Source organism: Carcharhinus amblyrhynchos, chromosome 32, assembly GCF_965287045.1.
Source record: "Carcharhinus amblyrhynchos chromosome 32, sCarAmb.v2.hapA, whole genome shotgun sequence".
In the NCBI taxonomy this organism is placed as follows: Eukaryota; Metazoa; Chordata; class Chondrichthyes; order Carcharhiniformes; family Carcharhinidae; genus Carcharhinus; species Carcharhinus amblyrhynchos.
In genome coordinates, this window is record NC_137355.1 from 7173681 (window position 1) to 7412344 (window position 238664).

Sequence of the window (238664 nt, forward strand, 5' to 3'; positions counted from 1 at the left end):
GCACAAAGACACAATCTCACTTATACAATCACAGAGTCACACAAACACTTACAGTCATAGATACACACACAGTCTCTCTCACACACACAGACATACATACACAGATGCAGCTTTATAAATACAGTCTCTCTCTCTCACACACACACACATAGACAGTGCCTCACAAACACATGCACACACACGCAGACATGGATACACAGTCTTTCACACACTTACATGCAAACACACATATTTACATACACACAATCTCACACACTCACGTACAGACATGCAGACACAGTCTCACTCATACACACAGTCTCACACACATTCACACACACACACAATCTCACACACACACAATCTCTCACACACATTCAGAAAGTCTCACTCATACACGCAATCTCACACAATCTCTCTCCCTCTTACAAATACACACAAGAGGAGTTATCCTCTCACCTGTCGCCCAGAGATTCCCCCTGGGGTTAACTTTAATCTTGGAAACTTTGTTTCTGAGTTCGGTGAGATCCAGGCTGACCGAGGCGGTGACAGACAGGTATGAGAACACAGCCAGGTAAGCGAGGAAGCTGAGATGCCCCAGCCTGGGCAGGGAATGTGCTGACATGCTCTCTCTCCCTCTCTGTGGCTCTGTCGGTGTTAAAGCTTCTCCCGGTTACTCCAGCTCTGCCTGGCCCGCTGCCTTTTATATATCTCTGCGCCCCTGGCTGACGGCACCAAGGGGCGGGTACAGAGTGGAAGAATGTATTGCAATCCGGGGAAGGACAGGAGAGAGAGACAGGGAGAAACTGAGAGTGATGGAGCATCAGTGCAAAGAACTGGGTGACAGAGGGAAGTGTCTGTCCTTGGGGGAGTGAGCTGGGGCGATTCCATTGAATGAATCCAGTGGCAGCCCCATCCAGGCTAAATCCAAATCCCAATTTTGGATCAGGAATCACAAAAAAAGAATGAATCCGCTGATGAAATTCAGACAATGGGGGGAGGAGAAAGTGGGACGAGTTTTGGGGGACAAGTCAGAGGGCTAGCAGGGATACAATGGCCCGAATGGCCTCCTTCAGTGCCCGTGGCCATTCACTGTAGGGTCCTTTTGTGCTGTGGAGACTGCAGTGGGCAAACCTTCCCAGGGAAACTTCTGCCTTGTTCCTCAGGGAGGGAAGAATATATTCTGCCACCCATCCATAGCGCATCCCCTGTCTGTCTGGGTAATATTTATACAGAGAGTGACATTAATTAAATCAGCGAAGGTTTTCCAGCCAGTGAACTGCACAGAGTATGCAGATGTTTCAGGGTGTTGTGTGTCTGCTAATGTTCCTTACACAGTCAGTATCACATCAACCTGCCCCTATTTCCATGCAGCCCCCATCCAGATACCCCCATCCAGATACCCCCATCCAAATACCCCATCCAGATTCCCCCATCCAAATACCCCCCACCCAAATACCCCCATCCAGATACCCCCCATCCAAATACCCCATCCAGATACTCCCATCCAGATACCCCCATCCAGATACCCCCATCCAAATACCCCATCCAGATACTCCCATCCAGATACCCCCATCCAGATACCCCATCCAGATACCCCCATACAGATACTCCCATCCAGATACCCCCATCCAGATACCCCCCATCCAAATACCCCATCCAGATACTCCCATCCAGATACCCCCATCCAGATACCCCCCATCCAAATACCCCATCCAGATACTCCCATCCAGATACCCCCATCCAGGTACCCCATCCAGATACCCCCATCCAGATACCCCCATCCAGATACCACCCATCCAAATACCCCCATCCAGATACCCCCATCCAAATACCCCCATCCAGATACCCCCATCCACATATCCCCCATCCAAATACCCCATCCAGATACCCCCATCCAGATACCCCCCCATCCAGATACCCCATCCAAATACCCCCATCCAGATACCCCCATCCAAATACCCCCATCCAGATACCCCCATCCAGATACCCCATCCAGATACCCCCATACAGATACTCCCATCCAGATACCCCCATCCAGATACCCCCCATCCAAATACCCCATCCAGATACTCCATCCAGATACCCCCCATCCAAATACCCCCATCCAAATACCCCATCCAGATACCCCCATCCACATACCCCCATCCAGATACCCCCATCCAAATACCCCATCCAGATACTCCCATCCAGATACCCCCCATCCAAATACCCCATCCAGATACTCCCATCCAGATACCCCCATCCAGATACCCCCCATCCAAATACCCCATCCAGATACTCCCATCCAGATACCCCCATCCAGATACCCCATCCAGATACCCCCATACAGATACTCCCATCCAGATACCCCCATCCAGATACCCCCCCATCCAGATACCCCATCCAAATACCCCCATCCAGATACCCCCATCCAAATACCCCCATCCAAATACCCCCATCCAGATACCCCCATGCAAATACCCCCATCCAAATACCCCATCCAAATACCCCCATCCAGATACCCCCATCCAGATACCCCCATCCAGATAGCCCCATCCAGATTCCCCCATCCAAATACCCCCATCCAATTACCCCCATCCAGATTCCCCCATCCAGATACCCCCATCCAAATACCCCCATCCAGATTCCCCCATCCAAATACCCCCATCCAGATTCCCCCATCCAGATACCCCCATCCAAATACCCCCATCCAAATACCCCCCTCCTCTTTTGCCCTTGTCCACTTTTCCAAATTCTCCTCAAAATGCCCCAATCAATGAAACCCTCGGTGTTATTTCTGAAGAGACATTTCACCCGTAGTTAATGTTTAATTTATTAGTCACAAGTAAGGCTTACACTAACACTGCAATGAAGTAACTGTGAAATTCCCCCTAGTCACCACACTCCGGCGCCTGTTTGGGTCAATGCACCCTAACCAGCACGTCTTTCAGAGTGTGGGAGGAAACCGGAGTAAAACCCACGCGGACACGGGGAGAATGTGCAGACTCCACACAGACAGTCACGCAAGCCGGGAATCGAACCCATGCCCTTGGCACTGAGAAACAGCAGTGCTAACCCCTGTGCTGCCCCCTGCTCCTTAACTTTCAGCCCAGTGCCTGTCATTAAATCCCCTCTTCCCCCCACTAGATACCATCAAACGCTGGCCAGTCAGCAACGCCCATGTCACACGAATGAAATAACAAAAAAAATCACCTTCCCTCAAACTCTGCTGACATCCCACCGTTTAACCCTTCATTTCCTGCCTTCCTAATCCCTCGGGATGAACCCCTTTTGTGAGATTGCCCCCTATTCAAAGAGGCTGGAAACCAGCGAAGGTTTTCACCTCAAACAGACCCCAACAGGAGAAAGTCAAACTATTAAAGTTTATTTATTAGTGTCACAAGTAGGCTTACATTAACACTGCAATGAAGTTACTGTGAAAATCCCCTAGTCGCCACACTCCGGCGCCTGTTCAGGTACACTGAGGGAGAATTTAGCACAGCCAATGCACCCTAACCAGCACGTCTTTCAGACTGTGGGAGGAAACCGGAGCACCCGGAGGAAACCCATGCAGACACAGGTAGAATGTGCAGACTCTGCACAGACAGAGTCACCCACAGACAGAGGCCGGAATTGAACCTGGGTCGCTGGCGCTGTGAGGCAGCAGCACATACCACTGTGTCACCGTGCCACCCATCATTCATTTTCATTATTTATTGCTTTTATTCATTTTTATTTGTTCCCAGTCCCTCCCATTCACAGGAAACTGACCGAGGGAATCTGAGTCAATTAGCACTGCTGCCTCACAGCGCCAGGGACACGGGTTCGATTCCCGGCTCGGGTCACCGTCTGTGCAGAGTCTGCACATTCTCCCTGTGTCTGTGTGGGTTTCCTCCGGGTGCTCCGGTTTCCTCCCACAGTCCAAAGGATGTGCTGGTTAGGGTGCGTTGGCTGTGCTAAAGTCTCCCTCAGTGTAACTCGAACAGGCGCCGGAGTGTGGCAACTGGAGAATCTTCACAGTAACTTCATTGTAGTGTTAATGTAAGGCTACTTGCGACGCTAATAAATAAATAAATAAACTGAAATAAATGAACTTTGATATTGTAAACTTTTCCCCTTGGTGGAGGGATCAGTGACCAGGGAGCGGAGATATAAGGTTAGGAGCAGGAGGTGTAGATGGGACGTGAGGAGAGAGATTGTCACCCGGAGTGTGGTGGAAGTCTGGAACTCACTGCCCGAAAGTGAGACCCCCAGGTCCCTCTGCACCGTAGCACGTTGTAATTTTTCACCATTTAAATAATAGTCCATTTTACTATTATTCCTTCCAAAGGGATAACCTCACACTTGCCAACGTTATAATCCATCTGCCAGATCCTCGCCCACTCAGTTGGCCTATCCAAATCTCTCTGCAGACTTTCCGCATCCTCCACGCAATTCGCTTTCTCACTCATCTTTGTGTCATCAGCAAACTTTGTTACCCTACACTCGGTCCCCTCCTCCAGATGTACGTGGTAAACAGTTGAGGCCCCAGCACCGATCCCTAAGTTAAAGTAACAGTGAAACTAGGTTCAAAGTGTATTTAATTCATACCCATGTGAACTGGAGAATAAATGAGACTTTCTGTCTTTGGAAAATTACTGCATTCATTTGATTAGGTTCTTTCCATTCTTTCCCTTTTCTGGACACTCTTATTAGTCTGAAACTAAGTCTCGCCGACATGTGGTCGAAATGGTTATGGGAGGGCAGATGGCAGTTTGGAGTTGATGTCTCAACCAGATCAATTGTGATCGCACTGAATGATGGAGCAGCCAAGAAGGCCTGAATGTACTCCTCCTGCTCCTTAGTCCTGCCTTCCTATGAAGACATCTTACACTCATCAGGACAGATGCAAGAATACCAAATTTCAAAGGGAGAAATAATTTATAAGGCATGAGAAAAGATTGGTTGGCAAGGCAAGTCGAATTGGTTGAGGTGTTGCCTTGGCGAATACACAGGGGAGCATTTGTTCCCACACATTTGTATAGTGGCGTAGTGGCATTGTCCCGGGATTGATAATCCTGGGATTGGGATCAAAAGTGAAATTTGAATTCAGTAAAGATTCACAATTAAAAGTCTACTGATCTCCATGAAAACATTGTCGATTGTTGCAAGAACCCATTGCTAGCACTCTCACTGCTCAATAGCACCCTCATTTCTCAGTAACTATCTCGTTTTTCAGTAACTCTAATGTTTCTCAGTAAATCTCCCATTTCTCAGTAAGTCTCTCGTTTCTCAGTAACACACTCATTTCTCAGTAACTATCTTGTTTCTCAGTAACTCTCTCATTTCTCAGTAACACACTCGTTTCTCAGTAACTATCTCGTTTCTCAGTAACTCTCTTGTTTCTCAGTAACACCCTCATTTCTCAGTAACTCTCCATTTCTCAGTAACACTCATTTTTCATTAACTCTCATTTCTAAGAAACTCTCGCATTTCTCAGTAAAACTTTGTTTCTCAATAACATTCTCATTTCTCAGTAACCCTCATTTCTCAGTAAAATTTTCAATTTTCAGTAACATTCCCATTTCTCAGTAACTCTCTTGTTTCTCAGTAACATTCTCATTTCTCAGTAACACTCGTTTCTCAGTAACTCTCCCATTTCTCAGTAACACTCTCATTTCTCAGTAACTCTCATTTTTAGTAAAACTCTCGATTCTCAGTAACATTCTCATTTCTCAGTAACACTCATTTCTCAGTAACACTCTCATTGCTCAATAACTCTCTCATTTCTCAGTAACACTCTCATTTCTCAGCAAAACTTTTGTTTCTCAGTAACTCTCATTTCTCAGTAACACTTCCGTTTCTCAGTAACTCTTCTTTCTCAGTAACTCTCACATTTTTCAGTGACACTCTCATTTCTCAGCAACACTCTCATTTCTCAGTAATTCACTCACTTCACAGTAACACTGTCATTGCTCAATAACTCTCCCATTTCTCAGTCACCCTCTTGTTTCTCGGTAACTCTCCCATTTCCCAGTAACTCATTCATTTCTCAGTAATTCTCCCATTTCTCAGTAACACTCTCGTTTCTCGAGTAACTCTCTCATTTCTCTATAACTCTCCACTTTCTCAGTCACTCTCCTGTTTCTCAGCAACAGTCTTGTTTCTCAGGAACACTATCGTTTCTCGTAACTCTTTCGTTTCTCAGTAACTCTCCCATTTCTTAGTAACTCTAATTTCGCAATAAATTTCTCTTTTAACCGTAACACTCTTGTTGCTCAATAACTCTCTTGTTTCTCAGTCACCCTCTTGTTTCTCAGTAACTCTCTCTTTTCTCAGCAACTCTCTTGTTTCTCAGTAACTCTTGCATTTCTCAGTAACTCACTCATTTCTCAGTAACTCTCCTGTTTCTCAGTAACATTCTCATCTAACTCTCTCATTTCTCAGTAACTCTCCTGTTTCTCAGTAACTGTCCCATTTCTCAGTAACAGTCTCATTTCTCAGTAACACTCTCCTTTCTCAGTAACTCATTTGTTTCTCAGTAACTCTGTCATTTCTCAGTAACACTCTCGTTTCTGAGTACCTCTCTTGTTTCTTAGTAACTCACGTTTCTCAGTAACACTCCCATTTCTCAGTAACATTCTTGTTTCTCAGAAATATTCCCATTTCTCAGTAACTCTCCCATATCTCAGTAACATTCCCATTTCTCATTAACAGGTTTCCAGGCCTACGTCTTTCCCTGGAGATTTGAGCACAAAGGTTAAGGGTTTACTCCGGTGTTGTGGGAGAGTACTGCACTGTCAAGGTAATGTCTGCCCAGCTGCCTGCTTGGGTAGATGTGAAAGATTCTTTGACACTGTTTTGTAGAAGAGCAGGGGATCTCTCTCTGGTGTCCTGGCCAACACTTGCCCCTCAATCAATATTGTAATGAAAATATAAATTACTCAGTCATTTATCACATGGCGGGATCTTGCTGTGTACACATTGGCTGCTGAGTTTCCTACATTCCAACAGTGACTGCACTCTTCAAAAGTACTTTTGTTTTTCTCTTAAAGCATTCTGAAATATCCAGTGATCATGAAAGGTGCTATATAAATGCAATTAACGTGGGCGTCGCTGGCTAGACCAGCATTTATTGCCCATCCCTAGTTGCCCTTGAAATGTCAGTGAGCTGCCTTCTTGAATCGCTGCAGTCCATGTGGTGTAGGTACACCCACAGCGCTGTTAGGGAGAGAGATCCAGGATTTTGACCCAGCGACTGCCAAGGAACGGCGATGTACTTCCAGGTCAGGATGGGAGTGGCTTGGAGGGGAACCTGCAGGTGGTGGTGTCCCCCCCCCCGGATATCTGCTGCCCTTGTCCTTCGAGGTGGTAGAGGGCAGGGGTTTGGAAGGTGTTGTCGAAGGTGCAGTTCATCTCATAGAGGAGTATCCGGGGAGTGAGGAGTAGGTACAGAGGAGATGGGTGAGTGGAATCGGCTGCTGTCGGTGGTGGTGGAGGCGAACTCACTGGGGTCTTTTAAGAGACTTCTGGATGAGTACATGGGACTTAGTAAGATAGAAAGTTATAGGTAACCCTAGTAGGTAGGGATATCATCGGCGCAACTTGTGGGCCGAAGGGCCTGTTTATGCTGTATGTTTTTCTATGTTCTATGTTCTAGATGGCACACATGATACAGAGGTGGAGGGAGTGAATGTTTGTGGATGGGATGCCAATCAAACGGGGCTGCTTTCTCCTGGATGGAGTCGAGTGTTGTTGGAGCTGCCCCCATCCAGGCAAGTGGGGAGTGTCCCATCACACCCCTGACTTGTACCCTGTAGATGGTGGACAGGCTGTGGTGAGCCAGGAGGTGAGTTACTCTCTGCAGGATTCCCAGCCTCTGGAATGTTCTGGTAGGCACCATATTTATACGGCTGTTTATTTTTTTGAGTATGATATAATCAATCAGCTGTTTAATTGAAACTGGAAGCCTGGTTCCTAACTAGTTAGAGTGGGATGTCGAGTTGAATATATTTACAGTGGGAAGGATGGGAATGGATTGGTTTTGCTGGGTGGAGTGTCAGGGACAGTGGATTTTGTTCAAAGTATTTCACGACCCATATCCACAACGTGTCACTTGTCTAGAAAACAAATAACTCAAGGAAGTAGCAACCGGCGGAGTTACAGAATCAGAAGGCGCCTGTTTGTGCTGTAGTTTTTTTTTCTGTGATTCTAAAAGGGAGACACAGATTCTCAGACATTTCAGTCCCCGCCGTGTTTCTCCTGTGCTGTTGTAGATTCAGATTTGCCTTTTCGCCTCTTGAGAAATGAAGGTTTTTGGAACTGATTGTGGTCAAGAATTTCTTAAATCTGTCTTTCTCTCTCCCCCCAACCCCCCCACCTCCCCCACTGCACCCCCCCCCACACACACACAACACCCTTCACATTTCACCCCCCCCTCAATCTGTGCTTCCACATCCCTTTGCCTCTCACTGCACTTTGATTGGGATTCATTCGAAAGCAAATCTTTTACTCTCCCTGGGGGTTTTGGTGGTGGGATCTTTCCTGCACTGGGGAGTGAGGGGGCGGGGAGGGGGGAGGCTGTAACATTAGGGTGGATGTAACCAAAGTCACCTTGTTGCCCCCCTCCTCCTCCCCCACCCACCCCACTCTCCAGACCCCCTTTACCCAAGAGACAGGTTATAACAGAAGCAAAAGTTTCCATGGCTCTTTGTTGAGGTTTGACAGGGGAATCTGATATTCGTGGCCATTGCATCGCTGAAGGGTGAGTTGATCTTTTTTTTATTGTATTTCTCGTTAGAAAGTGGGCAGATGTACCAGACATTGAAACATCTCTGAAGTGAGCCAAAGGTTAGCGGCTGAAAACATTGTGTGAAAAGCAGAGTGAATCCATTTTAAACGACTATAATATAATTTTCTTGCATTGTTCCACAAGGGATTTAACTCAAAACGAACAGAATTGTATTCTGATTCTCAGATGTTAGGGGGTCTTCATTGTGGGTGTGAGTGAATGGAAACTTCTACCCAGTGCGATCTTCATTGTATCTTAGACATCAGTTAACGATTCTCAGTTCAATTCTCTGGTGTTAACCCTGAGAGTACCAGCTGCACTAGAGATATTCCACACCCCCTTCCCACACACGCCTAACTCCCCCCCCCCCCCCCCCACACACACACACACACACACACACACACACACACACCCTGGGGCAGGATGTCCCCCTTTTCTCCTGATTCTATTGGGCAGGAATTGGAAGATCGACCAAACAAAGCAGAAAGCAGATCCCAACCTGATTCCTCACCACATTCCCATGGCCACTACTACCTAGAAGGACAAGGGCAGCAGATACCTGGGAACACCAACACCCAGAGGTTCCCCTCCAAGCCACTCAAAATCCCGACTTGGAAATATATCGCTGTTCCTTCACTACTGCTGGGGTCAAAATCATGAAATTCCCTCCCTAACAGAACTTTGATTTGAGTTTTGATTTGATTTATTTTTGCCATGTGTATTGATTGGGATACAGTGAAAAGTATTGTTTGTTGTGCGTTATACAGACAGAACATACCGTTCATAGAGTACATAGGGGAGAAGGAAAGGAGACGGTGTAGTCATAGATAGGGTGCAGAGAAAGATCAACTTAATATGAAGTGGATTAAACTTAATTCATTCATCACAAGTAAAGCTCATATTAACGCTGCAATGAAGTTACTGTGAAATTCCCCCGAGTCACCACAGCCCAGTGCCTGTTTGGGTCAATGTACTTCACCAGTACATCTTTCAGAATGTGGGAGGAAACTAGAGCATCCAGAGGAAACACGGCGACAATGTGCAAACCCCACACAAACAGTGACCCAAGCTGGGAATCGAACTCAGATCCCTGGTGCAGTGAGGCAGCAGTGCTAACCACTGTGCCACCGTGACACCATACACCATCTATATCAGATAGACTGCAGCGGTTCAGGATGGCAACTCACCACCACCTTCTCAAGAGGCAATTAGGGATGGACAATAAATGCTGGTCTAACCAGCGACACCCACACCTTACGAAAGGATAAGTTAAAATCCGGTCTTCTTTCCAAATTCTCTTTCCGCCTTTATCATCTTAATTTATATATTTTTGTCACACATATTTCCTGATGTATAATTCTTCAGGTCAGGGTTAGACACTGGGCTGAACGTTCACACCTCCAGTGTTAACTTAGGGGTGAGAAGTGACTTTTAAATAAATAAAATGGAAACTTGTGGGATTAAAGGGAGAGCGACAGTGTGAATAAGGGCCAGGAAGTTAGAGTGAATGGTCAGTAAACTGGAGGGATATACAGAGTGAGGCAGCAGCTCCAACCACACCAGGAACCAGTAACAGTACTATTGATCTCTGTATATATATTCATTCTTTCTTTCATAGGATGTGAGTGTCACTGACAAGACCATCATTCATTGCCCATCCCTAATTCCCCCTGAACAGAGTGGCTTGTTGATCTATTTATAGATTTATTAATCTATTTATCTATAGATTTATTAATCTACGGACAGCACGGTGCCACAGTGGTTAGCATTGCAGCCTCACAGTGCCAGGGAACTGGGTTTAATTCCCGGCTCGGGTCACTGTGCAGAGTCGGCACATTCTCCCTGTGTCTGTATGGGTTTCCTCCCATAGATTGAATGATGTGCTGGTTAGGTGCATTGGACGTGCTAAAGTGCCCCTTAGTGAACAGTTACTGGAGTGTGGCGACGAGGGGATCTTCATTACAGTGTCAATTTTTAAAAAATAATTTGTGGGCTCTATAGGTTTCGCTGGCTGGCCAGCATTTATTGCCCGTCCCTAAGTGCCCTTAGACCCGTATTTGATTCCCTAGGTCTGCGTGGAGTTTGTATGTTCTCCCCGTGTCTGCGTGGGTTTCCTCCAGGTGTGCCAGTTTCCTCCCAGAATTCAAAGCTGTGCAGGTTAGGTGGATTGGCCATGCTAAATTGCCCCTAGTGTCAGAAGCTGGGGGGGGGCCGGGACTAGCAGGGTAATATGTGACTACGGAGATAGGGCCTGGGTGGGGTTGTTGCTGCTGCTGCAGGCTCAATGGGCTGAATGGCCTCCTTTTGCACTGCCAGGAATCTATTGAAGCGTTCAAGAGGTCATGAGATGATTACTTGAATGGAAACAATGAGCAGGAGTACAGGGAAAAGACTAGCACTAAATCATGATGCTCATTTGAAGAGCCAGGGCAGATCCAATGGGCCAAATGGCCTCCTTCTGCCCTGTAATAATTCTGTCAGACCTGCTGAGTTTAGCCCGCATTTTCTGCTTTTGTTACTGTTTCAATGTGTGTTTTTTCAGGATTCATCGTTCCCTGAATAGAGATGGGTAATTGGGTTATTTTGTAAGAGATAAGGTACACATTAGCTGTGGCCAACTGCAGTGCAGTTCCATTTGACAAGAGGAAGCGATCCTGGGGTGGTGGGTAACTCCGTCTCCAAACCAGGAGCTCTGGGTTCGGTTCCTGATGTGGAGATGCCAGCGTTGGACTGGAGTCAGCATAGCAAGAAGTCTCACAACACCAGGTTAAAGTCCAACAGGTTAAATTGGTAGCAAACGCCACTAGCTTTAGGAGCACTGCGCCTTCACGTGGCTGGAGACAATACACATCTCTTTAACCTGAGCTTAACCATCTCTCCACTCACATTGTCTGTACCTTTAAGACTTGATTACCTGGAAAGACTCGCATTCCAACCATTATTTTGTAAATTGAGTTTGTGTCTTTATATACCCTGTCTGTGAACAGAACTCCCACTTACCTAATGGAGGAGCTATGGCTTTTGCTACCAAATAATCCTGTTAGACTTTAACCTGGTGTTGTGAGACTTCTGTGTTTTCAGGTCCTGTGCCAAGATTTGAAGCCCAGGCAAGGTCTATCAATATTAGTCGAACAAGTTGGTTACACACATTCAAATCCTTCCAACACACCCCCATGGTGGATGGTAAGAGTGGAAGATTCCTGTTCAGCCATGAGAGAAAGTTTGAACCTCCATCTATTCTCCAAAGATTCTTTGTTGCCACAGCAACCTGCGACACACCACCACATTTGACAGGTATTTTACAGCAGCCTTTTCATACCCTCAGGAGATTTTACAGCGAATTAATTTATTTTGAAGTGCGCTCGCTGTTGCTCTGTAGATAACCAATTTGTTCACAGGAAGGTCCCAATAGTAATGTATTCCAATTGTTAGCTGAGGAATAAATAATGGTGTTGAGTATTTCCAGTAATGTGTTTTATTTCAGAGTTCCAGAATTGGTTTTGGTATTAATGTTTTCATTCTCTGCACTGAGATCACATGAACACAATAAAGGATTAACAAAGTTCAGCACTCTACAGCAGTGAGATCTGGATGCAACTAACTCCTATATTTTACCACTGCTTCATGGCCACACAGTGGCTCCATAAGATGCTTAGAATCATAGAATGCCTACAGTGCAGAAGGAGGCCATTTGGCCCATTGAGTCTGCACTGACCACAATCCCATCCAGGCCCTATTCCCCATTTAACCCCATGCATCTACCCTAGCTAGTCCCCCCCTCCGACACTAAGGGATAATGTAGCACAGCCAATCCACCTAACCCACACATCTTTGTGGGAGGAAATTACAGAAATCATAGAAACCCTACAGTACAGAAAGAGGCCATTTGGCCCATCATGTCGGTACTGACCACAATCCCACCCAGACCCTACCTCCACATCCGTACACATTTTACCCTGTAATCCTCTAACCTATGTATCTATAGTCAATATAGCACGGTCAATCAACCTAACCCGCACATCTTTGACTGTGGGAGGAAACCCACGCAGACACATGGAGAACGTGCAAGTTCCACAGTCACCCAAGCCAGGAAGCGAACCCGGGTCCCTGGGGCTATGAGGCAGCAGCGCTAACCACTCTGCCACCCCTCTAATGCCACCTATCTTGCTTCACACAGTGGATTCTTGATCCACGCTGCAGCATTACTGAATCCCCAGGTATATCTAACTTCCAGCCCTAGCCCAATCACCCAGGTCGCGATGCTCCTTGAGACAAGAACAGAAAATGCTGGAAAATCTCAGCGGGTCTGACAACATCTGTGGAGAGAGGAATGGAGCCAATATCGACAGTCTGGATGATCCTTTGTCCAAAATGTTCCAGAACTACTTTAATTCCTAAAAAAAAGCAATCCTTGCACGATTTAAATGCAGTCGATATAAATTTACTGCGTGCATTTTGTAAAATAAGTGGTACTTGCCAAGATTCTGATCAGTATTCATCATTACCTGGGCTACAAATAGGTACACGTCTCAAATCCATTTCCAGCCTCTGGTAGGATCTTACTTTTTTTTTTAAATGAGTCACTAGCTCACTTAAAATACATTTTAAACTTTCTCCAATTATGTCTTCTCTTGCTTTTTAAGGCTACGTAACTCCACACAAAAATGGCTGTTTCTCCACACTTAAAACACAGAGGCTCGTTTTCAAAAGGTGACGATCAGACCATTTGGAATCTTAACATTATTCTTTGGACACCTTTGAGCACCATTTTCACCAGCGCCAGCTGACAAGCCTGGGACAAGTACTTCAAATCTCAGAAGAGGATTGGTGTTTTAAAGTTTATTCATTAGTGTCACAAGAAGGCTTATTCACAGTGGGGTTACTGTGAAAATCCCCTAGTTGCCACACTCCGGCACCTGTTCGGGTACACCGAGGGAGAATTTAGCATGGCCAATGTATCCTAACCAGCACGTCTTTCAGGCTGCGGGAGGAAACCCATGATAGGTTTCTCGACAACACAGATCCTGAGACAGTGGTTAGCGCTGCTGCCTCACAATGCCAAGGACCCAGGTTCGACTCCCGGCTTGGGTCGCTGTCTGTGTGGAGTTTGCACGTTCTCCCCGTGGATGTGTGGGCTTCCTCCAGTTCTCTCCCACAATCCAAAGATCATAAAAACCCTACAGTACAGAAAGACGCACCTAACTTGGACTGAGAGGGGCAACCAGAGCAAACCCACAGAGACATGGGGAGAATGTGTAAACTCCACACAGACAGTGACCCAAGGCGGGAATCGAACCCGGGTCTCTGGCACTGTGAGGCAGCCGTGCGGCCATAGAATCCTTACATTGCAGGAGGAGGCCATTAACACCGCAATGATGTTGCTGTGAAAATCCCCTAGTCGCCACACCCCGGTGCCTGTTCGGGTACACAGAGAATTTAGCATGGCCAATGCACCGGATCAGCATCTCTTTCAGACTGTGGGAGAAAACCAGAGGAATCCCACACAGACATGGGGAGAATGTGCAGACTCCGCACAGACATTGATCCCGGGTCTCTGGCACTGTGAGGCAGCAGTGCTAACCACTGTGCCACCCCCAGGGAGCTACATTAATCCTCTGCTTCTGTTTGGTGAAAATTGCCTGGTTTCAAAAAGGTTCCTATTACAAACACATCAGCCCATTTAAACAGTGGTAAACAAGTGGCAGCGTGACTTCTCGAATCGACTGTAGCATTTAAAGCACACAAAACTGAAACGCTAAAAGGCAAATAAACTCCAGTTTTAGATTCACTGAATACATGAATATGGAATACTGTTCACTGTTTAAAGTTTGTCTGTTTTGGTCATTTCTATTGCTCACTCTTAACTGTTCAGTTTATTATTTGGAAACTACAATTTAACGCCCAACAATTGATTTGCCATCGAATTCACAGAGAAATCCGTCGGGATTACACCTTCCGTACTTGGAACCTGGTTCAGAGTGAAGGAGGAAAGTTTCACGATGTTGTAAAGACTTTAGTCTGATTGCCTTCTCAAACAAGTCACAGAATCCCTACAGTGCAGAAAGAAGCCCTTCGGCCCATCGAGTCTGCACCGACCACAATCCCACCCAGGCCCTACCCCCATATCCCTACATATTATACCCACTAATCCCTCTAATCTACACATCCCTGGACACTAAGGGGCAATTTCTTAGCATGGCCAATCAACCTAACCTGCACATCTTTGACTGTGGGAGGAAACCGGAGTACCCAGAGGAAACCCACACAGACACGAGGAGAATGTGCAGACTTCACACAGACAGTGACCCGAGCCAGGAATCAAATCCAGGTCCCTGGAGCTGTGAAGCAGCAGTGTTAACCACTGGGTTACCATGCCACCCAAATCAATTTAATCTTTTTCTAATTGCTATGGAGGGGGGAATTTGAACCTGTATCTCCAGATCACTGTCCTATGCCTCTGGGATGAGTCCAGTAACTTAACCACACGGCAAAGCTGCCTGTTAATGTAGTAGTTACACTCAGACAAGCTAAAAGGCTAGCTGATGGGTTTTAGTGATTTAAAAATAGGAATGTTACTTCAAACATCGCTCACATTTTAAAAGTATGCATCAACTGCTGACTGAGACATCTCACTCCGATTCCTCACGCAGAATGTAATGGCTGTCAAAAGCCTAGGTACAGACATCACATCAAACTCCCAATGAAAGACTAATGACTCTTCAAAAAAAACCTGTGCACAAAAGAATGAGGGGGAGCAGGCCATTCAGCCCCTCAAGTCCATTCTGCTAACCAACCAGATCCTGGTTCCTCTTAATTATTTGGTCAATCCCAGCATTGGCAAGTGGGAGTGAACAAAAACACAAATCCAGGTCAACGTGAAGCATTTTGGAACCAAATCAATGGGAATAAGATGATAAAAGTTTGATGTGGTGGAATGAATTTGGATATTGAGTGTATCCAGTTTGAATTATTCATTGTTTAAACTGAACCCACTCCCCCAGCTGATTCAGTGCAAGGAAATGATTCCTAATGCAGGGGCACCAAGGGGAGAAAAGACAGGAGCAAACAGGCAAGCTGATAATGTAAAAAGTGTGTTCCAGAGTGCAGATTCTGGAAATGGACGACTGGGACCCAGCTTAGCATTGGAGACTAAGTTTGAGAGGAGAATTAGTGTTGCGCGTTGACAGGATATTATCACAGGGCTTTTGGTAATCTTTAATTTTCCATGTAACACACAGCACACACAGGCAATCTTTAGAAATTGGACACTCAATGGGAATAACAAAGATGGTTATAGAGTCAGAGGTTTACAGCATGGAAACAGGCCCTTCAGCCCAACTTGTTCATGTTGCCCCCTGTTTTTAACCATTAAGCTAGTCCCAATTGACCATGTTTAACCCATATCCCACTACACCCATCATACCCATTTAACTGTCTAAATGATTTTACAAAAGTCAAAATTGCACCCACCTCTACCCACTACTTCTGGCAGCTCGTTCCAGACACTTACCATCCTCTGTGCCCCTCTGGACCCTTTTGTATCTTTCTCCTCTCACCTTAAACCTATGCCCTCTAGTTTTAGACTCCCCTACCTTTGGGAAAAGATATTGACTATCTCGCTGATCTGTGCCCCTCATTATTTTATATCTGTAAGGTCCCCCCTCAACATTCTATGATCCAAGGAAAAAATAGTCCCAGTCTTTCCAGCCTCTCCTTATAACTCATACCATGAAACCCCAGTAGCATCCTAGTAAATCTTTTCTGCACTCTTTCTAGTTTAATAATATCCTTCCTATGATTTGGGGGGGGCGCGGGGGTGGAGAAAGCAGGGGTCACATTATTAACACGAAAGGTGAGATGACACTTTAAAGCTAGTGACTGATTTATCATGAACGAAATGAACAAAGACACAAGACGCATTGTAAATTATAGAAATGGTTTTTTATTGACTTTCCCAATTCCCACCGCTCCAAGATGATCATTTGGGAAGGGATTCCTGTGGGTTGCAGGGCTAGAGTATCCCACACTGTAATCAGACAAGACAGTTTGGGCCCAGCTCCCTGGGAAAACGGAGGGGGCTCTGCTCTCTGAATAGCGAGCTGGAAATACTGACAGCAGTACACCAGCATGCTTTGTAGAAGAATAAGCACAAAGAGTGTGAGTCTGCGTGTTCAGGGGATTGTCTAAAACTATTTAATAAAAAACCTTAGAAATGACCAATTTAAAAATTCCAGATCCACTCTGAGGAGATTTGTGCTTCGAAATGACAGTGAAGAGGGGAAGAATTGGGGGGAGAGAGAGAGAGAGAGAATACTGCTCAAAATGAAGAATGGATGAGCAGGCACTTCACACAATGCCAAACGTACAAGGAGAACGACAAACATAACTAGAACAAAATAGGCTGGGTACATCCAAAATACTTCACTTCAGGAAAGTACTGAGGGGGTTGCTCATTACTACTGAGACAAGCTGCTACAAGGGCAGTGAGAGGATTTCCAAGCAGATTTTATTGGGCAGCAGGGTATTCCAGAGTTTGGAGGAAGGGGGGGGGTCTCTATTCTAAGTTGCTTACAAATTGCCAGTGTCATCTTTCACTCCCATTTATAAAGGCTCATTGGGCCCAACTGCCACAGCATTTCAGTACAAACAAATACGTCGTGTGCACAGTCCTACACATATCTGTAAAAGCAATGAAGATTGTGGACAAATGGATGTAAATGACTGTGAGCTGGCTGCCATTTTTTTTTACTGGCAAACCACTCCCCAGCTGAGTATAGGACATTGCACTGATGTCCCAGGGTTAGGATATGATTTGTATACAACGTTCCCACATCTCTGTCACAATAGACAAAGGGTCACTCACACATCACCTTATTTGAGTACAGTGACCAAAAAAGACTGGGATAACACAGATAAATGGGAAAGAGATGATTGCTAACCATCCAATATGTAAAAAAGCTCTGATATCTACATTACAGTCCAGATTTATACACACTGGCATTTGGAGATTTCCAGTTTGTATTGAGGGTTGAGAGAAGGAGTGAGCATCAGCTCCCCATTCTCTACACTACCCTCTGGACCTGACGCATGATGCACTGGACAGATCCACTTGTCCGTTCGCTGTCTTTGGGTTATATCGCCCGCCAACCACTTATCGTACTGTATATTCTTCAGATAGAAGTGATTTGTGGTTTCTCCAAACCGTCTGAGGGGCCGGGGTGTTTCTCAGGCTGGTTGGGAGAGTGGACATGGAGGTGACCTATTCCACCGCCCCACACACAGGAAAAGACACGTGCATTTGTACTGAAACAGCAGTAGCAAATCAAAACAAGCGGCAAGCTAAAACGTGCAGGAGGCAAACTGACCCAACTGGCTTCAACAGCACCTCCCCACCCTGGATTGCAATAGAAATCTAAATTCAGAAACCAAAAGAATGTTTGTGTTCCTACAGTACTGATCTCCATTTAAAAACACTGAATCGACATCTGGCAGAAAGCAGAAATCCGCGGGAATAGCTGCAGAATTGCACCGCTGCTGGTCATTTTCTTCATTTTAAACATTTGGCGTGGCGTGAGGAACTCTGCGAACTTCCTCGGGCAGAGTCCATCCACTCTTCACTCCCGATGGACGAGGACAAAGAGTCCCAGCAGAACGAGTACCGCATACTGAAAAACACACCGTGCATAGTCCATCATACACTAAAAAGCACACACATTACGTAGTCCATCACACACAAACACACACACAGTGCAGTCCATCACACACTGAAAGAGAGACACACACTGAAAGGTACACAGTGCACAGTCCAACACACTGAAAAACACACAGTGCATAGTACATCACAAACAAAAACACACAGTGCATAGTCCATCATACACTGAAAAACACACACAAGTGCATAGTCCATCACACACAAACACACTCTCAGTGCAGTCCATCACACACTGAAAGACACACACTGAAAGGTACACAGTGCACAGTCTGACACACACTGAAAAACTCACACATTACACAGTCCATCACAAACAAATACATTCACTGCATAGTCCATCATACACTGAAATACACATTTGCATAGTCACACACTGAAAGACACAGTGCATAGTCCATCACACATTGAAAAACATATACACACACAGGAAAACACATTTATACTTCTACTAAAGATGCTTCTGTTGGAGGATTCAAGTTACCTTAAATTTTGGATAGTCATTCATCAGGATGGTCACTATACCTATGTACGGTACAAACCTGGAAAGATATTGGAAATGGCTTAGACAATTTGTAATCTCAAATCATAACAGAATCTTTAACTAACCGCAGCTTTACTGACATCACCCACATCCCGAGAACCAGCCTTGACCCCCTCAATGGTACACAGCCAAATCCATTCCATTGCATCACACTTTGTGATTTTTGGGAAAGTGGAACTGAGCAGCGACAGATCAGCCATGATCTTATTGAATGGCGGGGCAGGCTCAAAGGGCTGGATGGCCTACTCCTGCTCCTATTTCTTATGTTCTTATGTTTTCATCTATTCCCCTTGATTAGGTTCCAAAATGCTTCATTTTGACCTGGTGCGTGAAATTATTTCTTTGGGTACATGAGCCAGAGCACACTATTCATCCTTTGTTTCTGCTCAGTTGGCTGATCTCGCCTGCAGGTTGTGGCTGGCTGGGGGTGGGAGGGTTGATTATTTCCAGCTCCCTGATCTAGGGAATTAAGAATGAGATTAATTGGGAGTAACTGCTGGATGTACTGTCTAGATTCACACATGAAGACTGTGTCACTTGGGGAAAGTTAAACTCTAGCAATGCCAGGCAAGCAGAGTTCCGGGGGTGGCGGGGGGTCAATTTGCCCTCGAGACTTCACAAATAGCCCACACAATAGATCAAAAATGGGCCCCAAAATATCGAAAGGAAGGTCACCCCTCTATTCTGATTGGACGAGCAGCAAGCATGGGCCAACTGCTCCTCCAATCCGAGGATCTGTCTCTCCATCGCTGACTGTTTCAGCTCCTCCAATCACAGACTCTCTCACTGCCACTCCGGCTGCTCCTCCAGGTTCAGGCTCTGTGATTGGAGGAGGAAGGGAACACAGACTCCAGGTCAAGGAGCAACTGGCCACTCCCACTGCCGTCATTCAGGAGGTTTTTAAGCTGTGACACCCCCAATTACTTGGAGCAGATACTGAAAGATGTAAAGGGAGGAAACTGCTGGAAAGCCAGTAAGGGGGAACAGAGTACAGATGAGATCAGATTAGGGTTCCTCTGTGTCACTTGTAGCTCCATTAGCTTCTTCTTAATCACCTGTTTCCAGCACCTCTAATTCTGATTTAATACCAGCTGGTTTTCTGTGCAAGTTACACACAGGGTGCCAAGGCTGAATACAGCATTTGGGCTGGGGGTAAAGGGATCACTAGGAATGGAATCTTGCTCATCCTGTCTTTCAGCAGACTAAGCTTTTTGGGGGAAATTGGGATCAGCTGCTCGAGTCCAGAATGTTTCTCAGGGGGAATTTCACATTGTTACATCACCTTGTCAAAAGAGGTTTGGCAGTAGATGATGCAGGGCCGGGGGGGGGGGGGTAGATGGTGCGGGGTCTGGGAGGGGGGGGGGGGGGGGGTAGATGGTGCGGGGTCTGGGGGGGGGGGGGGGATAGTTGGTGCGGGGTCGGGGGGGGGGGGGGGGGGGATAGTTGGTGCGGGGTCTGGAAGGGTGGGGGGGGGGGGAGATAGTTGGTGCGGGGTCTGGAAGGGGGGGGGGGATAGTTGGTGCGGGGTCTGGAAGGGGGGGGATAGTTGGTGCGGGGTCTGGGAGGGGGTGGTGGGGGAATAGATGGTGCTGGTCAGGAAGGGGGGGGATAGATGGTGCGGGGTCTGGAAGGGGGGGGGATAGTTGGTGCGGGGTCTGGAGGGGGGGGGGATAGTTGGTGCGGGGTCTGGAAGGGGGGGGGATAGTTGGTGCGGGGTCTGGAAGGGGGGGGATAGTTGGTGCGGGGTCTGGAAGGGGGGGGGGATAGTTGGTGCGGGGTCTGGAAGGGGGGGGGGATAGTTGGTGCAGGGTCTGGAAGGGGGGGGGGATAGTTGGTGCGGGGTCTGGAAGGGGGGGGGGATAGTTGGTGCGGGGTCTGGAAGGGGGGGGGGATAGTTGGTGCGGGGTCTGGAAGGGGGGGGGATAGTTGGTGCGGGGTCTGGAAGGGGGGGGGATAGTTGGTGCGGGGTCTGGAAGGGGGGGGGATAGTTAGTGCGGGGTCTGGAAGGTGGGGGGGGATAGTTGGTGCGGGGTCTGGAAGGGGGGGATAGTTGGTGCAGGGTCTGGAAGGGGGGGGGATAGATGGTGCGGGGTCTGGGAGGGGGGGGAATAGATGGTGCGGATCAGGAAGGGGGGGATAGATGGTGCGGGGTCAGGGAAACGGGTTGTAGGTTATGGGGTTAGGAAAGGGGGTAAATTGTGGGGGGGGGGGGGGGGAGTTAGGAAAGGCAGAGAAGCGTTGTGGTAGATGGTGAGAGGTTAGGGAGGGGTAAGGATTGTGGTAGGTGGTGTGGGGTTAGGCAATGGGGCTCGATGGTGGGGGGTTGGAAAGGAGGGGGGTAGATGGTCCGGGTTTAGTATAGGAGAGAAGGGTTGTGGTAGACGTTTGGGGGCGGGGGGGGTTGGTTTGGGAAAGGAGGCTGGGGGAAAATGATGAGCTTAACTAACTCCATAAAGAGTGGGGATAATTGTGTGAGAATACCATGGACAACCTGTTATTGCCAAAGGAGTCTTTTTACTCCAAATTCCACTTCCGAGTCTGTGTACTTCAGCAATAAACTAATCAGGTCAGTGATTACTTCTCAGATCGCAACATCAGAGTGCGTTTAATCGAATAAAATATTCCAAGGTGATCCACTCACCTGAAAATTACAATGCCTTTAAATCAGAAAAGATTCTAATGGGATTAAAAGGGTGTGAAATGAAACAAACTTAAACAAGGGAGTTATCCTGGTGTGTAATGGTCAGCTGGTGCAAGCTTCATTCTAACCAGACAGTTGCTGTAATTAAAAGCACATCGCTTCACTGCAATACACAGCACAAGGTCAAAAACAGGCTGGAAAATTGAATTTCAGACAAGCACCGATATATTGAAATTCACAGGATTCTAAGGAGTAAACGACTGGACTAAACTGAACAGATGAGCTATAGATCCTCTCAAAACATCCCTGTTGAGAATTACCCTGCAAACTGTGGGTGCAAACGAGAAAATGGTAGCTTCAGCCATTAGCCACTCTGCTAAATTTAAACCCTCACGAATCTGCAAACTATCGTTATGAATAGTCTCACTCAGAGGATAATCATTAAACTGGATTCCTTGACATCTTTCAGGTAGTTACTTTGCAATTCTCTCCCATTTGCTTAGTAATGGCAGCTTAAAGTGTTATTTTATGATAATTCTCTGGGATCCAGCAAGTTTCGGATATTAACATACACAAAAGCAATTCGAAACTCTCAAATGCCCAAATGTATTTACACTAAGCTTTCCTGCTCTAGTCTAACGAAACAGACTGTTGCACTTGATCATGAATTGTACAATCTATACATATATTCAGACAATATAGAACACTTTAACACTTATTAAACCTGTTAACAGTTTTATTTGAAATATTTAACAGGTATTTTAGGACATCAGACATGCACCAATATCGAGGATGATCTCAAACAGGATACACAGGCCATTAAACTGACACAGAGGGCTTTCAACACGGATGTTACTTGCTGCTGCAGAAACTACGTAAGGTTAGAACGGTTCAGTGACTTGAAACAGCGGGCAACCCCTTTACCACAGGACCCGATATCTGTCATGTCACATTTAAATTATGTGAGACAGAGGAGGAGTGTGGGGGAGGGGGAGAGAGAGAGTGTGTGAGAGTGTGGGGGACAGAGAGAGAGAGAGTGTGTGTGTGGGGGAGAGAGAGACTTTTGGGTCAGACACAGAAAGAACGTGTCCCCTTTGTGCTCTGCCACTTTCGGTCCATGTTGAGCCCTTGTTGCTCCCCTCTGATGCCTTGCCCTGACCTTGTGACTTGTCATATTCTTGCCTCCTGGATATTTTTCTTATATATTACATATTATTTGTTAGTTTTTCTTGGGTGGGGTGATGAGCAGGGGGCAGGGTTACCCCCACATGGCAGAAGAGAAGTAGGTTGGGGGTGGGAGCAGGGGGAGAAAGAACAAAGGAAAATGTGGTGATGGTCTGCTTCTGCTGTATTTTAGGTGGGGGGTGGTGTTGAGATGATGTGTGAAAGGAGGAGGCGGCTGCTAAGTTGGGGGTTTAGGTGTTGCTGGGGGCTGGGATGGATGTCCAAGTGATGTGTGTGTTGGAGAGTTGTTTTTCTAGTAGTTTTCTGGCTGGGGAGGTTTTCTATCTGTTGCTGAGTCAGATTCTGTTTTTGGGTGGGTGGGGGGACTACTGAGGGGGTAGTAGGTGGGTTACGGGGAGAATTGGGGGGGGGGGGCAGGGGTTGCAAGAGGTCAGGCGGTGGTGAAAGACAAGTCCTGGGGGTTTTGTGATAGGGACGGTGGTGGGTAGGTCGTGGGCTGAAGGGTGGTTTGTTGTCCTCCACTGGCTTGGCATTTTGTCTCCTGTGTGTGCCTGTGAGGGTGGGTAGGGGTGAGGGGACTCCCAGAGCTGGTGGGATGGGGTGACTTTTTATTCTTTCTGTGGTGGCAGGGCGAGTGCGCGCATGCGAGAGAGAGAGAGAGAGAGAATGCATGCATGCGTATGCGCTCCCAATGCTTTGTGCATTTAACAGCCTCCCTTCCATTTTAGTCTCTCTCTGCTTTTACTCTCCAAAGCAAATTCATGTTCTTAATGGCTGAAATATCCACGACACAACAGTCGGTCAGTGTCAGGATAAGGGGACTTTTTTTTAAAGCAATGGAAATGCAAGGAGCACAGATAACATGGTCCAGACTGCAGCAGATGTAACTGTTTAGGCTTGTACTATAATCAGTCACTTGTTTCTACAAATCTGAATGAAGTGAAGAGAGCGGAACTTGTACCGATACACTGACCAATACATCCACAGTGTAATTGTGGGTTTTTAACAGGAGGTGAATCATAAATGTTGCACGCGTTATCTATATGTACATTTTGTTCACTGTGCATTGGGATCACCGGCACTCTGTGCATGGTTTCACACTCTGCCCACACACAGGGAGGTTTGGCCCAGACAAACGATGCAAAATTTGCAACTGTTCACCTGTTGGGGCAGCATCCACTCAGCCAAGGTCAGGAATGAAAGGGCAGCAGACAGCGCTCCCTCCCTTCTACCTTCTTCCGCCTGCTGACAATAAACCACCACATTTACATTGCACACAATGCAGCTGACACAATGATAAATGTGACACTTGAATATGTTTCAGGATGAGGTTATGCAACTTACACAGTAGCTGATGTCAAAGATTCGCCCCACATCTCTGCAACTATCTGTTGTTAACGAACATATTCTATGCTTCATGGGTTTGTACAATTGATGCAAGACTTCTGCAGCTTGCTGCAGTCATAGATAACGTGTGCAGCTCAAAATTTATGATTCACCTCCTGTGACTGTTAAAAACCCACAATTACACTGTTGATGTATTGGTCAGTGTATCGGTACAAGTTCCGCTCTCTTCACTTCATTCAGATTTGTAGGAACAAGTGACTGATTATAGTACAAGCTTTAACAGTTACGTCTGCTGCAGTCTGGACCATGTTATCTGTGCTCCTTGCATTTCCACTGCTTTAAAAAAAAATCCCCTTATCCTGACACTGACCAACAGTTGTGTCGTGGTTATTTGAGCCATTAAGCACATGAATTCGCTTCAGAGAGTAAAAGCAGAGAGACTAAAATGGAAGGGAGGCTGTTAAATGCACAAAACATTAGAGGAAAGGGAAGAGTCATTTCCCATGACCCAAATCCATTGCTGGGCTGCTTTTAAAATACAGATCCCGAGTTGGAGAGTTAAGAGCTGAGAACAGTGCGCTATTAAATTCCCCTTTTAGCAAAACAGTCCAGCCACTGCCACAAAAGCAGAACTGAAATTAGCCCAGTGACCCTGCAGTAAACAGCTCACCTGTGTGTCTCAAACCTCCTTCCCCGACTAAAGATAACGTTCCCACCTAGTATTATTTTTTTAAAAGCTGAAAATACAGAGGAGGAATGCACTTTTATCTAAAGTGCTTTCCTAAAAACACTTAGAGAGGAAAGGAACGCCTGCCAGGAATGATATAGCCCTGGCTCCCCACTACATTTTAAAGAACAAGGCTGCTGGAGACAAATTTGACATTGCACAACGTATCCAGAATGCTCATCTCCCACCAGCTGCCATGAAGCTGCATGGTTAATGCACCCATCCTCGAGCTGGGTGCCAATCACAAAAATCCAATTCAATTAACAGTGAAAGAGGCGCAGGATTCAAGCCATTTTGTTCCAGCAAGCATCCTGTTAGATAAGATGCAATTATTTTTCAAGCAAAAAACTGAACAAGCTGCTGCTTTTCCTTCCCCATTCTTTCACAGGATGTGGGTGTCGGGGAGCGGGGGAGAGTAGAGAAGAGTGACATTATCTCTTTTGGTCAATAATTTCTCGCAGAAATCAGTGGTGCAATGGTTAATACTGCTGCCTCACAGCGCCAGTGACCCGGGTTCAATTCACAGCTTGGTCACTGTCAGTGTGGAGTTTGCATGTTCTCCCCATTTCTGTGTGGATTTCCTTTGGGTGCTCCGGTTTCCTCCCACAGTCCGAAAGACGTGCTGGTTAGGTGCGTTGGCCATGTTAAAATCTCCCTCAGTGTACCCGAACAGGTGCCGAAGTGTGGCAACTAGGGGATTTTCACAACTTACATTAACAACTTCACTGCAGTGTTAATGTAAGCCTATTCGTGACAATAATTAAATATATATTTAAAGTTTATTTAAGATTGAAGCCATTATCTTCAGTCCCGGTTCCAAACTCTGTTCCCTCTCTCTGCCTCTTTACTATCATGTAGAATGTTCACAGTCATTGAATCATCATAAGCTTTCAATTACATTACAACGCTGGCACTAAAACTGCCCATTTCCACCTTCACAACATCACCTGTCTCTGCCCCTGCCTCAGCTGAAACCACTCACCTACGTCTCTGCTACCTCCCGACTGTTCTAACATACACCCGGCCGATCTCCCATATGCTACCCTCCACAAACCAGGGGTCACCCAAACCTCTGCTGCCTGGCTCGTTTCTTGCATCGAATGCCATTCAACCATCATCCCCGTGCTCACTGAGCTACAGCTTACCAAACTACAGCTCAAAATTCTAAAGCTGGCCATCAGATCCCTCCATGTTCTGACCCTTCCCCATTGAACATAAGAAATAGGAGCAGGAGTAGGCCATCCAGCCCTTCGAGCCTGCCCCGCCATTCAATAAGATGATCTGTCGTGGCTCAGTTCCACTTTCCCGCCCTCTCCCCATAACCCTCTCGTTTATCAAAAACCCACCAACCCGCGTCTTAAAAATATTTAGCGAGGCAGCCTCCACCACTTCAACGGGCAGAGAATTCCAGAGATTCACCACCCTTTGAGTGAAGAAGTTCCTCCTCAACTCTGTTCTAAACCGCCCCCCCTTTATCTTGACGCTGTGCCCCCTAGTCCTACTGTCCTTTCTGAGCAGGAATAGCCTCTCCACCTCTATCCTATCCATTCCATTCATCATCTTATACGTCTCAATGAGATCTCCCCTCATTCTTCTAAACTGAGTACAAGCCTAGTTTATTCAGCCTCTCCTCATAGCTCAACCCCCTCAACTCCGGTACCAGCCTAGTAAACCTCCACTGCACTCCCTCCACGGCCAAAATATCCTTGCGTAAGTACGGCGACCAAAACTGCACACAGTACTCCAGCTGCAGCCTCACCAATGCCCTATACAACTGCAGCAAGACCTCCCTACTTTTATATTCAATCCCCCTCGCGATGAAGGCCAGCGTCCCATTCGCCTTCCTGACCACCTGCTGCACCTGCAAGCTGGGTTTTTGCGACTCATGCACAAGGACCCCGAGGTCCCTCTGCACCGTCGCCTGCTGCAGTTTTTCTCCACGTAAGTAATAGTCCTTCCTACCATTATTCCTACCAAAGTGGACCACCTCGCACTTGCCAACATTAAATTCCATTTGCCATTTCCTGGCCCATTCGCCCAGCCTATCTAGATCCTTCTGCAGACTCTCCACACCCTCCGCGCAATTTGCCGTTCCCCCAATCTTGGTGTCATCAGCAAATTTCAACACCACTCGGTTCCCTCCTCCAGATCATCGATATAAATGGTAAATAGCTGAGGCCCCAGCACCGACCCCTGGGGCACTCCACTAGTCACCAACCGCCAATCCGAATAGCACCCATTAACCCCCACTCTGTCTCCTATTTGACAACCAATCCTCTATCCATGCTAACACCTTACCCCCAACTCCATGTCCCCTGACCTTCTGCAATAACCTCGAGGTACCTTGTCAAACGCCTTCTGAAAATCAAGAAAGACCACATCCACCAGCTCTCCTCTATCCACCGCCCTAGACACATCCACATAGAACTCCAATAAATTTGTCAGACACGACTTCCCCTTAACGAAACGGTGCTGCGTCTGCTCTATCAAGTTCTCTTGCTAAAAGAACAGATAGCCTGACAATGATCACACTGCTCTTTATGGGAGTGTGCTATGCAAATAAGCTGCTTTGTTTCCTACAACCGTGGCTGCCTCATTCCATTGGCTGTAAAGTGCTTTGTGGCATCCCGTGCTCACTAAAGGTGTTATAAATAAATGCAAGTCTTTCCCTCGTCTTGTTTAGAGCAACGGTCTTTGGTGTCAACCAGACAGATGTGGCAGAATGTGAGGACCACCCGGGTTCTGAAAGACATTTGACGGTGAATGATCTTTTCTCCTGCCTGCCAAAATTGTTCCCCTTTGGTTGGCTTGTTGGATGTACAAAATAGGGAGGTTTATAAGACCATGAGACACAGGAGCAGAATTAGGCCACTCGGCCCATCAAGTCTGCTCCACCATTCAATCATGGTTGATATTTTTCTCATCCCCATTCTCCTGCCTTTTTCCCATAACCCCTGCTCCCCTTATTAATCAAGAACCTAGTTATCTCTGTCTTAAAGACACTCAATGACCTGGCCTCCACAGCCTTCTGCAGCAAAGAGTTCCACAGATTCCCCACTCTCTGGCTGAAGAAATTCCTCCTCATCTCTGTTTTAAAGAATTGTCTCTTTAGCCTGGGGTTGTGCCCTCTGGTTCTAGTTTTTCCTATTAGTGGAAACATCCTCTCCACGTCCACTCTATCCGGGCCTCGCAGTATCCTGTAAGCTTCAATAAGATCCCTGCACATCCTTCTAAACTCCAATAATTACAGACCCAGAGTCCTCAACCGTTCCTCATACCGTAAGCTCTTCATTCCAGGGATCATTCTTGCGAACCTCCTCTGGGCCCTTTCCAAGGCCAGGGCATCCATCCTTAGGTACAGGACTCAAAATTGTTCACAGTACTCCAAATGGGGTCTGACCAGAGCCTCAGAAGTACATCCCTGCTCTTGAATTCTAGCCCTCTTGGCATGAAAGCTAACATTGCATTTGCCTTCCTAACTGGTGACTGAATCTGCACATTAATCTTAAGAGAATCTTGAACAATGACTCCCAAGTTTCCTGTGCTCTGCACCATTTAAAAATATCTCGAGATTGATCAGGAGTGGTTCTCCCTCACCGCGGTTCAAGGTGGACAAGAATCTGCCTGGCTGAGTGAAGCAGGAATAGCTGACAGACATGGAAATTCATGCAGATTATTTCAAGACAATTTGTTTTAATGCAAAATTGGGTCACAGACCCTCAGGGTATTAGTACTGTCATAACTGATCATTAATACCCAGTACAGCAGCCCCTACGTACAACAAACTTGATCTCAAGTGCCTGCTTTCAGAGGTGACTGGGTCTGGAATTTCCTCCTAGGTTCCAGCGTTTGAATTTTGATTGTGAGTAAGCATTTGAATACTCAATGCAATAGCTTGTCTTTTTCAGATGAGCCATTAAGCCAAGGCCCCATCTGCCTGGTCAGGTGGATGGAAAAGATCCCTTGGCGCTATTACAAGGAAGAATACGGCAAGCGGCCCTGATGTCATAGAATGCCTACAGGTCAGAGGTGGCCGTATGGCCCATTGAGTCTGATGTGGATGTGCCGGCGTTGGACTGGGGTGAACACAGTAAAAAGTCTGACAACACCAGGTTTTAGTCCAACCGATTTGATAGTAAACGCACAAGCTTTCGGGTTAGTCCCGAATGCGAATATTTGCATTCTAATCAGTAATCTCTAAACTGTCTGTGCTTTATATGCTCTGTCTGAGGCCAGAACTCTCCATTCACCTGACGAAGGGACTAACCCGAAAGCTTGTGCGTTTACTATCAAATAAATCGGTTGGACTAAAACCTGGTGTTGTCAGACTTTTTACCATTGAGTCTGTACAGACCACAATCCCACCCAGGCCAATTCCCGTAACCTCACGCATTTACCCTGCTAGTCCCCCTGACACTAGGGTCAATTGAGCATGGCCCATCCACCTAATCTGCACCTTTGGACTGTGGGATGAAACCTGGAGGAAACCCACGCAGACATGTGGAGAACGTGCAGACTCCAACAGGCAGTGATCCAAGCCGGGAATCGAACCCTGGCTTGCTTCAGGAGATCAGCTGCTTGTTAGACTGAAATAAAGACATTCATTGTGGAAAGGTTGTAGCTTTTAGAAAGACAGCCACATGCCAGCTCACCACCTGACACTGTTTCTAACATGCTGATGGGGCAGGAGATTGCAATTCTCTGCCTTTAGTTAGCACCTGTTTGTAATCTTAGTCATTTCTCTGCTGCTTGCCTTGCTCTGCCATGTCCTCTGTTTACACAGTTTCTCTATCGGAAGATCATATGGAACATACAAAATAATTCCAAATAAACCTGTTGGATTTTAGCCTTGTTGTGAGGCTTCTTACTGTGCCCACCCCGGTCCAATGCTGGCATTTCCACATCATACAAAATAGGAGGAGTATGCCACACGACCTCTCAGGCCTGCTCCACCATGCAGTAAAATCATGGTGGATCTGTAGGTGTTGTGTTCCCTTTGTTTCCCTCGCCTAAGAATCTATCTACACCTGTCTTAAAAATACTCAGTGATCCTGACTCCATCGCTTTCTGAGGCGGAGAGTTCAAAGGTTGTACAACCCTCTGACAGAAAAAAATTCTCCTAATCTCTGTCCCAAAAAGGGGGACCCCAAATTTTGAAACAGCACTATCTAGTCTGGCACTCACCCGCAAGTGGAAACATCCGTTCCACGTTTATCTCGTCAAGGACATTCAAGATCTTATATACTTCAATCAAATCATCCTTCACTCTTTCAAACTCAGCCTAGCCTTTCCAGCATATCCGCAAAAGACAACCTGCTCATGCCAGTATTAATCTAGTAAACCTCCTCTTCACCACTTCAGATGCAATTAAATCTTAAATAATTTCTTAAATAAGGAGACCAAAACCACACGATATTCCAGATGCAGCCTCACCAATGGCCTGCAGCATAACATCCTTACTTTTATGTTCCAACTCCTCTTGTAATAAAGGATAGAAATCCGTTAATCTTCTTGGTTACATGCTGCAACCTGCATACTAACTTTGTGACTCATGTACTAGAACACCTAGATCCCTCTGCACCTCAACAGACTTTGGTTACAGCTTCAACATAACATTAGCAACCTTCTCCCAGGCCCTCTCCACTGAATGTATCATAAAGCTCTAACAGAAAGATAATTCTATAAACAAAAATTAAATTGTGGATTAGCCATTTCCATTTTTACTGTATAATGAGGAAAAGTCTGTTGAGTGGAGCATAGCAGCCAATAGAGAGATCACATGTGACCAATCTGTAACTCACCCGCGTGCTCGTCCCACTACATCTTTCTTTTCTAGCCAGTGTTGTCCCTGTTTATACAGGCCCCGGTCATCAACAGCATTGTTGTCACCTTTCGTCAGGAATTTGATGTCCCCGTTTTCCCTGGAACAGGAGAATAAGAGTTTGCTCACAATGTTTTCACAATCACCAAACACCAAACCGCACAAGAGATATTGGGACAGGGCCAATTTTAAGGAGCATTGTAAAGGTGGAGGAGGGAGAATTAGAAAGAATTTGGGGAAGTCATGCCAGAGCTTTGGACCCTGGTAGTTAAGCACGGCTGCCGCTGGTGGGACGATGGAAATCAATCACACACACAAAGACTCGGAGGAGCGCAGAGATCTCAGAGAGCTCTAGGACTACACAGCTAACAGAGATAGGGATACTCGATAAAAAGGGTACAAGATATCTTTTATGAAAAACAACTAAGTTTTGTTTAAAGTTAGCACTTTAGTAAGTAGGCCAGAGACACCTAATCTGCTGAATAGCAGAAAAGCTGCTCCAGTAATTTCATGATGTGGAGAGGCCAGCGTTGGACTGGGGTAAACACAGTAAGAAATCTCACAACACCCCAGGTTAAAGTCCAACAGATTTATTTATTATGTTTAAATATTTCAATTGGTAAAAGTTAATTTTTTTGTTATAGTTAAACTGTATTGTTAAAGTAAAGCGTGTTTTAATAAATGTGTTAATAGAATCACACCTAGAGAGAAACATTGTATCCTCACACTAATGCCAAATTTAAAAATAGTTGGGGTCTAGTCTAACTTCACAATATACCTTGGTGTTTCTGATCTGGTCCCTAACATTAGCGACATTAATATGATTATTCTTCAGTTCCTTCATTCCACTTTCCCAGTACCAATCCAGTCGGTGACAGAACAATCACTTCCCTCTTGGGGATGTGGGAAGAGGACAGGATGAGAATGGGCTATAGGCTCTCCGACTGCGTATTGCTCCTCCGAAACATTAACCTACAGAGAAATTTGGGGGAGTAAATTACACTCAAAAATTCTACCATTCTGCTGTACAGTGCAATAAACTGTCAAGAGGCGTTAACTCGAGCCAGTCAACACCTTAAAGAATGATTTTCTGTTTATAAACCACCAGGATTCCTGGATTAGAAGCACATACTTCTCATGAATCTTCAGCACTCTGTGTACTATTGGAATTTCTCGTCCTTCAATTCTGAAAACCACTATTTCGCCAACTCGGATGGGATCTTCCACACGGTTGGTCAGGAAGAGGAGGTCACCTCGGTGGAAGGCAGGCTCCATACTCCCACTGAAAGAGACATATCAGAGTGTCAGACTTTTCACTGCAGAGATGGGACATTTCGCAGGATTCTGGGATAAAATCTCTCCAAATCATCCCTATTGCAATTGAGATTCCAATGTTTGCAGTTTCCTGGTGCTTTGCCTGGTGACTAATTCCTCAAATGATCCATCCTTGTCAACCTCACCCTCACTAGATAACAGACCGTCTCCAGTAGATGTCACTGAGTGACAATGAGCAAATCTACCTGTCTACAGTTTGTCAGTTTATTTTCAAGTGTGTTTTGGGATCACTAAGTCAATTTGCATCAGTGACTTATTCAAATCTCACCAATCCTACAATCCTGTCCCCTTACTAGAAACTCATAAATAACACTTAGCCATTTAGCAGTTTACTGGCCCAGACAAGCATATTTAATAAGTGAAAATGCTGGAAACACAAAACAGAAAACACCTGTAAGGAGGGAAACAGTGTCAGCATTCTGTACTAACGATCACTCACTGACCTGAATCATAGAATCCTACAGTGCAGAAAGAAGCCCTTCAGCCCATCGAGTCTGCACCAAACACAATACCACCCAGGCCCCACCCCATGTCCCTGTATATTATACTCACTAATCCCTCTAACCTCCACTACCCTGGACTCTAAGGGGCAATTTCTTAGCATGGCCAATCAACCTAACCGGCACATCTTTGGACTGTGGGAGGAAACCCACACAGACATGAGGAGAATGTGCAAACTCCACACAGACAGTGACCCGAGCTGGGAATCGAACCCGGGACCCCGGAGCTGTGAAGCAGCAGTGCTAACCACTGTGCTACCGTGCTGCCCACTTATTAAATATGCTTGTCTGGGCCAGTAAACTGCTAAATGGGTAAAGTGTTATTTATAAGTTTCTAGTAAGTGGACAGAATTGTAGGATTGGGGAGATTTGAATAAGTCACTGACGCAACATTAACTGTTTCTCTCTGTCCGGCCTGCAGCGTTTCTTTTTACTTCCAATTTCCAGCACCCACAGTGTTTTGTTTTATAGAACCCCAAACATACTTAAACCATTCAGCCCTTCGAGCCTGCTCCACCATTCAATAAGGTCATTGATTGATCTGATGTGAGCTCAATGCCACTTTCCTGGCTAGCCTCTTTACCCTCGTCAATCAAAAATCTATCTAATTCAACCTTAAAATATACACAATGACCCAGCTTCTGCTGCTCTCTGATGGAGAGTGTTTCAAAGGTTCATGACTCTCACGGGGTGGCACAGTGGTTGGCACTGCTGCATCTCAGTACCAGAAACCTGGGTCCAATTCTGGCCTCAGGTCATTGTCTGTGTGGAGTCTGTATGGATTTCCTCCCACAGACTGAAAGTCATTCTGGTTAGGTGCATTGGCCATGCTAAATTCACCCTGTTCCCTCCAAGTCGCTCATCATACTGACTTGGAAGTGCATTGTCATTTGTTCCCAGACACTGGGTCAAACTTCTGGAACTTCCTCCCCAACAGCACTATGCGTGTACCAACACCACATGGATGGCAGCGGTTCGAGAAGGCAGCTCACCTCCACCTTCTTGAGGGCAATTCAGGACAGGCAATAAATGCTGGCCTAACCAGTGATACCCACATCTTATGAATAAATCAAAGTTGAGCAAACCTTCGCTGAAGTGCTTCTGATGCAACTGTGTCCTTTCCTGAGACCAGAACTATACACTAGTCTCACCTTGTACAACTGTATCAAAACATTCCTGCTTTTATATTCCATTCCCCTTACAATGAACAATATTTACTTCGTATTTCTAATCATTTGCTGCAACTGAATGTTTGCAATTCATGTACCTGGGTCCCTATATTTAACGATGAACATTTCTAACTAATGGTCTAATCTGCTACCGAGACAAGACGATTAAAAATGGAGAAGTTATGGTATGTGGATGGTGTAGTTCCAGCATTTGAAAGAGGTTGCTTACAAAACAGTGACATGTACAATTCAGCGATTCATATTGAACAGGGGTGGTGGGAATTAAGACAAACACACAGATCCGGAGACCTGAAGAGTCGCTGAGAATTCGCACCTGAATAAAAGAACAATCAGTTTATCACTTACCTGAGTACAACTACAATCGGACTTTCACTTCCCGTTAGAACCATTAATCCTTTCCAGATCATCAGCGCGGAAGACACAATCATTCCAAAATTCAGCACCTGATAATACAGCTGGAAGGAGAATCAATGGATTAAGTACGCGGCAATGCTTCCCATTTACATTTCACTAAGGTTTGAACAATGTCAAGCAAAACTTTGATTTATCTGCACTGGTCTCGCGCTCCCAACGAGTCTCATCACAGCCCCTCTTTCAACTCCCATCCTTCAGTCCAGTCCACTTATAAAAACTGACGCTAACACTATCCACAGCTTAGTGGAAAACAAAACATTGTGACACAGAGACAAAAACAGAGAAAGCTGCAAAAACTCAGATCTGTTGGGAGAGAAAACAGTTAACATTTTGAGTCTGTTTGACTCCACCAGGTGTAGAGGCAAAACAGACTCAAAATATTCACAGAATTGTAGAATCTCTACAGGGCAGAAGGAGGCCATTTGGCCCATTGAGTCTGCAGCGACCACAATCCTACCCAGGCCCTATTCCTGTAACCCCATCTATTTTCCCTGCTAGTTCCCCTAACACTAAGGGGCAATTTAACATGGCCAATCAACCTAACCCGCACATCACTGAGTCAGTTTCTCTCCCCACAGACACTGCCAGACCCGCTGAGATTTTCCAGCATCCGCAGTATTTTGCTGATGTTAGCGAGCATTGAGAGCAGCGCCATAAACAACACGTTCTAAAGAGCATAGCTGAAAATATTCAGAACAGAACACCCAGAATCAGTCTCATGCGTCAAATTAGATGCTGGTAATAAGCCAAGATAAAAACTTTAAAAAGTGTGATCTCCATTTCTTAAAGCTGATCTGAACACGTAAAGAGAATGGTTAGGGCTTTGCCCAAACACACAGTAACCGCAGCCGGATAGATAATCACGGAGACCTCCAACAGTCAACCCAGCGTGTACTGGACAATAACTCAGCAATAAGAATAGAGAAAATGCTGGAAAATCTCAGCAGGTCTGACAGCATCTGTGGAGAGAGAATACAGCCAACATTTCCAGTCTGGATGACCCTTCATCAATTTCAATTTAATTTGATTTTATTTATTATTGTCACGTGTATTAACAGTGAAAAGTATTGTTCCTTGAGCGCTGTACAGACAAAAGATACCAATCATAGACAAGGAAACGAGAGAGTACAGAATGTAGTGTTACAGTTTTGATAGGTTGTACAAAAGATCAACTTGATGCAAGGTAGGTCCATTCAAAAGTCTGACAGCAGCAGGGAAGAAGCTGTTTTTGAATCAGTTGTGCATGACCTTAGTTTTTTTTCATATCTTTCCCGAAGGAAGAAGGTGGAAGAGAGAATGTCCGGGGTGCGTGGGGTCCTTAATTATGATGGCTGCTTTGCGGAGGCACTGGGAAGTGCAGACAGAGTCAATGGATGGGAGGCTGGTTTGAGATGGATTTGGCTACATTCACGACCGTTTGTAGTTTCTTGCAGTCTTGGGCAGAGCAGGAGCCCATACCAAGCTGTGATACAACCAGAAAGGATGCTTTCTATGGTGCATCTGTAAAAGTCAAGGAAGCTGACGATGGGTTATCCAGATTCATAACGTTGGTTCTATTCTTTTAACTTAATGACTAATTCAGCAAAGACTCATCCCTTTACTTTCATCCCATGTCTCACTTTGCCTCTAGAATTTTGCATGTTTCCAAATTCATTATTTGGTGAAATGGTAACTTGTGGCAGCAAGCTAGTATTAAAATGCCCCAACTACAATGCAGGTCAGCCTTCCAACACAACAGCAATTTCAAACAATTCACTACACATTCTGTCACCTGGCCAATTCTGAATCACCTGACTTGATATCTTGGGGTTTAGAAAAGCACATGAGCTGCAAAGTGTTGGTTTAAGATACTATTAGAGGCCTATCAAAATCTGACAATTGAATGGCACATTCCCTCTACATCTGGGAACCTCTGCAAAGACACTGTGCGACCCTTCTCCCAGACTGAGGGAATATTAATGAGCAGCACAGACTCCATACCTGAAGTTTGCAGAATAGGAGTTTTAACTTTATTTATTAGTGTCCCACTGGAGGAAACTGGAGCACCCGGAGGAAGCCCACGCAGACACGGGGAGAACGTGCAAACTCTGCACAGACAGTGACCCAAACCAGGAATTGAACCCAGGTCCCTGGTGCTGTGAGGCAGCAGTGCTAACCACTGTGCCACCCATAATCAAGATTCAATGTGAGATACAGAGAGGGAAAGACAATCTGGACAGAGAGAGAGAAGAAAAAGACAATGGAAGTTTTTATAATCTCTGTTGATGGCTATAAGAACACCTTCGATTCCAAAATTAATTTTTTAGTACCAGACAGGTTGTCTGCAGTAACTAAGATTTATAGTGCCGTTCAAAGGATGTTGATACTGAAGTCTGATTTAACCGTGGTGAGGTTAGTTCATTTCCATGCTGTCAGGACAGGAACTTCACACCATTGCATACATATCAATGGACAGCCAGAAGGGAACACAGCACATCTCAAACAGCGACTTCCAGATGTGTGTTCAACTGTATCTTGTGCACTCACAATACCCTACAGTCCAGTTATCACGTGAATAATATTAAATTTGTTAGCCTCATTTTATAGACATCAGAATCAACATAGAAAAGTTTAGCTACAGCTGGACTACCAGCAGAAACAAAAAGAAGTTGATTTGCTGTAAAGGCTAATCTGGTTCACCAATAACCTTGAGGTCAGGGATTCTGACATCCTTGCCGAGCTTGGCAGGTGACTGTAGTTCACAAGACAAGCTTAGAAACTGTGCCCCAACAAAACAATTAATTGCAACTCAAAGCACCATCTTCTCAGCAACTACTGATGGGCAAATCACGTGGCAGTGTCACTTACAGCAAAAGAACTAAATTTAAAAAGCAGCTGTCACTTTCATCCGTAAGTTTTTTTTTGCTAAAAAGTTAATTATTTGCTGTGTTTATTCCCTGGCACCTCGTCAAGGACAGCATTTAGGGATTTAGACAGTTGGGTTAATCAACAGGAATCTCTCATGAAATCAGCTGAGCATTCCTCAAGGTGTTCTAGTTCCAATTTTCCACTCCCAAACATTGGCTACTCAGATAGCGGCTTTTAAAAGGAACATTTGAAACAAGCTTGAGCAGGGACCATCATTCCCCAGAGTTCAAAACATAGAACCATAGAAAATTACAGCTCAGAAACAGGCCTTTTGGCCCTTGTCTGTGCTGAACCATTTTTTGCCTAGTCCCACTGACCTGCACTTGAACCATATCCCTCCACACACCTCTCATCCATGAACCCGTCCAAGTTTTTCTTAAATGTTAAAAGTGACCCTGCATTTACCACTTTATCCGGCAGCTCATTCCACACTCCTACTCTCTGCATGAAGAAGCCCCTCCTAATATTTCCTTTAAACTTTTCTCCTTTCCTATCCCAGAGTAAGAATAGAAACATAGAATCCCTATAGCACAGCAGGCCATTTGGCCCACTGAGCCTGCACCAGCACCAATCCCACCCTATCCCCCAACCCTGCTAATCCCTGATGCTGGGGTCAATTTAGCATGGCCAATCAACCTAACCCGCACATCTTTGGACAGTAGGGGGAAATCAGAGCACCCAGAGGGAACGCAGGCAGACTTGGGGAGAATGTGTAAATGCCACACAGGCAGTGAGCCAAGTTGGGAATTGAACCTGGGTCCATAGCGCTGAGAGGCAGCAGTGCTAACCACTGTGCCAGAGTCAGATAACAAGATTTGCATGTGATCTGATTTGAACTGGACCAGCCATATAAATATTGTGGCTACAAGAGCAGGTCAGAAGCTGGGAACTCATAAGAACATAAGAAATAGGAGCAGGAGGAGGCCAACTAGCCCTTCGAGCCTGCCCCGCCATTCAATAAGATCATGGCTGATCTGTTGTGGCTCAGTTCCACATTCCCGCCCTCTCCCCATAACCCTTAATCCCCTCTCTTATCAAAAACCCATCAACCCGCGTCTTAAAAATATTTAGCGAGGTAGCCTCCACCACTTCAACGGGCAGAGAATTCCAGAGATTCACCACCCTTTGAGTGAAGAAGTTCCTCCTCAACTCCGTGCTAAACCGCGCCCCCCCCCTTTATCTTGAGGCTGTGCCCCCTAGTCCTACTGTCCTTTCTGAGCGGGAAGAGTCTCTCCACCTCTATCCTATCCGTCCCATTCATCATCTTATACGTCTCAATGAGATCTCCCCTCATTCTTCTAAACTCTAACGAGTACAAGCCTAATTTATTCAGCCTCTCCTCATAGCTCAACCCCCTCAACTCCGGCATCATCCTAGTAAACCTCCTCTGCACTCCCTCCAAGGCCAAAATATCCTTGTGTAAGTACGGCGCCCAAAACTGCACACAGTACTCCAGCTGTACTCCAACACAGTACTCCAACTCTGTGGCGAGAAACACCTCCTGATTCCCCAAAGCCTGTTCTCCTTCTACAAGGCACAAATCAGGAGTGTGATGGAATACTGACTGTAGCTCCAACAACACTCAAGAAGCTTGACTATCCAGGACAAAGTGACTCACTTGATTGACACTCCCATCCCCCACCTTAAACATTCATTCCCTGCACCAACACACAATGTGTACCATCCACAAGACGCACTGCAGCAACTCATCAAGGCTCCTTGCACATCACCTTCCAAACCCATGACCACTACCCAGAAGGACAAGGGCAGCAGACTCATGAGAACATCATCTGTAAGGTTCCCTCCAATCAACAAACCATCCTGACTTGGAAATATATCGTCATTCTTTCACCATCGCTGGATCAAAATCTTTGAAAACTCTTCCTACAGCACTGTGTACCTGCACTAAATGGATTACAGCAATTCGAGAAGACAGTTCACCACCAGAGTTATAGAAGTTCACAGCATGGAAACAGGCTCTTCCACCCAACTTGTCCAAGTCGCCTTTTTTAAAAACTCCCAAGCTAGTCCTAATTGCCTGCATTTGTCCCATATCCCCCCTATATCCATGTTACCCACGTAACTGGAAACACTTTTTAAAAGGCAAAATTGTATCCACCTCTACTACTACCTCCGCAGCTTGCTCTAGACACTCTGCTGTGTGTGAAACAATTACCCCTCTGGACCTTTTGTATCTCTCCCCTTCTCACCTTAATCCTATGCCCTCTAGTTTTACACTCCCCTACCTTTGGGAAAAGATGTTGACTATCTAGCTGATCTGTGCCCCTCATTATTTTATAGACCTTGATAAAATCACCCCTCAGCCTCCTTCGCTCCAGAGGAAAAAGTCCCAGTCTATGCAGTTTCTACTTATAACTCAAACCATCAAGACTCGATAGCATCCTAGTAAATCTCTTCTGCACTCTTTCTAGTTTAATAATATCCTTTCTGTAATAGTGTAGCCAGAACTGGACACAGCATCTCAAGGGCAGCTGGGAGGGAGGGGCAATAAATGCTGGTCCAATCAGCAAAGCCCACATCACAAATGTGCATGTTAAGGATGTGCTAATTAGCAATGTGTACATCAAACTCCACTTGCCACCTTTTGAATTTAATATAGCAACATATTCAAGCTTCACTGATGGAGTATAGGGGGAATATTACCAAAATACGAGCCACAAGTCAGTGGAATATTAACAAACCATGCATCTGACAAAGGAGACCACTCAGTCTTTCGGGTCACCAAGTAAACAAACTTAAGTTACATTTGGACAAAGAAAAAGGGGGCAGCTCCCCAAAAGGAGGGGGAAATGGCCCAAACAGAAAAAAAAAGTACAAAGGAAACCTAAGACACATCAAATCAAAATGTGATTGTCGGGGTCTATAAGGCACCTCAGCCCCTGCGGTACCCAACGGGCACGGAAACCCATCATATCCCTGACTGTTAAAGGAATGCTTGGAATCTGTGACAATGAAATCTAGACTCGCACCTTCCCTGGCACAAACACAGTAAAGTCATTTCTAACTGAACATTCACTTTTTTTGCAACAAAGGATCTGGATCCTGTTTGTGCCAAAAATACAAATGCTCCCGAATGCAATCAAATGCCTGTTGGTTTCTGCACCACGTGGGGGGTGCATGTTGCCAGCACTGACGCTCCATGATGCTGCTTCTACCAGGCTTTCAGCGTTCCATATGGAATCAACCAGCTCTTCTCAAAAGCATCGTCACCATTACCACATCACGGGCTCTCAATGTTCAATCCAAATTGAGGCATTCCTGTCAATTTTTCTTCCCAACATGAAGACAATTACATTACAGAAGAGAAAATGTCACTTGGAGAGGGGGGGGGGCGCAGAAGGAAGGGGCAGTGAATCTATACAAGCTGCAACAAGGCAACATATGAAGTTTGAGGTTAGAAATATAGAAAATAGGTACACGAGTATAGAGACGTGAAGAGAAAGAGGCTGAAGACAAATGTAGGTCCCCTACAGACAGAAATGGGGGGAATGTATAATAGGTGACAAAGAAATGGCCAAGCAACTGAATACATATTTTGGTTGTCTTCACAGAAGAGGACAAATCTGATGCCAGAAATGTTGGAGAATGCAAGATTTAGTGAGGGGGAAGAATTGAGGGAGATCAATATTAGTAGGGAAATTGTGCTGGGAAAATTGATGGGGAAGGCAGATAAATTTCTCAGAGCCTGATAATCTACATCCCAGAGTACTTAAGTGGCTCTAGAAATAGTGGATGCATTGGTGGTCATCTTCCAGGATTCTACAGACTCTGGAACAGTCCCTGCAGATTGGAGGGTAGAGAATGTCACTCCAATATTCAAAAAGGGAAGTAGACAGAAAACAGGGAATTACAGATCAATAAGCTTAACATTGGTAGTGGGAAAAATTCTTGAATTCATTATGCAAGGAAGATGTTCCTGATGGTGGGGGAATCCAGAACAGTCTGAGGATTCAGGGTAGACCGTTTAGGACAGAGGTGAGGAGACATTTCTTCACCCAAAGAGTGGTGAGCCTGTGGAATTCATTACCACAGGAATTAGTTGATCCCAAAACATTGAATGTATTCAAGAGGCGACTGGATATAGCAGTTGGCATAAATGGGATTAAAGGATATGGGGAGAAAGCAGAATTAGGCTATTGAGTTGGACAATCAGCCATGATCGTGATGAATGGCAGAGCACGCTCGAAGGGCTGAATGGCCTCCTCCTACGTTCTATGAGTAAGCCATTCGGCCCTTTGGGGGTGCATCACTATTGAATGGGATGGGACCGGGGGAGCAGAAACAGATAGTACAGGACGCGGGAGAGAGATGCAAACTGAGAGGGGGCACACACAAACTGAGGAGGGGGAAGAGTGCGTTATTTGGAGAGTAATGAGGCTGGAGGAGATTCCAGAGGTGATTGGAAGGTGGGGGGTTGATGGGATTTAAAGTGTTAAAATGGAGACAGAAATTGGCAAAGAATTTGAGTGAAAATGAGAGGATGGTGAAAAGCAATATACAAATATAGTCTTTAACCAGGGAGCGCCGAGAGGGGGGGGGGGAAGAGAGAGAGAGGGGGGGGGGGAGAGAGAGAAGGGGGGGGGGGGAGAGAGAGAGAGGGGGGGGGGAGAGAGAGAGAGGGGGGGAGAGAGAGAGAGGGGGGGGGAGAGAGAGGGGGGGGGGGGAGAGAGAGGGGGGGGGGGGAGAGAGAGGGGGGGGGGGAGAGAGGGAGAGAGAGAGAGGGGGGGAGAGAGGGAGAGAGAGAGAGAGAGAGAGAGGGGGGGAGAGAGAGAGAGGGAGGGGGGGAGGGACGGAGGGGAGGGAGAGAGAGAGGGGGGAGGGAGTGGGGGGAGAGAGGGGGGAGGGAGTGGGGGGAGAGAGGGGGGAGGGAGTGGGGGGGGAGAGAGGGGGGGAAGGAAGGGGGGAGGGAGGGGGAGGGAGATGGGGGAGGGAGGGGGGGAGCCGAGTCCGGCGCGAGTTTCCGCTCCCGCCGCTGCCCACCTGCCGCTTATTCATGCGCCGCACATCGTTGAGAAAATCCAGGGACATCATCCTGGCCTCCCGCCTCCCGCCGCCTCAAACCCGCATCAAAATCACGGAAACAAATTCAACTCAACTCCCCCCACACACACACAGCTCCTCCAACCGCCAGAACCGGAAACCCCGACCCAACCGGAAGCTGATTCAACATCCACACACCGGAAGGAGCTTGGGCCCGTCGCCCTCTGGGAGATTTAAAGGGACACACACACCAAATGGCAGCCTTAAAGGGATCCTGTCATTTCCCCCCACCTCTGTAGCTCCTCTCCATCAGCATGTCATCTAGCCAAGGAGTAGCTCAGTAAGAAGTCTCACAACACCAGGTTACAAGCTGCCAAATAAACCTGTTGGACTTTAACCTGGTGTTGTGAGACTTCTTACTGTGCCCACCCCAGTCCAACACCGGCATCTCCACATCAATGAGCGGCTGACAAGCTTTTATTCTGTTGTAAATTTAGTGTCACAAGTCTGCTTACATTAACGCTACAATGAAGTTACTGTGAAAATCCCCAAATCGCCACACCCCAGCGCCTGTTCAGGTACATTGAGGGAGAATTTAACCCAGCCAATGTACCTAACCAGCACATCTTTCAGACTGTGGGAGGAAACTGGAGCACCCGGAGGAAACCCACACAGACACGGGGAGAATGTGCAAACTTCACACAGACAGTGACCTGAGCTGAGAATCGATCCCAGGTCCCTGGCGCTGTGAGGCAGCAGTGCTAACCACTGTGCTGCTCTGGCACAGAGCTGGTTAGGTGCATTGACCCAAACAGGCGCCGGGATGTGGCGACTGGGGGAATTTCAGTAACTTCATTGCCATGTTAATGTAAGCGTACTTGTGACACTGATAAAAAAGCTTTAAAGTGACCGCAGGAAGGAAAAGTTTTAAACCTATTAAAAAGCTTCTATTAAAATCTGTCTCTTGAACTAAAATGTTCTCCAGGAACAAACGCTCTGCTGTGACATTTTTATTCTGAAAGCCACAGACTGTCAATTCAAAACGGAGATTCCTTTTTGTCCTTTCCTTATTTCCTTCAACTTTGTATGCATTCTTGTTGCAGAGTTGATTATGTCTGAATATGCCTCCGCCTCCCAAACAGAAAAAGAAAGACTTGCATTTATATAGCGCCTGACTGTCTGGCGTCCCAAAGCTCTTCACAGCCAACAAAGTACTTTGGATGCACAGCCAATGTTGTAACACAGGAAATGAGGCAACACAGCAAGATTCCACAAACAACAATGTGATAACGACCAAACAATCCATATTTGCAATGTTGATTGGGGAATATGCATTGGCCCCATTGACCCCAATTGATGGAGGCTGACCAGGATTTGCCATTTGCCCTCCGGGGTCTCAAGGGCAGTGAGGGACTGTGTTGCCTGGAGGTGGCTTCCTGGGGCCAGGCTGAGGGGCCAGTGCTATTGGCAGGCTTTCCCTCCTGCTTAGATACAGCAGCCACACATCACCCCAGCCAATGTTTTACTTCAAATTTAAAATGTTGGAGAGGGGGAACCTCCATTCAACGCCTGGCACCACAACATTTATTTCATTCATTCATGGGATGTGGGTGTCACTGACTAGACCAGTAATCTGTTCACTGAAAATAACAAAATATTTTTTGATGCCCAGGTAATTTTTCACCAGCGTCGCACACAGTCGTGTCCTGGAGTTTGATTTTCAATCCCTGGAGGCTTCAGGCCGAACCTGGAGGGTTCGCAACCCTACAACTGTAAGTCCTTTCATTTGGACAAGACACGTAAACCTTTCCCAGTAACCAAAGGACACAGAGCGAAGGCTTGTAGGAGAGATGAGAATCTGAGTTTTGGTCTGAAATGGTGGCAGAAGTCAATATGTTCTAAGTGAATAAAATAAACCCAAAACTCATCTGGACCAAATAAATACTCTAAGTCCTTTCATCCATCTGCCTCAGCCCTGTCTGTGTCTGGGGCAGCACCAGACCCATTCCCAAACCTTTGACAAATCACACTTTCTGAGATGGATCAGTGGGTCTCACGAGCATCTCCTCTCGCTGTCTCAACGTCACTTCTCCCTCCCTTGAAACCTCTCAAGACTGCGATTCCCAAGAGTGTAGGTCTACTGTTTATTGAATCTCACTGTGGGTAGCGGGGGGGGGGGATTCTCTCCACTATCACACTGCTGTCTCTGGCAGCTTTTTGTGCCAAAATAGGTTGCCTTGTTTTCTACATTACAACAGTGACGGCACTTCAATAAGTACTTCTTCGTTGTCAACATCTGGGGGTTATCAGAAGTGCTATATAAGTGCTAAATAAACATAAATGCAAGTCTTTCTAAATGTGACACAGGCATTTCCATCGCTGTAATACAGTAAGGGGCAGCACAGTGCTGCAGTGATTAGCACTGCTGTGTCACAGCACCCCCAGGAGCCGCGGTCAATTCCAGCCCTGGGTAACTGCTAACTGATTTTGAAGAGAGGTTTAAGTCCATGAGGAATATTGCTTAAACTGGAACTAATAGAGATAGCTTAGCAGTTAAGAATTGTATCTTGTCACGTTTAAGTATTTCAGTTGGTAAATGTTCAGCTAATTCATTCATTATAGTTAAACTGTTTGTTAAGTAAAGTTTAGTTTGAGAAAAGCTTCTTAGTGTGTCAATAGAATCACACCTGGAGTGAGGCATCTGATCCTCACACTATTCACAAAATAGGAAAAGCTGTCAGATTTCAGACCATACATGTGTTCAGAACAGACACAAAGTGTGTTATTTGCACAACTGCACAGCTTACCTGGAACACTGGTCAGGAGTGTGATGGAATGCTCTCCATTTACCTGGATGAATGTAGTTCCAACAACACTTAAGAAGAGTGGCACAGCGGCTAGGCACTGCTGCCTCACAGTGCCAGGGACCTGAGTTTGATTCCCAGCTTGTGTCACTGTCTGTGCGAAGTTTGCATGTCCTCCTCGTGTCTGTCTGGGTTTCCACTGGGTGTTCCGGTTTCCTCCCAGTCTGAAAGATGTGCTTATTAGATGCATTGACCCGAACAGGCGCTGGATTATGGTGACTAGGGGAATTTCACAGTGACTTCATTGCAGTGTTAATATAAGCTTTACTTATGACTAATAATTAAACATTGACTTTGAGCTCGCTTGATCAACATCCCATCTATCACTGACACATAGTGGTAGCTGTACGTACCGTTTATAAGATACACATCAGGAACTCACCAAGGCTCCTTCAACAGTACTTCCAAAACCCATGGTCTCTACTACCTAGAAGTCCAAGGGCAGCAGATGCATCAGAACAACCCCACCTGCAAGTTCCCCTCCAAGTCACCTGCCATCTTGGCTTGTCGCTGGATAAAAGTCCTTGGAGCTTCCTCCCTAACAGCACTGTGGGTGTACCTACACCACGAACCACATGGTTCAACAGGGCAAAATAATGTGAGATTGTTGATAGATTGGGTTTTAATTTTCTCAAACTCCTTGATTTGAGGCAGGTCTCACTGGATTGGAAGATAGCAAAAATCTAACTCCATTATTTAAAAAGGGAAGGAGACAGAAAGCAGGAAACTACGAGCCAATTAGCTTAACATCTAAAGTAGGAAACATGTTAGAAATCATTATTAAAGATGTTAATACAGGGCACTTGGATACATTTAATATAATCAGACAGTGTCAACATGGTTTTGTGAAAGGAAAATTACATTTAACTAATTTATTGGAGTTCTTTGAATTCTGGAATTCCCTCTCTAAACTTCTTTCCTTCTCCAGCCCTCCCTCTCTTCGTCAGGTCCCTTCCTTAACCAAGCTAGTTGTCATCTGTCTTAACATCTTGCGTGGTTTGGGTCACTATCTGTGTAGAGTTTGCACCTTTTCCCCGTGTCTGTGTAGATTTCCTCTGGGTGCTCCGGTTTCCATAGAACCTTAGAACCCTACAGTGCAGAAAGAGGCCCTTCGGCCCATCGAGTCTGCACCGAACACAATCCCACCCAGGCCCCTACCCCCTATCCCTACACACTCAGTAATCCCTCTAACCTACGCATCCCTGGACACTAAGGGCAATTTCTTAGCACAGCCAATCAACCTAACCCGCACACCTTTGGACTGTGGGGGGAAACCGGAGTACCCGGAGGAAACCCACGCAGACACGAGGAGAATGTGCAAACTCCGCACAGGCAGTGACCTGAGCCGGGAATTGAACCCAGGACCCTGGAGCTGTGAAGCAGCAGAGCTAACCCCTGTGCTACTGTTCCCTCCCATAGTCGAAAGATGTGCTGGTTAGGCGTTTTGGCCGTGCTAAATTCTCCCTCAGTGTACCAAACAGGTGCTAGAGTGCCAGAAATGTTGGAGGTTGCAAGATTTAGTGAGAGGGAAAAACTGAGGGAGATTAATATTGGTAGGGAAATGGTGCTGGGAGCGTGGCGACTAGGGGATTTTCACAGTGACTTCATTGCAGTGTTAATGTAAGCCTACTTGTAATAAGTCAAATCTTATCTGATGACCTCGCTATGTTTTGTTAAAAAGCAAGTTGATAATTAGTGTTTTTTTCACAGATCAAATGTCTTTAAGCCGATAGACAAATTTAACCAATTTGGAAATCGCAATGCATTTGTACCATGTGTGCAGCAACTTGAGAAAGTACTTCAGTGAATAAAGGGAGTTTGGCTTTGAAAGTATGCTGCTTCCCAAAGTATAACTTGGCAGAGGATTCATTACCTAATGTGTATAAAGTATTAGAAAGCTGACAAATGAGGAATATTTTATTCTTTAATTTGAACTTTGCACGGATCACAAATTTCATATGATGGCAGAGAACAGGATCTAGGGTTCCATACTTACAGAAGAAAACTGTTGAATGAATGTCAATTATAATTAGTATCTTACAGTATGATGCAAGAGATATCCCACTGACTCAGCACCCTGGACAGGAATTAATACAATAATAAGTTTCACCACACCAGGTTAGAGTCTAACCAGTTTATTTGATAGTAAGACAGCTCAGTGACTATCGCTGCTAGCTGTGCAGACACATGGATTTGGGCCGGTGTCTGTTGGGAGTTTGCGCATTCTCCCTGTGCCTGCGTGGGTTTTCTCCGGGTGCTCCAGTTTCCTCCCACACCCCAAAGATGTGCTATTAGGCTGATTGGAGGTAATAAATTGTCCCTAAATTAGTTTCCCTCAATGTGGAATGCCAAAAGCATAGATAAGGGTCATGGGTGGAGGGGGGACTGGTAATGTTAAAATGGCGGTGTGGGCTCGTTGGGCCGAAGGGCCTGTTTCCTGGGCTGTTTTTGTTCTTTGTAAACCCACAAGCTTCCGGAAACGGTGTTCCTTCGTCAGGTGTGTGGAAGGTTCTGATCAGAGAAGGGCTTATAAAAACACACACAGTTTACAGAATACTGAATAGAATGCAAGTCTTTACAGCTAACTTGCTATTCGAGTCTTAAAGGTGCAGACAATGTGAATGGAGATAGCATTAAGCACAGGTTAAAGAGATGTGTATTGTCTCCAGACAGGACAGTAAGTGAGATTTTACAAGCACAGGCAAGTCACGGGGGTTACAGATACTGTGACACGAACCCAAGATCCCGGTTGAGGCCATCCTCATATGTACAGAACTTGGCTATCAGTCTCTGTTCAGCGACTCTGTGCTGTCATGTATCGTGAAGGCCACCTTGGAGAACGCTTACCTAAAGATCAGAGGCCGAATGCCCATGACCACTGAAATGTTCCCCAACAGGAAGAGAACAGTCTTGCCTGGTGATTGTCGAGGGATGTTCATTCATCTGTTGTTGTAGTGTCTATGTGGTCTCCCCAATGTACCATGCTTCGCAACATCCTTTCCTGCAGCGTATCAGGTAGACAACGTTGGCCGAATTGCAAAAATGGCATCATGACTACATCATGACTGGAATTAATAAACAGGCCATGACTGCTCAATCTCAATTAACTCGTGGAGAGATCAAGCTTTAATTGGATACACTGGCAGGATTTTCCAGCCCCTCCGCAGTGTGTTTCCCAGTGGGAGAGGTGGCTGCTGGTGGGACCTTCCGGTCCTGCCGATGTCTACACGTTTTGCATGGCCCACCCATCCCTCTACTGGGGAATTGTTGGGGAGGGCTGGGGGTGGGGGGGGCAGTGCAGTGCGGGGGGAAGTGGGGGGGTGTGTGATTAGGGAGGATGGTCATCTTTGGCAGGACTGGAAGATCACACCTTCAGGAAGGGCTGAAAAATCACACCAATGCATTGTGCTAAACACACTGTTCCAAAAACAATCAGCGAGAGCAACTAATCAGCTGCAATTAATGAAATAGATTTTTAAGTTCAAGTTTATTTATTAGTGTTACATTAACACTACAATGGAATTACTGTGAAAGTCCCCCAGTCGCCACACTCTGGCGCCTGTTCGGGTACACTGAGGGAGAATTTAGCACGGCCAATGCACCCTAACCAGCACGTCTTTCGGACTGTGGGAGGAAACCGGAGCACCCGGAGGAAACCCACACAGACATGGGGAGGATGCGCCAACTCCACAGACAGTGACCTAAGCCGGGAGTCGAACCCGAGTCCCTGTTGCTGTGAGGCAGCAGTGCTAACCACTGTGCCACCGACATGCAGTTTACAATCAGATTCTAGGCGGGACCCACAAATGCTGCTATTACATTTGTGGTCAATCTTGTGTCAAAGGGCTACTTATATTCAGGTTGCTTCCTTTGTTTGACACAGCTGGTTAAATGGTTACAGAATTTCTGTCCTGCTTTGAAAGGACGTGAGATATTGTCTTCAAATTGAGAAGCATGTCGAATAAAGAATGTAACGAGTGAAGTCAGCCTCAAATTTAATCTGCCAAACACTTCATCAACCAACCTCTAGGGCACAGAGATCGTAAGGAAAGTAACTAGTCAACAGATCACAAGGTGTTGACAAAGTTATTTTGAAAGGTTAAGTGAGTGGGGAAAGATAGGGCAGATGGAGTATAATGTGGGAATGTGTAAATTGTCCATTTTGGCAGGAAGAATTGAAAATAATTACGTTATTTAAATGGAGAGAGACTGCAGAGTTCCAAGTTGCAGAGAGATAGATTCCCTAGTACAGGAGGCCATTTGGCCAATTCTGTAACGACTCTCTGAAAGAGCATCTTACTAGGTCCAGAGACGCTGCCCTACCCCCATAACCGCACACATTTACCAATCCATCTAACCCAGGCATCTTTGGACTGTGGGAAGAAGCCAGAACACCCAGAGGAAACCCACACAGACACGGGGAGAATGTGTAAACTCCACACAGAGTCACCCAAGGCCAGAATCAAACCCAGCTCCCTGGTGCTATGAGGCAGCAGTGCAAACCAGAGATAGAGTCATAGTCATAGGTATTGCAAAAAGTTAGTTTGCAGGTAATTATGTGGAAGGTAAATGGAACATTGATCCTTATTGCAAAGGGAATTATTGCAAATTCCCTTTGCAATAAGGGAACAGTGAATAAAAGTAGGGAAACGCAGGGCCTTAGTGAGAACACATCTGGAGCACTGTGTACAGTTTTGGTTTCCTTATGTTGGACAGGATATACACTGTAAGGAGTTGAGAGAGGTTTGCTGATTCCTGGGATGAGGAAGGTTGTACAAACTGGGCCTGCATCGACTGAAGTTCAGGAGAATGAAACACAAGATCCTGGGGGATTTGAGAGAGAGTGGATGCTAAGTGCATGCTGTCCTCTGGGAGTTTAGAACTAGGGGAGTTATCGTTTAACAATTAGGGCTCTTTCATTTAAGACGGTGATGAGGAGGAATTTCTTCTCTGAGTGTTGCTGGTCTGTGGAATTCTCTCCCCTAGACAGCAATGGAGGCTGGGTCACTGAATATACTCAGGGTGGAGTTAAACTGAATTTTATTGACAAGGGACTCAAGGGTTATGGTGGAAAGTGGAGTTGTGGCCACAAGTCAGTCATGACCTTATTAAATGGTGGAGCAGGTTTGAGGGGCTGAATGGTCGTCTCCTGCTCCTAATTTTTATGTTCAATGACTCCTGCAAAACCCAATCCATGTCAAGTTACTGCAATGAAGTACCTACTGACAGGGTCTCAGCAGTGATAGTCTGAAAGGGAGCTCGTAGCCGTACTCATAATTGTACTCACTGAAAGGGTTAAAAGATTCAGTTTAGCTCATCCACACTGCTAGCTGTAAACATCCAAGGTCACAAACTGGAGGCTGTTAGTTCTCAGGCTGAACCATCACAGTCAACCCTCACAGACTGTAAAACAATGTGGGGCTGTTCTTCAATCTGTTCAGATAACTGAATTTTCTAAAGATGACATAGGGAGAGAACACTGTTCACCGCTTTAATGTTGGGTTTATCTATCAAACCTCCACAGCCTGAGAGAATTTAGAATTTATCAAGCACTGAGGGCCTTGACATGGAGAGGATAATTGGCATCTACAAGTCACACACAAATTATGTTAAGGACAAATTGTAGCTGGGGGTATATCAGACCAAAAAGCATATTCAAGCCTCTACACTAACTGGATATTATAATCAAGTAGACGTACACATGGTGTGATTGGTTAATAGTATTCATACCTTATGCATGATGTAAACCTAATCAATAGTTGTGAGTGGATATACATAACTTCTACACAAATGTAGATCTTTTGTGTGCGCTAAGTATTTGTAATCGAATCTGGGAGCATATCTGTTTGTGTAATTCTATATCTTTTGCTCTGGACTATGCCAACAGCTGGTGTACTCTAGCCAATGCTATAGTTTGTAATAAAAGGCTGATTTTAAAACTCTGAAATTCTTGACCTGATCACTTGAGGGGAACAAGACCTGAAACCACGACACATGTCTTAATTGAATTCCCCAAGGTAAGAGAGTTGGAAATACGAGGAATGCTTCCGTAGTGGGGGAAAAAAATTTGCTCCATCAATGCTTTCTGAAATAATATCTGTAGTTACAGGGTGGCACGGGGGCACAAAGGCTAGCACCGCCGCCATTCAGTACAAGATGTGATGAAACCTATTCAGTCTTGAAGCTAAAATTCCCAGAACAATTCCAGTAAATCTCCATTGCACCCTCTCAAAGACCATCAAATCTTTCTGAAAATGTGACGACCAGAACTGGAGGCAATGTTCTAAATTGTGACCTAACAAGATCTTTATAAAGGTTCACCATAACTTCCCTGCTTTTGTTCTCAATGCCTCTATTTTCAAAATTAAAGGTGAGATTGCATTTGCTTTGCTAACCACTCTCCCTTTATGTCCTGCCACCTTTAAACGCATGTGTACATGGCCCCAGTGGCGTAGTGCTTTCAGAGAGCACCAAAGTGCCACTCCAGCAATTTCTATTTAATGCAGATTTGTCCAATACAATGTGGCTTGGCAGACTTGGCCATTCACCAGGCTTATATTTGAAAGATGCTGCAACGTTGCTTATCCAATTACTGGCTGGTTTCTCCCTGAATTTGTTGCTGATAGGCTGACTAATCTATCAGCCTGTGATTGGTCGAGCAGCAAAGAGTAGGAGGCTTAGGGTTTGAAGGTAGTTTCAGGCTCAGAATGCGAGGCAGCCCGAGCGTCCAGGCCCGGGCGAGGCGGCCCGAGCGTCCAGGCCCGGGCGAGGCGGCCCGAGCGTCCAGGCCCGGGCGAGGCGGCCCGAGCGTCCAGGCCCGGGCGAGGCGGCCCGAGCGTCCAGGCCCGGGCGAGGCGGCCCGAGCGTCCAGGCCCGGGCGAGGCGGCCCGAGCGTCCAGGCCCGGGCGAGGCGGCCCGAGCGTCCAGGCCCGGGCGAGGCGGCCCGAGCGTCCAGGCCCGGGCGAGGCGGCCCGAGCGTCCAGGCCCGGGCGAGGCGGCCCGAGCGTCCAGGCCCGGGCGAGGCAGCCCAGGTGACGGTTTCAGAATGAGGCCATTCAGCCCATTGTCTTTGTGTCAGCCCTCTACAACAGCAGCTGAGCCAGTCCCACTCCTCCACCTTTCCCTGTAAAACCCTTTCCCTTCAGATAATTACCTAGTTCTCTTTTGAAAGCCACAACCGAATCTGCTTCCACCGTGCACTCTGGTAGTGTATTTCAGATCCAAAACCACTTGTTGTGTAAAGAGGTTTTTCCTCATGTAGCTTCTAGTTGTCTTATTCGTCACCTTTGGGTTCTTGACTTTCCGTCGATGAGAAGTTTCTCCCCATTTACGCTCTCCATAGGAACAAGAAGCAGGCACAGGCCATTCGGCCCTTTGAGCATGTTCTGCCATTCATTATGATAATGGATGATCATCAGATTTAATATCCTGATCACCCTCCCACCTCTCCAGTTCCCTCATGATTTTGAACGTGTCTAACAAATCTCTCTTCTCCAAATAACTGAAATCTTTCATTCTTGGAACCAGTCTCGTAAATCTTTTCTGCACCCTTTCTAAAACTTTCACATCCTTCCCCGGTGAGGCTGAACCAGTGTTTTATGAAGGTTCAGGATGCATTTGCTTCTGTACTCTGCCCATATTGATAAAACGCAGGATTCCATCACATTTATTCATTGAGTTCTCAACCTGCCCTGGTCACCTTCAATGACCTGTGCTCATATACACCCTCTGCCCCTGCGTTTCCATTAGAATTGTACCCTCTAGTTTGTGTCACCTCTCCTGTGTTCCAAAACATATCACCTCACACTTCTCCACATTAAATCTGATCAGCCACGTGTCTGCCCATTCCACCAGCCTGTCAACATCTCCTTGAGCTCCATCACTATTCGTGAGTAATGGATGTCTCAGCTGTCAAACACTATGGCTCATCATACACTTCTGAGAAAGGGAAGGCATCGATCACTACTCTTCTCACCACTCTTCTCACCGTTCACAAGCTTGCACATCTTCCAAATTTGAAGACTGTGCCCTGGACCCCCAGGTCCAGCTTTTAAATATAAATCAGAAGAAGGAGCGACCCCCCCCCCCCCTATATACTATTCCCCAGTCAAATAGGTAAGCAAAGATTTCTGCAATTCATGCTTTTAATACGTTTGAATTAAATAGTTAAACTGTTGCATTATGAAATTCCAGCTATGCTTAAAGGCAAGTGGTCCAAAGTGTCACATGGTTTGACTTAGAATGCTTAATATTTTTCACTTAAAAAGCCTTGTTTTACCCATGTTTAGTGAGTCAAGCAATTACTACATAGGAAAACAACGCAAGAGTGGATTAAGAAATGATAAGGCCAACACATTTTCTTAGAGTGGCTGCACTGGGAGGCGATGGCCTAGTGGCATTATCGCAGACTATTAATCTATAAACTCAGCTAATGTTCTGGGGACCTGGGTTTGAATCCTGCCACGGCAGGTGGTGAAATTTGAATTCAATTTAAAAAATCTGGAGTTAGGTATCTACTGATGACCATGAAACCGTTGTTCGTTATTGGAAATATCCATCTGGTTCACTAATGTCCTTTAGGGAAGGAAATCTGCTGTCCTAACTTGGTCTGGCCTATGTGTGACTCCAGAGCCACAGCAATGTGGCTGTCAACTGCCCTTCAAGTGCAACTTGGGATGGGCAATGAAGGATGGCCAGCCACAAATGAAAAACCTCAAATCTTGGTACTGCACAATCCTCATGTATCACCTCTCACTTTCCCGTGTTAAATTCCATCTGCCCGATCTCGTAGCTGATAGATTTCCTTTTGCTGATGGATGGTATCATCATGTTTTCCAGACTTCCAAGTTTGGTATTGTGAGCAAATGTTGAAATTTTACTCTGTATTCCAGTATCCAGATGACCTGCAGAAATATTATCAAAACAAGCAAATAAAATAACACCAAACACCAGAGCCAGAATGTCTGCATACATTCATACCTTCAGATCTTAGATTTTGCAGAATTAAGGGCACCCACAATAAAGTAGAATATTGTATTCTTCATGGCATAATATCCCTGAGCATAGAAAACAATACATCTTCTGACTTACCATGAGCACGGTTGGCACAGCGGTTAGCCCTGCTGCCTCTCAGTGCCAGGGACACGGGTTCGATTCCCGGCTTGGGTCACTGTCTGTGCGGAGTTTGCACGTTCTCCTCACGTCTGCGTGAGTTTCCTCCCACAGTCGGAAAGACGTGCCGGTTAGGTACATTGGCCATGCTAAATTCTCCCTCAGTGTACCCGAACAGGTGTTGGGCAGTAACTTGTGGCACTAATAAATAAACTTTAAACTCATTGACACTGGATAGTTTCTACGTATGAGGTAAATATTTAGAGGGCTGATTGCACACCAAGCTAAAGATAACAGACTGAACAAGAGGCTATTAAAAATTCACTTTCTGTTCCTTTTATTTGAAATATTAAGTAAACATAATAGGAAGGCACGGAGGCCGATACAGATTAAATAGAGAGGTGATGGCTTGGGTTGGGGAAAATCCCTGATAACATGTAGATCTATCCTTAGCAAACTACACAGGTTACCTTGCAAAATGTTTCTCTACATGCTACTATACACATTTATCAAAAAGTACAAATGTCTGTATATGCTGTATAAAAAACATTGAAGTAAGGAAGTGAACAGAGCTGAATCCTGCAAGATAAATATTTTAAATTATTTCATCTGTAAATAATAGGGCTGCATTCCGACTCAAAAATATTAAGGGATAGACTCCAGACTCCAATCAATGTACAATAATTAAAACCGCTCTCAAATCCAACTCCCAGCGTTTAACCATTTCACCAACATAGCAAACACAAGCTAACCTCGTCGTCGGAGCAAGTAAGTCCCTGCTCATAGCCCGAGGACGCAACTCAGCAAGAAGTGTACTATGTGGGTGAAAAAGAAATCAAAAATGAATCTTTCTGGTAGTGGAGAGTGTGGCTCTTGATACAGTTCATGCTTGGAGTCTGGGGTGTACCCTTTTAAGTGTAATATAACATCACGTGAACACAACAGCGTAAGGTAGTATAGCACTTAAATAGGAAGTTCACGTGAAAATTTTAGTCAATATGACTACAATTAAATATAAATCTCCAAAGTAATTTATAAAATTGAGTAATATGGGAGATACATTTTTCTTTAAAGAAATTAATCTTATAAAATTTAAGTAAGATACAGTACAGTGGTCATTTAAGCAGGGAATTACACTAGTTCTTTTTTTTTAAATTATTTTAAAATACTTTATTTGGTCCTCCTGTAAATTACGTTAGTGCCATTCAGGTGGGTACCAGAAAGAATGGCAGTGCAGGAGCCAGATAATGAGCATCCTTCCGAGTGGCACTGCCCATTTACAAAGGAAAGACTGGCACAGACTCTGACTCAATCCCATACATTCTACAGGGTCTGCTTCAAAAGAAACAAGCGGACAGAGAGGAATGTGTCACTAGTCCCAGGGTGGTGGGGTGGGGTGGGGGTGTGTGTGTGTGGAGAGAGTGAGAGATACTTCCATTAAGTGGCTTCAGCCGCGCTCTGAAGTGACTTACAGAAAGGTCAGTGGGGTGACCGGACATTGTCCTGAAACCTTCATTTTAAATAGGCAAGGGGAGAGGCTGCGAAAAGAAAACAATCCAATGCACAAACTGACAAGATCCCCCTTTATACTTCCTGTAACCCGTGAGAGGGAAAGCGGTTGAGAAGGAAAAACACCAGTCAGCTTACTATGTTGTTGGCGAGTACATTGCCATCTTATTTGGTGCCCAAATCTCCACTCAACATTAAGAAACCCGTTTGAGATTAAACAGATTCGCCACGAGAGAGGTCTGCAAGATCTTGAGAACCTTGCTGTCCCTTAAAAACCTGCTTTCAGACTAATGTAAGTGCCAGCTAGCTGGTGGTGTATAGATTTGATAATGTGATTGAAAGAAGTGCGCCAGTCAGTGACCATCATGAGCTCAGTGACCTGCACATGTCTCTGGTCGCCAGCACCAGGGTTAGACCTTTATTTTGAAAATGCGAAATGAGCTTTTTTAATCTCGCAAAATGCAAGCATCGCACACAAATGGACATGGCTTTAGTGGAAATTAGTGGAATAGTGAAAACCCAATGTCAAAATTCATTTCTGTCCTCATCTATTATTGAAAAGAAATCTATTTCGTGCTTTGAGTAGCTTCCCCGATGACTTCCTTTAACAGGGTGATGAGTAACAGTTAATTCTGAAGTTGTGACTGATCAGTTTATGGAAAATCTCAGCACTGGAGACGGTGCAGCCTTACAAGGCTGACATTTCACACCTTACATCTCAATGGAACAGTTAGCAATTTAAAACACCTGACTGACACTGACTATATTTAGACTAATTTGGAACCTTGGCTTGGCACGCTCTTAACCTCAAACCAGGGTCCGCGTTTAATGCAACACTAATAAATCCAATAAAATCTAATAAAAACCTGGGGTGGGATTTTCCAGCCTCGCTTGTCCCAAAACCATAAAATCCCGCCTGAGGTACTCAAACCTTTCCATTTTCCGACCCTCACCCGCTCCGATTCCTATGACGGGTGGGGCAATAAAATTCCGGCCCTGAATTCTGTAAGGTATTTGTATTTTTCCAGCGCTTGATGCACAGGATAGTTCTGTAGTCTTGACCCAACAACCCTAGTGATGTCAGGCAGACAATGGCAAAATCCTAGAAGGCTACAATGAAATTACAACCCGGAATGGGGTCATTCTAACTGCACATTCACATGACACAATGAGAAAAAAAAATTAAATCAAAATCCCCCCTCCAACATGATTAGGGGGTTAACAATTGAGAGAAAGTCCCTGATTTCAGCATGTTCAGTTTGGGCCAGCACGGTGGCACAGTGGTGAGCACTGCTCCCTCACAGCGCTAGGGATCCGATTTGATTCCTGGCTTGGGTGACTGTGTGGAGTCTGCATGTTCTCCCTGTGTCTGCGTGGGTTTCCTCCCACACTCCAAAGACGTGCAGGTTAGGTGGATTGGCCATCCCAAAATTGCCCCTTAATATTAGGGGGACTAACTAGGGTAAATGTATAGGTATGGGGTTAGAGCCTGGGTGGGATTATAGTCAGTGCAGTCTCGATGGGTCAAGTGGCCTCCTTCTGCACTGTGGGATTCTATGGATTTCTACAGAACTGACATTTTCAGTTTGTCCTCAGTGAACAAAGATCAATAGCAGTCAGGTCTTCCCAATTCCAATATGCAGTGTTTATTTGTTGTCTAAACACTCTAGTGTTACACAATTAGCTTTCCCTCTCATTCAGAGCAGTGCCCACTTTGGGAATTCTCAGGCAAGTACAAGGAGAAACAGTGGAGGGATTTTGTTATGAGGGGAGTTTGAGTAGGTTGGGCCTGTACTCATTGGAGTTGAGAAGAATGAGAGGTGACCTTATGGGACATATTGGATTCTCGGGGCTTGACAGGGTCATTGCTGAGAAGTTGTTTCCCTTGTGGGAGAGTCTAGGACCAGAGTGCACAGTCTCTGAGTGTGTCTATTTAAGACAGGGATATGGAGGAATTTCTTCTCTCAGGGGGTAGTGAATCTGTTGAATTCTTTACTGCAGAGGGCTCTACAGGGTGGGTTGTTAAGTATTTTCAAGGGTGAAATAGACAGACTTTTAAAAAGTAAGGGAATCAAGGGCAACAAAGACAGAAAAGGCTGGAAACTCTCAGCAGGTCTGACAGCATCTGTGTAGAGGGAATAGAGCCAAAATTTTTGAGTCTTGATGACCCTTCGTCAAATGCTATAAGACCTGCTGAGATTTTCCAGCATTTTCTGTTTTTCTTCAGATTCCAGCATCCCCAGTATTTTGCTTTCATCTTCGGGATTGGGATAAAGCAGGAAAAGGGCTAGAATACAAGAGCAGGGATGTACTTCTGAGGCTGTATAAGGCTCTAGTCAGATCCCATCTGGAATACTGAGAGTGGTTTTGGGCGCATATCTAAGGAAGGATGTGCTAGCCTTGGAAAGGGTCCAGAGGAGGTTCACAAGAATGAATGCAGGAATGAAGAGCTTGTCATATGAGGAACGGTTGAGGATTCTGGGTCTGTGTTCATTGGACTTCAGAAGGATGAGGGGAGATCTTATTGAAACTTACAGGATACTGTGAGGCCTGGATAGAGTTGACGCGGAGAGGATGTTTCCAATAGTAGGAAAAACTAGAACCAGAGGGTACAACCTCAGGCTAAAGGCACGATCCTTTAAAACAGAGATGAGAAGGAATTTCTTCAGCCAGAGAGTGGTGAATCTGTGGAACTCTTTGCCACAGAAGACTGTGAAGGCCAGGTCATTGAATGTCTTTAAGACAGAGATAGTTAGGTTCTTGATTAATAAGGGGATCAGGGGTTATGGGAAAAAGGCAGGAGAATTGGGATGAGAAGAAAGAATCAGCCATGATTGAATGGTGGAGCACTCGATGGGCTGAGTGGCCTAGTTTTGCTCCTGTATCTTATGGAAGTTGAGCTGAGGGTTATATCAGATCAACCATGATCTCACTGAATGGTGGAGCAGACTTAATGGGCCGAATGGACTTCTTCTGCTCTTACATTTTATGGTTCTTTTCAGGAGCTTTGGTGCAGAATGCTGCACTAGCACGGCTTCCCCATTCTCCCCGCCAAGACGTGCACTGTTACCCTCTCCACTGAGGTACACGCAGAGGGAAAGAAAAAGAATGGATGCGGGTTTGTTTTAAGCCTGTGACGGCGTTGGGCCCTGGCTGTCTTGCTCTATCGCTCCTCCTTTCCTCGGAACGATGAACGGGGGTGGTGGGGGGATCGGGGTATTAGAAGTGGAATATGGAGTTCTCTGTCACAAACCATTCTTCAAGCAGTGTCCACCAAACATGTTAAACGGGGGGGGGGGGGCGGAATCAAGATAGTGAAATAAAGAAGATTGGGTAAAAAGCAGGATGATTAGGAGGTACAGACACAGGAAAACACAGTACAGACTTAAAGGGCCAAAGAGTCTGCTTCTGTGGTGTAAATCTATGATTCTTATTTTGCTGTACAAATGCCAAAGTGTGTGGGTTTTGTGAAAGACTAACATGGACAAATAGAGATGAAATCCCACAGAGCAATCCAAAACGTCATTGTCTCTGCAGACGTCACAAATGAGGAGAAAGTTATCATGCAAGGTGATAACTTTTAACACGGACATTTGCAGCCCTGCACCTCGCTCGCCCACTGGAAAGGAAAGTACTCCTGCTGTACCATAGTATTTATCAGAACCAGCCCCCAGTGACTGGACAAGCTACTGCATTATTCAGATTTTGGGAGCAATGCTTGATACATACAGAGGTTGCGCACTGGAAGCACAGGACTTAAGGATGCTGGAGGTGTGATTTCTAAGTGGGGTTTTGTGCCTTACTCTGGTCACCCAGTTTCAAGCAATGCCATGCAAACAGTCGAAGGTACGTGCTGGGGATATGGTCGGAGTGGAACATCGAGGAGTGCTTTGTCAGCAAGCGAACAGGTGGAAACTAAACCCCCAAAACAAGTGACAAAGCAAAAGGAGGAGAAGTGTCATCCTGAAGACTGCCAGTCCCAACAGAACACACAAAAGAGAGGACAATTGCATCACAGCTGATTGCCGAGCTTTACTCTCGGAATAATCTGTCCACTTGCTGCTAAATAAGGGATGGGAAGACAAAGATAGTTAAAATAAGCTACTTCATGTTGTGGCGCCTTATTGCATGCATACTAAACCTCAATTTTTCATTCTAAAAAAGGAGAACCCATTCACTCTGAGCCACTTAATTTGCTCAAAAAGCCAAACACACAACCTTTTAACTCCCAATTTTGACCTAACAATGAAGCAATCCAGAAGCAATAGGACACGGTTCTGTTTCTGTAATTTGAGAGACTCCGAAACCTGGAAGCAGGCCGGAGACACGCGAGTGCAAAACCACATAACAGGTAAAAACGGGTCACAGACGCTGGAGGGTATTCAGGGCTGGAGGGTGCAGAAAGCATCTTTGGCTTGCTTTCCCTGCCAGTTTCTGCTTGTGCATTGGGTTGTAAAAAAAATATAAAAGCTGCTGTTTTGATACCAGCAAGAAAAAGGGCAAAGAAGCTAGTGTTTGCAGGATGGTCATTCCTGGAGCAACACTTGTGAACCTTTAAGAGGGTAGGGAGAAGCTTTGAATGAGTACCACTTCCGTTTGCTTACTAATATGTTGCTGTGTTATGTATCAATGAATGCAGGTTCATCTCTGGGGTCACAGCAGACCCATTCAGGCTGCAGAAGGATTAAAAAGGTTCCCCTTAGTGTCAGCGCAGTCAATGCACTGGTCCTCCGTTCTGCTTAGATAGTATAAACCTCATCCCATGAGTCCGAACGTGAGCACTCAAAGCTGTCTCACTGTCAAAAATGTCTTTGCAGACTCGGCACTGAAGATCTACGTCTTCCTCCGATGTGGTGTTTGACTCCCTGTTGTGCTCATCCTGTCCGTTTTCACTAACCACGTCAGCTGCCTGGGGCTTCTCAGGTTGCTTGAGTTTGTGGACGATGTAAAGGTGCCTGTTCAGGGAGAGCGGGGATGTATAGCAGAGCCCACACTGTGAACACTGGAAGGTTGAACCGTCAGACTTGTGCTGAGGTATGTGCTCCTGGAAGTCAGCTTTGCTCTTGGTCATGTAGCCACATATGGAACATCTGTACTGCTTGAACACTGTGACCTTCAGTCTCTTGGAAAGCGACGCTATGGTGCTGGAGTCGGGCAGCTCACCCACCTCACGGTCACTCGCCATTCGTTTCCCAGGCACGTCCTCCACAAAACAGAAAATAATTCGTTATTTTAAGAGTGTGTCTGGATTCTCTTATATTAAGCTGAACTTTCCTTACACCTTAACTGTGACAGTGACACTACATTCTGCACCCTCTTCTTTCCTTCTCTATGAACGGTATGCTTTGCCTGTGTAGCGCGCAAGGAACAACACTTTTCACTCTATCCCAATGCATGTGACAATAATAAATCAAATCCTTATAGATTGTAAAATGTGATTTATTTGCTAGATGATTAACTTTGGGCATTGTTGCTGTGTGATTGTGAAGCAAGTCTGGAATGTCAGGATGGTGGAAGAGTTGGGGGTGTGTTCTCAGAGGTAATGGTCTTCCCATTCACCCTCCAGCCCTTGTCCTCCTTGGTGATGGAGGTTGTGGGTTAGGGAGGCGGTGTCAATGCCATGGACAGTGGGTAGGGTACAGCCTATAGGGGTCACACACTGTGGATAGATCACTGTGTTCCAATGACCCACTCATAAAGGCAAAGTATAAAAGATGGTGTTTTTTAAAAAAAGATTAATAACAGAGCGATGCATTGTTTTCTAAAGCCTGTGGCTTTGTTTACTATTAAACAATAATTTTTGCCCAATGTTGCATCTTTTTGTAACTCCGTAATTTGGAGGAAATGAGGTGTAGAGTGGCACCATCTAATGCGGTGTGCTCAAGTGCCACTTACACAGGAGGTGGTCTAATAAAGCAATGCACCCCAGCAGGGTTCCTCAAAATCCCAAACTCAGACTGATAAAAAAAAATCAGTGCTCCTCCAGTGATTACATTTAAATGTCCTGTTAGCTCCTGCTTCACATAACCAGCCAGCCACAATCTCTCTGCTTTCCGTCAACTAAAGCTTTGCAAAAGCAGAATTAACAAGTAAAGTTTATTTATTAGTAACAAGTAGGCTTACATTAACACTGCAATGAAGTTACTGTGAAATTCCCCCAGTCAGCACACTACGGCGTCCAATCGGGTTGATGCACCTAACCAGCACATCTTTCCGACTGTGGGAGGAAACCGGTGCACTCGGGGGAAACCCACGCAGACACGGGGGGAGTGTGCAAACTCCACCCGGACAAATTCCCACTCCTGACATTTCTATTTCTCTATTACAATTTTGTCTTTTAAAAAGCATTTAGACAGTCACATGGTACAACGGGTATAGAGGGATATGGACCAAATGTGGGCAATTGGAACTAGCTTAGGGGTTTAAAAAAAGGAGCGGTATGGACAAACTGGGCCAAAGGGCCTGTTTCCACGCTGTACACCTCTACGACTCTATGACAGTGACACAAGCTGGGAATCGAACCCAGGTCCCAGCACTGTAAGGCAGCAGTGCCACACGGTGCCACTGTAGTTAAATAGTTACTTTCAAAAGGAGATTGGTTAAATACTTAAAGCAGAAATATGCAGGGCTTTGTGAAAACTAACTGGACAGCTGTTACAAATGGCAGTACAGACATGGTGGGTCATAAGAACATAAGAACATAAGAAATAGGAGCAGGAGTAGGCCAGGTGTACTGTATCATCCTAGAAAACGTATTCAGCCTGATCGGTGGAATCACTGATCCTTTTATTTCTGGGACCTATTCTGTAACTTGTTTCCATTGGGAAGTGTTCAAACTGTAGCACATGCCAGATATGACTGTTGGGACCTGGAAATCCAGTCCTCGAAACCCAGACAAGCTAACCCATGCCTTATTTACTGCTCTGTCCTCTTCGCCAATCCCACAAGTGTGCTGGGACACTACGTACTGCTGATTTCCACATCTCCTGCTGTGAAGCATCTCACTACCATCTTTGAACATGCCCGTCTGACGCAGATAATATCAACATCCGCTCACATCCCACTGAGCACAAAATTGGGTCCCACCTTAAACCAACAACCAGATACAGGGAGGGGAAGACTCACTACTGTTGTGTCTGTTTCCCCATGCACAGCTTTCGGCATCTGGCTGAAGTCCGGGTTCTTGATGCCGTGCATAAGGTTGATATGTTTCTCCAACATGAAGCGCTTGGCAAAAAAGTGCTTTTCGTCCGTGCAATACCTGGAAACAACGACAGAAATTGTGAATACAAGATCATTACTGGGCAGCTAGCTGCCACCATTAACAACATAAGCAGGTGAACCCATCAAAACACTGTCAATGCCAATCTTCTTTCTTCAGCTGGCTAACTGTATAAGGGTTTCATGGAGCACAATGGATGTGGTCATAAGTGTCATAGAGGTTTACAGCATAGAAACAGGCCCTTCGGCCCAACTTGTCCATACCCTAAACCCATAAGATAGTTCTAATTGCCCACATTTAGCCCATATCCCTCTATATCCATCTTACCCATGTAGCCGTCTAAACACTTTTTAAAAGACAAAATTGTACCCGTCTCAAATACTACCTCTGGAAGCTTGTTCCAGACACTCACCACCCTCTAAGTGAAAAAATTGCCCCTCTGGACCCTTTTGTATCTCTCCTTTCTCACCTTAAACCTATGCCCTCTAGTTTTAGACTCCCCTACCTTTGGAAAAGATATATGTAGCTGATCTATGCCCCTCATTATTTTATAGACCTCTATATGATCACCCCTCAGCCTCCTAAAAATGTCCCAGTCTATCCAGCCTCTCTTTTAAACCATCACGTCCCGGTAACATCCTAGTAAATCTCTTCTGCCCTCTTTCTAGTTTAATAATATCCTTTCTACATGATGGGAGACCTGTTCTGATTCACACTGGTGTCAGGGGAAGCCAACGTGAAGGGATAGAAAATAGGTGCAGGAGTAGGCCACTTGGCCCTTCAAGCCTGCTTCACCATTCAACATGATCATGGCTGATCATGCATTTTCAGTATCCCACTCCCACTTTCTCTCCGTACCCCTTGATCCCTTTAGCCGCAAAGGCCATGATAGAGGTGTCCAAAATCACGGGCCACATACCCCTGGCTATATCAATGGGGAAGTAGAAGAAAGGATCAAGAGCTTCAAGATTTTAGGTGTCCAGATCACCAACAACCTGCCCTGGACCCCCATGCTGACACTATAGTTAAGAAAGCCCATCAACGCTTCTACTTTCTCAGAGGTCGAAGGAAATTTGGCATGTCAGCTATGACTCTCACCAACTTTTACTGATGCACCATAGAAAGCATTCTTTCTGGTTGTATCACAGCTTGGTATGGGCTCCTGCACTGCCCAAGACTGCAAGGAACTACAAAAGATTGTGAACATCGCCTAATCCATCATGTAAACCAGCCTCCCATCCACTGACTCTGTCTACACTTCCCACTGCCTCAGCAAAGCAGCCAGCATAATCAAAGACACCACGCACCCCGGACATTCTCTCTTCCACCTTCTTCCTTTGGAAAGACGACACAAATGTCTGAGGTCACGTTCCAACCGACTCAAGAACAGCTTCTTCCCTGCTGCTGTCAGACTTTTGAATGGACCTACCTTGCATTAAGTTGATCTTTCTCTACACTCTAGCTATGACTGTAACACCACATTCTGCACTCTCATTTCCTTCTCTATGAACAGTATGATTTGTCTGTATAGTTCTCAAGAAACAATACTTTCCACTGTACGTTAATACGTCACAATAATAAATCAAATCAAAATCATGAACATATATCACGCTGTAACTATATCCTCCAATCAATGAAACCTTTTGTTTAAAAATAAAAGCAGAAAATGCTGGAAGTCAGCAGGTGTGGCATCGTGGGATAGCATTTATAATATTCATTTTTAGGACCCTTTTTGCCCTTGAGAAGGTGGTGATGAGCTGCCTCTTGAACCACTACAGTCCCTGAGGTGTAGATACGCCCAGGATGCTGTTAGGGAAGGAGTTCCAGGACTCTGACCCAGCGATAGTGGATGAACAGTGACATGTTTCCAAGTTAGGATGGTGTGTAGTTTGGAGGGAAACTTGCGGATGGCGTTGTTTACAAAGGCAGTTTCTATAATAAATGTGGATGCAATAATTTACACCATTAGATATAGCAGCAGAATTAGGCCATTCAGCCCATCGAGTCTGCTCTGCCATTCAATCATGGCTGATAAGTTTCTCAACTCATTCTCCCACCTTTTCCCTGTAACCTTTGGTCCTCTTACCAATCAAAAACCTAGCTATCTTGTCTTAAATATACTCAGTGACCCATCCTCCACAACCTTTTGTGGCAATGAATTCCCCAGATTCACCACCCTCTGGCTGAAGAAATTCCTTCTCATCTTGGTTCTAATGGGAGTAATCCCTTTACTCTGAGGCTGTGCCCTTGGGTCTTAATTCCTCCTACTAATGGAAACAGGCCTTTCAGTATTCTGTAAATTTCAGCGGGTTTCCCCCTTCTCCTTCTCAAAAAGGATGGTATATTGTACTTTAAAATTACTGGGTGGGGTCTGCACCCTCTGCCACTGGAAAATCCCACCCAATGTCGGTGCGTCTGACTCCACTTGATCAGTTCAATATGATCCTGCTCACCGTGTGCACGGGAGGTCGCGTTATGTTTATAATCCTGTGTACACGTGCATTTGATGTCCACAAACCTCCTGTTGTTGTTGCAACACGTGGAAAGTGCCAACAGTTCCAGTGGGAATTCCGGTTGTAACTGATGGCAGTACTTACAGGGCATGGCCACCTGATGGCGCAGCGCTGCTATATCCAGCGTCTCCTCTGACACACCCAGGTTGACACTGTGCAGGTATGTTGGCTCAAGAAAGCAGTCAGCTCGGTTCCGCCCCCGCAGAAATCCCGCTGACGTGTGTTGTTCTGCCTTACAGATTTGACTTAAGGTGCTGCATGTGTCTGTGGAATGATGCGCTCCAGACACTGCCCCAAGGAAAGGTGGTGAGATAGGAGAGAAAAGCAGCACCCTTTCAATTCTCAGGTGGCCTTGCATAGTTCTCGGTGATGATTCAGCCACATTATATCTCTTTCAGATATTTGAGGTTGTTATAAATTCACTTCGAACCGAGTTGCTACAAGACTTGGCATTGTAAGTGCCAGAATGTATGCAGATTTTTATCAGTGTCAGTCTCTGAGTCTGGTGTCAATCTCTTCACATATTATGATGGGGTTGGTTGGCGGCTGCTTCGTGATGCGGAGCAATGCAAACAGCATAGCACGGTGGAACAGTGGTTAGCACTGCTGCCTCACAGCGCCAGGGACCCCGGGTTCAATTCCGACCACGGGTCACTGACTGTGTGGACTCTGCACGTTCTCCCGTGTCTATGTGTGTTTCCTCTTGGTGCTCCGGTTTTCTCCCACAGTCCAAAAGATGTGCGAGTTAGGTGCATTGGCCGTGCTAAATTCGCCCTCAGTGTACCCGAGCAGGTGCCAGAGTGTGGCGGCTAGGAGATTTTTGCAGTAACTTCACTGGGTGTTAATGTAAACTTGCCCTTGACAACAATAAATTAACTTTAAAACTCAATTCCGGTACCAGCTGAGGTTATCCACGAAGACCCCGCCTTCTCAACCTTGCCTCTTGCCTGAGGTGCAGTGATCCTCAGGTTAAATCACCACCAGTCAACTCTCTCTCAAAGGGAAGAGCTCTGGGACCTCTGGGTCTATGGCAACTTTATCTTTCATTATTATAGCACCTCAATATAATCAAAATGCTGGGTTCTACACTTGAACGTCTGCTTGTGGATACATTGCTGCCCATTGGACACATTATGAAAGGGTTGGTTAGCTCAGTTGGTTGGCGGCTGGTGACGTGATATTATCACTAGACTATTAATCCAGAAACTCTGGGGACCCGGGTTCGAATCCCGCCATGGCAGATGGTAGAATTTGAATTCAATAAATTACTGGGTGGGATAAATTGGCGTTTGCTAAAATTAGAAGTCTACTGATGACAATGAAATCATTGTCGGAAAAACCCATCTGGTTGACTAATATCCTTTAGGGAAGGATCTGCCGTCCTTACTTGGTCTGGTCTTTAGGTGACTCCAGAGCCACAGCAATGTGGTTGACTCTCAACTGCCCTCTGAACAAGGGTGACTAGGGATGGGTAATAAATGCTGGCCTGCCAGTGATGCCCATGTCCCATTACCAAATAAAAAATAAATTACTCAAGATGCAGAGATTTATCAGGTCTCCTTCCTGTACACTGGCTTTTAAATCATTCACTTCCATTTCTTACACAGTGAGTCAGGCGGAGATGGGGGGAGTTAATGTGCTATTTACTTGCCTAATGTCATTATCCACCACCCAAACATCCTTGTGTCCGTCAAATCTTCTGCTTGGCTTTGAATATGATGATAATTTAAGGGCAAGTACGATGAGCGGAAACTTAAAGTTTATTTATTCGTGTTACAAGTAAGGTTTACATTAATACTGCAATGAAGTTCCTGTAAAATTCCCCTAGTTGCCACACTCCGATGCTGAGTATACTGAGGGAGAATTTAGCGTGGGCAATCCCATGGCATTAACCAAAGGAGTGCCAACATTATAGCCAACATTTCTTCTTCAACAATGAAACAATTGAGTTCTATCCTGCTACTTTTAAGCACCTTTCTGAAGGGCAAGCTGGAATGACCATTCCAAAAGTGATTCATTAGCTATGAGGGGCTCTGAGATTAATAAAGGATGTGATAGGTGCTAAACAAATGCCAGTTCTTTCTTTAACCCAGTAGGAAGTCTCACAACACCAGGTTCAAGTCCAACAGGTTTACTTGGTGATGACCAGGTGCTGAAGGAACAGTGCTCTGAAAGCTTGTGATACCAAATAAACCTGTTGAACTTTAACCTTGTGTTGTGACACTTCTTACGGTGCCCACCCAAGTCCAACGCCGGCATCTCCACATCATTTCTTTAACACAGCAACAGGATTAAAGGCAATTAAACAGCACAACTGCACTCAATTAGAAATATTTGGCAATCTGATGTGAGAACAGCATTAATTTCATATAGGTCAGGTAACTTCAGTACATTCATGTGACAATGGGGGTCTGGTGCAGCACTTACCAACAGGTATAAGTTCTCTTGACACCATCGTGGTTGACTCGGATATGTTTCCGTAGGCTGTGCGAGGCGTTGAAAGATCGATCACACTGACGGCATGGATACCTCTTCATTGACTGTTGTGAGAGAGAGAGAACTGAATGATTATGTTTTCAACAGGAAGTGCAGAAGAGTTGGCATAAATCTTACTTTGGTTTCTATAAAGAAATAAAACACTTTGGCTGTGCAAAAGGACAACTTCTTATATCCCCTTCATTTCAGAGACTTGGTGCCTCGATTGTTATGCTTACAAATTCCAGTCACTTTTCTTTCTCACCGATGACCTCTGTGCACTCAGAGGGATGAAAGTAGAAAAAGCGGTTCCCACTTCTGCCCAGAGGGGTCTGCAGGTGTAAAGCTCCATCCCATCACTAATGGTGAGGATTGTCACCCAGATGTGTCTTCAGCACACAGGTTCCAAACTCACTTCATTCCTTTATGTAGAATTACACAGAATGTCCAGCTCAGGAGAGGCTACTCAGCCCCACAGAAACATGAACAAGATGTTCATCAAGAAGGCGACTTCTTGAGAGCTGTGCCCAGCATATCTTCTAATTCTATCTTTTACTCTCGTTCTATGCTTCTAAAACTGTATTCTAACTCTTTTATCCCTAGCTATGACTCCAACACCACATTCTGCACCCGCTCCTTTCTATCTCTATGTACAATATGCTTCGTCTGTATAGCACGCAAGAAACAATATTTTTTACTGTATACTTATAGACGTATATTTGGTTGCAAAAGCCACAAGCTTTTGGAGCACTGTCCCTTCGTAAGGTAAGTGGGAGTTCTGTTCACAAACAGGCCATACGAAGACACAAACTCAATTTACAAAATAATGGTTGGAATGTGAGTCTTTATAGGTAATCAAGTCTGAAAGACAGACAATGTGGGTGGAGAGAGGGTTAAGCACAGGTTAAAGAGATGTGTATTGTCTCCAGCCGGGACACATCTCTTTAACCTGAGCTCAACCCTCTCTCCACTCACGTTGTCTGTACCTTTAAGACTTGATTACCTGTAAAGACACGCATTCCAACCATTATTTTGTAAATTGAATGTGTGTCTTTACACGCCCTGCTTGTGAACAGAACTCCCACTTACCTGACGAAGGAGCAGTGCTCCAAAAGCTAGTGGCTTTTGCTATGAAATAAACCTGTTGGGCTTTAACCTGTTGTTGTGAGACTTGTTACTGTGTTTACCCCAGTCCAACGCCGGCATCTCCACATCATACTTGTACATGTGACAATAATACAAGGCCGCACGGTGGCACAGTGGCTAGCACTGCTGCCTCACAGCTCCAGGGGTTCTATTCCTGGCTTGCCATCCAGTATATGAATGTGGGAGAAAGTTTGGAGAAATGTTCTTTATGAAGAGGATTTTAGGATGAAGAGAGTGGTCAAAGCAGAGAGGATTACATCTCTGAAGAAAAATGGATGAATATAGAATCGCTACAGTGTCAGAAAAGGCCATTCAGCCCATCAGTCTGAACCAACCACAGTCCCACCCAGCCCCTATTCCCATAGCCCCACACATTTACCCTGCTAATCCCCTGACATGAGGGTTAATTTAACACGGCCAATCAACCTAACTCGCACATCTTTGGACTGTGGGAGGAAAGTGAGGCACCCGGAGGAAACTCACGCAGACACGGGGAGAACGCGCAAACTCCGCACAGGTGGTGACCCGTGGCTGGAACTGAACCCGGGTCCTTGGTGCTGTGAGGCAGCAGTGCTAACCACTGTGCCACCGTGTTGCCACATCTGACACAGAGGAAGAGGTGGGACAGTAGGACGATTTATAGGTATCGTTCGCAAAGACACAATAGGCTAATTAATCGCCATCTTTGCTTTCAACTTATGACTGTGAAGTTCCCTAGCACTGAGCCGTCCACTGACACAGGCTGCTGGCTTCCATGAAATCCCCAAGATAGATCATTTTGGGCTTCCAGTGTCGATAGGTCTGTATGTCAGTGTAGATCACTAATAAAGAAGTGGGGAAGAAAAGGAAGGATAACATTGGGAAATAGAGGTATGTGGAAACACTACAGGAGTACAATTGTCTTTCATAACTCCGATTAAATATCAGTTTATTTCCAAACTCTATTTATGAAACTTAATTATTATGCATGAAATTAAAGCTCTTTCAACTTGAGATGAAAACATGGGTGAGTTGTTTCCAGGGCAACTGTTGGAAGAGTACCTTTTATTGGTTGGATTGCTACAATTAAATCCAGCTGAATGCATGACAAAAAGAAAATCCAGCCTTAATCTGTTCAGAATAAACACATTAAAATTAAACGACAAAACAAGTGATCACTCAGTTTGATAATTTATCATTTGCATACGGGATTGCTTGCTTTGCAAAGGCACGACGTTCTGCCGACGGATTTGCATGGTAATGAGGCCTTGAGTGAAAGTCAAGAGCAGGCAAAGTTTTCATCTCTCTGGGGAATTCTGAAGGGGCTGACAACACTGAGTAACACAAAAGCTGCTCGTTCAAATAATCCTCTTCAGCAAACGGAATTGCACAACTTAACTGTTTCACAGTCCCAACAAATACACCAGCGCTCTTCAAGGGGAGAGGAACATTTATATTACTTAGAAAAATGAGCAGTAAGTTTGTCACAGCTAGCCCTTAATTTATCAAACTATCTCGTTGAATTAGTCCAGATGAGTTTCTGAAGGAGGATACTGGTGACTCCAAATACCCACTAACAAAAAAGCATGGAGCTAAACAAGAAAGTGGAGCAGAGTTACGATGTGCTTTATGAATATTTGCGGTTTCTCAGATACACGCCGGAATTTAACCGTCCCACCCACCACGGAAATCGGAGTGGGTGAGGGGTGGACATTGGGAAGGTCCATTGAGCTCGGATGGGATTTTACGGTTTCGGGACAAGCAAGGCCGTAAAATCCCACCCACATACTCCTGTCTTTAACTCTAATGGATATAACTTGTGTGTGCATGAATGTTAAAACATCTTGGCAACGCCAGTTCAGGTTTTGACAGGTTACCTTCACATTCAGCACTTTCTCTTGGATGGAATGTATGCGTGTATGTGTGTGCGCATATGTGCCTGTTCGTATGTTTGTGTGTGTGTGTGTGTGTGTCTGCATGTGTGTCTGTGAGCGTCTGCACCTGTCTGTGTGTTTGTCTGTCTGTGTCACACACACATGTATCACCAATAGGCTATTCAACCACAAGATGTGTCACAGCAAAACCTGATCCTGATCTCAACATGATCCACAAACATGCTAGCAATAAAAATCAGTAGACAGTAACTGGGAATCCCAGAATATTTACCACTGTAGCCAGTCAATAGCTCCGTCACCATCTCGAGTGAGACCAGCTAACTGGGACTTTTTGATTCTGTGTAATTCAGCTACCCACTGGACAACAGTAGTCACTTCACTGGGGGATTGCAAAAGATATTTATAAGTTCCTCTCTGGCTTTGTTCTGTAAATTTTATAAACAGTACCTGAATTTCATCAAGTATTTATAATACACATTATTGTACCAGCACAGGGAAAATTCTAAATCATCGCCACAGTGTCAGTGGCAGTAACAACATCAATAACTTAGCAAGCAAAACAAAGGATTAAGCAAGTAGTTCAGTAGCTGAGTTACACAAATATATCAACTTATCTGTACTACATATTTCATTCAGGTTGCTGCCACAAGTAAATAAACATATCCATCAGTGTAAATCATTAAGACAGCAATCAAAGGTTTTGGCAATGTACATTATAGGCTGAAGACGCTGAAACCAATAGTTCTCTTGTAATTTCTATGTAAACTTGTTATGTAGAAGAGATGGATACGGGTCTTTCAATTCTAAAAAACAGGTACTTGAAATGGGGCCACCCTGGAATATGGAGATAAAGCATTTGACACATTCTAGTCAGATACTGAGCTTGCCTTCTCACCCTTGTAGTTTAAAGTATTTTAATCAGTGTCGCAAGTAGACTTACATTAACACTGCAATGAAGTTATTATGAAAATCCCCTAGTTGCCACACTCTTATGTTCTTATGTTCACTCCAGCACCGATTCGGGTATAAGAATATAAGAACATCAGAACTAGGAGCAGGAGTAGGCCATCTGCCCCCTTGAGCCTGCTCCGCCATTCAATAAGATCATGGCTGATCTTTTTGTGGACTCAGCTCCATTTATCCGCCTGTTCACCATACCCTTAATTCCTTTACTGTTCAAAAAATTATCTATCCTTGCCTTAAAAACATTCAATGAGGTAGCCTCAACTGCTTCACTGGGAAGGGAATTCCACAGATTCACAACCCTTTGTGTGAAGAAGTTCCTCCTCAACACTGAGGGAGAATTTAGCACAGCCAATACATCTAACCAGTACATCTTTTGGACTGAGGGAGGAAGCCGGAGCACCCGGAGGAAACCCACGGACAGACAGGGAGAACGTGCAGACTCGGTACAGGCAGTGACTTGAGGCCGGAATTGAACCCGGGTCTCAGGCGCTGTGAGGCAGCAGTGCTAACCACTGTGCCACCGTGCCAACCACTGGCCCATTCATTGTAGGGCAATTCCTGTAAATTCTATCTCCCATTTTAAATGATTCCATGTTTGGATGCTACTTTCCTTCAAAGTTCTATCATTCTCCCCTCCTCCTGCCGTCTTTCATCTTGTCTTGCTGCGATATGCATTTCTGTAGTTGTCAATGCAATTGGAGGGTCCACTTCATATCAAACTGATCTTTGAGGGATAGAATTGGTTTCAATGACTCCGCTTTCATACACTTCTCCCACATACTTACTCTCCTTTATGAGAAGGCTCTCTAATCACCGCCTCCCACAGCAGAGTTCAGTGAAGTTAACAATCTAATTTGTAATCCCTTGACGCTGTGGCATCATACTCCTGTGCCAATGCACACTGGGGCATTAATTTTATCAGACTGGGATAAGCAGAATCACAGGTCTCAGGAGGGAAAGGACAGCTGTGTTATCCAGTCTCTTCAAATCAAGATCTGAATGCCAGGGCTTGTCAGGTGATCGCCATTGACTGGTTACAGATCATGTACTTCCTGGTCAGCACTTAAAGTAAACATAACAAAACCTTCCCTCATGCAAATCTCCTATTGAGGTTCAGCAACAAAAACAATTCACTACACTTACATAAAACAATGTTTCAGAAGGTGACAGTATTGGCAATTGAAAGTGTAAAGTTAATTTATTAGTGTCACAAGTAGGCTTACATTAACACTGCAATGAAGTTACTGTGACAATCCCCCTAGTTGCCACACTCTGGCGCCTGTTTGGATACAGTGAGACAGAATTTAGCATGGCAACGCACCTAACCAGCATGTCTTTCAGACTGTGGGAGGAAACTGGAGCACCCGGAGGAAACCCACGCAGACACGGGCAGAACGTGTAGACTTTACACAGACCGTGACCTGAGCCAGGAATCAAACTCAGGTTCCTAGCACCGTGAAGCAGCAGTGCTAACCACTGTGCCACCTAGGAGCTGGAGAGTAAAAGGAGTCTAAGGAAATAGGGTACCTTTTTTTTACTGCATGCACCTTTATTGAATTAATTATCAATAATTTGTAGAGAATTGTTGCCCCTGGAATGAAAGCATTGAAATGTTCTTATTACTGATCTGAGAAATTGTAAATATCATTGCACTTTACCATTGTAACAATTTGAAATGTTTTGTAAGGTATCCTTCAGATTTTATATGAATAAAGTACATCTTTGCAAAAAAACACATTTTTTTCTCCAAGGAAGAAGAAAAAACATTTCTTGGCCTTTTGGCTGAGATCAAATACCAGAGCAAGGTCAGGTACAATGCCTTTTCATGCCAGCTTACATCTTGTTTGTCTCTTTTAGAACCATAAAAAGCATAGAATTCCAACAGTACAGGAGGCGGCCATGGGGCTCATCGAGTCTGCACCAAGGGTATGCTTTGTCTGGATAGCGCGCAAACAATACTTTTCACTGTATCCCAATACATGTAACAAAAATAAATCAAATCAACTCTCCAAAAGAGTTACCCAGGCCCATCTTCTGCCCTATCCCTGTAAGTCCGAGCTTCTTTTTTTACCACGGCTAATCCACCCAACCTACAAATCTTGGGACACTAAGGGGCAGTTTAGCATGGTCAATCCATCTAACCTGCACATCTTCAGACTGTGGGAGGAAGCCGGAGCACCTGGTGGAAATCCACAGACACAGGGAGAACTTGCAGACTTCGCACAGGCAAGGTCAGAATTACACCCAGGTCTCTGGTGCTGTGAGGCAACAGTGTTAACCAATGTGCCTTCTTGCGGGGACCATAAACTGCATTGGTTTTTGGTGCAAGGAGATAGATTTAGGCTTGCCCGGCCCACTCCGAGCATTGGCTTTGTAACTTTAAGAACGGGGTGAAAATTAAAAGAAAAATCCATTTTCCTGAAAGATAAAGTCTCAGAATGGAAAGCTGACAGCGACAGAATAGATGAACTATTAGGATGTAGAATGATGAGAATGGTACATTTGAACAAAACCTTTAGTCTGAAATCATGGTAACCTATAAATGCACTGAAGGAAACTGAAGCTCTATCTTTCATTGTGAAATGCTGCTTGATTTTAAAATACTATATGTAGCAGGTGGAATGGGGAACATTGGAACAGAAAAAGGCTGTTTATCCCCACCAGCCTGGTTGATCTGCATCTTAAATCTGTCGACCTGCAACCTTGCCTATTGAAACTATAATTTTCAGTTTTGAAATCTTCAAGCGACTTAGCCTCATTGTATTTTGTGGGACAGAATTCCAGGTTTACGCTCTCTTTGTGTGAAGAAGTTCTTCCTGACATCAGCTGGCTCAAGGTTGAAGATTGTGCCCCCTTGTTCAGGATTCATTCCCCCTCCCACCCAGAAAGAAAATAGTTTCTCTCTATCTACCCTATCAAATCCTTATAATCGTTTTAAGCAATTCAAATAAATCACACCTAACCTTCTAAATTCAAGGCAACCCAAGCTTAATGTATGCAGTCTATTCTCATTAGCCCAGTATCAGTCAAAATGACAGAATTTCTCCATACTATTGACTATTCATGGTATGATGTGCTGGCCTTCATAGCAAGAGGATTTGAGTATAGGAATTGGGATGTTTTACTGTAACTGTATAGAGTGTTGGTGGGGCCACACCTGGAGTATAGTGGACAGTTTTGGCGTCCTTATCCAAGGGAGGATGTCCTTGCTATAGAGGGAGTACAGCGGAGGCTTATCTGGCTAATTCCTGGGATGGCAGGTCTATCATATGAGGAGAGACTAAGTTGGTTAGGATTGCATTTACTGGAGTTTAGAAGAGTGAAAGGGGATCTCATAGAAGCTTATAAAATTCTAATGGGTTAGATGGATGGATGGATTCAGAAAGAATGTTTCCAATTGTGGGGGAGTCCAGAACTAGGAGGTCACAGTTTGAAGATCATAGAATCCCTACAGTGTAGAAGGAGGCCATTTGGCCTATCAAGTCTGCACCAACAATAATCCCACCCAGGCCCTATCCTTGTAACCCCATGTACGTACCCTACTAATCCCCCTGATACTTAGGGACAATTTACCATAACCAATCAACCTAACACGCACGTCTTTGGATAAGGATAAACCTTTTAGAACTGAGGTGAGGTGAAATTTCTTCACCCAGAGGATGGTGAATGTGTGGAATTCACTATCACAGAATGTAGTTGTCTGATTTCAAAATAAATTAGATATAGCTCTTGGGGCTAGAGGGATCAAGGGTTATGGGCAGGAAGGGGATCAAGATATTGAATTCGATGATCAGCCATGATCAAAATTAATGGCGGAGCAGGCTCAAAGGGCCGAATGGCCTACACCTGCTTCTATTTTCTATGTTTCTCACGCGATGAGGAGTTCCTGACATATTGGAGAGAGGCAGTCAGGGAAAGGAAGAGCAAAAATGTAACAAATGGAGAAGGTACGACTCTATGAACGATATGCTTTGTCTGTATATTACACAAGAAATACTTTTCACTGTATGCTAATACAACATCACAAAAATAAATCAAATCAAAGTTAACAAGCAATTGAAGAAATCAATCAGATTTCACCTGCCTCTTAGCAAACTGGCATAGAGTGGAATTGTCAAATGTCTGAAGAGAGTGAGAGAATGAAAAGGTGTACAGTACAGCTAGCACTGCAGAAAGGGAGGATTCACAATCTTCAGTGCCCCAAACATAGTGACGCTCGCTGGCAATCTAATGGCACCAGGCCTGTCCCCAAATCAAGGCATTGAGCAGATTCTGCCATCAGCACACAACCAACTTCTATCAAAGGTTGGGTTAGGTAACAGTGGGCAGGGTGTGTTACAAACAAGGTCTTTTAGATGATTTTCCATGAGTGAAAGAGATCTAACCCTGCGCTATGTCAGCAATCGTGGTAGTAATGTGAGGGGCGTGTTACCGCGAGTGTGTTTAATGTGGTTTCTCTACTCTGAACAAGTCACAAACAACATGCAATAGTTTCAAGAGAAAATCATTTGCAAATAAGCTATGATAGAATTCTATTTGAGTTCATGGTTTCCAAAATAAGTCAACAAAATTTATCACTGCAAAAGAAAGGTACCTTTGCCATTTTGCATCCAAAAGATGCATAACTCAAAAAAAACATGATCAACATTCAGATAAAGCCTCTGGGCTGCAATGGTTTGATGTGTGAATGTCACAGAGAGGATTATGTCAACATCTGGAGGGGTGACTGAGTCTTATTCAAGACAGTAAGTCGTCTCACAATCATTCATTCACCTGATGAAGGAGCAGTGCTCCAAAACCTCATGATTCCAAATAGACCTGTTGGGTTTTAACCTGGTGTTGTGAAGCTTCTTACTGTGCCCACCCCAGTCCAACACTACCATCTTATTCAAGAGTTTGTGGAGCTTTCACATTCTCCCAGGTGCTCCGATTACCTCCCATAGTCCAAAGATGTGCAGGTTAGATGGGACTGGCCATGATCAATGTGTGGGGTTATGGCAGGGATTTGGCCTCAGTCAGATGCTCAGTGTCGATGGGCCGAATGGCCTCTTCTGTACTAGAGGGATTCTATGATTAATAGTTTATTGGTTGCTCATGGAATGACTGGTAAGTTATAATATATCAAATACATTCCATAGTATTCCCTCTGCTCCTCTACACACTCCTCTCACAAAGTCACATGCTGTGCCCTGGCCTCAAGGACAAACATAACCTGGACAAGGCTTTTAAAAAACATTACTCTAGAACCTGCTGTTAGGAGATGTACATTAGGAGTTGGCGGAGAGGGCGGCGGCAGAAAGGAGCGAGACAGGATGCTCGTCTCCATGCCAACAGGCTTAGCCTGTTTACTCTGTCTCTGTGAGTTTAGACGGCATCATAGAATTCTAGAGAATAACAGTACGGGGAATTATGGCCACAGGCACACAAAGGTGTCAATGCAACAAGGCTTCAGCATATGTTCGCTTATTTCTGATTCCAAATTTGTTTGATTCAAATCTTTACTTCACAATTAAATGGAAGAAAACACAAGGTTTCTTTCCATTCTTTTAAATCCAGTTGTTTTCAGCTGTATCAGGCTCTCAGAGGTTCCAGTATCTTGTCTTCAAACCTCTCCATTTTGATCTCCTGATTTAATGTTGTAAATTTTTTTCTTTTAAATTACATTTTTAGTTTAATGGCACTAAACTCAGTGACCTAATAATGATTTAGGTTTTCAACCACTACTAAGTCAGTGAAGGCAAAATGAAGAATGAGTGTTTTTTTTTAAACCGATGAATAATGTCACATCTTGCACCTTTCAGCACACTCGTTAATCACAGAATCATTTGAGAAGCAAATGACTACACACGGAAAGGCAGTTATAATTTGTTGTGTTGAATTTGTTTTGACACAGGAAACTTGATGCATAAACAGGCGAGAATATAAAGCCAAGCAGTTTATATCCACAGGACCTAACCTCTGTAAGCCTCTATAGACTGGGATGGTGTTCCCATCAAATACGAAGGTCAGGATGGAATTGATAAAGGGTTGCTCAATTTTATGCGGCAAATATGAAGCTGAGTGATGACACAACAGTTGAAAATGGGGTTAAAACAGTACAGTGCAGTACAGGCCCTTCAGCCCTCAATGTTGCGCCGAGTTGTGAAACCAATCTAAAGCCCATCTAATTTACACTATTCCAATATCATCCATATGTTTATCCAATGACCATTTAAATGCCCTTAATGTTGGCGAGTCCACTACAGTTGCAGGCAGGGCTTTCCACGTCCTTACTACTCTCTACGTAAAAAACCTACCTCTGACATTTGTCCTATATCTATCACCCCTCAATTTAAAGCTATGTCCTATTGTGCTAGCCATCTCCATCCGAGGAAAAAGGTTCACACTGTCCACCCTATCTAATCCTCTGACCATCTTATATGCCTCTATTTAGTCACCTCTTAACCTTCTAACGAAAACAGCCTCAAGTCTCTCAGCCTTTCCTCATAAGACCTTCCCACCATAGCAGGCAATATCCTGGTAAACCTCCTCTGCACCCTTTCCAATGCTTCCACATCCTTCCTATAATGCGGCGACTAGAACTGTATGCAATACTCCAAGTGCAGCCACACCAGAGTTTTGTACAGCTGTAACATGACCTCATGACTCCGAAACTCAATCCTTCTACCAATAAAAGCTAACATACTGTACGCCTTCTTAACAACCCTATCAACCAGGGTGCCAACTTTCAGGGATCTATGCACTTGGACACCGAGATCTCTCTGCTCGTCCATGCTACCAAGTATCTTACCATTAGCCCAGTATTCTGTATTGCTGTTACTCCTTCCAACGTGAATCACCTCATACTTTTCAGCATTAAACTCCATTTGCCACCTCTCAGCCCAGCTCTAAGAACATAACATAAGAACATAAGAAATAGGAGCAGGAGTAGGCCATCTAGCCCTTCGAGCCTGCCCCGCCATTCAATAAGATCATGGCTGATCTGAAGTGGCTCAGTTCCACTTTCCCGCTTTCTCCCCATAACCCTTAATCCCCTTGCCTACCAAAAACCTGTCTACCCGTGTCTTAAATATATTTAGCGAGGTAGCCTCCACCACTTCAACGGGCAGAGAATTCCAGAGATTCACCACCCTTTGAGTGAAGAAGTTCCTCCTCAACTCTGTTCTAAACTGCACCCCCCTTATCTTGAGGCTGTGCCCTCTAGTCCTGCTGTCCTTTCTGAGCGGGAAGAACCTCTCCACCTCTACCCTATCCATCCCTTTCATCATCTTATACATCTCAATAAGATCCCCCCCATATCCTTCTAAACTCTAACAAGTACAAGCCCAGTCTATTCAGCCTCTCTTCATAGCTCAACCCCCTCAACTCCGGGATTCCTACAGCTTATTTATGTCCCTCTATAATCTGCACCATCCTTCTGCACTGTCCACAACTCCACTGACTTTAGTGTCATCCGCAAATTTACTAAACCATCCTTCTATGCCGTCATCCAGGTTATTTATAAAAATGACAAACAGCAGTGGCCCCAAAACAGATCCTTGCATACACCACTAGTAACTGAACTCCAGGATGAACACTTCCCATCAACCACCACCTTCTGTTTTCTTACAGCTAGCCAATTTCTGATCCAAACTGCTAAATCACCCTCAATCCCATGCCTCCCTATCTTCTGCAATAGCTTACCTTGGGAACCTTATCAAACACTTCACTGAAATCCAAATACACCACATCAACAGTTTTATCCTCATCCACCTCTTTGGTCACCTTCTCAAAGAACTCAATAAGGTTTGTGAGGCACAACTTACCTTTCACAAAACCGTGTTGACTATCCCTAATCAAATTATTCCTTTCTAGATGATTATAAATCCTATCTCTTATAATCCTTTCCAAAACTTTGCCCACAACAGAAATAAGGCTCACTGGTCTATAATTACCAGGGTTGTCTCTACTCTCCTTCTTGAACGAGGGGATAACATTTGCTATCCTCCAGTCTTCTGGCATTATTCCTGTAGACAATGAGGACATAAAGATCAAAGCCAAAGACTCTGCAATCTCCTCCCTAGCCTTCCAGAGAATCCTACGATAAATCCCAACCTTTCTAGGGGACTTACCTATTTTCATACTTTCCAGAATTGCTAACACCGCCTTCTTATGAACCTTAAGGGAATTCAGTGAGAAAGGCAGTGTTGTTTTGTGTGTTCTAAAAGGTCACTTTATTGAAATAAAATCCTAAATAACATTACAGAAGCCAGAGCACCAGCCCACCCCTCCGATTTCACTTGTGTGAAACTACTTAGAAATTTTCTTCTATGTAATGGCACGGTGGCACAGTGGTTAGCACTGCTGCCTCACAGTGCCAGGGACCTGGGTTCAATTCCCAGTTTGGATCACTGCCTGTGTGGAATCTGCACATTCTTCCTGCGTCTGCGTGGGTTTCTGCCAAGTGCTCTGGTTTCCCTCCCACACTCCAAAGATGTGTGGATTAGGTTGATTGGCTATGCTAAATCCTGTCCTGGGATGTGTAGGTCAGAGGGATTAGCTGGGTAAGTGCGTGGGGTTACGGGAATAGGGCCTGGGTGGGACTATTGTTGGTGCATACTCAATACGTTGAGAGGACGCCATATGCGCTGTAGGATTCTATGCTTTCTATTCTTTTCATTAAATAAATGAAAATTGTTACTGTTATTGGAGGAAGCTAGTTTTCCAAAAGAACATTAGACAAAGTAAAGAGAGAGCAGCCTACGTGGAAAAATACCAGAAACAGTTACCCTGGACTGCTCAGGTATCTCAACATGGAGAAAAAATTCAGAGGAACACGATCTGCTTCCACTCTGGGTCACGGGAGAGTGTACAAGATGAAATGGGAAGAAAACTGCCTTCTCAACACATCAAACTAGCCAGACATTTGAAAACAAGTCACGGTCTCATTTTCAAAATGCTCTTTGCCACTGTAGTTCTGAAGAGTTTTTTTTTGGGAGGGGGAAGCAAAAGCAGTAGCACTTAGAATTAATTAATTAGAAGCTACTTTTGGCTGCGAGACACTTAGCTACTGACGCCTCCCAGTTTATGCTTTGTTAGGCTAACCTTGGTCACCCTTCCCATTTGCCTGGGTGAAGGAGGAGCAATGTTTCCTGGCAAGATTAACGCTGCGATTTTTCATCAAGTTTCTTTGAAGTGCTCACTTGAAGGGATAGACATAAATGCTGAGGGTCAGAATGGAAACCTCTTTAAAACCAATGGAAACTGGTGTTTGGTCCTGTGAATACTGACATCGAGGTAAATTATCTGTGGTGCAAGGATGGGAGGAGTCTTAGCATATCCAGCACAACCTGTCTAAAAGATATATTATTTCTTGTGCATACAGCACATTATACACATAAAGCTTAGTGGTCCAATATCATTTTGAGTTATTGCTCATATGTATTGAAGAATTCCTTATGACAAAAAGGCTATGGTTTATATTACTAAATATAGCTTTTCACATAATCCTTAAATAAGATTCTTCTGAGGAATAGCCAACAGTGATTTTACTGTGATTTAACATTGGTTAATAAAGGAAAGGCTGCCGTTATGGAGGGAATTCCAGGATTTTGACCCAGTGAATATGAAGGAACGGCAATATATTTCCAATTCAGGATGGTAAGTGGCTTGGAGGGAACTTGCAGGTGATGATATTCCCCATGTATTTGCTGCCCTTGTCCTTCTAGATGGAAGTGGTTGTGGGTTTGGAAGGCGATGTCTAAGGATCTTTGGTGAATTGCTGCAGTGCATCTTGTGGATAGTACACACTGCTGCTATTGAGCATCGGTGGTGGAGGACGTGGATGTTTGTAGATATAGTGCCAATCAAGTGGGCTGCTTTGTCCTGGATGGTGTCAAGCTTCTCGAGTGTTGTTGGAGCTGCACCCATCCAGGCAAATGGGGAGTTTTCCATCACACTCCTGACTTGTGCCTTGTAGCTGGTGGATAGGCTTTGGGGAGTCAGCAGTTGTAATTCCTGTGTTCAAGGAGGAAGATCAAAACTAAAAAAACTACAGGCCAGTTAGCTTAACATCGGTAATAGGAAAAATGCTGGAATCTATTATTACGGAGGTTGTAATTGGGCACTGAGAAAATTACAACGATATCAGGCAGTGTCTTGGTTTTGTGAAAGGGAAATTGTGTTTGATTCATTTACTGGAATTATTTGAGGAAGTAAGAAGCAATGTAGATGAAGGGGAACCAATGGATGTGGTGAACTTCGATTTCTAGAAGGCAAGTACAGTAAGGAATGCAGTAAAAGGATGATTCATCACTACAAGACATGGGGATATCACATCTAAAGTACTGTGCATAGTTTTGGTCTCCTTATGTTTTTAAGTTTAAGCTTATTTACTAGTGTCAGACGTCAGCTTACATTACCATTGCAATGAAGTTACTGTGAAAATCCCCCAGTCGCCACAATATGGCACCTATTCGGGTACACTGAGGAAGAATTTAGCATTGCCAATGAACCTAACATGCACATCTATGGACTGTGGGAGGAAACTGGAACACCCGGAGGAAACCCATGCAGACTTGGAGAGAACGTGTAAACTCCACACAGACAGTGACCCAAGGCTGGAATTGAACCCAGTTCCCTGGTGCTGAGATGCAGCAGTGCTAACCACTGTGCCACCATGCCATCTGGGTAAAATATTCCTGCAGATTGACAAATGCCAGGGTTTAGGAAATACTAACTAGTGGAGTTTAATTGCTAAAATCACAAAGTTTACCAGTGGTTGGAAAGCAGTGTGAAGGGAAAGAATGCTCATGCCTGCTTCCTGCTAGTTCTCCAGCTATGACCAGTCTACCCATTTTGGTTTTGATATTATCTCCAACCCATAGGAAAGAATCTCACAGTCCAATTCACAGGTCAACCATTTCATGTCCAATCAATAATCCAACATAGTGTTTCCAGCCCTACCAGACCGACATAAGTCAACTGCAATAAATCACCTGCCATTGGCAAGTGCAAGCCACTGATACAGAGTGGCACTGTCAACCATTAAGACTCACAAGCATCACAAAACACATCTGGCTCAGATATCACACTAACACAGAGCATTAACTCAGTCCCAATCTCCCATCACCAACCATATCATGAGGGAACTAAAATGGAAAACATTGCAAAATCTCTGATAATGGGTCATCTAGACTCGAAACATTGACTCCTTTCCCTCTCCACAGATGCTGTCAGACCTTACTGAGATTTTCCAGCATTTTGGATTTCAGCATCTGCAATATTTTGCTTTTATATCATGAGGGAGCTCATTCAAATATTAAGAGTAACTAATAACAGCACCCTCCCTTCATTGCCAGATAGCGTGATCAAGAACTTTGTGCTAAATCACATGGAACATCAAGTAGATACAGACAGTTAGGAGATAAAATGACACTATAGTTAAGAAAGCTCATTAATGCCTCTACTTTCTCAGAAGAGTAAAGAAATTTGGCATGTCGGCCAAGAATTTCACCAACTTTTACAGATCACCACATAAAGCATTCTTTCTGGTTGTATCACAACTTGGCATGGCTCCTATTCTGCCCGCAAGAAACTACAAAAGGTTGTGAATGTAGCTCAATCCATCACATAAACCAGCCTCCCTTCCATTCACTCTGTCTACACTTCCCGCTGCCTTGCCAAAGCAGCCAGCATAATTAAGGTCCCCATGCACCCCAGACAGTCTCTCTTCCACCAGATTCAAAAGTCTGAGGACACGTACCAACTGACTCAAAAACAGCTTCTTCTCTGTTGCATCAGACTTTTGAATGGACCTACCTCGCATTAAGTTGATCTTTCTCTACACCCATGCTATCACTGCAACACTGCATGCTGCACTCCATTAACGGTATGCTTTGTCTGTATTGTGCGCAAGAAACAATACTTTTCATTGTATACTAATACATGTGACAATAATAAATTAAATCAAATTAAAATATGAATTTTTGGGTGGAACAAAACGTCACATTTTTATGTATTAGAAATACGAGCCATGAAAGAACTGAAAAAATGATGCATTCTTTATTTCTGTTCTTTTTAAAGCCAGGGAGGTATTAACTGTTCCAATGTAGATAATAATGCAGCTCCATCTGCTTCCAGATGAGCTATTAGGCACTAAAGAAAGAATAACAGGCCAGCTGAACATCAGTAAATTGAAACATACTCCCCACCATTGTCCAGGGCAAACCTGGGACAGCTTTGTGAAAATTAATTTACTCAAGGAGCACTGATTGTTCAAACAATTAGAAATATGAGACAGAATCTAGAAGATGCACACCAATTTGTGGGGAATGAGAGTCTTCCACTTCAGGTCCCAAAGATCAGTAAGTTGCAAATAACGAAAGGAATATCAGAAACTTTTGTGTAGCAGCTTTAAAGAAAACTGTCTCAGGGTGCTTCATAGGAGTGTTGAAGTTTTAAGTTTATTTATTAGTCACAAGTGGGCTTACATTCACATTGCAATGAAGTTATTGTGAAAATCCCCTAGTCGCCACACTCCGGCGTCTGTTCGGGTACACTGAGATAGAATTTAGCACGGTGGGAGGAAACCGGAGCACCCGGAGGAAACCCACGCAGACATGGGGAGAGCGTGCAGACTCCACACAGACATTGACCCAAGGTCAGAACTGTACCCGGGTCCCTGGTACTGTGAGGCAGCAGTGCTAACCACTGTGCCATCATGCCACCCTTCATAAAATGATATTGAGTCATGTCAGGGCAGATGACCGAAAGCCTTGTCAGAAAGATAGGAGCTGCTAAAAGAGGAAAGTGATGTGAAGCAGTTTAGGGAGGGAATTCCAAAGCTTAAAAGCCAGGTAGCTGAAAGCACAGCACAGTGTGGAGTGATTAAAATCAGACACAACCTGATGATACGTGATGTTCATGTTGAAAAGGTTGAGGGGAAATTTGGGGGAAGGCGGGGAGGGGGTGGTGTGAGAATCATTTTACTGATGACATATGACTGCGTTTATTTTGAAAAGTTTCTCAAAAGTTATCAGTGTACAGTTGCTCTCTCCTGTCTACACTACTCTCTAGCCTACAGATAGGGTGCAAGGACAGGTGATACGCCAATGCCACTTTGACATCAGCTGTGCCTGAGGGGTGGCCACAATGAATCTTCCTCAATCCCTGCAGGAAGCTTTTACCAAATACACATTCTCTAAAAAGCACCAATTAAGCAGAAAAGATTAAAATCAACCGGATTCATTTTTTAATGATTTGACACAATGGTAACAGTGAGATGCCCTCAAACAAAATTAAAATAAAAAATTTGGATCTTTACTGAATCTCTTCAATCGAGTCCAAGTTCTTGCTGCACATTCACTGTGCCCCAGGGTCTGCAGAGAACAGAATGTAGGTTAAGGTTTCTGTGTAGCCAGGAAGTGTAGCATTAATGGAATATAGCGCAATATTGCAATTTAGTGGAATTTTAAATCGCGGGACAAAATGCTGGGAAATCTCAGCAGGTCTGGCAGCAGCTGTAGTATCTTCAGAGTTCTGTCAGCTTTGACAAAGGGTCATCTGGACTCGAAACGTCAGCTCTTTTCTCTCCTCGCAGATGCTGCCAGACCTGCTGAGATTTTCCAGCATTTTCTCTTTTGGTTTCAGATTCCAGCACCCGCAGTAATTTGGTTTTACTTTACATCGAGGACCTGTCTTCATGTCCATAAACAAAAAGGTTGAGGTGAGTAGCATAATTGCTGAAGGAAAACTAGATAAGTGCACGAGGGAGAGAGGGATGGAACGACATGGTGATAAAAGTTTGATGAAGTAGGGTGGGAGGAGGTCATGTGGAACGTAAACACCGCCATGGACCCGTTTCTGTGCTGTGAATTTAAAGCAATTCCATAAAATGGAAGGAGTGTAGTGTCCACACTGTTAATCCCAACAGGAGTGAACTGTGAGAAGAAGCTATTTACCTTTCCGTGACTTCTCTTCATATGGGATACATAGAGCTCTCGCTCTGGAAACCACTGCAGACATTCAGCACACGTCCAGCCAGGCCTTCGCACTTTTGGCCGCATCTCGGACTTCTCTCCCGTGGCTTCATCCTTCTTCGCACTGTTCAAGCTGTTGGGGGTGATGCCGTTGGCAGTTTCGTACGCTGTAGATGGTTCAGTTTTCTGGCCACTGGATGCGTCTCTGGAGGGAGACAAAGGCCCCGGAGGCTTTTCAGCCTCTTGTGCAGTGTTGTGAACATCCTAATTTAGAAAGAAAATTGATCATTATAGAATCCTGTAGTGCAGGCGGAGGCCATTCAGCCCATCGAATCTGCACCAATCACAACCCCACCCAAGCCTTTATCCCCATAACCCCATGTACTTACCCTAGTTAGTCCCTCTGACCACTAAGGGGCAATTTAGCATGGCCAATGCATCTAACCAGCATGGCATTCGCACTATGTGAGGATACTGCAGCACCTGGAGGAAACCCATGCAGACACGGGGAGAACATGCAGACTTCTCACAGACAGTGACCCAAGTCGGGAATTAAACCTGGGTCCCTGGCGCTTTGAGGCAGCAGTGTTAACCATTGTGCCGCTCCGTAACATACTATTACTGGCAAACACACGACAAGCTGTTAATGCTGTTGTACCTCAGGATTTCAGATCTTTCTGACACAGCAAAATCTGGTTTCATATAAGGTGTGCCACCTAACAAATTGAAAGACTTAAAAAAATGTTAACTTAGCACTGTGTACAATCAACAGTAATTAATTCTTCTCCTCCTCATTTAACACAAATTAGCTGCAGGATATGGTTTGATGACTGACTGTTAATTCATGATTTTTGCACACAGATATTAAACAAAGAACATAAACTGGAACAGGAGGGTGAGACAAATACTTGAGGCACTGGGATTAATATCGCATAAAAATGTGTTGATGAATTTACCTTGTAGCAGACAGTTGCGTGTCAATAACCTTGCAAAATTCTGTCCTGCGCTGGTCACTCATCAGTGCAATTTATCTTTTATTGGTATTTATCTTTTATGGGGAGGCGATGGCCTAGTGGTATTATCGCCAGACTATTAATCCAGAAACACAGCTAGTGTTCTGGGGACCCGGTTCGAATCCGGCCCCGGCGGATAGCGGAATTTGGAATTCAATAAAAAAAAATCTGGAATTAAGAATCTACTGATGGCCGTGAAACCATGTCGATTGTTGGAAAAACCCATCTAATTCACTAACGTCCTTTAGGGAAGGAAATCTGCCATCCTCACCTGCTCTGGCCTACGTATGACTCCAGAGCCACGGCAATGTGGTTGACTCTCAACTGCCCTCCGAGGGCAACTAGGGATGGGAAATAAATGCTGGCCAGTCAGCGACGCCAATATCCCACGAATGAATAAAAGCCAACAGCAAAATAAACTGATGCAAGATATCCTGACTGAATATTCTGAACCATCAAACAATTTGGAAATCTCTAAATACAAAGCCACTTCTGAGTTTTTCTGGTCAATTGCCTCCAATTCGCTGGGCACTGTTGTTGGTCTGGTCACAGTTCCTAAATTATACAACATTAGCGTTTCACTCTTGGCATTGTGGTCGAGATGATGCTGCTACATGGGGAGGGCGTGGGAAAAGCTGCAGATTCGCACTGAAGTTTATTAGAGACCTCTCCAGAGAGGGCAAATAATTCTGACTAGCGTCTTGCTTTCTGCAGCTGGTATTTTACATTAAAGGGCAGCGTCTTTTTGTTTTTCATTCTTGCTCAGAGGCTCCAGACATACAGACATTTGTACTTCTCTTGATGAGAAGTTTTGCTGTATGTGATCAATGATTTACCTTTTTAAATTCGGGTGTAACAGACATGTTTCAGTATGACACTCGATATGAAATTCTTTGGAAAAGGAATGTGCTGTTGTATGTCGATAGGAACGCTATGACATGTAAAACAAGTGTCTGATTCTATTCTTTAAGTATGGGCACATACCCCTTTAAGGCCACAAAGTCTAAATTTGTGCATAAACACCAACTAAAGGTCAGAGTTCAATTGATATTTATACATTGCGATCTGTCTGCAGTCCTGAGCATTTCAGCTAGCTTATGAGGTACAGTTGCTAATATTAAACTACATGGAAAAGTGGATGACTGTGAATGTATAAGTATTACCTTACATTCCTGTGAAGGAATTTGGGATGAGGCTTGTAACAGGTCTCGAATGATAAGAGGAATTGTTGTTGGATAAGAAAACAAACAAACATTTTATACTTCAAATGCATAAAACTATCAGATATAAACTATAGAATCCCTACAGTACAGGAGGCCATCGAGTTTGCACCGACAACAATGCCACCCTGTCCCTGCAACAACACATATTTACCCTGTACATCTCTCTCTCACACTAACGGGGAATTTAGCATGGCCAATTCACCTAACCGACATATCTCTGGACTGTGGGAAGAAACCAGAGCACCCAGAGGAAACCCACGCAGACACGGGGAGAATGTGCAAATTCCACACAGGCAGTGACCCAAGCCGGGAATCGAACCTCGGTCCCTGGCACTGTGAGGCAGCAGTGCTAACCACTGTGCCGCCTTTGTCTTTGAACTTGCAGTACAAACAAAAAGGGTAAGTGCTAAAACTATTTAGAATAATTGTATCAGGGTGTGTTTGTCTGTACAGGTACACTTGCATGCAGAGCCATAGTGTCTTACCACTTGTCACAGCCCATCCTCAACCTATCTCCTTCCCTTAAAACAGGAATGCAGACTGGCTTACTGCATGTAAGTGATGGTGGAAAGCTGGGGCCTGGGCATTTGTCCAATCTTTATCTAAACCACTACTGGCAGTAGGGGTCACGAGGAAAGAAGTAGTAGTGTATCTTGATGCAGTGGCACCAATCGGGCACAGGAGAACATTGACCAGGTGAGGATGCCAGCATTGGACTGGGATAGGCTCAGAAATCTCACAACACCAGGTTAAAGTCCAACAGGTTTATTTGGAATCACGAGCTTTTGGGGCATTGCACCTTCATCAGGACTCACCTGATGAAGGAGCAGCGTTCCGAAAGCTCGTGATTCCAAATAAACCTTGTTGGACTTTAACCTGGTGTGAGGGATGTTGGGAGAATATTGGAAGGAGGACCATTAATGAGCAGTTTGCTCTCTCTTCGAGCTCATTCTACCTCTTTTCATGCGCCACATGAAACATTTTATTCAGGGATTTGGCACCTCTTTAGCAGTAATTACTTCTCTGTGAACTTCAGGTGCTAAACCCCCATTTAGCTTTTTCCACATTTGCTCTCTCTTAATGATGAAGGTCCCCACTCTGAATATAAACTGAGGCCAGATCTAGGATATCAGGGTGGTGAACAGATATCGTGCCCTCCAATGGCAGACCTACCCTGGAAGAAATTGCAATCTCAGGATTCCACGTATGTGTGTCTCTTTCTCTGCATCCCCTGCATATCCACACCCACATTGTTCATTTGTCTATCTATTTTTTCTCTCTCTCAAACTAACTTTTTTCTTCCTCTTGGGCAATGACTCTTCCCTCTTGCAATTAAAATTAAGTAGTTAAAAACACACGTCAAAAAGAATCAAATTTCACGCTTTAACTTGTTTTGAAGTTATTTAAAAACCAACTCAATTACTGCTTTAGAGTCGTGCCCTAAGGGAACATAGTCTTCGGGTTCTACACAATAACTTGAGATTCACACTGCTACCATTCTAGGCGACTGCTCCACAGTACACACGTATGCGTACACGCACATGCACACACACACACACACGTATACACACACATGCCCATATACACATTTGCATGCACACACGAGTGTGGCACACATGCACATGTGCTTACACACGTGTGCACACATACACGTACATACACACATGCATACACACACAGGAATGTAAACACATGCAAACCCACATACACATGCACACACATGCATACACAAGCTGATGTACTGGGAATTATATTATTTCCTGTGCCTTTTACATGTGAAGTGATCTGAAGAACTTCAACCGTATTCTCCAGTTTATTTTCACCGCTTTTAGGTCTCTCCTGCACCCTTGGGTTTCCTTGGAGGCTCTCTGCCTCTTACATAGGTGTGGCTGTTTCTACCTCACCACACATCACCTGCATTCTGCCTGGTGTTTAAAGTAAAAAGCTCTTGAAAATAGTTTCTGTTAAAACTGAAAACAGGTTCCAAGGTTTACATGTGCTTTTCCTGAAAATGGCGACAGTGTTCATATAGTGTCAGAGGAAGAAGAGACTACAGCAATGGTGGTGACATATATTCCACCAAATCATCAGGAAAGAACATAATATTTTAACCTTATACTCAGATCAAGATCCAAAAACTGTGCATTTCAGTTACCCAGCCTCATAGAAACAGACCCACTGTTATTAGGGTTTTCCAAATCTCTGCTGAAGGTGATGTTTACTTGCTTAGGCTTTGATGGTGACTTTTGGTCAGCTATTTAACTACAAAATAGTTGCAAACTACGTGTGCCTGATTCTTGTCTTGAACCAAAGTGCACAAATGTGTGTTTCCAACAAGTGAGATAACCACTACTAAAATAGTACTGGCTCATAATGGGACTTGCCCCAGACAGCGCACCTTCAGACTGCAGAATGTTGTGGATGGTAAACACAGTGCACTTGTAGGGAGTCACAGCTGTTAAACCACTTCAGATACCTGCTAGTGGGAAGAACATTGATTCAACCCCTCGGCTGTACAGCAACCGGGCAAGATTGTTAATGAAGTTCAACCAGCATTTTGGGAAGTATGCACTTTCCTCCTCAACATCTTCAAGTCATATTTGAACATTAGATATTCGAGTTACTCTGAAAGCAAAGGTTGTGACTGAAAAGATTCTCAGAGAAGTTTTTCAGAATAATTTATCAAATTTAAGCAAGTCGCATATGAGCCAATTTTTAAAAATTCATTCATGGGACATGGATGTCACTGGCTGGGCCAGCATTTACTGCCCATACCTAGATGCCTGAGGGCAGTTGAGAGTCAACGACATTGCTGTGGCTCTGAAGTCAAATGTAGGCCAGGCCAGGTAAGGACGGCAGATTTCCTTCTCTAAAGGACATAAGTGAACCAGATGGGGTTTTCCGACAATCGACAATGGTTTCATGGTCATCAGTAGATTCTTAATTTCAGGTAATTTTTTATTGAATTCAAATTCCACCATCTGCAGGGGTAGGATTTGAACCTGGGTCCCCAGAACATTAGCTGAGTTTCTGGGTTGATAGTCTAGCGTTAATACCACTGGGCCATCACCTACCCCCTGTAACTGACAAGTATCTAAGATTCTGCATACAATTATGTTGGAAGTGCATCGAGTCTTACTTACGAGTAATAATAGGTAGGTTGATAGATTTGTATATAGCTATGGAAACAGCTCGTGCTCAAAACGACTTTTAAAATTGCAGAATAAAATGCCCACAGAACATTATGTTATAGCGTGGCAATCAATCTTCTGCAGTTAGACAGGCTAGCTTTCGATAAGTACTAATTGCACTGAGTTTAGTAAGATGATAAATTACATAATGGTTAATACAACTTTAACAGTAAGAGGCCCGAAATTTAAAAATAAAGTGCACAGATGTGATAATGAAACTTCCTCTGTCAATTTTATTTCCAGATAAAGGCGTGTGACAAATGTTCCCTGGTCAGCCCTGGCACATGCTAATTATTCCCATCATGAGAACAATTACAAATGCTTTGTGTTTTTGTTACTCAGATTCACAATTTGTCTCAAATCATTGACTCTCAATTTATGTACACGGGGCAGTCAGTCTCAACAGGCCTTAGATTAACACAAACCAAGTTTGAATCCTTAGATCCTCCTGGACACTATGGTACTAGATATCACTAGATAGGAGGGTTGATCACTTCGTGGACGATATGACATTTGGCGGGGTGGTAAATAGTGAGGAGGATGGCCTTAGATTACAGGAGGATATAGGCGAGCTAGTCAGATGGGCTGGAATTCAATCCGGGACAAACAAGGCAAGGGAATACATGATGAATGGCAGGACTTTAGGAAGCACAGAGGATCAGAGGGACTTTGGCGTGCACGTACACAGGTCCCTTCAGGTAGCAGGGCAGGTGCATAAATTGGTTAAGAAGGCAAATGGTAGACTTGCCTTCATCAGCTGAGGCATAGAGCTTAAGAGCAGGGAGGTTATGTTGGAATGTTGGTTAGGCTACAGCTGGAGAATTATGTGCTGTTCTGGATTCCATATTACAGGAGAGATGTGACAGCATCGCGAAGGATGCAGAGGAGATTGACCAGGATGTTGCCTGGGCTGAAGAGATTTAATTATTAGGAGAGATTGGATAGGCTAGGGTTGTTTTCCTTGAAGCAGTGGGGATTGAGGGGGAACAGGATTGAGGTATAGAAAATTATGAGGGGCATAGATAGACAGGAAGAAACTTTTCCCCTTGGTGGAGGGATCAGTGACTACTGGGTATAGATTTAAGATAAGGGGCAAGAGATTTAGAGGCGTTGGGAGGAAAAGTCGTTTCACCCAGAGGGTGGTGGGAGTCTGGAATTCACTGCCTGAAAGGGTGGAAACAAGTTTTTGGATGTGCACTTGCAATGCCAAGGCTTACAAGGCTATGGGCCAAGTGCTGGAAATTGCGATTAAAATAGTTACGTGGTATGTCTTTGACTGGTGCAGTGATGGGCTGGAGGGCTCTTTTCTGTGCTGTGTACCTCTGTGAGTCTATGAATTAGAAAAAAAAATTGGCAGGTAAAATCAGTGAAAACACAAAGATGTTTTACCAGTACATTAAGGCCAAGAGAATAACAAAAGCGTAGGCGTATCAAAGACATACATAGTGGCGCAGTGATGTAGAAGATGTGGGCAGGTTTCTTAATGAGAATTTTGCTTCTGTGATGTTAGTTTTTTTACATTATGGTCACAGCTTTGGGTGATGTCATTGCTGGAAGGGGGAAAAAAATCCAGTGGGCAGGTCAGGTAATCAAAGTTTTTCAGCTTTCGGTTTCGTTTTGGCTGCAGGGTTAGAAGCAATCTTAGAAGCAAGCTGGAAAAGAAGTCTCTTTCTCTCTCTGTTTTGCTTTGAAAATTTTACCAATTAGCCGAAAGAAAGGCTTGTTGCCATGCTGCAGTAAAGAGTCTGTGCTTTGGTGTTTAGGGGAGTTGATCTGAATACAAACTGCTCTGAGTTTTCAAGATCATTTGAAATCAGCATTCAACCCAGGGAAGTGGATTCCAGTATCATGTGACCTTTAGCCTGTGCAGTAATAAATCTGTTCAAAGGGTTTTGTTTATTGAATATTAGTTTTGATTGGAACATCTGATATATATTGGTTAAGGGTTATACATTGTTGTGGTTGTTTTGGATTTGCTTGTAATTGATGGAAGTTATTGCTAATTTTTGTTCTGTATAAGTTAACCATATTCTTAAATAAACTTTGTTTGAAAAAAGCTCCTTAGAGGCTGTTTTGAACCACATCTTAAGTGAAACATCTCATGCTTATCATAGCCAAATTCAAAATGCAAATTTATGATTCAGGTGGGCTCCATAAGACACTTCGGAATTTCTAACCTGAAACATAACACTTCTGCCTTCACTAAGGACTCAGATGATGCGGACATTCTAATTAGAGGAGGAGCGTGAAATTTTAGATGAAATAAACATAACGCAAGAATAAGTACCGAAAGGATTGACATCCTTGTACATCGATAAATCATCAAGGCCCAACAGACAGTTAAAGGAAGGCAGGGAGGAAATAGTGGATGTTCTGAGAATCGCTTTCCAATCCTCACTAGAGACAGGCAAGGTACGAGAGGATTTGAGGTTGGTCAGTGAATACTGTACCATTTCTTAAAAAATAAGAGTGTGAGGGATAGGTCAGATAATCATAGGCTGGTCAGTCTTGCTTTGGTGGTGGGCAAATTATTGGAATCAATTCTGACAGGCAGGGCAAATTGTCACTTAGAAAGGCATGGATTGATCAGGGATAGTCAGCGTGGTTTTGTTAGAGGGAGGTCAGGTCTTACTAACTTAATCCAAATTTTTCAGAAAGTAACAAGGAGGGTTGGTGAGGGTAGTACAGTGGATGTTGTCTACATGGACTTTGGGAAGGCATTTTACAAGGTTTCACATAGCAGACTGGTTGTTAAAGTGTGAGGTAATGTATTTGGGCAGGGCAAACAAAGCAAGGGAATACTCAGTAAATGGGAAGATGTTGAGAAGGGTAGAGGAAGCGACAGACCTTGGACTGTATGACCACAGGCCTGAAAGTAGCAGGACAGGTGGATAAGGTGGTCAAGAAAACACAGGGAATGTTCTCCTTTATTAGATGAGGTATTGAATACAAAAACAGGGATGTAATGTTGGAACTGTAACAGACTCTGATCAGGCCACAACTGGACTTTTGTGCACAATTTGATTACCACATCACAGGAAGCACATAATTGCTCTGGAGAGATTGTAGAGGAGATTTACGAGAATGGTGCCAGGGCTTGGAAATTGCAGTTGTGGGGAAAGATTGCATAGGCTAGGGTTGTCTTCCTTAGAATAAATAGAGGAGGCTGAGGGGTGACCTAATTGAGGTGCAAAAAAAAAGGGGACTGGATAGGCTAGGCAGGAAAGACTTGTTCCCCTAGCTGAAAGGCCAACTACCAGGATGTAAAGATTTAAGCCATGATGTAGAGATGCCGGCATGATACTGGTGTGGACCCAGTAAGAAGTCTCACAACACCAGGTTAAAGTCAAACAGGTTTAGTTGGAATCACAAGCTTTCGGAATGCTGCTCTTTCATCAGGTGAATGACTCACCTGGTGAAGGAGCAGCACTCTGAAAACTCATGATTCCAAATAAACCTGTTGGACTTTAACCTGGCGTGAGACTTCTGACAGATTCGGTAGAAAGATTAAAAGGAATGTGAGGAGAATTTTTTTTTACTTGAGGGTGGTTTACATCTGGAATTCTCTTGTCAAAATTTGTGGTTGATGGTGATACACTTAATTCATTTAAAAGATACCTGGATCTACATCTGAAATTCTGTAACCTCCAAGGCTATGGACCAAGTGCTGGAAAGTGGGATTAACATTGGTGGCTAGTTTCTTCCCCACCCCAACTCTTTTCTTGACTGATGCAGATGCGATGGGCTGAATAGCTTCTTTCTGCGCTGTAACTTTTCTATAGTTCTAAACTTACTGAGTCACCAGAGAGCTACAAATAAACCAGATGGTTATCACCAAGTCTTTGGTGGTTGACAAGTAACAAATTCAATGGCTTGCGGGAGTCCAGAATTTCTGCTGACATTTTAGTGATGTGCTCCACGATTCATTACTTCTTTGTGAAAACAGATCACATCGTTTGTCACACGTTATGGCTTGTCTCTAACCAGGCCATTAAAAAAATTCCTTTATTGTTGCCTTCCCTGGCAACACATTACCACGGTGCATTCTTTGCTTCAACCAATATAAAGCCTGCTGCCACATTTCAGAAAACCGTCAAGCTAAGTTCAACACATTCACCCTATTGCTTAGAGAAAAAAAAATCATTCCGCAAACTCAGTTGGGTTGGAATGATTATGCTTCATGCAGTAAAGCTATAGAAATCATAGAAAGTTTAGAGTGCAGAAGGAGGTCGTGTGGCCTGTTGAGCCTGCATGGACAACTATCCCACCCAGGTCCTATCCCATGTATTTACCCTGCTAATACCTCTGACACTAAGGGGCAATGCGCAAACTCCGCACAGACAGTGACCCGAGGCCGGAATAGAACCCGGGTCCCTGGCGCTGTGAGGCTGCAGTGCTAATCATTGAGCCACTGTTCCATGCAAGCACAAGTCACATATACCCATTTCTTTTAAATAAAGTCAAGGTACCGAAGAGTTTATGTAGCACACATGAAGCAGCAACACTTTGATCATTATATTTTTCTTACCACGATGAGCTCACACGCATGCATCCACCACAGACCACAACAAGCTAACCAAACCCACTTGTTCTCACTAGAGCAATGGAGGTTGAGGGGCGACCTGATTGAAGTCTGTAAGATTATGAGAGGCATGGACAGAGTGGATAGTCAGAAGCTTTTTCCCAGGGTGGAAGAATCAATTATTACGGGTCATAGGTTTAAGGTGCAAGGGGCAAGGTTTAAAGGAGATGTATGAGGCAGATTTTTTTTTACACCGAGAGTAGTGGGTGCCTGGAACTCGTTGCTGGGGGGAGGTGGTGGAAGCGGATACAGTAGTGACTTTTAAGGGGCATCTTGACAAGTACATGAATAGGATGGATATGGTCCCCAGAAGGAAATGGGGTTTTAGTTCAATCGGGCAGCATGGTCAGTGCAGGCTTGGAGGGCCAAAGGGCCTGTTCCTGGAGATGTAATTTTCTTTGTTCAACTTGATTTTGAGATGCTGGTTACCTTCTGCCACTGTACCTACCTTGAAGTGCTCCATCATCAGTTGTTTGTGCATGTAGAGCAGTTTGCACACAGGACACCTGTAGACACACACTCTCAACTTGTTTTTGTGCTGTTCGAAGTGTTTGTGTAGCAAAGCTCGCTGGTTGAACACAGTTTCACACATTGAACACTTTAGGATGACCCTGTAAATTGATAAATATTTTACGTCAGCAATCAACCCATGGATAAATCAGCATCAAAGGAAACTCTTACCACTTTGAAACTATACCAAAAGGCTTTAAAGAAATTATTAAAGCTATATTCCACTCTGTTCCAAATTACACCCTGATAACAAATGAAAAATAATAGTGCTGAAGTCTGAGGCCAAGTGACAGAACATCGCAATTCCCAAAGATAAAAGCAAAATACTGCGGATGCTGGAATCTGAAACAAAAACAGAATATGCTGGAAAATCTCAGCTGGATGACCCCTTTGTCAGAGTGGCCATGCTAAATTATCCCTCAGTGTAACCCGAACAGGCACCAGAGTGTGGCGACTAGGGGATTTTCACAGCAACTTCACTACAGTGTTAATGTAAGCCTACTTGTGACACTAATAAATAAACCTTAAAAACTTAAAAGTTCGTCAGAGCTATGACAAAGAGTCATCTAGACTCGAAATCTTGGCTCCATTCTCTCCCCAAGGATGCTGCCTGGTTTTCCAGCATTTTCTGTTTTTGTATCCCAATTCCCAATTCCAGTGGTATGGAGCCAGCTGCACGGAACAGAACACTTCTGTTCCTTTAGCTTTGTATCTGACCTACTGGGTCTTGGCTTTATTTTGAAATATGAGAATAAGTCTTCGCTGAGTTTATTCTGGAGTTTCCCTTAACATGAACTGTGTGTCACTATCCATGTCAATCAATAAAAGTCGTCACTTAAAAGGGAAATTTATTGCCAAAGACGTGCGCTTGCTGCATGGAATAATGTGGGCAGAAGGAACAGTGGCAGGACTAGTCACTGAGATGAGCATCAACAAGTGCAGCACATAGCAGCCAGATTTTACAGGTCTCGTGACCGACTAACTTGCTTTCAATTTTCTATGGACAACAATGTTAAGTTGTTTAAAAATGGATGCTGGAATCTGAAACAAAAACAGAAAATGCTGGAAAATCTCAGCAGGTCTGACAGCACCTGTGGAGTGAGAGAATGGAACCAACGTTTCGATTGCTGCTCTGATTTCTTTTCAGGCTGGCACTTGCAAACATGTTAATAAGAACACAGCAACAATAATGTTATTAGTAGCTCTCAGTACATTATTTGTTCAGGGAAAGTGAGCTTTGCTGCTAAGCATTTATTACCAACCCCTTGAGAAGGTGGTCCTATTGAATTGGGTCATCAAAACCTACTCAAAGATGCTTGACTTGGACTCCAACAGGACCACTTTATTCCAAGTTACACACAATCCCAATTTGGAAATAGCTTGCTGCCAGTTCAAACCCCTGAAGTTCTCTACCTCATGACACTGGGGGCAATACATTCACCACAAAGGCTGTAGTGGTTCAAGAAGCTAGTTCATCACTACCTCCTCAAGGACAATTAAAGGTTGGCACTAAATGCTGGTCTTGCCAGCAATGCCAATATTCCATGAATGAATAAAGAAATCTTGAGTTCTGCATTTGTGAAGATTAAAAAAAACAAAACCAAGGCATTCGGTCACGTGAGGAGAGGCAATCTATTTTAAATTGAAGAAAATTAGTTGCTGGTTGAAGCTGCCCGGTTTGATTCCTTTCTTAATGACATGATGGATAAGGTCAGCTATGTTGGAGCCACATTGGAAACCTCTGAGATCTGCTGTGACGTCAAACAGAGTTGTGCTCTTGGCATATTCTCCTCTTTGCTGTTGACATGTGTCTTTAGGTCATCTCCCGAGGCTGCCTACTCACATACAGAACTGACTCAAAGCTGTTCAGCCTTGCCCTGTCAAGTCAGTCCTCATCTGGGAGTTGCTCTGTGCTGAACAAGCCTTTCATACAGAGCAACATGGTCCAGCAGACTCTCCCACACTTGTAAAGAGTTTGATTTGACCATGATTTGGAAGACAAATGTCATGCAAGTGTGGAGGGGCACTGGAAGCGGCAAGGAGAAATGGGAATCTCAGCTAGCAAAGAAGAGGGCTCAGTGAAAACAGGGCAGGAAATCCTCAACTATCTAAGCCCACTGTTATAGATTATCATAAATACCACAGAATCATAGAAACCCTACAACGCAGAAGGAGGCCAGTCGGCCCATCATGTCTGAACTGACAACAATCCCATCCAGGCCCTTTCCTCAGAACCCCACATATTCACCCCGCTAATTCTTCTAACCTACGCATCCCAGGACTCTAAGGGGGCAATTTAGCATGGCCGATTCACCTAACCCGCACATCTTTGGACTGTGAAAGGAAACCAGAGCACCTGAAGGAAACCCACACAGAAATGGGGAGAATGTGCAAACTCCACACAGACAGTGGCCCAAGCTGGGAATCAAACTCAGGTCCCTGGAAGTGTGAGGCAGCAGTGCTAACCACTGTGCCATCATTTCGCCCCATCATTACCTTTAATGTGCGGAGTCTGCACGTTCTCCTTGTGTCTGCGTGGGTTCCTCCCACAGTCCAAAAGACGTGCTAGTTAGGTGCACTAACCATGCTAAATTCTCCCTCAGTGTACCTGAACAGGCGCCAGAGTGTGGCGACTAGGGGATTTTCACAGTAACTTCATTAAAAGTGTTAATGTAAGCCGACTTGTGACACTAATAAATAAACTTTAAACTTTATCTGCAGCACATGCAGCAGAGACAGCCATGCCAGGGCGGGGCTCGTGCGTTTTAGCAGGTGACATGAAACAGAGTTGACCATCATGGTCAAACCAACGTCTCATGAGATAGAAAGCTGCCCAATAGACAAGGGGCCAGAATTAACTGGAATGACCTAATGATGAGTGAATACGTGGTAAATCAGAAACATGAGCCAGGCACATTACGTGGCAGTCAGTTGATAATGTTAAAAAGGTATTTAAGCTATTAAGTGACAGACTAACATTTTGTGCTCTATTAATGGGTTAGTCATAGAATTCTGCAGTGCAGAAGGGGGCCATATCACCCATTGAGTTTGCACCGACCACAATCCCATCCAGGTTCTACCCTCATAACCCCATGCATTTACTCTAGCTGGTCCCCCTGACACTAAGGGGCAATTTAGCATGGCCAATCAACCTAACCAGCATTTCTTTGGTCTGTGGGGAGAAACCGGAGCACCCAGAGGAAACCTATGCAGACACAGGGAGAGCGTGCAAACCCAACACAGGCAGTGACCCAAGCTGGGAATTGAAAGCAGGACCCTGGCACTTTGAGGCAGCAGTGCTAACCACTGTGCCACCATGCTGCCCAACTTTCTGCAATGCACGGGGAGGTTAAGTGTGAGGTGGTATTTTTGCAAAGCAAATGTCAGAGCAGTGCAAACCATCCAGCAACTTGTTGTAATTTACAACACACAGTGTATCTCTTTTTTGTCATTAATTGTGGCTGATTTGTATGTTAATATCCATGCACACTATTGCATCTTGTTAATTTTTCAACAAGTTCCAAAGCAAGCAGAAGACACCTTTAACTTAACATGCAGAAACAAAGATAAGGGCTGGTATCTTATGACCTCATTTGGGCGAGGCTCGTAAAATCCCGCTCGAGGTAAATGGGGAATTCTGTTCTGTGAGCTGTGGTGGTAAAATTCTGCTATACTTTTTCATCTGAATGAGATCCAGTTGATGGGTGGGAAAAGATTCTTGCATGACTTTGATACTTGGTTCTATCTAGATAGTTCACAGCAAATTTTGTACATCTGATACATGCAAGAAACTGAAAATATCAGTCATGTAACAAAGCTCAATTAATGGCAAAAATAAAATGCCACGTTGAAATCAAAGAAACCAATTTTAATTTACCACTTCAAAGAGTCAAGGGTAATGGGGACTTCTGGGACAATGGAGTGAAGGCCATAAAGAAGGAGATAAAAAATATTTCTATTAACAGAAAGGGAAAGACAGATATGGGGAACAGGTGGGAAGGTGGATTTGAGACCAGGGAGAGATCAGCCATAATCTGAATGAATGGCAGAGCAGGCTCGAGGAGCTGAACTACCTATTTCTGCTCTTCTATTTGTTGCGCTGTACAAATGCACAAAACAGATATCCACTTGGGATATTTCACAACTGCTTTGACATATAATGCTAGTTACTTTAATGCTACATTTACTTTTCATCTTACTGGTGTGTGGCTGGGGAAGGGGGGGGAAGGGGGGGGGGGGGGAAGGGGGGGGGGGAAGGGGGGGGGGAGGAAGGGGGGGAAGGAAGGGGAGTAAAGCAGCCCCACCATGCGAGCAAAAGAACTACAACATTTTCAGCACCATCTGTATTTTCTTAGATTGTGATTTTTTACAAACCCAATTGAAGAACTGCCTCTTGATGTTCACTACAAACCCAAGGACAATTTCCTTTTCCATATAACCACCCTTCTCTCATTTCCCTTCCATCTTTTTCTTGAGTTATACATTTATCCCTCAAAACTATAACCGAACATTTACATTCTCATTTCTCACTATCTAATTTAAGTTTATTTATTAGTCACAAATAAAACATTAACACTGCAATGAAGTTACTGTGAAAATCCCCTAGTCGCCACACTGGGGCACCTGCTCGGGTACACAAAGGAAGAATTTAACATGGTCAATGCACCCTAACCAGCACATTTTTCGGACTGAGAGGGGAAACTGGAGCACCTGAAGGAAACCCATGCAGACAGAGGGAGAACATGCAAACTCCACACAGACAGTGACCCAAGCCAGGAATTGAACCTGGGTCTCTGGGTGCTGTGAAGCAGCAGTGCTAACCACTGCGCTACCTTGCCACCCCGGAATGGCAAAGCAGGCTTGAGGGGCCGAATGGCCTACTCCTGCTCCCAATTCATAACCTATGCAGACATGGGGAGAATGTGCAGACTCCGCACAGACAGTGACCCGAGTTTATTTAATGTTACAAGTAGGCTTTTATTAACACTGAACATAAGAACAAAAGAACATAAGAAATAGGAGCAGGAGTAGGTCATCTAGCCCCTCGAGCCTGCCCCGCCATTCAATAAGATCACTGCTGATCTGAAGTGGCTCAGTTCCACTTTCCCGCTTTCTCCCCATAACCCTTAATTCCCTTGCCAACCAAAAACCTATCTACCTGTGACTTAAATATATTTAGCAAGGTAGCCTCCACCACATCAACGGGCAGAGAATTCCAGAGATTCACCACCCTTTAAGTGAGGAAGTTCCTCCTCAACTCCATTCTAAACTGCCCCCCCCCTTATCTTGAGGCTGTGCCCTCTAGTCCTACTGTCCTTTCTGAGCGGGAAGAATTCTCTACCTCTACCCTATCCATCCCCTTCATTATCTTATACGTCTCTATAAGATCCCCCCTCATCCTTCTAAACTCCAACGAGTACAGACCCAGTTTATTTAGTCTCTCTTTATAGTCCAACCCCCTCATCTCCGATATTAGCCCAGTGAACCTCCTCTGCACTCCCTCCAAGGCCAAAATATCCTTGCGCAAGTGCGACAGCCAAAACTGCACACAATACTCCAGCTGTGGCCTCATCAGTGCCCTGTACAGTCGCAGCAAGACCTCCCTGCTTTTATATTCTATCCCCCTCGCTATAAAGGCCAGCATCCCATTCGCCTTCTTGATCACCTGCTGCACCTGCAGACTGGGTTTTTGTGACTCATGCATAAGGACCCCCAGGTCCCCAGGTCCACCTCAATGAAGTTTCTGAGAAAATCCCCTCGTCACCACATTCCAGTGCCATGAGCAGAACACACAGATTCTGCACAAAAAGTGACCCGAGCGGGGAATCGAACCCAGGTCCCTGGCGCTGTAAGGCAGCAGTGCTAGCTACTGTGCCACCCAATTTATTGAGATTCACTTCAGCATTGCTAAATAAATGTGCTTGCTCTCATGAAGCAGTTAACCCCAATGAATGAATTGATGCCCAGAAACACTTGTGCTCTAGCTTGTGGAAAGTTATTGTTTTCAAAAGCAAATAGAAGATAACACTTCCATCTGATCCTATGCCCTGCCCTCATCCTGCAAACAGTATAGCAGCCAAAATGTAACAGGACCCAATATCCAAGGGAAAATGACGATAAGAGTTGAGAAATAGAAGTTCTTCAAACTGAATGATTGTTGGAAAATCGCCACAGGAATGATCAGAGAGGGCTGAACAAACCACAACTATGGGTGCATTTGCCCCACGGGTTTACAATGATGATGGTACAAATGCATCATGAAGGTTGGCCAGAAGAAAGAATACCAAGGTGGTAAAGTCAAACATCTCGGAATCAGTTCAGGCCTTGGCATCTGCTTTACATCCCACAGGTTTAGCAGTTTTGTCTTCACACCAATACTAAATCTGTTGTTCGAATGCACCATAAGTTCACCAACTGAGAATCCTCAGCTGGCTCAAGCAGTATCCCATCCAGAGAGAGACAGCTAGAGGCGACATAAGTTTTGCCCAGATCTCAACTGAATCATCAGATGCAGCAAAAGCAACGTTACTTCAATCACAACACAGCGCACATTTTTAGTGCAACTCGCACGCTATTCAAAAACATGCTCAGCCGCATAAACTGGGTGTTTCACATGGGGAGGGTACCATGTTGTAGCCTCATAAATCAGGTCAGTGCAATTCACTGCATCAGACGCTCAATCAGACCATTCCCATTTAAGTATTGTTAAGCGGCCTGCTCTGCGGCTATGACACTCAGTGGCTCAGTGTCACATGCTCTGTGACCATGACTATTATCAATGCAGATACGCTGATGTGAGAATGTTGAACTTACTCAGATTGCCAGTTTTTAACTAACGGGTGTTGAGAGCTGTAATGGGAGCTGGCGCTTTGAGACGACTTGAAGGCCATTGGACAAATGGTGCACTTGTGGAAAAATTCACAGTGGGCTGCTTGAACGTGGCTCTTGAGTGCATTCAGATCATTGGAGATGATCCCACAGTGCACACACCTGCATGGAGAGGATAAAATACAGGAGGGATGACAGCAAGTTCCACAAATACTTTGACTATTTCACAATTACAGGGCCTGCATTTCAGTTTGGACAGATGGTATAATTAGATTCTGCTACCCTTCTTTTAGTGCAGGCAGGTTTAACCAATATTTCACAAGCACAAAACAAAACAGTTAAACACACAGACACCTGAAGCAACTTAAGAGGAAGTAAAATCTGAAGAGGAACCTTGATGCCCTAACCTCTTCCTACTTTTTATTTAGGATATTATTGATTTTTAGCTTTTTTTTTGTAAAGAAACGAGAGTCTTGAGTAGGGGCTGCTTTGCTGCAAGGCGATTCTGGTAATGGCAATGTACAGAGAATATGGCTCTGTATGACTCCAATGCAAACTCTCAGGCTTCTCTACCTTTGATAATGGACTACCAGGAGACACAGTAGCAACCGGCCAGCTGTCACGTGCCTTCCAGTTTACCCTTCCGTCCTGTGAGGAAGCAGCTGGAATTCCAGCATCGAGAGCATGAGCATTCCAACAGCTGGACAGAGTTCCTGATTCCAATTCTTCTAGCCTCCGGAATTCACATCCAAGAAGCACATTAAACATTATTCTACTTCACTGGTTATTTTCGGAAACAAATGATGTCCAGAGCCCAACTATCTTGAAATCCTAAAGAAGATTGAATCTGTCCCACAGAGTTATGTTAGCAAATCCACCATTTTAACAATGAAGTTACATTTCTCACATTCTCTGCAGACAACACAAGCTAATCAGCACCTCCTCGACTCTCGTTTATAAAGATTTAGTAGTTATATAAGGTTACATCAAGACACTCGAGGCTCATTTTCCTCTCCTTTAGTCAGTGACTTTTTGCTTGGTAATGACGCAGATAGCCATCACCTTGCTCAAGAGACCCCAGGTTAGACAGATGTGCAGGAAAAGCTTGTCAGCACTTGGAGAACAGCATACCTCCAAGAGGTGGTTGTTGCATTTAGAACCAGAGAATTCCAACTGTGCAAAAAAAGAGGCCATCCGGCTTACCAACTCTGCGCCGACTTTCCAATAGACCATCCCACCCAATTCTTCCCCTCTGCCCTATTCCTGTAAGTCCATGCATTTACCATGGCCAATCCGCCTAACCTGCACATCTTTGGACTGTGGGAGGAAACCGGAGCACCCAGAAGTAACCCATGCAGAGGGTTCTCATGGGAAGAATAAACAAACTCCACACAGACAGTCAACCAAGGCTGGCATCGAACTTGGGTCTCTGGTGCTGTGAGGCAGCAGTGCTAACCACTGTACCATCCTTAATGTGTCTAAATTTAGACAGATTAGATGTGTACTGAAGCAGTCAAAATTTAGTAATCTCCAACAGTGTGTAGGGAATCTACTGGCAGCTTAATTTGCTAATTATTGTGCAGATAAACGCTTGGGCATCCTGGACCTTTCTACCTGTAGGTTTCTGTATAATTAACCGGAGTTCTGCTTTCATTGGCACATCTGCCCCTCAACGTCCCACACTGAGCCAGGCTGGAAGGTCACATCAGTGCTCCAGACTGATAGGTTCTCGTATTGGATTCCCGAGTGCTTTTGGCTCCAAGCTTCAAGCAAGCAGGCACACCATATCAAAGCCATCTCAGCCCCAAGGTGAGACCCCACTTTGACAGAGAGTCAAGAGTGTGGAAAAGCAACCTACTTCCCAGGAACTTATTGCTAGCTGTTTGTAAAGCGTTGGGGGCTATGTGATTAGTTGCCTTGTGCAGCTTGCTTAATAATTCTCTTTCGGGGGGAGAAAGGTAGCTTACCTCCAACCCTGCACCTCTAATGGATAACAACCACTGCACATTGTGGAGAGAACACACTGAACTATGCTGTCTGACACCAGATTTCACACACTGTCAGTTCCGGCAATGCTGTTTTCTTTGATTGGTGGAACTAAAATCTCCAAAATGCAAGCTGTCCAAATTATAATTCTACTGCTTTTCCTGCCTCTACTGTTGCATATTCAGCTGCCTCAGCAATGGTGTATACACCGGAGTGCTTTAGAAATTGGTAAAAACTGAATTACCATTTTTCTATCAGAAGATACCTTGGATATTGAATTTCTGGCGGAAAATAGTAATGGTGTGTAACAGTGAATGGTTACTTTCTTTACTCCCAAATCAACTGTTTTGGAACGGGAATTCAAACCGGCTGTTTTCAGAAAGCTGTTACTCCGAGTGAGAAATACTGACCTATACACTACCGTCCGTGCATAGTGTAAGCAGTTTTCCTTGACGTGAGTTTGGAAATAAGCTGAACGACACACCGCACCACACTCCGGGCAGCTGTAAGGGGACTTGTGTGCATGGATGCGGAGGTGAGCAGCATAACTGCACTTGTTGGGTAGCATCATCTGGCAGACTCGACAAGTCTTAGGGGAAAAAAAAAGAAATGTAATTGTAAAATATCCCACAAGTACATATCACTATCACAGGGCGCCTTATTCAGCCCCAAACAAACTGCATTATTGTGGAGAGAAAGTGAACTGTAATTCAGTTATCATTCTCCAATATAAATGAGTAGGAAATATTAATGCTGATTTAGAAAGCAATCTACCCAATGGGCGTGCACTTTCTCAGCTCACAGGTGATGAGAGGCTTCTTATGACCATAAGATTTAAATATATGTAGACTATCCTAACATCCCATACCAACTTCTCCCACGCGCGTGATAATATATTTTACATCATTTAAAATTTATTTATTGGTGTCACAAGTAGGCTTACATTAATACTGCAATGAAGTTACTGTGAAAATCCCCTAGTCGCCACACTCCAGCGCCTGTTCGGGTACACTGGGGGAGAATTCAGCATGGCCAATGCACCTAACTAGCATCTCTTTTTGACTGTGGGAGGAAACACATGCAGACACTGAGAGAAGTGCAGATTCTTCCTAGACAGTGATACAAGATGGGGACTGAACCCGGGTCCCTGGTGCTGACAGACACTAGTGCTAACCACTGTGCCGCCCAAAGCAATAATATGCTAGTACAGATGTGGCAGAGTAAGAAACTATCACCGGGCAGGCATTAATGGCATTGTTAATGTGGTATTGTTACTAGACTAGTAATTCAGACATCCATGATAATGCTTTGGGGATATGCGTTCAAATCCCAGCAAGGAGATGCAAAATTTGAATTCAATGAGTTCAAATCTAGAATTAAAAATATAATGACCATGAAACTATTGTCAATTGTTGTAAAAATCTGGTTCACTAATGTCCTTATCCAGTCAGGCCTACATCTGATTCCAGATCCTACAGCAATGTGGTTGACTCTTAATGGTCTAGCAAACCACTCAGCTAGGAACAATTAGGGGCGACAACAAAAGCTGCCCAGCCAGCAAAATCCACATCCCATGAATGAATTAAAACAAAAGCAAATCTAATAAAAGACCTTTGCATTACAGGATGAGTTGTAAAACTTTGGTCCACATGAACCAAAGATAACATTCTAAAGATAAGTTCTATATAAGAACTAGCCCCTGGAGCCTATTCCGCCATTCAAAAAGATCATGGCTGATCTTTTCATGGACTCAGCTGCACTTATCCGCCTGCTCACCATAATCCTTAATTCCTTTACTGTTCAAAAATCTATCTATCCTTGCCTTAAAAACAATCAAAGAGGTAACCTCAACTGCTTCAGTGAGCAGGGAATTCCACAGATTCACAACCCTTTGGGTGAAGGAGTTCCTCCTCAACTCAGTGCTAAGTTCTGTAATCATGTTACTAGAAGGTTGACAAATAAAACATTTTAGAAGTAAATCCAGAAGTCTCAAACTCAGCAGAGGACAAAACACAAACAAAAAATGAACAGTCTCTCTTTGTTAGTCAGCAAATTCATACAGATGTGTTTTTATTCAATAGTTCCTGAAATAACTTAAGCTGGAGTGAACCAGATGCCTCTGATTCAACTTTGGTATGGGGACGCAGTAGCCAAGTGTCTGCTTTACTTCACAACTGTCAAGAGCTCTAACCGTAGATCATTGTTTCCCCATCTCACTGCTTTACGTCATGACCAGTTCATGGTTCTGAGAAGCTAATCAGATACACAGACTTCACAATGTGGTCGTTTGGCACCAAAGCGGAACTGAAGGTATTTTTTCTCAAGGTTTATTTGGAAGTCCGTAGCTTCACTGTGCCCCGCATTAAGAAAATATAATTAAATCAGAATTGTTAAGACACAAAATATAAAATCAGATCTTTGAAAGTGAAATAGCAACAAGTTGTACAGTCTGCAAGTAATCCTACAGTGAAGTCAGGATTTTCCCTGCTACACGCAAGGAGGAAATACCTCAATAGTTTCCACAGCAAGATTTATCTCCCTACTTGCAGATAGTAAGAATTGTTCAATTCTACTCCTTCCAAATTTGTCAGATGAGTGCAGGATGCCCTAAAGTGAGCAAAATTCCAGAAGCTTTGAAGATTTCAGTTGAAGACTACAAGATTTGGGAGCATAATTATGCCATTCAGCCCACTGGATCTGCTCCACCATTCAATCATGCCTGATAAGTATCTCAACCCCATCCTCCTGCCTTTTCCCTGTAACCTTTGATTGAATCGTGGGAGAGCAACAACTATGAAGAAAAGTATCCTGACATAATAAAGTGTCGGGAAGAAAACAGGTTTCTGGTTTGTGCAAAACAGTTTAAGGGATTGCAGCATCTCCCTATGTGACATACAGTGAAAAGTAACTGATGCCTCAATATGCTAAGTGATTTAGTGGGAAAGAACGGCTTGAATGAAAGTAAAGGTCCAAGTTACTCTAAAATACAGGACAATACAGCACAAGGCCTGTATAGGATGACGGGAATGAAAGGGAAATGAAGGATTGGAACTTGAGGAAGACGATGTGGACGAGTGAGGCAGGAGCCTCATCTTTCATCTTGATAATACTTGAATATATACTGAGTGGCTGAAAATACCCTTCTTACCCAAATGCATTTCAGGTTGGTCTTTCCTGATGGCATTTTCAAACTGGTACTGTGTTCATGGAGATAGATTGAAATGTTTATAGGCAATATGGCTCCAGCTGGCACCCAGAACTAGGTGCATTGAAATGGTAGAAACACTTGTATAGTAATGAATACCATTCTGCCGTAGATATTAAGACTCCTTGGTAAAACAAGGAAGGCACATAACTTTCAGCCCATTTTGTTCCTCACCTGGCCTTGAAGTTTAAACTTTTTTAAAGTTTACTTACTGTCACGAGTAGGCTTACATTAACATTGCAATGAAGTTACTGTGAAAATCCCTAGGTGCCACACTCCGGTGCCTATTCGGGTACGCTGACAGAGAACTTAGCACGGTCAATGCACCCTAACCAGCATGTCTTTTGGACTGAGAGGGGAAACCGGGGCACCTGGAGGAAACTCACGCAGACACGGGGAGAACGCGTATACTCCACATAGACAGTTATCTGTGTGACCAATACAATACAGCACCATTGGAGATTCTCTTTTTCAGAGACATTAAAGTGAAGCCCAAATACTTCCAGGTAAACATAAAAATCGCCACTATTTGTAGAACAGCAGGGGGATGTTAGAATGTTAGAAACTCTAGAGTGCAGGAGGCCATTCAGCCATCAAGTCTGCACCAACAATAATCCCACCAGGCCCTATCCCAATAACACAGAACAGTACAGCACTGTACAAGCCCTTCGGCCCTCGATGTTACGCCAAGCTTTGTCCAAAACCAAGATCAAGCTATCCCACTCCCTATCATTCTTGCGTGCTCCATGTGCCTATCCAATAATCATTTGAAAGTTTGAAAGTCTGACTCCACTATCACAGCAGAGTAACCCCACACATTTACCCTGCTAACCCCGCTAACCTACACATTCGGGGCACTAAGGGGCAATTTTAGAACAAAGAACAAAGAAAATTACAGCACAGGAACAGTCCCTTCAGCCCTCCAAGCCTGCACTGACCATGCCCGATTTAACTAAAACCCCCTACCCTTCCGGGGACCATATCGCTCTATTCCCATCCTATTCATGTATTTGTCAAGAAGCCCCTTAAAAGTCACTACTGTATCCGCTTCCACTACCTCCCCCACACTAAAATTTCCCCTTAGTGTCAGGGAGATGAACAGGGTAAATACGTGGGGTTGCGTGTTTCCTCAGAAGGAACTCTTCAAAAATGCAGATACAAAAAATACAACAAAACTTACTCCAACTTTTAAATCAAACAAAGGGTTTAATAAAGAAACATCATTACTCCAAACTTGTGGCCTCGCCCTGGGCCACTCCAAGCTCCCTACAATTTTACATGGTTTCTTATTTATAGTGAATCAGCTGGTCAGCTGATTATTACATCACTCTGTAACTGGTTCCATGGTTTACTGAGCCACCTGACCCTTACATATTGTTCCCATTGGTCACATTACAACTAATACAAAGTTGTCAGCGGTTACACTCAAACATTGACGAGATGGGGCCTGGGTGAGATTGTGATTGATGCAGACTTGATGAGCTGAATGGCCTCCTTCTGCACTGTAGGGATTCTATGAAGTGTAATTACAACTGCAATGCAGGGGAAGAAAACTCTGATGGAATTGGCTGGCAGGAAGTAACAGTTCGAGATGTCAAGGGAGCTAGCTTGATGGGATTAGTGAGCTAAGAAATTCAAGGGAACTGCACTAACCTTGGCAAAGCTGTTGCTTTTAAACTTCATTTAATGAAAAAACACTAACTGGTTACAATAGCTACAGTAAGAATTTAAATCAGCTAAAACCTGATGTTCTAGTAAGCTAACCTTAGACTGCAACGATCCCCTTTGCTCTTTTATACAGGCTTCTAGGGTTTTGAGTTGGTGCCTTAACAGCTCAGGGTTCTCTGGGATGATGCCCAGTTCCGAGTTGCAAGTGTTATGTACCACAATGGAATACCGTTGAATCAGCGAGCTGTCAGTAAAGACAACTGGTGCAAATGGGTCAGCAACTTTCTGGATTTCAACGGTCAGCATGTGGGGTGTGGCAAGGGGCTGTGTGGTAGTGGAAGCAGATTTTTCACACTGTCTGGTTCAAAATAGCATTAAAGCACGTTATTTTCTGAGAGTACAATTTCCAAGACTAACTGTCACTACCAACCATGTGAAGGGGAAACTATTTTACCTTTTAAAAAAGGAGGCTGGTTATATCTGTTAGAGGGCTGGTGCTATACAGGGTCAAATATGACTTTCTGGTGTCATCTCCCCAGATAGAAGGTGGGGTATCTTCAGTGGGGTTCTCCTCTTCCTGGAATTACCCTCTCACCCTGACTGTATCTCTGATCCCAGGTTTGACATCAGAGAAGAGGCTGGTTCTCACCGGCAGATTATTCTATACTGGGAGGGGCGAGCGTTAGTAGTGTTCCACAGTTACCTTGGAAATAATGGGCAGGATTTTCCAGCCACGCTCACTGCAGAACTGGAAAATCCCCCGAGATCAATGGACCTTTGCGTGGTTTCCTGCGGTGGGCAGGACAGGAAAAATCCCCCCAATATTACAGAGGTAAAGTCTATTCGAAGTTAAAATTTATTTAGGCTTACATAAACACTGCAATGAAATTACTGTGAAAATCCCCTAGCTGCTGCAGTCCAGCGCCTGTTTGGGTACACTGAGGGAGAACTTAGCACGGCCAATGCACCTAACCAACACATCTTTCAGACAGTGGGAGGAAACTGGAGCACCTGGAGGAAACCCACACAGACACAGGGAGAATGTGCAAACTTCACACAGACTCAAGCTGGGAATCCAACCTGGGCCCCTGGTGCTGTGAGGTAGCAATGTTAACCACTGTGCTATTGTGCTGCCCTACTCTTAGTTTTGGGGGTATGACTCACTAATCACATACACAATATTGTGTCATTCCAGATAAAACAGTCACACACCTGCTTTCATTTGATGTAAAAGCCTCAGGACATGTAACTGGAACTAGTTCTCTAACCATAATATCTTAGATGCGGCATGTGGAAAACGTCTCAATACAAGAAGAAGAACTGACTGGTACGATGACCTAAATACTGGCGCCTCATACAATGTGGGAGGAGGAAACCATCTAACTACAACAATGCATGACGATGTCTTTATGTGCACGCCAGGCATTTAGCTCCTTCAGAGCTGATTCAATCTGGGCTTTCTTGTTATTGTGTTAAAACTGTGGAGAAGGCATTTTTCTTTTTTACAATCCAGAATGGGATTTTTAAAAAAGAATTATAAAATCCATAACACTGGCTTATGTTGGACTCTAATTTATCTATTGTGAGCAGCCAAGTCAACTTGGAGGATACATTCATTTTGAGGCCAGGCTTTATATTGTTTCACCTCATACCATGGCTATGCACCTTATGGCTCAGTACTGCAAAGCCTTTACCAGAATTCGAGTGTCTACCATTTGGATTACGCGACGTGTAAGGGGACTATAAGAAGGATGAATGGTGAAGAAATAAAAGTTGCTGTTAATTTGAGGAGGTGTTTTCAAAAATTTGTGCCTCGTTATTCCAGAAATATCAGATAGCATTTTGGAATGAAGGGGACACAAGTGATTTAGGTACTAGCATTTCACTTTGGCATGCAGCTTTAAATCCAGCCCATACTGGTAGGGTGAAAATCCTAGTAGGAGAGTCTAAGAATAGAGGGCATAGGTTTAAGGTGAGAGGGGGGAGATACAAAAAGGTCCAGAGGGGCAATTTTTTCACACAGAGGGTGGTGAGTGTCTGGAACAAGTGCCAGAGGTAGGAGAAGAGGCAGGTACAATTTTGTCTTTTAAAAAACATTTAGTCAGTTACATCGGCAAGATGAGTATAGAGGGATATGGGCCAAATGAGGGCAATTGGGACTAGCTTAGTGGTAAAAACTGAGTGGCATGGACAAGTTGGGCCAAAGGGCATATTTCCATGCTGTAAACCTCTATGACTGTATGGCCGGAATTGAACACGGGTCCGTGGCGCTGTGAGACAGCAGTGCTAACCACTATGCTGCCCATGGTGGCACAGTAGTTAGCACTCATGCCTTAAGAGCTGACACAGAATGTCTTAAATGGAAGGGTTTCCATTGCCATCCAATGACCTGTTTGTTGTCAATAGGGCCTTACCATGACTATGAGTAGAAAAAGACATGAAGTCATGGAGGCACCAATACAGTGTAAATATTCCTAAACCGCAAGATATTTTATGCTTCATCCTTGAATGAAACAAGAATGATTTTCTATATAGTTTGAATTCACTTACTGGTGCCTCAGCATCATCTGTCACCTGCTGGTAATGGCCTGCAAGGCTGTTATAATCCTGGAACTGTTGATAGCATTCGAGACATTTTAACCCATGGCGTATTAATCGCACTGAATCACAGCGCAGCGGCATTGAAGGCTGACCGGAAGCCGGGCTGTCCATCCCAATTACTGTCAAGCTGCCAACTGCTTGCGTAGCGGAAGTTGCAGGCTGGGCAAGGGGATCAGACAGCACCGGAGATGTCACCGGGGTGGTTGAAAACATTTGGTCTGAAGGGATGGGTTTCATCTGTAACTGAGTGCACTGCATAACAGCGCCTTTGCCCTTGTGTTCCCGGGCATGCAAAAGCAAACTGCACTTGTTGAAGAAGACCATCATTTTGGAACAATGGCTGCACATCACCTCGATATGGACACTCCGCCTCTCATAATGCTGTGATAAACTCTTTTCCAAAGCAAACGCGTCGCCACATTCCAAACAGCGATAGCCACGAGCTGGCATGGACACATTACTGTTGGCAGGTGGTTTAAGGTTTGGAGCATAGATTGGCACAGGATTGGTACTGTTTAACAGTTTGTTAAAAGCTTCGACAACAATGTTCTGATTTGAAGTGGGAGATTCGTTATTCTGCGGAGCTGCGTTTTTGACTTGTTGTACCAGTGGCACTGTTACCACCTGAGTGGCAATCTTTTGATGGCTCTGCCGCAAAGTACTGGACCTTGTGGTTGCAGTAGCAGCAACACTGTGTGGAACCAAGTTCAGGCTTGCCAAATGAACAGCTTTTGGCAGGAGACTGGTGCTGGAGGTATTTGGTGAATTCTTTACTGTAGCCTGCTTCCGCTGTACCATGCTAGCAACCTTCATGATGGCAGTGCTGGCATCCTCAGGTGGTGCAGTTATTGTCATGGCTTTCAGGTTGCCGGTGCCATCTACATTTTCAGTTCCTTTGGCAGGTATACTTGACAAAGAGCTGACTGCGTTAGCTAAGTTTCTGGCTGATGTTTGCTTCCTTCCATTTTCCACTGCTGTTGAACTTTGGATCTGCGAAGATGTACTAGTCACAGGGCTAGACCGTAAACTCAACTCCTCAGTAAATGCCATTTCAATTAGCGACTGTTCTGGTGAACTCCTAGACTCGCTCTGTTCGGAGTCTGGCATTATCCTCGTCACAGTCCTGGTAATTTCACCAGAAGACGTTTTAATGGTTTTGATCCTTACTTTTGGAATGGCTGGTGGCGAACCTGTTGCGACATATGGAGATCCTTTGCCACTGTAGTCACTGGACACACTCCTTGGGCTATCAGGCTGTTTGCTTATCATTTTCTTTACTCCGTCCATTGGACTTCTTGGACTTTTTGGTGACTTTGCCATTTTGGGGCTGCCCTTTACCCCGTCCTTCAAAGCCAACATCGATTCTTTAAAATTTTCATTTTGTTCCTCTGGGAAATCTGATGTTTTTTTAGCATTGAGAGCTACCAAAGCAGCCAAGCAAGATGACAGCTTTGAGTGAGCTGATTTTAGACGCTGGCGAGGTGGGACAGAAGAGCACAAGGTCATCTCTGGGACACTGCTGCTCTTTGGCTCCTCCACGTCATTATTGTGCAGGTCACTTGAGGGCTGCAAGCTGTCAAACAAACCTTTGTCAAAGACCTTGTCCTTTTGCTGCGTTTCTTCTGATGCATTTGCTGAGTTTGCCCTTTGCCCCAGGCTGACATCTTTCACTTTACGGTTTCTAATCTCATTTGCTTTCTCCCGTTTTTTGGAGTATTCATCAAACATGCTAAATTCAGTCATAGCTTGTTCAGGCTGTTCCCTTGTATTGTCCACGAGAGAACTCTCTGTAGAAATATACAGGTCTACCGAACCAAGGTAAGGTCTCTCGTCCCGTTTAATGTTACCCATAATGCTAGCATCCTGAATGGCTTCGTCTGGCTCTGGGCTAGAAATAGGACTGAACTGGCTAAAGGCTGGTAGAGTTTCTGACCTTGGTGTGTCAAATTTATCTGAGTAGTTTCTGGAGCTATCTCCGTTGATGAAAGCAGTGACCATTTTGCTGTAGCTATTTCCAAGACTTTGGGCATCAGCAGTAATATCAGAATTTCGAAACCCATTTTGAAGCAGATTCTGGCCAAGTTGATGGCCATCCTTCTCAGTGATGGAATCAAAGGAGTCTTGCCGACTGGTATTCTTCACAATAACGCTCACCACCGGGACGTCAGGTATGGCATGATGCATAGACAGTTCGTCTATACCCATACCTGCTTGCTTCAGATGACTCTCCGCCTCCTCGCTACTCGACTGGATAGCCTCCTTGGCATCGAGGTCTGGGTCAGGAATGTCAAAAGCAGCCAGGAGGTCGTCAAAATCTGGGGTCTTCATGTCACCCATGTTTGGACACTTAGTGAAAGCTGAAAAGGAAGACAGAACACTTTAGTTACAATTGCATTTCACTTGTGAAACAGAGTGGGTGCAAATATCAAATCAACATCCTAGATACATCATGACATAACTAAGCAAAGGTCAACTTAAAGAGAAATTAAATGCTGCTAACACAGGCCTTCCAATTGGTTTCCTGATCTATTGCATGTACAAAACCATCGATATTTTCTTCTCTGGCAATCCACAAATTCAACTTGAGCCGCAAGCATTTTATTGTCCTCAAGGATGGGAATACTGGTCAAACATTACAACATTTGTACTGTCCCATCAGCAAAGGTGGCAACGAGTGTGGGGCAGCATCTACAGAATTCCAAAATGAAACTCCACTGGATGGGCAAGATATGCGACATTAAGGTGCACTACATGCTTGTTAATCATGTAAAAAAAATTACATTTACAGTAATACATCGAGATCAATGCCAGTAATTACAGTTCCAGGAACGTGTGTAGTGTTGCCACTCTCCTGAATAGCTGAAATGCAAACAGCTGGCAAACAGCCTGATTGTAATGAAGCTCTGGCAATGAGTGTAGCTGTTCTTTTTGCAGGAAGAGAACAGAACAAACAAAAGCCCACAAACTTTTCTCTTTCATGCTTTCTCAAAAATGTCATCAAAAGGCAGACACTTCTGAAATGTAAACACTTGGATATTTGAGGCATGCATCCCATGTGGCTGGAACAGTCCCCATCACCAGTCACACAAGCAGAAAGGATTGGTGAAAACTTGCATTTACAAATGCATTTAACTCGTAAAATATAAATGTACCTCGTGTAGTAAAATGCTCTAGTATACTTCCCAAGACCATAATCAGACAGCTATCAGATCCAAAGAAGCAGCTATTAGGGCAAGTGATTAAAAACTTGAGAACAAAAGTAAATGAATAACAAGAAGGCAGGAGGAAATAAGAAAAGGGCCCAGGAGAATCCAGACAGAAGAAATAATGGAAAATGGAAGCACTTGTCTCAGGTCCAGAATGGCAGCCAAAGTGCACATGAACAGGAGAGGCATTACAAAGATGTCCAAAAAAGCTCATGTGTACTAGAAATCTTCATTCATACTTTAGTTACCTCCAGATTTTACAATTCCAACTCACTCTTGGTTGGCCTCCCAAATTCTACCCTTTGCAAATATACGATGATCCAATAATCTGTTTCCCATGTCCCTTTTCATCCAGCAGTCTTGTGCTTGCTGACCTGTACTGGCTCCTAGTTTACCTCCACTCACTTGAAGAAGGAGCAGTCCTTCAAAAGTTCGTGCTATCATATAAGCCTGATGGACTTTAACCTGGTATTGAGTGACTTCTTACTGTGCCTACCCCAGTCCAATGCTGGCATTTCCACATCATGGCTGCTAGTTTAACACTGCCTTGATGCAGAAATTCTCAATCTAGTTCTACAATCCCTCCAACTTCCCCACCAACCATGTCCATTTCGTCCGACAATGCTCCTGTGTGTAATTTACTTGGTTACAGGAAGTGGATAAATGTTGTTGTAAGAGGGATCTACAGTGATACCAATAATTTGGATGAAACACTTCAATGCAATTGATTGAAGAAAGCATCTTCAAGAAAGACATCTCAGTGCCCACACACATATCATAAATGCCCCAAGAAGGGCTCTTCCGTACTCTCACACATATGCAGAAACAATCTTCAGCCGAGACCTCTCCTCACCTTCCTGCGTTCAGACACAGAACCCTGTGGAGAGATCACCGCTTGAATAGAAGTTCAGAGTGCTTCCCCTACCCCTACAACTGAGTAATCGTAACTGTGCAACACAACAGAACTGTAGGCCATGAGTTTTATTCTACACAACCTTCACGTGTAGTAGCATTCTAGCAATCTGTCTCTCAATCAGAAAACATTTCTGAAAATTGTACAAGCTTAAAAAGGAACGCATAATCTTTACATTACAGCAAGAGTTCACTGCATGCCACATGAAGATGGATGGATTAATCAGGTCAGGATGTGGAGATGTCAGCGTTGGACTGGGCTAAACACAGCAAGAAGTCTCACAACACCATGTTAAAGTCCAACAGGTTTATTAGGTAGCAAAACCCACTAGCTTTCGGAGCGCTTGCTTCTTCGTCAGGTAAGGAGCCTGATGAAGGAGCAGCACTCCCAAAGCTAGTGGCTTTTGCTACCAAATAAACCTGTTGGACTTTAACCTGGTGCTGTGAGACTTCTTACTTAATTAGGGCGGCGCAGAGAATATTTCTATTCAGACTCTACAAGTTTCACATGGATGTATTAATCAATAGTACCCTACAATGGAAAAGGGTACAATCTGTACCCATCAAGGATTTCAACACAATGAAATACTGCCAATTTGCTCACTTCAAATAGCATTTACTCTTTAATTATTCGCTCCCTTTTTATTCCACCAACTGAAGCTGTAATGGAAAAGAACTGCAGGTATCCTTGAGTAATGTGGCTGAGATTAGGGACCCAGATCAAATCAGAACTGCATCTTTTAAGTCCAAAATCAATACAGGCTTAAGTTTAAATTTATTTATCAGTGCCACAAATAGGCTTACATTAACAATGCAATGAAGTTACTGTGAAAATCTCCTAGTTGTCATACTCCAGTGCCTGTTCATTTACACTGAGGGCGAATTTAGCATGGCCAATGCATGTCTTTCACACTAGAGTCATAGAGGTTTACAGCATTGAAACAGGCCCTTCGGCCCAACTTGTCCATTACACCCTTTTTTTAAACCCCTAAACTAGTCCCAATTGTCCACGTTTGGCCCATATCCCTCTACACCCATCTTAGCCATGTAACTGTCTAAATGCTTTTTAAAAGACAAAATTATACACACCTCTACTGCTACTTCTAACAGCTTGTTCCAGAAACTCACCACCTTCTGCGTGAAAAAATTGCCTTCTGGTCTCTTTTGTATCTCTCCTTCCTCACCTTAAATCTATGTCCTCCAGTTTTAGATTCCCCTACCTTTGGGAAAAGATATCGACTATCTAGCTGATCTATGCTTCTCATTATTTATAGACCTCTATAAGATCACTCCTCAGCCTCCTACGCTCCAGAGGAAAAAGTCCCAGTCTATCCAGCCTCTCCTTATAACTCAAACCATCAAGTCCTGGTAGCATCCTAGTAAATCTCTTCTGCACTCTTCCTAGTTTAATAATATCCTTTCTATAATAGGCAGGAAACTAGAGCACCTGGAGGGAATCCACGCAGATACAGGGAGAACGTGCAGACTCTGCACAGACAGTGACTCAAGCCAGGAATCGAACCCCGGTCCCTGGTGCTGTGAAGCAGCTATGCTAACCATGATGCCACCGTGCCGCCACTGCATTAAAAAGATCCTAATCTATTTTTGTTAAAACCTCAAATGTCAAAGATAATCAGTGTTTATCTTTTATTTTCAGATATCAAATTAATCAATAGGATTAGAGAGGAAATCACCTGGTAAACGAAAATACTACATACACATCAAAATGAAACTGGCAGTGTGTCTGTTATTCCCTGATAATTAAAGACAGGCTTAAAACAAAATACTAATTGAGGGAGAAAAGGCAATTAGGAACATAGATAAATACACCCATAATTAAATAATTCTGCCTGGAGGAGAAAGAAAAACAGTTACGACTGTGTCAATCGCAGCAAAATATCATGAAGTGCCAACTCGATTTCTCACTGCGGCGAGATGGTCACAGCCAAGCTACGGGCAGGAATTCACTGGAACAGCTTAGTGCATTAATCAGGCATTTGCAATCTCCCACCATCTCATACAACACCTATGCCAAGATTTGCTGGAAAGGTCACTGATGAATCAGGGATCTTGTTGATGGTGCAGCCAATAGCTTATCGCCTTCGTCTAGCCACACAGTTCTTTTTAAGAAGGTGCCTAAACTCTTTGGAGGCAAGTATACTGCATCTTTTGAATTCACCTTGAACCAATAACTTCAATTGCAGTTCTATGAAAACCCTGCAAAAGCAGGATGTTGTCTGCATCTCCTCCTTTTGATGTGGAGATGCCGGCGTTGGACTGGAGTAAACACAGTAAGAAGTCTCACAACACCAGGTTAAAGTCCAAATAAGCCTGTTGGACTTTAACCTGGTGTTGTGAGACTTCTTACTGTGTCTTCCCCTTTTCACAAGAGGTGTTGTAAGAGCACTTAAAGAAACAGGTTTTGCACTTTGGGAACGAGTATATGTGGGCTTTAGAGGATATACAGTGGTTAGCACTGCTGCCTCACAGCGCCAGGAACACAGACTCAATTCCTGGCCTGGTCACTGTCTGTGTGGAGTTGGCATATTCTCCCCATGTCTGTGTGGGTTTCCTCTGGGTGCTCCGGTTTCCTCCCACAGTTATGTGGATTGGCTGTGCTAAATTTTTCCTCAATGTACCCAAACAGGCGGCAGAGTGTGGCGACTAGGGGATTTTCATAGTAATTTCATTGCAGTGTTAATGTTAGCCTACGTGCAACTCTAATTAATAAATAAATATCAAAGACTGAGCCTCCACAGGGTAATGAATTCCAAAGATTTATCAGTTGCTGAGTGAAAACAAAAAAAATCTTCCTCCTCTCAGTCCTAAATGATCTATCCCTGACTCTGAGGAATGCGTCCTCTTAGTTCTAGAAACTCAGCCAAGGGAAAGATCCTTCCTGCATTCCTTTCGAGCTTTGTAAGAAGGTTGTACGTTTCAATAAGATCGTCTCTCATTCTCTGAGTATACAGGCCCATTTTCCTCAATCTCTCATCATAAGTCAATCCCACTATCACAGGAATCAGTCTGATGAATCTTTATTGCACTCCCACTATGACAAGTGCATCCCTCCTTAGACAAGGAGACCAAAACTATACACAATTCCCCAAGTGCAATCTCTTTCCAATTACAATAAGTTTTCCTCTTGCAGTAAGGCCAACTTAATTGCTTGCTATACCTGCCTGTTTGCTTTCAGTAGCTCTAAACAAGGGTACCCAGGTCCCTTTGGACATCAACACTTCCCAATCTCTCACCATTTAACAAATACCTTGCATTTCTGTTTTTCCTACTAAATTGATTAACTTCATATTTTTCACATTATATTCTATCACCTGCCTGTGTCTGTGTGGGTTTCCTCCCAGTGTTTCGGTTTCCTCCCATACTCCAAAGATGTGCAAGTTTGGGTGGCACAGTGGTTAGCACTGCCTCACAGTGCTAAGGGCCCAGGTATGGGACATTGTCTGTGCAGAGTCTGCATGTTCTTCCCGTGTCTGCATGGGTTTCCTTCAGATGCTTCAGTTCCTCCCACAGTCCGAAAGACGTGTTGGTTAGATGCATTGGCCATGCATATTCTCCCTCAATATACCTGAATAGGTGCCAGTGTGCAGCGACTAGGGGATTTTCACAGTAACTTAATTGCAGTATTAATGTAAGTCTATTTGTGACACTAATAAGTAAACTTATAAAACTTAGGTGGAATGACCATGCTGGATTGCCCCTCGGTGTCGTGGGAGATTCGCAGGGTAAATATGTGAGGTTAGAGGTATCGGGCCTGAGTGGGATTGTTGTCAGTGTAGACTCGATGGGCCGAATGGTCTATTTCTGCAATGCATCAATTCTATGATTATCTATTCCATCTGCCATGTTATTGCCCGACTCACTAAATCCCCTTGATGTCTCTCTGCATCTGTTTCACAACTCAGTCTAGTTTTGTGTCATTAGCAAATCTGGAAATATCATATTTGGTTCCCAAATCATTGATATAGATTGCCAACAGCTGGGGCCAAGGCACTGGTCCTTGAGCATCTGATTGGTCACAGCCTGAGAATGACCCATTTATTCCTACTCTGTTTTCTGTACTTTAACCAATTTTCAATCCATGTCAGTACATTACCCCCAATCTCATACACTCTAATTTTGCTTCGTAACCTCTATAGAATCATAGAATTCTACAGTGGAGGAAGCCATTTGGCTGTGGCAGCTGATGCAATTCAAATTAAATTAAATAATAAATTTAAAATTAAAAGCTATTCTCATTAATTTTGCCCATGAAATGAACAGACTGTTGCAAAAACTCATCTGGTTCACTAATATCCTTCAGAGAAGGAGATCTGTTGTCCTTGCCTGGTCTGCCCTACATGTGGCCAGGCCTGCACAGTGTGGCTCACTCTTCGCTGATCTCTAAAATGGCTGAGCAAGCCACTCGGTTGTACCAAACATTATGAAAGGTTTTAATAGAGTGGACACAGAGAAATTTTCCCTTTAGAATCATAGAATCCTACAGTGCATGAGGAAGCCATTCGGCCTATGGAGTCTGCACCGACCACAATCCCACCCAGGCTCTATCCCCATAACCCTATGCATTTATCCTAGCTAGTTCTCCTGACATTAAGGGGCAATTTAGCATGGCCAATCCACATCTTTGGACTGTGGGAGGAAACCGGAGCACCCGGAGGTAACCCATGCAGACAGGTGAATGTGCAAACTCCACACCGATAGTGACCCAAGCCAGGAATCCCTGGCACTGTGAGGCAGCAGTGCTAAGCACTGTGCCACTATTACTTCCCTTGTGGGAAAGGAAACAACCAGAGACCATCAACATAAGATGGAAGGCGATGGCCTAGTGGTATTGTCGCTAGACTGATAATCCAGGAACTCAGCTAATGTTCTGGGGACCCGGGTTCGATTCTCGCCACGGCAGATGGTGGGATTTGAATTCAATTAATAAAAAAAAGCTGGAATAAACAAAACCTGAAATTAAGAACTAACTGATGCCCATGGGGGGGATTTTACAGCCTTGCTCATCGCAAAACCATAAAACCCCGCCTGAGGTCAATGGAACTTTCCATTGTCCACCTCGATTCCCATGACTGACAGGATAGTAGAATTCCGGCACACAAAACCATTGTCGATTGCCGGAAAAACTCATCTGGCTCACTAATGACCTTTAGGGAAGGAAGTCTATTGTCCTTACCTGCTCTGGCCTACATGTGACTCCAGAGTCACAGCTAAATTTTTCCTCAGTGTACCCAAACAGGCGCTGGAGTGTGGTGACTAAGGGATTTTCACAGTAACTTCACTGCAGTGTTAATGTTAGCCTATGTGCAACACTAATTAATGAATAAATATCAAAGACTGAGCCTCCACAGGCTAAAGAATTCCAAAGATTTATCAGTCACTCGGTGAAAAAAAAATCTTCCTCCTCTCAGTCCTAAATGACCTATCCCTGACTCAGACTGCATTCCCTTAGTTCTAGAAACTCAGCCAAGGGAAAGATCCTTCCTGCATTCCTTTTGAGCTTTGTAAGATGTTTGTATGTTTCAATAAGATCGCCTCTCATTCTCTGAGGATATATATGACTCCACACCACAGACTCTCAACCACCCTCTGAACAAGGGCAACTAGGGATGGGCAATAAATGTTGGCCAGCCAGAAAAGCCCATGTCTCATGAATCAATAAAAAAATATAGTGAAGTTAGAAGAAACTTTACAAAATATCAGTGAGGGGATTCACAATCACTCAAACTAACTCCTTTAGAAACCTGCCCACTGAACCAAGGATTAAATGTCTTTGGGCTCCTGACCTGCCTAGATATTCTCTTTTTTGATTCGAAACGTTTCTGATCTATCTTCTTGCATTCTCTGCCCCAAGGCAGGTTCGAGATTTCCCCGAATGATCGAGGATGATTGATTGGACATTTCCAAGCAGCTCTGTCTTGGTACATTATCAGCCTAATTTATACATCAAATTTTGGGTACAATTAATGTATGTTTGCATGATTTATTTTAAAGTAGTTATCGTAATTATTTTGTAGTGTTTAATTTTGAATGCAGCTCTCATTCATCCTTGAGGTGCTTGTGAGATGCCTTGTTGAGCCACCACAGAATGCTAGTCTGAGAGAAGGGGCTTCAGGGTGGTAGATACTTCTTACCCTCTGTTCTGTCCTGCTTTTTCACTGTACAAGGTTCAATATTTCACAATCTTTCTCTTGCTTCTGACATATTTAAAAGGTGCCTGTGACTCAAGTTGCAAACTGTCAAAAAAGGACCCTATGGATGAGCCAACATACAGACCTGTAAGTCTTAACGTTGGGTGTGAAAAAAACTATTTAAGGGGACAGTCTAAGATATCATTTTATACGCATAGGTTCACTGAGATAGCCAAAATCTAGTTCAGTCCCATAGGTCAAATGGTAGTGTATTGGACTGCATTAGAAACTGGCTATCGATAGAAACAACTGGTGATGAATGAAGAGATATCAGAGTGGCAGCTGATTGTTAGGTGTTTGGCACAGGCGTCACTGTTGCGATCAGTTTATAGTTTTAATACGTAATTTGAGGATTGTATCCTATCAAGGAATCTAGGATTTTCAGGCGACAATATGGTTTATATAAAACTAAGGAAAACATTCTAAGGAGACTGAATAAACTGGGATTATTCTCCCTGGAAAGACAGAGGTTGAGGGGTGACCTGATAGAAGTTTATAAAATTATGAAATGCATAGATAAGGTGAAGAGTTGGAAGCTTTTTCCCAGGGCAGAAATGACAATTACAAGGGAACACAAGTTCAAGGTGAAGGGGGAAACATTCAGTGGAGATGTGCAGGGGGAGGATTTTTTTACACAGAGGTTGGTGGGGGCCTGGAATGTATTGCCAAGTGAGGTGGTTGAGGCAGACGCATTAGCAACGTGTAAGACTTCTCTGGATAGACACATGGACAGGCGGGGAGTAGAAGGATACAGGCGGTTGGCCTAGATAGAATAATGTGATCGGCGCAGGCTTGGAGGGCCGAAGGGCCTGTTCCTATGCTGTATTGTTCTTTGTTCTTTGAACTGAAGAGGTGCAATCTGACAACAATGGTTTTAACAAGGGAGGGTGTCGAAAAGCTTGATAACTGAGCAGAGATAGGTGGGTAGTAGAGGTTTGGCTCAACTGAGATTTACAGTTGTGTGTTTGAGACAAAAGAGATATTAGGTGATAGAGAAGTGACAGGTATTGAGCTCATAGTAAGTATGATCGAGAGAAATGAGGCACAGTAGAAAAAATGTGGGTCATGGGAAATTGGAAATGTAGACAAGTAATGATTCATCACTGTGCAAATGTCTAATAGAACAAACTCTTCGGGCAGAGAAGAAGCAGGTGAGTAGATATTGCAAAGTAAAGCAAAGTTTATTTATTAGTCATAAGTAGGCTTACATTAACACTGCAAAGAAGTGAAAATTCCCTAGTCGCCACACTCCAGTGCCTGTTCGGGTACACTGAGGGAGAAGCATGGCCAATGTACCTAACCAACACGCCTTTCAGAGTGTGGGAAGAGACTGGAGCACCTGGAGAAAACCCACGCAGAATGAGGAGAATGCGCAGACTCCGCACAGACAGTGACCCAAGCTGGGAATCGAACCCAGGTCTCTGGGGCTGTGAGGCATCAGTGCTAATCACTGTGCCACCGCGCCACCCAGCATAAGAAAGGATTCTGTTCAATATGTATTCTTCTTGTCTACGTAACATCCTTGTGCATGCCGGACTACAAAAGATCGTGAATGTAGCCCAATCCATCACGCAAACCAGCCTCCCATGCATCGACTCTGTCTACACTTCCCACTGCCTCCACAAAGCATCCCGCATAATTAAGCATCCCACACACCCTAGACATTCTCTCTTCCATCTTCTTTCAATGGGAAAAAGATACAAAAGTCTGATGTCACGTGCCCTGCTACTGTCAGATTTTTGAATGGGCTTACCTCACATTAAGTTGACCTTTCGCTATACCCTAGCTATGGCTGTAACACTACATTCTGCACTCTCTCGTTTCCTTCTCTATGAGTGGTATGCTCTGTCTGTTTAGCACGCAAGAAACAAAACTTTTCACTGCATACTAATACATGTGACAATAATAAATCAAGTCAAATAAATTGAGGGTTTCTGAACAACAGCTTATGATTTAATTTTTCTAAGGGTAAGGGGAAGGTAGGTCCAAGTCTACCTCAACTGGAATGCATGCTACTGGCATTATCCTGAACTATATGCTAGAGTCCACCTACATAAACCTGCTTCCTGCCAAATTATATAATAAATGGAAATAATGTTGCACTGACACTGATGACAGATTATGATGTGGAGATGCCGGCGTTGGACTGGGGCAAACACAGTAAGAAGTGTCACAACACCAGGTTAAAGTCCAACCTTTAAAGTTGGACTTTAACCTGGTGGAGTGAGACTTCTTACTGATGAAAGATCACAGACCTGAAAGATTAAATCTGTTTCTCTGCCCACAGTTGCTGCCAGACCTGCAGTTCTACCTGGCTTTGATGATGATACATCTGTCATACAGGTTCTGGTCTTCTGCTTTTAAAAATGGCATTACAATATTGGGGCAGAGTCCAAGGGAGAGCTAGGGATTTATCACAGAATTCCGCCAGTGCAGAAGGACGCCATTTGGCCCATTGAATCTGCACCGATCACAACTTTAATCACATAATTGGTAGAATAGAGTCGTAGAGAGAGCCTAGCTGATTGAGGGATTTTGTCTGTTCAAGAAAATGAAATAAGGAGCAATTTTAGCACAGTGACACAGTGGTTAGCACTATTGCCTCAGCGTCAGGGACCTGGGTTTGATACCTGGCTTGGCTCACTGTCTGCGTGGAACAAAAAACAAATAAAATTACAGCACAGCAACAGGCCCCTGAAGCCTACACCAACCATGCTATCCGACTTAACTAAAACCCCCTACCCTTCCGGGGACCGTATCCCTCCATTCCCATCCTATTCACGTATTTGTCAAGCTGCCCCTTAAAAGTTACTACCTTATCCGCTTCCACTACCTCCCCCGGCAACTTGTTCCAGGCACACACTACTCTCTGTGTAAAAAAATCTGCCTCTTATATCTGTTTTGAACCTTGTCCCTCGCACCTTAAACCTGTGCCCCCTAGTAATTGACTCTTCCACCCTGGGAAAAAGCTTCTGACTATCCACTCTGTCCATGCCTCTCATAATCTTGTAGACCTCTATCAGGTCACCCCTCAACTTCTGTCGTTCCAGTGAGAACAAACCTAGTTTCTCCAACCTCTCCTCATAGCTGATGCCCTCTATACCAGGCAATATTCTGTTAAATCTTTTCTATACCTTCTTCAAAGCCTCCACATCCTTCTGGTAGTGTGGTGATCAGAATTGAACACTATTCCAAATGCGTCCTAACTAAGGTTCTATAAAGCTGCAACATAACTTGCCAATTTTTAAACTCAGTACCCTGGCCTATAAAGACAAGCATGCCGTATGCCTTCTTGACTACCTTCTCCACTTGTGTTGCCACTTTCAGTGACCTGTGTACCTGCACACCCAGCTCCCTTTGCCTATCAATACTCTTAAGGGTTCTGCCATTTAATGCATATTTTCTATTTGTATTAGACCTTCCAAAATGCATTACCTCACGTGTCCAGATTAACCTCCATCTGCCACCTCTCCGCCCAAGTCTCCAACTAATCTGGATCCTCTGATGGTCCTCATCTCTATCCACAAATCCACCAACCTCTGTGTTGTCCGCAAACTTACTAATCAAACCAGTTACATTTTCTTCCAAATCGTTAATATATATTACAAACAGCAAGGGTCCCAGTATTGATTCCTGAGGAATGCCACTTGTCCATTCAGAAATGCACCCTTCCACTGCTACACTCTGTTTTCTTTGACCGAGCCAATTTTGTATCCACCTTGCCAGCTCACCTCTGATCCCATACGACCTCAGCTTCTGCACCAGTCTGCCATGAGGGACCTTGTCAAAGGACTTACTGAAGTCCATGCAGACAACATCCATGGCCCTATTCTCAATCATCTGTCACTTCCTCGGAAAACTCAATCAAGTTAGTGAGACATGACCTCCCCTTCACAAAACCGTGTTGCCTCTCACTGATACGTTCACTTATTTCCAAGTGGGAATAAATGCTGTCTCAAAGACTCCTCTCCAATAATCTCCCTACCACTAATGTAAGGCTCATTGGCCTGTAATAAGCTGGATCATTCTTACCATCCATCTTAAACAAAGGAACAATATTGGCTGTTCTCCAATCCTCTGTGATGTCCCCTGTAGCCAGTGAGGATACAAAGATTTCTCTCAAGGCCCCAGCAATTTTCTCCCTTGCCTCTCTCGGTATTCTGGGGTATATCTTATCAGGCCCTGGGATTTGTCTACCCCAATGTTTCTCAAGAACCCCAATACCTCCTCCTTTTTGATCTCAACATGACTCAAATTATCTGCAGTTTACACGTTCTCCTTGTGTCTCAGTGGGTTTCCTCCGGGTGCTCCAGTTTCCACCCACAGTCCAAAGATGTGCAGATTAGGTTGATTGGCCATGCCAAATTGACCCTAGTGTCAGGGAGATTAGCAGGGTAAGTATATGGGTTATGGGAACAGGGCCTAGGTGGGATTGTGGTCAGTGCAGACTCGATGGGCCAAATGGCTTCTTTTTGCATTATAGGAATTCTATGATTCTATGTAGGGATTCTACAGAAGTCAAGAGCAAGAGGATCTACTCCAGCAATGGGTGATAAACATGCAGGACTATCAGAAAGGAGTTGGAAGATAAAGCCAATGGGTTTCAAAGGAAAGCTGAGTAAATTCCAATGAGAATATGTGCCTCAGGTTTATTAGATTTATAAATATATTAATATTTTTAAATAATTGACTTGCATTTATAGAGTGCTGTCTAACACTGCAGGACATCCCAAAGCTCTTTTCAACCAACAAAGTGCTTTTGAAGTGTAATCACCGTGATTATGTGTTTTTTCAAGTTTATTTATTAGTGTCACAAGTAGGCTGACGTTAACACTGCAATGAAGTTACTGTGACTTACTGTGAAAAATCCCCTAGTCGCCACTGTCCAGTGCTCATTCAGATACAGTGAGGGAGAATTTAGCACGGCCAATGCACCTAACCAGCATGTCTTTGGACTGTGGGAGGAAACCCATGCAGACACAATGTACAGACTTTACACAGACAGTGACCCAAGCTGGGAATCGAACCCAGATCCCTGGTGCTGAGAGACAGCAGTGCTAACTACTGTGTCACCATGCTGTGGGAAATGGATAACCAACTTGATACAGCAAGCTCCAACATACAGTGATGTGATAGCGACCAGATAATCTGTTTCTGCAAAACTGGTTGGGGGATAAACATTGGCCAGCACATCTGGCTTTTCTTTGCAACCGTACTGTGGAATCTTTTATGTTCACTAGAGAGGGCAGCAGACAAGACCTTAGTTTAACCTCTCACTCGAAAGCCTGACAGTGGAGTAGTACAACAACATGTCAGCCTTGATTTTTGTGCTCAACTCCTGGTGTGGGACTAGAACCCAAATGATACTGACTCAAAGATCCACCATAGCTGATAGGCTCATTGCTATCCCACCTACCTGAAAGTAATTTGAGATTCTACACACAAGGATCTCCCCGTCTGAGACAGCGTGTCAGCTCTCCATCTCTATGCTGATTCAGTGTTTTGAGGCAAGGCATGCTTTCCTCCCAAGAGTTAAGGCACAGTGAATAAATTATGAAATCAGTAGAGTCAAGTCCTGCTTTACAGACATAAAATGTTGTGGCACAGTCAGTGGATGTTTTGTTAAAAGGCGTCACGCTCTCAAAAAGAACACTTGATCATTCATTGACTGGCATCCCAACTGCACAATGTGCAACAGTCCTACAAACTGCCTGATAAACAAAATTCTCAACCACTTCACTATTGGCTCCGACACTGCTTTGGATCTAACTATCTACAGATGGCTTGGCAATATATTTTCGACTTTATCGTAACACATTATCTGCTGCAACTGAGTACTCTGGTGAGGGGAAGCTGAGGGTTGTGAGGGGGGGGGGGGGGTGAAATTTGTTTCTAAAAAATGATTCTAGCGCTCAGCTGAGAGGACAAAGCACGGGGCAACAGAAATATGATTGGACTCTTGCGGCTGACCCCAAGAATGTTGGCAAGCTATTGAAATTTTGGTTTGGCAGCCACACCATTTCAGAAACCATTATTTCAAAACTTCATCTGAGTTTGGTAATAACTTAAACAAATTCCGCTCATCTGGACTCACTGGATGAACTCAGCATTTTGTTAACACGGAGTCCATTCTCATTAAAGATTGGTACGGCAGTACTGAAACTCAACAGGGTCAATCTCAGCAACAAATTGCCCAGTGATGAAAAGCAGTCTTTGACGCCTGGAGTAAGAAGCAGTTTTCATGATTTTTTTTTGCTAGTTCACAGACGGGGTTTACTTGCCTCAGACAAATGAACAGGCCGCAGAATGAAGCTTTGGAATATTGTCCCTTGAAGAGTTTAACGACACATGGAGATACTTTCTTCAGATGCTGGGCATTTTAATTTCCTGAGTAAAACTAAATTATGATCCAATTTTAGTCATTTCCTGTAGATGTGGTTTTCGGGCTGTCCTATCCCAATGTCAATTGTTAAGGATGCATTCATTGTCAGTCACTTTTTACACGGGTGTTTATTTCATTCAGACTGGGGGAGAAGAAGAGGAAGAAAGAAGAAGAAAGAAGAAGAAAGAAGAAGAAAGAAGAAGAAAGAAGAAGAAAGAAGACGACAAAGACATTTATAAACTGTCCTTGTGTGTCCTCGTGGCTAATCCCGGCTGCCTACCTTACAGCAACAACAGGGTTATTGAGCCATGAAAACCAGCACCTACAGGTTGTGGGATGAGGGATTCTGGGTTTAACAAGGGCTCAGCACTCAAATCAGCCTGCTTGGATCCAATTGAATGAATATCTGCGTAAAAGTAGCTTAAAATAGATAAGACAATCCACACTTGATGCTCTTCGAGTGAGGAACTTAAAAATCACAGAAATTAAACTTTACAATATCAGATGTTAAACTTTGGCCCAGTAAACAAAGTCAGAAAATATTCACAGATTGAATGGATCTGATAAATGTTTTCATAAAGAATGATGTGCATTCATAAAGTGCTTTTCACAATCTTAAGACAGTGCAAAGTGCTTTTTCTCATTCAGTGCTGAACCTGCATCATCAACAACAATTCCATCAATATCCTATCCCCGTAACTGCATGCATTTACCCTGCTAATCCTCCTGACACTAAGGGGCAATTTATTATGCTTAATCAACCTAACCTGCACATCTTCGGACTGTGGGAGGAAACCGGAGCACCTGGAGGAAACCCACGCAGACACAGAAAGAAGGTGAAATCTCCACACAGAGTCACCCAAGATCGGAATTGAACCCAGGTCCCTGGCACTGCAAGGCAGCAGTGCTAACCACTTGCACCACCATACCACAGCCAAAGAATGCATTTTGAAGGGCATTCACATTTGTAATATAGAAGTGTAGAGACTCATTTTTCCACGTACACTTCTTCCATAAAACCGGATATCACAGGATGTTCTCCAGTTGAAATTCCCACAGGAGCCATGAAGTAGGCTGCAACAACTGCAAAATAAGCCTTAAAGAAACAATGGACAGAGTATTATTGGCCCATCATGTTCAGAAGTTGCTGCACTCAGTAATATGGGACAAAAGTTTTTCAGGCAGCAATGCAAATGTCTTGAACATGAATCACAATACTATTAACACACTGACAAGAGAGCAATCCCTGCTGATCATCCCCAGCTGCAATAGGATAGCCTGCCTGAAAAGACTCACTTACTGGACCTAATCCAGACAGTGATGTCTGGATTAATTGTTTCTTCGAAATGAACAAGTTTAATGCACTGGGGCCATTTTAAATCCCAAGTCTCCTTCCACCCTGGAACAACAAGAGCAGCAGAGCTAAAAATTAGTTGTTCTTTTGAAAGACAGCCTCTGCCTTGAAAATTAAATGAAGGATGGGAAAAGTTTTGGCTGTTCCAGTGTTATTTCTTTAAATCAGTGAAACCGGGATAACTTGTGAAACACTTTCGTCAGCGCTCTGGTAACAACAAGAACGCACTTGTTTAGAAAACCTCAAGTCTAATCTCTAGCCAACATAGCTTTCAACTGACGAACTTAATTTGAAAATAAAATAATACAGGAAAAGCTTCTGCTACCAACTTCATAAAGATGGCATGGTGACATAGTGGTTAGCACTGCTACCTCACAGTGCCAGGGACCTGGGGTTTGATTCCCAGCTTGGGTCACTGTCTGTGTGGAGTGTGCACGTTCTCCCCATATCTATGTGGGTTTCCTCCGATTTCCTCCCACAATCCAAAAGACATGCTGGTTAGGATGCATTGGCCATGCTAAATTCTCCCTCAGTGTACCCGAACAGGTGGCGGAGTGTGGCGACCAGGGGATTTTCACAATAACTTCATTGCAATGTTAATGGAAGCCTACTTGTAACTAATAAAATAAATTTTAAACTTTATTTAAAAAGCAGATAATTAACTAACAGTATGTGGAAGTTGTACAAGACATTGGTAAGGCTTGGAATACTGTGTGCAATTCTGGTCACCCGATTATAGAAAGGATACTATTAAACAAGAAAGAATGCAGAAAAGATTTAATAGGATGCTACCAGGACTTGATGTAGTGAGTTATAAGGAGAGGCTGAATAAACTAGGACTCTTTTCTCTGGGGCATAGGAGGCTGAGGGGTGACCTTATAGAGGTCTATAAAATAATGAGGGGCACAGGCAAAGAAGATAGTCAATATCTTTTCCCAAAGGTAGGGGAGTCTAAAACTAGAGGACATAGGTTTAAGGTGAGCAGGAAGAGATACAAAAGTGCCCAGAGGGGCAATTTTTTCACACAGAGGGTGGTGAGTGTCTGGAACAAGCTGCCAGAGGTAGCAGTAAAGGCAGATACAATTTTATCTTTTAAAAAGCATTTGGATAGTTACATGGGTACGATGGGTATAGAGGGACATGGGCCAAATGTGGGCAATTGGGATTAGCTTAGGGGTTTTAAAAAAAGGGTCGCATGGACAAGTTGGGCTGAAGGACCTGTTTCCAAGCTATAAATCTCTGATCCTATAACAGTATGTAAAAAGATCTTCCGGTGGGTTTGCAAATCTCGGGACAATAATTACGACAATTAATACAACTTATCAAAGAGGTAAAATAGCTGTGTGAAATTTTTTTTCTGATGATTTAGCAAGAAGGGATGTAACAGCAAAAATTGAAACAGACCATTTTTGTAGTTGAGGGGCCTGGAATAAGAAAACAGATTGAAAATTAAATTGGAGAGGAACTATATTTTTTAAAACAGGGAATTGGGAGACTGTAGAATGTTAAACGCCTCTTCCATTCATCTTTACGAATCTTAGAATCCCTTCAGCGCAGAAGGGGGGCCATTCAGCCCATCAAGTCTGCACCAACTCTCCGAAACAGCATCTCACCGAGGCCCACTCCCTCTGCTCTAACTGCATGCATTTACCCAGATAATTTCCTTTAACTACACATCTTGGGACACTAACAGGCAATTTAGCATGGCCAATCCACCTAACCTGAACATCTTTGGATTGTGGGAGGAAACTGGAGAACCCGGAGAAAACCCATGTAGGCAGTCTTGCGAAACTCCACACAAACAGTCACCCAAGGTTAAATTGAACCTGGGTCCCTGGTGCTGTGAGGCAGCAGTGCTAACCATTGTGTCACCGTGCTGTCTCTAATGTACTATCACCGTAAGTGTTACAACCTGGTAAGACTACCTACCAGGAAGGGTGAGCTGACCTCTCTCTTTGTCCCATTCTGGGGTTGGTTATAAGTGTTTGAATTTAAAAAAAATGATACTGCCAATTCAAAACTTAATTAACTTGATGTAAGAATTAAGCTAGCCAGGCTTTTGAGTTAACAAGTATGTAGTTAAAAAACCTACTTGGGTGAAGATACTGAAACTATCAATAAAAATGTTTAAAATGTAGGAATATGTCCAACTTGCCACTGATGCAAAAAACATATGCACAACTTCCCCAGGCATGGACAAAAGAAATAAAACTTTACAGAGTATCAGATGTTAAAACTCGGCCCAGTAAAAAAAAGTCAGAAAAATTATTCACGTTGTCCAAATGCCCATTCACAGCTCAGCAATCACTTTCCACAGTGCTTGCTGCTCTGCTTTCTCAATCTGCAGCCATGGCTGGTTGATCCTCTTTTCTCTTATCCCATGTGCTTGCACACTTGCCATCCCCCCTTTGATTTGCAGCAATGAGATCTTCTGGTGGGTTTGCAAACCACAAATCAGGCTCTGCTTTATTAGAGAAGTTACAGAAAGTGGGGGAAGTGTTCTATTGTCCCTACAGTTCCATCAGTCCTTTGGTCCAAAACCCAGCACATATTTTATACCCAAGAGCTGGGCCATGTTACCTTTCCCTCATTTTAGTCTTAGCCAATGACTCTGAGAGCTCTTTGTAGACTTGGAGAATGGGGCTCAGAGAACGGCATTCTCCGTTGGCCTCAGGCAGGATCATATGAACCTTGGGCTGATGTGCTGGTAAAATTCCACCCTCTGTCTCCATAAAGCAACTTATAGTCTTAAACTTAGCACCTGCTTTGGGCTGGTCTCCTTTGTTTAGCACAAGATACTCTTTACTAAAAGGTTCTAAAAAGACAGATGCCATTCTAAATTAATAGTCTAATTAGCATATCTTTGTAATAGTATTCAAAGTAGAGATTAAATTAAGAAAAGGTTTACATTTTTTTTAAGTTTTAAAATTTATTCATTAGTGTCACAAGTAGGCTTACGTTAACACTGCAATGAAGTTACTGTGAAAATCCCCTAGTTGCCACACTCCAGCACCTGTTCAGGTACACTGAGGGAGAATTTAGCATGGCCACTGTCTTTCAGACTGTGGGCATGCTAAACCTGCATGTCTTTCAGACTGTGGGAAGAACTATGCAAACACAGGGAGAAAGTGTAGGCTCCACACAGATAGTAACCCAAGATGGGAATTGAACCTGGGTCCCTGGCGCTGTGAGGTAGCAGTGCTAACTACTGTGCCACCCCTACAGGTCTGGAAGGGTCAATGAATAGAGGATAAGTGGGATATGGCAAATGTGCAAGCACATGGGATAAGGACTGCTCCACTTATAGAAGGACAATTCCAACCTCGACTGATTATGGCAAATAACTTGCTTACATATCAAAATTTCTACAGCGGCTTTCAAGAGATGTGTAATGTATTTCAGAATAAGAAATAAGATGCAATAGACCCTGGAACATACCAAACTGCATTCCTTATAATCTTAAGAAGATATCGTCTGTTAATTTCACCCCACCTCCCACTTTGAGTGATCAACTTTCACCCATTTCGCTGATCAAGAATGAATTTCCGAACCTCACGCCCCCAATCTTTAACTATTGTTTCCTTTCCGTATTTCAACTGTGTTGCAAACAATGCTTGTAAATCAACGTCACTGAAATTGCCCCATGTATGATTTCGCCAATACAGCAAAAAGCCCTGCCTCAAAAGATGGACCCAATTAAACTAACCTACATCTTCCACTGTGTCTCCTTACTGAAGGCCCATTAAATTAGCAAATATTTATTCACAGCTGCTGCTTTCCAAGCCTCTGGAGAGTTGTGGGAGAAAAGTATATTTTAATTTCTCCCTTGCCCACACAAATTTTGAGAGTAATGGAAACAGCATTATGATGGTAACAGCTGATATAACTGCTGGATTGTGGCCTAAGCACAAGCATATGGACTTAAGGTGATTGGAGTCCTTGTTTCTTTTCAGGAGAGTTAAACGTGAAAATATAATTGGAGCATCTGAACTCCAGGAAGCTTCCAAAAGAAAAAGTATTATCAAAATCAGTTGCTTTACCCATGTTGATGGAGGCAGAAGTTAGCTGAATGAAGGCTTGTTTGGCGTCTCTTTCCTCTGAATGCTGCCTGCAGAGAGGAATCTGAAACGCAGCATTATTGGACCAGGATTTGTGTGAACTATGGCACCTTATGCAGCCAGAGGTGGGGTTACAGTCAGTGGGGCCCTGCGGTCACCTTCATTTCTGGCTCCCACACCCTCCAACCACATGTTCCTCCCTCATCCCATAGACTGCAAAGGTGAAAGCAACAAAATGAGGGTGAATGTGCACTGTACAATACTTAAACCTTTTGGGGCGGCGTGGTAGCACAGTGGTTAACACTGCTGCCTCACAGCACTAGGGACCCATGTTCAAATCCAGCTTTGGGTCACTGTCTCTATGGAGTCTGCATGTTCTCCCCATGTCTGCGTGGATTTCCTCCAGGTGCTCTGGTTTTCTCCCACAGTCTGAAAGACGTGCTGATTAGGCGCAATAGCCATGCTAAATTCTCCCTCTGTACCCAAACAGGCGCCGGGGTGTGGCAACTAGGGATTTTCACAATGAAGAAATGATCTTAATTTTAATAAAATGTCTGAAAGACCGGGTGTTTGCACAATTAGCTTCAATTCAAGCTCTGCGAAAATTGAAATGATCTTTTAACTATGAAGCTGTGATTCTGAATTTTAAACAATACTCACTCTGCTCTTCTCCCCTCACAAACTCAAACTCTGCATCCCTGTGAACCTCCAGCCCCATCACAAACTCCTCCCCTCCCGCTCCAAAAATGCAACCTGGCTCACACACAGTATCCCTCTCTACAAGTCAGCAACCCTGGCTAAGACCCTCATGCACTCTCCTCCCCCACGCCCTCACACTCTTCCCCCCACTCCCTCAGTCTCTCCAACCCGTCTCGCTCTCCTAATCATATACACTTTGCTCGCCTGGAGGCTTCATAGCATCCAAAGATGTGCGGGTTAGGTGGATTGGCCATGCTAAATTAACCTTAGTGCCAGGGGGATTAGCAGGGTAAATATGTGGGGTTACGGGAATAGGGCTTGAGTGGGATTGTGGTTGGTGCAGACTCAATGAGCTGAATGGCCTCCTTCTGCATTGTGGGGATTCTATGATCATCTCCTTGTGGCTAAGGCTCGACATGGGGTGTTGTGCCTTGGGATTGCTGGATGCCACGGATTCAGTTGCAAACCTGCCCGCTTTGCCTGCTTGGCAGTTGTCCTCACCTCATGATGGCTTGATTTTGGAGACTCATGCCTTGCTGTTGCTGGCCTACCCTCAGCCCTGGGTTAAATCACCTGCTCTCCTCACCTCGAGGTAGCTTTCAATGTTTCATTGTTGCTGGCCTGCCTGAGGTCGAGTCTCAAACCTGCTTGCCTTTCACAAAAATGGTAACACCTCAGCAGCCTCTCCCTTTTCATTCATTGAGTTGCGTGCCTTAAGTTAATCGTTTGTACGGTTCAGACCTGTGTTTTCCTGTTCTTTCAGGCTCTGATTGGATGCTCAGTGCACCAGCCTGTAAGGCTCCCCCACTTTTGACTGGGACCCTGTGGAGTGTTTCCTTGTAAATCTGCCTCAGCAGCCAACACAAAAGCAGCCTTCATTTCTCATGAAACACATTCTGCTGTTTTAATAACTCCTTGCATACATGCGCCCAGAAATATTCATTTACCTGTAATATAGTTCCTAATTTAGTGGTAAGGGGTTGTGTGTTTGAACCAGTGTACCACTGTTCCGTGTTGAAAACATGGCTAAGCGCTATACCATGTTTAACTGCAGTATTTTTCACTCAATCACCTTCCTTGAGTGATTCCAAAATAAGCTGCTTGGAAATGCCTACAGGGAAGTGTTTGTTTTTCCAGTATGGTGAGCTTTGTCTTCCCCCATCTCCTCAGACAATTCATGACGCAGGCAGACAAGCACCCTGAGCTTAGGAATCATAGCTTAGGCAGTAGAGTTTTATCAGGCAAAGTTGTGGGACAGATCATCATAAAGCACTGGCAAGCTTCTCACTGCTCATCTGCCACGGCTACTCTGCCTTAGCACTTGCAAGCACGGTAGCACAGCGGTTAGCACTGCTGCTTCACAGCTCCAGGGACCTGGGTTCGATTCCCGGCTTGGGTCACTGTCTGTGTGGAGTTTGCACATTGTCCTTGTGTCTGCATGGGTTTCCTCCGGGTGCTCTGGTTTCCTCCCATAGTCCAAAGATGTGCAGGTTAGGTTGATTGGCCATGTTAAAATTGCCTAAGTGTCCTGAGATGCGTAGGTTAGAGGGATTAGCAGGTAAATATGTAGGGATGTGGGTGTAAGGCCTAGGTGGGATTGTGGTTGGTGCGCACTCAACGGGCCAAATGGCTCTTTCTGCACTGTAGGGATTCTATGAAAAAAATTTTCCGTTTAGCACCAGCTGCACAACATGTTTTCCAGCTTCTAATGCCAGATTTATCTTTTACCAGGCTGACAGGTCACCTATTATACACCCATTGCAGAAATATCAAGTTACATATCTGTGACAAAGCTAACTCAGTTAATTACAACATGCAGCTGCTCAGTAGATTTTTTGAGCCGCCCTCAATCTCATTTACCTCTTTTCCGAGAAACATGGTTAGCAGTTAACAATTAGACAATTGTCAATGCAGGTTTGAGTCAATAGGCAGGTAAGAAGCGTTAATGAATGATATGGTAAGCAGCATGCCTCACTACAAAACCTGCCACTGTATTATGACCTTCTATATCAATGAGCTAGATGAGGGGAGCAAGTGTAGTATGCCCATGTTTGATGATGATATAAAGTTGGGTGAGGAAGCAAGCTGTAAAGAAGCAAAGAGGCTACAATGGGTATAAACTGGTTAAGTGATTGGGCCAGCTGACTGCCATTGGGTGATGATTTACAGTAACACAGGGTGGCATGGTGGCACAGTGGTAGGCACTCTGGCTGCCTCAGGTTTGACTCCCGGCTTGGGCGACTGTCTGTGCGGAGTCTGCACTTTCTCCTCGTGTCTCTGTGGGTTTCCTCTGGGTGCTCTGGTTTCCTCCGAAAGATGTGCTGGTTAAGTGCATTGGCCGTGCTAAATTCTCCCCTAACGTACCCGAACAGGCGCCAGAGTGCGGCGACTAGGGGGTTTTCACACTAACTTCATTGCAGTGTAATGCAAACCTACCTGTGACACTAATAAAGCTTTAAACTTTAAGATGTGATATTATTCACTTTGACTGCCCCCTAGCCTGCTTAGCCACTCAATATCATGCCTAAATGTCTACACCAACATTTTCCCATCTGAACCTCATAATCCTCGATGGGTGAACTCAGCCGATTGATGTGTTGCTATCAGTATTGAATATACTCAACAACTCAGCATCCAAAGCATCTGGGGTAAAGAAACCCAAACATTCACAATCCTCAGAGTAAACACATTTCTCTTCTCAGTCCTAAATGGCCAAGCCCTTTATCCTGAGACTAAATCCCTGGCACAGGAATCTGCCTATTGAGCTGTCCGTGAATTTCATTTGTTTCCATGAAGTCGCAGCTCATTCTCCGGAGCACTCCCACTCTGCCCACCTCTCCTCGAGAGACGGCTCTCTGATACCAGGAAATTCGATTTTTTTAAAAGCTAGATTCAGAAAGAGTGTTCTTGATAGTGGGGGAGTCCAGAACCAGGGGTCATAGTTTTGAGGATAAGGGATAAACCTTTTGGAACTGAGGCGAGGTGAAATTTCTCCACTCAGACGGTGGTGAATGTATGGAATTCACTACAACAAAATGTAGTTGAGGCTAAAATGTCTGATTTCAAAAACAAACTGGATATAGCTCTTGGGGCTAAAGGGATCAAGGGATTTGGGAGGGAAGAGAGGATCAGGATATTGAATTTGATGATCAACCATGATCATAATGAATGGCAGAGCATTCACTGAAGGGCTAAATGGCCTACTCCTGCTTCGAGTTTCTATATCCCTATGAAATCAATCTAGTGAACAGTTGATGCAGCCCACTGTGAGACAAGTATATCTTCCTTTCACAAGTACATAAAAACCAATGCGGTTCTTTAGAGCAGTTTCACCAAAGCTCTACATAATTACAGTGAGACTTCTTGTTCTTCAATCCCAACCCCTTTGCAATAAAGGCAAACATACCATTTGCCTTCATAATTGTTTGCTGTAACTGTAGATTAACTTTGTGATTTATATCCAAGATATTCTGGACAATAAAGGCATGAAGGTAGGGTGGGAAAAGTGGGGTGTAGTTCAGCCATGCTACTGAAGAGTGAAGCAGGCTCAGGAAGCCTCAAGGTCTACTCCTGCTCTTGTATTTTATGACATCTCTTAACAATAACAGATATCCAAGATAGACCCCTAAGATTGCTCCACCAGTTGAAAGGGCAGAATTAACATCAGCTGTTTTTCTCTTAACAACTCAGTGCGCTATTTTCAAAGATAGCTTCTAACAGCTATTTATTCCAACTTTCCTCACAATCTACATGGTAATTTGTAATCCAGTCAGCCTGATATCACAGTGTCCAAATTTAACAACCTAAGTCAACATCATTCATCACTTACCCTGCCCAACTTAGTGTAGAGATACATGCATCATGAGATTAAACTTTACTGCTTTGGCCAGGGAGTCAAAGTTTATTTATTAGTGACACAAGTAGGCTTACATTAACACTGCAATGAGATTACCGTGAAAATCCCCTAGTTCGCCACACTCCGGTGCCTGTTCGGGTACGCTGAAGGAGAATTTAGCACGGCCACACACCTAACCAGCACATCTTTCAGTCTGTGGGAGGAATCTGGAGCACCTGGAGGAAATCCACGCAGACAGGGGGAGAACATGCAGACGCTGCACAGGAAGTGACTCAAGCCAGGAATCTAAGATGGCGCTGTGAGATAGCAGTACTGAAGAGACTCTTCACCTGCTTGCCACAGATCTACCTTACATGTTCCTAACTCTTATATAAGAGCCAAAGGAAGCACCCAGGCTTTCTGAACCATAAAGTCACAAACATACAAGACAGAGGAAAATTAGAGTACTAGGAATTTGATGCACTATTACAAATATATAGTTTGAAAATCTGCCATCAGCTCCTTGAATGAGTACTCTGTTACCAGACATCATCCACAATCATAATAAAAATAGTACCTGTTTAGTGTATAACCAAATCCAATGTTGTTCACACAATAAGTACAGTGTGCTCAGAGTAAACCCTGGTGATTCGCCGACATGTTTGTACATGGTCTAATTGCACATTTCTGTATGCTTACAGAACACCCTGGATAAAAGCAGATGATTCACTCCTACCAAAATTGCACTGGACTCCTGCACTGCATGTTTAAAGTTTATTTATTAGTGTCGCAAGTGGGCTTACATTAACACAGCAATCAAGTTACTGTGAAAATCTTCCTAGTCGCCACACTCCGGTGCCTGTTCAGGTTCACTGAGGGAGAATTTAGCATGGCCATTACACCTAACCAACAGGTCTTTGGGGCTGTGGGAGGAAACCCACGCAAAACATGGGGAGAATGTGCTGACCCCGCACAGTCAGTGACCCAAGCCAGGAATCGAATCCAGGTCCCTGGTAATGTGAGGCAGCAGTGCTAACCACTGTGCCACCCCAATGTTGTAAACACAGTATACATTGCATAGTCATCTGTTAAGGATATAATTATTTAAGAGCAGGAAAGGCTGTATTGGGGAAACAAAATCCACAGGTTGTTTGATTTTTTTTATGACAGCATCAATATTAGTGCTTTACCTGAAAATGGATGCCAATAAAGACCCCTAAAAATATTACACATCTACAATGCAAGTGGCATGCCATGTGGAATACAAATATAGATGATATGTTGGTACTTAATAAAGCAAATATTTTGGAAGACTAGCTAGACTGCAATTTGCCTACATAATACAATTCAGTTGATATCACAATAAAGCAATTATATGTAAAAGTAAGTTCTTTCTTTAGGAAAAGTATCTACTCCCCAATACCATTCTGGGCACCTATAATAATTAAGTATTATAGTTTCCCTAATTAGCCATGCTTGACTATTTCTACTATAATCAGTGCCAATGCTTTTATGCAAATTACTACATGCGGGCCTGAGCAGCGACATCTGCAGTGATGTCCAAAAATTGCAAAATGAATTTGGATCATAGAGTTCAAAGGAAAGTTGTGCAATTTGGGAAATGGCTACTTCAAAAGCCGAGCAATAAATTCCACCTACAGATCTGTAGTCGCTATTCGGTGTTATCCCATAAAAGATGTGTCCACTCTATTTGGGAGAATTAGCAATACAAATCTACTTTACATAGTCCAACCTTTTATATATGTGGGCAGCATGGTGGCACAGTGGTTAGCACTGCTGCCTCACAGCACCAGGGACCCGGGTGCAATTATGGCTATGAATATGACTACGTAAGGTAGATTTGCAGAAAGCAGCTGAAGAATATACAATACAGAATGATGACTTCCTATCAATGGTAGTAATTGTACTGAGTGCTGTAACGATTGAAAGCAATATAAATCTCTCTCAGTTCATCTTCATCCAGGTGTTACCTTTATCTTGTTACCACTAACCAAAATAACTTACATTTATTTGCTTTTAAAAAAAATGATCTATTTGAAAGGAAATGTGCGTCGAACAAGGGTTGTTTTATTATATATAGCGGCACGGTGGCACTGTGGTTAGCACTGCTGCCTCACAGCGCCAGGGACCCAGGTTCAATTCCAACCATGGGTCATTGTCTGTGTGGAGTCTGCACATTCTCCTCGTGTCTGCGTGGGTTTCCTCTGGATGCTCCAGTTTTCTCCCACAGTCCAAAGATGTGTGGTCTAGGTGGATTGGCCATCTAAATTGCCCCTTAGTGTCAGAGGATAAATATGTGGCGTTACAGGAATAAGGCCTGGGTAGGATTGTGGTCGTCTTGACTTGATGGGCATCCTTCTGCACTGTTGAAACTTTATGTTTCTACATATTGATGCTTTCTGCCACCCAAAGAGCTCTAGACAGGCCTTATACAAATGATTAACGTGCATCCTTAACCAAAAGAATTACCCGCAGACACCGGAACAAATAACTCACAAACAAAACAGCCCATCACCAACAGGTTTACATCCATTGAAAGAACAGGCTGTTCTTATCAGACTGGATCACATTTTTAATGAGATCACAATCTCCAGTAATGAGCAGCCCAGATTTAAGAGAAAGCACTCGACAGGTTAAGTGGTTTGTTTGGAGGTCTATAATCATTTCCCCAATAACTTGTAGCTAACAGCAGTCATCAGCATTTAGAAATGATCTTTACTGAAACACAGGGGAAGGTGGACAATTTACTGAATCTAGCTGGACTCTTATCACCTCTCGTTCCACCCTGCAGCTTTCTGTTTCATTGTTTCATAGAATTCCTACAGTGCAGAAGGAGGACAGTTGGTCTATGGAGTCTGCACCGACCACAATCCCACCCAGGCCCTATCTCCATAACCCCATGCATTTACCCTGCTAGTCCTCCTGACACTAAGGAACAATTTAGCATGGCCAATCCACATAACCTGCACATCTTTGGACTGTGGGAGGAAACTGGAGCACCCGGAGTAAACCCACACAGACATGGGGAGAATGTGCAAACTCCCTACAGTCAGTGACCCATGTCAGGAGTCGAACCCGGGTCCCCGATGCTGTGAGGCAGCAGTGCTAACCACTGTGCCACTGTATTGCCTTGTTTGGTGGCAATCGGGAAACCATGGCATGTCTGAATATTCAATCAATTTTAGACAAAGCCCATTAGCGCAGAACAGAAATTCAACTGTTTCACTACAGAGCAGTACTTCCAAGCATAATTTATAGATTTCCAAAAATGAGACCAGAACAAGTAATGTTAAGTGATCTGTGGGATTTGGTCAACCTGCAATATCCCTAAGGGATAAAACTCCAATTACAATTGGAGATCTGCCAACTAAGCACCAGAAACTTACCATTACTTTCCTCAACCTGTAAATTAAATACAAACCCTTTGGAGCTGAATCTAATTTGCACTTTATGAAACTTTTTTTAAACTGGTGTATTAGCTTTTAACAAACAAGTGAAAACGAAGCCAATTTTTGCCTCTCCTACACTGCACCTTTTCCAAAGGCAGTGACTCAGTTGGGGTGTCCTGCATGCCCCAGTTTTCCTCCCAACTGATCAATTTTCACAGAAAGCATAGAAACCCTACAGTACAAAAAGAGGCCATTCGGCCCATTGAGTCTGCAACAACCACAATCCCATCCAGGCCCTACCCCCATATCCCTACATATTTTACCCAATAACCCTCTAATCTATGCATCTACAGTCAATTTAACATGGCCAATCAACCTAACCTGCATATCTTTGGATTGTGGGAGGCAACCGGAGCACCCGAAGGAAACCCATGCAGATACAAGGAGAATGTGCAAACTTCACACAGATAGTGATCCAAGCCAAGGATTGAACCCGGGTCCCTGGAGCTGTGAAGCAGCAATGCTAAATACTGTGTTACCACGCTGCCCAATTTTCATGTGAGCCAAGACCAACAGCTGGCAATCTATTCACCACAAGCACCAGTTAAGCTCGATCCTCCTTTTATTCTGTAATAAGTTTTTGGAGGTAGAAGTCTCTTCACCAAAATCCCTTTATTTACAAACTCGAACAGCGGTACACAGAGTGCTAGCAGTCAGCAGTTTACCTCCGGGGGCGTCAGAGGAACTAACACTCCCCATTAAGTACAAGGCAAAGACCCCCTAATTGGTCCATCGATCGGGGACAACTTCTGCATCCAACCAAATAAATAAAATCAAATTAACTTAGGGGATTCTTAATCATGGAACTCATACTCCAATAGGCCAACCTCAATGAGCTGGTTGAAGTCACTGTAAATTCACTGTCCGCGTCCGTGTATAACTTCATCAAGAACGGATTATTTTGTCTCCCCGGCCCCAATTCCAGTTGTACAATGCCTACACTATCCAAGATGAGGTCAGTTAATTCAGCAAATCAATGGCCTCGTGGTGTTTCAATTAGCAAGTGCAGTGATAAGAGTTGGTCATCTTTACTGAAAGCACTCTGAGGAAATTTTAAATAGCTTGCTCCTTTGCATTTTAACGGTACTACACAGAAATACATCCCTGGAATATTTGCATCTTAACTGTACTGCACAGAAATAACAGAAGTCTGATTTTTTTAATAAGTAGTGCTCAGGCATGGGTTACTGCTGGTGTTTGTAAAGGAGGGATACCAATTTGGTGTTAAAGAATGTGCAATTGTTCCCAGCTACAGTCTAATATCCAGCACATTTCCCTCTCTTTAGTTCTGATGAAGAGTCAAACAGGCCTGAAACATTAAATCTGTTTCTCTCTCTACAGTTGCTGCCCTGCTGAGTTTTTCCAGCATCTCTGTTCTTGCTTTAGTCAGACTGCTGCTGGGCAGAGAAGTGTTAGCAAGGAGTGCAAGAACAGACGTAGACCACAGGTGGCATGGTGGCACAGCGGCGAGTACTGCTGCCTCGCAATGCCAGGTACCCAGGTTCAATTCCAACCTCGGGCAGCTGTCTGTGTGGAGTCTGCATGTTCTCCCCATGTCTGTGTGGGTTTCCTCCGGATACTCCAAAAGATGTGTGGGTTAGGTTGATTGGGCATGCTAAATTAATCCTAGTGTCGGGGGATGAGCAGGATAAATACATGGGGTTACAGGGATAGGGACCCAAGTTTGCGCAATTTCTCCTCATCAACTTGGCGTTTCACGAATTATGGTAAATCTACACTTGTAGCACAGTGGTTAGCACTGCTGCCTCACAGTGCCAGGAACCCAGGTTCGAGTCCAGCCTTGAGTGATTGTGTGGAGTCTGCACGTTCTTCCTGTGACTGCGTGGGTTTCTTCCAGGTACTTCGGTTGTCTCCCACAGTCCAAAGATAGTGAATTCGGCTGACTGGCTAAATTGACTCTAGTGTCGGGGGACGTAGTAAATATGTGGGATTATGAGAATAGGGCCTATGTGGGTTTGTGGTCAGTACAGACTCAGTGGACTGAATGGTCTCCTTTTGTACTGCAGGGATTCTATGATTCTATTCTATGCAAGGTCAACGCACCCTTCCAAAGGGTGGGTGTGGTACCCACAACTTCAGGTGTGGTCTAACCAGGGCTTTTGAAAGCTGTAGCTTGACGTACATAGTCTTGTTTTCTGGCCCTGTAGATATAAAGGCTGGTATTCCATTAACCTTTTTCTCCCAAGTTACCTGTAGCCCGGTAAAAAGAAAACTGTACCCAAGCTCCAATCAATTTTCAGTCCTGCGGCAGTATGACATTTGTAATCGTTTAGAAAACGACAACTCACGATTTACTGCACTTGACCTCTTCAGAGAGAATTATTTCAAGTTGCATGTTATGGCATATACAGCCAATTTGGCTGTTAAATTGACATTTGCGCATGCTGTACACAAAATAGTTGAATGGAAACATAATGTCAGTAACAACATTTCTGAGGAAGTGGGTGAACATTCATTTTAACTGCACACCCACATGAATCAGCCACTCTCTCCATCAGCTCAGTCTATATTCTCAGAAGTGTTCCAAAGATTTCTCAGAAAGGGGTTTCATCCTGTGGACAGATACCAGCCAATCATCTTGGAGAGTCTCCAACAGACCACAAGAAGCGAAGCATCCCTGCAGTGCACTATTCGATTCAATAAGAATTGCCTACTTTCGTTTACAACACTACAACTAACACCACTTCATTAAATCAACAGAACTTCCTGCGTATAACTAGATAATTTTATTCCATCTTCATTAGACTGAAGGAAATGACCTTTGCTTGAAAGCATAATTTCAGTTGCGGATGAGATATTTTATCAAAAGCTACAACTTTTGATGTGAATATACAGTTGGTTATTTCTAGGCAACGCCAAGCATACAAATGTGATGCTGTGATTGAATTAGGCTCCCTGCTTCTGTTGCTGGCAGATGGGGGAGGTGTAAGGAAGACATAATTAGCCAAGAAGACAAACCTTCCTGGCACAGTGCGATGGCGAGGGGGAATATCAAGTGAATCTCAAGCTCGTAGAATTATAGAATCCTAACAATGCAGAAGGAAGACATTTGGTCCACCAAGCCTACCACCCACAACAATCCAACCCACATCCTACCTCCATATATTTACCCTGCTAATCCCCCTGACACGAAGGGACAATTTAACATGGCCAATCCACTTAACCTGCACGGTTTTAGACTATGGGAGGAAATCGGAGCACCCAGACACGGTAGGGGTGGGGGCGGGGACACTGTGCAAACTCCATACAGACAGTCACGCAAGGCCAGAATTGAACCTGGGTCCCTGGCCCTGCGAGGCAGCAGTGCTAGCCACAGTGCCACAATACCTGGCAGTTAGTCTTGTAGTAGAAGGAAGTCTGGTAGTGGGTTTCCAAGCTAGGTTTTTAGTCACGTATTTACAGACAAGGGAATGGGAGCTAAGAAGCTTAAAGCAAATGGAAAGAACTCAGGCATATACGAAAAAAAGTGGGGGGTTAATTAAATATTTAACATAAGAACTTGTACTTATATAGGTCCATTAACACAGTAAAATACCTCACAGGAGTATTATAAAATAAAATCCTGCATCAAGTCAGATATGATGATTTTAGGGCAGATGGTCAAAAGGTCTGTCAAAGCAGCAGGTTTGGATAAGGAGGAAATAAAGATAGAGAGGTGGTGAAGAGCAAGGAGGGGATTTCACAGCTAATGCTCTTAGCAGTTGAAGGCATGGCCACCAAATGTGGAACGATTTAACATCGGAGATGTTCAAGGGACCAGAATTGGACGAACACAGATTTCTAAGGGTTGTGGGCTGACAGACTTTACAGAGCCAGGGAATTATCAGGCCACGACAGGGTTTCAAAACAAGGATTACAATTTTAAATCAAGGCACTGGTGAACCAGGGTTCAATTTAGGTCAGCAAGGGCCGCACAGTGGTTAGCACTGCTGCCTCTGTGCCAGGGACCTGTGTTCAAATCCCGGCTTGGGTCCAATTGGAATCTCATGTTCTCCCTGTATCTATGTGGGTTTCCTCCGGGTGCTCCGGTTTCCTCCCATACTCCAAAGATGTGTGGGTTAGGTGGACTGGCCATGCTAATTTGCCTCTTTGTATCAGGGGGACTAGCTAGGTTAAATGCATGCTGTTGAAGGGTTAGGGCCTGGTGGGATTGTGCTCGGTGCAGACTCAATGGGCTGAATGACTTCCTTCGGCACTGTAGGATTTTATGATTCTAAACCAATACCACTAGCTTACAACTGAATGCTGTCAGTAACTGTATCACTATTTCTCATAACTAGGAAATACAGGGCTGTCTCTTCCAATTGCTGATTCATATCATTATTGGAGTGCTCTAATGGATCAATTTAATTTGAACAGTCCTTTGGGACAATACAAGAAAAGAAAGAAATGAACTCTGATCTTTCTCGTTTCTTTTTAGTGGCATCAGAGCTTCTTGGGCTGTTTGCCCAAGCAAATTCTCTCTCACAATTTGGAGCCCTGAAGCATGCAGTGGCAGGGAGCTGTTTAGCTATTGTGCAAGATCCAGCACGGAGAGGGCACAACTGTAGGGAGGGAGAGTGCCAGCCTTTTCCAACTTACATTGGGTGTCAATCCCAAAGCAGGCACAACTGCTTTCCACATCATTCTCCCTGGTTAAACATATAGTGACAATCAATCATGCTTAGATATTCAATACTGTGACCAATCTTATAAGCTAACATCACACGGCACAGACAAGCTTCAAACCGATGTTTTGAAATCAGTGTCAAATGACTGGTAATTGCTCCTGTAAAGCACCGTGAAACATTTTATAACATCAAAGGAGCTATATAAATGCAAGTTATTGCTGTACGCAGCACTGAATTCAAATATTTAGAATATCAAGTTTGGCACATCTCTAGCAATCTACATAGGAGCTTCTATCGCACTAAAGGTTTGTTTTGGTCATTGCTTGGGATATCAGCTGTGAGAAGAATTTCATGCTCTTTTATTCACAAACTAAAGGATTTGATGTTTAACTTTATCAAATTATAGAGGGGTAATTATTTGCTGCTGAAGTTCTATGGAACTACTAGTCAATGGGTCTGTATTGTCCTGGGAGAATAATTTCTTTTAAAATTATGTTTTCTTAATTCGGGAAGACATTGCATTATCTTGGCTATTTTAAAGGCGGTCATAAATTCACCTTGGATTGGAGGCAAGTCTGCCTTCTTCCAGTAAATTACCTGACCTGTATGAAGAAGGTCTGTTTGTTTCGAACTGCACTTACTTTAATTGGTGGGGGAAAAAACTGAAAGGCAGTGACTTATTGGAAATCAGACGGCAGAGACAAGCTTCAAACTGACGTTTTGAAATCAGTCTTACTGGGGTAGAAGTTGCAAAAGGACGGCTACCCTACCTGACTCTCTCTGTCTTGCCCGGAATATAGTGTGTGCAGTTCTCAACCTGTTACCAGAGAATCCTCATTTGAATACAAGTCCCAGAGGAAACCCATGCACACACGGGGAGAACATGCAAAGTCCACACAGACATTGACCTGGGTCCCTGTGATGTTACACTTCCAAAGTACAACTGTATATTAGCCAGCTCATGCAATTTGTGAAAAACCTTTCTTCCTATAATAAATCATTCTGAGTTTATTGACGGAAGCCTGGTGAATGTCTCTTTTATTCTGGATATCAGTAGAGAAAGCAAATACCTGGCAATTCTGGTGAGCTAACTGAACTTTTAAATTAACGGTATGAACTGCGTACTAGTAGGGTTAGACAATATGCACACTCCTCCCAGCATGCTCATAACTATTGTGGAAGAAGGACCAATGATCTGTAAACACATGATTTGTTGAGCTGTGCTCCTCACTCTGCTGAGCAGAGAGAGATTCCTGCAGTTCAATTAGCATGATCTCAAGCCCATGCACGCTGATTGTTAATGAATGACTAATGACTGTTTCCCTGGAAATTTATCGTTGAACTGATTTCAAAAGTTAGCCTGTTGAGCCAATCCTTGGAACAGACTCAGCTGTCCGATCCTTGAGAGTGATGAATTCGCTAGATACTGGATACTTGATGATTTAGCTCATTGGTGTTGAGTGGGAAGAATCCCAGACCTCGAGGCCCAACCAGATACGTCAGTCAGAACTCTGAGGGCAGAGTGGTTCCAGTGGGAGAAGCCCACCCGTGTTAAGTTGCACATATTCAGATGGTCGAATTCTAGCAGTACTTTTTTAAAAAAAGTTTATTTATTAGTCACAAGTAGGCTTACATTTACACTGCAGTGAAGTTATCATGAAAATCCCCTAGTCACCGCATTCCAGCGCCTGTTCATAAGAACATAACAACTAGGAGGAGTAGGCAATCTGACCGCTTGAGTCTGCTCCACCATTCAATAAGATCATGGCTGTTCTTTTTGTGGACTCAGCTCCATTTACCCGCCCACTCAGCACAATCCTTAATTCCTTGACTGTTCAAAAATTTATTTATCCTTGCCTTAAAAACAGTCAACGAGGTAGCCTCAACTGCTTCACAGGGCAGGGAATTCCACAGATTCACAACCCTTTGTGTCAAGAAGTTCCTCCTCAACTCAGTCCTAAATCTGCTTCCCCTTACCTGTTTGGCTACACTGAGGGGGACTTTAGCATAGCCAATGTGCCTAACCTGTACATCTTTGGGCTGTGGGAGGAAACCCATGCAGACATGGGGAGAATGTGCAGACTCCGCACAGATAGTGACCTAAGCCGGGAATCTAACCTGCGTGCTGAGACAGCAGCGCTAACATTTCTATGATTTCCTAAGCCACGGCTCTTGCCAATCTGTACCTATATTCATGGAGCTTAAACAGGGCATAAAGCAAAATGTTTAAATAGAGTCATTATTTGATGTAGTTCGATTTGGAGGCTAGTTAGCTTGGCAATGACTTTTCACTTGTCAAACATAATGCCAATCAAGGAAAAGATTCTTCACAACTCCTTCCACCACCACACCTCCAGAGGCTGCTCTGTGCAACATCAATCTTAAAAGGCTGAACAAAAATCCTCAAAGAAATGCAGAAGTGCATGGGATTCGAGAATTTATTAAAATTAAATCTGATCTGTGGCACATTTGGGCTGTTATGTCTGTATAATGATTTTCCTATGGTTACATTTAGTGAGTTACAGTTGAGGGAAAAAGGCAAACGATAATTTAGGATAGTAGAATTTGCTTAGCATAATCCGCCATTCACTGTGTAATTATATATAAGCCAACTCCCACATGAGAAAAACGCTCTCACATTGAAGGCAAATTATCTGCTGTGCGGCACAGTGGTTAGCACCGCAGCCTCAGGGCGCCAGGGACCTGGGTTCAATTCCTGACTTGGGCACTGTCTGTGCAGAGTCTGTACATTCTCCCCATGTCTGCGTGGGTTTCCTTTGAGTGCTCCGGTTTCCTCCCACAGTCTAAAGATGTGATGGTTAGATGGATCGGCCATGCTAAATCGTCCCTTAGTGTGAGCGGGATTAACAGGGTAAATAATGATGGCTTATGGGAACAGGTCCGGGGTGGGATTGTGATCGGTGCAGACTCGATGGGCTGAACGGCCTCCTTCTGCACTTTAGGATTCTATGATTCTGACCCAGTATAAATATTCAGAAGAATAAGACAGTCTAGCTTCAATCGTTTAAGGCTTTTGTGAAATCACATCTGGAGTGCTGTGTGCATAACGGTGGATAAACTTGAATTGGAGGCAATACAGCAAAGATTCATTAGATTGGTTCCTGGGATGAGGGGGCTATCTTATAGAACATATAAAACCGAGTGTATGGTGTCGAAATTTGCTGATGACACCAAGATTGGTGGAACGGCAAACTGTGCAGAGGGTGTGGAGAGACTACGGAAGGATCTAGATAGGCTGGGCGAATGGGCCAGGAAATGGCAAATGGAATTTAATGTTGGCAAGTGCGAGGTGGTCCACTTTGGTAGGAATAATGGTAGGAAGGACTATTACTTACATGGAGGAAAAACTGCAGCAGGCGACGGTGCAGAGGGACCTCGGGGTCCTTGTGCATGAGTCGCAAAAACCCAGCTTGCAGGTGCAACAGGTGGTCAGGAAGGCGAATGGGATGCTGGCCTTCATAGCGAGGGGGATTGAATATAAAATTAGGGAGGTCTTGCTGCGGCTGTATAGGGCATTGGTGAGGCCGCAGCTGGAGTACTGTGTGCAGTTTTGGGCGCCGTACTTACGCAAGGATATTTTGGCCTTGGAGGGAGTGCAGAGGAGGTTTACTTGGCTGATGCCGGAGTTGAGGGGGTTGAGCTATGAGGAGAGGCTGAATAAACTAGGCTTGTACTCGTTAGAGTTTAGAAGAATGAGGGGAGATCTCATTGAGACGTATAAGATGATGAATGGGATGGATAGGATAGAGGTGGAGAGACTCTTCCCGCTCAGAAAGGACAGTAGGACTAGGGGGCACAGCCTCAAGATAAAGGGGGGGCGGTTTAGAACGGAGTTGAGGAAGAATTTCTTCACTCAAAGGGTGGTGAATCTCTGGAATTCTCTGCCTGTTGAAGTGGTGGAGGCTACCTCGCTAAATATTTTTAAGAAGCGGGTTGATGGGTTTTTGATAAGAGAGGGGATTAAGGGTTATGGGGAGAGGGCGGGAATGTGGAACTGAGCCACGACAGATCAGCCATGATCTTATTGAATGGCGGGGCAGGCTCGAAGGGCTAGATGGCCTACTCCTGCTCCTATTTTTTATGTTCTTATGTTCTTATTGCAGCACAGTACAGGCCCTTCGGCCCTCGATGTTGCGCCAACTTGTGAAATCAATCTAAAGCCCATCTAACCTCCACGATTCCAATATCATCCATATGTTTATCCAATGACCATTTAAATGCCTTAATTTTGGCAAGTCCACTACTGTTGCAGGCAGGGCGTTCCACGCTCTTACTACTCTGAGTGAAAAACCTACCTCTGACATCTGTCCTCTATCTATCACCCCTCAATTTAAAGCTATGTCCCTTCGTGCTAGCCATCACCATCTGAGGAAAAAGACTCTCACTGTCCACCTATCTAATCCTCTGATCATCTTGTATGCCTCTATTAAGTCACCCCTTAACCTTCTTTTCTCTAATGAAAACAGCCTCAATGAGACTGAGTAAATGGGGCCTGTATTCTCTGGAGTTTAAAAGGATGAGAGATGATCACACTGAAACCAGATTCTGAAAGAGCTTCAGGGTAGACAAAGAGGTTCTTCCTTCTGCCTGGGGAATCTACAACATGGAGGCAAAGGTCTCAGGATAAGGGGATGATCATTTAGGATTGAGGTGAGGAAAAATTTCTTTACTCACAGAGTTTTGCATCTTTGGAATTCTTTGCTCTACAAGGTTGTAGATGCTCCAGCATTGAGGTGGCACAATGGTTAGCGCTGTGGCTCACAGCTCCAGGGACTTGGGTTCGATTCCTGGCTTGGGCCACCGTCTGTGAAGTTTGCACATTCTCCCCATGTCTGCTTGGGTTTCCTCCAGGTGCTCTGGTTTCCTCCCACAATCCAAAGATGGGAAGGCTAGGTTGATTGGCCATGCTAAATTGCCCCTTAATGTCCTGCGATATGTAGGTTAGGGGGATTAGTGGGGTAAATATGTGGGGTTACTGGGATAGGACCTGGGTGGGATTGTTGTCGGTGCAGACTCGATGGGCCAAATGGCCTCCTTCTGCACTGTAAGGATTCCGTGATTCTATCATCATTGAGAATTTTCAGACATTTTTTTGATGTCTCAGAGAATCAACGGATATGAGGTACAGATGGTAAAGTGGAGTTGATGCAGGAGCTCAGCCATGTTATAATAGCAGAGCAGACTCAAGGGCTGTATGGCCCACTCCTGTTCCCACTTATTTATGCACCAAATCGCCTTTGAGTCTTGTGCTCATCAGCTTCTTTATCTCCATGCTTGAAGTATTCTGCAGGACCAAATAAATTCTTGCAATACACTGAGCAATGTCAACCTGGCTCCAATGACATGATGAATCACTGCATAAAGCTCTGCCTAATTTGCTATAGATGGATGACCTGGACTTAAAAAGTGAGGTCACTACTGAAATAGGCTAATTACACCTAATTAGAGGTATGGCAAATTGTAAGAAAACTACAAAAGCTAAAGTTTATTTATTAGTGTCACAGGTAGGCTTACATTAACTGCAATGAAGTTAGCGAAAATCCCCTAGTTGCCACACTTTGGCACCTGTTCAGGAACACGGGAAAGTTTAGCATTGCCAATGTATCTAACCAGCATGTCTTTTGGACTGTTTTTGATTTGATTTATTATTGTCACCTGTATTAGTACACGGTGAAAAGTATTGTTTCTTGCACGCTATACAGACAAAGAATTCCATTCATAGAGAAGGAGAGAATACAGAATATAGTGTTACAGTCATAGCTAGGGTGTAGAGGAAGATCAACTTAATGCGAGGTAGGTTAATCCAAAAGTCTGGGGACAGTAGGGAAGAAGCTGCTCGAGTCGGTTGGTACATAACCTCATACTTTTGTCTCTTTTTCCCGATGGAAGAAGGTGGAAGAGAGAATGTTCGGGGTGGGGGGGGTCCTTAATTATGTTGGCTGCTTTTCTGAGACAGCGGGAAGTGTAGACAGTATCAACGGGAGGAAACAGGAGCACCCAGCAGAAACCCATGAAGACATGAGGGAGAAGGTTCAGACTCCACACAGTCACCCAAGCTGGGTATTGAACCTGGGTCCCTCGCACTGAGAAGCAGCAGTGCTAACCACTGTGCCACCCTCTGCAGCATGTGGTCTGGCATAATAAGCAGTAAGATGGAAGATGCAGTCCCATGTAGAAAAATATTTAAAATTACATATTGAAGAAAAAATTTGAAGGGAAAATACACATGAAAGAAAAAAACTTTAAACAGAGTAGGGGGGGGCAAAACACGGATGTGCAACTACATAGGCATAAAGCACAAAGCAAGGAGATAATGTTTAACTTGTGAAAGCCCACAGTTAGAGTAGAAAAAATTGTACTTTTACTGATCGTTCAAATCTCACAGTCAAATTGCTTTGCAAAGTGCAGGGTATTGTTATGTAGGCAAATTTGGCAGCTAGCATGCAAAGGAGCAGGGATCCACAAAGAATGATTAAGATAAATATCTGGTGGAATGTTGCCAGACGTCAGGAGAATTCCCTGCTCTACTTTAGGGTGATGTGGAGATACCGGCATTGGACTGGGGCAAACACAGTAAGAAGTCTGACAACACCAGGTTTAAGTCCAACCGATTTATTTGATAGTAAACTCACAAGCTTTCCAGGTTCCCCTCTTCGTCAGGTGAGTTCTGGCCAGAACTCTTCATTCACCTGACGAAGAGGGGAACCTTGAAAGCTTGTGAGTTTACTATCAAATAAAACCGTTGGACTTAAACCTCGTGTTGTCAGACTTCCTACTTTAGATTGAACCAGGGCAGGACTTACTCAGTTAATGGTATGACTTTGGGGAGAGTTTTTGGAAATGCTGTTCCACACACCTGACGAAGGAACGCTGTTTCCGAAAGCTTGGGGATTACTATCAAATAAACTGGTTGGACTTCAGCCGAGTGTTGTGAGACTTCTTACCAAGATTCAGTCTAACAGCGTTTCTGAAGGATGAAATCTTTGTCAGCACCCCCCCACCCACCAAATAGTGCACTGATGTGGGTAGTTTAAATTATTTGTTGAATTCCTGGAGTGGGGCTTGGACGCAAGACCTTAGCTCAAAATGTTCCCATGAGCGAACAGCGTAGCAAATTGGGCAGCTGTTTTTGGAAGAATATAAAAGCAATGAAACTGGGCGGTGGTTCCCAGCAATGAGGGCGACACAGTTGTGAAGAAAGCTGTGCTTACAGCTCCTTTTGCTGAAGGCAAAGACTAAAATCAACCTAACAGACATCTTCAAAATTACAAAGAGGGATGATAATGGAGTGGCACCTAGCCTTCAATCATTTGCTGACCACGTGAAAAGTTTAATGTTAGGGACAGGAGAAGGGTTAATTTAAACAAACCTGGTTTCTCCTTTTGCCACCAATCTGGGGATGGAAGGGTGATTTTGATTTGCTTCCCCCTTTATAAGTTGTAAGCTTGTAGTCAGACCCCATTTGGATTATTGTGAGCAGTTTTCGGCCCCATATCTAAGAAAGGATGTGCTGGCCTTGGAAAGGGTCCACAGGAGGTTCACAAGAATGATCCCTGGAGTGAAGAGCTTGTCATATGAGGAATGATTGAGGAGTCTGGGTTGGTACTCATTGGAGTTTAGAAGAATGAGGGGGGAATCTTGTTGAAACTTACAGGATACTGGATAGAGTGGACATGGAGAGGATGTTTCCACTAGTAGGAAAAAACTAGAACCAGAGGGCACAACCTCAGGTTAAAGGGGCGATCCTTTAAGACAGAGATGAGGAAGAATTTCTTCAGCCAGAGAGTGGTGAGCCTGTGGAGCTCTTTGCCACAGAAGACTGTGGAGGCCAGGTCATTGAGTGTCTTTAAGGCAAAGATAGATAGGTTCTTGATTAATAAGGAGATATGGGGTTATGGAGAAAAGGCAAGAGAATGGGGATGAGGAAAAAAAGTCATGATCGAATGGCGGAGCAGACTCAATGGACCGAGTGGCCTAATTCTGCTTCTATGTCTTATGGTATATTTCCCAACTCCTCAGTTTTGGTGTCATTCAGTTTTTATCAATAACCCCACTGCAATCTTGTGATAAGGTGAACTCAAAGGGTTAGTTTATTTGCATACATTTAAAATGCAGGAGCGGGGGACATCACGTAGCCCCCTGTGCACTCATACAGTAAAAGTGGCATGGAGAAAATAAAGATTAACAGCATAAAGACCAGAGGAAAAAATGATTGTTTCATGTGTTTCCAGAGTCCAGAATCAAAGTCCAGTGAGGTATTTTTTTCACAGGGTTTGGCAGACTGAGAACTGGCAATGTATAATTCACTTATTCTGGAGTTCAGTTCACATGAGGTGAGGGGCACACAGAGATGAATCAGTGTTGTAGGTAATGGTGCAGAAGTTCCAAACAGAAAGTGTAAAAGGGGTCAAGTATTCAATCTGGGTACAGCCACTTTTCTGCTAGTAGATGGTAAAATGTTTGCAGTAGAGCAAGGCAATATAACTGTTTTTGCCTGCCAGAGGTTCATGTCACATTACTCCCACCTCTTCATGAAAGCAAATTACGGCGGATGCTGGAATCTGAAACGAAAAGAGAAAATGCTGGAAAATCTCAGCAGGTCTGGCAGCATCTATAAGGAGAGAAAAGAGCTGATGTTTCGAGTCCAGACAACCCTTTGTCAAAGCTTCGGTTCCCGAGATGGTTAAATCCAACCATTGAGACTTGAAAGGGGGGTTGGTATGGGATTCTTTGTCCTAGCAGAAGAATTGGCTCTGGTTGGCAAGGCCTGCTTTATGAAACACAGTCAGCCTTTGTATAGCCCTTTTTACATTTGATCTCTGCAGCCTAGGAGGTCATTTAGTGTCTCTTCAGAGGTGCTAGTTAGGTGATAGTGCCACGAAAGCTGCTTTGGCTCAAGGATCACACACTGACATAGCTTAAGTCATTTTAAAAGATGACAGTTTTAAAAACATTAGAAATTAGCCACGAGGACATGAACACACAAAATAAGAGAAAGCCATTCAGCTTTCAAGCCTGCTCTACCTTTCGATAAGATAATGGCGGATCTGTTTCTATCCCAGATAACCTGAGAGTCCCTTGCCCAACAAGAACCCATCTATCTCCACTTTAAAACTATTCAACGACACCATCTCCACCATCTTCTGAGCAAAGCTCCAAAGTCGCACCACCCTCAGAGAAAAAGGAATTCTCATCTCTGTCCTAAAATGGCAAAACCGCCCTCCAATTTTAAAACGGCACCATCTAGTCCTGGACTCAACCACAAGAGGAAACATCCCTTCCTCGTTTACCTTGTCAAGACCATTCAGGATCTTGTAAACTTCAATCAAGTCACCCCTCACTCTTCCAAACTTCAGTGGAAACAAACCCAGCCTGTCCAATCTTCCTCATCAGACAATCGGCTCTCTCCAGGTATCAATCAAGTAAATCTCTTCTGAACTGCCTTCCGCATGGTTATATCCTGTGGGTGGCACAGTGGTTAGTACTGCTGTCTCACAGCGCCAAGGACCCGAGTTCGATTCCCAGCTTGGATCACTGTTTGCACATTCTCCCTGTGTCTGCGTGGGTTTCCTCCGGTTTCCCCTCTCAATCCGAAAGATGTGCTGGTTAGGTGCTATGACCATGCTAAATTCTCCCTGAATGTACCTGAATAGGTGCCAGAGTGCAGCGACTAGGGGATTTTCACAGTAACTTCATTGCACTGTGAATGTAGCCTTTCCTGTGATACTAATGAATTTAAAAACTTTATCCTTCCTTAAATAAAGAGACCAAAACTGCACACAGTATTTGAGATGTGTTCTCACCACCACTCCGCATAACTGAAGCATGATGTGGAGATTCTGGTATTAGATTGGGGTAAACACAGTTAAGAAGTCTCACAACACCAGGTTAAAGGCCAGCAAGTTTATTTGGTAGCACAAGCCACTCGCTTTTGGACCACGACCCCTTTCTCAATAATCAGCAAGTCCAATTATTGATGATATTGCTGATTATTGATGAAGGATCAGTGCTTCGAAAGCTAGTGACTTGTGCTACTAAATAAACCTGTTGGACTTTAATCTGGTGTTGTGAGGCTTCTTACTACCTGAAGCATAACATCCTTAATTTTATGTTTGATTCCTCTTGTAAGAAAGGCTAGCATTCCACTAGTCTTCTTAATTAATTGCTGTGCCTGCACAAAGTTTTTGTGACTTATACACCAGAACATCTGGATCCCTCTGCATCTCGGAATTCTGCAATTGTTCTTTAAGTTTTCCCACCAAACTGAATACAAGAAGTTCATACATTTCCCCACTTTGCAACAGATTACAATATCTGATCTGAAAATATATGTGTCAGGTACAGGGGAGGTGTCAGGGGTAAGTTTTTCACTCAGAGGGTGGTGAGTGAGTGGAATCGGCTGCCGTTGGTGGTGGTAGAGGAGAACTCGTTGGGGTCTTTTAAGAGACTTCTGGATGAGTACATGGGATTTAATGGGATTGAGGGTTATAGACAGGCCTGTTGGGTAGGGATATGATCAGTGCAACTTGTGGGCCAAAGGGCCTGTTTGTGCTGTAGTGTTCTACGTTCTGTGTCATTGCTTTTGCTTCACATGCTGCATTTTCCTGCCTCTCTGAGGATTTTAGGATGATAGAAGATGGCATGGCTTTGATCTCTTCTCCTTTCCATGTAACCTCCAACTTGATTTTATCGATTTGCAGTCTGACGTATCATGTGCAGAGCTATTCAAATCAGTGCTGCTTCCGAGGATTTACACATCTCTCGGTGAGCAGTACTTTCCGAGGATCACGTCTAGTGACCAAATAATGCTTATTACAAAACCGATATGTGGCCCACAATGACATTACCAAAATTATTGTGTGGCTCCCACAAAAATTATTGCCCACCCCTGCCTTACACCGTGAGGTTTATTTTCTGCAAATCCTTTTACGTGGCACGTTATCAAATCTATTCTGGATCAATTCCATCATCTGCTATGAACCAGCCTCCCAGAACAATGCCCTAGATCTCTGGATTATTAGTTCAGTGACAATACCACTGTGCAATTGCCTCCTCTAGTGATTGTAATTTTACCAAGATCTCTCCCTTCCACCTCCTGATTTACAACTGTCACTGGAACGTTTCTTGTTCCTTTCATCTGCTATTTCCTGGTATACTGTTAATTTCCAATGTCACTTTCTAGACGGCAAACTCAATTTACTTATTTTTTGTTTTATTCACTCATGAAACATGGGTATCACTGGCTGGCCAACATTTATTGCCCATGAATGGTGACAATTGATTTAAATTTGGCAAATGTCAACATTTATTAAATGGTTTTATGAATTTTCAATTTTGAGTATCTCTCTTTTTAAAAGAAGTTTTTATATTATTGCCCTTGGAGAGCAGTTCAGAGTCAACCACATTGCTGTGGCCCTGGAATCACACGTAGGCCAGACCAGGACGGCAGATTTCCTTCCCTAAAGGACATTAGTGAACCAGATGAGTTTTTCTGACAATCGACAATGGTTTCATGGTCAATAGTAGATTCTTAATTCCAAATTTTTTTATGGAATTCAAATTCCACCACCTGCCGTAGTGGGATTCGAACCCATGTCCCCATTAGCTGAGTTTCTGGATTAATAGTTTAGCGATAATACCATTGGTCCATTGCTTGTCCTTAATTAATACCTGTAGAAACTCTTGCTATCTGCTTTTACATTTTTAATTACCTTCCTCTCAAACTTTAATTTCTTTCTCATTAATTTTTGTCATTCTTTATATTCTGATGAAACACCTGAAGTGTCACTCATCTTTGCATAGTTATTTGCTTTTCTCCTAAGACACTCCTTAATTTCTTTAGTTAACCATGGATCGTGAATCTGCCCCTTTGACTTTTTCTTTATACTAGGAATATACCTATTCTGAAATGCCCCCTTAAAAGTCTGCCACAGCTTCATTATTGATCTATCCCCTAGCTGTGCATCCCACTTCACTTCACCTTTCATGCCCAATAGTTGTCTGTAATTAAATTTGAAATGCTAGTCTTAGATCCACTCTTCTCCCTTTCAAACTAGATGCAAAGTTCAATCATATTGCAATTTCTGCTACTTAAGGGTGCTTTTACTCTAAGGTTATTAATTAATCCGGTCATATTATACAATACCAAGTTGAATATAACCCGCTCTCCATTGGTTCCAGAATGTGCTGCTCTAAGAAATCATCTTGGAAGCATTGTGTGAACGCCTTATCCAGATGACTACTATTGCCAATCTGATTTTCCAGTTTATGTCTAGATTAAAATTACCCATGATTATTGTTTATTACAAGCCCCCAATATTTCTTCTGGTATACTTTGTCTTACAGTGTGGTTACTGTTAGTGGGCCTGTAGACCACTCCCATTAGTGATTTCTTTCCTTGACTATCGTTTACCTCCACCCAAACCAATTCTACATCCTGATCCTCTGAACCAAGCATATCTTTAACTATGCCATGCTTAATTAAAAGTGCTACCCCTCCACCTTTACCTAATTCTCTACTATTCTTTTATAAAAACATACAGTGTGAGGTCTTGGTCCCCTGACAGTAAGCACAACGAATTAAATGGAAGGTTAGAAGATGCTTTTGAATCCACTAGAGCAGGCAGGCAGCGTCTCGGTTTAAGGCTTAATTTGAAATATTGCACCTCTGATAGTGCAATGATCCCTCAGTACTACAGTGGAACCTGAGCCTTGATTTGTGTGCTCGAAACCTGGAGTGAGTTTGAGTCTAGGGAACCAGAAACACTGGTGATTTTGCCAAAACAAGGAAGGAAAACATTTAAACAGAAGATTCTTTTTGCTTTTCTTTGCAAATGTCAGTGAAGATTTTGCAATGGGTTTGGAGTTTGCACGTTCTCTTCGTGTCTGTGTGGGTTTCCTCCGGGTACTCCGGTTTCCTCCCACAGTCCAAAAGATTAAAAATACTACCACCTCACCTTTACCTAACTGCCTATTATTCTTTTATAAAAATATATAGTGTTAGCTGGTTGATTGGCCATGTTAAATTGCCCCTTAGTGTCCCAAGATGTGTAGGTTAGGGGGATTCGCCGGTTAAATACGTGGGGTTATGGGATTAGGGCATGTGTAAGGAGCTCTGTCAGAGAGTCAGCGCTGACTCGGTGGGCTGAATAGCCTCCTCCTGTACTGTAGGGATTCAATTTTCAGCTTAGCCACATGCAGACTGCAAAGGGGCAGAGTAAAGCTCGCCCTATTGTGGTTTGACAATGTGCCTTCATCCCTCAAATAGCTCTCCAACCTAATGCACCATTATGAAGTTTTCTACATGCATCAGTTACCCACTGGCATTTAACAGAATGCCCCAGGGACCCAATGTGGGAACTGTACTCAAGATATGAAATCACAGTCACAATGCAAGGTTGTGAAATAATACACTTCATTAGTGAAATCAAAACTGTCAAGGGTAAAGCTGAGAAAGGCCTAGAGGTGCAACTTAAAATTCAGATTTAGGAGTCTTGGGCTTGTTAGTCAGTGCTTATATGTTTTGTTTTAAAACCCATAGTATGGAGTGAATTAACAGACCTGAGTGACGCCAGGCCAATGATTTTACTATGGAAAATCAATGATGTGCTTCTAGAATCAGAATTAAAAGATCATAGTAGTTAAACATTGAGTTGTCACTCATCACATCTAAATAAAGTTTATATATTTGTTTATTAGTCACAAGTAGGCATTAACACTGCAGTGAAGTTACTGTAAAAATCCCCTCGTCGCCACACTCCACCACTTGTTTGGGTGTCATGGCCAACCCACCTAACCAGCACATCTTTCAGGCTGTGGGAGGAAACCAGAGCACATGGAGGAAACCCACGCAGACATGGGGAGAACATGCAAACTCTACACAGTGACCCAAGCCAGAAACAAACCCAGGTCCCTGATGCTGAGAGGCAGCAGTACCAACGACTGTACCGCCCCCAAGTAAGTAGAGTGGGAATATAATACACAGTAAAGACATCTGGCTGTGCTACTAAACAATACTCAAAGTAAAGGTGGAAAGTGTTGCAGTTCCCCTCCTTACCCTTTGATTATGCTGGCATTCTCCATCTCAGCAAAACAGCTTTTCATAGCTCCATTCAACTCCTCACAATTCCAGTCAAGGTCCATAAAGAGGACAAAGTTGAGATCATTAATAGGCTTGCAGATCTGTTTATAGAATGCTGCAAGAGAGAGAGAAGGTGTCTTAGGACCGTTGAGATGCAGTGATTGTCACCCACTACAAAAACAGGAAGGGGGCGGTGTGGGGAAGAGTCTGGCTGTTCAAGCAGCAAAGATATCACCTTACTCACCATTGCATGTAATATCTTGGAAACAGTGCTTTTTTTGACTATTAGGCCTCCTTGAAAGACAGTAAGGATTCAGTCTCAATGCGGAACACATTTGATTTTTGTGCTGAGACAGAGCCAGGAGTACAGAGAAAACATGGGTATGTATGCTATTTTTGTAGATCTCACTAAGGCTTCCCACAGTCAGTTGGGAAGACTAGACTGGCGTTATCCTCCAAGGTTCCTCACCATTCTCTATTAACTGCACAAAGGCCAGAAAGGTCACGTCAAGCAGAGTGGAGCCCTCACACACAGCTCCCTTATTTCATAAGAACATAAGAAATAGGAGCAGGAGTAGGCCATCTAGCCCTTCGAGCCTGCCCCGCCATTCAATAAGATCATGGCTGATCTGTCGTGGCTCAGTTCCACATTCCCGCCCTCTCCCCATAACCCTTAATCCCCTCTCTTATCAAAAACCCATCAATCTGTGTCTTAAAAATATTTAGCGAGGTAGCCTCCACCACTTCAACGGGCAGAGAATTCCAGAGATTCACCACCCTTTGAGTGAAGAAGTTCCTCCTCAACTCCGTTCTAAACCGCCCCCCCCCCCCCCCCCCCCCCCCCCCCCCACTTTATCTTAAGGCTGTGCCCCCTAGTCCTACTATCCTTTCTGAGCGGGAAGAGTCCCACCTACCCTTTTCTTCAATATAGTGTTTCAAGTTGAAGTCAGGTGTGACAAAGTTTAGGGCAAATATATCCGCTTCCAAAGAGACTTTTGGTAGAAAGAGAATTCAAATTTGTCTGGGGCAGATACCAAATTCACAGAAAAACTCTCCAAGAGTTTCTCGATTGTGCCCTTCTGACTTACACAGAGGTGGCTATGCAGCGACTCTGAATCTTTTCCTTGGGGCAGCATATGTTTTTGGTCTTATCATTAGCCTAAAGAAAACAGAGGTGCTGTACCACGTATGGCCCGAAGGACACTATAATCTACCGTAGATGGGTGTGAACAGCAGCCACCTCAATGTGGTACAAGAGTTTACCTATCTCGGTAGCATTACGTCAATTGATACCACTATTATCAAGGACATAGTCCAAGGCCAACAGCTCCTTTAGCTACCTCTTGAAGGATGTCTGGCGAAATCACAATCCAAACTCAGCTATACAAAGTGGTCGTCATCACCACCCTCTCATATTGGTCAGAGTCAAGAGTCTGTACAGAGAATAATGGTGACTTCTGGAGTGTTTCTATCAATGCTGTCTTTGTTTCTTCACGAACAACAGATGGCAGGCTTTGGATCACAAGTAATAATAAAGCCCTCAGCAGAGCCAAGCTCTCCAGCATTGAATGCATTCTCTTACAACTACAACTGAAGTGGGAAGGACATGAATTGTGCTTGGAAGATTGCAGAATGCCAAAAGTTATGCTTTATTGTGAGCTGTACTCCAGTAAATGAGACCGAGACACACCACGCAAACACTTCAAAGACTAGATAGGAGCGTTCTCTTTGGTCAACACTGACCAATGGGCGTGGGAGCAGGAAATTGCCAACAAACACTGCTGCCATACAACAATCTGGAAAGCTGCCTATGAGTTTGAAGCAAACAGACACGAGGCTGATGAAGAAAGGTACAGTCGAAAGATCAGCAATCACAGAATGAGCCATCCCATGATCTCTGCTTGTGAAGAATCTGATGTGGGTATGCCGGCGTTGGACTGGCTTAAACACAGTGAAAAGTCTGACAACACCAGGTTTTAGTCCAACCTATTTATTTGATAATATACTCACAAGCTTTCGGGTTAGTCCCTTCGTCAGGTGAATGGAGAGTTCTGGCCTCAGACAGAGCATATAAAGCACAGACAGTTTAGAGATTACTGATTAGAATGCGAATCCTTACACCTAACCTGCTGTTCAAGACCTGAAGTGGCTGATAATGTGAGTGGAAGGAGCACTGATCACAGTTTAAAGAGATGTGTATTGTCTCCAGACAGTACAGTAAGTGAGGTTTTGCAAACCCAGGCAAGTCACGGGGGTTACAGATAGTGCGACATGAACCCAAGATCCCTGTTGAGACCGTCCTCATGTGTGCGGAACTTGGCTATCAGTCTCTGTTCAGCGACTCTGCGCTGTCGTGTGTCGTGAAGGCCGCCTTGGAGAATGCTTACCCGAAGGTCAGAGGCTGAATGCCTGTGACCACTGAAGTGTTCGCCAACAGGAAGGGAACAGTCTTCGAACAAGACTTCTTCACAGCACAGAATCTTCAACCGATGCTACACACTAGATACATCGATGACATTTTCTTCCTTTGGCCTCATGGTGAACAATCACTGAAACAACTATATGATGATATCAACAAATTCCACCCCACCATCAGACTCACCATGGACGACTCCCCAGAATCAGTTGCATTCTTGGACACACGCATCTCCATTAAGGACGGTCACCTCAGCACCTCACTGTACCGCAAGCCCACAGACAATCTCACAATGCTCCACTTCTCCAGTTTCCACCCTAAACATGTTAAAGAAGCCATTCCCTATGGACAAGCCCTCCATATACACAGGATTTGCTCAGATGAGGAGGATCGTGACAGACACCTCCAGACCCTGAAAGATGCCCTCATAAGAACAGGATATGGTGCTCGACTCATAGATCGGCAGTTCCGATGCGCCACAGCGAAAAACCGCACCGATCTCCTCAGAAGGCAAACACGGGACACAGTGGACAGAGTACCCTTCGTTGTCCAGTACTTCCCCGGAGCGGAGAAGCTACGACATCTTCTCCGGAGTCTTCAACATATCATTGATGAAGACGAACATCTCGCCAGGGCTATCCCCACACCCCCACTTCTTGCTTTCAGACAACCACACAACCTCAAACAGACCATTGTTCGCAGCAAACTACCCAGCCTTCAGGAGAACAGTGACCACAATACCACACAACCCTGCCACAGCAACCTCTGCAAGACATGCCAGATCATCGACATGGATACCATCATCACACGTGAGAATACCATCCACCAGGTACATGGTAAATACTCTTGCAACTCGGCCAACATTGTCTACCTGATACGTTGCAAGAAAGGATGTCCCGAAGCATGGTACATTGGGGAGACCATGCAGACGCTACGACAACGGATGAATGAACATCGCTCGACAGTCACCAGGCAAGACTGTTCCCTTCCTGTTGGCGAACACTTCAGTGGTCACGGGCATTCAGCCTCTGACCTTCGGGTAAGCATTCTCCAAGGCGGCCTTCACGACACACGACAGCGCAGAGTCGCTGAACAGAGACTGATAGCCAAGTTCCACACACATGAGGACGGTCTCAACAGGGATCTTGGGTTCATGTCACACTATCTGTAACCCCCGTGACTTGCCTGGGTTTGCAAAACCTCACTTACTGTACTGTCTGGAGACAATACACATCTCTTTAAACTGTGATCAGTGCTCCTTCCACTCACATTATCAGCCACTTCAGGTCTTGAACAGCAGGTTAGGTGTAAGGATTCGCATTCTAATCAGTAATCTCTAAACTGTCTGTGCTTTATATGCTCTGTCTGAGGCCAGAACTCTCCATTCACCTGACGAAGGGACTAACCCGAAAGCTTGTGAGTATATTATCAAATAAATAGGTTGGACTAAAACCTGGTGTTGTCAGACTTTTCACTGTGTGAAGAATCTGCCATCGCTATCACTGTGAAAAGAAGAGCAAAGGAGTTCTAACTGGCATCTCAACATTTATCCCTCAACCAATATCATTTAAAAAAAAGACAGGTTTTTCTGCTCATTTTCTCACTGCTGTTTGTTGGCATTTGCTGTGCGGAAATTGGGCGCCACATTTTCCACATAACAACAGTGTCTAGATTTCAAAAGTATTTCACTGGCTATAAAGTGCTTTGCAACATCCTGCAGTTGTGAAAGACGCTAAACAAATGCAAGTTCTTTCTTCTGCACAAAAAGCACTAACCCGATACAAATCATTTGGTTAGGTCACGATTCCAATATCACTTCAAGTGCTGGCTGATCTTTTATAGGCCACAGGAAATCAGAGATGATAGCAGGAGCCTCCTTACTCAGACAGATGAGAGACATCGAGTTCTTTCCTTGGAGCAGAGAAGATTCAGGATTTTACAGATTTTCATCCATGTAAAAAATCACCAAATGAATGGGAACGAGAGATTACAAGATTTTTAAACAATATATACTGCACGTCACTTTCAGGACATTGAAACAGAATGCCTGACCAGAAACAGTGGTGGAAGTGGTGTAGGAAAGGCCAGAGATTGTGACCACGTGATGACTCTTTTAAGAATTTTGATAAGTAAACTGGACCAAATAGCTTTCTTCTGTACTATACAATTTGGTGATTGAGAGATTTTGCAGCTGTTCATGCTAAGCTACATTAAGGCCTGAAAAACTAAAAGGGTGTTGTGATAATCTACATCATTCAGCCCAATATTCAGTCATTGTTATTAAACTGGACAGGCAACCTGCTAAATGATCATGTGTTATCCTTTCCCATATAGCTTTCATCGTTTGGTTTTGTGCTTGGCAGCAGTGGAAGGGGAGCGTGCAATTCAAGAACGTTGGGTGGGTGGGGATGTTGCAAAAAAACCTACAGGCATTGTGGTTTTTGGTGGAATCATTTGAAAGAGAATTCAAATTTGCCTTAAGCATACTGGCCCCCGAAGCAAAGAGAATTCAAATTTGCCTTAAGCATACTGGCCCCCGAAGCAAGCCATATACTTATTAACCTTTTCCAGGCTCTGAGCTGACAATGTAACTCAGGACTGGACATGTTGAGCCACTGAGATTGGGTAAAACTTGTCAGCATCACGTGTAAAGGAAAACATCATTACCAACAATGAACACGCACACGCACGCATACACACAGATGTTTGGCAATGTGCTCATGATTTTTTCAAATCCCGTGAAAGCGTTACAAAGGATTGTTTACTGCCTGCTGTGACTCAGTCATGGCCCTCTGGGACTCTGCTGTGCCCTGCTATGACTTGGCCATCTCTTGGACCCTGCCCCAGGATTTTCATCTCAGATGCCACCATTGCATTATTGGCTTGGGAATCACACAAGACAGGCAATATCTGACCCGCCTGGAGCTTTGGGACTCCTCCCTCCAGCCTCGCAATCAGTCCAGTGTTGCTGTCAGTCCCTCCTGCATTCCCTGGCTCTGTTGCTGCATCTCGAGCAGCTGAGGGAGAAGGATCACAGAGGCCCAGCGTGTAGCCTGGGGTCAGCTGAGTCCTCATCTCCGGCAGGCTCCTGCGTGCCACAGGCCTCGGACATTCCCTCCTCCACCCAATGTACATTGCCAGATGTGTTGTGCACACCAAAAACTGACCCAGGTGCCACTGCACATCCTTAAAGCCATTAAAGATTCACCAGTCCAGCAATGGTTAAACAGTAGATGCTGACCAAACTTCACCAGTTTATTTTTAACATAAAATACATCTCCTACACTGAAACGTGGTTTCTGCTGAGTATTAGGAATTTGTCCAAAGAAACATTTCTCCACCACTGCACCCCCCCAACCCACACCACCCAATATGTGCAAATTGCTTCAGATACAAGATAGTGCAGCCTTCCTAATGTCAATGTCTATTCCTTTGGTGCTATGTTCAGTGGTAATGTTGGGACAGCGGTTCTGCCTTATTTTAACAAAGAAAATGCCTCATTTCCTTCCACAGACTTGTAGCAAATTGCAACCAGTGCACAAAGAATAACCTACACCCATTACCACAACCATAGAGTAGTATCCCTACAGGACAGAAGGAGGCCATTTCGGCCTATCGAGTCTCTGCCGACTCTCCGGAAGAGCATCTTACCCAGGCCCACCCCCGCTACCCTATCCCCATAACCCTGCGCATTTACTATGGTCAATCCACTTAACCTGCACATCCCTGGACGGTGGGAGGGAACTGGGGCACTCAGAGAAACCAAGTAGACACCGAGAGAACGGCCAAACTCCACACAGACAAGGCCAGAAATGAACTGCAGTCCCTGACACCGTGAGCCGCAGCTGTGCTAACCACTGTGCCACTCTGGAACAGGCTTCCCTATGTCTCCCAGCCTGCTTTCCAACTTAAAAAGCTCACAATATGTCAGCTTTAAACAACACTGAAGTGATCTACAATTTCAGCTATTGTTATTTACAATACATTTACTATTGCTCCATAGCATCGCCATGCAGTTTCTAGACTTCATCTCAGCATTAGCAAACTACAGCTACATGACAAGACCCATCGTACGTGCCTACACTCTGATCCAAGTTAACCCTTCCCTCTGTCTTACATGGAGACCCATTAGACTACACATACTATGGGAATTTTTAACCGTCTGCTTGCTTACCTAACTCAGGTACAAATGTCAAAATGAGCTGAAAACTAAATGCAATCTGCTTCTCCTCAGAAATATTGCCATGGTAGAGTCAGCCTCACCAGTCAAGACTTGAAAGCATTCTCCACACACATTTAATTTTCATTTTCTCTTCCTCCAATTCACTTCCCTTATGAATTTGTACACTGATTAAATTTTTGCTGTAATATGTTTTATTCAACACACTGGATTATTCCACAAAATCCATGACAACTTTCATAGAATCCTACAGGGCAGGAGGCCATTCGGCCCATCGAGTCTGCAGTGACCACAATCCCACCCAGGCCCTATCCCAGCAATCCCATGCATTTACCCTAGCTAGTTCCCCTGACACTAAGAGATAATTTAGCATGGCCAATGCACCTAACCCACACTTCTTTGGACTGTGGGAGGAACAAGAGCACTTGGAGAAAACCCACGCAGAGACGTGGAGAACGTGCAAACACCACACAAGCAGTGACCTGAGGCCGGGAATCGGGCCTGGGTCCCTGGCACTGTAAGGCAGCAATGCTAACCATGTCACGTTTGTATTTATTATCTGATACTGCAGAATTTTAAGGGAGAACTTTGTGTAGTTCAGTCAAACCAAATTGTTGACAAATTATTTACAAGTCTTTTGGCAGCTTCACTGTCTGTGACTGATCCTAATGTTACACACCTTGTTAATATTTATTCTGAACAAAGAAGGACAAAGAGTCTAAAGGTTGCATCCGTTTCTTATACTTGCCGACAGCTCCTTGGAGAGCACACATATTGCTAGCTGCAGTAGGTATACTCGAGTACCAGCTGCCTGCATGCTGCAAGTTTGGGCTCGACACTCTGAGGTCAAGCTGCTTCGAGTGCGTCGTTGAACCTCCCAGCTCAGAGACAATCCTGTCTCAGATGTGCATCAGAGTAAATTTCTGCTCAATGGCAAACCAACCTCTTCCCTCATGAGGGACACCAGACTTCAAACCAACTTCCTCTTTTGCAAACTCACTGCTACAATCTAGTTTCACAAACTGGCACAGCCTGTTTTCTCTCAGTTTGAAAAATTGCCCAAACAAGTCCATTGAGTGGCGCAGGCAACACCAAAGGGAGTAGGTGAGAATTAGAAAAATGTTAAATAAACCACTTACTGAGGCACTGTGGCTTTCTCAGGCATAACGTCTGTAACACATCTCCTTTCCACCACCATTCCCCAGAACAAATATGGAATGGACTGAGTGACTTTCCTTTAAACTCATTCCAGCCAAACACTGCTCCTTAGTGTCCCCCGGGTGCTTAGGTCAAAGAGATCAGCGGGGTAAATATGCGGGGTTACAGGGATAGGGCATGGCTGGGATTGTTGTTGGTGCAGACTTGATGGGCCAAATCGCCGCTTTCTGCACTGTAGGGATTCTATGATGATTCAATGAAGTGTACACAGTGACAGCAGCGTGAAGTGAAATAAAACTTCAAACTGTTAAAACAAGTTTATTTTCTCGGAATTCTCTCCAACCTTCTGTCATCAGTATACTGCCTGAATAAAAATATTTGAAAGGATGGGGGTCATACAAAATTTCTCACAAACAACACCTAAAAATCCAAAAATAGTCATACAGGAACTCAATTACCATAACGAAAAAGGAAAGTTATGACTAAGTGCTTTTCTCATTTTCTCCCCTCCCTTGGGGTTAGTGGTTTTCCTTTACTCGTTGGAAATGTGACCTGCGTTTTTGTTACAGTGCTATTCATAGAATCACCAAAGTGATCATCTACCAACATTTTCACATCCACAGATAATCCTCCTCTACTTATAAATAGCAGATTTTACAAATCAGAGAATTTAAACTATATTTGGGCATTTCTTGCATTCTATAACATATGGCGCACCAGGCCATTTGAGTGAGGAAAATCCTTGGATTGTAACAAGTCTCAGCCAGGGTAGAACACACAGTGGCACAGTGGTTAGCACTGCTGCCTCACAGCACTATGGATCCGGGCTCTTGGGTCACTGTCTGCACGCTCTTCCTGTCTGCGCGTGGGTTTCCTACAGGCGCTCCTGTTTCCGCCCACAGTCTAAAGATATGCGGGTTAGGTTGATTGGCCATGCTAAATTGTCCCAGGGTATGTAGATTAGATGGTAGGGGGAAAGGGCCTGGTTAAGACGCTCCATCAGAGAGTCGATGCAGACTCAATGGGCTGAATGGCCTCTTCTGCAGTGTAAGGATTCTGTGAGAAACCTGGCACTTGTTGCATAACATCGTGTATGAGCAATGGCCATTTTCAATTCCCAGGGCAGCGTATTAGCATTCATAGAATAAAACAATTGTGCACGCACAGAAGCCAATAATGTCTTTTGTGAGAGACAACAGTGCTAGTTGGATCTTATTGGGATCCTGAAGCCATTCACTCATTTTCTGGAGTGAGTGATGATCTCCCTGCAGTTTCAAAGGATCGGGACGTAGAGGCTCCTAATCAGCTTGGTGACTCCTCTTGTAGCTCCACTGCTTGTTCCCAGTTGAAGACCCAGATTAAGGGCAAGCAGGAGACTCAGAAATTGCGGGGAGGCCACAATTGCAATATTCTAGAGAGATTTCTTCTCATTCATAGGTGCTAACTTGATGTCCTTGGCACTGTCCTTTGCAATTCCAGGTCGTGCTGGCCATGCATGTGCACTGCTGCACATTGCCCCCTATAAAGATGGCAGCCACGTTTACAATTGCATGCGCACTATTGGCAGCAAATCCAGTCAATTCACAATGGTAGCACTTTACAGAACAGATATAGGTGATTTGGCCCATCAAGTCTCCACCAATTTTCTCCTCACCACATGGACCACATTTAATTTAATTCCACTCTCATGTATACATCCCAACATTCTTTCATATTCCCTTTCCTTCATCAAAAATTGAAATTCCTTTCTTAAGAAGCAGGCTCTGCTTCAAAACGCTTGTGATGGAGGATTGCACATTCTCAACATTTACCATATAAGGAATTTATTTTTTAACCACTACTTTTAAATCTGTACTTTCTCAATGTCAGCTCATGTGAATTTTGTACGTGAATAATAAGGCACAAGAGATTGTGTTCAAGGCAATAATAACATGGAGATTTCTATGGGCACAATAAACAATGTGCAAATTTCATTGAGGGCAGCACAGTGCTGCTTCACAGTGCTAGGGACCCGGGTTCAATTCTCAGCTTGGGTTGCTGTCTGTGGAGTTTGCGCATTCTCCCTGCACCTGTGTGGGTTTCCTCCGGGTGCTCCGGTTTCCCCCCATGCTCCAAAGATATGTGGGTTAGGTTGATTGGCCATGCTAAATTGTCCCTTAGTGCCAGGGGGATTAGGAGTGTAAATACATGGGGTGAAGGGGATAGGATCTTGATGGGATTGTTGCTGGTGCAAGCTCAATGGGCTGAATGACCCACTTCTGCACTGTAGGAATTCTATGATTTGCTGCCGGAATACCATGTAAACCTTTTCAACTGTGAGCGGAATATTGAAGTGAAGCTTTTCAAACATTTTACTTGTGGGTGTTGTTGCCAAGGCAGGCATTTAGAAAGCATTCTTTCTGGTTGTATCACAGCTTGATATGGCTCCTGCTCTAAGACCACAAGAAACTATAAAGAGTCATAAACGAAGCCCAGTCCATCTCTCAAACCAGCCTCCCATCTATTGACATCTACACTTCCCGCTACCTTAGAAAAGCAGCCAGCATAATCAAGGACCCAATGCACCCCAGACATACTCTCCTTCACCTTCTTCTGTCGGGAAAAAGTCTGAGGACACATACCAACTGACTCAAGAATAGCTCCTTCCCTGCTGCCATCAGACTTTTGAATGGACCTACCTTGCACTAAGTTGATCTTTCTCTACACCCTAACTATGACTGCAACACTACATTCTGGACTCCTATGTAAGGTATGCTTTGTCTGCATAGCACACAAGAAACAATGCTTTGCACTGTATGTTAATACATGTGAAAATAATAAATCAAATATTATCCACCGCAAAGGCCAATTGATTTATTGGCTTGGAACTAAAGTCACTAGGCTAGCCAGCAGGTTCCATGTTACCTTTTCTAAAGGAGATTATCTTTTGGATTTTGCAGCTTCATAGCCAATGTTACCAGCTTTTTAATTCCAGGCTTAAATTAAAATTACAAACTGTAATTCTAGAACTCAAAACTATTGTCTGGATTATACCAGTCCTCTATTCACCTACTAACATGGCCACTACATTGCCAAATTCATGGTCCAGCTTTTGCTTTCCTACAAGCATGGCTGCCCATCTCACGAGCAATTTTTGGTTCTGTTTTGGGATTTACCTCTAAAGGACTGACAGCCTGGTCGTACCATTGATGTTGTGGGAGATGGGCTCAAGCAAGATTGGGATCAAGTTTATTATGTTCATTGCTTGGATATCATGTTTAGCTCAGAGAACAACGTAAATAAAAATCTGCTGAATTCAACAATTAGATATTAATAAACTGGTTAATTGCAAAATCTTATCAATTGTTTTTGATTGTACAAAGAGATGTAGACATAGCTATCCACTAGCTCCTGCCTCAACTCTTTCCAGTTCCCCACAACTTTCTCATGCTTTGATTTGATTTATTATTGTCATGTACTGGGATACAGTGAAAAGTACTTTTTTCTTGTGCGCGATACAGACTGTCCATTTAGTACATACGGGAGAAGGAAGGAAAGGTAGGGTGAAGAGAAAGATCAGCTTAATATATCATCATCATGGAAATCATAGGATCCTACAGTGCAGGAGGCGGCCATTCGGCTCATCGAGTCTGCACCAACAACAATCCCACCCCCTAACCCTGTCCCCACAACCCCACACATTTACCCTGCTAATCCCCCTAACCTACAGATCCCAGGACACAAAGGGGCAATTTTGCACGGCCAATCCACCTAATCCGCACATCTTTGGACTGTGGGAGGAAACTGGAGCACCCGGAGGAAACCCACGCAGAAACGGGGAGAACGTGAAGATTCTGCACAGACAGTGACCCAAGCCAGGAATCGAACCCAGGTCTCTGGTGCTGTGAGGCAGCAGTGCTAACCACTGTGCCATCATGCTGCCCTATGATAAGACCAATCAAATTTCAGACTTGCAGACAAAATCTAAATTGACTTTTTTTTAAATGACATATCTGGCGAGTCAGTACAAACAGGGGGTGTAACAACTGATTCAATGTCTTACTCTTTTCTAGCAGCTTGAGATTCTGGGGGTTTATATTTATGGCTGGCTGAATTGCAGGAAATTCAGACACCACATCAAGGAGAGGCTTGTGGTGATTCATATAATAAATTTACAAAACAGATACAAAACAGAAAATGCAGAGAATACTCAGCAGGTCAGGCAGCATCTGTGGAAAGAGGAACAGACTTAATGCTTCAAACGAATGACCTTTCATCAGAAGGGCTAAAAGTTATCAACTTTTTAATTTCAAATTCCTAAACCAAATTAAAATTCACAAACTGCGATTCTAGAACTGGAACACGTTGTCTGGATTACTCTCTATTCGCCTACCAACATAATCACCACATCATCACATCCATGTCCCAGCTTCTACCTTCCTGTCAACCATGGTTGTCCATCTCACTCGGAATGTTGTTTCTCACGACAAGTGCTGTTTGACCTGCTGAGTATTTCCAGCATCTTGTGTCTCCCTTTGTCTTCCAACCAATTTTTACAGGTTGGATAGACAGCAATGTGGCAAATAACTAGCTAATCTGCTTAGTGGTGTGGGGGATAAACGTTGATCAGGGTGCCAGAAGAGCTCTCGGAATAGTGGCATTGTGCTATATTTTATGCCCATCTGTGTGAGCAGATGGGGCAATGGTTAAAAAGTCTCCTCTGAAAAAAGAAACTGCTGCATTGGCCCTTGATTAAATAAACACCAAACAGAACAAGGATGACTATCGAGTACACCAAGGAGTGATCATTTTTCTTGGCAACCTGCCAGCAAAATCGCAAGGCAGATCTAAGCTTTGCCAAGTGCACGATACGCATTAACCTTTCATCAATTCCATTTTTAAAATTCTAACGTTTACTGGCACCATCTCTCACTTCGCACGATCTGAAGGATAGAAAACGTTCTGAATTTTGTTTTTGAGTAGTGATTCAGTGAAACCGAGAATGGATAACAGTTACCAACCTGTCATGAAAGCAAAATAGATGCTGCTGAACTGCTGCCCATATGTCTGCATGAAAGATTTTGAATATTTTTGTTTGAACAGTGAATCATTGAACTGAGCTGGCATATTAACTAGCTTGGAGTGATTCCTGACCTCATCACAGAAGGAGACCAAATTAACATCCACGTGGCTAAAGAACTGCAAAATTAATTGTTGGTCCTCCACAGATTGCAATTCTGCTCCTGCTCGCCTGCATCTCATTGACCAGAAAGTCAAAAATGAACATACAAATTAGGAGCAGGAGTAGGCCATTTGGCCCATTGAACCTGCTGCCCCACTCAATAAGATCATAGCTGATCTGATTGCAACTTCAACCCCACATTCCCAGCTCTCACAGCTTTGCTGATCAGAATCTACCCACTTCTGCCTGAAAAATATTCAAAGACAGATTGCTTTTGAGGACGAGGGTTTCAAAGATTCACGAGCCTCAGAGAAAAGAATTCTACTCATCTCTTGTCTTAAATGAGCGATCCCTCGCTCCAGATTCTCCCACAAGGGGAAACACTCTCTTCACATCCACCTTGTCAAGGTTCCTCAGGATCTCAGATTCTTTTCAATCAAGTTGCCTCTTACTCTTCTGAACTCTAACAAATACAAGCCTAGTCCGCCTAACCTTTCCTCATAAGACAACAATTCTATTCTAGGTATTAGTCTAGTAACCCTTCTCTGAACTGCTTCCAATGCATTTTTGTATGTGGTCGCACCAATGCTTTATATAACTGAAGCATAATCTCTCTACTTACAGATTCAATTATCCCCACAACAAAAATAACATTGTTAGCTTTCCAAGGGGGATATATTGGCATAGTTGTGTATTCATTGGATGAGGGGGGCAGGGGGATCTGGGGGAGAAAAGGGGTGCATTAAACACAAGAGACCAGGAAAGGCAAGACAAGGTCATGGTGGCAGAAGTGGGCAGCAATAGTGTTTATACAGGGAGCAAAGCAAACAAACACACAAGGTCCAAAAGTTTTAATATTGGAACTTGGAAAGAAAGTGGTTTTAATAAAAACAAGTTTGCATTTATATATGTAGTGCATGTTGTGTCTATGACTTCCCAAAGCACCTCTCAGCTCATAAATTACTCTTGTTTGTGCAGAGCAAGTTCCCACTGTATTAAGGCTATAACCAGTTCATCTGCTTTGATCTGTTTGGTGGGTAGGATACATCATCTACTCTTCTCTGATTAGTGCCATGGGATCTTTGTTTCACAGGCTGACAGGATTCTGGTTGGATTTTCCAATCTGGAACATGATGCTTCTGACAGTGCGACACTCGCTAGTACTGTATCGGAATGTCAGCCTAGGTTATAAACACAAGTCCTGCAAGGGAGTTTGGACCTTTATGTAAAAGTGACCATTACAATTTGACATTATATTCCATACACATGGTTGAAATAAAAAAATCAACTTACAAAGGTTTGTTTTGTTACAGATGCTCCAAAATATTTTCGAGTTCAGCCACCCTTTCTGCAGATCAGCTGGAGTGGCACGACTGCCAGCTGATCACGTCTGTTCCTTGGGTAGTCTAGAAACAATGCAATCATGTTATTTCACTGAATAAATAAAACAATCCAACCTCAAGCATTTAATAACCATTCATTGTCAGTTAATCTACATTAAAAGCTCGTCAACTTCAAAGGGCAGCTGCAAATGCCTCATTTTTATAGAATTGTTTATCTTTTACACTTTACCAGAGGGTGTGTGTTTTAGATGTGAATGAGCCTTGGAAACAATGTTTGAGCAGCAAATTAACAGAATTGCAGGGCTCCACACTGCTGTTTGAAATTATGATTAGACAGTTTCCTTTAAAGCAACAGACCAGTTAGAGGATTTTTACATTATATTCAGGAGTGTTGTACATTTGTAGCAGAGTATATTATTTTCACAGAATCCCGACATGCAGAAGGAAGCCATTTGGCCCATCGAGTCTGCACCAACCACAATCCCATCCAGCCCTATTCCCATAACTCCACACACATACCCTGTTAATCCCCTGACACCAGGGTCAATTTACCAGGGCCAATCAACCTAACCTGCACATCTTTGGACTGTGGAAGGAAATGGGAGCACCCAGAGGAAACCCATGCAGACACGGGGGAAATGTGCAAACTCCACAAAGACAGTGACCTGAGCCGGGAATTGAACCCGGGTCCCTGGTGCTGTGAGGCAGCAGTGTTAACCACTGTGCCGCCCCAGTCTTTATTTTATTCTAATTCATAACAGAGATTATTCACCACAATCCTTTTACACAATCTGCTACGGTCATTATGCCCATGGTGCAGACAATTATAAAAAGGCAGGAAGCCTCAGCCACATGGTCAAGCGTAACTTTAGTCCCATAAGCTAAACAGACAGAAATTACATAAAGTCAGAGAATACAGCAGAAGGTCATTTGATCCATTAGCCCCATGCTAGCGCTTTTTCAAAGAGCTATATGATTAGTCCCACTCCATTGCTCTGTCCCAACAGCCCTACAGATTTTCACTTTTCAACCAAATTTTCAATTCCTTTTGAAATCCACCATTGAATCTGCTTCTATCAAACTCTTAATATTACAAAATATGAAAAAATATACATTTGTTTCAAAGCTTTTCATATTGCACTCATCAGGTCAACTTGCACAAATGCAGTGCAAGTGAAACCAACATATTATTTATGCTGGACGTGGAGAATGCCGATTGGTTGTAAAGTGGAGTCCCACTTGCCATCCAATCAGAACTCTCTTTTCATGAGGTATAAATTTGTTGGTTTCCCTTGCATTGTTTTCTTGCGAATTGATCTGATGATTGCAACACAAAAAACTAAATAGACAGAACACCTCCATTCAAGGTTCTTTGCACAGAGCAGCAATCCTATTTTCTGTAGTCTCTTCACATAATTGAAGTTCCCCATACCTGTATCATTCTAATAAATTCATTCTGAACTCCCTTAAAAAAAAGAGTTGCATTTACATAGCAACTTTCCGGACACCTCAGTGCTTTCCAGGCAATGCAGTGCCTCTGAAGAGTAGTTGCTGCTGCAATTTAGGAAATGTAGCAGTCAATTTGCATATAGCACACTTCTACAAACAGCAAGTGATAATGATTAGATAATGTGTATTGTATAAGGGACAGGTATTGTCCATCAGATCAGTATCCTGGGACTTCCCATCGACTAGAAATACAACAAGCCATACAAATACTGTGGCTACAACAGCAGGACAGAGGGTGGGAATTCTGTGGCAAATTCTGGAATTCAGCCATGTCCACCATCTAAAAGGCACAAGTCAGGACAGAGATAAAATACTCTCCATTTGCCTGGATAAATGCAGCTCCAACAAAGCTTACACCCATCCAGCACAAAGTAGCCCACTTGATTGGTACTCCATCAACACTCACTCCCTCCACCACTGATGAACAGTGACAGCAGTGTGTACCATCTACAAGGTGCACTGCAGCAACTCACCAAAGATCCTTAGACAATGTTGTAGAGAATACTGAGATACAGGCTGTTAGACTAGACAGGATTGAGATTTATGAGGAGGTCTTAGCAATTCTGGAAATAGGTAAGTCCCCTGGGCCAGATGGGATTTATCCTAGGATTCTTTGGGAGGCTAGGGAGGAGATTGCAGAGCCTTTAGTTTTGATCTTTATGTCGCCATTGTCTACAGGAATAGTGCCAGAAGGCTGGAGGATAGCAAATGTTGTCCCCTCGTTATAGACCAGTGAGCCTTACTTCTGTTGTGGGCAAAGTTTTGGAAAGGATTATAAGAGATAGGATTTATAATCATCTAGAAAGGAATAATTTGATTAGGGATAGTCAACACAATTTTGTGAAGGATAGGTTGTGCCTCAGAAACCTTAATGAGTTCTTTGAGAAGGTGACCAAAGAGGTGGATAAGGGTAAAGCAGTTGATATGCTGTATATGGATTTCAGTAAAGCGTTTGGTAAGGTTCCCCACAATAAGCTATTGCAGAAGATACGGAGGCATGGGATTGAGGGCGATTTAGTGGTTTGGATCAGAAATTGGCTGGCTTAAAAAGACAAAGAGAAGTGGTTGAAGGGAAATGTTATCCTGGAGTTCAGTTATTAGAGGTGTACCGCAAGGATCTGTTTTGGGGCCACTGCTCTTTGTCAATTTTATAAATGACCTGGATGAGAGCAAAGAAGAATGGGTTAATAAATTTACAGATGACACTAAAGTTGGTGGAGTTGTGGACAGTGCGGAAGGATATTGCAGGTTACAGAGATAAACTGCAGAGCTGGCTAAGAGTTGGCAAACGGAGTTTAATGCAGAAAAGTGTGAAGGGATTCACTTGGGAAGGAGGAACAGGAATACAGAGTACTGGGCTAATAGTAAGATACTTGGTAGCGTGGATGAGCAGAGAGAGATCTTGATGTCCATGTGCGTAGATCCCTGAAAGTTGGCACCCAGGTTGACAGGGTTGTTAAGAAGGGGTACAGTGTGTCAGCTTTTATTGATAGAGGGATTGAGTTTAGGAGCCATGAGGTCATGTTATGGCTGTACAAAACTCTGGTGCGGCTGCATGTGGAGTATTGCATACAATTCTGGTCGCCGCATTATAGGAAGGATGTGGAAGCATTGGGAGGATATTTACCAGGATATTGCCTGGTATGGTGGAAAGGTCTTATGAGGAAAGGCTGAAGGACTTGAGGCTGTTTTTGTTAGAGAGAAGAAGGTTAAGAGGTGACTTAATAGAGGCATATAAGATGGCCAGAGGATTCAACAGGGTGGACAGAGAGAGCCCTTTTCCTCGGATGGAGATGGCTAGCACAAGGGGACGTAGCTTTAAATTGAGGGGTGATAGATATAGGACAGATACAAAGAACAACAAAGAACAACCCAGCACGGGAAACAGGCCCTTCGGCCCAACGAGCCCGCGCCGCCGCATCGCCCTACACCTATTCTACCCTGCATGTCTACGAATGGGACCCTACTCAGTCAGATTCAGGGAAGAAATAGTGTCAATTTGGTGGAAACCAATTAGCCTAAGAGCACATCTTTGGGGTGTGGGAGGAAACCGGAGCGCCCGGAGGAAACCCACGCAACCACAGGGAGAATGCGCAAACTCCCACAGACACAGGCCCAAATCCATGTATCTGCACAGCTAGCAGTGCTAGTCACTGAGCTGTTGTGGAGCCCGTCTATCGGTCCAGGATCAAGCACACACACCGACATGAAGTACTAGGCCACTCCTGGACTTCCAAGAGCAGCCCACGCACAACCCGCCGTGTGCATGCCCCTCGCTTGACACGAGGTGGACCTCCACCTGTGGAATAAAGACAAAACATATTAATCATACAGCCTGCCCTTCCGGTGTCTCCCGAGGTTTAACCCTATTTAATAGCCCCTACCATATCCCTCCATTCTCGTTTCACTCATGTGCCTATCTAACTGCATCTTAAACGAGTCCAACGTGCCTGCCTCCACCACCCTACTCGGTAGCGCATTCCAGACCCCCACAACTCTCTGTGTAAAGAACCTTCCTCTTACCTCCAAATTATACCTCCCCCCCCTCACCCTTAAGTGATGACCTCTTGTGTTCGTACCCAGTCTAGGGAGCAGTCTCTCACTATTAACTCTATCTATTCCCTTCAGTATCTTATATACCTCTATCATGTCCCCTCTCAATCTCCTTCTTTCCAAGGAGAATAGCCCCAGTCTCTTCAGTCTCTCCTCGTAACCCAGTCCCCCCATGCCAGGCAACATCCTGGTAAACCTCCTCTGCACCCTTTCCAGAGACTCCACGTCCTTCCGGTAATAAGGTGACCAGAACTGGACGCAGTACTCCAAATGCGGTCTAACCAACGTTCTGTATAACTGAAGCATTAGACGGCAGCTTTTATACTCTAAGCCCCTTCCTATAAAGGCTAACATCCCATAAGCCTTCCTAACAACGTTCTCCACTTGTGACACAACCTTCATGGATTTGTGGACCTGCACTCCCAGGTCTCTCTGTACGTCTATACTCCTAATGTCAAAGGTAGGTTCTTTACTCAGAGTAGTGAGGGCGTGGAATGTCCTGCCTGCAACAGTAGTGGACTCGCCAACATTAAGGGCATTTAAATGGTCATTGGATAAACATAAGGATGATATTGGAATAGTGTAGGTCAGATGGGCTTTAGATTGGTTTCACACGTCAGCACAACATCGAGGGCCAAAAGGCCTGTACTGTGCTGTAATGTTCTACGTTCAAGCACATCCCATCCTATTCACTCTGAGCTGCTCTCAGATGCGTTCTTCCATGTTCACACTGAGAATCCCAGGGTGGGGAACAGGAACATCCTGTTTCCAAACACATCCCATACTGTTCACACTGAGAATCCCAGGTTTGGGAACTGGGACATCCTGTTGCAAACACATCCAACCCTGTTCACACTGACAGTCCCAGAATGAGAATAGGGACATTCCATCTCCAAGTGTGTCCCACCCTGTCCACACTGACAATCCCAGGGTGGGGAACTGGGACCATCCTGCACCCAAACAAAGAAAAAAAAATCTAGGCAGCACTTTCTAATTTGACAACCATTCCCAACTAGAAGGACAAGGGCAGCAGACACACAGGAATATGACCACTTGCAAGTTCCCATCTGAGTCACTCACTATCCCTAACTTGGAAATATTTTGCTGTTCCTTCACTGTCACTGGGTCAAAATCCTGGAACTCCCTCTCTAATAGCACAGAGTGTACCTACGCCACATAGACTGCAGCAGTTTAAGAAGGCAGCTCACCAGCACCTTCTCAAGAATGAGGGATGGGTAATAAATGCTGGCCTAGCCAGTGATGCTCACATGCCATTTTTTAAAAATTCTTCCAAACTGTGGTGCCTGGATTTGATTCGTACCCCAGCTGATGTTTAACCAGTGATTTATAACACTTTACCATAACTTCCTTGCTTTTGTATTCTGTGCCTTCCTTTATAAAGTAAAAAGTCTCACAACACCAGATTAAAGTCCAACAGGTTTATTTGGTAGCAAAAGCCACTTGCTTTCAGAGCGCTGCCCTTTCATCAGGTGAGTGGGAGTTCTGTTCACAAACAGAGGATATAAAGGCACAAATTCTATTTACAAAATCATGATTAGAATGCAAGTCTTTATAGTCTTAAAGGTACAGACAATGTGAGTGGAGAGAGCATTAAGCACAGGTTAAAGAGATGTACCTCGTCTCCAAGCAGGACAGTTAGTGACATTTTGCAAGCCCAGGCAAGTCGTGGGGGTTACAGATAGTGTGACATGAACCCAAGATCCCAGTTGAGGCTGTCCTCGTGTGTGCGGAACTTGGCTATCAGGCTCTGCTCAGCGACTCTGTGTTGTCATGTGTTGTGAAGGCCACCTTGGAGAATGCTGACCTGAAAATCAGAGGCCGAATGCCTGTGATCGCTGAAGCTTTTCCCAACAGAAAGAAACCACTCCTGCCTGGTGATTGTCAAGCGGTGTTCATTCACCCATTGTTGTAGTGTCTGCATGGTCTCTCCAATGTACCAAGCTTCAGGGCAGCTTTTCCTGCAGCGTATCAGTTAGACAACATTGGCCGAGTTGCAAGTGTATGTACCGTGTACCTGGTGGATGGCGTTCTCACATGAGATGATGGCATCTGTGTTGATGATGTGGCACATGTTGCAGAGGCTGCTGTGGCATCCCCTACAGACAAGCCTTCCGTATACACAGGATCTGCTCAGATGAGGAGGATCGCAACAGACACCTCCAGGCGTTGAAAAATGCCTTCCTAAGAACAGGATATGGCGCTCGACTCATTGATCGATAGTTCCGAAGCGCCACAGTGAAAAATCGCATTGACTTCCTCAGAAGACAAACACGGGACACGGTGGACAGAGTACCCTTCATCGTCCAGTACTTTCCTGGAGTGGAGAAACTACAACATCTTCTCCGGAGCCTTCATTACGTCATCGATGAAGACGAGCATCTCGCCAAGACCATCCCCACACCCCCACTTTTTGCCTTCAAACAACTGCACAACCTCAAACAGACTATTGTCTGCAGTAAACTACCAAGTCTTCAGAACAGTGACCACGACACCACACAACCCTGACGCAGCAACCTCTGTAAGATGTGCCGGATCATCAACACGGATGCCATCACCTCACGTGAGAACAACATCCACCAGGTACATGCTACATACTCTTGCAACTCGGCCAATGTTGTCTATCTGATACGGTGCAGGAAAAGATATCCCGAGGCATGGTACACTGGGGAGACCATGCAGACGCTATGACAATGGGTGGATGAACCAGGTAAGAGTGTTCTCTCCCTGTTGGGAAACACCTCAGCAGTCATGGGGATTCGGCCTCTGATCTTCAGGTAAACGTTCTCCAACGTGGCCTTCACAACACATAACAATGCAGAGTCACTGAGCAGAGACTGATAGCCAAATTCCGCACACGAGGACAGCCTCAACCGGGATCTTGGGTTCATGTCACATAAGGAGGCAATTCTTGAGAGTATGAAAATAGACAAGTCCCCTGGGTCAGATGGGATTTACCCTAGGATTCTTTGGGAGGCTAGGGAGGAGATTGCAGAGCCTTTGGCTTTGATCTACATGTCGTCATTGGTTTCAGGTATAGTGCCGGTTGACTGGAGGATAGCAAATGTTGTCTCCTTGTTCAAGAAGGGGAGTAGGGACCATCCTTGGAATTATAGACCAGTGAGCCTTACTTCTGTTGTGGGCAAAGTTTTGGAAAGAATTATAAGGGATAGGATTTATAATCATCTGGAGAGAAATAAATTGATTAGGGATAGTCAACATGGTTTTGTGAAGGGTAGGTCATGCCTCACAAACCTTATTGAGTTTTTTGAAAAGGTGACCAAAGAGATGGATAAGGGTAAGGCAGTTGACGTGGTGTATATGGATTTTAGCACAGCGTTTGATAAGGTTCCCCACGGTAGGCTATTGCAGAAAATGCAGATGCATGGGATTGAGGGTGATTTAGCAGTTTGGACTAGGAATTGGCTAGCTGATAGAAGAGGGTGGTGGTTGATGGGAAATATTCAACCTGGAGTTCAGTTACAAGTGGTGTACCTCAAGGATCTGTTTTGGGGCCACTGCTGTTTGTCAATTTTATAAATGACCTAGATGAGGGTGTAGAAGGATGGGTTAGTAAATTTGCTGACGACACCAAAGTCGGAGGAGTTGTAGACAGTGAGGATGGATGTTACAGTTTGCAGAGGGACATAGATAAGCTGCAGAGCTGGGCTGAGAGGTGGCAGATGGAGTTTAATACGGAAAAGTGTGAGGTGATTCACTTTGGTAAGAGTAAGAGGAGTACAGAATATAGGGCTAATGGAAGGACTCTTAGTAGTGTTGACGAGCAGAGAGATCTCGGGGTACATGTGCATAGTCCCCTGAAAGTTGGCACCCAGGTTGATAAGGTTGTTAAGAAGGCGTACGGTGTGTTAGCTTTTATTGGAAGAGGGATTGAATTTCGGAGCCGTGAGGTCATGTTACAACTGTACAAAACTCTGGTGTGGCCGCACTTGGAGTATTGCGTACAGTTCTGGTCGCCGCATTATAAGAATGATGTGGAGGCATTGGAAAAGGTGCAGAGGAGGTTTACCAGGATGTTGCCTGGTATGGTGGGAAGGTCTTATGAGGAAAGGCTGAGGGACTTGAGGTTATTTTCATTAGCGAGAAGGAGGTTACGAGGTGACCTAATTGAGGCACAGAAGATGATCAAAGGATTGGTTAGGGTGGACAGCGAGAGCCTTTTACCTCAGACGGTAACACGAAGGGACACAGCTCTAAATTAAGGGGTGGTAATTATAGGACAGATGTCAGAGGTAGGTTCTTTACTCAGAGGGTAGTAAGGGCATGGAATGCCCTGCCTGCAGCAGTTGTGGACTCGCCAACTTTAAAGGGCATTCAAATGGTCAGTGGATAGGCATATGGATAACATTGGAATAGTTTAGGTTAGAGGGTCATTAGATTGGTTCCACTGGTCGGCGCAACATCGAGGGCCGAAAGGCCTGTACTGTGCTGTAATGTTCTATGTTCTAACTGGTTTCCAGCCCTCATTATCCCTATGTACACGCACCAAATGAAGGATTGTGATTATGGCACAGAGGTTAGCACTGCTGCCTCACAGCACCAGGGATCTGGGTTTGATTCCCGGCTGTGTGGAGTTTGCATGTTCACCCCATGTCTGCGTGTGTTTCCTCCGGGTGCTCTGCTTTCCTCTCACAGTCCAAAGATGTGCGGGTTAGGTTGATTGGCCATGCTAAATTGCCACTTAGTGTTTGGGGGATTAGCAGGGTAAATACGTGGGGTTACGGGGATGGAGGCTGTGTGGGATTGTGGTTGGTGCAGACTCGATGGACTGAACGGCCTCCTTCTGCACTGTAGGGATTCTATGATTATTAGGCAGCCATGCCACAGTTGCAAACACATGTTTAACTGTGCCTGATTTCCAGAGTCAGGAAACAGACCATCATTTTCACCAGACAGATGTTATCCTTGTACTGTGGTGAAATAATTTGATTAATCGTGCTGCAGAAACAGGACAGCAGGATATCTTCACAAATGCAGCAGGTCCTTCCCTGTGAAGTCGTCAATGGGAACAACATATATGTTGCATATATGTTAAGAGTAAACTGAAATGTGGCGTTATCTGTGGTTAGCTGATAAACCTAAGCCTCTGTAATGCACAAGATGACATGGGAGTTCGGGGAGCAATTTCAGAAACTTGCTCCAAAGTTGCCCAGTGACCAAAATCCACAACGACACTACGACAGTTGCCAATAAAATTAATTTGACAATTTATGACAGGAAATGCTGACAAAAATAAGTACGACAGAAATACGGGTTGTGGACAGGATATGAATACTCTACTCAAAAATTATTTAACTCTTCCTATCAAAACTGGTTTCAGGATAACAGCAGTGTATCACCTTCCCTATTCTGGCTCTCTCTGTTTACAGGCCCATCTGGTACTATTCTCCTTTAGGTACTGGGCAGAAGCAGAGTCAGGGAAACCTGGCAACAGATTCTAAGAACAACTCTCTTTACAATGGCAGCATTATTTCCTTTGATCTGCTCTGCATTCCTCTTTTTGTACATCAGCTTTATTGACAGACACCAAACATTTAATTCACTCTGATATACAGACCGTTTTCCTGATACATCTTGTTCAGCATTTTCCCACTAAGCCTGTAATCCCTCTGCCTTTTCCACCCTAAGTGCATGACTTCATCTACTGCAGCTGTCAGTTCATTCACCCATCTCTGCATATCGTTCAACTTTCCCTGAAGCCTGCTCCACTTTCCACTTCTGCTACTGTGTTCATCTTCAATCTTTTGAGATAAAGCTACTGGGATGCTCTTTCAGATCATTTACCAAAGTGTTAAAACACCAGTCTAATGCTAAACCCAGCAGGATTCCATTCGAATACTTCTCATTCATAATCCAATCCAACTCAACACATTGCCACGAACCCTGTCAGCTAATTTTACAAGCTTGTTTTCTCTGAGATCCCTGATCAAAAACCTTACTAAAAACCGAGTTCATCATTAGTACATTATTCTTTAACAACTCCGTGAAAAAATACATTTGTCTGGCATGACACTCCTTAACCAATAACAAGACTTCCTTTCAAGCTTTTCATTAACTTTGCATCTTTTGGCTGCGTTGTTGAACTATGGCGCCTCTGATCTCTCGGGTGCATGTAAAGAATCCCACAGCACTACTGTGATGAAGAATAGCGAGTTATCCCTGGTGTCTTAACTAACAGTTAACCCATCATGAACACGGATTCTCTAGTCATTATCAGCTTGGCATTTGTGGTGAGAAAATTGGCTGCTGTGTTTCCTATATTACAACAATGACCATATTTCAAAACCACATCATCAAATCATATAGGAGCAGGAGTATGGCATTCAATGAGATCATACCCGAGTGGCCTTAATTACACTTTCCTGCCTGCCCCAAAACCCTCGACTCCCTTGCCTCTCCCTCCAACCCTCGACTCCCTTGCCTCTCCCTCCAACCCTCGACTCCCTTGCCTCTCCCTCCAACCCTCGACTCCCTTGCCTCTCCCTCCAACCCTCGACTCCCCCTCCAACCCTCGACTCCCTTGCCTCTCCCTCCAACCCTCGACTCCCTTGCCTCTCCCTCCAACCCTCGACTCCCTTGCCTCTCCCTCCAACCCTCGACTCCCTTGCCTCTCAGACCTCCCAAAGGAAGAAGGTGGAAGAGAGAATGTATGAGGTCACTTACTAACAGACTCATGAAAGCTTCTTCCCTGCTGCCAGACTTTTGAATGAACCTACCTAGCACTAAGTTGATCTTTCTCTACATCCTAGCTATGACTGTAACACTACATTCTGCACTCTCTCCTCCTCTATGTACGGTATGCTTTGTCTGTATAGCGTGCAAGAAACAATACTTTCACTGCGTGAATACATGTGACAATAATAAATCAGATCAATTCAATGTTGTGCATCAGTTGCTGCTCAGAATTATGACGCTATTGTTTTGTATACCAGTAAGTCATCATGGGTGCTTTGGAGTGAAAACCACAAATATACAATGGAATGTGCCAACTAAATTCAAATTATTCATTTAATTATAAGAATCCAATTAAGCCCAAAACAAGCAATGTTCCTGAGATCATACAGGGCTGTTCTGATCTGCGTATTAACTCTACCACAGCACTGCAATTAGATTCTCCTCCAACTAGATTGAACTTCATCTAGTTTGCCTGCTGCTCCAGCCCTCGAAAAATTCTTCTAAATCACAGCCATCAAATCAGGCCCAGGCTTGTATACCATATTCTGAAATCCTGCCCTAACCATAGGCAGCCCATTAAACTCCAGCTCCTGCCCATTGCAGGTGTTAAACCTAGCACCCCCCTACTTCCTCCTGACCTGAAGCCCAAACCCTAATAACCCAGTTTCTTTCTCAACTTGCACACTTACCTACCGCCAATAGCTAAGATAGATTTTTGAATAGTAAAGGAATTAAGGATTATGGTGAGTGGGCAGGGAAGTGGAGCTGAGTCCATGAAAAGATCAATAATGATCTTATTGAAAGATGGAGCAGGCTCGAGGGGCCAGATGGCCTACTCCTAGTTCTTGTATTTCAACCTGCTACATATTAGCTAGTGCCATTTTGCTTTGTACCCTGTGCTTTAACAAAAGTAAAATAGAGATAGGATGCATGAGGAGCTAATCATGCCATACGTACAAGGGTGGGGGTGGAGAAAACAGAGGGAAGAAAGTAGTTACAGAAGGATAAAGATAATATGATGGATGCAAGCATCGAGAAATATAAATAGAGGAAAAAGAAAGTGTGAGGGAGATAGAGCCTGCTTTATGCTGAGGTTAGTGGACTGGATGGCAACCAGTACAGGAAACCTGGGTCATTTGTGGCCAGCAGAAAGCTACAGAAAGCTTGCCCAATCCACAAGAATGGTTGTGGGATGGCAGTTGCTTTTTTTTCCCCCCAAATAAGCCCTGTCCGTCTGGAACTGGATACCGCAAAACAGATCACAAAAAGAGCGATCACACTACACAGGAAGACCTCTCCTTCAAGCAGTCGCACTGGAACACAAGGCATCCTTGGTTTAACATTTTGTGGAGGTCATTATCTCCAATAATATACAGTTGCCTTAGCAGGGCAATAAAGTGGCAAGTGTGGGTGATAGCTCAAATATCTGGAGTGGCGCTTAAGAACACAATGTTGAATCAAAAGTATGTATAAGACTTTGTACATTTCTTTGTATAATGTTCCTGTTTGTATAATCTGTGACTCATTGCAAGCAATGCTACAGAGGTGGCTATTTCGAAAAAAATATTCAAGTAATCTCCCTTAAACTTGCCTTGGAAATTGAATGCTAATTTTCTTTAAAAAATAGATAAGAACAGTTTAAGATTTTAGATGACAGCATTCTACAAAGTCCCACCCAAGTTGTGAACCATGATATGCAGCAATCACAAAACAGGTTCCCAGAGCTGGACATCTCTAAGCATCCACCAAATGTCAAATATTAATGAAGTCCATTCAGGTGTAATCCAAATAAATGTTTACATTGGCCTGTGACGAAGGGTCATCCAGACTTGAAACATTGGCTCTACTCTTTCTCCATAGATGCTGTCAGACCTACTGAAATTTTCCAGCATTCTTCTATTTTTGCTTCAGATTCCAGCAGCTGCAGTATTTTGCGTTTATACTGGTCAGTCAGGTGGGCAAAGGATCCTATCAATATGAGGGGCGATGGTCTAGTGGTATTATCGCTAGACAATTAATCCCGAAGACCCAGATTGGAATCCTGCTATGGCTGATGATAGAATTTGAATTCAATAAAAAAACTTCTGGAATTAGAAATCTACTGATGACTATGAAATTATTGACAATTGTCAGAAAAATCCATCTGGTTCACTAATGCCCTTTAGGGAAGGAAATCTGGCATTCTTCCCTGGTCTGGCCTACATGGGACTTCAGAGCCACAGCAATGTGGTTGACTGTCAACTGCCCTCCAAGGGCAACTAGGGATGGGCAATAAATGCTGGCCAGCCAGCGATACACATGTCCCATTCATGAAGAAAAGTAATATTTGAGTGCCCAGAGTAAGCTAGCGAGATTTCGCCTGCCCTCTATGGGGTTCTCACTTCTTTCCAAAGGACTTGTGTGACTTAATTAAATTGAGTGAGCTTACTTGTAGCCTTGGGGTCTAAGCAGGCACCAGGCACTGTTGAAAGTTTGATCAGTGATAACTGCTCTGCTTATTTGATCTGAGTATTGATAAGCTGTTGCCTGCCCAGCTAGGACCACACATTCATTAGCTCAATGCCTCACAGATACATCTGGAGTGTGAGTTAGGAAGATGATTGGTCTGAGGGACAGGCTTACCCCCATAGGTTTCATTGCTGATGGTTGAACTAGCCAGCGTAGCACAACAACGGCCTGGATTTCTGCTGAGCTGCCTATTTCAGGTGTTGACTTGACTCCAAATTTCCATGGAGTCATGTCATCTTGCAGCCACCTGAAACAGGAGGGGAGTCATCAGTTGGTTCTTGGGTATACAGAAAGTATGTCTTTACGCTGATGGCAAGTATGGGTTGATAAGGGCAGCAGGGGGGCACAGTGGTTGGCACTGCTGCCTCACAGTGTTCGATTCTTGGCTTGGGTCACTGTCTGTGTGGAGTTTGCACGTTCTCCGTGTCTGCGTGGGTTTTCTCTGGGTGCTCCTGTTTCCTATACAGTCCGAAAGATGTGCTGGTTAGGTGCATTGGCCGTGCTAAATTCTCCCTCAGCGTACCCGAACAGGCGTGGTGTGGCAACCAGGGGATTTTCACTAACTTCACTGCAGTGTTAATGTAAGCCTACTTGTGAGACTATTAAACAAACTTAAAACTTTAACTGTTACTCCTCAGCAACATAACGGGCAGTGCACGTCAACATGTTTAATCCACATCCTTACGGTCAGGCCTTTGGCAGAAAGTTTGCAACTTTAGTCTCCTTAGCAAGGAAAGGATATATTTGCCAAAGAGAGAGTGCAACAAAGGATCACCAGACTGATTCCTGGAACGGCAGAATCATCGTAAGAGGAGAGATTGGGTTGACTCGGCCTGTATTCACTGGAGTTTAGAAGAATGACAAGGAATCTCAATGAAACATATCAAATTCTGACAAGGCTGGACAGACAGGATGCAGGGGTATTGTTTCCTCTGGCTGGGGGGGGGGGTTCCTAGAACAAGGGATCACAGTCTCAGGATACAAGGCAGGCCATTTAGGACTGAGATGAGGAGATGTTTCTTCACTCCAGAGATGGTGAATCTGTGGAACTGTCTACCACAGAAGGTCATGAAGGCCAAGGCCAAGTATATATAAGGAGGAAAATAGATAGGTATATGGACTTTAACTGTGTCAGGGGTATAGGGAGAGTGTAGACTATGGCATTGAAATAGAGATGAGCCATGATCATACTGAATGACAAAGTAGGCTTTAAAGTCAAATAACCTGCTTCTATTTTCTATGGGTTTATTTGGTAGCACGAGCTCTCGGAGCATTGCCCCTTCATCGGGTAAGTGAAAAGTTCGATTCACAAACAGGGCATATGTGAACTGAATTCTTCACTCACTTGAAGGGGCAATGCTCCGAAAACTCGTGCTACCAAATAAACCTACTGGACTTTAACCTGATGTTGTGAGACTCCTTACAGTGCCTACCCCAGTCCAATGCTGACATCTCCTCATCATGCCTATTTTCCAAGTTTTTAGGAGGCTGACTTATGCACCACTGTACTGAGACCATTGCAGGCCACAACACACACACACTCCCTCCTGACATTCTCTCTCATTTGGTCCTAGATATCACAGATGGGCCAGAGGACAACATCCTGTCGCAGACCTGAATTGTCCAGAAGAAGAATGATCAAGCAGAACTGTTTGGAGACAAGATATTTACCCTACACTGCAACTTTGAAGCTATTGGAAAAAGGCAAAATGGCTAAGAGTTCTTCACCCCTTATCAGTCTGGTCTCTCTGGTCAGCTGATTTCAGCATTCATACGATGTCAAGGTACAAGATATCAAGTAGTTGGAACAGATCATATTCATATAGCTTCTTTAACATAATGAAATGACCCAACACACAGGAGCATTATAAAACAAATCACGACACTCAGCCATATAAGGAGATGTATTAAATACCCAAAACCGGTTCAAAGAGGTGTGTTTTAAGGTATGCCTTGAAGGAGGAAAGTGAAGTACAGAGGCAGAAAGGTGTAGGGAAGGTATTGCAGAGCGTTAGGCCTTGGCTACTGAAGCCACCACCACTACTAATGGCAAGACGATTAAAATTGGGGATTTACAAGAGGCCAGAATGAGACAAGTGCAGAGATCACAGAGGGTTCTGGGCTGGCAGAGGCTTCAGAGATAGGGAAGGGCGAGGTCATGGAAGGATTGGGAACAAGAATGGGAATTTTAAAATCAAACGCTGCTTAAAGTTTAAAGTTTATTTATTAGTGTCACAAGTAGGCTTACATTCACAGTGCAATGAAGTTACTGTGAAAATCCCCTAGCTGCTGCACTCCAGTGCCTGTTCGTGTACCCTGAGGGAGAACTTAGCACCTAACCAGCATGTCTTTCAGACTATGGAAGCACCCGGAGGGAACGCATGCAGACACGGGGAGAACATACAAACTCCACACAGACAGTAACCCAAGCCAGGAATCGAACCCGGGTCCCTGGCGTTGCGACACTTGACAGTGTACTTCAGTGAACGTGGGTTATAGAGGAAGGGGCTCAGTGCAAGTTAAGACACGGGCAGGATGACCTCAAGTGCAATATGGAATTCCAACTGGGAGTTTGTTGGAATTGTTGAAATATACTAACAAAGACATCACTGATGTCTCAGCAACAGATGAGATTGGCAATGTTACAGAGGTGGAAACAGACAGTCTTAGTTATGAGGTTGGAAGCTCATCTCAGGGTCAAATTTGTGAATATACTGGCTTAATCTCAAGCTACTGCCATGGAGAGGGATGGTAGCTAGGGAATGGAGTTTGGTGGGGAATGAAAACACTGGGGAAGATGGGAGAGGGCAGGGCACCAACCATCATATTTCATTATTTATCCCAATGCCCAAGAAAGTGGGTGGCACTGACTAACTTCCCAGGAAGAAAATTCCATAAAAAGGAGTGCTGCAATATTTTCTTTCAGAAATGCTTGAACAATCCTCTTATAATGTCATCCAACATGTCACGGAAGGCATGACCTATACAAGATTGAAAAATTTGTTGAAAAGGTCGCATCAAGTAAGGTGAGTTAACCTAGTCAGGGTTCCCACTCATATGTCACACGATCCAGTCACTTTGTGGCTTACTTTTTGTTGTTTTCTGCATTCTTAACGTGCAGGAAGATGTGGAAGTTCTCACCACTATAATCCATTGACTCTGTCTACACTTCCCGCTGCCTCGGAAAAGCAGCCAGCATAAATAAGGATCACGCACCCCGGACGTTCTCTCTTCAGCCTTCTTCCGTCAGGAAAAAAATACAAAAGTCTGAGGTCACGTACCAACCGACTCAAGAACAGTTTCTTCCCTGCTGCCGTCAGACTTTTGAATGGACCTATCTCGCACTAAGTTGACCTTTCTCTACGTCCTAGCTATGACTGTAACACTACATTCTGCACTCTCCTTTCCTTCTCTATGAATGGTATGCTTTGTTTTATAGGATGCAAAAAACAATGCTTTTCAATATATACTAATACATGTGACAATAATAAATCAAATCAAAGAAAGAACACTAAGCTTGTTACTATTGAGATCCTTCGTTGCACATGACAGAGAGTAGAGTTGCCAGCATGAATGCCAACCCATTAGTCTAGATTCACACGCATCGGAATTATTTTGGTGTTACCAGGAATTGAAGATCAATCTCCAGGATACAGTTGTAATCAACCAGGGAGAAAAATCTCGGGGATTAAACAAAATCTGTGTTCTTTTGTCAATAACGGGAGATAGCCTGCTGTGATAGTGGAGTCGGACACTTTAGCAACTTTCAAGCACATGGAGCACACCAGAATGATAGGGAGTGGGATGGCTTGATCCTGGTTTTGGACAAAACTCGGCACAACATCGAGGGCCAAAGGGCCTGTACTGTGCTGTACTGTTCTATGTTTTATAATGGGGAAAGAAGACTTTCACGCAGCCAAGAACCATCAAAACAAAGATTTTGTTTCCTTTCCAACTCAGGTGGGAAGGCAGTCTGCCAGAGGATAGACAAATATGGAGGATGGTAAGGATGTTCTTCGAGGCAGGGAACCAATTGCTGAAACCTCCAGGGATACAGTCATTCAGAGTTGGCAACCCAAGTCCGGGGTGACAACTAAATAAAAACTTTAAACCAACGTACAAATGAAAGCCATCATCTTCGCAGAACATCTAATAGTTTGTACTACTACAAGAATGACTGCAGCAACTTGCTAAGACTTCTTCCAAACCGGGGTCTCTACCACCTAGAAGAATAAGGGCAGCGTGTACATGGAAATATCATAACCTGCATGTTCCCCTTGATATCTCTCACCACTCTGACATGGATTTATATCACTGCTCCTTCATCATGGGTCAAAATCCTGGAACGCCCCACCAACAGCATTGTGGTTGTGCCCAAGCCACGTGGACAGCAGTGGCTCAAATCAGTGGTTCACACTGCCTTCTCAAACACAATTAGGGTTGGGTAGAAGCTGACCTTGTAGTGACAGTGACACCTCATGATTGAATAAAGAAAAATGTGAAACTGGGCACTGAGAAACACTTCCTGTAAACTACAAAAAGGGAAGTGAATTAATTAAAAATAAAAAGGTTGGATTGTGATTTGACTTCTTATTCCCACAGTGGTAGATTCAATTACATACATAATAACACTGAGACACATCAGTCACACTCAAGATTCCTAATATAAATTCAGGGCTGTGTGTGGAATGAATATGGAAAATGGCCCTGAATCTCCTGAGGATTTCTGCAATCAATCAACCTCTAATGGGCCTGACACGTCACCATATGACCTCAAAAAGGACACCAACTTATGCATGGGAAGACTCGAGTTGCTCATTTACTTTCATCTCTCATCAATTTTAAGTCATCTTTTCTGCCTACACATGCTGATGGAAGACACCGGCATGTTTGCAGGCCTTTTAAAGCCACTCAGGCAGCCTTCAAATTGGAGAATTGCTTTGCAGGTAAAGTACCCCTTCTGGGAAGGTGGCTCATCTAGACATCTCTGCCTCAAAACTAGAAACTCACTGACCTGAAGACAGGACATAAAGAGGGTAATTGATGTTTTCACGTTGGTAATGTTTTGATCACGTTCCCTGTGTTTTATCAGAAATAAGGCCACATCCACAAATAACTGTAAGAGATTGGCTAGAGAAGGCTTTTTTTCATGATTTGCTCTTCAGTACAAGAATCTAAATTATACCCCGCATTTTAGTACAGTTGGCTCCCACATTTTGACATTAAATTACACACTTTGCAAACCTCTAACCTTTTAAAAATATTACACAACTTTGGGCAGATGTACCAGTGTACAAGTCAGACATGCCATTATTGTCTACAACCAGTCATGTTGAAAATCTATTCCAACAAGGTATACATTTAAAGCTTTTAGAACCGTTTGCTTGTCTTATGAAGTTGTATTATTGATTTTCTCACTTGCACAAGAATAATCTGACCTTCTATTTGTAAAAGTCATGTCAGCGTGCCCACCAACACCCTCATTCCATATTTCCTAACAAAGTGCAGGAGAAGAAAACTGAGTTGATTGACCATCTGATCAAAACCACTTCGCAGCAAGCAAATCTGTTGAAAACATGGTAATGTATTTGAATACAGAGCAGAAATTTGTGTGCAGTAGATTAAAAGTTTGCACCTGTAAGGAATGGAATCCTACAAATAATGCAAATAACCAGCAGTTGTTTAATGTGCTTACTGAGATTTGAAGCTGTAGAGTTCATCTTTGAAGCCTGGCTTGCTTTCATTTCCCCTTTCTCTTCGCCCTGAAGCCCCTCCTACAGCAAAGAGTCTAAGACCTGGAACACAGTTGATATTTAGCTGCTAATGCTGGAGGTGCATTTAACCACACCTGGAATGAGGCCAGTATCTGGCAAATATCATTAAACATAGATTAATGTAGGTTTATATGGACAGTTTGAACTAATTCCATGCATGTGTATAGCATGGCCAGTTACTGAGCAGAATAGTATTTAGTACTTAAATCTCAGACTACCAACTTGTGCCATGAGGCTGCAACCACCACAAACAGAACTTCTGAATATATTTTTGGACAATCTGGAACGCAAAACTCCATATGGTCATTGCACAGAATCTCAGTTAATCTTCAGCTTTGATCCCCTTAAATGAGTTTCTCAAAAAGGATCAAAGGTGTCCCTCTAGATCAACAGATAAGTAATCATGAACGGGATTTGAGCAGTGGTGGGCAACATGGGGTGGGGTTGGGGGAAGGATGGTCCATCTGGGTTCTGTGTGCGGCCCACAAGACATTCTGATATGTATGCACTGGATTGCCACGTTCCACTGATTTCTGTCCACGTAGTGTTTTTTCTACCAGTGTTACTGAACTGATACGTATATAAAGCAAGGACAAGTGAAGTGAGGTGCATGCTGATTGCTCACGACACTGACTGTGATGGCCATGCACTCCTCTATGACCAAAGTACAGGTATCTATTTTGCTTTCAGTATTCAAAGTTGATGGTAGGTCTATAATAGAAAATGTTTAATTATTACATTAACTCAATATGAAATATTCGGCATGTATTAACTGTATTTAATCTTATTCATGGGGTCATACTTAGTGAACAATTTCAATTTTGCCACCCACTGTGATGGAGGAGGGTCATTCATGCAACCCAGTCACAAGCCTAGGCTTTTACATGCAGGATATAGAATCATAGACTCCCTACAGTACAGAAGAGGCCATTTGGCCCATCAAGTCTGCACCCACTCTCTGATTCTAGGTTAAAAAGCTGGGTCTTTTTAGTCGATTCTGGAAAAGCACAGACTTTGTGAAGATTTGATTAGCTTGCACTGTGACTGTATTAGGGACCAACTTCACTCCCTGTGTCCATTTTAACATCTCCACATTGGTGAAGCATGGATGACGGAGCATCTCTCAAATTGCTGCAGGGACAGCTTTAACTTTACAAACGGTTTGGAATGATACCCAAAGATCAAGGCTACCAAGTTAGAAGCTTTGGAAAATTCTGTAGAAAAATCCAGGACTCAATGGACAGTTTAGTAACTAAACTGTATAAACTGGCGGCACAGTATCATACTGGTTAGCACTGCTGCTTCACAGCTCCAGGGACCTGGGTTTGATTCCCAGCTCGGGTCACTGTCTGGGTGGCATTTGCAAATTCTCCTCGCGTTTGCATGGGTTTTCTTCGGGTGCTCTAGTTTATTCCCACAGTCCAAAGATGTGCTGGTTAGGTTGATTGGCTCTGTTAAAATTGCCCTTAGTGTCCTGAAATGCATAGGTTAGAGGGATTAGTGGGTAAATATGTAGGGATATGGGGGTAGGGCCTGGGTGGGATTGTGGTCGGTGCAGATTCGATGGGCTGAATGGCCTCTTTCTGTACTGCAGGGATTCTACATCAAAAAAGCAGATGCAGTCTAATGTAGATAATCTGTACATTTTAAGAAAATAGCACAATGTAAGTATACCTCAAATCATAGGATTCTTAACAGAACAAGAGAAAATTTAAAATCTTGAACTTTGAAAAGCAGCAGTGCTGTCTGAAAAGGGAAACATTATTCTGTGTTTTATACATGGGCACTGAATACAAAAGCAAAGGAATTATTTACTTAGGCTATGGAATGCAGTTCTGGTCACCCCATTATGGGAACAATATTAGGAACAGTAAAGAGTAAAGATCATAAAGAACAGTTCTGAGGGGGTAAATACTAAAAAAAATTAAATAAGTATTTAAAAATAGAACTCGAGACAAGGAAATGGCAGGGAATAAAGATTTGTCAATAATTAAAAGTTGAGGAGCCTCCGGAGAAGCAGGCTTCATGGGCTGTATGGCCTTCTTGTAATGGTTTCAATTTATTTTCTGCGATGTGAGATGCTCATCGCTGCCAACTTCCTCATGCTGCCAAAAGCAACAGTGAGAGACACCTCAGAAATATGCTGAATTGCTGCTAGTTGTTCTCAGGGATAAACTAGTTAAGACTTCAAAATGAAGGGGGCAATTATTCTGCATGTTGGGAAAGTTGATAGGCTTGCATTAATGCTGTATTGCGCAACGTTGTATAAATCTAAACACTGTGATCTGGAGAATGCAAACTTTGAGATCTTGAATCAATCTCTTCTTCTACAGGACGGCAAGGACAAGTTGGGCCAAAGGGCCTATTTCCATGCTGTAAACCTCTATGGCATGTTATCCTGCCTATTCGATAAAGAGGCTGCAATACAATTTGATAAATTAAATCTGCTTTTATTCCAGTCTCTCAGACCAGCTGCAATGGGGACTGTGAAATGAGAGTTTTTGAGGATGTAACAATGCAAATATTCTTGCTGAGGAACTTCATACACTGTGGGTCAGTGAAGTTCTGATGGTTCTTCTGCAATTGCACTGGATGGGAAAACAGCACTGCAGCTGGACAAGTTAACATCTGAGATAAGAGATTATGAGAGTGGATGATCTCATATATTCTGAATTCGGTTGAAAAGGAACCAGCACCTTTGAAAAAGATGAAGAAATCGCCTGACCAGAAGTAAACTGAGACAGACAGCAAGAACAGCTGGAACAGCAGCAGTAAAGATATTGGCACTGACACACAAACAATTACATGTTGTGAACTATGCTTGTCTTATTATTTCAATCCCCATTTGACTTTTAGCCCAAAAGCTCCAGCAATTAATTTAGCTCCCCCATAATAGCTGCATTTATCATTGTAAAGTTTAAGAAGATTAATGTTTTTTGTAATATAAGTGGATTGTAAAACATGGAGGGGCATAGTGGTTGGCACTGCTGTCTCAGGGATCCAGGTTCGATTCCTGGCTTGGGTCAGTGTCTGTGCAGAGTCTGCATGTTCTCCCTGTGTCTGCGTGGGTTTCCTCCGGGTGCTCCGTTTCCCTCCCACAGTCTGAAAGACATACTGGTTAGGTGCATTGGCCGTGCTAAATTCTCCCTCAGCGTATTTGAATAGGTGCCGAGGTGTGGCGACTAGGGGATTTTCACAGTAACTTCATTGCAATCTTAATGTAAGCCTCCTTGTGATACTAATAAATAAACATTGTAATTGTTAACAAGCTCTACTTTTTCTTACTCACTGAATTTCTCTCAACTTTGCTTATTTCATGCAGGCCTGGGTCACGTGTGTGAGGAAAGTGAATACACATTAGCTATAAAACAATCATTAACTGGATAAAAAAGGGGGTATTGTGAGTAGAAAAAACAGATCCCAGCAGACAATTTATTTATATTCTAATTTGATCAATTTAGTTAATAAGAATCTCTACGGCCTGGTCCCAAAGAGGTCAATAACATTTATGGTTAAAATATTTATTTTCCAGGGTTCTTCTTGAGATATTCTCAAGGGTTCTTATGAAGAAAGGTTGTGCAGGTTGGGCCTAAACTCACTGGAGTTTAGAAGAATGAGAAACGATCTTATTGAAGCATACAGGATCCTGAGAGGATCTGATTGAGTGGATACTGAGATGATGTTTCAGCTTGGGGGAGATTAGAATCAAGGACACACTTTAAAAACAAGAGGTCTCTCTTTTAAAATGGCCGTGAGGAAAATTATGTTCTCTAAGAGTCGTTAGTCTGTGGAATTCTCTTCCCCAGAAAGGAATGGAGGCTGGGGCATTGAAATTATTCAAGGAGTTGACAGATTTATGATAGACATGGGAGTCCAGGGTTATGGGGGAAAGACAGGAAAGTAGAATTGAGACCACAACCAGACTAGCCAAGATCTTACTGAATAACAGAGCAGGCCTAATAGGCAAAGTAGTCTACTCCTGCTCCTGAGTCCTATGTTCTTGTACACATTTTGGTTTTCTGAGTCTCCTTCTCCATTTTCATAATGAGTTCAGGATATATTCTTCCTTAGATCTTTGTCACTTTTTTCCTCAAGTTTGGATTGTAAATACGATTTCTAATAAACTTAATATCCTATTCAAAGAATTTGATGTAATAAAACAGAAATCATAAGGTTATCGCAAAAGAGCACAAGGGTAAACCACAGAAAAAAACCTAACACAAAAAACGTGATTCAACATTCTAATGAAGAATTTCAATTATAAGCCAAATGGCAACTTAAATGAGTGTTCCCTAACTGAATGACATCTTGTTTGAAATATTGTTCAAAACACCAAGTTACTGAACAGAATTTAATAAAACATGACAACAAGATAATGCTCTCCACCCCAGATTGGTGGGAGCAGGACACACAGACAGATAGGTGCACACACATACAGACAAACGTCTCGGCTGTTGCCAATAAGTGCTACCCGCTCCCAAGTTGCAAACATGCCCCACTTGAAGCTGAGACTGGACAGTCACAGATGGATACCTCAGGACCTGGAGTAAGAGCCTAGTGAGCCTCCACCGGCAGGGGAACAAGGGCAGAGCAGAGAGAGCTCCTCCCCGTCAGGCAGTGTATGGAGGCTCAATCACTGACTACTGTTCAAGGGACACTATGTTGAGGCCAGAGCTCTCGCCTGACTGCCATCAAAGCAACCCAGGACAAGACATGCATCAACCCCTGCCACCTCCAGCTTACCATCCCCAAGGGCGAGAGGTTCAACAAGCTGCTGGCAGGACTCACCAGAGCCCAGGGCAGGGCCCTGCCCAACATCCAGGCCGTGCTGCAGCCCAAGAAAACTGGACACCCTGGCACAGTAAAACGACAACATCAGAGCAGGAGGGAGTGGACCGATGATCGGAGAAGCTGGTGCAGCAACATCACAGCAATGGAATCTGTGATTAAAGGAGCAGCTTCTTGCAGATTCTGTCTCCACTGTGCTGGCTGCTCCCTAACCAAAATACACAGGAGTGACCTTCATTGAGTTTCTTCATCTCTGTCATTTGAGTTTTTGGGGGTGGGGCGTGGGGGCATGTATTTTGAACCCTGGTGAGGTGCAAATGTTTAAATAGAAATGCCAACACATAAGCAGAAAAGCAAAAAGAAAATGTTAATTAACTAATTATTTTTCAACAGTTTACCTTTAAAATCAGTACTGATGGTACGTTTAAACAGTTCAGTGTGAATTTGGCAACATCTTATTTGGAGCATTATTATTTGAAGGAAATTCAGATTCCTGATTTATCACTAGGTATGCATGTTCTGACTACTGGAATTCATTTCTCTTAAATGAAATTCATTTTACTTCTACCCAATCAATACTGTTTAGTACTAAGAATTTTGCTCAATTTCTCATTTTCCAGTCAAAATTTTCACTTTCTCCCTTTCTACTCTGCAAATTAATAAAGTCAAAATTTGAGGGCTGCCAGGAATAGTAATAGTTCTGACAGATCTACATACAAGTGAAATAAGTTAAATATCATCGAGAGTCACAAAATACCACAAAACTGATATTAGAACACTCAACAGATATCCAACACTTAAAACAACAAAATTTTACACAGATGCTGCCCAACTTTCTGCATATTTTTAGTATGTCTTATTATTTAGTGAAATGACAATGATAAATGCTACTTTATGCTCCCTTAATGTTGGTAAACGTACCATGTGCTGCGGTACTCAGGCATAGAGGGCAAGGAAGGTTTCTGATCCCAAATAGGGGCATGAAGAAAAGGAAGAAAATCACCATCTTATATAAGAACATAAGAAATAGGAGCAGGAGTAGGCCATCTAGCCCCTCGAGCCTGCCCTGCCATTCAATAAGATCACGGCTGATCTGAAGTGGATCAGTTCCACTTTCCCGCTTTCTCCCCATAACCCTTAATTCCCTTGTCTATCAGAAACCTATCAACCCGTGACCTAAATATATTCAGCGAGGTAGCCTCCACCACTTCAATGGGCAGTGTATCTTCAATACACTTCTACCCAAGGGTCAGTTATGATCCACCCAGGCAACTGGGGCAGCATGGTAACACAGTGGGTGGCATTGCTGCTTCACAGTGCCAGAGACCCAGATTCAATTCCAGCCTTGGATCACTGCCTGTGTGTAATTTGCACATTCTCCTCATGTCTGCACGTGTTTCCTCTGGGTGCTTCTGGTCCTTCCCACAGTTGATTGGCTATGCTAAATTGCCCCTTAGTGTCAGGGGAATAGCAGGGTTGATATGTGGGGTTATGGAGATAGGGCTTGGGGGGGAATTGTTGTCTGTGCAGGCTTATGGGCTGAATGGGACTGTAGGGATTCTATGAATCTAACTTTTTGCAGATCTTCAAGAAACAATGGATGCAGTAAATGTCTACTGTAGTCTAAAGGTGCACGGGTTAGGTAGATTGACATGCTGAATTGACCCTAGTGTCAGGGGATTAGCAGGGTAAATGTATGGGGTTACAGGAATAGGGCCCGGGTGGGATTGTAGTCGGTACAGGCTCAATGGACCGAATGGCCTCCTTCTGTACCGCAGGGATTCTACATAGGTGTGACTGGATCATTCAGGCCCACCTAGAGATGGACAGTGAAGCACAGCTACAATCACCTTCACCCCCAACTCAAAATGGCACTCTCAGCATGATAGCAAATGCGCCTTCTTCAAATGAATTGGAAATAATTACAATTACATGGAATATTTATTTGATGAACTGAGAGAGTATTCAAAGGTTTAAAGCTATGAAAGAAATTCCAAATGTAAGAATGAATTACCAATTACATTCCGATAGACTTTTGTGATTGAGGAAAACATGCGCTATTTTCGGCATCCAGTCAGCATGGGGCACTTCCAAGTGAAATGTGCTTCACAGCTCAGTAGTGATCCGTTTGCGCTAAGCCAACAATCTCAGGTGTACCACTTACAAGCAGCAGTGTGACATTTCCATCTCCTACAGCAGTAATACTACGGTCGTTTCTGAATAAAACTGTCTATTAGTGCCACATTAGACACAGTTACGCTATAATTCATGCCCATAAAACCGTGGCTCATTTGGCAGTTTTGTAGAGCGTTTGCCTGAACACATTTCACAGAAGATCCTAAATGCCAGCACAATGGGGAGATTTTCACCCTGTCAGTTTAGTCTGGTTTTGAATGCAAATTCCAGAAGTGAAAGCACATGTATTATCCAATTCCCCAACTCTATTTTTTTTTATATATTTCCAATGCTGTTGATAACAGCTGGTTTACTTGATTTGGTGGGGATCTTTCATGTTTACACACAATGTAGGTTTTTTTTCCACAGCTTAAACTCGACTTCTTCAATTCCTTATTGAACCTCACATCAGCAAGACCACATAAACATCAATTTCACTGAAAACGCACAGACCCAGGATGGGAATCTAGCACTAACATTTTTAAAATGTACCTGTCATTTCCATACAAAGTGAATGTGGAGACAGGTAGCCACAATTTCCAGCTCACTGGCTGGATGACTTGATTGTAGTTCACGGGTTACAACACCCAAGCAAACTAATCCTGATGTTAAATACACTTACAATTTTCCACACTGATTGCAACACGGGCTCAATTAATTCTCACTCTAGTGTCACTCGCCTTTTAGAATTCTTACTTTGTTTTCAAGCACAAGTACTCATTTTCATATTTGTTCATCTGCATTTTGATCACTATTGTTAAACTGTGATGGATAGTTTGATTATTTTTTGGATAGAGTGAAGGCACTTTTAATTGAGAGAACTGAAAGACAGAATGCTTTTTTCCATTTCTACCTGACTCATCCACTGTTACAGATCTTTGATTCTGCACGAGTGCATATTCAGGTCTGATGTCAGTTCGGTATTTGCATCAACTGCACAATTCTCTAGTTCCCATTACATTGGGTGTGGAGCACACAGTGAATCTGTTTTCCCAATAGGGGAAATGTAAGGGGAGCATAGCTGAAAATACAGAGATATCTGGGAGTGGCTTCCAAACCGAAATCGAATTGAGAGATTTAGCTTCTTTACTCACCCTCTGGGTGCAAGATAATTGAAGGGTACCAATGGTTTACATGTAAAATAATGGATGCTTGAGAATGATTATAAGGCTGCAATTTAACTGAAGGATCACAGAGCTCTGAAAGAGGAGTATGAATGGCGTAAGAGACAAGAATGAAACTAACAGTTTAAAAGTCAGCGTTGAATTGGATTTTTTCCTTGTAAACAGTTTTGGTATTAGTTTTAAAATGATTAATCAAATCCATTCCTCTAATTTAAGGCCTGGTTTCGTTTAGTCTCGGCTTGCTGCAAGCTTTTCAGTGCAGATGTTGACAGCTGAGATACCCTATTATTGAAGCCAATATGCATCCACAATGAAACACTAAGAAGTTTAATTGGGAGATTATTTGAAACTCATTACTGAGCAACATTCAGGGTAATACTTCATGCAGCTGTTGAAACATTGAGCAATTTTCCCATTTTCATAAAACACTTTCTTTCATAATATTTTGTAACACCAATAAATACAGCACTACACATCAATGTGATGTCAAGAGTGCATTTGGCTAGGAGGCTCTTTGACCTCTGCTTATGACACACTTGGGATAGCTTGATGTGACTCACCCTGGTTTTTTTTTTACTGGCTTCCAGCTATTCTACGGTTTCCTAATAGTTTTGCTGCTGGTTAAGTCATACCATGAGTAAATCATGCATCATCTGAGTCAATGCATCCACTGGAGTCAAGGTTTTCTCATGGGCTGGAATGGATGTTTATCAGGCAGAATGAGGTCGTACCTGAATTATGTAGTGCAGAAGGAGGTCATTCAACCCACTGAGTCTGCATCAACCACAATCCCACCAGGCCCCATCCCCATAACCCCATGCATTTACCCTGCTGAATCCCCCCTGACACCAAGGGGCAATTTAATATAGCCAATCCACCTAGCCTGCTCATCTTTTGACTGTGGGAGGAAACGGAACACTGGAGGAAACCCATGCAGACATGGGGAGAACATGCAGACTCCACACAGACAATGACCCAAGGCTGGAACCAAACGCGGGTCCCTGGCACTGTGACGCAACAGTACTAACTACTGTGCCACCGTGCTGCCCCACTGTGTAACAAGGAAGAAGAGGGTAAAATACACTGCAGTACACCAAAAATAGCTAGAGTAAAGATATTTTAATTCCACAGAGGAAATCATTCAAGTCATCATATCATTGGAAATGAGGTTGCACTCTGTTCTCTCTCTCTGTATGCTAAACTCATCCGACAATCTAAAAGCAGGACTTGACAGAGATCGATTTCAATTAAGGTTATGAGAGACTTTTGTAGGACTTATCCAAATAGCATATAATGCAGCCTGCTCCACTAAGTATCGTGCTGAAAATCAACAAGGCTGACAGCACCTCAGTAACACAGTATAACTTCTGCTGAAAAAGACTGAGGGTTTGCTGCTTCTGAAGTGCAGCACTATCCCTCAATACATTAAGGTCTCTGGGTGACAGTAATTTCCCCTCTCACCATAAAATCTGGAACATCTTGCATTCACATAATTAATTATTCCCTGAAACGCAATGCTAATAAGAAGAAATGTAAAAGATTGTACAGAAAAAGGCGGAGGAAGAATAGGTACAGGTTTTGTTTCATCATTATAGAAAGAGACAAATCACAAGGCTGCGATTTTCTAGACTTGTCAAGCATGGTCTAAGTTTAAAACATATAATTTGTTGGAATTTGTCAAATACAAAGTTATGAAATGATTTACTAAATCTTGCATTAAGGGGAGCAACACTGAGGTTTGACTGGAATGTGAAATAACTTTTCACATCTATGATTGTAAGCTGGGGGGCATGGTGGCACAATGGTTCGCACTGCTGCCTCACAGCTCCAGGGACCCGGGTTCGATTCCCAGCTTGGGTCACTGTCTGTGCAGAGTCTGCACATTCTCCCCATGCGTTTCCTCCAGGTGCTCTGGTTTTCTCCCACAGTCCCAAAGACGTGCTGGTTAGATGCCCGAACAGGTGACGGAGTGTGGTGACTAGGGGATTTTTCATAGTAACTTCATTGCAGTGTTAACATAAGCCAACTTGTGACACTAATAAATAAACTTTAAAACTTTAAACTATAGTACAGTTTATCACATGCCTCTGCCACAATAGAAATGTGAGATAAAATATGCTTTAATGACTGAAGCTTGTTTAGGCCTTTGTAAAAATGACAACAGTAGAATTGAGAGCATATCCTCCAGGTTTCTCTGCATGTGATAATTACACTGGGATGTTCATCTAGAGCTGGTTCCAGCTTAAGCATAGCTAACCCATAACACAAGATAGAAAGTAAAATAATCGCACCATCAACCAATACATTTGTAATCATGAGCGAGACTGAAGCATCTGAAAGTTCTGTTTTGTAACCTCCAAATTTATGAGATAGGCCACACGTGCGCAGATTGCACTCCGCACGCCAGAGCAGCAAGCACTAAAGTAAGTCACACATGGCAGTTACCAAATTCATAAGATATTCAAATTATTGGGTAACAGAAGCAGACGTTTTGCACAGCATAATCATGCTTGAAAACTCAACTGTTATGCTTCATTACGTAGGGTGTAAACTGGTCAACAAATGCATGGGCTCAAATGATCAATTTCTATAGCTCTTATAGCATGCCAAGAGAAGAGGGGGAGTGTTGTTCGATATTCTTTCTTTGCTCTCTTGAAAAATGTTATTGACATCCTCTAAAGTTATTACTTCAGCTTCAGGACTGCTGCTGCTGCTGCTAGGCCTCAAGTTCCTGTTTGCTATGGTAGCTGCAATGCAAGAGGCAGAGTCCCCAGGGAAAACACAAGTCAGCCAGAATGGAGCTTGCAAATACAGCCACAGAAAGCAAGCAGATTGAACACGGCTTCAAAGTGCAGCCAATATGAGGAAAAGGTAAATAACAAAAAGGTTTACTGTAGGGATATTCTTACACAAAGAAGCACTGAAGCATTACTGGAGGTTACCTAAACAATTTCAACAATCATGTCACAGAAGTTGCATCAGTTGGTTTAGTTTTTTTTAATCAATGATAAATAGCATGACGCACTACAGCACATGGCAGCTACAGGCTTCAAACTGACTACGTTAGAATGCCAACAGTTTTTACTTATTCAGTAAAATCACTGAATCAAAGTTCAAAACTCCATTGTACCATTGCCAACCTGGGAAGGGGGACGTTAAGGCGACAGGTGAGAGATTGCCCTCATATTAATAGATGGATCCACTGACAGAACAGTGCAGAAAACTGACTACATGGTGTAAAAAAAACTCCACATTTCACACAGTGTATCTGAACGAGCAGACCCAAGGAAACAAGCTGCGGTCAACAGCATATGTGATAACCAGCTGGTCAATCATTAAGGCAGTTAACACAGACTCGTTACAGGACAATAAACGGGGCATGGGGAAGAAATACAGCTCAAGACATTGTCGACTCCATTCCCAATCACCAATTAAAACTTCAAAGCTTAGGAGTTTCACAATGGTTGGAGATGACTGCTTCTGCCCAGTCTTGTGCAATTGGCTGTATTACAGACACGCTGGTCTAGTCAGAGCTTAGACATCATAATTCCAGCAAAAAATACTCAGTTTTCCTGTCTGCCTTTTCAATCTCACTTTACTTTTTTCCCCACTAGTTTTCCTTACTTCATTCTTTCCATGTCTTCTTCCCTTTCTACTTTTCAGTTGAACTTATTCATCGTAGTCTATCAGAACTCTACCAGAGTTGACACTGGTAAATATGGCCCGTTTCTGTGCTGTATCATTCCATCATTCTAACTGCAAAGGACTGATTTACCTTTGTGAAATAACACTCAGCAGATAAAATGTGAATAGTAAGATGCTCATCCCCTTAAATTCACCAGTTGAAGAAATACTCTCTCTGGGTTTATTCAGAGCAAACAGCGCTGGGGGTTCTGGAATTTCAGACCACTATTGATTATCAAAAGCATAAGCAGACATCAGAACACAGGTCAGTTTATGCGTCTAAAGGCAGAACTTATTGCACTAATTTCTTTCACAGCAGAGTTCTTAGGACCTGCCTTCACAAAACTTCAGTTCCCTTTCAAGCTCTTTTTTTTATTCTCCTAATTAAAAGTATTCCATAAGCTTCACTGCAAGGGGGTAATGAAACACAGTCACATGTTTATTGTCATGTTGCAATGGAGTTAGAGCAATCTATAAACCACATATTTACAAATATGAAGCAGCTTCCCAAAAGACCAATGCCATTTGACGAATATCAACCTTAAAGGTAAGGTATTCAATATTCTTAAAAATTAAAAAAACCCTTAACACTGCCACAATCACAGAACCCCTACAGTACAGAAGGAGAACATTCGGCCCATCAAACCTGCACTACAACAATTCCACCCAGGACCTATCCCTGTAAATCCACATATTTACCTTGCTAATCACCTAACACTAAGGGGCAATTTAGCATGGCAAATCAACCTAACCTGCACATTTTTGGAGTCATGATGTGGAGATGACGGTGTTGGACTGGAGTAGGCACAGTAAGAAGTCTCACAACACCAGATTAAAGACCAACAGGTTCATCTGGAAGCACGAGCAGCGCTCCGAAAGCTCGTGCTACCAAATAAACCGTCTGGACTTTAACCTGGTGTTGTGAGACTTCTTACTGCATCTTTGGAGTGTGGGTGAAAACTGGAGCATCTGTTAGGAAATCCACGCAGATATGGTGAGAAATATGCAAACTCAGCATAGACAGTGACCCAAGCTCAGAAGAATGCACATGTTTTGTAAGGGAGTTGCCAGCTATGTTTTCTGACATAATAGGTGACAACAGGGTGCAGCTGATGATAGTGTATAACAAAGCCAGATTAATATGACGTTGCTGGTAGCTGACAGCACAGAAAGCCTAAAAGAGGTTGTGTTAGGGGACAAAGAGACTAAATGAAATCCATGACTTGTCAGTACGCTTGCTTTAGCAACTTTGGTTCAACAACTGATAATTGACTATATTTCCGTTTCTGCAGTTCAGAGCTCCAGAGACAGGAAGTTAGTCTGTGCAGTTTCACACTACATTGGGTGAAAAGCCACTTAAAATTCATAGTCAGGTAGCAGGAGTTCCAATGAAATGCCGTAACCAGGTTAGTGGAAACAAAATCAGGCATAATAAAGTTGGACACCTTTTACAACTTGGTCCAGTCCTTTCATCAATGATGCTTTGATTCTCAAAACACCTTGGAACCAGACCTCCCTGATCCACCTATTTCAATTCACCACACCATCTGGCACTGTGCCATCCACTGGAAAGCAGCAAGTACTATCTCTCCCTCCACAAAAGAGATCAAAGTTGAATCTGATATCTACACTGTTGGTTGACATGGAAACTGCAGTGAAGAATCCACTGCCACAGGCAGATTGCCAGTTTACTTTTCAACAAACAATTGACTTGGGATTCTTAATCTCATGACCGAAAAAAAGGAGCGATTCTCTCAACACCAAGGCTGATTTTGAGCAGTGATGCTGAACTAATGTTGGGAGCTTTTCAGATCTGGCAACTTTATCTACTTGGTAAACTGACACTGTGTCTCTATCTGGCAAGCCACTAAACTGCATGTACAATTCCTCAAAGGACGCAAACATCATGTCATCCATTTGTCTTTCCACGTTGTGTTGATACAAGTCCTTTAGGGAATTATTCTTGATCTGAGCAGCCACTGATTTTGACCAGCAACTTTTTAAACAGCAGCAATATTGTTTTCATTCCCGAGAACATCACAGCTTATAAAATTCTTACAGTGCAGAAAGAGGCCATTTGGCCCATCGAGTCTGCACTGGCCACAATCCCACCCAGGCCCTGTTCCCGTAACCCCGCATATTTACCCTGCTAATCTCCTGACACTGAGGGTCAATTTAGCATGGCCAATCAACTTAACACGCACATCTTTGGACTAGGGGAGGAAACTGGAGCACCCAGAGGAAACCCACTCAGACCTTGGGAGAATGTGCAGACTTCACACATTGGACCGAAATAGAAAACCTTTCCTCCTCTTTTTTTTATCTCAGTGGGGTAGTGTAAGGAGCACACTACATTATGATTTGACATTGACCGAGGATGGAATTGAACCCAGGTCCCTGGCACTATGAGGCAGCAGTGCTAAACATTGTGCCACCGTGCCGCCCCGCTTCCATATCTGAAGGACTATCATGATATCCAATAAAATTGGACCAGTGTGAATAAAAATTATACAGTGGCTGAACCTACGTTCAGTGGTAAGATTGAGCTAGTAACTCTGAGGAAGACAATGATTGTTACCCATTGAATTCCATCAGTGAATTGAAAATTCATATATGATCTATGGTTGGACACAACATAGTCAGAAAAATGGGACAGTTCAGGAAAGCCATATGATGTCAGTACATTGCTGTTTTCCAAAAAATTGAAGATATTGTTCTGAATTTCAGCCAGTGAACAATCATCTCTTACTCTTTGAGCGCTTTCCCACTGAGCATCAATGCAAACCATTTAAATTTGGATTAACATTGCTACGATGGAATAAATCTAGCTTGAATATGCTGGCAGGGTTTAGCTTGATACCAGATTAAAACAGAGTGTGAAGTCTCAATGTTCTCTTCTGCAGTCAGCTTTGGCCTGGTAACTCGATTCAAACTCCATCATTAGCATTTACATAGAGTCATTGGGTGCAGGAGGAGGCCACTTGGCCCATCGAGACTGCACTGACCACAATTCCAACCAGGCCCTATCCCATAGCCCCACGTATTTACTCTAGCTAGTTCCCCCTGATACTAATGGCCAATTTAGCATGGCTAAATTTTTGAAGTGTGGGAGGAAACTGGAGCATCCAGAGGAAACCCATGCAGACACAGGGAAAACATGCAAACTCCACTCAGACAGTCACCCAAGGCTAGAATTGAACCCAGTCCCTGGAGCTGTGAGTATGTCAGGCCAGTACAGCCAAAAGGCAGATAGATCGGCAAATGATCAGAGGAACTGATGCCTATGCCTATTTCATGCGAGAATGGCACCTTCTGTAATTACAAATTGGTTGGGTAGGGTGCCAGTCCTCAGAAAATGATAACTTGAGCAACACTTCAAGATATACATGTTGGTATTTTGAATTTAACAAGAAGCCACTCATGCCAGATCTTCACATTCAAGCAAAGAACAGCTGATGTATTTAAAATTTATTTCTTAGTCACAAGTAAGGCTTACGTTAATACTGCAATGAAGTTTCTGCAAAATTCCCTGAGTCATCACACTCAGGCACCTGTTTGGCTCAATGCACCTAACCAGCACATCTTTCAGACTGTGGGAAGAAACCGGAGCACCCAGAGGAAACCCATGCAGACAGGGGAGAACGCGGAAACTCCACACAGTGACCCAAGCTGGGAATCGAACCTGGGTCCCTGATGCTGTGAGGCAGCAGTGCTCATCAATGTGCCATCAAGCTGCCTCCTGTGCCATCGTTTGAATGCTGTACCTCAATCCATGTCATTATGCAAGACGAATAAAACTGTCAACTAATTGAACTTTATTCTCTCAAGATGGATTGATGTGGATCTCTTGATAAGAGAACTCCTCTATCTCAGTCTGAGACAGCTGACATATTTTTCAAAATGTAATAGTACCAAAGCTTTCATTAACAGAAAACGTTTCCTTTTTTTAAATCTCAGTGGGATAGTGTAAGGAGCTCACTACATTATGATTTAAAAATCATAACTTCTGTGTCGAGTCCCTTTTGCTCTTGTGAAGATGGTATTTTGATTTCTAAATAAACTGGCAACAAACCCAGGCTACCTATTGTAGTGCCATGGATACACAGGAGGGATGCTCAAATTACAGCTAGTTTGTTGTTTATACTCCTATACCAGATGCCCACATTGTCCTGACTCTAAACACAGCTTTGTGTACATACTTGACATCCAGCAGGGAACTTCTTCCACTAAAAGTCAAATTTATATATCTTGGCCTGTGGAGAAAAGGGGTGAGAAACTTGACTTTTTAATTCATGTCCAGTTTCACACCAATCCGAATTTTCTTCATAATGGACATTAATTTATGTGGTTAGAACAATCACAGAACTTTATAAATCCCAGCTCACAGCAAGGATTTCATAATTCAGGAGTCTTGCTGAAAAAAGAGACATGCTGAGAAGCATTTTATCTTTCACTCATGGGACAGATTTGTAAGAATAAGGGAACAACATTTTATACCGCATAAGAGAGCACTGATTGGCTGGCAGATGGACCTACCACAGGGAATGAATCTGGCTGCTCTCCCCCCCCTACGTCCACCCACACAGCTTTTGTTTAGCTGAAAAGGTGTGGACATATGCCTCTTGTCTACAGAGGACAGGGCCCTGTGTGAGAACAAAGATGTTGCTTCTAACATGCGTATGTGAGCCACGCTGGGAGCCCAACTGATCATCTCAAATTGATTTCCAGCGTGGGTGGGAGGGAGGGAGGGAGGGAGGGAGGGGAAGAGAAAGAGCGAAAGAACTGTTATTCCCTATGGCAATGCCTTGATTAGAGTTGACACCTCTGGTTTGAATTTGAACAAAAGCTTGGCAGTTAACTGCTCCCTGGTGCATTCTCCATGGCAACACCTCCATGTGCCAAGCAATCAGCACTCTCTTATTAGCATTCATCAGACAACACGCAAGAATGCAAGAAGAAAAGCTTTAACTGCATGTCATTTTTTTTCAAGCACAACTCACATTCTGCACTACGAAACAGCAATTCAGGAAGCTCTGGAGAGTCATACACACTCAAAATGTTAACACTGTTTCTCTCTCCACAGATGCTGCCAGACCTCCTGATTTATTCAGCAATTTTCTGTTTTTAATTCAGGAAACATTGCTCACTTTGAGTGCCATGAATAATTTGCTCAGATTAATTTGGTAGTACTTGCATTGATACCCACAGTTTTTTTCCTAATCAGGATAGCTCCAATACCCAGTTATCTTCCCAGTTGCTTAGAATAACCTTTCTTCCTTGACCTTGCAGTACAGTCATGCTGAAGAAATGCTAAGTAAATCTCCCTCAGATGTTTTTCTCATCCTAGATGTGAAGTTGCAAAAATTAACCTTTTTTTTAATCTCAGTGGGGTAGTGTATCATCCCTACCTCAGTGTAAAGGTGAGACTAGTTCAAAGAACTAAATTAACACTCTCATTTGGATGCTGTAACCATCTGACTTTCAAAGGGCCAGTTTAATATCTGATTTGTTGCACTCCTCTAATTATGACCTCTTGCAAGCATCCCTGACTTTAAGCGCCTCATCATTGGTGGCTTTCACTTCCCAAGGCCCTAGGCTTCCCTAAGACAAAAGCAAAATACTGCGGATTCTGGACTCTGTAACAAAAACAGAAAAGGATGGAAAATCTCAGGTCTGACAGCATCTGTGGACTATTCTGCCTCCATAGATGCTGTCAGACCTGCTGAGATTTTCCAGCCTTTTCTGTTTTTGTCCCAAGCTTCGTTTTCCTCCTTAAAGACACTCCTTAAAACCAACCTCTGAACAAACTTGTAGTCATCTGACCTAATATCTCATGTGGCTCGGTGCTATACTTTTAACATGATCCCATTAAGCACCCTGTTTCATTATGTTTAAATGTGCTATATAAATATAAGTTGTTGTTGTTGAATACAGTAGCATTTTTGAAGCATAATTAAAATGATACGAGTTTATAACTTATTCTGAACCTCAGTGTGAAGTATGTTATTCAAATAGGTAGATTAACCGAGTTCTGATTCACATTGTCTCCCCAATTCTACTTCATAATATTCAATTAAGTTTTCTCAGCCAATTATGCAAAAGAGCAAGGCATGCAAAACAGCAAAGGTGCTAGGCAGCTCCTGTAACGAGACTAATACTAGCTGCTATTATTAAATGCGAGCTGTAACAGGGAATGTTTGACGGCTGACCAGCTGCTACAGAAATCATAGCTAATCCAACCCTTTTATCTGCACCACATATTTCCAATAGTAGGGTGCTGGGTAACGAAGTTAGGCAGGAATTGGCTTGGAGGGCCGAAGAGCCTGTTCCACTGCTGTAATTTTCTTTGTTCTTTTAGGATAGGAATAGGGCATATGGTCCCCGGAAGAGTGGGGGTGGTTTAGTTCAGCAGAAAGCATTTTCAGTGCAGGTTTGGAGGGCTGAAGGGCCTGTTCTTCTGCTGTAATTTTCTTTGTATTCTGGCCAATTTGCCCATTCTACCCCAGTTAGCTGATGCCAAGTGCAGTGTTCCAACAAAGATCAGCTAATCCCATAAAAAGTTGCTTTAGTGCTCACGACTTCTGAATTGAAAAGTCTATTATACTGTATTTAGCATGTGAAAAAAGGCAAAGAAAATATGTTTCCAATTACCATAGGAAAGTCTGTAGGATTTATTTTTGAAAAATAATAACTTTTCTTAATGCCCAAAGATTTAATTAACAACTTACTGAATTACCAGTTTTTTTTTTATATAGTCCCCTATCATTCTGACTTCACACTTAAATCTGTTAAAAAACCATTTAATAAAGAAAATCAGGCAGCTACTGTTTCAAGTCTGACTCTTATTGGCCTCAAGATTGGCTTCAAGTTTCTAGGTGTCCAGATCACCAACAACCTGTCCTGCTCTCTCCATGTCAACGCTATATTTAAGAAAGCCCACCAACACCTCTACTTTCTCAGAAAGCTAAGAAAATTTGGCATGTCCACTACGACACTCACCAGCTTCTACAGATACCCCATAGAAAGCATCCTTTCTGGTTGTATCACAGCTTGGTGTGGCTCCTGCTCTGTCCAAGACCGCGAGAAACTACAAAGGCTATGAACAAAACCCGATCCATCACGCAAGCCAGCTTCTCATCCATTGACTCTGTCTATATATCCTGCTGCCTTGGAAAGCATAATTAAGGACCCCATGGCACACCAGATATTCGCTCTTCCACCATTTTCCATCAGGAAAAAGAGATCACATACCAATCAACTCAAGAACAGCTCCTTCCCTGCTGCCATCAGGCTTTTGAATGGACCTACCTTATATTAGGTTGATTTTTCTGTACACCCTAGTTACGACTATGACACTACATTCTGCACTCCTTTTCTTCTCCCTTGTAATCTATGAACGTTATGCTTTGCACAGCGTGCAAGAAACAATACTTTTCACTGTATCCCAATACGTGACAATAATAAATCAAATAATGGTCTTGTTTTACCTATTCACACAAAGCCTACAGAAATAAAAGATCTCAACTGCTGGCATGCAGATTTAGCATAAAAGGTATTGCAACTGTGAAAGGTACGATCTGCTCAGTAGCATCAAAAGGAAAATCATAATCGAGACTGATTCATCACAGAATCCTACAATGCAGAAGGAGGCCATTCCAGACGTCGCTGGATTCCAGGGAAGTGCCGGAAGATTGGAAAACGGCTAATGTTACGCCGTTGTTTAAGAAGGGTGCCAGGCAAAAGGCGGGGAATTATAGGCCGGTTAGTTTAACGTCTGTGGTAGGTAAAATGTTAGAATCCGTCATTAAGGAAGAAATTGCGAGGCATCTTGAAGGGAATTGCTTGATAGAGCAGACGCAGCACGGTTTCATTAAAGGGAAGTCGTGTCTGACAAATTTACTGGAGTTCTATGAGGATGTGTCTAGGGCGGTGGATAGAGGATGTGTCTAGGGCAGTGGATAGAGGAGAGCCGGTGGATGTGGTCTTTCTGGATTTTCAGAAGGCGTTTGACAAAGTACCTCACAAGAGGTTATTGCAGAAGGTCGGGGGACATGGAGTTGGGGGTAGGGTGTTAGCGTGGATAGATTGGTTGTCAAATAGGAGGCAGAGAGTGGGGGGCAACGGGTGCTATTCGGATTGGCGGATGGTGACTAGTGGAGTGCCCCAGGGGTCGGTGCTGGGGCCTCAGCTTTTTACCATTTATATAGATGATCTGGAGGAGGGAACTGAGTGTAGGGTGTCGAAATTTGCTGATGACACCAAGATTGGGGGAACAGCAAATTGTGCGGAGGGTGTGGAGAGTCTGCAGAAGGATCTAGATAGGCTGGGCGAATGGGCCAGGAAATGGCAAATGGAATTTAATGTTGGCAAGTGTGAGGTGGTCCACTTTGGTAGGAATAATGGTAGGAAGGATTATAACTTACGTGGCGAAAAACTGCAGCAGGCGACGGTGCAGAGGGACCTCGGGGTCCTTGTGCATGAGTCGCAAAAACCCAGCTTGCAGGTGCAGCAGGTGGTCAGGAAGGCGAATGGGATGCTGGCCTTCATAGCGAGGGGGATTGAACATAAAAGTAGGGAGGTCTTGCTGCAGCTGTATAGGGCATTGGTGAGGCCGCAGCTGGAGTACTATGTGCAGTTTTGGGCGCCGCACCTGCGCAAAGATATTTTGGCCTTGGAGGGAGTGCAGAGGAGGTTTACTAGGCTGATACCGGAGTTGAGGGGGTTGAGCTATGAGGAGAGGCTGAATAAACTAGGCTTGTACTCGTTAGAGTTTAGAAGAATGAGGGGAGATCTCATTGAGACGTATAAGATGATGAATGGGATGGATAGGATAGAGGTGGAGAGACTCTTCCCGCTCAAAAAAGACAGTAGGACTAGGGGGCACAGCCTCAAGATAAAGGGGGGGGCGGTTTAGAACGGAGTTGAGGAGGAACTTCTTCACTCAAAGGGTGGTGAATCTCTGGAATTCTCTGCCCGTTGAAGTGGTGGAGGCTGCCTCGCTAAATATTTTTAAGACGTGGGTTGATGGGTTTTTGATAAGAGAGGGGATTAAGGGTTATGGGGAGAGGGCGGGAAAGTGGAACTGAGCCACGACAGATCAGCCATGATCTTATTGAATGGCGGGGCAGGCTCGAAGGGCTAGATGGCCTACTCCTGCTCCTATTTCTTATGTTATGTTCTTACTGCACCGACCACAATCCCACCCAGGCCCTTATCCTCATAATGCCATGCATTTACCCTAGCCAGTTCCCTTGATACTGAGAGGCAATTTAATATGTCTAATCCACCTAACCTGCACATCTTTGGACTAACCTTCTGGCAATCAACTATTTGCATTTATAAAGCACGTTTAACATGATAAAGTATCCTTTGAAATGATCTGAAGTGTTCTGAAGCTAAATTTGAAACAAAGCCAAATTTGAAATCTTTGGTAAGATGACGAAAAGCTTGGCCAGGAGTGAGGCTTCAAGGAGCGTGTTAAATGGGGAACGAGAGAGAGAGGGATTTAGGGAGGGAATTTCATAGTTTAGGGTTTAAGCTGCTGAAACACAGCCACCAAACACACAGCAATCAAGACTGGGGAATCATGAGACAAGGATTTGAGAACAAATTTGGAGAGTTGTATGCCTGAAGGAGGTTACAGGTAAAGGGTGAGGCTACATACAGAGGGATTTGAAAACAAGGACAACACACACCTGAATTCACAGAAATATGAACTACAACTAGAAGATACAGTGAAATGAATTCTCTATAAAAGCAGAATGGAATCCAGCGACTGTGTACTTTGACACAGCTGCTCCTATCCTTAGCCCAACCCCCAATTCCAGACTATGCTAAAAGGCTTACTCATCCTTCAGACTGGAAAACAGTGACATTTTTCTAGAGCAGTTTTTAGCCACATCATTAAGCAATTACCTGACGTTTAAACATGGCTTTTTCTTTAAAAAAAAGCATTTGATGCTGTCTCTTTGTGGAGACACTGGATTGCATTCATTAAGGCAGACGCAGGCTGCATCGAAGCCACAGCAAATGGCAAATATCTGCCTTCCATTTCTCCAAGCACTTTCCTGTATTACACCAAAACCCCAGAATGTCCGAAGGGAGGCCCATTCATACCTAATTTTTCAACTGTGCATGAGTAAGATGTGGCTGCAGGAAAGAAAAGCTATCGTCTCTTTCTTCCTTCAGTTTACCCCCAGACTGGAGCAGTCAGTCAACAATAAGCACCAAACCTGTTTGAGCCTGGCCTCTTCCCCACTACAGCGCATAAAGAAATTGCCTTCCTAATTGCTGTCCGTAATCTGCATAATGAATTGAGGGATTCAAACATGTTTGTGAATCTGTTGCAAACCCAAAAACAATGGTGCCGCACCACATTGTCCCTGGAGAAAGAGGAGGTCCCCAGAGGGAGTCGCTAGTCGATTGATAACATCAAAAAATAGCTTGTGATGGTGTATCACAGCCTGATCATTTGAGTTTTGTCAGGTGACATTTGTGAACATGGAAGATTTTAATGCTTCATTTTAGCCCAGGTTAGTGGATTTAAAGTTAAAACAAAATGCTGGAATTAATCCTACAAAAGGTTTCCCCTCTTTATTGATGCAACATATTTGCTCAGTTAACCAGCCCTCTTGAGAGACATTTCTCATCTAGCTGATGCTGTGGCTGCAAGAGCACAGCTTCTGTTGTAACCTCTACTTAATTACAGAATCTCTACAGTGCAAGAGGAGGCCATTCGACCCATCAAATCTGCACCGAATCTCTGACAGTGCATCCCACCCAGGCGCTATTCCCGTAACCTTACATATTTACGCCGCTAACCCCCTAACCTACAAATTTAGGGGATTTTCACAGTAACTTCATTGCAGTGTTAATATAAGCCTATTTGCGACACTAATAAACACAACTTTTTGGGGCACCAATTTAGCATGGTCTAACCGCACATCTTTGGACCATGGGAGGAAAGGGAGCACCTGGGGGAAACCCATGTGGGGAAATGTACAAACTCCACACACACAGTCACCCAAGACTGGAATCAAACATGGGTCTCCGGGGCTAAGAGGCAGCAGCTCTAACCGCTATGCCACTGTACCGCCTTAACGTAGGACTTATTACATAATTTTCAACAATACTTCAAATTGAATGCAAAATTTTAATTTTTGCTCCACATTAACCGATATGGCTTTTGTCAAAATGAATGTTTGATTTTCCATATATATGGGCGACTGTGGTGCTTTGGGGCAAATCAAATTGACTTGCTCTGCTGCTTGAAAAATCTTTATGCTCAGAACTCCAACTCTGTCTGCTCCCAATCCTCTATATAATTTGTTTCAGAATTGACTCATTTCCATACCTCTTGCTTTTCCCTCTTCTGTTTATACTCGCTCCTAATTCATGTTTCATTTGTTCCTATCCCTTTGCTTTCTGAGACTTACAATTGCTCCTCCATCACTACACTCAGATTTCCCCGCTCTGGGTCACAACTTCCAGCATGTCATTCGTTACTCTGATTCAAACTTGCCAGTTCTCAACCTCTGCAAAATTGCTTAGGGATCACACAGACGTACCTGAATAACCCAATGTGTCACGTCATCGTAAAGAACACAATTAGCTGACAAATCATCCAAGTGGCTCTTTAAAGTTTAAATCTGGATGGTTTTAAAAGTGATTTAGTGGATAATTACAGCAGGTGATGTTTCATGTCAGACCAAGCAGGTCATGGGGTTTATTCCTACAACACATTTGAATCTTTAAGCCTGGGTGCACTGAAGTCCATTGTGGCCTCTCTCCCCTGTGCCTCAAGGGGAAAAAAGCAATTGGAGGCTCCTGCTTTTGGTCACTGCCCAGAAACTGTTGCTCGAGTCAGTATTTCCTGTGGCTGTGAAAAATTACATAACTAAATAGCCCTCAAACTTGTAATGGTAAGTTTCCAAATGAAGGATGGACACTGGGGTCAGGGGTTATCTGTGTCCATGCAATCAGCGCCACAGTTTTCAAGAGAGCATCTTCGGAAGGAGAGGAGCCAGGGCAGAAACTTGGAGGATGCAATTGCTTTCTCCAACTCTTCCCCTAAAGACATCAACTCTGGCTTGATTACAGTTCCACAATTGTCCATCTTAGACTTCACTGAAGCATCTATTCTTCATGTGTGAAAACTGACAAGTGCCTGTAAGCTAGTCAACAGAAGGGTCCTGCTACCTGGTCAATTATTTACTCAACTGATGTCCACACATGCTTACATCCGGTCACTAGATAATGATTAGAATCACTGAATCCCTATAGTACAGAAGGAGGCCCATTGAGTCTGTACTGACCATAATCCTACCCAGGCCCTATTCCTGTAACTCCGCACATTTATCTATTAATCCTCCTGACACTAGGGTCAATTTAGCATGCTCAGTCAACCTAACCCGCACATTGTTGGATTGTGGGAGGAAACTCATGCAGACAAGGGGAAAAAGCACAAACTCCATACAGACAGTGATCTTAGGCCAGAATTGAGCGCTGTGAGGCAGAAGTGCTAACCACTGTGCCACCGTACCTAAAGGCAAATTGAACTAACTGATACAATTTTTAAAGATAGTAGATACCAAGATCTATGAATGTGGCAAGGCAAATTGATAAATCATTAGCTTTATTAATATAGGTGTAGTACAAATAAGCAAGTTATGTTAAGCCTTTATAAAGCACTGACTATGCCTCAGTGTTCAGTTCTGGATGCTACATTTAGAAAGGTATCACAATCTAGGAGAGGGTGTAATCTGGAATGGTATTGGGAATAGGGAGTTCAATTTGGTGAGAAAACTAGAGAAGCTGATCTTCTTGTCAGTTGGATATGTCCTGTAGCACTCTTGCACGAGTCAGAAGGTTCTGGGTTCAAATTCCCATTACAGGACTTGTGCATAAAGGTCAAGGCTAACACTCCTGTGCAGTTCCACATGTGTGATGTGGAATATATTGCCTGAAAGGGTGGTAGAAGCAGAATCAATAATAACATTTACACTTGAAGGGGAAAACATTACAGGATTAAGGGAAAAGCAGGGGAAAGAGATTAACTGGGTAACTCCCAACCAGGTACAGATACAATTAGGCTGAATGGCTTACTTTTGTGGCATAATTCTATCTAATCCAATTTAGAGATATTGGTTGAGGGCCAGTCCATCTTGACCCATTCAGCTCACTCAATATACAATTCCTGTGAGGGAGGCTGAAAAATGAATGGTATTAATTGGACATGACAAGAAAGTACCTGGTCTCAAACCCAAACCAACAGCTGCCTGGTTTCAACCTTCCAAGGAAAAAGTCCACCCGCAACAGGTTCAGGAACACCCTGCTTGGCCAAACTACACAAGCTATGTGCCTGTGGGTGACAGCAAACTGCACCACATCACTCAACGCGGCAAAACCGGAACAAGCTGCTTGGCTTAGGGACTTTGAATTTCCTAAATAAAAAAAAGGTTGAGCATAAGTATTGACTACGATACTGAGGAGAACTCCCCTGTTCTTTCACGGATACAATTACAAGGAGCATACTGTAAAGAACTAGACCATTCACCCAACCCATTCTTGCTGGTATTTATGTTCCATTCAAGTTTCCTATCCTTTCTCAGCCAATTGTCAGTATAATCTTTTATTCTTTTCTCTCATGTGCTTTTCCTAGCTTTTCCTTAAATGCATCTCTTTCACAAGAGGTCAGTGCAGGGTCTGTGCTTTTTGTAATACATATCAATTATTTTGGCTTAAATGTAGGGGGCATAATTAAGAAGTTTGAAGATGTTACAAAAACTTATAGTGAGGAAGAAAGCCAGAGTGCAGGGAGATAAGAATGGACCTGTCAGCTGGTCAGAAGAGTAACAAATAGACCAATCTAGAGAAGTATGAGGGCATGTATTTAGGGAATCAAACAAGCCAAAGGAAAGTTCAATAAATAGTATGACATTGGGAAGTGTAGAGGAAGAGAAGAATCCTGCAGTGCATGTTCACAAACCTAGGAAGGGCAGTATGAGATAATTAAAGCGGTATACCGGATACTTTCCTTTATTAACCATAGCATAATATGCAAGAGCAGGAACTCTGTGTTGGAATTGCATAAAACTGTAGTTAGGCCACAGTTCTGGTCACTGCACTACAGAAAGGATTCAGCCGTACTGAGAGGGCACAGGGTTGAGTTCCTGGACTGGAAAATTTTAGGTATGAGGAATGATTGGGTTAGCTGGGGGTTTCGGAACAGATTAGCTGCGAGAAGCTAACGATCTGGGGCCTCGATGGAGCAGATTAGAAGGATTCAGTTCCTGCAGCAGAGGGGTCATTACCTAGGGGAATATATTTAATTAAACTGCAGAAAGATTTAGAGGGATATGGAGGAGATCACCCAGAGGGTGGTGGGGCTCTGGCGCTCGCTGCCTCAAAAGACAGTATTGCCTTCTTGAAATCCTCACTGCACTTGAGATTCTGTTAGCGACAAGGCCAGGAACCCAGCCGGCGAGTGGGATTAGGCTGGATAGCTCTTTCAGTCTGCATTGACGTCATGACTCAAATGACCACCTTCAGTGCTGTAAATTTTCTGTGTTTTCTCAGAACTCGAGTCAATCTTCCCCTCACTGAAGGAGGGGCCAGAAAGGCCATTGATAACAACTTGATCACTTCTCCAGTCAGGTTACAAGGAATTAAATCTGGGACTTTCCTGGCCTGTTACTGCAGCTTGGCTAGCCGAGTGGGGAGGGGAACTGAAACCTTCTTAAATCGTGTAATTGATGAGAACATGTTAGACTAGAAAGGCATTGCAAGTCAACATGCCCTGAAACCATGTCCTATTTAATAAATGCCAAAGTTGCCATCCTGTTAGCTGTTAACCATTTTCCTATTCGCATCTTCACTTGCCAACTCTGGACAGTGAATTTTGATGTTACGCTGCAGTATGTTTCACATTAAACGGCTCATGCTCTGCGCTGTGGACAATGTCTTCTTTAAAGTCATTTCAACACGAATAGTAGTTAAAAATTGAGCTTTCAATCACAAACTTCCTGTACACTACTGGAGAGAATAATGGGAACTGCAAAATATCTACAAGACTAATAACTCGAGTCAGTAAATCTGATGATATGCCAGTTGTTGATGCGTCAATGTGGCTCACTCTGGAACACTCTCTGCTCTCAGCCAAGTGTTTGTGGATTCAAGCTTCACTGTTGGAGGCAAGTTGAGGGATTAATGCATGGTTTTCTAAGTACCATGTTTTGGATAAAATATTAACCTGAGGCCCTGTCCGAATATGGGGATCCCATGACTTTCCTAGAGTCCTTGCCGACATTCCTCCTTTAATCAACAGAATCAAAACAAGATTCTCTGGTCAGTTATCTTGTCTGCTGCTTGCTGACAAAATAATTGCAACTGAACTTCAAATATTTTCCATTTATATAGTTCCTGTCACGACCTCAGATTGTGTCTCAACTTTTCACAACAAATAAAGCATTTCTTTGAAGGGTAGTCATTGCTGTAACATGGGGAAACACAGCAATGAATCGGCACACAGCCATGTCTCACCCACAGCCATGAGACAAACAACCATATAATACGTAATAGTGATGTTGGGAGAGGGATAAAAACTGCCCAGGACAACAGCTTTACTCTTCTGCTAAAATAGTGCCACTGAACCTTAAAATCCCTGTGAGCAAGGAGGCCATTCAGCCATTGAGTCTGCACGGGTTTTGTGAAATAGCATCTTAACCCAGGTCCACCCTCCTGCCCCATCTATCCCCATAAACCCACACATTTACTATGGCTAATCCATTTAACCTGCAAATCTTTGGACTGTGGGAGGAAACTCACACAGATACAGGAGAGACATGCAGATTCCACATAGTCAGTCACCCAAGACTGGAATAAACCCGGGTCCCTGGCGCTGAGGCAGCAGTGCTGTGCCAACCCACCAGGATGGTTTAAATAATCCACCTCAGAGGGCAGCCAGGATCTCAGTTTAAAGACTGATTCAAAAGGCATCTGCACTTCGTAATATTGCATTGGAGTCTCAGCTGAGTTTGTGTCTTGATCTCTGTAGGGCGTGTTGAAAACACACCCTTCTGCCTCAGATGTAAAAGTAATTCAGTGACTGTAAAACTCTTTAGAGACATTCTGAAGATGTAAAATGTCAAATAGAAAAGCTCTGCGTGTGTTACACAGAAAAACAAACGAGGGTTAATCCCTGGGTTGATCTTGGCCGTCTTCTCTAGAATCTCAAATTTAACCCCTCTGAGCATCCTGTTCTGCCAGGCAGTTGGGTCACTACAAATGGTCCAGGAGCCTCAGTAAGAAGTCTGACAACACCAGGTTCAAGTCCAACTGATTTATTTGGTAGTAAACTCGCAAGCCTCAGGACAGGAAATTGGGAAAAGGGGCAGGCAGGAAGACAAAAGAGAAGTTAGTCAGCGTTCTGGACCATTATTCAATGATTCCTCCTGGAAAGTGACCCATTGTCAGCGTCAGAAAGGCCTTGCTTGGCTGTGATATAACACTCCAGTTCAACCTGCCAACATTAACCGTCTGGGCATGAATACTGAACAGCAATATAGTACTCTAATGTTAAAGCTATTTAATTTTATTTATTTTACATTTACTAACGTATTGGTCTAGGGTGTTGGTGAAGTCACACCAAGTATTTTGCGTAGTTTTGTCTCCTCATCTGAGGGAGCATATCCTTGCTATAGAGGAAGTACAGTGAAGATTTACCACACTGATTCCTGGGATGGCAAATAATATCATATGAGGAGACACAACATCGGTTGGGATTATATTCATTGGAGTTTAGAGGGGATCTCAAAAACTTATAAAATGCTAACAGGGTTCATAGAATTGCTACAGTGCAGGAGGAGGCCATTCAGTCTATTATCGAGTCTGCACCCACAACAATCCCACCTAGCCCTATCCCTGTAACCCTACATATTTACTCCACTAATCCCTCTCACCTACGCATCCCGGGGTAAAAAGGGGAACTTTAGCATGGCCAACACACCCAACATGCATATCTTTGGACTGTGGGACAAACCAGAGAACCCATGCAAACAGTGACTCAAGACCACAATCAAACCCAGGTCTTTGGAGGGTTAGACTGGGTAGATTCAGAAAGAATGTTCCCGATGGTGGGGGAGTCCAGAACTAAGCCCACTTGGAAATAAGTGGATGCATTAGTGAGAGGCAGCATGGTTTTGTGAAGGGGAGGTCGTGTCTCACTAACTTGATCAAGTTTTCTGAGGAAGTGATGAAAATGGTTGATGAGGGTAGGGTAGTGGATGTTGTCTACATGGACTTCAGTAAGGCCTTTGACAAGGTCCCTCATGCAGACTGGTGCAGAAGGTGAAGTCGCATGGGATCTGAGGTGAGCTGGCAAGGTGGATACAAAACTGACTTGGTCAAAGAGAGTGTAGCAGTGGAAGGGTATGTTTCTGAATGGAGGGCTGTGACAAGTGGCGTTCACACAGTAAAAAGTCTGACAACACCAGGTTTTAGTCCAACCTATTTATTTGATAATATACTCGCAAGCTTTCGAGGGGTTACCCTCTTCGTCAGGTGAATGGAGAGTTCTGGCCTCAGACAGAGCATATAAAGCACAGACAGTTTAGAGATTACTGATTAAAATGCGAATCCCCACACCCAACCTGCTGTTCAAGACCTGAAGTGGCTGATAATGTGAGTGGTAGGAGCACTGATCACAGTTTAAAGAGATGTGTATTGAACAAGACTTCTTCACTGCACAGAATCTTCAACCGATGCTGTACACTAGATACATCGATGACATTTTCTTCCTCTGGCCTCATGGTGAACAATCACTGAAACAACTATATGATGATATCAACAAATTCCACCCCACCATCAGACTCACCATGGACTATTCCCCAGAATCAGTTGCATTCTTGGACACACGCATCTCCATTAAGGACGGTCACCTCAGCACCTCACTGTACCGCAAGCCCACAGACAATCTCACAATGCTCCACTTCTCCAGTTTCCACCCTAAACATGTTAAAGAAGCCATTCCCTATGGACAAGCCCTCCGTATACACAGGATTTGCTCAGATGAGGAGGATCGTGACAGACACCTCCAGACCCTGAAAGATGCCCTCGTAAGAACAGGATATGGTGCTCGACTCATAGATCGGCAGTTTCGATGCGCCACAGCGAAAAACCGCACCGATCTCCTCAGAAGACAAACACGGGACACAGTGGACAGAGTTCCCTTCGTCGTCCAGTACTTCCCCGGAGCGGAGAAGCTACGACATCTTCTCCGGAGTCTTCAACATATCATTGATAAAGACGAACATCTCGCCAGGGCCATCCCCACACCCCCACTTCTTGCTTTCAGACAACCACACAACCTCAAACAGACCATTGTTCGCAGCAAACTACCCAGCCTTCAGGAGAACAGTGACCACAATACCACACAACCCTGTCACAGCAACCTCTGCAAGACATGCCGGATCATCGACATGGATACCATCATCACACGTGAGAATACCATCCACCAGGTACACGGTAAATACTCTTGCAACTCGGCCAACATTGTCTACCTGATACGTTGCAAGAAAGGATGTCCCGAAGCATGGTACATTGGGGAGACCATGCAGACGCTACGACAACGGATGAATGAACATCGCTCGACAGTCACCAGGCAAGACTGTTCCCTTCCTGTTGGCGAACACTTCAGTGGTCACGGGCATTCAGCCTCTGACCTTCGGGTAAGCATTCTCCAAGGCGGCCTTCACAACACACGACAGCGCAGAGTCGCTGAGCAGAGACTGATAGCCAAGTTCCGCACACATGAGGACGGTCTCAACAGGGATCTTGGGTTCATGTCGCACTATCTGTAACCCCCGTGACTTGCCTGGGTTTGCATAACCTCACTTACTGTACTGTCTGGAGACAATACACATCTCTTTAAACTGTGATCAGTGCTCCTACCACTCACATTATCAGCCACTTCAGGTCTTGAACAGCAGGTTGGGTGTGGGGATTCGCATTTTAATCAGTAATCTCTAAACTGTCTGTGCTTTATATGCTCTGTCTGAGGCCAGAACTCTCCATTCACCTGACGAAGAGGGTAACCCCTCGAAAGCTTGCGAGTATATTATCAAATAAATAGGTTGGACTAAAACCTGGTGTTGTCAGACTTTTTACTGTGTTTACGCCAGTCCAACGCCGGCATACCCACATCATGACAAGTGGCGTTCCTCAGGGATTGGTGCTGGGACCTTTCTGTTTGTAATGTATATTAATGATTTGGAGGAACATGTAACTGGTTTGATGAGTGAGTTTGTGGGTGACACAAAGGTTGAAGAATTTGCAGATGGCAATGAGGACCATCAGAGGATACAGATCAGTTGGAGACTTGGATGGAGAGATGGCAGATGGACAAATGTGAGGTAAAAGAAGTCGGACAAATGTGAGGTAAAAGAAGTCGGGGTACATGTGCATAGCTCCCTGAAAGTTGGCACCCAGGTTGATAAGGTTGTTAAGAAGGCGTACGGTGTGTTAGCTTTTATTGGTAGAGGGATTGAATTTCGGAGCCGTGAGGTCATGTTACAACTGTACAAAACTCTGGTGCGGCCTATTTCTTATGTTCTTATGTACAGTTCTGGTCGCCGCAATATAAGGAAGATGTGGAGGCATTAGAAAGGGTGCAGAGGAGGTTTACCAGGATGTTGCCTGGTATGGTGGGAAGGTCTTATGAGGAAAGGCTGAGGGACTTGAGGTTATTTTCTTTGGAGAGAAGGAGGTTACGAGGTGACCTGATTGAGGCATACAAGACGATCAAAGGATTGGATAGGGTGGACAGTGAGAGCCTTTTACCTCGGATGGTGATGGCTAACACAAGGGGACATAGCTTTAAATTAAGGGGTGGTAATTATAGGACGGATGTCAGAGGTAGGTTCTTTACTCAGAGGGTAGTACGGTCGTGGAATGCCCTGCCTGCAGCAGTTGTGGACTCGCCAACTTTAAGGGCGTTCAAATGGTCAGTGGATAGGCATATGGATAACATTGGAATAGTTTAGGTTAGAGGGTCATTAGATTGGTTCCACTGGTCGGCGCAACATCAAGGGCCGAAGGGGCTGCACTGCGCTGTAATGTTCTATGTAAAACATTTTGGAAGGTCTAATACAGATAGGAAATATACAGTAAATGGCAGAACCCTTAACAGTCTTGATAGGCAAAGGGACAGGGTGTACAGATACAAAGGTCACAAAGTGGCAATGCAGGTGGAGAAGGTAGTCAAGAAGACATACAGCATGTTTGCCTTCATCGGCTGGGGCACTGAGTTTAAAAACTGGCAAGTCATATTGCAGCTTTATAGAACCGCACTTGGAATATAGTGTTCAATTTTGGTCGCCACACTATCAGAAGGATGTGGAGGCTTTCGAGAGGGTACAGAAAAGATTTACCAGATGTTGTCTGGTATGGAGGGCATTAGCTATGAGGAGAGGTTGGAGAAACTTGGTTTGTTCTCACTGAAATGATGGAGGTTGCGGGGTGACCTGATAGAAGTCTACAAGGTTATGAGGGGCATGGACAGAGTGGATATTCAGAAGCTTTTTCCCCAAGGTGAAAGAGTCAATTACTGGGGGGCACAGGTTTAAGACGCGAAAGGCAAGGTTTAAAGGAAATGTACGAAACAGATTTTTTACACAGAGGGTGGTGGGTGCCTGGAACTCGCTGCTGGAGGAGGTAATGGAAGCAGATATGATAATGAGTTTTAAGGGGTGTCTGGACAAATACATGAATAGGGTGGGAATGGAGGGATATGGTCTCTGGAAGGGTAAGGGGTTTTAGTTAAGTTGGGTAGCACGGTCAATGCAGACTTGGAGGGCCGAAGGGCCTGTTCCTGTGCTGTAATAAAGGGAGAACAATCGCTAGGTAGGAGGGTATTATGGGGCTTTGATGATAATTACAAATAAGAGAGAGTTGGAACTCATGCAAAATATAACCAGGCCAAAAGCAATTCTTAAACCCCTAGGACAAGGGTAACTGCAATTTAACCTACGAATTAAGTGCAGCACAATTGGATTGAAAAACCTTGGTCAAATAAATATCAGTTCTCAGTTCCCTCAAATTACTTTTGGTGCACAGGAATTTTCACTTAACCCATGGACACAATCACAGCCAAATACATACTGCCAATGCTGACTGCATCTGAAACTCATCTCATATCCCCAGGTTCTGAAAGGCCGGCTCAGAATTTCATAGTCAGAGTTTCACAGCACAGAAAGAGGCCCTTGGCCCACTGTGTCTGTGCCAGCCATAGAATCCCTATAGTGCAGAAGGAGGCCATTTAGCCCATTGAGCCTGCATCGACTTGCTGATAGTGTCTTACCCAGATCCTCTCCCTTGCCCTTGTGCCACAACCCTGTATGTTCACCATGGCTAATCCACCTAATTGACACATATTGGGACACTAAGGGGCAATTTAGCATAGCCACTCAACCTGCACATCTTTGGACTGTGGGAGGAAACCAAGCAGACATGGGAGAACATGCTAACTCCACAGAGGCTGGAACTGAACTCAGGTTCCTTGCACTGTGAGGCAGCAATGCTAACTACTGTGTCACTCTTGAGCCATCAAGTACCTATCTATTCTAATCCCATTTTTTCAGCACTTTGTCTATCGCCTTCTTTTTGTTGAAAGCCTTGTATGCTATGGTGCTTCAAATACTCATCTTAATGCTTCTTAAATGTTGTGAGGGATCCCCCTGCTACCAATCTTCCAGGCAGTGAGTTCCAGAATCCCACATTCCCACCACCTTCTGGGTGAAAAAGCTTTCCTCAAATGCCCTCTAAATCTCCTGCCCCTTACCTTTAAACAATGCCCCCTGGTTAATGACTTCTCTACGAGGAAATGTTTCTTTCTATCTACCCTATATCCCTCAATTTTGTTTCAAACATGCTCTCTGTTTGATATTTCCAGAATCTGCAGCCTTTGTTTTTTTATGGATAATGGGTCAGCACATTTAATTCCCTACCACCTACTTGTGTACAACAGAGCTAAGCAATTCCACAGCTAATGGGTCAGAGCTCTGCACCCCCTTGCGACACCCAGCTAGTAAAAGGGGATTACACAACGACCAGAGGAGGGGACACCACAAGCGTCACCATCCTCAATAATGATGGAACAGGTCCAGCATTTTAGCACAAAAGACAAAACTGAAGCCTTTGCAACCACCTTCAGCTTGAAATACCAAGAGACGGAGCCATCTTAGCCTCCTCCTGACATTCTCAGCAGCACAGGTGCCAGTCTATAACTGATCACATTCATTCTATGCAATATCCAGAAATGGCTGATGGCACTGTATACAGCAATAGCTACAGATCCTGACAATGTCCCAGCTGTAGTGCTGAAGGCTTGTGCTGCACAACAAGCTGCACCCTGGCTAAGCTGTTCCAATGCAGCTTTAACAGCTTGGGTCACTGTCAATGTGGAGTTTGCGTACTCTCCCTCTGTCTGTGTGGGTTTCAAAGAACAATACAGCACAGGAAACAGGCCTTACAGCCCTCCTGCGCCGCTCATTGGTCCAATCGACCATTCTTTTGTATCCCTCCATGTGACTATCCAGATAAATCTTAAATGATCCCAGCATGTTTGCCTCCACCACCCTGATTGGCAGCGCATTCCAGGCCCCCACCACCCTCTGTGTAAAATACATCCCTCTGATATCTGAGTTAAACCTTGTCCCCCTCACCTTGAACCTGTGACCCCTCATGTTTGTCACCTCTGACCTGGGAAAAAGCTTCCCACTGTTCACCGTATTCATACCCCTCATAATTTTATACACCTCTATTAGGTGTCCCCTCATTCTCCGTCTTTCCAGACGCCAATTTTTATACTCTATACCCTGTCCGATAAAGGCAAGCACGCCATACGTCTTCTTCACCACCTTCTCCACCTGTGCTGCCACCTTCAAGGATCTGTGGACTTGCACACCCAGATCCCGCTGCGTGGCTATACTTTTGATGGTTCTGCCATTTGTTGTATAGCTCCCCCTACATTAGTTCTACCAAAATGCATCACTTCGCATTTATCGGGATTAAATTCAATCTGCCATTTCTCTGCCCAATTCTCCAGCCTATCTATATCCTGCTGTATTCTCCAACAATGTTCATCGCTATCCGCAAGTCCAGCCATCTTTGTGTCTTCCACAAACTTACTTACTGATCACACCAGTTTCCTCTGGGTGCTCTGGTTTTCTCCCATAATCCCAAGATGCGCGGGTTAGATGGATTGGCCATGCTAAATTGACCCTTGCTAGGGTAAATGCATGATGTTGTGGGTGTGGGACCTGGGTGGGATTGTGGTCGGTGCAGACTCAATGGGCCAAAAGGCCTCCTTAAGCACTGTAGGATTCTATGTTATCTCTCCAACAAGATTGCCGGGGTATGTCCTGTCCACAAAAAGCAGCAAAAATCCAGTCCAACCAACAACATGTCATCAATCTCGATCATCACAAAAGGATGGACGGTGTCACAACTGTAATATCAAACAGCACAATATCAAGGGTCTACCCAACGATAATCAGTTTGGGTTTTGCCATTGCCTCACAGCTCCAAAATACACTACAAAGCTTGGCCCAAACACTGACAAAAGAACTGATTCCAAGTAAGATGACAGTGACAGATGACTGCACACAGACACTTGACATCAAAGTAGCATTTGACTAAGCATGACACCAATGAGCCCTTTAAACCAAAGTCAATGGGACTCATGGAAATTCTTCACTCATTGAAATCATATCCAACACAAGAAAGATTGTTGCAGTTGTTCGAGGTCAATCATTTCAGCCCTGGAATATCACGGAATTCCTCAGAGTAGCATCCTAGGCCCAACCGTCTTCAGCTACTTCATCAACGACCTTCCCTCCGTCATAAGGTCAGAAGCAGTGATGATCACTGATGATTGCAGATTGCTCAGTATCATTTGGAACAACTGAGATACTGAAGGAATCCATGTCCACCCACAAAATGACCTGCGTCTCACTAAGTACAAACTAACATTCTGTCACACAAGAGCCAGGCTACTTGCACCGATACAGCCATATTCTCAAGGACAACAAATGCTGGCCTTGTCTACAATGTCTATATCCATGAACAAATAAAATAACACACCTTTTTCTGATTATTCAGAAAATGTAAATCTGTACAGGGTTACACAAGATATACAGTAATGAAACAGGTCATGCAAGCCAACCAGTTCATGCCAGCATTCGTACTCCACTAGCTTTCTTTCTCATCTAAACCTATCATTGTAAATCTCTAACCCCTTGTTCCTCAAATGCTTGCCCGTTTTCCCCTCAAGCACTCTTGCACTATTGACTTCGACCACTCCCCGTGGTAGCGAGTTTCATATTCTTACCACTCTTTAGGGAAGAAATTTCTTCTGAATAACCTGTTGGATTTCTGAGTGACTTATCTGCTCTTCCCTTCAAGAGGAAAAATTCTCTCTGTAATCACTCTCCTGAAACCTTTTGTCACTTTAAAGGCCTTTTATAGTTCACTTCTCAGCCTTTTTTCAAGAGAGGGAAGACCCAGCCTAGTTAGAGTTTTACAGCACACAAAGAAGCCTTTTGGTCCATCATGTCTATACTGGCCATCAAGCACCTACCTATTCTAACCCCATTTTCCAGCACTTGGTCCACAGCCTTGTATGCTATGGCATTTCAAGTGCTTATCTAAATATTACTTAAACATTGTGTGGGTTCGCACTGCTATCACCCTTTCAGACAGTGAGTTCCAGGTTGCCACCACCCTTTGGGTGAAAAGGTTTTTCTCAAATCCCCTGCCCCTTGCCTTAAATCTATGCCCCCGGTTACTGATTCCTCAATTCAGGAGAGGTTTCCTCCTGTCTACCCAATCTATGTTCCTCATAATTTTAATGCAATCAGGTCCCCCTCAACCTTCTCTGCTCTAAGGAAAGTAACCCTAGCCTAGTTGCCTCTCTACTTAGCCGAAACACTCCAGCCCAGGCAACATTGTTGTGAATCCCCCAGTTCCCTCAGTATTGGCTATCTGCTCGTCACCAAATAACTTCAGGACTGGTAACCCCCCACTCACCCTTCCCCTTGTAACCCCCAAATTTAGACACATTTGATGGCACATTTGTGTCATCCTCAAATTTAGAAATTATATTTTTGATTTCAAAGTTCAAATTGTTATTGTAAATTGTGAACAGAAGTAGTCCCTGATCTTTGTGAAACACCACTTCCCACCTTAGAATCACAGAATCCCTATGGTGCAGGAGGGGGCCATTAGCCCATCGAGACAACAATCCCACCCAGGTTATTCCTGTAACCCCACAATTTTACCCTGCTAATCCCCCTGACTCTAGGATCAATTCAGCATGGCCATCCACCTAACCCGCACATCTTTGAACTGTGGAAGGAAACTGGGGCACCCGGAGGAAAACCACGCAGACACAGGGAGAACATGCAGACTCCACGCAGTGACCCAAGCCAGGAATTGAACCTAGGTCCCTGGTGCCGTGAAGCAGCAGTGCTAACCACTGTGCCATTATGGCCTCTGTCTGCATGATTACTCTTTATTCCCACTCTTTGCTTTCTTTCTTGAAACCAGCTAACAATTCATTCTGCCATCTGTCCCCAAACACGACATTCTCTGACCTTATTCTATTACGCACCCATTGAAGGCCATTTGCAAATCCAGATAAATTACCAGTGTCTGCCACCTCAAAAACTTCAATAAGGTCATTCAAGCAAGATTTTCCCTTTTGACATCCACTCTGACAACTGATTGCTATATTTTTCATTTCAAGATGTTCTTTCATTTTCTCCTTTAGTGGGGAATCCACTATTTTTCCTACCAGTGACATTAAGCTGTCTAATCTACCTCCATCTTAAGTCTAGGAATTAAATTAGCTATCCAACAGTCCTTTGGCACTACATGTTTTTCACAGAAAACATAATCCAGAAAGAGGCCATTTAACCCATTGAGCCTACACCGACAATAACAATTCTAATTAATTATTAGAACTGAGTAGCAATGCCTCTCTCTCTTCCCTGGATTATTTAAGGATATATTATGTAATCCATCTGGATCAGGAGCCTTGTCCTCCATGTCTGATTAGCTTGTTCAATACATTCACTTATTTTAAATGCATTTATCTCATTACTCATCACCATCCAATGTCACAACTACACGATCTATCTTCCTGGTAAATATCAAAACAAAATTACTGAATATTTCTGCCATCCTACTATCGTTACCTGTGATATTATTCTGTCTCTATCTTTATGGTAATCACTGCCTTCCTTTTATTGAAGCTCTTGTAAAATATTTTACTGCTTCAATTTCTGTGCCTTGATAATTTCATTTTAATTGTTGCACAATGACTTTGTAATATTTTTTCCTTCTCTCCTAATCTCTTTATATTCTCTTTCCTCATGCTGTCAATGTTTGCTTCTTTCCTAACCCTTAATTGTTCCCTTCTGTCCTTGTTCAGCCATGGAGTCCCACTGTTTAGCCTTTCCTTTAGTGGATATATTTTCCCGACATTCTGAATGTTTCCAATTGTTCTTTTACATCGTTATTGCCAACAAAGTTGCCCATTTTATTTTTTTCCTTCTCAGACCTTCAAAATCAGCTTTTCTCCAATCGACCAACTTGGATTTTGACATACTAATGTCCATTTCCATCATCTTAAAGCAGATTAAATTACGATCACCACTGTCTATAGATACTCACCTATGTTTACTTATTTTGTCTGGCTCAACTCATTCCCCATTATAGATCCAATAGTAAATCTTCCCTTTCATATAAAGGTTAGAAGAGGGCCCAGTATATGCCATCTGCTTAATCCCTTTACCCATTTCTTCTATCCAATAACAGGATAATTGAAATTCCCCTATGATTATTATCATCCTTGCAGTTAATCAATTCTCTAATTTATCTACATATTTCTTCACCCACCTCCCATCTACTATTTGGTAATCTGCAGATTACACTTCTTAGTTTGATTAATTCTTTATATGTTCATATGGATTCTATCTTGCTGATGACTGTGGCCCTTTCCTCTACGGCCATTATGTTATCTTGATTAAGTAACGAAAAGGATTCAGAGCTATTTCAATTGTGTAGAAAGAAAACTATTAAAATCTTCCATAGTAGAAGCAAAATCCTATAATCTCATACATCTTGTGATGGACTGACCCAAGAAAAGCTTCTTCCCTGCTGCCATCAGAGTTTTCAATGGATCTACCTCAAGTTAAGTTGATCTTCCCCTACACCCTGGCTATGACTGTAACACTACATTCTATACCCTCTCCTTTCCTTCTTTGTCTGAATAGAGCACAAGAGACAATATTTTTCACTGCATCCCAATATGTGACAATAATAAATCAAATCAAAAATATAGCATGCAAGAAATACTTTTTACTACACTAAAACGTGACAATAATAAATGAAATCTAAAGTCAAATTCAATCAAAAATCAAGTGCTACAAAATCATGGTGGCATAGTGGTTAGCACTGCTGCATCACAGCACCAGGGACCTGGGTTCAATTCCAGCCTCGGGTGACTGGCTGTGTGGAGTTTGCACATTCTCCCGTGTCTGCATGGGTTTCCTTCGAGTGCTCCAGTTTCCTCCCACAGTCCAAAGATGTGCGGGTTAGGTAGATTGACCATGCTCAATGCTCCTTAGCATCAGGAAGATTAGCAGGGTAATATGTCGGGTCACAGGGATAGAGCCTGGGTAGAATTGTTGTCGAGTACAGGTTCAATGGCTGAATGGGCCTCACCTTCTGCACTGTAAGGGATGTGACAACAATAAACCAAAAATATAGCACAAAAGAAACAATATTTTTTACTTTTTTTTAAGTTTATTTATTATTTACAAGTAGGCTTACGTTAACACTGCAATGAAGTTACTGTGGAAATCCCTTAGTCTCCACACACCGGCAGCTGTTTGCGTACACTGAAGGATAATTTAGCACAGCCAAAGCACCTAGCCTGCATGGCTTTCAGCACCCAGAGGAAACCCAAGCAGACATGGTGAGAACGTGCAAACTCCACACAGACCAAAGCCAGGAATAAACCCGGGTCCCTGGCTCTGTGAGGCAGCAGTGCTAACCGCCGTGCCATAATGTACTATAACATGTCAAAGATGAATAAAATCAAAAATTTGGTACACAACAAACAAACTTGTCATTGCATCCCAGTACGCGACAAATAAGATATTAATTCATGAATTGAATCACAAAGGAAATGCCACAAAATCAGTACACCGGGGTACGTAATGATTTGGAACCTTCATAAATCAATAATAGAGTAAGGTTTAAGGTGGAGAGGCAGCAAACAGAAAAGACTGACATTTGCTTAGCCACAACCCCCAGCTGCAACGGGTTAGGCGGGGGGGGGGAGAAAGGGGGAGGGAGGGACGGAGGGGAGAAAGGGGGGGAGGGACGGAGGGGAGAAAGGGGGGGAGGGACGGAGGGGAGAAAGGGGGGGGAGGGACGGAGGGGAGAAAGGGGGGGGAGGGACGGAGGGGAGAGGAGGGGGGGAGGAGGGAGGAGGAGGGGGGGAGGGAGGAGGAGGGGGGAGGGAGGAGGAGGGGGGAGGGAGGAGGAGGGGGAGGGGAGGAGGAGGGGGGGAGGGAGGAGGAGGGGGGAGGGAGGAGGAGGGGGGGAGGGAGGAGGAGGGGGGGAGGAGGGGGAGGAGGGGGGGAGGAGGGGGGGAGGGGGGGGCAGGAGGGGAGAAAGGGGAGGGGGGAGGGGGGAGGAGGGAAGGGGAGGGGAGGGGGAGGGAGGGCGGAGAGGAGAGAGAGGGGGAGGAGGGCGGAGAGGAGAGAGAGGGGGAGGAGGGCGGAGAGGAGAGAGAGGGGGAGGAGGGCGGAGAGGAGAGAGAGGGGGAGGAGGGCGGAGAGGAGAGAGAGGGGAGGAGGGCGGAGAGGAGAGAGAGGGGGAGGAGGGCGGAGAGGAGAGAGGGGGGAGGAGGGCGGAGAGGAGAGAGAGGGCGGAGAGGAGAGAGAGGGGGAGGAGGGCGGAGAGGAGAGAGAGGGGGAGGAGGGCGGAGAGGAGAGAGAGGGGGAGGAGGGCGGAGAGGGAGGGCGGAGAGGGAGGGAGGGAGGGAGGAGGGCAGAGAGGGAGGAGGGCAGAGAGGGAGGAGGGCAGAGAGGGAGGGAGGGAGGAGGGCAGAGAGGGAGGGAGGGAGGAGGGCAGAGAGGGAGGGAGGGAGGAGGGCAGAGAGGGAGGGAGGGAGGAGGGCAGAGAGGGAGGGAGGGAGGAGGGCAGAGAGGGAGGGAGGGAGGAGGGCAGAGAGGGAGGAGGAGGAGGGAGAGAGGGAGGGAGGGAGGAGGGCAGAGAGGGAGGGAGGGAGGGAGGAGGGCAGAGAGGGAGGGAGGAGGGCAGAGAGGGAGGGAGGGGGGCAGAGAGGGAGGGAGGGGGGCAGAGAGGGAGGGAGGGGGGCAGAGAGGGAGGGAGGGGGGCAGAGAGGGAGGGGAGGGGGGCAGAGAGGGAGGGAGGGGGGCAGAGAGGGAGGGAGGGGGGCAGAGAGGGAGGGAGGGAGGGAGGAGGGCAGGGAGGGAGGAGGGCAGAGAGGGAGGGAGGGAGGGAGGGAGGAGGGCAGAGAGGGAGGGAGGGAGGGAGGGAGGGGGAGGGCGGAGGGCAGAGAGGGGGGAGGGAGGGAGGGAGGAGGGCAGAGAGGGAGGGAGGGAGGGGAGGGAGGGAGGGAGGGAGGAGGGCAGAGAGGGAGGGAGGGAGGAGGGCAGAGAGGGAGGGAGGAGGGCAGAGAGGGAGGGAGGGAGGAGGGCAGAGAGGGAGGGAGGAGGAGGAGGGCAGAGAGGGAGGGAGGGAGGAGGGCAGAGAGGGAGGGAGGGAGGAGGGCAGAGAGGGAGGGAGGGAGGAGGGCAGAGAGGGAGGGAGGGAGGAGGGCAGAGAGGGAGGGAGGGAGGAGGGCAGAGAGGGAGGGAGGGAGGAGGGCAGAGAGGGAGGGAGGGAGGAGGGCAGAGAGGGAGGGAGGGAGGGAGGGAGGAGGGCAGAGAGAGAGGGAGGGAGGGAGGGAGGAGGGGAGGGAGGGAGGGAGGAGGGCAGGGAGGGAGGGAGGAGGGCAGAGAGGGAGGGAGTGAGGGAGGAGGGCAGAGAGGGAGGGAGGGAGGGAGGAGGGCAGAGAGGGAGGGAGGGAGGAGGGCAGAGAGGGAGGGAGGGAGGAGGGGAGGGAGGAGGGGAGGAGGGAGGGAGGAGGGCGGGGAGGGAGAGGGCAGGGAGGAGGGCAGAGAGGGAGGGAGGGCAGAGAGGGAGGGAGGGAGGGAGGAGGGCAGAGAGAGAGGGAGGGAGGGAGGGAGGAGGGCAGAGAGGGAGGGAGGGAGGAGGGCAGGAGGGAGGGAGGGAGGGAGGGAGGAGGGCGGGGAGGGAGGGAGGGAGGAGGGCAGGGAGGGAGGGAGGGAGGAGGGCAGGGAGGGAGGGAGGGAGGAGGGCAGGGAGGGAGGGAGGGAGGAGGGCAGGGAGGGAGGGAGGGAGGAGGGCAGGGAGGGAGGGAGGGAGGGAGGAGGGCAGAGAGGGAGGGAGGGAGGGAGAGAGGGAGGGAGGGAGGGAGGGAGGAGGGCAGGGAGGGAGGGAGGAGGGCAGGGAGGAGGGAGGGAGGAGGGCAGAGAGGGGAGGGAGGGGGGGAGGGAGGGGGGAGGGAGGGGGGGAGGGAGGGGGGAGGGCGGAGGGGGGAGGGCGGAGGGGGAGGGGCAGGAGGGGGGAGGGCGGAGGGGGGAGGGCGGAGGGGGGAGGGCAGAGAGGGAGGAGGGCAGAGAGGGAGGGAGGGAGGGAGGGCAGAGAGGGAGGGAGGGAGGAGGGCAGAGAGGGAGGAGGGAGGGCAGAGAGGGAGGGAGGGAGGAGGGGAGGGAGGGAGGAGGCAGAGAGGGAGGGAGGGAGGAGGGCAGAGAGGGAGGGAGGGAGGAGGGCAGAGAGGGAGGGAGGGAGGGAGGAGGGCAGAGAGGGAGGGAGGAGGGGCAGAGAGGGAGGGAGGAGGGCAGAGAGGGAGGGAGGGAGGAGGGCAGAGAGGGAGGGAGGAGGAGGCAGAGAGGGAGGGAGGGAGGGAGGGAGGGAGGGAGGGAGGAGGGCAGAGAGGGAGGGAGGGAGGGAGGGAGGAGGGCAGAGAGGGAGGGAGGGAGGGAGGAGGAGGGCAGAGAGGGAGGGAGGGAGGAGGGAGCAGAGGAGGGAGGGAGGGAGGAGGGCAGAGAGGGAGGGAGGGAGGAGGGCAGAGAGGGAGGGAGGGAGGAGGGCAGAGAGGGAGGGAGGGAGGAGGGCAGAGAGGGAGGGAGGGAGGAGGGCAGAGAGGGAGGGAGGGGAAGGGCAGAGAGGGAGGGAGGGAGGAGGGCAGAGAGGGAGGGAGGGAGGAGGGCAGAGAGGGAGGGAGGGAGGAGGGCAGAGAGGGAGGGAGGGAGGAGGGCAGAGAGGGAGGGAGGGAGGAGGGCAGAGAGGGAGGGAGGGAGGAGGGCAGAGAGGGAGGGAGGGAGGAGGGCAGAGAGGGAGGGAGGGAGGAGGGCAGGAGAGGAGGGAGGGAGGGCGGGCAGAGAGGGAGGGAGGGAGGGAGGGCAGAGAGGGAGGGAGGGGGAGGGAGGCAGAGAGGAGGGAGGGAGGGCGGGCAGAGAGGGAGGGAGGGAGGGAGGGCAAGGGAGGGGAGGGAGGGCGGGCAGAGAGGGAGGGAGGGAGGGCGGGCAGAGAGGGAGGGAGGGAGGGCGGGCAGAGAGGGAGGGAGGGAGGGCGGGCAGAGAGGGAGGGAGGGAGGGCGGGCAGAGAGGGAGGGAGGGAGGGCGGCAGGGCAGGGAGGGAGGGGGAGGAGGGAGGGAGGGCGGGCAGAGAGGGAGGGAGGGAGGGCGGGCAGAGAGGAGGGAGGGCGGGAGGGAGGGCAGGGAGGGAGGCAGGGAGGAGGGAGGGGAGGGGAGGCAGGGAGGGAGGGAGGGAGGGCAGAGAGGGAGGGAGGGAGGGAGGGCAGAGAGGGAGGGAGGAGGGCAGAGAGGGAGGGCAGGGAGGGAGGGAGGGGAGAGAGGGAGGGCAGAGAGGGGAGGGCAGGAGGAGGGAGGGCAGAGAGGGAGAGGAGGCAGAGAGGGAGGGCAGAGTGGGAGGGCAGAGAGGGAGGGCAGAGAGGGAGGGCAGAGAGGGAGGGCAGAGAGGGAGGGCAGAGAGGAGGGCAGAAGGGAGGCAGAGAGGAGGGCAGAGGAGGGAGGGAGGGAGGGCAGAGAGGAGGGCAGAGAG

At 44.4% G+C, this 238664-nt stretch overlaps 3 protein-coding genes across 3 annotated transcripts in view; all 3 read right to left on the reverse strand.

Annotated features, from left to right (window-relative positions):
* Positions 1 to 16650: 16650 nt before the first annotated feature.
* On the reverse strand, positions 16651 to 42204 carry sec11a (SEC11 homolog A, signal peptidase complex subunit). Its single transcript, XM_080216113.1, has 6 exons — positions 42053 to 42204; positions 34076 to 34185; positions 31838 to 31987; positions 30686 to 30805; positions 18925 to 18982; positions 16651 to 18396 (listed from the first exon to the last, which is right to left on the reverse strand). The coding sequence occupies exons 1-6, from the start codon at positions 42101 to 42103 to the stop codon at positions 18346 to 18348; spliced, it is 540 nt and encodes a 179-aa protein (XP_080072239.1). The 5' UTR covers positions 42104 to 42204; the 3' UTR covers positions 16651 to 18345.
* Positions 42205 to 54366: 12162 nt separating this feature from the next.
* On the reverse strand, positions 54367 to 175676 carry znf592 (zinc finger protein 592). Its single transcript, XM_080216289.1, has 9 exons — positions 175563 to 175676; positions 112447 to 114854; positions 105434 to 105612; positions 103023 to 103199; positions 96148 to 96310; positions 85673 to 85954; positions 67699 to 67811; positions 62662 to 62797; positions 54367 to 60739 (listed from the first exon to the last, which is right to left on the reverse strand). Exons 2-9 carry the CDS (start codon positions 114832 to 114834, stop codon positions 60251 to 60253), a joined length of 3927 nt encoding a protein of 1308 aa, XP_080072415.1. The 5' UTR covers positions 114835 to 114854; positions 175563 to 175676; the 3' UTR covers positions 54367 to 60250.
* Positions 175677 to 199327: 23651 nt separating this feature from the next.
* Positions 199328 to 238664, reverse strand: part of man2c1 (mannosidase, alpha, class 2C, member 1) — a 129588-nt gene continuing 90251 nt past the window's right edge. The window contains exons 25-26 of the mRNA XM_080216002.1: positions 200380 to 200420; positions 199328 to 199523 (exon numbers count right to left, since the gene is read on the reverse strand). Coding sequence (XP_080072128.1) covers positions 199328 to 199523; positions 200380 to 200420 — 237 coding nt within the window. The remainder of the gene's footprint in view (positions 199524 to 200379; positions 200421 to 238664) is intronic.

Excerpts from the sequence above, each read along its gene's own strand:
- znf592 (XM_080216289.1), bottom strand. The coding sequence starts at position 114,834 with ATGGGTGACATGAAGACCCCAGATTTTGACGACCTCCTGGCTGCTTTT. Across the intron at positions 105,613-112,446 it reads CAGATGATGCTGAGGCACCA|ACTTGTCGAGTCTGCCAGAT; the intron begins GTAAGTGAATTC and ends TTTTCCCCTAAG. Across the intron at positions 62,798-67,698 it reads AAGAGAACTTATACCTGTTG|GTATTGCACGGACGAAAAGC; the intron begins GTAAGTGCTGCA and ends CGTTGTTTCCAG.
- sec11a (XM_080216113.1), bottom strand. The coding sequence starts at position 42,103 with ATGATGTCCCTGGATTTTCTCAACGATGTGCGGCGCATGAATAAGCGG. Across the intron at positions 31,988-34,075 it reads CCGATTGTAGTTGTACTCAG|TGGGAGTATGGAGCCTGCCT; the intron begins GTAAGTGATAAA and ends TGTCTCTTTCAG. Across the intron at positions 30,806-31,837 it reads GTGCTGAAGATTCATGAGAA|GGAAAACGGGGACATCAAAT; the intron begins GTATGTGCTTCT and ends CTCCTGTTCCAG.